The sequence below is a fragment of the Phyllobates terribilis genome, unplaced genomic scaffold, assembly GCF_046119375.1.
Source record: "Phyllobates terribilis strain yellow unplaced genomic scaffold, ASM4611937v1 Scaffold_1__5_contigs__length_1240528914, whole genome shotgun sequence".
NCBI lineage: Eukaryota > Metazoa > Chordata > Amphibia > Anura > Dendrobatidae > Phyllobates > Phyllobates terribilis.
This window is the reverse complement of record NW_027362761.1, coordinates 1,011,692,408-1,011,980,765: the sequence shown is the minus strand read 5'-3', so window position 1 is coordinate 1,011,980,765 and position 288,358 is coordinate 1,011,692,408. Positions and strand designations below refer to the sequence as shown.

The window sequence follows — 288,358 nt, the reverse complement described above, 5'->3', positions numbered from 1 at the left end:
CCGCTATAATTATTCAAGCAAATTTTACATTCAAAAAGTCAAATGGTGCTCCTTCCCTTCCGAAAACTGCTGTGCGCCCAAACAGTGTTTTTTCCCCACATATGGGGCATCAGCTTACTCAGCAGGAATTGCACAACAAATGGTATGGGGCAATTTCACCTGTTACCCTTATGAAAATGCAAAATTGGGGGGTGAAAAACATTTTTGTGGGAAAAATGTGAAAATTGTATTTTTACCGCTCAATGTTATAAACTTCTGTGAAGCACCTGGGGATTCAAGGTACTCACTACACATCTAGATAAGTTCCCTAAGGGGTCTATTTTCCAAAATGGTGTCACTTGTGGGGGGTTTCCACTGTTTAGACATATCAGGGGCTCCCCAAATGCGACATGGCGTCCGCTAATTATTCAAGAAAATTTTACATTCAAAAAGTCAAATGGTGCTCCTTCCCTTCCGAAAACTGCTGTGCGCCCAAACAGTGTTTTTTTCCCCACATATGGGGCATCAGCTTACTCAGCAGGAATTGCACAACAAATGGTATGGGGCAATTTCACCTGTTACCCTTATGAAAATGCAAAATTGGGGGGTGAAAATCATTTTTGTGGGAAAAATGTGAAAATTGTATTTTTACCGCTCAATGTTATAAACTTCTGTGAAGCACCTGGGGATTCAAGGTATTCAACACACATCTAGATAAGTCCCTAAGGGGTCTATTTTCCAAAATGGTGTCACTTGTGGGGGGTTTCCACTGTTTAGGCACATCAGGGGCTCCCCAAATGCAACATGGCATCCGCTAATTATTCAAGAGAATTTTACATTCAAAAAGTCAAATGGCGCTCCTTCCCTTCCGAACCCTGCCGTGCGCCCAAACAGTGTTTTTCCCCACCATATGGGGCATCGGCTTACTCAGGAGGAATTGACAACAAATGGTATGGAGTAATTTCTCCTGTTACCCTTATGAAAATGCAAAACTGGGGGCTAAAATACATTTTTGTGGGATAAATGTGAAAATTTTATTTTTACCGCTCAATGTTATAAACTTCTGTGAAGCACCTGGGGGTTCAAGGTGTTCACCACACATCTAGATAAGTTCCCTAAGGGGTCTAGTTTCCAAAATGGTGTCACTTGTGGGGGGTTTCCACTGTTTAAGCACATCAGGGGCTCCCCAAACACAAAATGGCGCCCCCTAATTATTCAAGCAAATTTTACATTCAAAAAGTCAAATGGCGCTCCTTCCCTTCCGAACCCTGCCGTGCACCCAAACAGTGGTTTCCCCCCACATATGGGGTATCAGCGTACTCAGGAGGAATTACACACAAATTTTGTGGTCCATTTTCTCTTGTTACCCTTATGAAAATAAAAAAATTGGGTCTGAAGTAAACATTTTGTGAAAAAAAGTTAAATGTTCATTTTTTCCTTCAGCTATGGGCTGATATTAGTAGCCTGTGAAGCTCCATGGATATTACCCCCTTCCCAGGCTTCAAACATCTGCCCCAGCTGTCTGCTTAACCTCTGCTAGACTATAAAATTACGGGGGACCCCACGCCAATTTTTTTTCCATAAAATTTAACAATAAATTACATGCACAGAATATATATATATCACTCACATATTTATATATATGTGTATATAAATCTGATTTTGTATCTATCAATCTGTATATATATATATATATATATATATATATATACACTGCTCAAAAAAATAAAGGGAACACTCAAATAACACATCCTAGATCTGAATGAATGAAATATTCTCATTGAATACTTTGTTCTGTACAAAGTTGAATGTGCTGACAACAAAATCACACATTAATCATTAATGGAAACCAAATTTATTAACCAATGGAAGCCTGGATTTGGAGTCACCCCCAAAATTAAAGTGGAAAAACACACTACAGGCTGATCTAACTTTGATGTAATGTCCTTAAAACAAGTCAAAATGAGGCTCAGTATTGTGTGTGGCCTCCACGTGCCTGTATGACCTCCCTACAACGCCTGGGCATGCTCGTGATGAGGTGGTGGATGGTCTCCTGTCGGATCTCCTCCCAGACCTGGACTAAAGCATCCCCAACTCCTGGACAGTCTGTGGTGCAATGTGACTTTGGTGGATGGAGCGAGACATGATGTCCCAGATGTGCTCAATCGGATTCAAGTCTGGGGGGCGGGCGGGCCAGTCCATAGCTTCAATGTCTTCATCGTGCAGGAACAGCTGACACACGCCAGCCACATGAGGTCTGGCATTGTCCTGCATTAGGAGAAACCCAGGGCCAACCGCACCAGCATATGGTCTCACAAGGGGTCTGAGGATCTCATCTCGGTATCTAATGGCAGTCAGGCTACCTCTGGCGAGCACATGGAGGGCTGTGCGGCCCTCCAAAGAAATGCCACCCCACACCATTACTGACCCACTGCCAAACCGGTCATGCTGAAGGATGTTGCAGGCAGCAGATCGCTCTCCACGGCGTCTCCAGACTCTGTCATGTCTGTCACATGTGCTCAGTGTGAACCAGCTTTCATCTGTGAAGAGCACAGGGCGCCAGTGGCGACTTTGCCAATCCTGGTGTTCTGCGGCAAATGCCAAGCGTCCTGCACGGTGTTGGGCTGTGAGCACAGCTCCCATATGTGGATGTCGGGCCCTCATACCACCCTCATGGAATCGGTTTCTAACCGGTTGTGCAGACACATGCACATTTGTGGCCTGCTGGAGGTCATTTTGCAGGGCTCTGGCAGTGTTCCTCCTGTTCCTCCTTGCACAAAGGCGGAGGTAGCGGTCCTGCTGCTGGGTTGTTGCCCACCTACGGCCCCTTCCACGTCTCCTGGTGTACTGGCCTGTCTCCTGGTAGCGCCTCCAGCCTCTGGACACTATGCTGACAGACACCGCAAACCTTGCCACAGCTAGCATTGATGTACCATCCTGGATGAGCTGCACTACATGAGCAACTTCTGTGGGTTGTAGAGTCCGTCTCATGCTCCCACGAGTGTGAAAGCACAACCAACAATCAAAAGTGACCAAAACATCAGCCGGAAAGCATTGGTACTGAGATGTGGTCTGTGGTCCCCACCTGCAGAACCACTCCTTTATTGAGGGTGTCTTGATAATTGCCAATAATTTCCATCTATTGTCTATTCCATTTGCACAACAGCATGTGAAATTGATTGTCAATCAGTGTTGCTTCCTAAGTGGACAGTTTGATTTCACAGAAGTTTGATTTACTTGGAGTTATATTCTGTTGTTTAAGTGTTCCCTTTAATAAAAATATCTATCTATCTATATATATATATATATATATATATATATATATATATATATATATATATATATACAGTACAGACCAAAAGTTTGGACACACCTTCTCATTTAAAGATTTTTCTGTATTTTCATGACTATGAAAATTGTACATTCACACTGAAGGCATCAAAACTATGAATTAACACATGTGGAATTATATACTTAACAAAAAAGTGTGAAACAACTGAAAATATGTCTTATATTCTAGGTTCTTCAAAGTACCCACCTTTTGCTTTGATGACTGCTTTGCACACTAATGGCATTCTCTTGATGAGTTTCAAGTGGTAGTCACCGGAAATGGTCTTCCAACAATCTTGAAGGAGTTCCCAGAGATGCTTAGCACTTGTTGGCCCTTTTGCCTTCACTCTGCGGTCCAGCTCACCCCAAACCATCTCGATTGGGTTCAGGTCTGGTGACTGTGGAGGCCAGGTCATCTGGCGTAGCACCCCATCACTCTCTTTCTTGGTCAAATAGCCCTTACACAGCCTGGAGGTGTGTTTGGGGTCATTGTCCTGTTAAAAAATAAATGATGGTCCAACTAAACGCAAACCGGATGGAATAGCATGCCGCTGCAAGATGCTGTGGTAGCCATGCTGGTTCAGTATGCCTTCAATTTTGAATAAATCACCAACAGTGTCACCAGCAAAGCACCCCCACACCATCACACCTCCTCCTCTATGCTTCATGGTGGGAACCAGGCATGTAGAGTCCATCCGTTCACCTTTTCTGCGTCGCACAAAGACACGGTGGTTGGAACCAAAGATCTCAAATTTGGACTCATCAGACCAAAGCACAGATTTCCACTGGTCTAATGTCCATTCCTTGTGTTCTTTAGCCCAAACAAGTCTCTTCTGCTTGTTGCCTGTCCTTAGCAGTGGTTTCCTAGCAGCTATTTTACCATGAAGGCCTGCTGCACAAAGTCTCCTCCTAACAGTTGTTGAAGAGATGTGTCTGCTGCTAGAACTCTGTGTGGTATTGACCTGGTCTCTAATCTGAGCTGCTGTTAACCTGCGATTTCTGAGGCTGGTGACTCGGATAAACTTATCCTCAGAAGCAGAGGTGACTCTTGGTCTTCCTTTCCTGGGGCGGTCCTCATGTGAGCCAGTTTCTTTGTAGCGCTTGATGTTTTTTGCAATTGCACTTGGGGATACTTTCAAAGTTTGTCCAATTATTTGGACTGACTGACCTTCATTTCTTAAAGTAATGATGGCCACTCATTTTACTTTACTTAGCTGCTCTTTTCTTGCCATAATACAAATTCTAACAGTCTATTCAGTAGGACTATCTGCTGTGTATTCACCAGACTTCTGCACAACACAACTGATGGTCCCAACCCCATTTATAAGGCAAGAAATCCCACTTATTAAACCTGACAGGGCACACCTGTGAAGTAAAAAACATTTCCAGTGACTACCATTTGAAGCTCATCAAGAGAATGCCAAGAGTGTGCAAAGCAGTCATCAAAGCAAAAGGTGGCTACTTTGAAGAACCTAGAATATAAGACATATTTTCAGTTGTTTCACACTTTTTTGTTAAGTATATAATTCCACATGTGTTAATTCATAGTTTTGATGCCTTCAGTGTGAATGTACAATTTTCATAGTCATGAAAATACAGAAAAATCTTTAAATGAGAAGGTGTGTCCAAACTTTTGGTCTGTACTGTATATATACATGTATATACACATATTTATATGTGTAGTGAAGAATATTACCATAGAAAACTGTGTAAAAGCCCTAGACAATTCCCCTGTGTAAAAGCCCATATTAAAATCGCATTGCATACGAATTGCATATGGATGTCATACGGATGCTAGGTGTGAAAATCGCATAGCAATCGCATGGCACTCGTCCGTTTTTTCGGTACAGATATCAGAACGTTTTTTTTCCACACATATGGGTATGAGTCCTTACTGAAAAGACGGGAAGCATGAGTCTAAGAAAGCCCCAGCAGCCAGTGTGAAAATAGCAAGATTTCCTGCTATAAACTGGGTTTTCTCTTATTATGAAACGTCTCATACCAGGCAAGTAACTACATTTTTAGACACAGATCAGTATTTCCTAAGCTTGGGTGTGAAAATTACTTGTGACAGGCAGTGTTACCATAGTACCATAGTACACCGACCAGTAATTACTGAGCTTGAGTGTGAGAATGACTTGTGCCAGGCAGTGTTACCATAGTACACCGATCAGAAATTACTGGCATTGGGTGTGAGAATGACTTGCACCAGGCAGTGTTCTACTTTATATACATATAGTAATTAGTGATTGGTGTACTATGGTAACACTGCCTGGCACAAGTCATTTTCAAACCCAAGCCCAATAATTACAATCTCAGTGTTATTTGCTGTTTTATGACCTTTATATAATAATCCTTAATTTTCGAGGACAAAATACTCTTTTTCCGCTCATGGTATGAATGACGTGGCACTTCTGTGACTTTTGGTCGGAGTTCAGTGAATGTCTGGTCTGCACTTAGTATTATATTACTTACCACTGGGGTCAATTAACCAAAGAACATTGGAGGCGCCGGAGCAGTGATTATTTGTTATCGCGTCACAAGGCCTGTGAGTCTCCACATATGAGGAATATCTGGGAGTGACGATACCTTGTGCCGGACGGTGGGTGTGCGTGGTGCCAGCTGGTATGTCCATGGTACTGACCGGTGTGTACGGTGCTGGACTGAATGGCATTGTACACAGCAGAAGTGGCAGAGATGGCGGCAGCATTGCAATAGATAGGGATGAGTGATTTTGACAAAAAATAAAATCTTTTTTTTTTTCTCGATTTTCTTTGCTTGTAGCTAAACACAGTCCAGAAAAGTTTAAAATTGAAATGAAGCCCCTGCACACCGCTCCCTCGGTGCTTCTGTGCCAACTCCTCCCTGGTACCTGACGGTCTCTGTATCACGGCCTTCAGCAATAACCTGTTGTCTCATGACAGTAGAAGCCGTCACGTGGTTGTGGAAGCAGTCATGTGCTAGTATAACACGCTGACAATAGAAATGGGAAGCGGCAGAGAAGTCGCAAAATAAATGTAGTGATAGTAGTAGCACAAGAATCCAACAAGCCAAGCAATCTACACGTCGTCCAACAGCTCAACATGGATGATGAAAAGCCGCGGGACGTCACATAATCCGCGATATTCAGCCAGAGAACGCAAAACCGCGTTGTACTCCCACTAACGTCTTCATCAGGTCAGGAGGAGGCGTCTGTGTAACATCACAGTTTTGTTCTCCTCCCTGAATATCGTGGATGATTCGTTGACTGATGTTCTGCTACTTTTTATTATTGGAAGTTGTCTACACACGTATTGGCTGAATGCAGAATACAGAGACCGGCGGGGGCAGGGAAGAGCTGCCCCGGAACAGCAGGGGAGAAGAGAAAATATGCAAAAAAATCCACGCGAAAACCTGCTGGACTTGCACAAGTGGTCACCCTGCAGCTTTCTCTGGATTTGCTGTGGAGACTTTTCACAACACATCTAATACTTGTGAACCTTCCTCCTCACGTTTATTATCTTGTCCACTGGTCAGACTAGGGGGGATGAAAACCAGATAAGGGGTGAAGAATGATCTTTATTACATATAATGGCGGCACTGAGCAATGGGGAAGAGCCGCAGAGGACTGAGAGCAGAAGGGCAGAAGGGTTTCCTCTTCCTCATAGGAGAAAGTCTCCCCTGTACCCTGCGCCTCCTCCAACCTTCACTGCTGGCGTGCTCCATTGATTAAAGGGGATGTCTGGTAAAAACAAGTTATCACTTATCCACAGGCTCGGTGATCACTTACTGATCGGTGGGGTCCGACCGCTGCAAACCATCGTCTGATCGGGAACTTTTATCCTGTTAGAAATGTGCGGAAAGTCAGGTACCAACTGCAGCTCCATTCAATTCATTCTCTATGGGAAAAATCCACACTCAGCGCTTGGATGCCACATAGGGGATGAATGGAGCGGATCCTGGAGTAATAACATGTCCTCCGCTCCTCAGATTTCTGTCTGTGTATGTGGCTCAGCCCTTGTCTCCCCTTCTGCTCCCGGCTTCTGTGCTGGTCCCTGTGTACTTTACCTCTGAGGCCGCATATAGGGCATGTGAGTAGCAGACACTTCCCGTATTCATCATTACTGAGCCCCCGCTCTGTACGGCTCTTATCTGAGCTGCAGGAGACGCAGCAGTTACTCATCAGCCGCTCTCCCTGCACTTGCAGCCGTCCGAGCTCTGCAGTGCTTGTTAGGGGTGAAGTTCGGGTTCTAGGAGGCAGCGACTATGCAGCCTGCACAACAAATCACAGCCCGGGCACCGTGTCTCCGGATAAATCTCCACCTTGTGAGCTGCTTATTGTCCAGCAGCCCCATGAAAGTTGCTCCTCTCTGCTCAGCCAGCTCCTTCTGAAAACTGACCTCCTCTGCCCCATCTAGGAGGCCAATAGCCTCCCCAGCACACGCACTGTGCACTGCGGGGATTCACCAGTTACTGAGCCGAGACCAGAATGTATGTATGTGTTATACATGCTCCCGGGCAGTGGGTGCGGCCGCGCTCCCATGCACTTGTCCACGCCCACTGGACGGTTGCATCACTAATCAGGGCGTGGCCTCGCTCCATACAATTGTGTATATATATATGTAATGTAATACTGCCCAGGAGCCCTCAGCCTCAGAGACTGGCGTAACACTATCACTAGATATGAGCACCCTATACCTGTATACCTGTCATATGGTGCTGCACAAAAGGAAATGACAAAATGTTTGTGTACACAGACATCTATCTCCCAAATGGTATTACTGCTAGATCTCCTGTACATAGAAATATGAGGTTCTTAGCGCACATTTTGAGAAAATTGTGCGAGCCCATCTGCCAACGACAAGGTGACCTCTTCAGATGGGTCCCTACACTAACACTACACTAACTTACTAACTAACTGGAACTAGGCCTCACAAATGTGTTGCTATTATTATTATTATTATTATTGCTGCACTATTACAATTAAAAATGTACCTGTTATAATTACATTTTTTAAATTAGTTTTATATTTTGTATTACTCTTGTGATTCTAGTAATGGTATTACTAAAATCCCTACGCCTAAAGCTGTTGATCCAGAAGAAGGTAAAAACCCCAGGACACATTCAGCCAATTTGTGTCACAGGGGAAAAATTCCTTCTTGACCCCGAGAAAAGGCGATCAGTCCTAGGACCCTGGATCAAACCTAATTATATTATTAGTATTTATGTAATTAATATTACTGTACTAAATGTAATACTATAGTTAATGTTGTTTTAATATGTTTTTTGCTCTTTTTATAGATTCTATATTTATTATTTATGTCCTGCTTTCCTATTACAGTACTATTCTAACTTTTCTATAACTATTTAATATTACAGTACTGATTGAACTACTTCTATAAGTATTTTTATTTATTTATTTTTCTTTTTATAGATATAACTATTTTATATTATTATTATTAGTATTAATAACCGGCTATTTTATTACAGTATTATTCCTTTTTCCTATCACTACTAATACTACCCTATGCCTAGTGTTGATCCAGAAGAAGGCAAAAACCCCAGGACACATTCAGCCAATTTGTGTCACAGGGAAAAATTCATTCTTGACCCAGAGAAAAGGCGATCAGTCCTAGAACCCTGGATCACACTGCTATTCTACCTACTACTACTGTTATATTATTACTATTTTTATTACTTTCTTACTATTATCACTAATATTATTACTCTTATTACACAAATACTGATATACTATCACTATATTACTACTATCCTGTTATTATTACTTTGGTGGTCTTATACTTACCAGCCGCTATTGTCGTATGTGATGTTATCGGTAGCGAGGTCCCAGCAGGACGGTTCACATGATGTTCCTCTCGTATACCGGTTGATGTAATGGCGGATGTTGGCCCGGTCCTGCTTCTTCATCTGCTTCTTGCAGGGATCCTAACGTGCAGCTTGATCTTTGCTTTCTCCTCTTTCTTCTTTGCCGTCTTCTCGTCTTCCTCTTCATCCAGGTACACACAGTTTGTTTAGTGTCTTCTGTCTTTCTTCCTTTTCCATGATGTCCAGTTTCATCTTCTTTGCTGCTTTCTCCTCTTCTTCCTCGTCTTCCTCTTCTTCCAGGTATTTGCACCGTTCTTTTAGTTCCTTGTGCTTTTCTTCCCTTTTCCTTTTCTCCCTAGCTTTATACTCTACGATGAATCTTCTTTGGGCAATGGGGTTGGCCGGCATCAGGCGCTGGAAGAGAAGAGATGAAGTTAGAAGGATACTAGGAAGATCCGAATACACAACTACCTTGTAGAAGAGGCCGTAGCGTTGACTGAGTCGTCTCACTGACCTCCTTCTTGTAGAGGGGAGAAGGGAGAAACTTCACGCAATATGCCAGTCTCCTCAGCTGTTCCTCAGGACTGACGTAATCTGCAGAAAACACAACCAGATATTAGGAGCAATCCTCACCGTACAGAGAGGACGTGACAGAGCACCACTATTGGCCGAGACGCTGTCCCCCATCCCTCTAAGTAAAAAGTTTTTTTTCCTTCAATTTACATGTAGTGCAGAATGCAGACTACTGTGCAGCAGTCTGTACTCCGGAGGGGCCGCAGGAAACTGGAGTGAATGATGTCCTTCTTTCCCTATAGATTACGCTCACTGATAGATTCTCAGTTAGCTAATTCTGCAGCCAGCAATAGACAGTGCAGCACAGAGGTATATATATATACATTTTTAATGAAACTCAATTAAAAAAATCAGTTTTAGCCCCAAATACTTGCATTGAAGTAAAAAAAATGTCCTCAAAGCTGGACAACCCCTTTAACTCCCTACTAACATCCACCGTACATGTATGGTGTCAGTCAGTAGCCGGTTTATTGAGCAGGCTCACAGGGTCAGCTCGCCCCGTACATGGCAGATAATGGCTGTGAGCGAAGCTCTGCCCACAACTATTAACCTGTTAAATGCTGCTGTCAATCTCTGACAGCAGCATTAACAGCAAGCCGGCATTGGGTCTCGTCATTCCATGCACCTATCGGTGCCCCAGTGACGCGATCACAGGGCACTGATGGGTTGCTATGACAGCCGGGGGTCTCTTGAAGACCACCGTGCCTGTCATCATGGTGCTTCATTTGGGCTGAAAATGAGACCGTGATTTTGCTCTATGGAGCATTACTGTGGTATAGCTGTATATAGCACAAGCGATCACATGATATATACAAATATAGTGAAAAGTTTAAAAAAAAGCTTAAAAAAATATGAAAAAAAAACACAAGTTCAACCCCCCCCCACTAAAAATAAAGATAGTTAAAAAAAATACAAGGTAAATAAACAAAAAGGCAGCCTCACCGTGTCCTATTTATATGACCCAGTCCGTCTTACAATGTTCTGGGTCTCCAACCAGTAGCCGTGACTTACGGCTTCACATAAGAAAATAATTTTGGTGAGTTCCAAAAATAATTAAAATCCTCAATTTATTACAAAAATAATTAAAAGATCATACAAGTTGGGACTACATCTCAACGCGTTTCTGGCAAAAAGCCCTTATTCACTTCAGGATTTTAATTATTTTTGGGACTCACCAAAATTATTTTCTTTAAAAAAAATACACTTATGTGGTATTGTCGCTTCCAGAAAATTCCAATCTCTCAAAATATAGAGATAATTAACCCGATCAGTACACACCGTAAACAGAAAAAAATCAAAAAGCCAAAATTGCATTTTTTTGTTCCCCACAACACTGCAGAAAATCCTGTAAGAAGCGACGGCAATGTCATATCTGTCCCGAAATGGTATCAATAAAAACCTCGTCATGCCCCTTAAAAATAATAAACCCCCACACAGCTCCATAAATCCCAGAAATGAAAACGTTACGTCTTGGAGAAAATGGTGACACAATCAAAAAAATGTTTGCTTTTCCCCCCAAAATACTGGACTAGTTTGGTGTTGCTGTAATCACCCTGAGGAGTAGGATCCTATAACCAGGTTGTTTTTATCACACAATGTGCGGCGTTAAAACCGTTCTCAGAAAAACAATGTCAGACTTGCGGGTTTTTTGCAATTTTACTGCACTAGAATTATTTTTTCCCGCTTTCTAGTACGATGTGGTAAAATGAACGGTGTCATTTATAAGTACAGCTGTTCCCGCAAAATAACAAGACCTCACACTTCTATGTGCACAGACATTAAAAAGTTATAGCCCCTTGGAAAAAGCGGAGGAAAAAAACAAAAATGCCATAAATGGGTTATGTTGGGAAGGGGTAAAGCTGAATGAACCCATGTAACAGCAAAATATGGAGGAAGGTCAGATATCACTGGTGGATACTACCTGGTCCATCACTGGCAGAATACCCGATCCCCATGGTGTCCGCTGATATCTTCTCTTGTAGAAATGTGTCCAAAATCTATAAAACATCAGGAGCCGTCAGCAGAGGGTTTTTAGCTACTATTGGCGACATATTCAGGGGCATTACTGGAGCCAGGGGAAGATTGGGGAATGAATAGTGTATTGGCTGTTAGATATGTGATCTCTTCCATTAAAGGGGATGTCTAGTTGTCACAAGTTATCACTGATTTCTGGGTAGGTGATGACTTGTCCCAATGGCCGCACCCCTTTGCTATGTGGTATATATGGAGGACGGGATATCGTGCAGAGTTCTAGCAGTACTCCACTTCGGGCCGTTCTGCGCGCTCCAGGGCCATGGAGGAGTGGAGCGGGGGGTAAATATCGGGATCTCGTCACTGGATCCATCCAGATGGGAGATGTAACGAGTGCGGCGCCCCCCACTGGTGTCTCAGCGTATCATGAGTTGGGGAATGATGACTTATTCTCTGATAAATGTGCTGATTCCTGTCAGTTGTGGTTGCTGAGTGCGTGTGATGGGCTGTGGCTCCGTCCATTATATTATATCACGTCTTATACCTATAATCTCTCACTGATCGCTGGTGTCTGTCTTCACACTCAAATGAGATGTAACAAACTGAAGACATAGGACATAGGAGTTTTTTTTTTTTTTTTCAAACCGAGCAATCTTATTGGCTGTTTACGAATGCAGTTACCATGGTGACAGAAGTAGCTGCAGATTTAAAGGGATAAGACACTAATATTGTGCTATGGTGTATTTTATTATATATTTCACATAATAGTGGCTGATATATGGACCTGTACAGATAATATGTGGGCACACACTTATATATCTATTCATATTTTTTATACAGATATATGGGGGAACTGCAGACATATTTTGAGGGTAAAATAACTTGTGCTGTTCTTGAACATGTATAAAGAAGGCTGGTAATGTATGTAATGGTCCTAAGATTGTGGTTTTATGTTTCATACAAATCTAAATATTAATCAGACGTCACTGGGAGAGATTTATCAGCTAAATGGGACAGAATGCAGTAGTTATGTGCGGCAGAAACTGTATTTCATGACTTGTTCCTCGTGTTTTAAACACTTTCTGTGCCTTGTCTGACAAGAGATGTGGTTTAGCTGACAATGGGTGTGGCTTACATGAGAGGGGAGGGGTCTAACATTCTGCACCGAGGACCAGAAATTGCACCAAAATTGTAGCGCACGTTTCTGGCACATGGTAACCCAACTAATAGGTGGTGTCAATTTACACAAGACAGTCTAAAAACGTGCCAGACTTATCTAATGGCAGCTGCAAGAGGAGTGTGACCAGCCCCACACTGATTATTACCTGTTCTTGCAGTTATGACACGTTAATCAGAGGCGCTGGAGGGGACAGGTGGACATAGAATAATACACCATAGCACTAACAGGCTTGGACTGGTCCACAGGCACAGGCGGATTATAATGAGGGCAATCTGGGCTACCGTCCGGGGCCCGGGGCTCCGGGGGGGGTCCAAGCCCAGATTGCCCTCATTATAATGTTTTGTGCACCGCCCACATGACAATGTAGCAGACATGAACACGCAGCACACTCCACGTGACCACGACTGCTTTACTCACGTCATGCAGAGCCCCTGGTGTTCCCAGCTGTCTTCTCCTGCAGCACAGAACCTGTGCAGTGCCCGGTACTGGCTCAGCCTCTGCTGTTCTTGTGTTGCCTTTCAATGCTTCCGGTTCCCGCCTGCTGGCAGTTCCTGTTGATAGTAAGATGCAAACAGCATCCTGTGCTGTGAGACGGGGAATTGGACATGTTACATTGGGGGCTGCAGGATATTTTACCTTGGGGACTGTAGGGCATTTTACCTTGGGGACTGCAGGGCATTTTACCTTGGGGGCTGCCGCACATTTTACCCTGGGGGCTGCAGTGCATTTTACCTTGGCTGCAGGATATGTTACCCTGGGGGCTGCAGGATATTTTATCTTGGGGACTGTAGGGCATGTTACCATGGGGGCTGTAGGGTATGTTATCCTGGGTGCTACACATAAATGTTATCCTGTGGGGTTGGTGTCTACAGTGAGCTATGTGCGGGCTCATACTGTATATAAGAGGCTATATGGGATTCATACTGTATATAGGGAGCTATGTGCGGGCTCATACTGTATATAGGAGGCTATATGGGATTCATACTGTATATAGAGAGCTACGTGTGGGCTCATACTGTATATAGGAGGCTATATGGGTATTCATACTGTATATAGGGAGCTATGTGTGGGCTCATACTGTATATGTCAACTCAACACTCCTCAAGCTTCCATCTCTAAGTGCGGGCTCATACTGTATATAGGGGGGCTCATATTGTATATTGGGGGCTGTGTGTGGACTCATAATGTATCTAGGGGCTGTGTGTAGACACATACTGTATGTATAGGGATTTGGGGGCTCGTATTGTATGCACGGGGCTATGTGCGGACTCATACTGTATATAGGGGGATTGTGTGGTGTCATATTGTATGTAGGGGGCTATGTGTGGATTCATACTGTATAAAGGGAGTTATGTGGGCGCTCATACTGTATCTATGGGGCTATGTGAGGGCTCTTACTGTGTCTAGGTAGTTATGTAGGGGCTCATACTGTATATTGGGGGCTATGCGGGGGCTCATAATATATGTAAGGGGCTGTGTGTGGGCTCATACTGTATGTACAGGCCTATGTGGGGGCTCATAATGTATATAGGGGGCTGTGTTGGGGCTCATATTCTATGTGCGGGCATATTCCCTGGGTCTGTGAGCTGTTATCCTCATTGCAGTACGGCTTATGGTCTCCTTTTCTTCTCCTGATTGAAGGAATTCCCTGATGGATCCCTGAATGACCAAAAGAGGGGGAAATGCGTGGGAAGAAGATGCCATTAAGCTGCGTGCACAACTGTTCAGGCCATATATGGTCCATTCGTATATAGGATAGTCCATGTCCATAGAAACATAACTGTGAGGTATATAGATGTTTTGTGGTGTTATTTGCGCTGCCACTTGACCGGCCATTTCTTTGTTTCACAAGGACATCATGTGTTTCTTCTTGGATTTTGTTAGGATTTTTTTCTGGTCAGATTGTTGAAAAATAATGAATATATATATATATATATATATATATATATATATATATACGGTACAGACCAAAAGTTTGGACACACCTTCTCATTTAAAGATTTTTCTGTATTTTCATGACTTTGAAAATTGTACATTCACACTGAAGGCATCAAAACTACAGTACAGACCAAAAGTCTGGACACACCTTCTCATTTAAAGATTTTTCTGTATTTTCTTGACTATGAAAATTGTACATTCACACTGAAGGCATCAAAACTATGAATTAACACATGTGGAATTATATACTTAACAAAAAAGTGTGAAACAACTGAAAATATGTCTTATATTCTAGGTTCTTCAAAGTAGCCACCTTTTGCTTTGATGACTGCTTTGCACACTCTTGGCATTCTCTTGATGAGCTTCAAGAGGTAGTCACCGGAAATGGTTTTCACTTCACAGGTGTGCCCTGTCAGGTTTAATAAGTGGGATTTCTTGCCTTATAAATGGGGTTGGGACCATCAGTTGTGTTGTGCAGAAGTCAGGTGGATACACAGCTGATAGTCCTACTGAATAGACTGTTAGAATTTGTATTATGGCAAGAAAAAAGCAGCTAAGTAAAGAAAAACGAGTGGCCATCATTACTTTAAGAAATGAAGGTCAGTCAGTCCGAAAAATTGGGCAAACTTTGAAAGTGTCCCCAAGTGCAGTTGTAAAAACCATCAAGCACTACAAAGAAACTGGCTCACATGACGACCGCCCCAGGAAAGGAAGACCAAAAGTCACCTCTGCTTCTGAGGATAAGTTTATCTGAGTCACCAGCCTCAGAAATCGCAGGTTAACAGCAGCTCAGATTAGAGATCAGGTCAATGCCACACAGAGTTCTAGCAGCAGACACATCTCTACAACATCTGTTAAGAGGAGACTTTGTGCAGCAGACCTTCATGGTAAAATAGCTGCTAGGAAACCACTGCTAAGGACAGGCAACAAGCAGATGAGACTTGTTTGGGCTAAAGGACACAAGGAATGGACACTAGACCAGTGGAAATCTGTGCTTTGGTCTGATGAGTCCAAATTTGAGATCTTTGGTTCCAACCACCGTGTCTTTGTGCGACGCAGAAAAGGTGAACGGATGGACTCTACATGCCTGGTTCCCACCGAGAAGCATGGAGGAGGAGGTGTGATGGTGTGGGGGTGCTTTGCTGGTGACACGGTTGGGGATTTATTCAAATTGAAGGCATACTGAACCAGCATGGCTACCACAGCATCTTGCAGCAGCATGCTATTCCATCTGGTTTGCGTTTAGTTGGACCATCATTTATTTTTCTACAGGACAATGACCCCAAACACACCTCCAGGCTGTGTAAGGGCTATTTGACCAAGAAGGAGAGTGACGGGGTGCTACGCCAGATGACCTGGCCTCCACAGTCACCAGACCTGAACCCAATCAAGATGGTTTGGGGTGAGCTGGACTGCAGAGTGAAGGCAAAAGGGCCAACAAGTGCTAAGCTTCTCTGGGAACTCCTTCAAGATTGTTGGAAGACCATTTCCGGTGACTACCTCTTGTAGCTCATCAAGAGAATGCCAAGAGTGTGCAAAGCAGTCTGTGTCCCTCACCTTAAGTGTCTATTGCTTAAGTGTGAGAAATTTGAATTAATCCTGAATAATATGATGCATGCAGACTGTACCTTACCTGCCACCACCGCACTCAATCAGCATCTCTGTTTATCCATTCCTCTTACATGTATGTGACTCAGCTTTCCCTTCCTGACTCCCATGCAGACTTCTCTATACCTCTCTGCTCCTATTTACTAATGGTATGTGACTCAGCTTTCCTGTCCTGACTCCCATGCAGACTTCTCTATACCTCTCTGCTCCTATTTACTAATGGTATGTTCTTCAAGTTACACCAGCTACCCCCCACTTTCATTTATGACCTTATTTACTTAGCCTTTGACTATCCAGCATCTGCTTCAGCCTTAATCAGCAGATCAAGATGAGCACAGACCACACCCCTCTGGTTCACAGCTGAATGCATTCTGTTACAAATATATTGTGGGCCAGGAGTCTGTTAGACTTTAGTCTGTGTCCATCGCCTTAAGCGTGAGAAATTTGAATTAATCCTGAATTGAACCTGAAGTGAACTGAAGGTAACTGGATGCTAAATCACAGTAAACAATGTTTGTGTTTGATTTCACTTTCACCCCCTTAATCCTTCACATTTCACAACAACCCCTAATCCCTACACCTAGTAAGGAACTCTTCATCTCTCCCTCCATTCTCCCCACCCATCTCACCTCCTCCTCAGAGCTATTCCTCAACATCCAATCCTTTGTCTCCAAACACAGACAGCCACCTCATGCCCTCTGCTGCTCTCACCTACTAACGCTTTCTCTGCTCCTCCTCGCTGCCGGCGACATCTCTCCACTTCCCGGCCCTCCTCACAACATCCCTACAATCACTTCCACCTCCTACCCACGATCTATCCCTAACTCTCGTAACCCTTCTAACCTTATACCCATCCACCCAGCCCCCGCTTCCCCAGTCCCTTTAATAGGAGCTTTATGGAATGCTCGCTCCGTCTGCAACAAACTTTCCTACATTCATGACCTCTTCATCACTAACAAGCTTTCCTTCCTCGGTATAACTGAAACCTGGCTCACCCCTTCTGACACGGCCTCTCCTGCTGCACTTTCGTATGGCGGATTCCACTTCTCCCATACCCCCCGCCCCTCCGGCAAGCATGGTGGAGGAATAGGTTTCCTCCTCTCAGATAACTGCTCCTTCACCCATATCCCACTGCCGCCCTCAATTACTCTCCCCTCTTTTGAAGTGCACTGCATGCGCATCTACTCCCCCTCCAACCTTCAACTGGCTGTCATTTACCGCCCCCCAGGATCAACCACCACTTTCTTTGACCACTTCACCACTTGGCTACTTCATTTCCTTTCTGTTGAAATCCCCACTATCCTCATGGGCGACTTTAACATCTCCATTGACACTTCCCTCTCAGCTGCCTCTAAGCTTCTATCCCTCACTTCCTCCTTCAGTCTTACTCAGTGGTCTTCCACACCCACCCACAAAGACGGCCACACACTGGACCTCATCTTCACCCGCCTCTGTTCCCTATCTAACCTCTCAAACTCACCTCTCCCTCTCTCTGACCACAACCTACTTACATTCTCTTCCCTCTCCTCTCCACGGCAACAATCTCCACTCCACAAACTTGCATACCCTCGCAGAAATCTCAAACACCTTGACCTACACTCACTCTCTGAATCCCTCCTTCCTCTTGCAGACATTAGTTTCTTACATGATGCAGATGTTGCTGACACTTTATACAACACCTTAACAGCTGCAGCTCTCGATTTGATCGCTCCTTTCACACATACTAAAGCTCGCACAATCAATAGGCAACCCTGGCACACCAGCCTAACTAAAGAACTGCGACGGCCCTCCTGGGTTGCTGAGCCTAGATGGAAAAGGCCCCACTCCAATGAGCACTTCATCGCATTCAAACAGTCCCTCACTACCTTCAAGTCCACACTCACTGCAGCAAAACAAACATACTTCGCATCTCTCATATCCTCCCTGTCTCACAACCCCAAACAACTATTCAACACCTTCAATTCTCTCCTCCTTCCCCCAGTGCCTCCTCCCTCTCCTCTTATTTCAGCCGAAGACTTTGCCTCATTCTTCAAGCAGAAGATTGACACCATCAGACAAAGCTTTTGCCTAAAGCCCCCACAGCCCCTCACCACACCTACTCAACTCTCCTCCTCCAAAACCACCTTCTCCACCATTACGGAAGATCAACTTTCCTCTTTACTCTCCAAATCACAGCTCACCACCTGTAAACTTGACCCAATCCCGTCCCACCTCATCCCAGACCTTACCACTATCTTCATCCCAGCCCTAGCCCACCTCTTCAACCTGTCACTAACAACTGGTGTCTTCCCCTCATGCTTCAAACATGCCTCAATCACACCCATCCTCAAAAAGCCCTCCCTTGACCCATCCTCTCTGACTAGCTATCGCCCCATATCACTTCTCCCCTATGCCTCAAAACTACTGGAACAACACGTCCATTCTGAGCTGTTCTCCCACCTCTCCTCCTGCTCCCTCTTCGACCGCCTACAATCTGGTTTCCAACCGCACCATTCTACTGAAACTGCACTAATCAAAGTCACCAACGACCTACTAACCGCCAAATCTAAGCCACACTACTCCATCCTCCTCCTCCTAGACCTGTCATCTGCCTTCAACACAGTGGACCATTCCCTCTTACTACAGACTCTCGCATCTCTCAGCATCACAGACTTGGCCCTATCCTGGATCTCCTCATACCTAAATGACAGGATTATTCAGTGTCTCCCACTCACACACCACCTCCTCATCTCGCCCCCTATCTGTCGGTGTCCCCCAAGGTTCTGTTCTAGGACCCCTGCTCTTCTCCATCTACACCTTCGGCCTGGGACAGCTCATAGAGTCTCATGGCTTTCATTATCACCTTTATGCTGATGACACACAGATCTACCTCTCTGGACCCGATATCACCTCCTTACTAACCAAAATCCCACAATGTCTGTCTGCTATTTCATCCTTCTTCTCTGCTAGATTTCTAAAACTTAACATGGACAAAACAGAATTCATCATCTTTCCGCCATCTCATTCACCCCCCCCAACTGACCTATCTATCAACGTCAATGGCTGTCCACTCTCCCCAGTCCCTCAATCTCGTTGCCTTGGGGTAACCATGGACTCTGAACTCTCCTTCAAACCACATATCCAAGCCCTTTCCACTTCCTGTCGACTCCAACTCAAAAATATCTCCCGGATCCGCACATTCCTCAACCATGAATCCGCTAAAAAAAAAACTAGTGCACGCCCTCATCATCTCCCGCCTTGACTACTGCAACCTCCTGCTCTGTGGCCTACCTTCCAACACTCTCGCACCCCTCCAATCCATCCTAAACTCTGCTGCCCGACTAATCCACCTGTCCCCCCGCTATTCTCCGGCCTCTCCTCTCTGCCAATCTCTTCACTGGCTCCCCATTGCTCAGAGACTCCAGTTCAAAACCCTAACCATGACATACAAAGCCATTCACAACCTATCTCCTCCATATATCTCTGACCTAGTCTCCCGTTACATACCCGCACGCAACCTCCGATCCTCACAAGATCTCCTTCTCTACTCCCCTCTTATCTCCTTCTCCCACAATCGCATACAAGATTTCTCCCGTGCTTCCCCCCTACTCTGGAACTCTCTACCCCAGCACATCAGACTCTCGTCAACCGTGCAAACCTTCAAAAGGAGCCTGAAGACCCACCTCTTCCGACAATCCTACAACCTGCAGTAACCACCGCTGCACGACCAGCTCTACCCTCACCTACTGTAAAAAACAAAAACATATAACGAAAGAGGGACTACCAAAGGGTTTTCTTTAGAAAAATGTATAAAGTTTATTATTTAGAAGAGCTTTTTATATATAAAAGGCACAAAAATGGGGGAACGTGAACAAGAGAATAGTGGTAATAAAACAGCCTCTCACCAAAACACTGTCCCCACCCCAAAGGACCCCACTTATTAAATTATTATATTCATATCCCTCAGGCAAAAAAAACCGCACAAAACTGCTGTAGTCATAGTAACAGTAAATGGCAGTCAAGATCAGTAAATATTATATTTATAGTAAGCAATTAGTATTCCTATAAGAACCACCAGGAGTAATACAGGGGGTAGTAAGTCAAGAGCCCCCTTCAATGTCCAATCCCTGTACTGATTTTCGATACATACCAGGGACACAAGCGTGGTTCTATTCAGGAAGCCTGAGACCGGGGGACCCGTGAGGGGGGGGCGCACAGGTAAGGTGAAGTGCCCCGACGCGCGTTTCGGACTCCCTTCTTCAGGGGGCATGAAGATGAAGTAAAGTGGTAAGTTTATATAGGCGCCATCCGGCGCTCGATTCCGGAAGTGGCGCTTACTATTGCCATAGCGACCAGGCAACGCCATCCCGCACCTTCCCGGAGCCGGAAGTGACGCATGCATCGCCACGGAGACCAAGACGCCCGCCCGCCTCCGCGTCACATGACCCCCGGCAGACTAATGCCGAACGTCATTAAAGATACAGAGGGCCGGCGGGCGTCCAGGGCACCGCGACGCGCATGCGTACATGGCTCCGACAAGTCCCAATAAACTATATATATATAGATTCCATAGACAGAATGGAAAGTAAATGTGAAACACCAATAAGAAAGAAAAACAAAAAAAAGGAAAAAATTTTTTAAAAAACAAATAAGAGGCGGACATCTGAAGCTATATCACTAGGGGGAAGAAATATCTCAGGTATCCTGGCATAAAATCCCTAGTGATATTGTAGAAGTGATCAAAGATTAACATCAAAAAGAGAGATCCCTCAATTATTAACAGATTGCTAAACAGCCATTTATCAAATATCCTAATTCTCCCAGAATGACATACCAAAAGACAATAACCCATAACGACGGACATAACAATGAATGACGCCGATGTCCATATCCAATTCTTCTTTTCCACAGTTCATTCTGATGGGTGATCTTTAATCATCTCAGGAGATGTCAACACATATCCTGAAACAGGTGTCCACAGTAGCAATAAAGAGTAAGCTCGCAGAGGTGACACAAAAATCTATAAAAATAAAAATCAAAGTAAATGCCATCATAAAAACATATATAAAGAATATTTAAAACTCAGAATAAATCCACTAAATCCCATGTAAACGCACCCGGGCATCTATGGGCGAATGCGTACTAAACGCACACGCGCAAAGGTATCCAGGCACGCCATGGACGGTCAGAGAAAGGGGGAATAGCTGATGCTTTCATTGAGCCCATTTGGGTGTAGAGTATTCAGAGTCCAGATCCATCTGGACTCCATCTGGGCCAATCTACGTCCCAATTTGCCACCTCGTATACCTGGTACTATGCAGTCAATACCCCTTACCTTAAATAGAGAGGCATCACCATTATGGTAGGTCTTAAAATGGCGTGGAATAGTTTTCAGAGAGGACGTGTCCGTGTGGTCGACCGCGGCCAATATGCCCAACACGTGTTCCCGGACCCGTACCTTCAATTGGCGAGTGGTCATGCCCACATAGATCATATTGCATGGGCATGTCGCGAAATAGATTACATATTTAGTGGTGCATGTTATAGATTCATTGATCTTATATCTCTTTGATCCATCTGCTTTGAAGAACGTATCACTCCGTACTACGTTCGGGCATGCCACACATCGGCCACACGGCACACATCCACTCCTTCTAGGATGTCCATCCAAAAAAGTAGTACTTGTCACATTCTCATAGTGTGAATGTACCAAGTAGTCCCGAATATTCCTAGACCGTCTAATGGAAATAGACGGTCTATCTGAAATGAAGTGTGATAGTATTGAATCGGCTTTGAGGATATGCCAGGAGCGGGCCAAAATGCTCCTTAAACGGGCAAATTGACAATTAAAATTGGTGACAAATCGTACTTTTTCCCCGTTGTCTCTATTAGTTTGACTCCCATAGATTAAGTCATGTCTTGAAGAGAATTTAGCCCTTCTGTATGCCCGCTTGATCATCCGCCGGCTATATCCTCTAGCATAAAATCTCTCTTTAAGTTCCGCAGCCTGCCTCTCAAATTCCGTATCCGTGGAGCAGATCCTCCGAATACGGAGGAACTGCCCCACAGGCACGGCCCGAATCATGTGTCGGGGATGGGAAGAATGGGCATGCAAAAGCATGTTTGTGGACGTAGGCTTGCGGAACATAGAGGTCTGTAAACAATTAGATGTATCCCTCCTCAAGGAGACATCTAAAAACTCCACTTGATGTAAATCAAATTGATATGTAAGGTGAATGTTAAAGTCATTGGAGTTTAGTCTCTTAACAAAATTTTGGAGGGATATAGGGGAGCCCTGCCAGATCATGAGGACGTCATCGATGTAACGCGTCCAAAAGAGGACACGGCACATCTCGTCCTCACGATCTGACAGGCAGAGGTCCCTTTCCCACAGCCCCAGGAACAGATTTGCATAGGCCGGCGCAAAGGCCGCGCCCATGGCTGTCCCTTGGAGCTGCAGAAAAAAGGACCCCTTAAAGGTAAAAAAATTATGATTTAAAGTGAACTCCAGTAGTTCAAGGATAAGGCCCCTCAAGGCTATAGGTAATGATGAAGTACCCAGAAAGAACTCGACTGCGGAGAGACCATCAGAGTGCCTTATATTTGTATATAGTGACTCGACATCTGCAGTCACTAAGATCGCATCCTCCTCAACATAGAGACCCTCTACCCTCCTCAACAGGTCCCCAGTATCCTTAAGGAAGGAGGGCAAACATTCCACCAGAGGCTGCAGATGTGAGTCAATCCACTTGTTAACATGTTCAAGGAAGTTTCCCACTCCTGAGACAATAGGACGTCCCGGAGGATTCCTAACGTCTTTGTGGATCTTGGGTAAAATATAAAACGTCGGGATGGTTGGTTCAGCTACCAAGAGTGCAGAGGCCAATTCCTGAGTAATCGTGTGATTGGCTACTGCCCGATTAATGATGGTTTTAAGTTCCACCAGAAAGGAATTAAGGGGGTTGTAGGTTAGCTTCCTATAGCAAGTCTTGTTGTTTAATTGCCGAAAAACCTCTTTTTCGTACATAGACCTAGGCCAAATAACTACATTCCCCCCTTTATCCGCAGGTTTTATTACAATATCTGGGAGCCCCTGCAGTACTGTTAGCCTATCTCGTTCCTCCCTTGACAAATTGTCACGTGAGATAAAACGGGGAACCTTCAATAACTCATCCTCGACAATCTTAACAAAAAGATCCACATTGGCAGATGATGTCAGAGGGGGAAACTTCCTTGAACGTGGACGTATAGAATCTGGGATCTTACCTCCAGCCGGAGTGTTGTGTTCAATAGACAACTCCTCTAAAGCCCTCACCGCAGTCTGTTCCTCCTCTGTGGGAAATAAAGAATGAAGACCACCATCAAAAAAGTGTCTCTTAAAAATTAGGGCCCTTGCAAAAATATGTAAGTCTTTAATCGCCGTAAAGGCATCAAATTGGGCCACTGGCGCAAATGATAGTCCCTTACTGAGAAGGGACATATCAGCTTCTGTCAGACTATAGTCACTCAAATTGATTACCTTATAATCATTCTTTTTACGGTCCGGTGATGAGTGGTCTTGCCTTTTATACGGATGAAAATTGGTCTCACGTATCCGTTTATTGGATGTCCCAGACCTAGTCACTATCGATGAAGTGGAGGCCTCTGAATAATCGCTTAATGATGTAGCTGAGGTGTTAGATAATTTACGTTTAGAATCAAGGGTTAATATAGCTGGTTTGCGCCAAAAGTAGACTCTCTTTAGATGGTAGTCTCTCGTATCACGATTAAATTTGGATAGTTGCGTATCCTGAATTTTCTTGACTGTGGAGTCCAATATTTTATCAATTTGTGTTTCAAAATCAGGAAGTTTTTCGGATGGACACTTCGTTTTAAATTCCACTTGCGCCATATCAATTTGGACATCTAGTTCCTGGATAGTCTGGGAATTGAGATCCACTAGGAGTTGCATTAATGCTAATGAACAGCCAGTACATGTCTCCTCCCACTTTTTAATGAATGTCTCATCCTCTACCAAAAAGGTGGGTATGACCCGTACACGTAATCCTCGTGGTACCATTTGGCGGGTCATATATTTTCCCAAAAAGGCTCTATTCCACCATATCTTGGTACGTTTCACCAGTAATTTTTGAATGATTGATGCTTTCTCTTCCCAACCCCGATCCGCAACTGCAGAAACGTCCGTCACATTGCCCCCAAATGCCTGATCGATCTGTGATAGCCAGGATTTTTCCCTGGCTTTATAGTCCATGATGCCTAGGAATACAAAAACTGTGCAGAACACAGTATAAATACTATAGCTATAACAGTTCATAGAACACAATAGTGCATATGTCCCAACTGGGATCTAATGTACTCAATATTAATCAAGTGTATACATATACAAAAGCACTATCATAAAAGGACTAATTAAATCCCATCGTTTGATTAACACCAAAAAACAAAAACATATAACGAAAGAGGGACTACCAAAGGGTTTTCTTTAGAAAAATGTATAAAGTTTATTATTTAGAAGAGCTTTTTATATATAAAAGGCACAAAAATGGGGGAACGTGAACAAGAGAATAGTGGTAATAAAACAGCCTCTCACCAAAACACTGTCCCCACCCCAAAGGACCCCACTTATTAAATTATTATATTCATATCCCTCAGGCAAAAAAAACCGCACAAAACTGCTGTAGTCATAGTAACAGTAAATGGCAGTCAAGATCAGTAAATATTATATTTATAGTAAGCAATTAGTATTCCTATAAGAACCACCAGGAGTAATACAGGGGGTAGTAAGTCAAGAGCCCCCTTCAATGTCCAATCCCTGTACTGATTTTCGATACATACCAGGGACACAAGCGTGGTTCTATTCAGGAAGCCTGAGACCGGGGGACCCGTGAGGGGGGGGCGCACAGGTAAGGTGAAGTGCCCCGACGCGCGTTTCGGACTCCCTTCTTCAGGGGGCATGAAGATGAAGTAAAGTGGTAAGTTTATATAGGCGCCATCCGGCGCTCGATTCCGGAAGTGGCGCTTACTATCGCCATAGCGACCAGGCAACGCCATCCCGCACCTTCCCGGAGCCGGAAGTGACGCATGCATCGCCACGGAGACCAAGACGCCCGCCCGCCTCCGCGTCACATGACCCCCGGCAGACTAATGCCGAACGTCATTAAAGATACAGAGGGCCGGCGGGCGTCCAGGGCACCGCGACACGCATGCGTACATGGCTCCGACAAGTCCCAATAAACTATATATATATAGATTCCATAGACAGAATGGAAAGTAAATGTGAAACACCAATAAGAAAGAAAAACAAAAAAAAGGAAAAAAATTTTTAAAAAACAAATAAGAGGCGGACATCTGAAGCTATATCACTAGGGGGAAGAAATATCTCAGGTATCCTGGCATAAAATCCCTAGTGATATTGTAGAAGTGATCAAAGATTAACATCAAAAAGAGAGATCCCTCGATTATTAACAGATTGCTAAACAGCCATTTATCAAATATCCTAATTCTCCCAGAATGACATACCAAAAGACAATAACCCATAATGACGGACATAACAATGAATGACGCCGATGTCCATATCCAATTCTTCTTTTCCACAGTTCATTCTGATGGGTGATCTTTAATCATCTCAGGAGATGTCAACACATATCCTCACCCATCCCTTGTAGATTGTGAGCCCTTGCGGGCAGGGTCCTCGCTCCTCCAGTTCCAGTCGCTGTCACACTGTGTTCAAGATTATTGTAATTGTTCTTGTATGTATACCCCTTTTTCACATGTAAAGTGCCATGGAATAAATGGCGCTATAATAATAAATAATAATAATAATAAAAGCAGTCATCAAAGCAAAAGGTGGCTACTTTGAAGAACCTAGAATATAAGACATACTTTCAGTTGTTTCACACTTTTTTGTTAAGTATATAATTCCACATGTGTTAATTCATAGTTTTGATGCCTTCAGTGTGAATGTACAATTTTCATAGTCAAGAAAATACAGAAAAATCTTTAAATGAGAAGGTGTGTCCAAACTTTTGGTCTGTACTGTAGTTTTGATGCCTTCAGTGTGAATGTACAATTTTCAAAGTCATGAAAATACAGAAAAATCTTTAAATGAGGTGTGTCCAAACTTTTGGTCTGTACTGTATATATATATACAGTACAGACCAAAAGTTTGGACACACCTTCTCATTTAAAGATTTTTCTGTATTTTCATGACTATGAAAATTGTACATTCACACTGAAGACATCAAAACTATGAATTAACACATGTGGAATTATATACTTAACAAAAAAGTGTGAAACAACTGAAAATATGTCTTATATTCTAGGTTCTTCAAAGTAGCCACCTTTTCCTTTGATGACTGCTTTGCACACTCTTGGCATTCTCTTGATGAGCTTCAAGAGTTAGTCACTGGAAATGGTCATCCAACAATCTTGAAGGAGTTCCCAGAGATGCTTAGCACTTGTTGGCCCCTTTGCCTTCACTCTGCGGTCCAGCTTACCCCAAATCATCTCGATTGGGTTCAGGTCTGGTGACTGTGGAGGCCAAGTCACCTGGCGTAGCACCCCATCACTCTCCTTCTTGGTCAAATAGCCCTTAAACAGCCTGGAGGTGTGTTTGGGATCTTTGTCCTGTTGAAAAATAAATGATGGTCCAACTAAACGCAAACCGGATGGAATAGCATGCCGCTGCAAGATGCTGTGGTAGCCATGTTGGTTCAGTATGCCTTCAATTTTGAGTAAATCCCCAACAGTGTCACCAGCAAAGCACCCCCACATCATCACACCTCCTCCTCCATGCTTCACGGTGGGAACCAGGCATGTAGAGTCTATCCGTTCACCTTTTCTGCGTCGCACAAAGACACGGTGGTTGGAACCAAAGATCTCAAATTTGGACTCATCAGACCAAAGCACAGATTTCCACTGGTCTAATGTCCATTCATTGTGTTCTTTAGCCCAAACAAGTCTCTTCTGCTTGTTGCCTGTCCTTAGCAGTGGTTTCCTAGCAGCTATTTTACCATGAAGGCCTGCTGCACAAAGTCTCCTCTTAACAGTTGTTGAAGAGATGTGTCTGCTGCTAGAACTCTGTGTGGCATTGACCTGGTCTCTAATCTGAGCTGCTGTTAACCTGCGATTTCTGAGGCTGGTGACTCAGATAAACTTATCCTCAGAAGCAGAGGTGACTCTTGGTCTTCCTTTTATGGGGCGGTCCTCATGTGAGCCAGTTTCTTTGTAGCGCTTGATGGTTTTTGCAACTGAACTTGGGGACACTTTGAAAGTTTTCCCAATTTTTCGCACTGACTGACCTTCAATTCTTAAAGTAATGATGGCCACTCGTTTTTCTTTGCTTAGCTGCTTTTTTCTTGCCATAATACAAATTCTAACAGTCTATTCAGTAGGACTATCAGCTGTGTATCCACCAGACTTCTGCACAACACAACTGATGGTCCCAACCCCATTTATAAGGCAAGAAATCCCACTTATTAAACCTGACAGGGCACACCTGTGAAGTGAAAACCATTTCCGGTGACTACCTCTTGAAGCTCATCAAGAGAATGCCAAGAGTGTGCAAAGCAGTCATCAAAGCAAAAGGTGGCTACTTTGAAGAACCTAGAATATAAGATATATTTTCAGTTGTTTCACACTTTTTTGTTAAGTATATAATTCCACATGTGTTAATTCATAGTTTTGATGCCTTCAGTGTGAATGTACAATTTTCATAGTCATGAAAATACAGAAAAATCTTTAAATGAGAAGGTGTGTCCAAACTTTTGGTCTGTACTGTATATATATATATATATATATATATATATATATATATATATATATTCATTATTTTTCAACAATCTGACCAGAAAAAAATCATAACAAAATCCAAGAAGAAACACATGATGTCCTTGTGAAACAAAGAAATGGCCGGTCAAGTGGCAGCGCAAATAACACCACAAAACATCTATATACCTCACAGTTATGTTTCTATGGACATGGACTATCCTATATACGTATGGACCATATATGGCCTGAACAGTTGTGCACGCAGCTTAATGGCATCTTCTTCGCACGCATTTCCCTCTCTTTTGGTCATTCAGGGATCCATCAGGGAATTCCTTCAATCAGGACAAGAAAAGGAGACCATAAGCCGTACTGCAATGAGGATAACAGCTCACAGACTTTTGGACTGTACTGTACATATATATATATATACACTCACGCCTGAGCCCACTAGTACCTATATTGTGTGTGTATATATATATATATATATATATATATATATATATATATATATGCGCAGTACTGACCAAAAGTTTGGACACACCTTCTCATTTAAACATTTTTCTGTAGAAATGTAGAAATTTTTGCAAATTTATTAAAAAAGAAAAACTGAAATATCACATGGTCATAAGTATTCAGACCTTTTGCTCAGTATTGAGTAGAAGCATCCTTTTGAGCTAGTACAGCCATGAGTCTTCTTGGGAATGATGCAACAAGTTTCTCACACCTGGATTTGGGGATCCTCTGCCATTCTTCCTTGCAGATCCTCTCCAGTTCCGTCAGGTTGGATGGTGAACGTTGGTGGACAGCCCTTTTCAGGTCTCTTCAGAGATGCTCAATTGGGTTTAGGTCAGGGCTCTGGCTGGGCCAGTCAAGAATGGTCACAGAGTTGTTCTGAAGCCACTCCTTTGTTATTTTATCTGTGTGCTTAGGGTCATTGTCTTGTTGGAAAGTGAACCTTCGGCCAAGTCTGAGGTCCAGAGCACTCTGGAAGAGGTTTTCATCCAGGATATCTCTGTACTTGGACGCATTCATGTTTCCTTCAATTGCAACCAGTCATTCTGTCCCTGCAGCTGGAAAACACCCCCATGCTGCCACCACCATGTTTCACTGTTTGGATTGTATTGGGCAGGTGATGAGCAGTGCCTGGTTTTCTCCACACATACCGCTTAGAATTATCACCAAAAAACTTCTATCTTCGTCTCATCAGACCAGAGAATCTTATTTCTCATAGTCTGGGAGTCTTTCATGTGTTTTTGAGCAAACTCTTGAGCGGGCTTTCATATGTCTTGCACTGAGGAGAGGCTTCGGTCAGACCACTCTGCCATAAAGGCCCGACTGGTGGAGGGCTGCAGTGATAGTTGACTATGTGGGACTTTCTCCCATCTCCCTACTGCATCTCTGGAGCTCAGCAACAGTGATCTTGGGGTTTTTCTTTAACTCTTTCACCAAGGCTCTTCTCCCACGATTGCTCAGTTTGGCTGGACGGCCAGTTCTAAGAAGACTTCTGGTGGTCCCAAACTTCTTCCATTTAAGGATTATGGAGGCCACTGTGCTCTTAGGAACCTTGAGTAATGCAGAAATTATTTTATAACCTTGGCCAGATCTGTGCCTTGCCACAATTCTGTCTCTGAGCTCCTTGGGCAGTTCGTTTTGAGCTTATGATTCTCATTTGCTCTGACATGCACTGTAAGCTGTGAGGTCTTATATAGACAGGCGTGTGCCTATCCAAATCAAGTCCTATCAGTTTAATTAAACACAGCTGGACTCCAATGAAGGAGTAGAACCATTTCAAGGAGGATCACAAGGAAATGGACAGCATGTAACTTAAATATGAGTGTCTGAGCAAAGGGTCTGAATACTTATGACCATGTGATATTTCAGTTTTTCTTTTTTAATAAATTTGCAAAAATGTCTACATTTCTATTTTTCTCAGTCAAGATGGGGTGCAGAGTGTACTTTAATAAAAAAAAAAAATGAACCTTTTAGAATTTACCAAATGGCTGCAATGAAACAATGAGTGAAAAATTTAAAGGGGTCTGAATACTTTCCGTACCCACTGTATATGGGGATGTCAGCATACTTAATTCTGCTCAATATTAAGTTATACAATTAATATAAAAAATAATTATAATTAATATGTTAATATTGAGCAGAATTAATTTCAGCCAATTGGTTCGGCCTCCACAATAGTCACAGTCTTTCATGCGGCCCCTTGTGAAAATTAATCTCCCACCCCTGCTCTATTATGTATGGCGCTATGTTATATATAGTTCTGTACATAAAGGAAAAATGTGCGTGCCGCGCTACACGCACCGCTATTTCTGTCAGGTGGGGGAGGGCACGCCTTCTAAACTACCCGGGGCCCTGGCTACTCTTAATCCACCCCAGCCCACAGGAGAACAGGAGATTCCTCCGGAGGGCCACCACCCTCTTATATGAGCAGTACTTGCCACAATATACTTGAATCACTATGTACAGACAAAGGCGGCATCTTATTCATGTAACAATCTACCCAGTTCATTGTTATATACATTTGTGATTGAGGATAATGTCACATTTGCATGAAGCTGAAAGTGGGGTCCTGGAGTTGGTTATTGGTGGGCCCTTAGCACCCCAGTCAGTTTGACACTACATGGGACCTATATCACAATATCATCAGAATGTACATGATAGATGCAGCATGTAACAATTTGTAATCTTCACGATTAACTACAGTAATCCCTGTGTGAAATAATTGTGAAGATTCCTTCTGGTATAACCTGATCAAGAATTTGATCAGACACAATGAACATTTCTCATGCACTTTGCCACAAACATTGAGAACAAGATTAATAAAATCAGAAAGTTCTACTTGCAGTCCTGGGTGCTCTCTCAATTGGACGTTATCCTCAGAAAATGACCCATTGTATAAATCAGATTATTGTGTTAACTGTATATTTTAATTGTTTTTTTGCTACTTATTTTCTTAGATATCACAATCTGTATTAAAAATATCAAATAGATATTTTCCAATTTTCACACTGACCCCTGGGTCTTAGTTTAGACTATATGGCCCTATATCACCATTTGTGGGGGGAAAGGGGTTTAAACTTACTTTTTTGGGGTGGCTTTTGGTATTTGCTGACGTTTATTCCACAAAAGTTATCAAAATTGTGCACGCGGCTCATAAATTTGGTGCAAAGTCAAAAATTGACTTTTTTTTCCTGGTCATCAACCATTTTTGAGACTTTTTAAGCAAAAAGTTGCAAAATAAACAACTTTAAAAAAAGATGTGCATGAAACTGCATCAGGGGAAAACTGGAATAAAATTGAGCCAAATTTTTCAACTGTTTAATAAGTCGCAATTGATGAATCAGCTGAAAACATCTGTTATTGCTAAACTTTCTCCACAAAACGGAAAAATAGGCAAGTACATACAAAATAGACTTCAAAAAGGCCCAAATAGAATAATGAATTGGGTGCAAACAAAAAAGGCTCAAAACACACAAAACTAGACACAAAATAGGCAAAGGCAATGATGAATTGGGGTCTAACTTCTATTGTTTTAAGAAGCAACACATATATAAAGCCACACTGGTCAGACCCTGACCCTATCTTTTAAATTGAAATATCTAATGAGCATGTGCAAAAATGATTTTGAAGGGAGGTGGAGCAGGGTGAGCTGTGCCATCGCCTTTTATGATTGGTGGATCCTGTGTTATCAGCTGTGAATAGAGGTGTCACCTGTCATTGTAGTCCTATGATGATAATGAGCCTGCTGAAAACTCTTCTTGAAAGGACGGGAACTATGAGCCTAAAAAAGCCCCCAGTGGCTAATGTGAATATTGCAAAATTACTAATTTTGTTTCATTTAATAAAGAACATAATAGAAAAAAAAATTAACAATTAAAAAAAAAAAAAAATACATGTAGCACGAAAACTTGATTTAAATGATAGTTCCTTTTCTTCCATTTTAAGCCTCTCTTTACCCCTTTAAATGTGCATTTAGCCCTTTCCAGCCAAAGTGAAAAAAGTTATCTAGAAATCAGAAGTTAGTATGATGGAACCAAATAATTTGCGCATGTCCTCATGATATCCAGATTTGCTTCTTCACCGGTTTAGAAAAGGTTCTGCCTCTTAGGGAACATTTACACGGGGCAGGTTTCCCGGAGGAATTTCAGTTCTGTAAATGTTGGTGGGGCTGTATTGGTGACAAGCACATGGATTACTGCAAGTCCCAATTAGATTTTGATGATTTATCTTAATTTCTAAATCAGCAAAATATGTAAAGGTGAATTGATTCCCTCGTCTCTGTTCCCATCCCTCACATTTACCGGAATGACGATTTCATTATTAATACACAGACACGTTCCATAGATCACCAGTTTCCACAGCAGCACTTACATATTACTGCTCAGTATGATTAATATCTCCTCACAATTTCAAGGGAATAAACTATTTTTGGTTTCCAGAGCAGTTTCCAAGTGGCACCGACATGTGTAGCTCTTTGATATACGGAAGTAGAATTACCAGCAGTATAACTACTTCTCCAGCACGGGGTTGGCCCGAAGACCTATGACTAAACACCGAACCTCCCAGACTGTTAGTACAATAATGTAATAATACGTCCTAATGTTTGGTGAGAATTGTGCCTTAATCCTACAGAATCCATCTGCATACAGGAAAAAGTGCGCTAAAGAAAATCAATGAGAAATGTAATTTTGGTAATGAGCCATAAAGAATCCTAAATACAAACAGCCGCGCTGATCCTCTCTCCCAGATATGAAGCAACCTATTCCTACACTATTTGCTTTGCTGTGACCTGTTTTTCATCCGTGACTGAACGCTGAATTTATGCTTGGGCTGCCACTGTAACAAGCACATCTTGTTCAAATCAAATCAGGATCACAAGAGCAAAATGAGGAGCAGAGCGGAGGAAAGGCAGAGAGCAGGGGACGTGGAGAACATTAAACTCCACTCAGTAAGCCAAGATGATGGGAAGTTTACTGTACTGGCAAAAAAAAAAGAAGAAAGGTTCACCCATCACCTTCACCGAGTCACATGACAAAGCAGGGGTGTGCACGATTCTACATTCTCTGCTTGGGTTATTGAGGAAATGGGCCCCAGATAATATCGTCATCTGCAGCGTATCAAGCAGCCAACGTTGCCACATCTGACTTACATCAGTGATGGTTCTCCTCAGACTTTTATAAACTATATAAACTCAAGTTGCATTCAAGAAAAAGTTTCCTGCTCACCGCCGTTTTGCTAGTTTGGGTACTGTATAGGGTGACTATGGATTGTTTGTATGCATACATTGAAAACAATATTCTCACATCACATATATTATGCAAATATGCGGCTTACTACTAATGTGCTGTTACTTTAAAGTTATGGTATCCTAACCCAAAGCCTATGTCCACTTACATAACTATTTTTTTACTTTTAAATGGTCACTTTTCAACAAACTTTGCATAAATCATACAAGTGAATATAAGAAACTTTGCAATATATTTTAGAAAAATATGCTTCTTTCTCCACTTATGAGCCACTTCCTAACCCCCTTCTCCTAAACTCAGTATTCAAACTGCTAAAACCCACGCTGCCTAGGACAATGCTGGTTGTCAGCTCAGTAAGGTGTCAATTTGAGGTGTCAGGTGTCCTAATGAAGTGTATAGAGAATAGAGAGAAGAGAGAGAACAGGAAGCAAATGCTGCTGCTTTCTAGTTTGTGTTTATCTCTCTCAGTGCTGGATTCCCAGCTATATTGCTCAGTACTATTGTATAATGTCTTGCGTTGCTGCTCCCCATTATTGGCACCCCTTCATTTTTTCATAGACTGTACAATATCTTCAGAAATAAATAGAAATGTACCAGAGTTATATCCTCAGGATTTTTTAATTAGTGGTCCAAAGTAATACAACAATAAAACATTGAAATTGCAACATGGAAGTTGAAAAACAAAGAATAAAACAGAATATACAGCATGTGCAGCAATAAAGGCACCCCTAATTAATACTTGGTTGCACACACTTTGGCATTGCTGACAGCCTCCAAACATTTCTTGTAGCCATAAGGAGAAAAGGGGAGTGGTGGCGCTAATAGGTAGAACTTTGATCTGATGCAAGGGAGACAACTATCACATTTAGTGGGTATATAACAGACGAAAAATATATATATACAACCCCTGGCAACAATTATGGAATCACCGGGCTCGGAGGATGTTCATTCAGTTGTTTAATGTTGTTGAAAAAAAGCAGATCACAGACATGGCACAAAACTAAAGTCATTTCAAATGGCAACTTTAGTGCTTTAAGAAACACTAAAAGAAATCAAGATTAAAAATGTGGTACTCAGTAAGGGTAATTTTTTCAGACCAAGCAGAGGGAAAAAATTATGGAATCACTCAATTCTGAGGAAAAAATTATAGAATCATGAAAAACAAACACACAAAAGAACACTCCAATACATCACTAGTATTTTGTTGTACCACCTCTGGCTTTAATAACAGCTTGCAGTCTCTAAGGCATGGACTTAATGAGTGACAAACAGTACTCTTCATCAATCTGGCTCCAACTTTCTCTGATTGCTGTTGCCAGATCAGCTTTGCAGGTTGGAGCCTTGTCATGGACCATTGTCTTCAACTTCCACCAAAGATTTTCAATTGGATTGAGATCCGGACTATTTGCAGGCCATGACATTGATCTTATGTGTCTTCTTTCAAGGAATGTTTTCACAGTTTTTGCTCTGTGGCAGGATGCATTATCATCTTGAAAAATGATGTCATCATCCCCAAACATCCTTTCAATTGATGGGATAAGAAAACTGTCCAAAATATCAATGTAAACTTGGGCATTTATTGAAGATGGAATGACAGCCATCTCCCCAGTGCCTTTACCTGACATGCAGCCCCATATCATCAATGACTGTGGAAATATGCATGTTCTCTTCATGCAGTCATCTTTATAAATCTCATTAGAACAGCACCAAACAAAAGTTCCAGCATCATCACCTTGCCCAATGCAGATTCGCGATTCATCACTGAATATGACTTTCATCCAGTCATCCACAGTCCACGATTGCTTTTCCTTAGCCCATTGTAACCTTGTTTTTTTCTGTTTAGGTGTTAATGATGGCTTATGTTTAGCTTTTCTGTTTGTAAATCCCATTTTCTTTAGGCGGTTTCTTACAGTTCAGTCACAGACATTGACTACAGTTTCCTCCCATTTGTTCCTCATTTGTTTTGTTGTGCATTTCCTCTTTTGGAGACATATTGCTTTAAGTTTCCGGTCTTGACGCTTTGATGTATTCCTTGGTCTACCAGTATGTTTGCCTTTAACAACCTTCCCATGTTGTTTGTATTTGGTCCAGATTTTAGACACAGCTGACTGAACAACCAACTTCTTTTGCAACATTGCGTGATGATTTACCTTCTTTTAAGAGTTTGATAATCCTCTCCTTTGTTTCAATTGACATCTCTCCTGTTGGAGCCATGATTCATGTCAGTCCACTTGGTGCAACAGCTCTCCAAGGTGTGATCACTCCTTTTAGATGCAGACTAATGAGCAGATCTAATTTGATGCAGGTGTTAGTTTTGGAAATGAAAATTTACAGGGTGATTCCATAATTTTTTCCTCAGAATTGAGTGATTCCATAATTTTTTCCCTCTGCTTGGTCTGAAAAAAATTACCCTTACTGAGTACCACATTTTTAATCGTGATTTCTTTTAGTGTTTCTTAAAGCCCTAAAGTTGCCATTTGAAATGACTTTAGTTTTGTGCCATGTCTGTGATCTGCTTTTTTTCAACAACATTAAACAACTGAATGAACATCCTCTGAGTCCGGTGATTCCATAATTTTTGCCAGGGGTTGTAGAATTATATATAAACCTGCTCTAGTCTCAAGATTTGTAACGAATAAGTGCTTAATTCTAAAGTATAAAAGAGGAGATGTTGGCTGTATAAAATACGAATTTATTTAGAACAATAATAATCGGATAAAAAATATTTTGATAAGAGCAAAGGATAAATAGAGTTAAAGGCAAATCCTGATGACCCTAAGTAAAGTGTGTTGTGCTTCTTAGTTTTGTGGTGGTTGGTTCCACATGGAGATAATATCCTATGGGAGGAAAGAAAGATAATAATTAAAAGTATTCTAGTGGGTGGCCTAATTGGGGGTGAAATTATAAGAAGATATTTACCTGAAAATTGGGGTTGGAGGGATATGATAGGTCAGTAGAGGATCAGTTTGAGGGACAATTCTGTTCTAAAAATTAAAGTAGATGTTTAGGATTTAGGTTCTTAATTCTCGAATTTATGGCTAGTATATTTACCTGAATTGGTGGTAGAAGGATAATTTTTGGTCCAGTTTAGTGTTGGAGTTCCCCTGGAGCTGTGGATAGTTGGATTAGCTTTTTTAGGGTCTCTGGTTAAATGATGAATTAGGAATATACCAGACTTGGAGGATAGGTGATGTACCTCTGTGGTTATAGTCCTATTCAGGGTGTAGGGAGATACAGAGAGGAGGGCGTGCCTGGTAAAGGGCACGTACCAGTTGGATAGAGATAATTGACTGAAGACAATCTGTAGAGAGTTTTATTCAGTAATTATTGCGGGAAAATAGAAAAAATATATATATATAAAAAATAATGAAATAAAAAAAAAATGAGGAGGAGGGGGAGTTTAGATTTTGGTGTAACGGTACCTGAGGTATACCAATGTAGTTACCTGGGGAGATGTCCCTTCAGGCTAGGATTTTGTGAGCTGAATATCGGTAATACCTGTTGTATGGATGGTACCTTTTTTATTTTTTAAAAAGATGGTACTTGTTGTGGTTAGCGGTAATCAGCCGTTGTAAAATACAGCTCCTTGGAAAGAATAGATGATAAAAGGTAAATGTTAGTATCCTACAAGGGTTAATCATACAGATAATAGTATATGAGTTCGCCCAAAAAAAAAAAAATAGAAAAAAAAATACATATATACATATATATATATATATATATATATATATATATATATATATATATATATAAATGAGAGAAACAATGTTAGTATGTGCCTAGAAGGCACTGCGGGGTTAATACTATAAAAATGGTATAGGGGTTCACCCAAGGTTAAAAACCGTTTATCTCCGGGCAAGGTATAAGGTATGCCGAGTAGAAAAGCTCATTGGTGCATACAAAAGCGCAGCTGTGCTTAGTCCAGGATATGCACTTCACCAATATGGTGGTCAGGCAACTCACTGTTTGGCGGTCGAGGTCTGCAGATCGTAGTGGTCTGGAGAGAGGAGAAATTACTCCTGTGGCAGAGGTAAGTTCTTGGTGGGGAGAGGGGAGTATCAGGGTCCCAGCCAGAAACCGCTGCTCCATGCCGCTTCTCCGGGCCCCTGTGTTCTGTGGTACGCAAGGACCTGCGCTGTACACACGGTGGATGTTCAGGTCCTTGCGCACCACAGAACACAGGCGCCCGGAGAAGCGGCACGGAGCAGCGGTTTCCGGACGGGCCATTTTAACAGTCCATTTTTTCTTTTTAAACCAATTCTGTATACTTTTGGATGTGTGCTTTGGGCAGTGTCTTGCTGGAGAATCCATGATCTTCGACTCAAACCAAGTTTTCTTACATTGGGTAGGACATTTCGCTTTAAAATCTCTTGATAATTCTCTTATTTCTTAATTCCTGTGATACGGTCAAGGCCTCCAGGACCAGACGCTGCAAAGCCACCCCACAGCATTATGGATCCTCCACCATGCTTAACTGTTGGTAAGGTGTTCTCTTCCTTATAAGCTTCATTGCGCCGTCTGTAAACAAACTGTTTTGCATTGCCAAAATGCTCTATTTTTGTTTCATCTGTCCACAGAACATTTTACCAGAAAGATTGTGGTTTGTCAAAGTACTCTTTAGCAATGATCAGTCGTTCCTTTTTATGTCTTTTCTTCAGCAATGGCTTCTTCCTTGGCCTTCGCTCATAAAGCACGGCTTGGTTTAGTGTGCGGCATATGATACTTGTTGAAACCATGACTCCAGACTGTTCAGTTTGGCCTTCAGGTCTTTGGATGTTTGACGTGGTGTTTTTACCACCATTCGCACCAACCTTCGAAGACATATCTTGTCAATTTTCCTCTTTCCCCCACATCCAGGGAGGTTCTCGACAGTTCCATGCTTGGCAAACTTCTTAATAACATTGCGCACTGTTGAAACTGGGATTCCAAGGTCCTTGGAGATGGTCTTATACCCTTTGGAAGTCTTGTGTTTGCTAATAATATTAATTCTGATGTCTTCAGACAGCATCTTTGTCTTCACCATTGTAACAAAGGAACAGGGCCTACCATGTGGCTTTTTAAAACAGTGAATTCATCATTCATTGGCTAATTCATGTCACATGGGCACCGACAATTAATCACAGGAGAATCTCTTTTGTGATTTACCACAGGCGAGTCAAAATGTGTTTCCATACTAAATTAATGTAAAGGCTGCCAAAACCAGATCAGTAAACGGCGTAATGAGCAAACAAATCGAAACTCCAGAATTAAGTATTTTGGCCTTCGCAACATTGCAATAAAATGCAAAAACAGGCCATCAAAACATCGCATCAACCTCAACATGATATCAATAAAAAGTCAGCTCAGGGCGCAAAAAAATAAACCCTCATACAGCCCCATATCCCGAAAATTGAAAACATTTTGGGACTCAAAAAGTGTCAATACAAGCAAATTTATTAATTTTATTCCAAATTTCTGAAATTTTATTTCACCACCTAAATGAAAAAAAATATATACATGTTTGATATTTGCGTAATCGTCCTGACCTGGAGAATCATATTGTCCGGTCAGTTGTACCGTATAATCAACTCGGTAATTAAAAAAGCAAAAAAACTATTTATGTGTCTTAAAAACTCTCCTGCATCTATTTTTAATTTTTGTGAAATAAGGATCTTTCAAGGGATGGTCAGTGCCACCTTTCTTTTCTGTCTTTTGAAAATTTTGGAAAAATAAAAAAGTTATGGCTCTTGGAAGAAGGGGAGGAAAAAACTAAGTAGAGCCCATCCCACTTCCACCACCCACCGGAAAATAGCCAGGTCATGAAGGGTTTAATAAAGGTGGTGCAAAGCATTTAAAACAGCTTTTTGCTCCAAGCTAAACCAAAATTCTGTTGTATGTAGCGTAGTAAATCAGCCCTAATGTGTGTAATAACCATTTTCTGTGACTGCACAGTGATTACCATGTACTGTGTCATCACTATGTTTAGTGCTGGCCTCACTGAGTGCATTATCATTCTATTATGATGATGTGTTTATTAACCCTGTGCTGTGATGCAATGTCTAATGTTATATGCCAACCATGTAATGATAAATCGTATATAGAGTAATACCTCCCAACTGTCCTTAGGAAACAGATACAGTTTAATACAACAGTGAAGCAAGGAACTGTCAGATCCCTGCTTCACCATTCTTTCTATGTAAAGCACAAATGTGAAACTCTGGCCTGCGGGCCAAATCTGGCTAGCAGGGTGAGTATATTTGGCCCACTCCCTCCACGATCATTCTACCTCCCATTTTTTAAATTTTTTTTTATCATTCTCCCTCTGCGTCTGATGTCTCAGCCCAGCAGGCACGATGATGTCATTACAATGCGCCTGCTGTGCCGAGCAGTGCAGAGGATCAGAAGATGCTCTGCAGAGACTGGAGCAGTGGAGGAATGAGGATAGGTGAATATTTTTTTTATGTGGGGCCCATTATACTGTATGGAGCACTATGTAGGGACTATTATACTGTTTTGAGCACTATGTGGGGGACATTTTACTGTCTGGAGTACTATGTAGGGGCCATTATACTGTATGGGGCACTATGTGGGGGCCATTATACTGTATGGGGCACTATGTGGAGGCCATTATTCTGCATGGGGCACTATTTGAAGGTTATTATACTGTATGGTGCACTATGTGGGGGACATTATACTGTTTAGAGGGCTGTGTGGGGATTACAGTTGAGGAATCATACTGTGTTGGGGTCACCATACTTTGCCAATGGGTGTTGAGGGGGGTACAGTAGGGTCATCGTACTGTGCATGTGGAGGATTGTTTGTGGGACAACTCCTTTAAGTTTGTCTCCATATGAAAAGGTTCATCGTTATATTTGATAAGGAAAAACTTCCTCAATTGTAGACTTTTTTTTAAATAAATATCAAGTTTGTTCCGCGACTTTGTCCAAGCTCTTAATTTTGACCTTCTGTGTATTTGAGTTTGACATTCCTGATGTACAGACTGAAGACCTACAAGGACTGTGACTAGGCAGCAGACAACATAACAGTCAGAGGAGCAGAAAGAAGAACACTAAAGCAAGTGGAATACTTGTGTGAGAGCCACTGTTTATGGGGGAACAAATGGGAGCAGCCTACTATTTGAGGGAGCTGTGAAGGCATTATATTCTGTGTGGAGGACTAAGGGGGGCATCATACCGTGTAGGTGTACCGTGGGGGCACCATAACATAAAGGGGAATGTGAGGGCAATCTAATGTGTGTGAGGACTGTTGGGGCTTTAATCTGTGGGGTTGCTTTAGGGTAGTATACTGTGTGGAAGTGTAGGAACATCATATGTGTGTATGGGTTAGCACTGGGTGTATTATAATATGTTGGCAGGAATAAGGGGGACATCATACTGTGTATGGATCATAATGTACTGTTGGGGGAGCTATAATACTGGGGGAAATGTAATGTGGGGGCATCATACTGTATGGGGGCATCAAACTGTGTGTACTGGAAGGTGAAGTGGCCACTGTAGACACCATACTTTGTTTTGAGGGGAAGTACTGTGGGGGAGAATCATACTGCTTGGGGGAAAGCCATCATACCATACAGGGAAGGTTGTGTGGGCATTATACTGTGTGTTGGGCCCTATTGGGACCATCAAAGCTGTATCATACTGCATGGGGACACTAATGGACTTCACTCAGAGCAATATTTATGTGTGGGTATATATATGTATATATATATACTGTATATATACTATGGACTGGACTCAGTTAAGGCATACCTTCCAACTTTTGAAGAACAGAAAGAGGGAGAAATCATGTGGTACGCTTAACGTGCTGCGGTAAATTTTGGCCATGCCCCTGCTTACACCCCAATCCATGCATATTTACCATTTCTTTCTACCCGGGCAGGAGAAGATGTGAATGGGGCAGTGGTGGTGAGAGAAATTCAGACATCTGAGACTGCGTAGAACCAAATCCGGGACTGTCCGCTGTATCTGGGACAGTTGGGACTAGAGATGAGTGGATCAATTCACAGGTCTCTGGTCCAGCGTCCAGGTTAGTGGTACTGGGCGACTGGACGGGAGGCCCACAAATCTCTTACCATCTGGCGTTCCCGGCGCAGCTTTTGATTAACCCGGGCTGGCACTACGTCATCTGTGCGTCCTGCTCATCTATAGTTGGGACCTATGGATTTATTTTTTGTTCATTCATTTACAGTCGTAGCAGCCAGAACTTTCTCATCTTTATGTAACTTCACTATATCACATCTGGCTATTTTATGTCTGTAAGACCATGTTCACACATATCATAAATGCTGAGTTTTTGTTTTCTGCAGGTGTTCGCACCAAATGACACAATAACAATGTTCTCTGATTATTGCATCTTTGCTGCTTTTTTATGCCTTTTCCCTCTTATTCGATGTGTTTTTAGTGCAGATTTGAAGTCGCCTTTTTAAGTGCCTTTGATAGTACAGAAAAGCTTTGATTCTGCACTTAAAATAGTATTTGCAGTTTTTTACATGCATTTTTTTAGGCTCTACTTTGAAGGCTCCAGAAAAAAGATAACGCCAAAACTGCACCGTTCAGCAGCGTCTTTAGACGCACAGGGGGTGCAGTTTTCATGAAATCACATCCACTTTGCTTAGACAGAATTTCTGTGTAAAAAAGCACCAGAATAAAAAGCATCATTTTTACTCTACAAGTCAACATGGTATAAATGTCCAAGCAAAGTGGATGTGAATTCATGAAATCTCCGCTGTACTCTGCGGTTTTGATGCTTTTTTTCTCTATAGGCTTCTATGTGGAGCCTGAAAAAAAGGTAAGGAAAAAAAACGCTGTTGCATTCTTACGTTTTTAAGTGCAGAATTAAAGCTTTTCAGTAGTATTAAAATAGCAATAAAAACACAGCTTCATATCTGCACCAAACAATGCATCAAATATGGGGGAACACACATAAAAGAAATGCAGCAAACACAATAATCAGAGAAGATTGTTATTGTGTAGTGTGTTGCAGACACCTGTGGAAACATGCAGAAAAAAGCAGCTGAAAAAACGCAGCATGTGTGAACATGGCCACAGAGTTACTTTTTTCATGGGTTTAATAGAGGGAAGCCATTTTTTAAGTCATTTATCGATTCCCGTAAATAATCTGATCGCTGTGTTGTGGAGGTCGTTACGATTACAGGGACACCAAATATGTCCATGTTTTTTGCTGATTTGTGATGTTTATTATTTTTTCAAAAAACTAATTAAAACTGACATTATTGCAATTGTTTTTGATTATTTTTTAGTAATTTTATAGGAAGAAAAAAAATCTCTTTTATTCTCCCTCTAGAATAAAGAGACATAAAAATACACTGCTATGTACAGATGTATCTCTATGGAATCAGAATATAGAGTCAGAGCCTGCAATACAGATCAAGTATACAAAATCCTCCAAGTGATGACATCAGAGCCTGTGGCTCAGCAGCTATAGCTCCTGCTTGTAATGTTAAAGGTTATGGGTTCGAAACCTGGGGAGACTCACAAAAAAAGATAAAAATTTGTTTTTATCATTGCTTTTAATTATTTTTAGTAGTTTTCTAAGAACAAAAAAAATCAGACTTTTTCTTTATCTCAATATACAAGTATAAAGAAATACAATGTACATGTATAATCTGCTTCTGGGTTCACTGCCTGCAATAACACCTCAAGATTACCAAATTCTCCTATGTTTATCATTATGGGCTATGGCTCCTAGCTAGAGCTGCTGCCTGCGAACATGGAGATGTGAGTTTGAGTGCTGGGGAGACCTAATCACAGGGGAAGAAGTACAAATGTTATAATTTAATTTATGCAGAGATTTGCGGCCCAACCCCCAAGCAGATGATGCTACAGAGCGATGAAGACGTCAGAGTGAGGTGAGTACAACGCCTGGCAAAAAATATAGAATCACCGGGCTCGGAGGATGTTTAATGTTGTTGAAAAAAAGCAGATCACAGACATGGCACAAAACTAAAGTCATTTCAAATGGCAACTTTAGGGCTTTAAGAAACACTGAAAGAAATCAAGATTAAAAATGTGGTACTCAGTAAGGGTAATTTTTTTCAGACCAAGCAGAGGGAAAAAATTATGGAATCACTCAATTCTGAGGAAAAAATTATGGAATCATCCTGTAAATTTTCATTTCCAAAACTAACACCTGCATCAAATTAGATCTGCTCGTTAGTCTGCATCTAAAAAAGAGTGATCACACCTTGGAGAGCTGTTGCACCAAGTGGACTGACATGAATCATGGCTCCAACACGAGAGATGTCAATTGAAGTAAAGGAGAGGATTATCAAACTCTTAAAAGAAGGCAAATCATCACGCAATGTGCAACAACATTAAACAACTATGAACATCCTCCGAGCCTGGTGATTCCATAATTTTTGCCAGGGGTTGTATTAGAAGCCGGGACAAAGCCCTGACATGGCAGGAATAAGCCCTCAAATCGGGACAGTCTTGCTGAATCCGAGACAGTTGGGAGCTATGGTTAAGGAAGTGGCTTAATGTAAAATAGAAACTGCCACAGTGCGCTATGCAGTATGTGTCCCTTATTGCTAACTTTGAAGGTTGAACGGTAAGGATATAGGACAATGTTATTTATGAACTTCCTTTGTACAAAAGTTTTCATATCATGTGACAAAGATGCACATGCCTCACCATGCAGGCTATATGTATTAATTCCATTAAATACTCAACATGCTTTAAGTTCAAGCAGCACTTAAGGGCCTATGAAAGCTTATATAACTGTATTCTGATTAAACATTCAGCAGCTCAATCTCCAGTATATGTCAGTGGAGCTGAACTAATATTGACCCTACTATTCAAATGCACTTAATTTTAATAGCAGTGAATCATGAGGAATTCCTGAGTAACTGGGAAGCAAAATGGTCAGTGCCAGGGCTGATAACAGTTGAAAAGATTGAACAAGGCTTTTTGTCATTCTATTATATGTATGTACTGTATATATCAGTAATGTAGTCTAAATGTCATATAGTTAATGTTTGCATACATCCCAGTGCTTACAGAGTGCTGCTGTATTCTTTTGTTTGTACATAATGCAGTCACAGCAGTTTGCACCTGTTCATACTTGCTTTATTCTGTTCGGAGGTGCTGGTCAGTTTTTTTGTAGTATACTATTAGAGGTTTTTACTGCCTTCATACTTGACTGAGATCCTCCTATCAGCCTATGGCAGTTTTTAATTATTGGAGAATCCTACTGTGGCGCCCCTGCTGTGCATGAGTGCCACAGATCCTAGAGGGGTGCATAAATGGATTTCTCCACAAGAGGCCCTCACTACATGCAAACACCTCCACCTTCCACCTCATACCAGCAGAGGGAGCCCTGATAGGGATATATAAAGGGAAGGTGGAGCCAGGCAGCTCGGTCAGTGTTCAGTCTGCAGAGAGACAGGATGTAGCTGCACGCAGGCTGCTGTGTGAGGCAAGCTAGGCCTCCAGCAACCCTGAAGCCTAGTGAAGGCCCCGAGAGGCCGAAGGCGAGTGGAAAGTGAGTAATATAGGGGGCAGAGGAGCTTAACCAGCTCACCCCGAAAGTATATACCGGACACCGGGTTCGAGCTTACAGGGATCGCTATGACCCAGTAAGAAACAACCGGAATCCCTGGTAAACTACAGGTCCCAGGTTCACCAGAAGCTGATACGTAACAGAGCCAGGAGTCACGGAGGCCCCGCAAGCAGGGAGAGTGATCTCCAACAGAAGGCCCTACCACAAGGTCAGCCGGTGCAGGACATAAACCAAGTTAGGCCTAGCTCCAGGCAGGTCAGAAACTTACTACAGAGAGGCAAGAAACAGGAGGCCGTACACCCGCTCACTGGGGAGAATCCAGACATGCACCCCTCACCCTACAGTGCTCCAGGGTGTCCCTGAACTAATTCCAGTTAAGGTACAGAAGTGACTTTCTTGTGTGCTCCCATTCTTGCTCTGACCCGGCTGGGTCCCCTCTGTCCTGCATCCCCCCTCCTACACTGCCCTGAGGCCCTGCTCCACCTGTGGGGAGCGATACCATCTAAGCTGCCACAACACCGGCCTCAGCGGACTGCTGCAGCGCTGGAGGTCCTCACCAGAAACCGCAGGTGGCGTCACGAACATTCACAAACCTATTATCCCAATATACATTGCCCTGTCTTCAGTTGTCTGCCCTGGGCCACGGACCGGGCCAGCCACCGTGATATCCCCCAAGCATCTGAGGGCCCGGCTGCCGAGAAACCCACGGCCCCGGGGGCGCGACAACTTCTGGCGTCACGAACAGGATTGCGTGCCTGCTGCAACGACGGAGTGTTATGCCCGTTGCCACCGGGTACCGTGCGCCTTTAATCAAAAATCTGTTTATTAAACTGTGGCGAAGATTGCCGCCATTGTTGGGCCGCCGAGTGGGAAGAAGGGCGTAACCGCGGGAAACTGAGGGGCGTACCTGCAAAAGCGCGCAAAGCCCCGGACACGCCCCACGCCTCGACGTCAAACCAGGAAGCGCCAGGTCCTGGAAGGAGCGTCGCTGAACGCTCTGACGTAGGACGCAAGCGACGCAAGGTCCTGAAGAAGACCGTCACCTGCGGAGCTGTGGCCTACCGGACGAAAAGAAAAGAAAGTAGGCCACGGTTCGCTAGGGGGGCGCCAGAATGTCCGAGGAACAGCACAACGCCGGAATACCGGTTAACGGCCCTGATGCTCAACCCGCGCCTGACGCCGAGCTGGCCGAAGCAACCGCCCCACCAGCAGGGCCTGTAACCCCTGTCATACCCATGGCCCTACCGTACATCCCTGGAGCGAAGTGGCTCCCCCAGTACAGTGGCAAACCAGATACCCTGTCTGGATTTAAGCGGAAGATCTGCGGTATGATGGACATGTACTCTATGACCGGCAGACACAGAGCCGCCATTGTACTGGGACAAATGACTGGTGCTGCGGAGCGAGAATAGAGAGACTCTGCCTGTGTAAATAGTTGCCCCTGGGGCATATATTGTGCATTTTCATGAATATTTATTTCTTAATTTGTGTTTTTGCCTTCCAAATGGACTCTTTCTTATTTCCAGTTACCCGTAAGGGTCTATATACATGAACTCTGTGGCTGAGGACTTTGAGCAGCCCAAAGACTTTTCCCTGTAAATATTTGCGCTCCCTGGAGTGCCCCTTTAAGTGACCTCACAGGAAGAGACTAGGACTTTTGAGGTTGCTTATTGCCATGTATTATATGATGTATACATTGTAACATTTAAGAAGGTGCCTCCCATAAAGGGAAGATTGTTACTGTTTATTATTTTTATAAAATGTACTTCAGCCTGGGAGTGCTGAGCTTTGCTAGGGGGGAATGTGGCGCCCCTGCTGTGCATGAGTGCCACAGATCCTAGAGGAGTGCATAAATGGATTTCTCCACAAGAGGCCCTCACTACATGCAAACACCTCCACCTTCCACCTCATACCAGCAGAGGGAGCCCTGATAGGGATATATAAAGGGAAGGTGGAGCCAGGCAGCTCGGTCAGTGTTCAGTCTGCAGAGAGACAGGATGTAGCTGCACGCAGGCTGCTGTGTGAGGCAAGCTAGGCCTCCAGCAGCCCTGAAGCCTAGTGAGGGCCCCGAGCGGCCGAAGGCGAGTGGAAAGTGAGTAACATAGGGGGCAGAGGAGCTTAACCAGCTCACCCCGAAAGTATATACCGGACACCGGGTCCGAGCTTACAGGGATCTCTATGACCCAGTAAGAAACAACCGGAATCCCTGGTGAACTACAGGTCCCAGGTTCACCAGAAGCTGATACGTAACAGAGCCAGGAGTCACGGAGACCCCGCAAGCAGGGAGAGTGATCTCCAACAGAAGGCCCTACCACAAGGTCAGCCGGTGCAGGACAGAAACCAAGTTAGGCCTAGCTCCAGGCAGGTCAGAAACTTACTACAGAGAGGCAAGAAACAGGAGGCCGTACACCCGCTCACTGGGGAGAATCCGGATGTGCACCCCTCACCCTACAATGCTCCGGGGTGTCCCTGAACTAATTCCAGTAAAGGTGCAGAAGTGACTTTCTTGTGTGCTCCCATTCTTGCTCTGACCCGGCTGGGTCCCCTCTGTCCTGCATCCCCCCTCCTACACTGCCCTGAGGCCCTGCTCCACCTGTGGGGAGCGATACCATCTAAGCTGCCACAACACCTCAGCGGACTGCTGCAGCACTGGTGGTCCTCACCAGAAACCGCAGGTGGCGTCACGAACATTCACAAACCTATTATCCCAATATACATTGCCCTCTTTTCAGTTGTCCGCCCTGGGCCACGGACCGGGCCAGCCACCGTGATATCCCCCAAGCATCTGAGGGCCCGGCTGCTGAGTAACCCACTGCCCCGGGGGAGCGACACTACCAGCCCTTTAAATTTGTAGACCATCAGTCTATGAGAGGCATATTTGATAAATATTAAGCTTAGAGTCCCATCAAAGTAAAGTATGACTTGTTATGGCTGGTGGGCTCTCATTAGCTGGTAGATAGATATTATATATGGAACAGATTAAGGCATCATTCACACATCAGTATTTTTTACGTGCACAAAAAATGTTTCATCCGTGCGTGCGTTTTTACCACCAGAGTGTCATCAGTGTTTTTCATGTTTGGATAAATAAATAACATAGCTTCTCCTATACTTTGCAGTGTTAAATATGGACAGCACACGGACAGCACAGATAAGCCATCTGTGTCCTGTACGTGTTTTTCACCGACTCATAGACTTTGGAAATAAACAGACACATAGGTGCATCATGAAAGTCTGAATGAGGCCTAGGGAATGCATGATTTATTTATCAGATCAATGATGTACCCCATACCTATCAGTGAATTAGTGGGGCCTCTATGCTTCTGATTGCATGATCGATACAACAGATAACTTTTGCACATTAAAAGAAGTCTGTCAGCAGGTGTTTGCTATGTAATCTGAGGACATCCTGAAATAGGGACTGAGACGCTGATTTCAGAGAAATGTCACTTGTTAGGCTGTGTGCTGTTGTTTCCATACAATGAATGTTTTATCACCAGCTGATTATCACTGCCCAGACTAGCGCCCTTATGCCAAGTGGTCCAACCACGACCCCCTCCTGTGATAAGCAGCTCACTGTCAATACACAATGTACATACAGAACCTGGTGTAGACAGGGGACGCTTTATGAGCTCTGTTTCATGCTACATCTAAAAACTCTGTGTCAGAACGGCTGCACTCTTAAGTGATACATCACTGGAATCAGGGTCTCTTTCTCTACATTATGCTTCTCTCATATGAGGTAGCAAAACCTTATGACAGATTCTCTTTAAATCATCCAATTCTAATAGACAAATAAATGTGCATAATAGGCTACCAAATGTTGAATATGTGAGAAATAGCCCACAGGTCCTTACACCCCCTATTCTGCAGAAATACTGTGGGGTGTATAAATTAACCCTAATTAGCAGTGTCTGAGAGAAGAGGGTAGTTGCCGAGTCCCTTATTATTATAAATTCATCGTGTTTTTCTCAATAGCCAGGAAGGAAATGAGCAAGAATTTTTCTTTCAGGTAAATTCCAGTGTCATACTCAAACCTATAAATAAGATATATTAAATATAAGTATGCAACCTTCTCAGAACCCCATACACATTTTATGTACAATGATGGATAAGAGACATGCACATTGCTATAAGAAATAAAAATAAGGAATTGATTGAAACGAAATAGTACTGACTAGCAAAGATTATTTTTTTATAATGTTGCTCTCAAATATGTGGGAATATAATAACAAGTAGTTAACCATAGGAACAATATCCAATATAGCTCATCAAATAAAGGATTGTTTCACTGCACTTATATTCAGTAACTTTTGTTATATATAGTCAATAGATAAAAACCGAAGAAAAATAAATCTATTAGCCATGAATGCTTATGCGCATGGGCCAATTTCTGGCCATAAAGGAAAGCCGATTGACTCTTGGTTGATGGCCCAATATAAACTGTGTGTGGACTGATAGTGGTTGTCTGATATTGAACTCCAGCCTATTGAATTCAGGACACCATAAAAAATAAAAACAATATATTCTCTGTAGTGTCTGTGTCTCTGCCGGACAGGAGGCTGAGATGCCGATCTCCTCACCGCTGCGGCTCCGGTCTGGCGCGCGTGCTACCTATCTCTTAAAGGGGCCGCGCTCGCCTTCCTAAAGTCCCCGGCCAATGGCCAGAGGACTGCTCCTTTAAAAGGCACCTCCTCCAAAGTGGAGGTGCCTGCGCAATGTTGAAGTTTGTTTTTCATTAAACAACTTCTTCAGTCCTCAGGTCCCTGTGCTGTCCGCCCGCCTGTCTACCAGCCGTGCCCGCCAGCCTGTCTACCGGCCATGAACACCAGCCTATCTACTGGTCGTGCCCGCCTGGCTGACTACTGGCCGTGCCCGCCTGCCTGCCTACCTGCCGTGCCCGCCTACCTGACTACCAGCCGTGCGCGCTAGCCTGACTACCAGCCGTGCGCGCTAGCCTGACTGCCAGCCATGCCCGCCAGCCTGACTACCAGCCGTGATCATCTGTCAGTCTTCCAGCACTGCAAGCCCACTCGCCGTGCTTGTTAGCTTCGGCTGTCAGTTCCGTGGCAGTTGCCTGCTCTCGCACAAGGTCGGTCCCAGAGTGGCACCTGGTCCACCTTCCCAGTCCCACCTTGGTTTACGGAGTCGACTAAGCCGCCGTGTAGCCAGGGTCGGTCCAGGTTGGCACTTAGTTACGCCCTTCTGGTCCCTCCTTGTACCACGGCACAGTGGTTCCACCCTTCGGACCCGTAACAGTTTGCGCAGGCTATGGAATCCGGTGGCTCGCAGGCTCCCTCGCTCTCTGACTTGTACCAAGAGGTCTCCCACCAGAGATCTCAACAGGATACTATTCTGTCCTATCTGCAGACTGTTAACTCCCAGTTGGACATGTTGTACACCCCGGCTGTGTCAGCCTCTAACCAAGCGGCATCCACTTCGGGTGCACCTCAACCCAGTGGCGTTGTGACACCCAGCTTAGGACCCCAACTATCTGCTCCACCACGCTTAGGTGGAGAACCCGCTGTTGTGTTCTGCAACTTAGAACTAAGGAATAGGAGGGAAAAGCTGTCCCTGCACTGAGACTCAGCTTTACCCTACGCTGGGGTGGGTGCCCTATTCCTTGTGAATAGCCCCACCGAAACTCCTGCACTGAACTCAAACGAAGACCTGTAGGAAAGGGAAAGGGGTCCCTAAAAGACCTAAGGACTGGGAGCAAAAGCAGGAGACCTCCTAACAGAAAAGTTAGTTGCAGAAACGAAAATTAAAGGAAACAAAACTGATGGAACAAGAAGTCCCAGGATAACAATAGTCAAAAGTAAGAAGAACTAAACGAGGCTACTTAGCCAGAGCATGAGCGAAACAACACTGATGTCCAGCAGGGAATGGGGGCCAGGTGCTGGGTAATAAAGAGTGCAGAGATCACGTGACGAAGAAACCCAGCACCAGAGGAAAACACTAGAAGCCAGCAAACCACAACAAGATGGCCAATAGTAAAACAACATAGATTCTAATAGTACCTCCCCTTTTATGAGGATCCTCCGGATCCTCTAGGCCGAGCCTTACCAGGAAATCTCCTGTGAAAAGCCTTAATTACCCTTGAGGCCGAGACGTCCTCGGCCTTCTCCCAGGAATTATCCTCGAGGCCGAAACCTCTCCAGGATACAAGATACTGTAATCTTCTTCTATGCCACCTGGAATCCAAAATGCGAGAAATCTCAAATTCATCGTCCTCATCAACAGGAGGAACAGTAGGCTTCGCCAGCTTATCAGGCGTGTGCGTCTTCTTAAGTAACGACTAGTGTTGAGCGAGCATGCTCGACACTGCTCGGTACTCGCCCGAGCATCTCACTACTCGGGATGTTCGGCGAGCACCGAGCATTTCCGGGTTACTCGGGCGGGAGCTCGGGTCTCCGCCCTGCAAGTTTGGTGCTCTTTACAGAGCCAATGAACATGCAGGGATTGCCAGCCAGTCACTGTAATGCCGCAGCCATGTTGGTTGTGGGCATTACAGTGATTGGCTGGCCGCACAGCGTCACCTCGAGTATTTAAAACCAGGCGCCGCCATCTTGGACACAGTCGCTCCGGATCAGACGGTGTAGGGAGAGTGCTGCTGAGCTAGGGAGAGATTTATACTGCGAAATAGGTAGTGTAGGGTCTCTAAAGCCTGCAAAATCAAACAAACAGTCCTTCTCAGGACTAATATCCATCCCAGATATCAGGCAGGCAGGCAGGCTGTATAGGAGACGCAGTGGTTATACCAACAAACACTGCATTACAGTCCTGTGTGCTGCTTTTCAAATTGCTAGACTTAGCCCCAGGTCTCAGTGGCCAGGAAAAATCCTTTTTTTTTTTCTAAATCCTCTTTTTTTTTTCCTCAGTCAGACTGTACAAATACCCGTCTTATTAACCTTTTGGTATTTTTTCACCCCCCAAAAAAATTGAGTGTGTCTGTGAATGTTCAGACACAAATATATCTGTTTAAAGGAGTCTGGTGTAGGCCAGATAACTAGAACTGTGGTTTTGCAGTTCCACGGTTCAAATCTGGGTGTAATCCACCTTTTTGCATAAAAAAAAAAAAGTTTCAGTGTCTCGCTGACTGTTCAGACACAAATATATCTGTTTAAAAGAGTCTGGTGTAGGCCAGATAACTAGAACTGTGGTTTTGTAGTTCCACGGTTCAAATCTCTGTACTATCCACTTTTTTGCCTTTATTCCATCAAAAAAAATATTTTGAGTGTCTCGCTGACTGTTCAGACACAAATATATCTGTTTAAAAGATTCTGGTGTAGGCCAGATAACTAGAACTGTGGTTTTCCTCTTCCACGGTTCAAATGTGGGTGTAATCCACCTTTTTGCATAAATAAAAACAGTTTCAGTGTCTCGCTGACAGTTCAGACACAAATATATCTGTTTAAAAGAGTCTGGTGTAGGCCAGATAACTAGAACTGTGGTTTTGCAGTTCCACGGTTCAAATCTCTGTATTATCCACTTTTTTGCCTTTTTTCCATAAAAAAAAACAGTTTGAGTGTCTCGCTGACTGTTCAGACACAAATATATCTGTTTAAAAGATTCTGGTGTAGGCCAGAGAACTAGAACTGTGGTTTTCCTCTTCCACGGTTCAAATCTGGGTGTAATCCACCTTTTTGCATAAAAAAAAAAGATTCAGTGTCTCGCTGACTGTTCAGACACAAATATATCTGTTTAAAAGATTCTAGCGTAGGCCAGAGAACTAGAACTGTGGTTTTCCTCTTCCACGGTTCAAATCTCCTTTTTATTACCCTTTTGCCATTGATAGTGACAGTGTAAGCTATTTTACTTCATTTACAATGGGCAAGGCGCATGGCAAGGGATGTGGAACTGGACGTTCTGGTGATGGTGCGTGCAGAGGACGGGGCCGTGGCCAAGGTGAAAATGTGCCACAACCAACAGCCACATCTTCTCGCTCCCAGTTCTTGACCAAATTACTAGGGAAGCACACAAGCACCACTATTGCGAACTGATCAGTGTGAACAGGTTATTAATAGGATAGCAGATAATACTTCCAGTCACCTGGGCACCACCACCTCCGGTCTGTCTTCCACTTGGTCAAGTGTTAGTAGCCATGAGTATCGACCGCATACTCCTCCTCACCCTGATGCTCCTTCCTCCCACCATGCCGAGTGTCGTCAGACAGCAACTGATCCCACAGTTGGACACTCTGAAGAGCTGTTCACTGGTCCATTTCCATATTTGGGCCCTTCGCCTGCTCTGCTTGAAGTGGTGGAAGAGGAGATCCCATGTAGCGATGGCCAAATATTTGAACAGCCACGACCACAGGAAGGCGACGCTGGTAATTTGTCACAAGAGGTGGACGATGACGAGACACAATTTCCACGAAGTGCAGAGGAGGACAGTGGTGCGGAAATGGAAGAGGAGGAGGTGGTGGATGATCTAGTAACTGACCCAACGTGGCAGGAGGACACGCAGAGCGAGGCCAGCAGCACACAGGGGGAGGGAGGCAGAGTACCCCAACAGGCAGGAAGAAGCAGTGTGGTGGCCACAGACAGAAGGCGGGCAACCGTTCCCCGTAACACCAACACGAGGAACGTTGCCAGTACAAGCGGTAGGTCTTCCAGAGTCTGGAATTTTTTTTAAGACTCTGCTCATAACCCCAAAAAGGCCATTTGTACCACCTGCCAGGCCAGCATCAGCAGGGGTGACAAAACTACCAGCCTGACCACCACCAGCATGATCAGGCACATGTCAGCAAAGCACCCGACTTTGTGGGGCGAACCCCAGGGTCCACGACCAGTGTCAGCGGGTGTCACCACTGCTTCTTCTGTTGTTGTGCGTGTAAGAGAACCCCCTGTTGTGCGTGCAAGGCAATCCCCTGTCCATACTGCATGCAAAGATGCCCCCTCCTCTCAGTCTTCACTTGTTATGGCAGTTTCTCAAGAAACAGCATCAACGTCCACGTCCCACCGCAGCGTTCAATTGTCCATATCCCAGACCTTTGAACGAAAGCGCAAATTCGCAGCCAACGCCCCACAGGCCACAGTCCTAAATTCGCACATTTCACGACTGCTTGTGTTGGAAATGCTGCCTTTTAGGCTGGTGGAGACGGAATCCTTCCGCAACCTTATGGCGGTGGCTGTCCCTCGGTACTCGGTCCCCAGCCGACACTATTTTGCCCCGTGTGCCATCCCCGCACTACACAAGCACATGTCCCAAAACATCTGCCTTTCCCTCAACAACGCAGTTACTGGGAGAGTCCACCTGACAACGGACACGTGGACAATTGCTTGTGGCCAGGGACGGTACATCTCCCTGATGGCACACTGGGTAAACATAATGGAAGCCGGGACCCAGTCGGACCTTGGGACGGAACACCTCCTCCCCACACCGAGGATTGCGGGCCCTATGTCAGTCAGAGTTGCCCCCACAGTGTACAGCTCCTGCGCATCATCCTCCTCCTCCTCCTCATGTTCAGCCTCCATCTCAGATATCACCACATCAGTTACAAGCTGGAAGCACTGCAGTACTGCCTCAGCCAAGCGGCAACAGGCTGTGCTGAAACTCATAAGCTTAGGTAATAAACCTCACGCTGCTTGTGAGTTGTGGACAGCTATGAAAGAGCAGGCAGATCTGTGGCTGAGACCGCTGAACCTACATCCAGGCATGGTCATGTGTGACAATGGCCGTAACCTGGTGGCGCCTCTGAGGCGAGGCGAGATCACACACGTACCATGCCTGGCTCATGTGCTTAACCTCGTGGTTCAGCGGTTTCTTAAATCATACCCCGAGTTGCCATATCTGCTCGTCAAAGTACGCCGCCTGTCAGCCCATTTTCGGAAGTCGGCTACAGCTTCCGCCGCCCCGGCTGTGTTGCAGCAGCATTTGCAGCTTCCGGGACACCGACTGGTGTGTGAGGTCCCCACACATTGGAACTCTACCCTCCACATGTTGCAAAGGATTTGTAAGCAGAAGAGAGCAGTTGTGGAGTACCAGCTGGAACAAGGCCGTCGATATTCAGGTCAGACTCCACACATAAGACCTCAGGAGTGGACCTGGATGTCTGACATATGTACCATCCCGACAAATTTTGAGGAGTCCACCAAGATGGTGAGTGGCGATGACGCCATCATTAGCGTCAGCATCCCACTTGTCTGTCTTTTGTAACGCTATCTGCAGATAATTAAAGAGGAGGCATTGCAGCCAGAGTATGATGAGATGGATCAAGAAGCCGTAGCGGGCGATTACACACAGCCCAGCCTCATCTCATCCCAACGTGCATAGGGGGACAATGAGGGAGAGGAGGAGGAGGAGGAGGAGGAAGAACAGGAGCTGGTATCATGCGCTGTAGATTGTAGTACCTGTACAACTCTCATACCGTCGGTTCAGCGTGGGTGGCCTGAGGACAGGGGGGAGGAGGAGGAGGAGGAGAGCATGGTCAGTCATCATCTTGGTGAGGACACGGAAGTCTTGCCCTTTACCAGTCTGGCACGCATGGCTGACTTTATGTTACACTGTCTTAACCGTGACCCTTGCGTTGTCAAAATGTTGGGTGACAGTCATTACTGGTTGGTGCCACTTTTAGAACCCCGCTACAAGGAGAACTTTCACTCTCTTATTCCTGAGGTGGAGAAGTCTACAAAAATGGGGCAGTACCAGAAGGCCCTTGCTGCAGAACTGTTAAAAAATTCCCATCTGAACACGCTAGCGGCAGAGGTCACAGTTCGTTGCCCAACGAAGGCGTACAGGCGAGAGAGACGCAACTCCAATCCAGCAGAGGCAGGGGAGCACTGTCAACGTTCTGGGACAGTTTTCTGAGACCCGCCCAGCTTAAAGGCCCTGAGGCGCGGGGTACTCTCACAAGGAGTGGAAAGTTTCAAAAGATGGTGAGGGAGTACCTTGCCGACCGTACCAGCATCCTCCGTGATTCCTCTGTGCCTTTTAATTATTGGGTATCCAAGCTGGACACTTGGAATGAACTCGCTCTGTACGCCTTGGAGGTCCTGGCCTGCTCTGCCGCTAGCGTGTTATCAGAGCGTGTTTTTAGTGCCGCTGGGGGAATTATAACTGATAAGCACACTCACCTGTCAACTGACAATGATGACAAGCTGACCCTTATCAAAATGAACAAGGGCTGGATTGGGCCAGACTTCTCATCAACACCAAATGACAGCAGAGTAACATAAAGTCAAATCCACTGTGTTATTTCGGCAGGTGTATTCCCATGCACCGCTTCACACCCACACATGGATATACGCTTCCTCATTTCGGCTGTTTTTTGCTCTTCTCCTTATCCTCAGCCTCCACCACCACTATACCACCAGGGTGACCGTGGTCCGTGTTGCCAGCATTGCAACTTCCTCCGTCTTAATTTTTGGCAGCTTTTGCTTCGAAGGCATAGGCAAAGACTATAAGAGACCCACTCCCCAATAATGGGAATAATGTTTTTAATATGCTGTACTGCATGGCTCTTGTAAGGGGCATTAAAACCGTCTTGTTAAGCTACTGTGACCTCCACATCTCTTCCAAGGGGGATTAAAACCATCTTGTTAAACCACTCTGAACTCCATGTCTCTTCCAAGGGGCATTAAAACAGTCTTGTTAAGCTACTGTGACCTCCATGTCTCTTCCAAGGGGAATTGATATTGTCTTTTTATTCCACTGCGACCTCCACCACTCTTCCAAGGGGCATTGATATTGTCTTTTCATTCCACTGGGACCTCCACCACTCTTCCAAGGGGCATTGATATTGTCTTTTTATTCCACTGGGACCTCCATGTCTCTTCCAAGGGGTATTAAAACCGTCTTGTTAAACCACTCTGAACTCCACGTCTCTTCCAAGGGGCATTAAAACCATCTTGTTAAGCTACTGTGACCTCCACGTCTCTTCCAAGGGGCATTGATATTGTCTTTTTATTCCACTGCGACCTCCACCACTCTTCCAAGGGGCATTGATATTGTCTTTTTATTCCACTGGGACCTCCACCACTCTTCCAAGGGGCATTGATATTGTCTTTTTATTCCACTGGGACCTCCACGTCTCTTCCAAGGGGCATTAAAACCGTCTTGTTAAACCACTCTGAACTCTACGTCTCTTCCAAGGGGCATTAAAACCGTCTTGTTAAGCTACTGTGACCTCCACGTCTCTTCCAAGGGGCATTAAAACCGTCTTGTTAAGCTACTGTGACCTCCACGTCTCTTCCAAGGGGCATTGATATTGTTCTTTTATTCCACTGTGACCTCCACAACTCTTCCAAGGGGCATTGACATTGTCTTTTTATTCCACTGTAACCTCCACCACTCTTCCAAGGGGCATTGATATTGTCTTTTTATTCCACTGGAACCTCCACCACTCTTCCAAGGGGCATTGATATTGTCTTTTTATTTCACTGGGACCTCCACGTCTCTTCCAAGGGGCATTAAAACCATCTTGTTAAACCACTCTGAACTCCACGTCTCTTCCAAGGGGCATTAAAACTGTCTTGTTAAGCTACTGTGACCTCCACGTCTCTTCCAAGGGGCATTTATATTGTCTTTTTATTCCACTGCGACCTCCACCACTCTTCCAAGGGGCATTGATATTGTCTTTTTATTCCACTGTAACCTCCACCACTCTTCCAAGGGGCATTGATATTGTTTTTTTATTCCACTGGGACCTCCACCACTCTTCCAAGGGGCATTGATATTGTCTTTTTATTCCACTGTGACCTCCACCTCTCTTCCAAGGGGCATTAAAACCGTCTTGTTAAACCACTCTGAACTCCACGGCTCTTCCAAGGGGCATTGAAATGTTGTTTTTAATTACCACTAACCTCCACGACTCTTCCAACGGGCATTGCATTTCCTCCTAATTTTAGTCAGCTTTTGCTTTTCAATGCATAGGCGAACACTAAGGGAGACCCACTCCCCAATAATGGGTAGAAGGTTTTTAGTACGCTGTAATCCACGTCTGATTCAAGGGGCATTGCAGTTCCTCATAATTTTTGGAAAGCCTTCCATTCACTGCTTAGGCCAACAGTGTACAGGAGACCCAGTTGCTATAAATGGAAAAAACTGTTTAGTTAAGGCCCTCTGACCTCCATGTCACTTCCAAGGGGCATTGGAGTGCCTCGAAATTTTTGGTAGGCATTGCACTCACTGTATGCCCTATAACTGTGTAACCGAACCGCTCCTTTTGGTACAGAAACATATCCTACAAGACATGTGTGGTTGACTAGCCTGATATTGATGTGAATGGTCTCTGTTCCTCCTGCTCTTTCTCCTTTGCCACCACCTCATCCATCATTCATCACCTGAAGCTTTGTTTTAAACGGAGTCATAGAACTGGGATAGTAACAGGAAAACATCCAGCAATCCTCGGAGGAGGTAGGATATGCGCCAAAACACTGACCACTTCAGGCCTAGCCGCTACTACATACAGTACAGACCAAAAGTTTGGGCACACCTTCTCATTTAAAGATTTTTCTGTATTTTCATGACTTTGAAAATTGTACATTCACACTGAAGGCATCAAAACTATGAATTGACACATGTGGAATTATATACTTAACAAAAAAGTCTGAAACAGCTGAAAATATGTCTTATATTCTAGGTTCTTCAAAGTAGCCACCTTTTGCTTTGATGACTGCTTTGCACACTCTTGGCATTCTCTTGTTGAGCTTCAAGAGGTAGTCACCGGAAATGGTTTTCACTTCACAGGTGTGCCCTGTCAGGTTTAATAATTGGGATTTCTTTCCTTATAAATGGGGTTGGAACCATCAGTTGTGTTGTGCAGAAGTCAGGTGGATACACAGCTGATAGTCCTACTGAATAGACTGTTAGAATTTGTATTATGGTAAGAAAAAAGCAGCTAAGTAAAGAAAAACGAGTGGCTATCATTACTTTAAGAAATGAAGGCTAGTCAGTGCGAAAAATTGGGCAAACTTTGAATGTGTCCCTAAGTTCAGTTGCAAAAACCATCAAGCGCTACAAAGAAACTGGCTCACATGAGGACCCCCCCAGGAAAGGAAGACCAAGAGTCACCTCTGCTTCTGAGGATAAGTTTATCCGAGTCACCAGCCTCAGAAATCACAGGTTAACAGCAGCTCAGATTAGAGAACAGGTCAATTCCACACAGAGTTCTAGCAGCAGACACATCTCTACTACAACTGTTAAGAGGAGACTTTGTGCAGCAGGCCTTCATGGTAAAATGGCTGCTAGGAAACCACTGCTAAGGACAGGCAACAAGCAGAAGAGACTTGTTTGGGCTAAAGAATACAAGGAATGGACATTAGACCAGTGGAAATCTGTGCTTTGGTCTGATGAGTCCAAATTTGAGATCTTTGGTTCCAAACACCATGTCTTTGTGCGACGCAGAAAAGGTGAACGGATGGACTCTACATGCCTGGCTCCCACCGTGAAGCATGGAGGAGGAGGTGTGATGGTGTGGTGGTGCTTTGCTGGTGACACTGTTGGGGATTTATTCAAAATTGAAGGCATACTGAACCAGCATGGCTACCACAGCATCTTGCAGCGGCATGCTATTCCATCCGGTTTGCGTTTAGTTGGACCATCATTTATTTTTCAACAGGACAATGACCCCAAACACACCTCCAGGCTGTGTAAGGGCTATTTGACCAAGAAGGCGAGTGATGGGGTGCTACGCCAGATGACCTGGCCTCTACAGTCACCAGACCTGAACCCAATCGAGATGGCTTGGGGTGAGCTGGACCGCAGAGTGAAGGCAAAAGGGCTAAGCATATCTGGGAACTCCTTCAAGATTGTTGGAAGACCATTTCCGGTGACTACCTCTTGAAGCTCATCAAGAGAATGCCAAGAGTGTGCAAAGCAGTCATCAAAGCAAAAGGTGGCTACTTTGAAGAACCTAGAATATAAGACATATTTTCAGTTGTTTCACACTTTTTTGTTTAGTATATAATTCCACATGTGTTAATTCATAGTTTTGATGCCTAAAGTGGAAATGTACAATTTTCAAAGTCATGAAAATACAGAAAAATCTTTAAATGAGAAGGTGTGCCCAAACTTTTGGTCTGTACTGTACATGCGCTTGCATTCCAAGGAACAGAAAGCTAAGGCCTCATGATCATGAATAATGTACTCGTTGTGTAGGAGGCCGACCACTGCTGCTGTCTACCTTCTGAACTTTGTGTTGAAGCCTGATTGACCCAGGACCCGCAATCCTCTATGTCTGGAGGACGTGTTGCATCCCAGTGTCCAACTGTGTCCCAGCTTCCACAATATTAACCCAGTGTGAAGGCGTCAGTGAGATGGACCATCCCTGGCCACATTCACTTGTCCACGTGTTTGTGGTTAGGCTGTCCTTCCCACTAAATGCACTGGGGAGGGCACAGGTAATGTTTTGGTATGCGCGCTTGTGTATAAGGCACACCGGGACAAATGGGGGTGGCTGGGGACCGTTTATGGACACCTGGCCGCCCCCAGGCGGCTGGGGACCGTGTGTGGGCACCCGGGCGCGGGGCGGCTGGGGACCGAGTGTGGGCACCAGGCCGTGGGGCGGCTGGGGACCGAGTATGGACACCCAGCCGCCCCCTGGCGGCTGGGGACCAAGCGTGGACACCCGGCCGCTGGGCGGCTGGGGACTGAGTATGGATACCAGGCCGCCGACGCAGCCATGACGTGGTGGCCAGATTCCGCCTCCACATGCCTAAGAGGCCCAATATCAAGTGCAAGCAAGCAAGCCGTATGGTATTGCAGCCTTGGGGTGGGTGGGTGGCAGGCTGCATACTTGCGCTTGCATTGCAAGGAATGGGGGAGGTACAATTGAACACTGACCTGGGACAAGGACTTGCACGGGGATAGTTGCAAGTCTGCATCTTCTGATGCGGCAAGGATCACTTCTGATGGGCGCAATTTTAGGCAGTTACCTGGGTGTCATAGATGCTTCCAGGGGTCTTCCCCATGCTGTTCCCATGTCTTTCCAGCACTGTATGCATGTGTCACACAGCACATGGCCAGATAAGGTTGTAAAATGTTAAAATGACATTTCCCGGTGAATGCATTTGTCACGGTTGAAAGCAATACAAAAGTGCAAAAACGCATAAAAAATGCTACTTGTGAACATAGCCCAAGGTGTGGAAGAGTATTTTTGTTTTTGGTTATTTATTTTACCTTATACACAAGTCTTTACCCTGGAAAGGATGTTCCTTAACATATTTCACAGGAAAGCAGTTTCAGTTTCGTTTTTGAACGTTTTATTGTGAGCCTGTAAAAGTGGCTTAATACCTCTGACCACGTTGTTGACAGCAGTGACCTGGGGGGGCAGAAATGCTTCCTGGGGCGATCCCCATGCTGTCCCCATGTCATTTGAGCACTGTCACTATCGTTTTGGGCACTTTTTAGGATTTCTACAGACTGCCAGGGGTGCCGCCGCAAAAATGCTCGGGTCTCCCATAGACTAACATTGGGCTCGTTGCTTGGGTCGAGCACCCGAGTATCACAGTGAGCTCGACCCGAGCTTCGAGCACCCGAGCATTTTAGTGCTCTCGCAACACTAGTAACGACACATGAAACACAGAATTAATCCTCCAGGACGAGGGAATGCACAACCTCACAGCTGCCGAGTTGACAATCTGAACCACTTTGAAAGGACCCACAAATTTAGGCCCCAGTTTTTTAGAAGGAATTTTCAAACGAAGATTCCTAGAGGATAACCAAACCATATCCCCAACAGCAAACAAGGACTCCTTTCTTTTTTTGTCAAAATACCTTTTTGATCTCCTGTTAGCCTCTTTAAGGTTCAAGCGTACACTGGTCCAAACCCTCTCCAAATCACCAGAAAAATTGTCCTCCTCCGGTACAGCAGCCCCAACTTTGAAAAATGGACCAAAAGATGGATACCTGCTAGTACAACAACAAAAAAAGGAGAACAACCAGCCGAGGAAGAAGTATGATTATTAAGGGCAAACTCTGCAAATTCTGACCACATTTCCTGATTGTCTGTCACAAAACAACTCAAAAACTGCTCGACATCCTGGTTCTTCCTTTCAGTCTGTCCATTGGACTCTGGATGATACTCCGACGAGAATGACAAATGAATCTTCAATCTGTCACAAAAAGCACGCCAAAAGCAAGCTACAAACTGTGGTCCTCTATCGGAAACAATGTCCGTGGGAACACCATGGAGCCTGACAATCTCATTCACAAAGCCTTAGCAAGAGTCTTGGCGCAAGGTAACTTGTTGAACGGAACCAGAGGACACATTTTACTAAACCGGTCCACAACAACCCAGATGACAGAAAAACCCTCCGATAAAGGCAGATCGGAGATAAAATCCATGGCAAGGTGCGTCCATGGCGAACTAGGAACTTCCAAGGGGCATACCAACCACGCAGCCGGAGCGTGAGAGGCCTTCGACCTAGCGGACACAGAACACTGACGCACCCACTTGATGACTTCCCTTTGCCACCCTGGCCACCAGAAACTCCGACCAATAGACTTCCTAGTTTCTGAAATCCCTGGGTAACCCGCCAACCGAGACTCATGACATTCAACAAACAACGCTCTCCTCAAGGCTCTAGGCACGAACAATTTACCACACGGAGTGTTAGTTGGTGCCGCACTCTAAGCTCCTAGGATACTATTCTCCAACTCAGAATCCAATGCAGCCACCACCATCCCTCTCTGCAAAATACACTCCTCCCTCTCAGCATTCACCGCTGGAGAGAAACTACTAGACTAAGCGTCAGCCTTAACATTCTTTGTCCCCGGGACAAAGGTTACGGAAAAATTGAACCGGGCAAAAAACAGTGCCCACCAAGCCTGACGGGCATTCAAACGTTTAGCTGCGTCCAGATAAATCAAATACTTATGATCAGTGAAAACCTGTATAGGATGTCGAGCCCCCTCCAAAAAATGTCGCCAATGCTCGAACGCGAGTTTAATAGCCAACAACTCACGATTCCCAACATCATAGTTGAGCTCTGTCTCAGAAACATTTTTTGAAAAGAAAGCACAGGGATGCACCTATAGATGAGGCATCCGCCTCAACTAAAAATGGCTTGGTCTCATCCGTCTGGATAAGAACAGGAGCAGAGCTGAACCTCTCCTTGAGATACTCAAAAGCTTCAATAGCCTCAGTGGATCATTGGACTGTATTAGCACTTCTTGGTGAGATCGGTAATGGGTTTAGCGATGACAGAGAAATTCTTTTTGAATTTTTGAATTTCTTGTAATAATTGGCAAACCCCCAAAACCTCTGTATGGACTTCAAACCCTCAGGCCTCAGCCACTCCAGCACAGCCTGAACTTTCACCGGGTCCATCTCAAAACCATCACAAGAGACAAAGTAACCCAAAAAACTAATTTTCTGGACAGCAAACTGACACTTCTCCAATTTAGCAAAGAGCGTGTTATCTCTCAGTATCTGAAGTACTCCTTCAAAGCCTCACTCTCGGGAATTGTCAGATTAAACAACCGGCTCTTAGGGAGTTTAGCATCAGGGACGAAGTCAATAGCGCAATTGTAATCTCTATGAGGTGGTAAAGCTTTCGACTCCACCTCCAAAAAAAATCCTCCAAAAATCCTGAATGGGTTCAGGTAACTCCCCCTTCACAACAGCCGAAATGTGAACATTACAACACCATAACACCCCTGACCCCAGGATCTTATGGAACCAGACGACCAGTCCAGCAAAGGATTATGCACTTTTAACGAGGGCAACCCCAGGACGACCGAGGAAGGCAACTTAGCAAGTACAAATAAGTCAATCTGCTCCTGATGTTCCATATTCATAGTAAGCGGAAACCCAGTGACCTTTCGAAGAATGCTCCCATGCTCCAGGCGAGTATTATCAATTGCCACCACAGGAAAAGGAGACGACAAAGGTTCAAAATCAAACTTAAACTTTTCAAGAAATTGTTGATCAATCAAATTAAGTGCAGAACCACAATCCACCATAACCTGAAACTCAATCAAACGACCCCGACAGGTGGTATTACCAGGAAAAAACACCCCATCAGTACGTAAAAATGCAATGCAAACGGGAGTGTTATTTCTACTGACCCTTTTTTTTTTTCTTTCCTTAAGCAAACCTCACATTGCTTTAAAAAATGATCAGCCTTACCGCAATACAAGCAAAGTCCCTCAGAGAACCTCCTGTCCCTCTCTCTGGAACGGGATGACATTTCCCCGACCTGCATAGGTTCCCCAGTGTCGGTAGGAATATCGTGAGAAACAGAATCCAACAATACAGGAAACTTCTCCTCATTTTGTCTAGTCCTCAATCTTCTATCCACATGGATAGCTAACTGCTTGGCAACTTGCAGAGTATCAGGTGCAGGGAATGCAATGAGCAAATCTTAAACCCTTTCACTCAAGCCTGCCAGAAAATGAAACTTGAGTGCAGGGTTATTCCACCTGACCTCTGCAGACCATCATCTGAACCCTGTTTGAGACGTCTGAGCTCTGTGTCAGCTGATGTAACCCGATCAGGATCGTCATATAGCAAACCCATGGCATCAAAAAATGCCTCCACAGACCTCAGACAATGATCATCAGGAGACAAGGAAAACGCCCACATTTGAGGTTCCTTATGCAATAGAGACATAATAATTCCTACACGCTGTAGTTTACTACCAGAAGATCTACGCCTGAGCCGAAAATACAACAAACAAGCATTTTTAAATGAAAAAAAAAAAAAAATCCTGTCGTTTCCCCGAGAAACACTCAGGTAATCCTACCTTAGGTTCTTCATAGCGTTCTGCAGGGTATTTACTCACTTACTGCTGAAGATTGGCAACCTCTAGAGTCAGCCCTTTCAATCGTTGAGCAAGCTCCTGGATGGTACACATACTGAAGAAAATCCAAGAGAAAAAAGGAAAAAAACAACAAAAAACACCCCCCTTTTTTTTTAAAGTGGCTGGACATACTGTTGTGTTCTGCAACTTAGAACTAAGGAATAGGAGGGAAAAGCTGTCCCTGCATTGAGACTCAGCTTTACCCTACGCTGGGGTGGGGTGGGTGCCCTATTCCTTGTGAATAGCCCCACCGAAACTCCTGCACTGAACTCAAACGAAGACCTGTAGGAAAGGGAAAGGAGTCCCTAAAAGACCTAAGGACTGGGAGCAAAAGCAGGAGACCTCTTAACAGAAAAGAAAGTTGCAGAAACGAAAATTAAAAGAAACAAAACTGGTGGAACAAGAAGTCCCAGGATAACAATAGTCAAAAGTAAGAAGAACTAAACCAGGCTACTTAGCCAGAGCATGAGCGAAACAGCACTGATGTCCAGCAGGGAATGGGGGCCAGGTGCTGGGTAATAAAGAGTGCAGACATCACGTGACCAAGAAACCCAGCACCAGAGGAAAAGACTAGAAGCCAGCAAACCACAACAAGATGGCCGATAGTAAAACAACATAGATTCTAACACCCGCTCCATGTCGGGGATCATCAACCAGTGAACACTGCATTTTGAGCTCCTGGCTCATCAGTTTGCTTCAGACTGGGCTAAAGTGGAATTTATCATGTCTCATCTCACAGGAGAGGCATTGGCGTGGCTCAACCCCCTCTTGGAGAGAGGGGATCCTCTGGTATCGAATATCCGGGCTTTTCTCGCGGCCTTCCGGAGGGTTTTCGATGAACCCGGCTGCACATCCCTGACTGCCTCCTCTCTTTTTTGTCTACGCCAAGTGAGTCTCACAGTAGGCCAGTATGCTGTGCGCTTCCGTACCCTCGCGTCTGAACTGGCTTGGAACAATGAGGCCCTGGTGTCTTCCTTTTGAGAGGGCCTTTCTGGACGGATCAAGGATGAACTAGCCGGATGAGACATACCCACCTCTCAGGACAAGCTGTTGTCTTTGGTCACTCGGATCGACATCCGGTTCCAGGAGCGTTCTGAGGAGGTGATCCGTGAGAGGAAATCTCTGCGCCTTGCACCAACCTTTCAAAGGCCAGTCTCTCTACAGGCCTCTACCTCGGCTTCCACCCCTGAAGCTATGCAGGTAGACCAGGTTAAGATGGGTAACTCTCACCAGGAGCTCCGCCGCGCTGAAGGAAGATGTTTTTACTGTGGCAGCTTGGAACATCTAATCCGCTCTTGTCCCAAGAGACCGGGAAACTCCAGTGCCTAGGTTCGCTTGGAGAGGTCATCCTGGGCAAAAATTCTTCCTCTCCATCCCTGACCTTGTCTGTATCGATAACCTGGGGTAAGATACACTTCTTCTAGACTGCCTATCTGGATTCCGGTGCCGCTGGGAATCTCAACCAACAGCGGTCTCCTCCGTGGATGGGAAGCTCTTTTCAGAGTCCATGTTGTTCATCACCGAGCCTGTAATTCTTCAGGTAGGAATGTTACACTTGGAGAAAATCTCCTTCTACGTGCTGTCTGACATCTCCTACTCTTTACTGCTAGGACTGCCCTGGCTTCAAACACATGAGCCGGTTTTGAATTGGAATTCAGGAGAGGTGCTCCGATGGGGTCAGGAGTGACAGAAGACCTGCTTGGTTCCTATCCGTCCTGCTCAACTGCCGTCCACTCCAGCTAATTTGCCCGGCTTGCCAGCGCCCTACTGGTCTTACGCTGACATCTTTGACAAGAAGGAGGCTGAGACACTACCACCACATAAGCCGTATGACTGTCCTATCGACCTCATTCCTGGTGCTTCACCTCCCCTAGGTCAAATTTACCCCCTGTCGCTGGCCGAGACCCGAGCCATGTCCGAGAACATCAAAGAGAATCTTGCTAGGGGATTTATCCAGAAGACCACCTCTCCGGCTGGAGCAGGATTCTTCTTTGTCAAGAAGAAGGATGGCTCTCTTCGCCCGTGTATCGACTATAGGGGCCTAAGTCAGATCACTATCAAAAATAAGTATCCTCTGCCTCTCATCTCTGAGTTGTTTGAAGAAGCATGTTGATAAGAGACGTCTGGACCCGACTCTATTCCGCCCAGGAGACAAGATCTGGCTCTCCTCCAAGTATGTCAGTCTCAAGATACTATCATACAAGTTGGGTCCACAGTTCATTGGTCTGTTCAAGATTCTGAGCCAAATAAATCCATTGGCATACAAGTTGAAACTCACTGCCTCTTTACGGATCCCCAATTCCTTTCATGTGTAAGGGGGAAGACCGGGGTGTAATTACTTTCAGAGCAAGGGATCCGGAACTGCCGGGGCCGTGCCTCTGGTTGCAGGGGGAAGACAGACTGCGAGCACAGGAGTCAGGTGACTGGGAAGCTGGGGGCGTGTCCAGAGAGAGAGCTGGGAGGTCAGGTGACTGGGGAACTGGTGGCGTGGCTAGACAGAGGAAGAGACGAGGACGTTTGCACGGAAAAGCGGAGCTGGGTCCTGCTCAGCAGAGCAGTGTGAGAGGGTCCAGGCTCCTGGTTACAGTACTTGGAGCGAGATCCGAGTGCAGTGGACTGGAAGAGTCAAGCCGACTAGAGGGAGGAGAGACGCAGGGTCCGTGGAGCCGAGCACATGAGGTGCCGTGTTATGGACTAGGGGCGCAGCGGGTAAAACCGGAGAACGCCCGCTGCCGCCAGAAGACAGAGCATTGTTTGGGCGGGGACGCCTGAAAAAAATCAACACCGGCATCAGCTGGCAACTGCCTTGTGAGGAGCAAGAGTCAGCTAAGTGAAAAACCTGTCCGTTATAACTGGTTCGACTCTGCTACATCTAGTTAAACTGTGAACTGTCAGCAATAGACTTTTACCTGCTACTTCCCTTGTTTTTCCCCCATATTTTCCCGTTACTCCCTGCTCGGAGGTTGACCCTGTTATCATAAACCTCCCCTGTTTATTAACCCCATATTGGCTGCTCTGTGTTTTTGTGTCACTGCATCTAAAGTACCCGTGTTACATTTGGCGTAGTCGGCAGGATGCAGTCGTTAGACACAGACACTGCAGAGCAGCCCATCCTGGGAGCTCCTAAATCTAGCTTGCCGCTGGGGGCCATGCTCAGCAATCTCCCAAATTTCACCGGGAACAATATGATGCTGTGGGACTGGATTGAGAGAGTTAGGAGTATGTTACGTATGCACCCGATGACCCCAGCTATGCAAGCCGAAATAGCCTTACTGGCCCTGGACGGTGAGGCCCGACAATCCGTGATGTACCGCCCTCCCCATGACTGAGATACTGTAGAAAAAGTGGTGTGGATACTGGAGGAGATGCATGGGGATCCCACCAATGTAGGAGAGCTGAGGATACGGCTGTTTCACCAAGTGCAGCAGGAGGGGGAGACTGTGACGCAGTATGTTAATGCCTTACAGAGGGTGCATGCCTATATCACTAGAAAAGACGACATGGGGAATTTGGGAATGGGCCCACCTGACGTGATCTTAAGGGACCAGTTTGTGGCAGGCCTCAGGGATGTGCAGCTGAAGCAGGCCTTACGGGAGCGCCTGCGTGCCAACCCACGTATGACTTTTCTAGAGGTGGGGGCAGAGGCACGTGTGAGAGAGCAGGAGATGGGGGTGACGGCCCTGGCAGGGATGGTCCGGAGTAACGAGGTACCCACCCCGCCTGCAGCTGAACCGGAATGGGCTCGAGAGATGCGAAAGGAGATACAGGAGATGCGGGATGAATGGTCCAGTCTCAAGAAGATCCCTGCCCCGACACCAGAGATACCCAGATCGATTGCCCCAGTTATAAAAAGAATTGTATTCAGGCCCCGCCCTGCCGAAGAGTTCCGTAGAGATGTGAGGCCGCCCTACACAGACAGAGACATGACCTGCTGGAAGTGTGGAGGCGCAGGATATTACGCCAGGGGCTGTGCTAGCTGAGGGTGGCCCCTGTCGCGGCAGCCGTTAAACTAGCGGGCTTCGTGTTTGGGGGATACAGCCCGGAGCCTGAGGAAGGGGAAAGAAAAAGTCCCAAAGACCGGGTTTCCACCAGCCCGACTGTCTGGGCCGAAATAAGCGGTCGGGCTGTTCACTGCCTGATTGACACGGGATCCCAGGTGACTACGATGACAGAAGCCTACTTCCAACAGCAATTTCCAGAGATAGCGCGGCCTGAATGGAGACCAGTAATTAGACGCACGGCAGCTAATCAATTACCCATCCCGGTCGCAGGGGTGGTGTGGATGAATGGATGAAGATCCGAGTGTGTGGAAAAGATGTGGAAAAAAAAAGGAGTCGTCCTGGTCGCAGGGGGAACCGGAAGTGGACCCCCGGTGACCCTCGGAATGAATGTGCTGAAAGAGATCGGGAAAATCCTGCTTAGTGAGCCGAAGGAGACTCCTCTAGACCAATGGGACCCGCGAACTCCCCAAAGGAGGGTCTTTCAACAACTAATCTGAGCTTCCCAGGCTCAGGAGACGTCGAGTGAAGGGAAGATCCTGGGGAAAATAATAGTGCCAGCAGCTATGGCGCTCACCTTACCGCCAGGACAAAATGTACTCACGTTACCCACACGGGCCTGCACACCTCTTGAGGGGGTCGAAGTTCAGATAGAACCAACATCGATGGACAAAGTACCCCCCGGACTCTTGGTGGCTCGGACACTGGCCACCGTCCAGGGTGGCAATGTTATAGTGCGGTGTGTTAATCTGGGAAAAGATGATCTCACACTCCCTCCCAGGGCGGAAACAGCCCAGATTCTGGGAATGCCAGAGAAGTTGGTGCGACCTGATGTGGTACAGCTGTCCGCTGTACGAGGGGACTCCTGGACTCTGGCGGTCACCGTGCCGCCGGAATCCCACCGGGCTAGTGCAAAGGGGGAACGAAGAATCCTAGAATGAATGCGGGCTGTATTGACGGGACTTACACCTCGACAGGTGCAGCAGGTTGAGGAGGTGCTGGAGCGGTACCAGGAAGTCTTTGCTCGCCATGAAGATGATTTTGGTTGCCCCAAAGCCATTACCCACGAGATTCCCACGGGGAGCGCTGCCCCAGTGTGGGAGAGATACTGGCAGATACCTCCCCAGATGTATAAAGAGGTTAAGGAGATGCTAGCCCATATGTTACAGAATTGTGTGATACGGGAGAGTCAGAGTCCGTGGGCAGCCCCGATTGTCCTGGTCCGGAATAAAGATGGGACCCTGCGGTTCTGTGTGGACTATAGACGACTGAATGCCTGTACAGTCCGGGACTCTTACCCATTACCCCGAATCGAAGAGTCCCTGTCGGCCTTAGGGAAGGCAATATACTTCTCCTCCTTGGATCTGGCCAGTGGGTACTGGCAGGTGCCCGTGGCCGAACATGACTGTGCGACGACGGCATTCATATTACCCATGGGACTGTTCAAGTTCAATCGGATGCCCTTCAGCCTGACTAACGCCCCCGGGACGTTCCAGCATCTGATGGAGAGGTGCCTGGGCGATTTAAACTTCGAGGTGACACTGATTTACCTTGACGACATAATTGTCTATGCCGTCACCTTCGAGGAGCACCTCCAGCGACTGGAGCAAGTACTGAGTCGCCTACAGAGTCATGGCCTAAAGGTGAAGCCCCAGAAGTGCCACCTGTTCCGCAAACAGATCGAATATCTCGGTCATACTGTGTCCGGTGAAGCAGTCAGCCATATAGGAGTGGCCTACCCCGAAGACAGTGAAGGACGTTCGGGCCTTCCTGGGACTTGCTGGGTACTACCGAAGATTCGTGAAGAACTTCACCCGCATAGCCAACCCATTGCTGGAGCTACTTAAGGGAGTGCCGGCGGGCTCCAAGAATCAGGCGATTCGGTGGGGAAGCAGCCAGGAAGAGGCCTTCCGTGCCCTAAAATTGGCCCTGACCGAGGCCCCAATACTTGCCTATGCGAATTTCTCCCAACCCTTCATACTCCACACTGATGGGAGCCTACATGGTCTGGGAGCCATGTTATCCCAAGTACAGGAGGGGAAAGAGTGTGTGATTGCATACGCCAGCCGCTCCCTTCACGACTTCGAGAGGAACCCAGATAATTATAGTTCTTTCAAATTAGAGTTGCTGGCTCTGGTTTGGGCAATGACAGAGAAGTTTGCAGAGTATTTGTCTGGGTCCAAAGTACTGGAGAGAACAGATAACAACCCGCTGGCCCACATGGAGAATGCGAAATTGGGGGCACTGGAGCAGTGGTGGGTGGCCCGCATGGCCAGGTACCGGTATAAGATCGCCTACCGGCCTAAGGTAGAGAATACTCACGCCGACGCCCTCTCCAGAGTGACATATGAACGGCCTGATCGTGACCACGATGAAGATTTCGAGGCGGATGAGACACCTAGCTTCCGAAGTTTCGTGGGACCGATGGCCGCGGCGCAGGGATAGATGGGAGAGACGTCGGAAGAACAAGTGCTAGGGCGGCCAAGAGATGACTGGATCCGACTTCAACAGACTGACAGAGTTGTTGCTCAATTACGTCAATGGGTGGCTTTGCGGCAAGTCCCCAGTCAAGAAGAGAGGAGTACACTGTCCCTGGGAGCACTGAAGAGGCTGGGACAATGGGAGAGACTGTGTTTGCGAGACGGGCTGCTGTACCGACGGGTGCAGCTACTGCGAGAGTTCGGGACCACCTGGCAATTGGTGATCCCAGAGAAGTTGGTCGGAGTAGTGGCTAAGGAGGCTCATGAACGAGGGGCTCACTTCGGACCAGAGAAGACGTTTCAGTGGTTGCAGAGGCTGGTGTATCATCCCCGACTGCGAGAAACAATAGAAGACACTTGTACAAACTATTGTGACTTCTGCCCCCTTGGAGGTGCTGATGATCGACTATTTGACTGTTGGACTGGCGCATCTCGGGTATGAACATTGCCTGGTAATGACAGACCACTTCACAAAGTTTGCGGTAGTGACCCCGACCAGAGACAGACTGCCGAGTTAGCTGCGCAGGCCATCTGCCGAGATTTCATTCGGGTGTACGGCTGCCCAAAGAGGATTCATTCCGATCAAGGCGCTGGCTTCCAAGGCCGGGTGATGGAAGAGCTGCACTGGTTGTACAAGATTGAGTAGTCACGGACTACTCCTTACCACCCTCAAGGAAATGGGGCCTGTGAACGCTTTAATCGGACACTGATCCAAATGCTCCGCACGTTGGAGGAAGATCGTAAGGTACGGTGGCCTGAGTTTGTGGCCGAGCTGGTGGTAGGGCTACAACAACCAAGTGAATAGTACGACAGGGTTCACTCCTTATACCTTGCTGTTCGGGCGAAAGGGACGAGAGATTACCGAGTTAGAGCTGGACCCCGAGGAGGACTACCCACAGACGGGGGTGTCTTCCTGGGTCCGGGAACATCGGCATCGACTCCAGACCCTCCGACTGTTGGTACAACAAAAGTTTCAGGAGCTCAGACATCATGAGACATTGCCTCTTCGAGGGACAGCTCTGAGGCCCGGGGAGCGGGTGTTGGTTCGGGACAGGCGGCCCCGGGGCAAATTGAGTAGGCGGTGGGAACAGACCCCGCACCGAGTGAAGCGCAGGATTGGCGCTGAAGGACCTGTGTATGAAGTTCAACCAGAGGGGGCTGAAGGAGCCCCTACCAGAGTGGTTCATCATAGTATGCTGCGACCCTGTCTGTCTAAAGATGACGAGGATGGAGAAGAATCACCTGCTTCTAGAGAGGGTCCTGTCACAGTTGCCCCAAGCCACGATGTGGACGAAGAAGAGTTGTTGATTCTACCTCCGAGCCCCAGCACTCGGTTACCCCAGTGCAGGCGGCGAGGGAACAACATCGGTTGAAGCCACCGGGCAGGCGGAGATTGGAAATCTGAGTGACCCTGAGTCAAACTGAGTTACGCCGGTCAGAACGGACAACAGCAGGAGTGCCTCCTCACAGTTACGAACAAGATCAATTCATATGGTACCGTATCGTCCAGGAAGTCCAAGAATGTGAACGTTTGATGAAGGAACTTTCGCCCGTGGAATGGCGAGTTAAAGGAGAGTTGGAGTGTAAGGGGGAAGATCGGGGTGTAACTACTTTCAGAGCAAGGGATCCGGAACTGCCGGGGCCGTGCCTCTGGTTGCAGGGGGAAGACAGACTGCGAGCACAGGAGTCAGGTGACTGGGAAGCTGGGGGCGTGTCCAGAGAGAGAGCTGGGAGGTCAGGTGACCGGGGAACTGGTGGCGTGGCTAGACAGAGGAAGAGACGAGGACGTTTGCACGGAAAAGCGGAGCTGGGTCCTGCTCAGCAGAGCAGTGTGAGAGGGTCCAGGCTCCTGGCTACAGTACTTGGAGCAAGATCCGAGTGCAGTGGACTGGAGGAGAGACTAGACTAGAGGGAGGAGAGACGCAGGGTCCGTGGAGCCGAGCACATGAGGTGCCGTGTTATGGACTAGGGGCGCAGCGGGTAAAACCGGAGACCACCCGCTGCCGCCAGAAGACGGAGCATTGTTTGGGCGGGGACGCCTGAAAAAATCAACACCGGCATCAGCTGGCAACTGCCTTGTGAGGAGCAAGAGTCAGCTAAGTGAAAAAACTGTCGATTATAACCGGTTCGACTCTGCTACATCTAGTTAAACTGTGAACTGTCAGTAATACTTCCCTTTTTTTCCCCCCATATTTTCCCCTGTTACTCCCTGCGTGGAGGTTGACCCTGTTATCATAAATCTCCCCTGTTTATTAACCCCGTATTGGCTGCTCTGTGTTTCTGTGTCACTGCATCTAAAGTACCCGTGTTACACATGTGTCTCTCCTCAAGCCTGTAATGCTCAATTCCTTCTCGGACGATCCGGGTACCACTCCAGCTCCAGTCTCCGCTGAGGACGTTTTTGAGGTAGAGAGCATTCTGGACACCAAAAAGGTAAAAGGAAAAACTTTCTTTCTTGTGGATTGGAAGGGATTTGGTCCTGAGGAGAGGTCATGGTAGCCCAGGGAGAATATTCATGCTCCTCTTCTCCTGGAGAAATTTCCTGCAGGCTTGAAGAAGAGGGGACGTAAAGGGAGGGGTACTGTAGCATCGGCGTCTCTGCCTCCTGCCCGGCAGAGACGCCGCTCTCCTCACTGCCGCGGCTCCGGTCCGGCGTCCTCTGCTTGTCCTCCCAGCTCCCTCGCTGTGTCTGCCCAGGGTGCACGCTCTGCGCGCAGATCCCCGGGCACTGTACTTAGGGCGCGCGCTCCCTATATCTTAAAGGGGCCGTGCGCACCGTCCTAAAGCCGCCGACCAATGGCCGGAGGACTGCTCCTTTATAAGACCCCTCCTCTAAAATGGAGGTGCCTGTGCATTGTTGAAGTTTGTTTTGCATTAAACAGCCTCTCCAGTCCTCAGGTTCCCGTGCTGTCCGCCTGCCTGTCTACCAGCCGTGCCCGCCAGCCTGTCTACCGGCCGTGCCCGCCAGCCTGTCTACCAGCCGTGCCCGCCAGCCTGTCTACCGGCTGTACCCGCCTGACCACCAGCCGTGCCCGCCAGCCTGACTACTGGCCATGATGGCCTGTCAGTCTTCCAGCACTGCCAGCCCACCCGTCGTGCCTGTCAGCTTTGGCGGTCAGTTCCATGGGAGTTGCCTGCTCTCGCACGAGGTGGGTCCCAGCACCTGGTCTACCTTCCCGGTCCCTCCTTGGTTCACGGAGTCGACTAGGCCGCCGTGTAGCTAGGCTCGGTCCGGGTTGGCACTTAGTTACGCCCCTCTGGTCCCTCCTTGTACTCGGCACAGTGGTTCCACCATCCGGACCCGTAACATACTCCCCTCCTGCAGTGGCGCTTTTTCAGCAGTGTTGGCGCTGCTGTCCCCGGACAGTGACGTGACTTGTTTCATGTGCTGAAAGCAGCCAAAGAGCGGCCTCTATTTGCCTACAGCTCATCAATATTCCGTCAGGGAGGAATTCGGCTCTGATGAAATTGTAAAGGCTGCAGCTGACACTTCTTGGCTGCAGACTGCACGGGACTCTCCGGGAACAGCAGCGCCAATATTGCTAAAAAAGCGCCACTGCGAAAGGTGAGTATAAATTATTTTTATTTTAATCTAGGTTCTGAATTGATGAAGCTGGGATGGTCCCGTAGTGGACAACCCCTTTAATACAATGTTCTGTCTACATACATATTGTTGGCAGCACTTCCTTGGTTTACCCAGCTTGATATGCTGTTGACAACAATAATTTAATGACCCTCGTGAGGCATCCAATCAGCTAATAAATGAGTTCTTTGCTCATCTGATGGCTAATTGGCTGCATATATACATGATATGATGATCATGAGCATTTATTTATTTCACTTATTTATATAGCACCATCATATTCCACAGCTCTTTACAGACCTTGTCATCACTGTCCCCATAGGGGCTCACAATCAGTATGTGTTTGAAGTAGGGGAGGAAACCCACACAAACTCAGGGAGAACATACAAACTCCTTGTAGATTTTGTCTTTAGTGGGATTTGAACTCAAGATCCCAGTGCTGTGTACAGCAACATTGTTAACCACCAAATCACCACATTCTTATAAATCAGGGATGTGAAACTCAAATACACAGAGGGCCAAAATTTAAAGCTTGGACAAAGTCATGGGCTAACCTTGATATTTTTTTAAAAAAAAGTCTACAATTGAGGAGGTATTTCCTTATCAAATATAATGATGAACCTTTTCATATGGAAACAAACTTAAAGTACATTTTAATTAATAGATCTTTGAAAAAATATTGGAATAATATAATATGTTATGTAAGAGCGGTAAAAAGCATATGGCCCAATAGCCTAATTTAAATATGTAATAACAAAGGATAAACAACCTTGAATAATATAGATAATAAAGTATGATGCCAACAAAAGTGCCCCCAAACACAGTGATCCACACACAGTATAGTGGACCTCACATAGTGCTCCATACAGTATAATGGGCCCCACATAGTCCTCCATACAGTATATTGGCCCCACATAGTCATCCATACAGTATAATGGGCCTCACATAGTCTTCCGTACAGTATAATCTCCCCACAAAGTCCTCCATACTGAATAATGGGCCCAACATAGTGCTCCATACAGTATAATGGGCACCACATTGTCCTCCATACAGTATAATGGGCCCCACATAGTCCTCCATACTGAATAATGGGCCCAACATAGTGCTCCATACAGTATAATGGGCACCACATTGTCCTCCATACAGTATAATGGGCCCCACATAGTCCTCCATACTGAATAATGGGCCCCACATAGTCCTCCATACAGTATAACGGGTCCCACATAGTCCTCCATACAGTATAATGGGCCCCACATAGTGCTCCATATAGTATAATGCCCCCACATACTCCTCTACACAGAATAATGGGCCCCACATAGTCCTCCATACAGTATAATGGGTCCCACATAGTCCTCCATACAGTATAATGGACCCTGCATTGTCCTCCATATAGTATAATGGGCCCCACATACTCCTCTATACAGAATAATGGGCCCCACATAGTGCTCCATATAGTATAATGCCCCTACATAGTCCTCTATATAGAATAATGGGCCCCACATAGTCCTCCATACAGTATAATGGGTCCCACATAGTACTCTATACAGAATAATGGGCCCCACATAGTGCTCCATATAGTATAATGGGTCCCACATAGTCCTCCATACAGTATAATGGGCCCCACATAGTCCTCCATACAGTATAATGGGCCTCACATAGTCCTCCGTACAGTATAATCTCCCCACATAGTCCTCCATACTGAATAATGGGCCCCACATAGTCGTCCATACAGTATAATGGGCACCACATTGTCCTCCATACAGTATAATGGGCCCCACATAGTCCTCCATACTAAATAATGGGCCCCACATAGTGCTCCATACAGTATACTGGCCCCACATAGTCCTCCATGCAGTATAATGGGTCCTGCATTGCCTTCCATACAGCATAATGGCCCCACATAGTCCTCCATACAGTATAATGGGTCCCACAGAGTCCTCCATACAGTATAATGGCCCCACATAGTGCTCCATACAGTATAATGGGCCCCATATAGTGCTCCATATAGTATAATGGGCCTCACATAGTCCTCTATACAGAATAATGGGCCCCACATAGTGCTCCATATAGTATAATGCCCCCACATAGTCCTCTATACAGAATAATGGGCCCCACATAGTGCTCCATACAGTATAATGGGCCCACATAGTCCTCCATACAGAATAATGGGCCTCACATTGTCCTCCATACAGTATAATGGGCCCACATAGTCCTCCATACAGTATAATGGGCCTCACATTGTCCTCCATATAGTATAATGGGCCCCACATGACGCTCCCTCCTCCATGATGCCGATACAGTTGAAAGTGCGATGCCGGGCCAAATATACTCACCTTGCAGGCCACATTTTTTGTCAGAGTTTGACATATGTGTTATAAATGCTCTTTTGCTGAACTGCATATTTATGATAATGGGTTATTTTCAGAAGGCGATGGCATCTACCAGTAAATAATTAGAACAAAGATATAGAGGGCACTACCCTGTACAAGGGATCAACCTACAGCATACCAGAAAGACTACGAACAATAAAGGAGAGAAGTAGTATGCAGAGAAAAGGATCACTTATAAATAGTTTAATTATACCTACATGGCACCATCATATTCTGTAGCACTTTACAGACCTTATTAGCACTGTCCCCATTTGGGCTCACAGTCTCAGTATGTCTTTGGAATGTGGGAAGAAACCGGAGAACCCAGAAGAAACCCAATGTAAACTCCTTGGAGATATTGTCCTTGTCGGGAATCTGAACCCAGGACCCCAGCGCTGCAAAGCAACAATGCTAACCACTGAGCCACCATGCAACACTTAAGCCAAATGGCTATCAAAAATCATCACCATTTACTATCCTCATATAGAGATACTGAACCACTTATACAAGATCAGACCTAATCATTTCATAGGAAAATAAATATTAATGTTGCAGCAGAACTTCACTAGTTAAACCCTAGAATTTCAGCTCATGCCCAAAAAGTTATACTTTTTCGCAATTATCCTGAGACTAAGAAAGTATGTGCTCAGGTAATTAGAAGGTATTAATTTCAGATACATGTCACACAGGGTATAATACCTTGACCAGGTGAAAACCTAAGACAATAACAGCACCTACACACCCTGCCCAAAAATGCAATATGCTTTGTCTTTATGGACAAGTTACTCTGCACCCCAGAGGTAACCTTTGTCTACCTCGGGGATTGTGTATCCTTTAAAAATGACAGCTCCAACAATCAGTACATATTTCTGTGACAATTTGATAAATCTTAATCACAGTTGAGTGACTTGCACATCTAACCTGTGTTTGTCCTGGGCTGCTCTGAAATCACCAATCAATGGAACGTAACAGACATCAGCATTTGTTACCTGTAATAATAAAAACATGTCAGAGCCTAATCTGCCTGTCTTCTTAATGCATGCCCTCGCTGCAAGTGCTAACATGATTGCCTGCAGTGTTATTGGATTATATAATCTCCTAATGACAGACCAGGGTTTTATTTTATAGCTATAGAAATTTCCGACGTAGAACTTTCTTAGTGCTTCAGGGAATAGATTTGCACAATAACAGGGTACAGTTAGATCATAATGTCTCCGACTTTAATTTTTTTATTCTTTTAGTACAGCAATGGTGAAGGCAATGTGAAAAACAGAGGTGTTATGGCCGAGCTCTCTGCAGTGTGATCATTTCATAATTCCCTGTAGATACTGTCAATTTGCTATAAAATGTGTCGACCAGAAGAAAATAGACCACCTACACTCCACATAGATGTGTTGAGATAAAGCACATCATCTTAAAATGATGTTTCCCCAAGGGCTTTACACTAAGAGCTACAATAAATATGTTGGTATTTGCATTGTGAATTATTTGCAACTCTCTCCCTCTAGAATTACATTAACATATTGTACATTACCACCCAAGAAAAAGGGTTTGTAGAATAGTTGTACATAAACTGTAGCTCAATTAAATATACACAACTTTGGTTAATAATGGTAGTTAATGAATCCCTAAGTCCCCCCCTCCCAGTAAAATAACAACGTTTATACTCACCTCTGGTACCATTCCAGCGTTGTCGGCACCGACTCTCCCTGGGCTCACGTGACATTGTTATGTCATGCGATCCCTGCGGCCAATCATTGCCGGCTTCATTCTCTCCTCCTTTGGTGCTGACACTGCTGGAACAGTACCAGAGGTGAGTATAAATGCTATTTTACCGGGGGAAACTTAGGGATTCAGAAGGGGTTGCCGACTAGTGGACAACCCCTTTAATAGCATTTACAATTAAAGTAATGATTTCAAAGGGTTATTAAAAATATAGTAAATTATCCCCTACCCTTAGTAATATACTAATCACTGGGGTTTGACCCATTGGAACCCCAAGCGATTCTGAGAATGTGACTCTCGAACCCAGGAAACAAGCACTGCAAAACCCTGTCTTGAATGGAGCGGAGGTATGCATGCCTTACCACTATTCTAGTCACTGTCTATGGATGGCTGGAAGCTGAATATAGAGCTTCACTATTTCCGGAAGTGTCATAGACAATGAATGGAGTGGAGGTCAAGCATGTGCATCTCTGCTCCATGCGAGATGGGGCTGTGACGAGGTTGGTTTCCAGGAGTGAGATATTCCCTATTTTATGGATAAGGGATAAAATACTATATTGGGAAAACCCCTTGAATGTAATTACATACATTTGATCCACTAAAAAGAACAAAAACAAAATAAAACACTTGTGATCTGCACTGGCCCCTTTTGGAAACAATTGAGGCTGTATGAATATAATACATAGCTGGATTACTTAAAATATGCCCTAAGGAAAACAAGTGCTGGTATGTTTTTTCCCACACTTATATGATTACTAGCTAACTATTTGAAAACATTCAACTAGAATGTAACTTTATTTATGACCTAACTTGAAAACCTGACAGTTTGTGCAGCCTACCTAACTACTACTATAACTGCAGTAGATACTATTAAACTCTGCTCTATTAGTACAGAGGACACTGTATAGAAAGGGTAAATGTAATGAATGGTGTCCTCTGTATTCAATTATGATGCACATAGTATGCCAGTTATAACCACATCTTAAAGCCCCCCTTAAAGATGTTTCGCTGTGCTACTAGCATTCTCAGGGGTTCAGGGGCAATGCTGGAAACAAAGCTTGGGGGCTTTGAGATGTGGCTGTGATAACAAATAACAAGGAATCCTGACAATCATGTGTTCTCTGATCAGAACAGTTGGTAAATTAATATGATTTTCAGCGTTTTTTAATGCAAACTGGATTCCAACAATAACAATAAAGGATCTCATGTGCATGCTAAATTTCTCAAATTTTGCTTAACCAGAATACTCAATAGGACCTATTTTAATCTATGTTATGAATATTGTCAGGACAATAAACATCCAAGAACTCAGCACTAAATAAATCTAATACCCCAAAAGCCCACAATACCCATTTACATGCAAATATGTTATCAACAAGCTTGGCGGATTATTTTTGTATCCAATTGCAATAGAAAAAATATTATTGTTCTCCTCTCACATATGCACAGCTATATAGTTACACAGCTTTTTTCCTCACCTCATGGTCACTTATTGCTGCAGTCCCTGCTGCTTGCTTCCTGCAGTCCCTGCTGCTTGCTTCCTGCTGTCCCTGCTGCTTGCTTCCTGCAGTCCCTGCTGCTTGCTTCCTGCTGTCCCTGCTGCTTGCTTCCTGCAGTCCCTGCTGCTTGCTTCCTGCTGTCCCTGCTGCTTGCTTCCTGCAGTCCCTGCTGCTTGCTTCCTAGCAAATGATAATCTGCTCCCCACAGTTCTCCTGATCTGCGGGCAATGCCTCCTGATCTGCACTGCTTCCCGACTGTGGAGAGCTCTGGCACAGCTTTTAGAGACTTTAGAAACTCAGTACTTCTGAATCTTTTTCCGCAGTCAATGTTCATTTAACCCATAATTCAGAAGGGACAAAAATCACGCAAAGAGGATCTTCCACCAGTTTGAGCAAGTTAAACTGACCACATCCTGGAATCGTGGCTGCAGAGCTGAATCAAATGCATTTTTAATTTTTTAAATCTTCCTTTCCATTGTGGAGATATTAGCTTGTAAAATTTAGGTTACAATTTATGATCATTACCAGAGATTTTTCTCTGGGGGTGTGCATTTGGTCTACAGAATGACCTTGACCAATCATAACCAGTAGGCATCATGTATGAGAAATAAACACGCCCCCAGAAGATCAGAACAGGCTTTCTCATGTGAGATATGATAGGCCGCCTTTATCTCTGCAGCTACTGTGTAGAATACAGCAGAGCTGTGTGTGATTACAAACATGTCTGCAACTGTAACTCTCCTCTCACAGCTTTGTCAGCTCTGTTATATTCTCCCTCCCTTCACACTGATACTGTGGTGAGAGGAGATCTGGAAGTGTTTGTAATAACACTCTGCTCTGCTGTATCCCCTCCTCCCACACTAACTGCCATGAGAGGAGAGCTGTTTGTAATCACAGTCAGTTCTGATTTATACTACATGATACTACACAGTAACTGCAGAGATCAGGACTGTTTGTCATTGCATATCTTATAGGAGAAGGCATGGCTTTAAGAGGGCGTGTTCTTTTGTGTGATATCTTTAGAAAAAGATATAATAGATCCAGGTAAAGTGCTCACCTGAGTGAGTTGTGTAGGCACAACTCCTGCGAAAGCTCAATAGCAGTGGCTGCTGCTGCGCCGTGGCTCAGGGCTGCTTGCAGGAAAAGACAGTTCTGGGCTGCGCTAACCGAAATAAAGATGCTTGATCCAATAATATAAAGCAACAGTTTTTATTCCACAACACGTTGCCACGCCGGACTGGCATCATTCTCAAGTGTAAAAACTAATGGTACAGGTTAGTAGTGTTAATCCACGCCCCAGTACTGACTGACAGCTGGCTGAGCACTGATGCCCTGTAGAGCTGGCTGTCAGTCAGTGCCGGGGCGTGGTTACAGCTGCAACTCACTATGTACTGAGCAGTGATTGAAGCTGCACTGACTGGACTTCTATGACTGAAAGCCAGAGGCTGCTGGGAGAAATAAAATTAATTTCCTCCAGGCAGCCGGGCTCTCAATGTGGCTGCCACGTGGCTTCAGAGCGCTATTAACCCCATATCTGCAGGTTGATAGCATTTTTTCACGTGACGAGTTTCCTTTAATGACTGTGTTTCAACCTACATTTGAAAATGCTGATCATTTCTATAATCCTGCAAAATCCCTGACTTTGTGCAAGTATACCTGGAATAATTGATACGGTTTTGAAGACAAAGGATGGTCACCCGACCTATTGACTTTAGATTTCCCTTTTATTTATTGACTTTGCATTTTGTTAATTAATAAAAAATAAACTATTGACACTTCTATTTTGAAAGCATTCCTTGCAATATTTTTCTACACCTGCCTTAAACTTTTGCACAGTACTGTATATAAACTTTTATATTTACTTAATAGGTTTTGATGATGGCCACATGTCAGTCCCATGAGCTTTTGCTGTGTAAACGTGCTTTGGACGAGTGTTGAGACAGAAGTAAGTCTCTTATAGGCAGGTCAGACAGCTGCTGTATATCAGCTCAGTGTCTCTCTGCACATGTAGTTTCTTCTTCCCCAGTACTTGTAGAAACTTGCATTGTCTCACAAGTCAGAATTAATTGATTTTCTTGTAAACAGTTGGAGCCAGTGATTAAAATCTCCAGTATCCAAGGCCAATTAGTAATTTTCACTCCACATTTCTCCCAAATTCTTGTGCTGTTATCGTGCACATTTATGCTTTTTATTTTGCAATAATTGCTCACTGGTTTGCAATTATAGCTATTCTGCTATAATGAATCAGTTTGTATCAATATACTTGTGTTTCTTGTGGCTTTTAGGAGTGATCTGAAGTGCACTTTGGCTTACATTAGCCTAAAGGTGTGTCCTTATCTCACCTAGCATTTAAATGAAGGGTGTGTAAATTTGTCCTAAAGGCAAACCATGTGTAATTAGAAATTTGTGTTAGTAGTTACAATGATAGCCTGCTCTACTTTATTTGCTGATATAATTTATATATAGTTTTGTAGTGCTTGGAAGTTATTTCACAAGACCTGCATACAGTTTATGAAGAATACTATGTATAATACTAATAACAATCTAGGAGTGAAACCTTTGTTGGCTAACTAGAGAAATTATATCTGCAAGCTTTCCGAGCACAGAGGACCCTTCATCAAGTCAAGTTTAGAAATGAACAACTCAGTCAAGAACACAATATTTAAAGATGCTACAATAAGACATTTGCATAAAGAGTGGATGCATCCTAAAGATAAGCCAAATTTATAAAACTAAGGTTTTTGTTACAGATATAGAAGTGATGACTAAGAGTGTAAGGCTCTGGGGTCAGATTGATGGAGATGTGAAGTGTCTCCATGTAATAAGTCATAAATCCAGGTGTTAGATTGAGTCCTTTTGTCAAAGACTTGAAAGATATCAGCTTGAATTGCCACATTTTTATCGATCATATTGTGTTCTTGTCCAGCTCTTTCCTTATTGTGGTGCCTCTAGCTTAATGGTGTTGCAGCCTCTGTGTCCTTTCAGGAAAGGTGTGTATATACTGACAGACCATGTGACATTTAGATTGCACACAGGTGGACTTCCTTTCACTAAGAATGTGAATTATGAAGGTAATTTCTTGCACCAGAAATTTTTAGGGGCTTCATCGCTTCATACTTCTGCACATGTCAATTTTTAGTTATTTGATCCCATAAATGTAATTTATACCTATATTTTTCTCACTCCACCTTCTTTGACTATTTAGTGCTGATGCAACACACACAAATCAGATTACAAAAATATTTAAACACAGGTTGTAATGTAACAAAATAGGTAAAAAGCCAAGGGGGGGGGGGGGGGGTGAATACTTTCACAAGCCACTGTATTTGGTAAATTGATCATTGTCCCATATTGAGAGCAGTACCACTGTCCCAGCAGGTCAGGGCTATGTCCTGATTTCCACTCACTCTCTCCATGCGATGTCTTCTCTAAGGCATCTTCATCGCTCCATAGCTCCTCCTTCTCGGGGGCAGGGCCGACATCTCTGCTCTGCACACGCAATCAATTAAATAAACAATTTTTTTAATTTTGTGATATGGTCGCACCCAGGAATCGAACCCATAGCAGCTAAAGCTATAAGCGACAGCCTGCACTGACAAGTGTAGGAGAATTTTCTATACTTGAATGTGCATTGCAGACTCTGGAATCACAGACACATTACACTAATACATAGAGAAACATTGTGTTGTGCCGGCGTCCCTGCCCTCTGCTAGGCAGGGACGCTGTTCCCCTCACCGCTCTGCTCCGTGCCCGGCGTCCCTCTCCCGCTCTGCTGGCAGCGCGCGCTCCCTCCCGGCCACTGTGCTTAGGGCGCGCGCGCGCGCCCTCCCTCCCTCTTAAAGGGGCCGCGCGCGCCGTCCTAAGGAGTCCCCGGCCAATGGCCGGAGGACTTTACCATATATAAGGCACCTCCTCCAAAATGGAGGTGCCCGAGCAATGTTGTTGCACTGTTCACTACTCTGCTTCAGCCCTCAGGTCCCGTTGCCAGTTACCTGCCAGATTCCTGCCTGATTATCTGCTACCTGCCTGCTAGTCTGAGGTCCGACGGTCTGCCTTGCTACTCCTGTCAGTCTGTCTAAGGACCAGCCTGCCCGCTCACCTGGGAGCGCACACCAGCCACCTGCCTGCTTGCCTGAGGTCCGACGGTCTGCCTTCCTACTCCCGTCAGTCTGTCTATGGACCAGCTTGCCCGCTCACCTGGGAGCGCTCACCTGCTACCTGCCTGCTAGTCTACCTGGAGGCTCCGCCGTCACATGCTGTGACCACCTGCCTGTCCAGTGACTCCTGCTCACTCACCTGGGAGCGCTCATCTGCTGCCTGTCTGCTAGCCTACCTGGAGGCTCTGCCGTCACGTGCTGTGACCACCCGCCTGTCCAGAGACTTCTGCCCGCTCTCCTGGGAGCGCTCATCTGCCGCCTGTCTGTTGGTCTTCCTGGAGGCTCCGCCGTCACATGCTGTGACCACCCGTTTATCCAGAGACTCTCGCCTGCTCACCTGGGAGCTCAAGTCTACCATCAGCCGCCACAGGTCGTACCAACCCTTTACCCAGAGACTGCCCCGGTCACTTGCCGTGACCACCTGCCCGTTCACCCAGAGACTGCCCCAGTCACTTGCCGTGATCTCCTGCCCGTTCTTCCAGAGACTGTCCCGGTCACTTGCCGTGACCATCTGCCCGTTCACCCAGAGACTGCCCCAGTCACTTGTCGTGATCTCCTGCCCGTTCTTCCAGAGACTGTCCCGGTCACCTGCTGTGACAGCCTGCCTGGTCGCCACCCGCTCCCTTACAAGGACTGCCCCCTTGTATAGTAGCTCAGAGGTTCCGCCTCCCAGACCCATTACAGTTTGCTCGGGCCATGGAACCCGGTGGCACCCAAGCTCCCTCGCTCTCGGACCTCTGTCATGAACTGTCCCGTCAGAGGTCCCAACAGGAGTCCATCCTGGGTCACCTGCGGAATGTCAATTCTCGCCTGGACACTCTGACTGCTCCACCAGCAACCACCGCCAGTGCCATGACTCGCAACCCGGCAGCTCCGCTGCCCACCAATACCATGGTATCCTACCCCGGACCCCGGCTTTCTGCACCTCCTCGCTTCGGAGGCGACCCCGCCCAGGCTCGGGGCTTCATTAATCAGTGCACCCTGCACTTTGAACTATTGTCCCACCAGTTTAACTCCGACCGGGCCAAAATTGCCTTCATCATGTCCCATCTCACCGGGGAGGCCCTGGCCTGGCTAAATCCTCTATGGGAGAGAGGAGACCCCCTGGTGTCCGACCTGCCTGCCTTCCTCACGGCTTTCCGGAAAGTCTTCGATGAACCCGGACGGAAGACCTCATCCGCATCGTCTCTGCTACGCCTCCGTCAGGGAAGTCTCACCGTGGGCCAATATGCCATACGGTTCCGTACCCTTGCCTCGGAGCTGGCCTGGGATAACGACGCTCTGGTATCCGTCTTCTGGGAGGGTCTGTCCGGCCGTATTAAAGATGAACTTGCCGGTCGGGACGTTCCTACCACTCTCGATGACCTAATAACTCTTGCCACCCGGATTGACCTACGGTTCCAGGAGCGTGCCAAAGAGGTCACCCGTGAGAGGAGGTTTCCACGTCTAGCTCCTACTTTTCAGAAACCCGTCACTCCCTCCGTCTCTCCCCAGGTACACTCTCCTGAGCCTATGCAGGTCGACCAGACCAAGATGGTCAAAACCCGTCAGGACTTACGCCGTGCCGAGGGGAGCTGCTTCTACTGTGGCAGTAAGGAGCACCGGATCCGTGCCTGCCCAGAGAGGTCGGGAAACGCCTGTGTCTAGGTTCGCTCAGAGAGGTCGACCTAGACAAGAATAAATCCTCTCCATCTCTGCTGCTGTCAGTTTCAATCGTCTGCGGGGAGAACCGTTATTTCGAACTAGCCCAACTGGACTCTGGAGCAGCCGGGAATCTTATTTCACAGTCCCTGGTAGAGAAGTACCGCATCCCCACCAAACCTCTGGCTGTACCCTTGTCTGTTGCTGCCGTGGATGGGGGTCTCTTACCACGCCCCATCCAACTCATCACCGAATCCATTACTCTGCAAGTGGGAATGCTGCATTCTGAGAGTATCTCCTTTCATGTTCTGCCTGGACTCTCTCACGCCCTCCTGCTAGGTCTACCTTGGCTCCAGAGACATGCACCCGTGCTTGACTGGCAGACCGGAGAAGTCCTTCGCTGGGGACAGGACTGCCATAAGACCTGTCTGGTTCCCGTCCATCCCGTCCGTCCTTCTCCTACCCCAGCTAATCTACCTGGACTTCCGATTCCTTATTGGTCTTATGCTGATGTCTTTAATAAAAAGGAAGCAGAGACACTACCCCCTCATAGACCATACGACTGCCCTATCGACTTGTTACCCGGTACTACTCCTCCCCGTGGGCGTATTTATCCATTATCCGCTGCTGAGACCCGGTCGATGTCCGAATATATTGAGGAGAATCTGGCCAGGGGATTCATCCGGAAGTCTACCTCCCCGGCGGGAGCAGGCTTCTTCTTCGTAAAAAAGAAGGACGGCTCTCTCCGTCCCTGTATAGACTATAGAGGCCTTAACCAGATCACGGTGAAAAATAAGTACCCCCTTCCGCTCATTCCGGAGTTATTTGATCGTCTGAGAGGGGCTAGAATCTTCACCAAACTGGACCTCCGTGGGGCTTACAACCTGGTTCGTATCCGTCAGGGGGATGAATGGAAGACGGCATTCAACACCCGGGACGGCCACTATGAATATCTGGTAATGCCCTTTGGCCTCTGTAACGCTCCTGCCGTCTTTCAAGAGTTGGTCAATGACATCTTCCGGGACCTTCTCTACTCCTGCGTAGTGGTGTACCTGGACGACATCTTGGTCTTCTCTCCGGATCTCCAGACTCACCGGAGGGATGTTCGTCAGGTCCTGCTCAGGCTCAGGCAGAACCATCTCTACGCTAAATATGAGAAGTGCCTCTTTGAGCAGACCTCGCTTCCGTTTCTGGGCTACATTATCTCTCAGACCGGCCTACAAATGGATCCTGAGAAACTGTCTGCCATCGAGAAATGGCCCCGACCAGAGGGGTTGAAGGCTATTCAACGGTTCCTGGGCTTCGCCAACTATTACCGCCTCTTCATCCCGCACTTCTCTTCCCGGACTGCCCCAATTTCCGCGCTCACCCGTAAGGGTACTAATCCCAAAGAGTGGCCGCCCGAAGCAGAGGAGGCCTTTCTTTCCCTAAAACAGGCCTTCTCTTCCGCCCCGGTGCTGCATCGCCCGGACGGCAACAAGCAGTTCTTCCTGGAAGTTGACGCCTCCTCCTCTGGAGCCGGAGCGGTACTTACTCAAAAATCATCTTCCGGGAGAATGGTAACTTGTGGCTTCTTCTCCAAACTCTTCTCCTCTTCTGAGCGCAACTATTCCATAGGAGACCGAGAGTTATTGGCCATCAAGCTGGCGTTGGAGGAGTGGCGTTACCTACTCGAGGGGGCTCTTCATCCGGTAATAATTTACACTGACCACAAGAACTTGGCTTACCTCCAGCATGCCCAGAGACTTAACCCGCGCCAAGCCCGGTGGTCCTTGTTTTTTGCTCGCTTTGATTTTGTTCTTCATTTTCGCCCGGCTGACAAAAACGTCAAAGCAGACGCCTTGTCCCGATCCTTTCTGGTGTCCGATCTCGAGGAAGAACCTAAACATATCATCGATCCCGCCAGAGTAATGCAGGTGGCTCCCGTGAGTCTAAATCGTCTCCCTCCCGGTAAGACGTTTGTTTCAGTACCTGATCGGGAGAAGATCCTACACTGGGGCCATTCGTCTAAACTAGCTGGCCACGCCGGTCAGAAAAAGACCCTCCAGCTTATTGCCCGGCACTATTGGTGGCCTACCCTGCACAAGGACATAATAGACTTTGTTTCTGCCTGTGTGTCCTGCGCCCGCAACAAAGTCCCGAGACATCTGCCAGCCGGACGCCTCCTTCCGCTTCCTGTACCTGCTGCCCCCTGGCAGCATATAGCAATGGACTTTATAACAGATCTTCCCGTCTCTGCCGGTTGTACGGTCATTTGGGTGGTCGCTGACCGCTTTTCCAAGATGGCTCACTTTATTCCCCTGCCAGGCCTTCCGTCTGCACCCGAGCTGGCTAAAGACTTTATCCGCCACATCTTCCGTCTTCATGGCCTGCCCCTCCACATCGTGTCGGATCGTGGGGTACAGTTCACCTCACGTTTCTGGAGAGCCACTTGTAAACTACTAGACGTCACCCTGGACTTCTCTTCCGCTTACCACCCACAGTCCAATGGTCAAGTGGAGCGGATCAATCAGAACCTGACCAGTTACCTCCGGCACTTCGTTAATGCCCACCATTCTGACTGGGTGGATCTCCTACCATGGGCCGAGTTCTCTTATAATAATCACGAGAGCGAATCCTCCTCCAAATCCCCGTTTTTTGTAGTCTTTGGTCAGCATCCTCGGATTCCTTTTCCTGTCTCCACCTCTGTGGACAACCCGGCTGCGGAATCTCTCGTTAGCAAATTTTCCTCCATATGGGAGAGTACCCGGTCCGCACTCCTTCTGTCATCCGAGCGTATGAAAAGACACGCTGACAAAAAACGCCTGGATCCTCCACAATTTCGTCCAGGAGATAAAGTCTGGCTCTCATCTAAATATGTTCGACTCAAGATACCTTCTTACAAGTTAGGGCCTCGGTTCATCGGTCCTCTGGAGGTCATCAGTCAGATCAACCCGGTGGCCTATAAATTGAAACTCCCGGCCAACTTACGGATCCCTAACTCCTTCCATTTATCTCTCCTCAAACCCGTGGTGCTTAACTCTTTTTCCAAGTCTACAGGTATGCCTCCTGCTCCGGTTTCTGCTGAGGACGAGTTTGAGGTAGAGAACATTCTTGCCACCAAAAGGGTAAGAGGAAAGACCTTTTTTCTGGTAGATTGGAAGGGGTTTGGTCCTGAGGAGAGAACGTGGGAGCCCCGGGAGAACATCCATGCCCCTCTCATCCTAGTTAAATTTCTATCTGGCCTAAAAAAGGGGGGGCCTAAAGGGGGGGGGTACTGTAGTGCCGGCGTCCCTGCCCTCTGCTAGGCAGGGACGCTGTTCCACTCACCGCTCTGCTCCGTGCCCGGCGTCCCTCTCCCGCTCTGCTGGCAGCGCGCGCTCCTTCCCGGCCACTGTGCTTAGGGCGCGCGCGCGCGCCCTCCCTCCCTCTTAAAGGGGCCGCGCGCGCCGTCCTAAGGAGTCCCCGGCCAATGGCCGGAGGACTTTACCATATATAAGGCACCTCCTCCAAAATGGAGGTGCCCGAGCAATGTTGTTGCACTGTTCACTACTCTGCTTCAGCCCTCAGGTCCCATTGCCAGTTACCTGCCAGTTACCTGCCAGATTCCTGCCTGATTATCTGCTACCTGCCTGCTAGTCTGAGGTCCGACGGTCTGCCTTGCTACTCCTGTCAGTCTATCTAAGGACCAGCCTGCCCGCTCACCTGGGAGCGCACACCAGCCACCTGCCTGATTGCCTGAGGTCCGACGGTCTGCCTTCCTACTCCCGTCAGTCTGTCTATGGACCAGCTTGCCCGCTCACCTGGGAGCGCTCACCTGCTACCTGCCTGCTAGTCTACCTGGAGGCTCCGCCGTCACATGCTGTGACCACCTGCCTGTCCAGTGACTCCTGCTCGCTCACCTGGGAGCGCTCATCTGCTGCCTGTCTGCTAGCCTACCTGGAGGCTCTGCCGTCACGTGCTGTGACCACCCGCCTGTCCAGAGACTTCTGCCCGCTCTCCTGGGAGCGCTCATCTGCCGCCTGTCTGTTGGTCTTCCTGGAGGCTCCGCCGTCACATGCTGTGACCACCCGTTTATCCAGAGACTCTCGCCTGCTCACCTGGGAGCTCAAGTCTACCATCAGCCGCCACAGGTCATACCAACCCTTTACCCAGAGACTGCCCCGGTCACTTGCCGTGACCACCTGCCCGTTCACCCAGAGACTGCCCCAGTCACTTGCCGTGATCTCCTACCCGTTCTTCCAGAGACTGTCCCGGTCACTTGCCGTGACCATCTGCCCGTTCACCCAGAGACTGCCCCAGTCACTTGTCGTGATCTCCTGCCCGTTCTTCCAGAGACTGTCCCGGTCACCTGCTGTGACAGCCTGCCTGGTCGCCACCCGCTCCCTTACAAGGACTGCCCCCTTGTATAGTAGCTCAGAGGTTCCGCCTCCCAGACCCGTTACACATTGTATATAGCAGTGCATTTCTATGTACTTGTATTTTAGAGCTAAAGTAAAAGTAAGATATTTTCTTCTTTTAAAAAAATACTAAAAAAAACTATTACAATAATTATACTTTTAATGTGCGTGTTTCAAAAATAACAAACATCACAAATCAGCAAATAACAGACATATTTGTTGTTCCTGTAATCGTAACGACCCACACAACACAGTGATCAGATTATTTATGGCTATGGGTAAATGGCATAAAAAATATTGCGTGATTGATTTTTTTTTCTTCCTTTAAACCAATAAAAAATGTAACAAAAATGTAACCCTGAGGTCGTGTTCACACAACGCATAGATGCTACGTTTTTCTCTACTGCTTTTTTCTGCAGGTGTCTGCACCACACAGTGCAATGACAATCTTCTCTGAAAATTGCATGTTTGCTGTGTTTTTGATACGTTTTAGAATAATAGAATCATATAGAATATTAGAGTTAGAAGGGACCTCCATGGTCATCGTGTCCAACCACTTGCTCAATGCAGGATTCACTAAACCATCTCAGACAGATGTCTGTCCAGCCTCTGTTTGAAGACGTCCATTGAAGGAGAACTCACCACCTCTCATGGCAGCCTTTTCCACTCATTGATCACCCTCACTGTCAAAAGTTTTTTTCTAATATCCAATCTGTATCTTCAAATATTAAAAGACTGACCGTCACTTACAAATAGAAAACAGGTGTGTACAGGTGCTTACTGGGAGTAGCCATCTCCATATATAACTAACAAATAAATGAGCACTTAAAGCATGCAAACATGAAATTTGAATTGTATTACTGCTCTAGAAAGTAGGAAAAATTGAGAACACTTAGCGCATAAATTGGCCAATTCATATGTACCCGGCAGCCAAGATAAGGCGATTCTCTCTGCTGTAACCTATCTTAATGTGAACCCTCTCCTAGGATGAAGCCTGCATTTATATGGGAAGGTAGGATCCTGCTGTGATTAAAACCACCAGACTCAGTCAGAAAGGCTATGTATACAAATATCATCACTTCCAAACATAAAATAGGTGTGTACAGGTGCTTACTAAGAGTAGCCATCTCCACATATAACCAACAAATAAAGTAGCAATCCGTAATGCTATAGCATGCAAACATGAAATATAAAATTTGAATTGCATTACTGCTCTAGAAAATAGGAAAAATTGAGAATACTTAGCGCCGGGTACACATGAATTGCCCAACGTTCTTGCTGTTATGACTATGAATGAGTGAACAAAAAATAAATCCAAAAGTCCCAACTAGGGAAGAGCATGATGCCAAATGTCTCGCCAGCCCTGGCTAAAAGCCGGGCTATCAGTGTAATTATTGTGATGTTGCTTCCTCAGTTGCAGTTTACGTGAGTGGCCTAAAGTAGCTTTTAATATAAAGTATTGGATTGCATTGCACAGAACAGATTATGTGACCTCCATATATTGCTGAGACACCAGGAGCTGTAGGAGTTATGAGGTTTTAATGGCTATCATAACAGACTTTACACATCCGAAGCCAAGTGTAACATCTGACACTTCTCGCCAGCGGTCAAACACTTCAGATGCTGACTCACTCTACTAATAAGTGGAAGATGAGGATCATATTTATATCCGTTTGCTGTTAGGATGGTAATAAAACAAACAAATGGCCATCATTAGAACTGTTCTTCCGCATTCATTTTGCATTTTCATATGGTGCGTTGATTAAAGACGGCGGCTGACCCTTCGGTTATGCTGCTTTTCATTTGTTTTTTGTCTCTTCTGTCCCCACCGAGGATCTCCTAAGAGCTGCCTGGTAATGGGATGGAGATGGGTGTTAGGTCTTTACTGTTGTCTTTGGTTGTTGAGAGCAGAGCAGATGGACAAAGAAAAAGAACTGTGAATATGACTTAATTGAGGAGTGTCAGGAAATAACAGCAGAGACAATACAGATATCATTTCAGAGACAACATAACCAGGGCCGTATTAGCCCTTAGGCACTTGTAGGCACATGCCTAGGGCGCCGGAATTTGGGGAGGGCGGCGCCTGAGCATGTTCTTTTTTTTTTGGTTCGTGCCCCGAGCCGGCCGGGTGGCTCCGCCCCCCCCAGCGTCCGCATCGGAGCCACACACCCGTATCGGGCCCCCACTGTCTACAGCAGGAGCTTCACTGATAATAGCATTGTCAGTGAAGCTTCTGATGTAGAGACTGGTTCAGGACCTGTAGTGACATCACGATCATGCGACTTGTCATGTGACCGTGATGTCACCTCAGGTCTTGCAGTCTGGAGAGCTTCAGGACCTTTGATGAGGGCCTTGAATTGAAAGAGGAGCGTGCTCCTGTCCTCCTGCACAGAGGGGGAGGGGGAGCCAGAGACTGGCATCTACCAACCTGAGCTGCCAGATAAGTATGTGTCCACCTGTGCGCTGTGCTGCTCCTGCAGTGTAAAGCAGTGTGTGTAAGTGAGGTGTGTGCTGTCTGTGAGATATCTGTATGTGTTTATATGAACATGTGTTGTCCTGCATACATGTGCTATGTCTAATGTGTGTATCTACTGAGCATTAGTTGTTCAGCGTGTGTGTGTATGCCGTGTGTGTGCATTGTACGTGTATGCTGTGTGTGTGCATTGAACGTGTATGTGCCTTGTACGTGTGTGTGCATTGTGTACTTGTGTGTGTGCATTGTACGTGTGTGTGCCATGTGTGCCTTGTACTTGTGTGTGTGTGTGTGCCTTGTACTTGTGTGTTTGCCGTGTACGTACGTGTTTATATATGTATGTTTATATATTTTAATGCATTATTCTAACTTGTATATGTAGATGGCCAGATATAGACACAGTGGCATTATGTGACACACAGTGTGTGTGTAGCTTCCACACTTCTAAATCCTGACTACACAGATGAGAGCTCATAGGTGTAAACATATCGGCAATCATCCAACGAACGAGCAAAATTCTGTTCATTCATCGGGTGATTGGATTGTTTATGGAAGAACAAACATCATTGTTCTCAGCAGCACATCGCCCGCTGTAACCTGCAGATCTGCTGCTGATAATATGATACTGTATGGGGACAGATTGATCATTCTGTCTCCATCATTCTTCCTCAGCCGGTGTAAAGAGGCCGGGGAAAAACTGTAGAACGACTTCAGTGTTGTCAATCACGCTCGTTTAATGGCCTGTGCTCAGAGCATGTAAATACAACCAAAATCTTTGAGTGTGATGGTGCAATATGTGAGCATTTGTGGCCCCACTTTAAACTTTTGCCTAGGGCCCGACTTTATCTAAAACCGGCCCTGCCTCTCCCATCATTTCCCCTCTGCGTTTGACGCAGCGGCGCGATGACGTCACTTCACCGCGGGTCAGACAGTGGAGCTGAGAGACTGAAGCAGCGGGGGAATGAGGAGCGGTATGTATTTATTTAAATATGGTGCCCATATTACTGGAGGACTGTGGCCGCATTATGCCCTATGGGGCCGCATTATACTGTATGGAGGACCATGGGGGCTGCAAAATATTGTGTGGAGGACTATGAGGAGTGTAATATACTATATGGGGGACCATGGGGTGCATTTCATTGCATGGAGGACCATGGGGAGTGTATTTTATTGCATGGAGGATTATGGTGGGCGCATTATACTATATGGAGGATTATGGGGGCGCATTATACTACATGGAACGCTATGTGGGGCCATTATAATATTTGGAGGGTTATGTGGGACCATTATACTGTGTGAAAGTAATTATACAGTATGAAGGTTTGTGTGGGGGCCATCTTACTGTTTGGAGGGCTAGTACGGGCCATTACAATGTACGTAGGCCCTTTAATGTGCATGGGGGGCTGTGTGGGAGTCACAGTCGGGGGGATCATACTGTGTTGGGGACACCATACTTTGCCTTGGGAGTTGAGATGGGGTACAGTAGGGTCATTATACTGTGCATGTGGAGGAATTCACTATGGGGGCACTTTTGTTGGCATCATACTTTTTATGGGGGCAATGAAAGAGGAATCAAGGACTTCAGCAGGAGGAAAATTACTATGTAAAGCCTGGAAAGTTGTGAGATTTTCTCTTCTGTGACCCCGACAATTATTTAATTTTAGTTTTTTTCTTTTTTCGGAGGGGGGGTTCAATTGGAACTTCTGCTATGAGGCCCCATGATTTCTATGTACGCCCCTGCCGGGCACTTGAAGTTCCCGCGGAGGCCCGGGCAGCACATCGCTGGTGGCGACTCATCTCAGCAGGCAGCGCTGGTAATTGTGTCCTGTTGTGATGTGCCATTGCGCCGACACTGCCACCCGGGCCGTGGTTCCGGTGCATGATGCTGGCTGAGGAGCTGCCGCTTCTGCAGACAGTCTGCTCTAGACTGCAGCATAATTGATGATGGCGGGCGGCAGGCGGCGAGGCGGGATCATAGTTTAGGCGCAGACGCACAGTCAGCAGCTGCCGCCGGTACTGTGTTCTGTGCTGTGCACAGACAGTACAGCCAGCGGGCAGCAGTGCCAGCCTGACAGAGCCCAGACTGCCTGAGTCTCTGACTAGTCTCAGACTCTGAGGAGTCTGACTAGTCTGTGACTATTGTCACTGGTCAGACATGATGGCAGGCAGCAGCAGGGAGGGACACAGTGGGGTCTGAATCCCAGACATGGGCTGCATCAGGCACTGCAGCATTGCATATGGGCCATATGCAATGCCGCAGTGCCTGCTGCAGCCCAGTTCTGTGTGGGCCGCTCCCATCCCCCCCACCCCCATATGCAATGCTGCAGCCCTGTGGTCTGTGTGGGCTGCTCCCATTCCCCCACCCCCATATGCAATGCTGCAGCCCTGTGGACTTATTTCAAGGCAGTTTGTCGGCAGGAATTTACCCCTACAAACCTTTTATATGTGCTACATGGAATGGGGGGGGGGGAGCTACATGAAACTTGGGGAAACGGCCGCGACGGGGGGTAAGATATTGGATGCGAGGGGGACATGACGTGGGGGGGACGTGACGGGGGGTGAGGGTGGGCGTGACTGGGGGGGGGGGGGCCACCACTGACAGTCCCTAGGGCAGCAGAAACCCCAAATACAGCCCTGAACATAACCAGCTGTAAGAATCTACTTGTCTTCGCTTCGCAAGCTGGCAGCTATTAAAGGTTTTTTTTCTAGCATTTTTTTTTAGGTCCATCAGGTTGTGCTCCTTGAAAATGACAAACTAAACAGTTACTTACTCAGTAGGCTGCAGCGGTGACATCACGAGCACAGTGCAGGTGACTGCTGCAGCCAATCACTGAGCTCAGTGACTCTGCCGCTGTTAGAAACTGAGCCCAGTGATTTGCTGCAGCGGTCACTTGCTCTGTAGTTGTGATGTTACCAATTCAGTCCGTCAACAAAGACAGAAGAAGCAGAGGAGAGGTGTCACTGGCGAAGGCAAGAGTGAGTAACTGCTGAGTTTATTTTTAAGGAGCACAAACCGATCTAAAAAAATCTATATTACCTAAAAACTCCAGTCTGTCTGGGGTATATGTTTCATTAATTAGTTCTCTTATTCAATAACAAGTTAGAGCTTTACATTCCCTCTATGCGGCATCCATCTGAAGCATCCTACCAGTCTTTATGTCTGAATATGTTAAAAAGGCGGTGTAAGTATAGTCTAAGACTATGTTCATACGTTGCTCTTTTGCTGCTTTTTTTTTCTCCATCCAAAATCTGATTTATTGGCAGTAAAAAAGCTGCAGACAAAAAGCAGGTTTTGCGGACTTTTTTTTTTTTGCTGCTTTTCTTGCTGCATTTTTCAGGATCCCTAGGTTTAGCTTTGCTTCCTACCATACAAGCATGAACAATGCTAGGTGAAAGGCCACTAAGGCAAGATGTCTGTGACACCATAAAACATTTTTGGAAAAAAGGGAAATTTGATCAAATTATTTAGTGACAAAATAGTTTTATGTCTGCAAAAATAGTGACTAATCTCAACAACAAAGTTCATGAAAAATGCATAATTGCAAATGTAAGAACAGGGGGAATTGAATTGGTTGGGAATAGTTTACCTAAGACATTGTCAGTGCATCTTACTTTTACAAATATCACAAATTTAATTAAACTGTACTAATCCTAACTGCCATTCTCAGGTGAGGAGACCAAGACATTATGGTTTAAACTTGGGAAAATAACAAAAATAAATGGGTTTCACATCCTGCTTTTTTTCACTAAAAACGCAGCAAAAACTGATAGCAACGTTTTTTTGCACTTACCCATTGCTTTCTGCTGCAGTTTTCAAAAAAGCAGCAGTTTTCCAATTTTGTCAGGAAAAAAATGTGTGTGCATGATATTTCTGAAATCTCACAGCTTTTGCTGGTACTGTGAAAAGCAGCTTTTAATTTGCTGGTCAAGAAGGACAGACCAGTATTTGTATAACCCTGATTGTTTTCTTCTCTTGGTTGTGAAACAATGATGTTTGTTACTATGCTAATTGCATATTATACTAAGCCAGCTGAATGTTGATGTAAAGAGCCACCTGCTATACTAATTATGTAAATTGATTAGCTCAAACAATGAGACCTGAATGAGCCCTGCACCTTTACTTCTGACCTGTGACTGATGACCTTAGCCACATATGTAAATATAAAAAAAGAGTTTTTATATTCTGCTGAAAAGAGATTTGAAACAGAGAATCAGAGAGACACTCATCAGACCATCAGCTTGGTAGTATTGCTTTATCCAGAGACACAGATTTGGATTCTACATGATTCCAGCCTATGGGTATATGTCCCTGACTGGAAAGAAACGGATCTGCTCCATTGACCATCAGAGAACCCATGGATACATTTGGGGAGACCAGGTTGGGACGATGAAGTCACTTGGCCCCATGGATATGTTGTTTGGGGGTCGCCTGGAACCCATGGAGACATTCGGAGAATGGAGACACTCCCTGACGAAGGTGTGCCGAAACGTGCGTCAGAGTCGACGTGCAGCACACAGAGTTACGGACCACCAGGTATTGAGATTTCTTCCCGTTCTGTGCCTAATTGATTTACAGGGCAAATGTATATATTAGCTTGTACTTATACCCTCTAGACATCCATTTGGCCAAGATATATACCTCTATTTCCATTCTGAGCATTTTTACTTGCACCTGCAATTTTTTAGGTGTATGAGATCTGCAGCTTTATTTGGTCATTGACCTTATATGTAATTGAATATTGATAGGGCTGCAATGCACTTTTCACACTTTTTGTACCAGGGTATAATACTGTACATATTTTACATCTTGCACGCAGCATTGATATACTATGGTTTATTTTAGTCCTTTGTTGTTTTTTTGCATTTGTACCTTATATGGATGTATTACGCATTTTTAATTATGTTATTACATATTATGTTATAACCATATTATATATAACCGTGTCTGCACTTTTTGTCTCAGTGCCACCAAGAACCAATGATGTGTCTAATAAAGGTTTTTTAGTCTGACATACTGTTTGGCTAATTCTTTATCTTTTGTTCATATGACCTATGTGTTTGTTTTTTTTCTTTTGGGTTTATAGACATTCGGAGAAGCCAGATTGGGACCAGCCGATCATCTGGCCCCATGGAAACTCTCTGAGAGGCCAGGGTGGGACTCTCGGGTCTCCTGGCCTTGTACCTCGATGGACTGCTAGCTTCCTAAGCTTGCCACTACCTCCTCTCTGTGGGGGGCCACCAGAAGCGGTTGAGGTAGTTGGCCATAGAAGTCCCAAAGTTGCAGCTGTTCTATCCCATGCGGGCCAGTGGAAGGGTGAGGACTGTGTAATGTTTGTACCATCTTGGGTATTAGCTGGGACTGCTCTGTTTATTGTCCGTTTTGTGGTTCAATAAAGTATTGCTACACTGTTTTACCCTCACCCTGTGTTGTCTGAGTAGTATTACTGACTCGCCCCCTGGGCCGTGGGGCACTCGGATCCGGGCAATAGGGGGAACGATGGGAGTAGTAGTGGCAACCCGGTTCCGTGGCTCAGGGTGGTCAGGCCAGTGGTAGTCTGCTAAGTGCTGTTGATTATGTCCGACTACGCCACCCGTGGATTTGCGGTCATTAGGAACCGCCGCTGCAAGGCAGACCGCTGGGGCTGATGATGTATGCAGCTGGGATGGTGTGACTCCCCACGGGAAGAGTGCGGCCCCAGGGCAGTGTAGTGGATGTTGGGAGTGATGGTAGTGAGAGTCCCAGTGCTGATAGTGCTGGAGGAGCAAGGAGCACGCAGACAACAGGTTGCAGTCCAGGGTCTTTACTAGAACAGGTAAATTGACCCACAAACAGTCCCAGCTAGGAGGGGACCTGGATGTCTGAGAGCAATGGGGAAATTGGCCCTGGTCAGGGTGAGGGTGTAGGCCTACCGTGCTTTCTGCGCTCCTTCTGGCTATCTCCTCCTTATAGGGTAACAGCCCACGTTTCCGAGCTCTCCGTGTATTCTCGCCTGTATGACCTGCGACGTGGGTTCCTTTCTGCTCCCAGCCTTGTACGGCTTTGCTGGTCCCTTCTGTTGTGGCAGGGCCTCCAGGCTTCTTAGGCCAAGGAATATACAGTCCCTTGCGGACTGGTTCTCTGCTGGAGGATGTAGAATCCTCCCAGCCCCAGACACCAAAGTCTAGTAAAGTAAGTCTTTTATCTGCCAAGACAGGCTCTCTTCGCCTCTTGTCTCTGGCTTGTGGCTCTCCTCCTGCCACACTTCCTCTTAGGTGCAATACAAAACTGTCTGTCCCTGCTCTGCTCTGGGACAAGTCTCAGTGCTGAGACAGGCCATCAAGTTCTCCCTAACCCTGCCCCCAGTACCAGCTTTTATAGGGGCAGCCAGCTCCCCCTACTGGCCTGAGACAGGAGGCATTGCATGCTAATGTTCCCCTGACCAGAGAACCTCCCTCTTGCTCTCAGACACAGCTTTAATTACACTTGTGGCATCCAGGCCAGGGTGACACATTACGCCTACCGAAGATTCCAGGTCTTCACATTACCTATTCCTGATGAGTCACACTTAGGACCCCCTGTATACATTACATAAACACATAAAATGTATTATTCAGAATAAAACACAACCATCAGAAAGTGACTGAAGCCATCAGGCAGATAATTAACAGGTAGAGTTAGAACCCAAGACATTACTTTGATCCTCAACAATATTTTGGTCTTTACCGATGAGCATGAAGAAGGTTGAGTTGCAAATATGACAAAAACAAATAGGCTCTGACGTGAGGAAGCCCCGGGCTTACATTGGCGGTAGTTTTTATACTTTATAAGACAGGATTCATTTAAACAAAGACAAATTATTTTCTTTGAAGCCTTTCCTATAACCATGACATGTAGCTCATCACTCAACTTCACATGGAAAGGATGCACAGGCATGATCACATCAGGCTATATTTCATGTGTAATGGGATGAATTAATCATTGTGGCACTCAGTCAAGTTGCTGCAGCTGGTGATGATCTAGATGCTCAGTGATATTTTGCAATGCTGTCTCTTTTGAGAGGTGCTCTAAATGAAAGGGTTAAAACGGGCATACAGCACTCAGCAGTACAGATTTGCAAAAAGAGCTGTTTACAGACATGATAATACTATGCCATATCCTTATTTTCACAAACTTGGGAACAAGTAAATTTGCATGACATGTTAAAGGGGTTGGCCACTATTCATTTATTATGATTCTAGAACTGGAAGTACATGAAACAAGCATTTAGTCAATATACATTATTTAAATATAATAAACCATTTATCTGCCCCGTTTCCCAGCAATTTATGCACCAAGGAGCAATATGGACACTGATTTGTGCATAAAATGGCATCTATAGTAGATCATGTCACCGCATTGTCCATAAAGAAATGCGAGTTCATGAGTGTTAATGGTCTTTTATATTGGCGCTACTACATGTCCTGCGCATGCTCTTTTCTCAAAACAGGCTCAGTCTGACTTTGCCTATATCCATAGTCATGTTGCCTAGGTGTCATTAGCGAGATTGAAGATTAATAACAAAATAATTCTAAAAAGTTTATCATTGATTACTTGTGGCACTCGCTATCTTTTGTATATATTCCCTATCAAGTTCCTGTTCAGTAAAAAGTTTAATTTTTGAATTGTGAAATATCTGGTCCTGGCAAACCACGACATCAGTTACATGCAGCCTGCACAGGCGCAGCGACCTTACGGCACAAGTCCACACACCCGGTGACATTTTTTGACCATGTTAATACATCCTTTTTCGGTACTTCTCTATGTTCTTCACTGCATCCTTTGGCATTGTTCATTGTCACATTTAATCCTATTATCTTAATATTGTGCACAGTTCTGGGCTCCGGTGCTCAGGAAAGACATATTGGAGCTAGAGAGGGTACAAAGGAGGGCGACTAAGGTAATAAAGGGAATGGAGGGACTAGAATACCCAGAGAGGTTGTCAAAATTAGGCCTATTTACATTGGAAAAGAGAAGGCTTAGGGGAGACCTCATAAACATGTATAAATACATCAGGGGGCAGTACAGAGATCTCTCCCATGACCTGTTTATACCAAGGATGGTGACAAAGACGAGGGGGCACACTATGCTTCTGGAGGAAAGGAGGTTCCTGCACCAGCATAGAAGGGGATTCTTTACGGTCAGAGCCGTGAGACTCTGGAACTCTCTGGGAGAGGAAGTGGTGATGTCCAACTCACTTAATGAGTTCAAGAGAGGCCTGGACGCCTTTCTTGAGAACAATAAAATTACATCTTATGCTTAGTGATAGTTAATTAATCCAGGGATTTAATCTGACTGCCAGATTGGTGTCGGGAAGTGAATTTTTCCTCAATGATGTAAATTGGCCTATACCGCATGTTTTTTTTTTGCCTTCCCCTGGATCAACGCTGCGGAATAGCTGCAGTGCACAAGAAATAGGCTGAACTGGATGGACGCTTGTCTTTTTTCGGCCTTATAAACTAAACTAAACTAAACTAAACTATCTTTACTACTAGGCTGATTTCTATTTTTTTTTTCCCCCTTTTTTCAGTTTTTTTTGTCCGCTTTTCTTATCCCTCCTTTCATATTCCATTCTATTACGCCATGTGTGTGAATATAGATTATTATTTTAGCGTATATACTCATTTGATGATATCTGTATATTTTATTTTACTTGGTTTTTGTGTAATGATGATATGCAAAAAAAAATGCATTTTTTCTGTATGTGATTTTGCACTATATTATTTATTTATATGAATTCATGTATATATTGTAGGCCGTGAAAAAGGTCTGTCGACCAAAACGTTGGCACTTTTTTGTACAGACATTTGCCGCATCAATAAACACACATCATATCATTTGGATCTAAACGATTGCCGAGGTATTTCATGATCATCTGTACTTCTAACACTGAACACCACACATCTACCATTGAGAGTCTGCCACATTTTCTTCGAGTTAGTGTATCCCAGCATGCACGGTGGATTCTCAAACAAAACGTCATCAATCCAGAAGTAGGTAAAAAAATAAAAAATAAATAAAGCAGTTAGATGGTATTGAGGGAACAATAGCAACTTTAATTAAAGTATATTAAAAAAGCTATTTGATTATTATATTAAATAGACATTTAAAATTAAAATGAATGTTAGCTTCAGGCCACCCCCTTTAAGTTCAAAAGACAGGGTGGACAGCAGTGTGAGCAGCCTCTTCTCACCTCAGCACCCCTGGTATCTCCGGTATTAGATCAGAAAGACAGGGTGGACAGCAGTGTGAGCAGCCTCTTCTCACCTCAGCACCCCTGGTATCTCCAGTATTAGGTCAGATAGACAGGGTGGACAGCAGTGTGATCAGCCGCTTCTCACCTCAGCACCCCTGGTATCTACAGTATTAGGTCAGAAAGACAGGGTGGACAGCAGCATGAGCAGCCTCTTCTTCCCTTAGCACCCCTGGTATCCTTAGTATTTGATCAGATAAATGGGGTGGGCAGCAGTGTGGGCAGACTCTTCTCACCTCAGCACCCCTTGTATCAGGGCCGGCGCCCCGGGCAAGTGCCGGGGCCCTGAGCAGGCGGGGGGCCCACTCGCGGTCGGGCACCCCACCGGGCTATGGGCGGAGGAGAGCGGTGCCAGCGCCCGCCTTTCTCCCCCGTTTGTTCAGGGCCCCTTGCTTACCTCTCCCCGTGCCTCCACAGATCCGTTGTCTTCCTGCTGTGCGCTCCCTGTGACATCTCAGGTCAAGAGGGTGCGGTGACGTCTTTCCACTGCGCCCTCCCCTGAGCCATCACAGGCAGTGCAGAGCGGGACAACGCCGGCGACGCTGGAGTCCGGACCTGAGCAGCGGCAGCAGGTGAGAAGTGAGGTGAGTATTTGATTTTTTTTTTTAAATGTATGGAGGCATGGGGCATTATATGAGGAGGTGACATCCTGCATGGGGCATTATAAAGAGAGGGGGGTGATATCCTGCATGGGGCATTTTAAAGAGAGGGGGGTGATATCCTGCATGTGGCATTTTAAAGAGAGGGGGATGATATCCTACATGGGGCATTATAAAGAGAAGGGTGACATCCTGCATGGGGCATTATATGGTGGGGGAAAGGGACATCCTGCATGGGGCATTATATGGGGGGGAACAAGTGACATCCTGCATGGAGCATTATATGGGGGGGGAGGGACATCCTGGATGGGGCATTATATGGGGGGGGGAAGGGACATCCTGCATGGGACATTATATGGGGGGGAACAAGTGACATCCTGCATGGAGCATTATATGGGGGGAGAAGTGATATCCTGCATGGGGCATTATATGGAGGGTAAGTGGCATCCTGCATGGGGCATTATATGGGGGGGTGAGTGGCATCCTGCATGGGGCATTATATGGGGGGGGTGAGTGGCATCCTGCATGGGGCATTATATGGGGGGGGTGAGTGGCATCCTGCATGGGGCATTATATGGGGGGGGGTGAGTGGCATCCTGCATGGGGCATTAAATGGGGGGTGACATCCTGCCTGGGGGATTATAAAGAGAGGGGGGTGATATCCTGCATGGGGCATTTTAAAGAGAGGGGGGTGATATCCTGCATGGGGCATTTTAAAGAGAGGGGGATGATATCCTACATGGGGCATTATAAAGAGAAGGGTGACATCCTGCATGGGGCATTATATGGTGGGGGAAAGGGACATCCTGCATGGGGCATTATATGGGGGGGAACAAGTGACATCCTGCATGGAGCATTATATGGCGGGGAGGGACATTCTGGATGGGGCATTATATGGGGGGGAAGGGACATCCTGCATGGGACATTATATGGGGGGGAACAAGTGACATACTGCATGGAGCATTATATGGGGGGAGAAGTGATATCCTGCATGGGACATTATATGGGGGGTAAGTGGCATCCTGCATGGGGCATTATATGGGGGGGTGAGTGGCATCCCGCATGGGGCATTATATGGCGGGGAGGGACATCCTGGATGGGGCATTATATGGGGGGGAAGGGACATCCTGCATGGGACATTATATGGGGGGGAACAAGTGACATCCTGCATGGAGCATTATATGGGGGGAGAAGTGATATCCTGCATGGGGCATTATATGGGGGGGTGAGTGTCATCCTGCATGGGGCATTATATGGGGGGGTGAGTGGCATCCTGCATGGGGCATTATATGGGGGGGGGGTGAGTGGCATCCTGCATGGGGCATTATATGGGGGTGACATCCTGCCTGGGGGATTATAAAGAGAGGGGGGTGATATCCTGCATGGGGCATTTTAAAGAGAGGGGGGTGATATCCTGCATGGGGCATTTTAAAGAGAGGGGGATGATATCCTACATGGGGCATTATAAAGAGAAGGGTGACATCCTGCATGGGGCATTATATGGTGGGGGAAAGGGACATCCTGCATGGGGCATTATATGGGGGGGAACAAGTGACATCCTGCATGGAGCATTATATGGCGGGGAGGGACATCCTGGATGGGGCATTATATGGGGGGGAAGGGACATCCTGCATGGGACATTATATGGGGGGGAACAAGTGACATCCTGCATGGAGCATTATATGGGGGGAGAAGTGATATCCTGCATGGGGCATTATATGGGGGGGTGAGTGTCATCCTGCATGGGGCATTATATGGGGGGGTGAGTGGCATCCTGCATGGGGCATTATATGGGGGGGGTGAGTGGCATCCTGCATGGGGCATTATATGGGGGGTGACATCCTGCCTGGGGGATTATAAAGAGAGGGGGGTGATATCCTGCATGGGGCATTTTAAAGAGAGGGGGGTGATATCCTGCATGGGGCATTTTAAAGAGAGGGGGATGATATCCTACATGGGGCATTATAAAGAGAAGGGTGACATCCTGCATGGGGCATTATATGGTGGGGGAAAGGGACATCCTGCATGGGGCATTATATGGGGGGGAACAAGTGACATTCTGCATGGGGCATTATATGGGGGGGAACAAGTGACATTCTGCATGGAGCATTATATGGGGGGGAGGGACATCCTGGATGGGGCATTATATGGGGGGGGAGGGACATCCTGCATGGGACATTATATGGGGGGGAACAAGTGACATCCTGCATGGAGCATTATATCGGGGGAGAAGTGATATCCTGCATGGGACATTATATGGGGGGGTGACATCCTGTATGGGGCATTATAAGGGGGGGGGCAGCCTGCATGGGGCATTATAAGGGGGGGGCGGCCTGCATGGAGCATTATATGGGGGCCACTATCCTGTATGGAGCATTATAAAGGGACCAGTATCCTGTACGGAGCGTTATATGGGGGCCAGTGTCCTGTACGGAGCGTTATATGGGGGCCAGTATTCTGTACGGAGCATTTTATGGGGGACAGTATTCTGTATGGAGCGTTATATGGGGTCCAGTATTCTATATGGAGCGTTATATGGGGGCCAGTATTCTGTATGGAGCGTTATATGGGGGCCAGTATTCCATATGAAGCATTTTATGGGGGTCAGTCTCCTGTATGGAGCATTTTATGGGGGCCAGTATACTGTGTGGAGCGATTCGCCGGTTTCTGAGCTATTGTGGAATTTACAATAGATATCACTTATGTAATGTAAGACGTGAAATCTTTGCATTGTACTATGCCTATATTTCTCTGCAGTATCTGTGCATCATGAATCGTGTTATGTGTTAAAAGGGTCTGCTGAGACTCTTTTGCCCGGGGCCCAGAAAAACCTGGAGCCGGCCCTGCCTGGTATCTCCAGTATTAGGTCAGAAAAGACAGGGTGGACAACAGCGTGAGCAGCCTCTCCTTCCCTTAGCACCCCTGGTATCCTCAGTATTTGATCAGATAGACAGGGTGGGCAGCCTCTCCTCACCACAGCACCCCTGGTATCTCCAGTATTAGGTAAGAAAGACAGGGTGAACAGCTGTGTGAGCACTCTCAGAAGACCCATGGTAAGCACATCTTCCTACCCATGACTGGATAAAGTGGAGCTTCCGACTGCACATGCTCACAGGCATCGGTTCTAACATTCTAGGACAGGTTTCCGTCAGTGTAACAAAACGGGGCCATTTTAACTCTATAGTGATTACCTACCTAAACAAAATGAATGTGATTTGTTAATTAAACTTATTTAGGACATTATTTTTAATTACATTTTATTTATTTATTTTTGCTCCTGCAGAACCCCTTTAATCGACTGTTTATGTCCAGCTTTACTCACAACTAGTGTAAGAAAAATAATGGCAGGTATATTCAAAGTTATTCAACATTTTAAAGTAGTTAAGTACTGTAAAACGGTGCTCAAAGGTAGACATACTTCACAAATAATGACATGCACAGTATTTTGGTATTAATGACTGGGGAGACTCTAAATGCAAACATTGTAAGAATATTAAAGGTGAGAAGAATGAAAAGTAAATGAATAAAAAAAGAAATAAATCACCTGTAGTGGGAAATTACAATAATACAACATGTAAAATTAGATTTTATCTTATGTAGAGGGAAAATGTGACAGGAAAATGAAAGAGGCTGAATATAAAGGTGTTAATTAAAAATATATTGTCGTGTAGTGCCAATGCGGCTCTCAGCGCTGATGAGTAAGGATTACTTAGGGGGTAATTGAAACAATGACATAATTAAATCATGTAAAAATAGGAAAGAAACAATCTAAATATAGTCTAAACTACCGCCATTCATTAGGTAGAGGAAGTTATAATTATAAAAGCCACAACCTTTCATTTATATCTTACTGGTAATGTTTTGTTAAATTATTATTATTTCTGAATTATCAGAGAAGGATAATTCCATAGAACTTCTGTATAAAACCCTGGTATTACTGCATTACTGCATGTGACATGGATGGAAAGCACTGCTCCCATCATGGGGAAAAGCAAGAGGTCCCATGGTCAACAGTAGGACACAACTGATAAACTAATTACTTGGGTTCTTATATAAATTGTTGAATTTACCCCCAGATGAGGTAAAATATGGGGCCCAAGTCTTGAAATTTCCTTTCTATTTTTGTCCCACTATTAAATATTAATTTATTCTGTTAGATTACACAAAACAAGCTTTCAACTGGAGTCATTTAAAGGGAACCTGTCAGGTGACCCATGCTGCCCAAATAGTGGTCCGCATGTATCAGCGCCGGGCTATGCGATCATAGCTTTGTATGTTTTACTCTGATACGCTGCGGTGCTAATCACCGCCAGGGACCGAGCCACATGGGTGACTGGTCGTACAGGCGGGTCCCCTCCCTCTCACAGTGACTGACAATCCTCAGCCTACACGCACACACAGGCAGCTGCTTGTCAGTCACTGTAAGCAGGGAGGGGGAAGTCGCTGGAGACCCGCCTGTACGACTACTCACCCGTATGATTCGGTCCCTGGCAGTGATTGAAAGAACGATCTTCTCTGAAACGTCGCAGTGGTTTGGAGTAAAACATTCATGGCTGTGATCGCACAGCCAGGAGCTGATACATGATGCCCACGGTTTGGGCAGCATGTATCAGCTGACAGGTTCCCTTTAAAGAATATTCCCAAGTTTTATTTGAGTCTGCGCCCCCTTGTGTTCTTGTTGGCTCCCTCTCAGAAGATCCACTTGCTGCATTCAATGTTGGTGAAAAAAACAAAACCACTTCTAGTGCTCCGAGATCTTATCATCAGCAGAATAGCAGGAATTACTCCACTGCCGCAGCCACTGGCATTGGACACAGCCCTGGGTATAAGACACCCTGCGCCTCTGGAAGAGCACAAATTAAGAAATGTATTTTCAACTACTCCAATTTTGATGTAGACAAAATCTATGTATAATGTTTACCATGATTTTGAAGAATGACAGACTTAAAGAACGTACATTGTTAAGTGGTTTGTCCAGTCAATAAAAAGGTTTTGAATGGAAGTGGTAGATGCTCATGAGATCATGAGATGTGTATTCCTATCCATAGTTGATGAATGTACAAGCAATGGGGGTCCAATCATTGTGGAACCACTAAAAACTAGAATTGGCATGAAGCGATGATCGCACATGCCGACTTTTACTCTGTTCAAAATCTATGGCACTGACGGAGATAGCCATAGACTACCTTTGCCTGTCCAATAGACTGTAAAAAGATCAGTAGTAGGCATGTGTGACCATCACTCCATTCAAACAGAGGACACCCATTTTCCATGAACAGGATGTTCAGTGGTCAAATCCCATCCACCAGTTATCATAACTCTGTATACGTGATAAATGCTGTTTATAGACCAACCCCTTTAAAGAGGACTTTCACCAGTTTTAGCACATCATAGAATAGTGACTGCAGAGCTGAATAAAACAGTTTATTTTTCATTCCTCCTTTCTATTGCAGAGATATTAGCTTGTAAAGTTTGGGTTACAATTTATGATAAGCCCAACTGGGAATTGCCATTTTTCTCTGGATGTGTGTACTTCTTCCCCAGTATGATGTCGACCAATCAAAAGCAGAAGGCATCATTCAGAGGAAAGAAAGAACATGCCCCAAAATAGCTTAGAGCAGGGTTCTCAGTGTGTGACAAGTAATGACAGACAGCCCTGCTCTCACTGAAGAGCTATTCGTGATTATTAGTTTCCAGGAGTAGAGTAGGGATCGGTGTGATTACAATCACCTTTCATCTCACCGCAGTCCATGTGTGGAGAGGGGCAGTACAGCAGAGCTGAGCTTTATCTCATTACAATCACCTGTGTAGTTGCAGCTCTTATCTCACAGACCTATCAGTTCCACTGCATTGCCTCTTCCCACACTGACTGCTATGAGACGAAAGCTAAAAGGTCAATATACATAAGGGGGCCTTCATTTTAAATGATCGTGGCAAAAACGCCAATTAAAGAATGCATGGCTAGTAATTACCACAAGCCTACTCAGCATTAAATATAATAATAGGAGAAACAGAGTACATATGGGCATAAAAACAGTATAGCTTTATTAGATATCAAATATAAAAAGGGCCACGACAGGTGGCGACATGAAGTAGTAATAGATTACAAAATGCAGCACATAGTCATATGAATACAGCATATATATACTTTGAGAAAAATTTCCTCAGGAAAAAAGAGGAAAAGAGGGCAAGCACAAAAGGATATAAGACACACCATGCAAGTGCACCGCTCCATACAAGTGTACGGGTAAATATGCAGTGTCAGTGTAAATATCAGATGTCGCTTACCAAACGCAATAATAGATAAAAGTAAGAGACAGGCCAAGGACCAGGAGAGACAGAGATACCAGGTGGCCCTAATTGGAGCCTCGACGCGCGTTTCGCCCCTGGATAGAGGGCTTTCTCAAGAGGCATAGATGGATAAAAGATCAGGACCTTTTTAAAGGTTGGTAACAGGTCACGTGACCGCATCGTAGGCCACGTGACCGGAAGTCCGGAAGTGATCAGCGCCAAGCGGCGCATGCGCCGGACGCCAGGCATCGTCGGCGCGGGCAGCGTCCGTCACCTGGCAACGCACATAGCGGAAGCACCTAGTATGTGCCCCGGAAGTACGTGGCGAGGAACAAGACGGCCGTGCCCGGGCCGAGAACGGCGTGCCTCCGGCGCATGCGCACCGCAAACTGAGCACAAAAATGGAGATTGCCACTAGCAAAGAGAAAGCGAACCATGGAAAATAAACAGGGACCAGAGCAGAAGGGGAGAGGCATCATACATCACGAGTATAGTGCAACAAAATACAACATGAAATGATTCAATCCAATGTAGAAGTTGTATTAGAACAAACAGTGCTGTCACATATATAGCAGGCATCCAAATTCCGATGCATGACATCAGTCCCATAAGATCCAGCTTGGTCAACACATGGGTCACAAATTGTTTTCTTTTATGGATTGTGTCTTGGCAAAAATAAAAATAAGAAGAAAATAAAGTAAATAGGGTGAAAAGCACACACCAAGTGATGTTAAAAGCAAAAAACAACAATTATTAGAAACAAAGAAAAGGAGGGCCACAAAAATAATAATAAAATAAAGTATAATAGCATAACATCTGAGGCGGAGAACGATCCATAGGAAAATTCATATCACAAAAAGGGAGCGAAACTGAGTGTCTCGTTAAGACCTAAAGGAGACATGGTTTTCAGACGTATAATCCATTTAGTTTCTTTTTGGCCAAGGATTTTAGTCCAATCACCGCCATGAGAGCCGAGGTGTAGAACATCAATTCCACGCACCTTCAAAAATTTAGGGTCACAATTATGTTTTTGATGAAAGTGACGTGGGATAGTTTTTAATTCCCGTAGATCGGCCACCGTCTTAGCGGCACCAATGTCGCGCACATGTTCCCGTGGTTTTTTTCCCTGCGGCCGCTGTCTGGCCTGCGCCAATGCCGTGCGCTCTGTTTCCTTCTCCTCATCCGATGGCTCCCGTGACTACCAAATCCGTCACTTTATATCTTGTGCTTCAACTAATGTAATCTATTACGCAACTTGTGCTTGCAATTTAATTTATATTGGACTCACTACGAGGGAGCTATGGGTGAGGATACGGGAACATGTGCGCGACATTGGTGCCGCTAAGACGGTGGCCGATCTACGGGAATTAAAAACTATCCCACGTCACTTTCATCAAAAACATAATTGTGACCCTAAATTTTTGAAGGTGCGTGGAATTGATGTTCTACACCTCGGCTCTTGTGGCGGTGATTGGACTAAAATCCTTGGCCAAAAAGAAACTAAATGGATTATACGTCTGAAAACCATGTCTCCTTTAGGTCTTAACGAGACACTCAGTTTCGCTCCCTTTTTGTGATATGAATTTTCCTATGGATCGTTCTCCGCCTCAGATGTTATGCTATTATACTTTATTTTATTATTATTTTTGTGGCCCTCCTTTTCTTTGTTTCTAATAATTGTTGTTTTTTGCTTTTAACATCACTTGGTGTGTGCTTTTCACCCTATTTACTTTATTTTCTTCTTATTTTTATTTTTGCCAAGACACAATCCATAAAAGAAAACAATTTGTGACCCATGTGTTGACCAAGCTGGATCTTATGGGACTGATGTCATGCATCGGAATTTGGATGCCTGCTATATATGTGACAGCACTGTTTGTTCTAATACAACTTCTACATTGGATTGAATCATTTCATGTTGTATTTTGTTGCACTATACTCGTGATGTATGATGCCTCTCCCCTTCTGCTCTGGTCCCTGTTTATTTTCCGTGGTTCGCTTTCTCTTTGCTAGTGGCAATCTCCATTTTTGTGCTCAGTTTGCGGTGCGCATGCGCCGGAGGCACGCCGTTCTCGGCCCGGGCACGGCCGTCTTGTTCCTCGCCACGTACTTCCGGGGCACATACCAGGTGCTTCCGCTATGTGCGTTGCCAGGTGACGGACGCTGCCCGCGCCAACGATGCCTGGCGTCCGGCGCATGCGCCGCTTGGCGCTGATCACTTCCGGACTTCCGGTCACGTGGCCTACGATGCGGTCACGTGACTTGTTACCAACCTTTAAAAAGGTCCTGATCTTTTATCCATCTATGCCTCTTGAGAAAGCCCTCTATCCAGGGGCGAAACGCGCGTCGAGGCTCCAATTAGGGCCACCTGGTATCTCTGTCTCTCCTGGTCCTTGGCCTGTCTCTTACTTTTATCTATTATTGCGTTTGGTAAGCGACATCTGATATTTACACTGACACTGCATATTTACCCGTACACTTGTATGGAGCGGTGCATTTGCATGGTGTGTCTTATATCCTTTTGTGCTTGCCCTCTTTTCCTCTTTTTTCCTGAGGAAATTTTTCTCAAAGTATATATATGCTGTATTCATATGACTATGTGCTGCATTTTGTAATCTATTACTACTTCATGTCGCCACCTGTCGTGGCCCTTTTTATATTTGATATCTAATAAAGCTATACTGTTTTTATGCCCATATGTACTCTGTTTCTCCTATTATTATATGAAAGCTGAAAGGTGTTTGTGATTGGTAGGAGTGCAGATATTACACACAGCTCTGCATTGAAAATCAGGAAATCTGTGTCTGTCATTATGTCTCACACAAGAGAAAACCTGCTCTAAGTTATTGTAGGGCGTTTTCTTTTTTCCACTGTATGTTGCTATATAATGGAAAAGCAGCGGCAATATATTGTGTTAGAGGTCAAAATACATGAATACATAGGAAATATTGCATCTAGACTGATCACTTAATGAAATATACTTACAAAATAAAGTTTTTTTGCACATAATTTGGCTAATTCATTTGTGCCCATCAACCACGACAAGGTAACCTCCGTCTGATGGGTAACTACGCTACCACTGGATACGCCACTCTTGGGCTGTAAGCCTGTATGGACAATGTCTCTGCTTGGGCTTTAAACCTACAATGTATGGGCTGGTAGAGCTAGTTAAAACCACCTGTGAATGAGTGGAAGGAATTAGTGGGAGGGATGCATGGTCAGAAAAAAGGCTGTCAAACCTCAATGTTAAGTAAAGCAAAAAACTGACCAGCAATTCTAATGGTGTGGACACATACCTTCTGCAAAAGACTGCAAATACTACAGTCATGGCCAAAAGTATTGAGAATGAGACAAATAGTAATTTTTCCAAAGTTTACTGCTTCATTTTTTGTAATGGCAATTTGCATATACTCCTGAATGTCAAAGAGTGATCAGCTTAACAGCAATTACTGTACTTGCAAAGTCAGTATTTGCCCAGAAAATGAACTTTAACCCCCAAAACACATTCAACATCATTGCAGTCCTGCCTTAAAAGGAGCAGCTAACATCGTTTTAGTGATTGATCCATTAACACAGGTGTGGGTGTTGATGAGGACAGGGCTGGCGATCAATCAGTCATGATTAAGTAAGAATGACATCACTGGACACTTTAAAAGGAGGCTGGTTCTTGGTATCATTGTTTCTCTTCAGTTAACCATGGTTATCTCTAAAGAAACACGTGCAGCCATCAGTGCACTGCACAAAAATGGCCTAACAGGGAAGAGTATCGCAGCTACAAAGATTGCACCTCAGTCAACAATCTATCGCATCATCAAGAACTTCAAGGAGAGAGCTTCCATTGTTGTCAAAAAGGCTCCAGGGCGCCCAAGAAAGACCAGCAAGCGCCAGGACCGTATCTTGAAACTGTTTCAGCTGCGGGATCGGACTACCAGCAGTGCCGAGCTTGCTCAGGAATGGCAGCAGGCTGGTGTGAGTGCTTCTGCACGCACTGTGAGGCGGAGACTCTTTGAGCAAGGGCTGGTTTCAAGGAGGGCAGCAAAGAAGCCACTTCTCTCCAGAAAAAACATCAGGGACCGACTGATATTCTGCAAAAGGTACAGGGAGTGGACTGCTGAGGACTGGGGCAAAGTCATTTTCTCTGATGAATCCCCTTTTCGATTGTTTGGGACATCTGGAAAACAGCTTATTCAGAGTAGAAGAGGTGAGCGCTACCACCAGTCTTGTCTCATGCCAACTGTAAAGCATCCTGAAAGCATTCATGTGTGGGGTTGCTTCTCAGCCAAGGGAATCGGCTCACTCACAGTCTTACCTAAAAACACAGCCATGAATAAAGAATGGTACCAGAATGTCCTCCAAGAGCAACTTCTCCCAACAGTCCAAGACCAGTTTGGTGCCCAACAATGCCTTTTCCTGCATGATGGAGCACCTTGCCATAAAGCAAAGGTGATAACTAAATAGCTCATGGATCAAAACATAGAGATTTTGGGTCCATGGCCTGGAAACTCCCCAGATCTTAATCCCATTGAGAACTTGTGGTCAATCATCAAGAGACGGGTGGACAAACAAAAACCAACAAATTCTGGCAAAATGCAAGCATTGATTATGCAAGAATGGACTGCTGTCAGTCAGGATTTGGTCCAAAAGTTGATTGAGAGCATGCCAGGGAGAATTACAGAGGTCTTGAAGAAGAAGGGGCAACACTGCAAATATTGACTTGCATTAACTCATTCTAACTGTCAATATAACCTATTGGTACTCATAATATGATTGCAATTATATTTCTGTATGTGATATAAACATCAGACAAACACTAATAAAAACCAGAGGCCAGCAGATCATGTGAAAATATAATTTTGGTGTCATTCTCAAAACTTTTGGCCATGACTGTATATAATGGAAAAGCTGCCCGCTTATGATTAGTCTATGTCATACAGGGGAAGAAGTACATGTCCTCAGAGAAAAATCTCTATTAACACTCCTTTGGATTTATATATTATCAAGTAAACTTTACAAGCTAATATATTTGCAAAGTAGAGGAAAAATGTAAAAATATAAACTACATTTTACTCAGCTTTACAGCCACTATTTCATGGTCCTCTTTATTATCACATCAGAACCAAAAGTTTGTTTTACCTGATGGAGGTTTAGAACATTAGCTGTAACTTGTTTAGGTCTTGTCTCAAGTGGTTGACTACATAAACCGTTATTTTTGTCATATACCCTGCATTAGAGAATGACCAGAACAGAGCGTGGCTTTCTCTCAATATGCAGGACCCAGCATGTCAGGGGCAGGAACATTTTAAAGCAAATCCGTCTGTCCCTCAAATGCCTGCCTGTTTTATCTCCCTTAGCTTCACCCTTTTGCCAACCTTTACCAGGTGTAGTTACTCTTTTTCTGCCGAAACACCCCCTTCTATTTTCTCTCAAACATAGCTCACTAGCTAATATACACCCCCTACTCACTTCCCCAGTGTCCCATAGAACACAAAAAAAGCCTAATTTAACATCACGCCTACCCTCTGACATTGATATCGGTCTCACTAATCACCATCCCTAGCTATCCAGGTCCATATGACTCCACTAATGGGTAGCCCTTGCAAAGTTTGCTGCTCTCCCTAAACTCATCCCTTTTAACAGATACAAACTTTTTTTTCCTTTTTTAAAATAAGAGTTGCGCACTGCTTTATTTCCACCATAATAGAGATGTAGGGAAATTGAATACTTGCTGACATGTGTCCTCATGAATTACAGCTGATTGCTGGGGAAGACCCAGCAAAAGGGCATCCTAGAATCACCTTATGGCCAAGGGAATATTCCAAAGAGATTCTTTATTTTAGACCGCTGTGAAGAAAGAGGTGAGCAGGTTATGGGGCTATGTAACCAATCCCCAGGGTAAAAGGGCAAAATGTGTAAGACAATGAGCTCACTGAGATACATTTTAGCATTGGTTCAGAATATGACGAGCTCACCCAGATAAAAGCTGAAGAATTATGAGCATCAGCGCACGAGTAGTCAGGAGATCGATGGTGGTCCCAACTCAAGGATATAAAGGACTGATGGTGTAAAAGCAAACTTACATTTCTCTTTTCCATGTGTGTGCTGACTAACTATTTATGCCTTATACATCGGAGACATAGAGTGTACATCTATTGATGTCCTTTATCTCATAAGGCAGGGTAGAGATACCCAAACTCTATTACACTGAATGCATTTTTAATAGGACAAGATAAATGCAGCAGGCGGCATTAGTAATGGGCATCCCGGGAGACATCAGCAAATACTCCATGTAGAAACGCCTTTCATTTTATCACAAGAACGCAGATTGTTTTCAACCTAAATCTTCACTTGTGGTTTAGATATTGTTATCCGTCTAGCAGAATACATCCATGAACAAGTAAGCAGTTAATAATTTAAGACCCATATCTGCTAAATTACCTACTTTGGCTTCAAACCAGTTTTGATGTGTTCACACAGAAGGAAACCTTGTATGAAACAAGTATTCTTAGCTCACAAGTCATTATTGTTCCTGTACTTCAGAAATGATTACAATTAGATGATGTAGAATACATTTTTTATTCTTTATTTAAAATGCTGCATTCAGGTCTTTCTTACAAAAGAATAAGGAATGTTAAACTTTATAGGAAAACTGCGGTGGGAGCAATCATCTACTCATCCACAAAAAGTGGCCAGCGTTTGCTTTTATTTTATTCCTGTTGTTCTACTGAGTATTCTTACTTTTTTTTTCTTAATTCCACCATATGGTTTCAAAGATAGGTCCTTTTTCTTTAGGGCACATTTTTGTAGTCTTTACCATGGGGCTTTGCTTACAGCATTCTCTATGGGCATTCTGTATTATTACGCTCCTCCTGTACCAGTCGCCGACTGTTCAAAATTTATTGTAATTGTGAAAGGGATATACATAGCACAATCATGTAAAGCGCCATGGAATAAATGGCACTATAATAATAAAAAATAATAATTACACGGCGAGCAACACCCCATTGAAAAAAAACATAATAATTAGCAATAAATAAAACCCCCCTTATCTCTGGACCCGTACGGCAGATTAAAAAACTGTAAAGCTCACCTGATGAAGTGGATAATCTAAGTCTCAGGTCCGGGTGGGCACATGGACCCCAGGCGTTGATGCAGCAAGAACATCTCTGGAGTATGAGAGGCAAAAAATTCTTAAAACAGACCAATCTCCTAATTAACAACTTCACGCCATGGCCATTTTCATTTTTTCCTCCCCTTCTTCCAATAGCTATAACTTTTCTATTTTTCTGTCAATATAGCCATATGATGGCTTGTTTTTTTTTGTGACGAGTTGTACTTTTGAATGGCACCATCGATTTTACTATAGTGTACTCGAAAAAATTGCAAAAATCACCACCTTCACTATATGGTAAAAATGACCTGGTAGTATGATTCTCCAGGTCAGTACGAATATGCAGATACATGTATAGTTCTTTTTTTTATTCAAGTGGTGAAAAAAAATGCAAAATTTGTATGAAAATCTTTTCTTCAATTGTTGCAATTTTCCGAGACCCGTAGCGTTCTCATTTTTCGGGATCTGGGCCTGGGTGATGGCTTATTTTTTGTGCCCTGAGATTACTTTTTTATTGATCCCATTTTGGGGTAGATAGTCATAAGTTACTTACCGGTAATGGGATTTTTCAGAGACCATGACAGCATCATGAGAGAGGGGATCCACCCACCAAGGACAGGAAACCTACAGGCTTAAAAGAGGTGGCCCTCTCTTCTCGCCTCAGTTTGGATTACAGAGTATTGAGAGTACCACCAGGTTAGTAGACATAGCAAAACATGATAAACCAACATTTCTATAAATCACCAACTTAAGAGTGAAAATTAATAAACAAGGAGTGCTCCCACCAATGTGAAGGGAGGGAATATAAGGGTGCAGTCATGGTCTCCGAAAAATCCCGTTACCGTTAAGTAACTTATGACTTTATCGGTCGACCATGACCGCACCACGAGAGAATTACAGAGATGAAGAAGTTTAGGGATGGACTGCAGCTTGGAGCACCCTTCTCCCGAAAGTGAGATCAGACGAAACACCCAAACCAGGCTATAGTGCCTATAGAATTTAGACGGAGAAGACCAAGTAGCAGCCTTACATAAGTCTTCTATCGAGACACCCTTCTTCTCTGCCCAGGAGGTTGTCACTGCTCGGGTGGAGTGAGCCTTCAATTCTTGTGGTATTTCCTCACCACTGGATGCATAATCTAGGGAAATAGCCTCCCTGATCCATCTAGCTATGGTGGACTGTGACCTTAGAGCCTTTCCCAACACCTTGGTAGGATATAAATAACGAACTGTCTTTTAAACTCTTTGGTGACCAAGGGGTACCTAATTACACATCTCCTTACGTCTAGTGTATGAAACTCTTCTTCTTTCCGGTTACCTAGATTAGGGAAGAAGGAGGGTAGGACTACTTCTTGGAGTCTGTGAAAATGGGTAGCTACTTTAGGGAGATAGGCGGGATCAGGTTTAAGAATTATTTTATCATCCAGGATCTGAGTGAAGGGCAAGGCTGAAGACAGTGCATGAATATCTCTAACTCTCCTAGCAGATGTTAAAGCTATCAGAAGCTCTGTTTTAAGGGAGAAGGACATAAGAGTGGCTAACTCTATTGGCTCAAAGGGTGGACCAGTTAAGGCTTTAAAGAACCAAATTTGGATCCCAGGGTACCAATTTGCTTTTGACAATGGGCATGGACCTAAAGTCGGCTTTAATGAAATGAGAAATCCAATAATTACTCACCAGATCACAGCTATATAAGGCACCTAAGGCGGACACCTGAACTTTCAGGGTGCTAGTGGCTAGCCCTAACTCAAGACCTTTTTGCAGAAATTCTAGAATTTCACCTATTGGAGCCTCTTCACCGACTCTGGATCCGGAAAAAGATAAAAACTTCTTCCAGGTTCTCGCATAAATTCTGGTTGTAATAGGCTTACGGCTACGTATTAAGTTTGTCACTAAGCCTTGGGAGAATCCCTTTTTTCTTAATAGCTCCCCTTCAAGTTCCATACCGTAAAGTGGAGGCCAGACACTTGAGGATGGACTATTGGACCCTGGAAGAGGAGATCCGGAACTTCTGGTAGAACCCAAGGATCTGACACAGACATGCTCCTGAGGCATGAGAACCAGGGCCTCCTGGGCCAAAAGGGTGCGACCAGAACTTGTCCTTGGCCTTGTCCTCCCTGATAACCATAGGAAGAAGGGTTAACGGGGGAAAGGCATAGGCTAGGCTGAACCCCCAAGGTATCTGGACAGCGTCTACTGCCAGGGGTTTTTCTTTGGGATCCAGGGAACAGAAGAGCTGAGTTTCCGATTTAACTTTGTAGCAAACATGTCCACTACTGGAGGTCCCCATCTTTGGACAATTTGGGAGAAAATGTCCTGATTTAGTTCCCATTCCCCCTCTCTCAGGGTATAGCGGCTTAAGTAGCCTGCCCTTGAATTTTCTTTTCCCTTTATATGAAGGGCTGTTAGGGAACGAATACGGCATTCCGAGACCTGAAAGAGATGATCCGCTACTCTCATCAGAGATCTTGATCGTGTACTCCCTTGATGGTTCACATAAGCTACTGCGATTTTATAAGAGAAAACCTTTACGTCACGATTTTGAAGAAAAACTAGAAAATAATTGACAGCCCTGTCTATCGCTAGCAACTCTTTTGCGTTGGAGGAGAGACTCTTTTCCGAATTAGACCATGACCCCTGGGTTACCATATCTCCAAGATGGGACCCCAACCCACTGGAACTGGCATCGGTAGTAATTGTTCGGGTTGTTCTAAAAACCCAGGGGACCCCTCTGGATAAGTTCACTTCATTATCCCACCACGGTAAGGATTCAATTGACCGAGGAGACAAGAAAACCTCCCCTCCAAGCGCCCCTTCAACATAACTTCATTATGCAGTACATCCCATTGTAAAACCCTGGAGTGATATTGAGCCCACAAAACCCCGGGAAGGCAAGATGTCAGGGTACCTAATACGGACATTGCAGCTCTCAGGGACATGACTGGGTTTGACACTGCCCTTCTTACTTGATCCCTGATCCTTAGTTTTTGGCTTCAGGGAGGTAACATGTCTGAGAATCTGAATCCAGCATAACTCCTAAGAATTGCTGAACTTTTGTGGCCGTTAACCTAGATTTATTTAAATTGAGGACCGAGCCCAGATTTTCTAAGATGGAGATCACTATTTTTAGATGCTTACTACATTGAAGGGCCGAGTTACCAACTATCAGGAAATCATCCAGATAAGGGATAATTAATATGTCATGCTCTCTAACATGAGCCATTACCTCTAACACGATTTTGGTAAATACCTGGGGGGCTATGGCTAAACCGAACGGCAGGGCCCTATATTGAAAGTGCTTGATGACCCCATCTATAACCACGGCCACTCTAAGATATTTCTGGTAATCTGAATGGATTGGTACATGGTAATAGGCGTCTTTCAAATCCAAAACTACCAAGTAACAATCTGAAAACAGCAATTTTATTGTTGACCTTATCGATTCCATTTTGAAGGTGGGGATTATCAGGAATTTATTCAGGGTTTTTAAATTTATAATACACCTGAAAGAACCATCCGGCTTAGAGACCAGAAAAAGAGGGGAGTAAAATCCAAATCCCCTTTCAGACGCTGGGACCTCCACCAGGACTGCTTTTTGAACAAGATCTAGTACTTATTCCTGAAGAGCGAGTTGTTCTGATATAGAGGAACGGACCGGAGTCAAGATAAACCTTCCACGAGGAACTGCAATCTCAGACCCGAACCTATCAGATTAAGGATCCAGTTACTGGCTGAAATCTTTGTCCAGGCAGGTAAGAAGCCTGTCAGCCTCCCTCCTACCTGGGCTACGAGTCATTGACTCGATTTCCGGGGCTCCCTAGTGGAAGACGACGTACTGAACAGAAGACCTCTACCTTTTGGTTTACTGTCTTCCCATTTATTCTGGTCTCTCTGTGGCCTTTAACGCACAAATCTTCTCCTGCGAAAAGACAGCTTATAGGCAGGCATGGACAGGCTAGGGAAACCTTTCTCCCTGTCGCTTGCTTTGTCTAGGATTTCATCCAGGACTGGACCGAAGAGATGTCCCCCTTCGCAAGGTATAGCACAGAGTCTAGTTCTAGCCTGGATGTCACCCGGCCAACACTTGAGCCACAGAGCCCTGCGGGCTGCATTAGACATGGCGGCCGATCTAGCAGCTAACTTAACAGAGTCCGCGGATTAATCCGCTAGGAAGACTGCTGCCCCCTGCATGAATGGGATACTAGACAAGATCTCTTTCCTGGATGTGTTGTTTTCTAAATGCGATTCCAGCTCATCTAGCCATACCATCAAAGACCTAGCTGTGCAAGTCGCAGCAATTGCCGGTTTTAAAGCCCCAGCGGTTGTCTCCCAGGTGCCTTTGAGAAACACATCTGCTTTTCTGTCCAGAGGATCTTTAAGGGCCCCCATATCATCAAAGGGGAGAGATGACTTTTTACAAGCTTTAGTTATGGCTGCGTCTAGTTTGGGAGCGTTCTCCCAGAAGGAGGAGGCCGAGTCCTCAAAGGGGTACTTTCTTTTAAAGAATGGGGGGAGAGAACCCTTGCTTTCCGGCTTTTGCCACTCTCTATGGATTAGACCCTGAAGTTTATCATTAAACGGGAAACATTTTCTCTTCCTCTGCCCCAGTCCTCTGAACAGGACGTCTTGGACTGACTTCTCTGGTTTGAGGTCCGTAATGCCCATGGTTGAGAGGACCGCTTTAACCAACCCGTCAACTTAATTTAATGGAAAACAGTGATGGCCTGAACCACTATCCGAGGATGAGGAAGATGAAGATGAATCGTCAGAGTCCATCTCCTCGGCTGATGATCGGGAATAATCAGGAGTTAGGGAGACCTCATGGTTAGCTTCCTTCCTCTTAAGACTTTTTAGAGAGGAGTTTGCTCACCTCTGATTTAACTAGGGTTTTTAAGCCTGAGGCGAAACTAGGGGTCTCATCCGCCAAAGTTTGGTTTATGCAGGACTGGCACAGTCTTTTGGAACAGGAGTCCGCCAATAGGTCCTCGCATAACGCACATTGCTTGTGTTTGGTTTTGGAGGTACACTTCTTCCCCTAAACGGATAAGAAGAAGGGACACCTTATTACCTAAGTGAACTTTCTCGAAGATCCCTTACCAGAGCTCAAATAGCCGATACCGGTTTAGCTGGAGGACCTTTCTCAGCCGGGGGATAGACCCTAGGGGCTTCAGATTCGTCCGTCTTGTTAGAGTCACGATGGCCAGACCGGGTTCGTCTACCTGCAGTCCGAGAATTGCTGGTGAATCGAGGGGGTCGTGTCTCCTGGGGCTCCCCAGGCGACTGCTGAGATGGAGAAAGCTGCAGCCGCTGGATTTGCTACTGCTCGTCTTCAGAATCCATTAACAATAGAGTTCTGAAGTAGCTGGGAAGCCTAGAGCAGCGAAATCTGGACGCTTAAATAGGAGCGTCTACTTCCCTTTAATTTCCCCTTTTTTTTATTACATCGCCATCTGCTGGTTGGAGGGGAGAATGGAGCGCTCACGCGGCGTCTGCATGCATGTGGACCGGACTTCCTGTCTGGTCACATAACCGCCCGGCATCAGGCCCCGCCCCCAGCCTAGTAAAAGACAGAAAGAATGTGGCGCCGCTCCTGTAATCGGAGCTTTCTCCCTCCAGCTGCCTGCTCCAGCTAGCGTTCACCTGCTGCTAGGGGCGGCCCTACCCCTGCCGGGGTGCCGCTCCCCCAGCGTCTTGCATGCAGCCCCTCAATGCTGTGCCCACCTCAAGTTGGGGCTGCCGTCCCCAGATAGTGGCACAGCCTCCGTCATCACGATCCATCTGGCTGGAACTGCCATCCCAGACAGGGGAGCAGCTCCCACAGCCCAGGGCACAGGACGGTACTGGAGCTGCTGATTCCAGACAGGGGCGTGGCTCGACAGCACGCTTCTTCTGGACATCTTCACAGGTAAGCCTGTCAGAGGTTCCGTCCATCAAGGACAGGAAACCAAACTGAGGCAAGAAGAGAGGGTCGCTCCTTTTAAGCCTGTAGGTTTTCTGTCCTTGGTGGGCACCTCTCTTGTGGTGCTGTCATGGTCGACCGATAAAAGATGTTTTGATCACCTCTTATTGAAATGTTGTGGTGGACAAAAGAATATAATTCTGTCGTTTTCATTTCTTTTCTCGTTACACCACTTACCGATTGGATTAATTTACTTTATATTTTGATAGATCATTTCTGAAAGCAGTGATGCCAAATGTGTGTATTTTTTTATTTTCAATGGGGCAAAAGGGGGGTGATTTGAACTTGTGGTTTTTAATTTTTTTCAGATTTTCTTTTTTCTTTAACTTTTTACAGTTTTTTTACTTGAAGCTGCGATCGCCTGGGTTATACAGAGCAGTGCTTCAGTACTGCTATGTATAGCAGAAATCACGATCTCCTATGAACACAGACCCCTCTGGCTGTCATGACAACGCTTCGGCACCCACGATCATGTGACAGGGACACTGATGGGTGGGATTTGTGACAAACTTTCGGCTGGTGCGTGGGAAATCCCGCTGTCAAATCGGATATAACTGGTTAACAGCCGTGGGTGGAGGTCGGATCAACCCCCGGCTGTTAAAAGGTACATGACAGCTCTTTTAATCAGCTGTCATGTGCAGGGAAAGATGCTGGCTTAGCGTCTGAGGCCGCATCAAAGTCGGGACACGACGAATGACGTAAATATACATCATATGTCATGAAGGGGTTAAGGTGTAAGGCGGAGAACCATGCTAAGTTGAAAAGAGGTAACCGAATGCAAGACCACTCTGTCCCGATGGTTACCCAACCTTATAATTGATGTGCTTTAGTAAACATTACAAATGCACTGCATAAACCTTCCAGTTAGCAGGACAAGTAGGCAGTGACTAAAAAAAAAGAAAAGAGAATAGGCCAATAGCACTTATCAGGCTACACCTGCACGATCTAAGGCCCCTGGAAAATACCACAACACTTGGGTCAGCCAGGGAAAGTGTCTCCATTCCCCCAAAGGCCATAAGACCTGAACTAGCGAAGGGGGCAGAGTAGTGAGTGGAGGGACGGGGCTGCAGTGAAATGCCGGCAGGACCAGGCTTGGGAGGGGGACCCTGAGCGCCACGATAGGACTCCAATGCTGGGACGCGACTGAAGAATGACCACAGGGAAGCCAGCGCAACGCCACAATATTAGAGAAAATGTATACAGACCAAACATTTTTGTGATGGCCCACAGTACAGGAAAGCAGGACACTCTTGGCTTGTCGGCTTATAACAATATGTGGTGAATGTGTTGGAGCTCTCCCAGGTCATACCTTGAACAAGTCCCTACACTAAGATGTGAACATTGCCAGACAGATCTTTCAGTAGTTGAATCAAAAACTTGTAGGATTCTTATATCCATTGTTGAAAAAAATGTACATTTCACACAGTAAGGTAGTAATTGAGTAATCTGGACAATTGTACAAAATTACAGAACATCTTTATTTTGAAAGGTTAGAAATAATATACATTTCAACTTAGTTACATTCAGCCTTGAAGATTTACATTACTTGTAATGCTTTTATCCAAAAGAGAAAAAAAAAAAAAAAAAAAACAGATTATGATAACTATTCAATAATGTTATAAATATACTTTATATCTTTATATTATTTATTCTGTTTTAACACAATTAAGGCATTGTTATGGAAAACATGGTGTAACACAGACTTCTGAGAGCAAAATGGACTAGGAGGGCGCAGTCAGACGGCCGTATAACACAGACGACGATCACATCGCAATGCTCGGACTGGTCGTCGGCTGTTCTGACCAGAGTGTGACAGCTGCATAGAAATACAGGCTGTCACGCTCAGGTCAGGAGAGCAGACGGCCAGTCCGAGCACTGCGATCTGATAGTCGGCCATGTTATACGGCGATCTGACTGCGCTCTAAGGGGAAGTTCATTTACACCAATTACTGACCTGTTGAATTGGGCAACTAACGTTTTCCTCATTAACACAACGGACCTCATGTATAAAAAGTGTCAGTACTGAATATAACAAGTCAGGTTCCACTTCTCAGGAGCAGATTTCCATCAGCTTGCTATAGGTGACACTGGCACTTTACTTACAATAGTTTGTATGCACTGCCGGCCCGTGCTACTGCTCTTATACTCCAGAGCTAAATTCACAATTCTGCTGGTTGTGAATGTAAACAGCCAATTCACTTGTCATCACACAGATCCCTAAGAGCTTAGCTGAGCTCCTAAGGTGCGTTACGCTGTTCTACATCAGCTGCATGTGTGACACCTGGAGTAAAAACTACACAACAATGTAAGTCACCAGAAAATAAGCAGAATTGCAGATTGTAATAAAGATTGAAATGCAGGGTAAATACAATGTAAGGAAAGCAACGTATTTACAAAGTTATTCAAGCTTTCATGTACATTCATTGTATATGTAAACTGTAAAATGCTGTTACCTGAAGTTGGCCATACCCTTTAAAGGAAACCCGTCAGCACTTTCTTACCAAAGTAAGTAGTGGTGTGGCTGTATAGGCACTTGTCCCCCAATAAAGAAGATTACTTTTTTTTGTAGAGATCTGATGTGCAAGTCAGGAGACATCCATCATAGAAACCATATGTAAATCAGGCTGGAAGTGCACTGGGGAGGGCCTGTGTCAATGAAATTAGACTGCTTTTTCTAAGTGGACTGACACACCCCCAGTGCACTTCAAGGCCAATTTGCATATGGCTTCTAACCTAGATTTCTCATGGCGGACACATCAGATCTCTAAGGAAAATGCATAACTGTTATTGGGAGACTAGCGCCCATGCAGTCATATCGCAAAAAATGTTCTGATAAGGCTCCCTTTAAAAGGGGATGTCCAGGCATACGGCACAGATGACCTAGCTAGGTAATTTATAGCAGATCGGTGGGGGTCTGCCATCTAGCACAGGCGGCGACCTGTAGATAGATCATCAATACCCGATCTGCCCAATCATCAATACTGTTTGATTAGATCAACCCTTTAAGTGTTAAACGTGAACTTCCTCTTTAAGAATGATTTGAGTTAAAGCAAAAACATTTTTCACACATATAACAGCAAACCTTTGATAATTTATGGATTATGAAAAGAGTAATAGCTGGACCCACTCAGACTATTATACATCCACAATAAACAAGAGATCGGCTAATAGTTTTATTAGTCCCCGTTAAAAAGAAATTAATTCAGCAATGAGGAAATTCCGAATCTATCCCTGTGGTCTTAACACAGACAAATAAATTAGACATGAAGAAGTTATTGAAAACATTTCTTTCATTAAGAAATGCCAAAAAACGGAAGAAAACAAGAGCAGTGAAAGCAGATGGCGATGCATTGTGTTTGATTGCAGGCTGAAGACAAAACACGTTCCTGGCCTCGGTAATAAAACGCTAGTACGTGTATCAATGACACCAGAGAACCCGTGTCCCAGCTTTAATAGGACAGCATGAACACATCAACAAAAAGGAAAATATGTCATAGATTATGGCTGTGCTGCGAACATCTAGAACCGCTCAGTCTTCCAAGAAGTAATATGTACCTCATGTTTAGACGGCATGGGTGAATATATATGGACTTTCACATTGCATACCGATAGAAAATCATCATCTGGGTTAAAAAAAAATGCATTTTTTTTTGCAGCGGAACGGCTAAATTTGATGCAGACAGTCGAGCAGCAACATTTTGTGTATGAGGATCCTGAGATATTTATTCATCATTGTCTAGGAAAGCAAAATAAAGAAAAGTCAAAACCAAAACAAAGGGAGGTGATCATATGGGCACATATACATGAATAATATATATATATATATACATGAATAATATATATATATATATATATATATATATATATATATATATATTATATATATACACACACACACAGTACAGACCAAAAGTTTGGACACACCCTCTCATTTAAAGATTTTTCTGTATTTTCATGACTATGAAAATTGTACATTCACACTGAAGGCATCAAAACTATGAATTAACACATGTGGGATTATATACTTAACAAAAAAGTGTGAAACAACTGAAAATATGTCTTATATTCTAGGTTCTTCAAAGTAGCCACCTTTTGCTTTGATGACTGCTTTGCACACTCTTGGCATTCTCTTGATGAGCTTCAAGAGGTAGTCACCGGAAATGGTTTTCCAACAATCTTGAAGGAGTTCCCAGAGATGCTTAGCACTTCTTGGCCCTTTTTCCTTCACTCTGCGGTCCAGCTCACCCCAAACCATCTCGATTGGGTTCAGGTCTGGTGACTATGGAGGCCAGGTCATCTGGCGTAGCACCCCATCACTCTCCCTCTTGGTCAAATAGCCCTTACACAGCCTGGAGGTGTGTTTGGGGTCATTGTCCTGTTGAAAAATAAATGATGGTCCAACTAAACGCCAACCGGATGGAATAGCATGCTGCTGCAAGATGCTGTAGTAGCCATGCTGGTTCAGTATGCCTTCAATTTTGAATAAATCCCCAACAGTGTCACCAGCAAAGCACCCCCACACCATCACACCTCCTCCTCCATGCTTCACGGTGGGAACTAGGCATGTAGAGTCCATCCGTTCACCTTTTCTGCGTCGCACAAAGACACGGTGGTTGGAACCAAAGATCTCAAATTTGGACTCATCAGACCAAATCACAGATTTCCACTGGTCTAATGTCCATTCCTTGTGTTCTTTAGCCCAAACAAGTCTCTTCTGCTTGTTGCCTGTCCTTAGCAGTGGTTTCCTAGCAGCTATTTTACCATGAAGGCCTGCTGCACAAAGTCTCCTCTTAACAGTTGTAGAGATGTGTCTGCTGCTAGAACTCTGTGTGGCATTGACCTGGTCTCTAATATGAGCTGCTGCTAACCTGCGATTTCTGAGGCTGGTGACTCGGATAAACTTATCCTCAGAAGCAGAGGTGACTCTTGGTCTTCCTTTCCTGGGGCGGTCCTCATGTGAGCCAGTTTCTTTGTAGCGCTTGATGGTTTTTGCAACTGCACTTGGGGACACTTTCAAAGTTTTCCCAATTTTTTGGACTGACTGACCTTCATTTCTTAAAGTAATGATGGCCACTCGTTTTTCTTTACTTAGTATTTGTATTATGGCAAGGAAAAAGCAGTTAGTCTATTTAGTAGACTATCAGCTGTGTATACACCAGACTTCTGCACAACACAACTGATGGTCCCAATCCCATTTATAAGGCAAGAAATGACACTTATTAAACCTGACAGGGCACACCTGTGAAGTGAAAACCATTTCCGGTGGCTACCTCTTGAAGCTCATCAACAGAATGCCAAGAGTGTGCAAAGCAGTCATCAAAGCAAAAGGTGGCTACTTTGAAGAACCTAGAATATAAGACATATTTTCAGTTGTTATATATATATATATATATATATAATATATATATATATATATATATATATATATATATATATATATATATATATATATATATATATATATATATATATATATATATATATATATATATATATATATATATATATATATATATATATATATATATATATATATATATATATATATATATATATATATATATATATATATATATATATATATATATATATATATATATATATATATATATATATATATATATATATATACACACACACACACACACAGGGTGGTCCAAAAGTAGGTGGACAGAAAACTCCAAGCTCTTCTGGTGGACTTTTTTGGACTCTGAACAAATGTTTCAGCAACAAGTTGTTTATTATCTTCTGTACAGATTGTTTTGGGTCGAGCAGTTTTTGGAGCATTAGGGTTTGAGCCAGTGGCATTGAATTTGTCACGAATGCGGTAAATGGTTTGTCTCTTTGGGGCTTGCTCTAACGGTTTCAGCATTTTGAGATTTCCAATACTCTGTTAAAATCCATTTTCTTTGATCTGTATTTAAATTATTTGCCATTATGTGTTATCTGAATTATCTGAAAAGAAAACATATTTGGGGGAGATCTATCTGTGAAAACTAGATCTGTGAAACTGGCTCAGTTGCCCTTAGCAACCAATCAGATTCCGCCATTCATTTTCCAAAGAGTCTGTGAGGAATGAAAAGTGGAATCTGATTGGTTGCTAAGTGCAACTGAGCCAGTTTCACTTTACACCATGTTTGATAAATCTCCCCCTTCATAACCTTATTACACTTTCTGTCCACCTACTTTTGGACCACCCTGTATATATTATCTATATCTATACATATTATATACGCACACACGCCAATATAAAGAACACGTAGGAAGCACTCTAGGCTTTGGAAAACATACCACACGTATACTATGGACCTCGTTGTTCTATATTCTTCAGTAATTATTTAAGAGTCACTTTTTTCTCTATTTTTTGGGTCTGGAAGACCCTTTTAATTGAACATTTTGCGTAGGACTTAGCATCTATTTAAGGTTTCTTTAAATGTCCATGCATAGAGAATTCTACAGGCTTATATTGGTTGTACATTCGCCATCAGGCTTTAGAGATGGAGATGGAAGCGTCACAAAAGGTAACATTATACATTATATTACAATAGCCACTGGTAAATAGGAAATGGAGTAGGCGAGAAAATCGGAGCCAACCTTCTTGGTATGCACCATCAGCCATGACAAGGCGGAGTATCCTGGGATATAAGTACAGGTGATCTCTGCCTAGAATATTTTGCATAACTGTTGAACATGTGTCAATGTTCTCATCTTCATCTTCATGTATGGCCTGAAAACATAAAAAAAAAATTAACTCCTAAAAGCACAAAAACATAAAATAATTACACATAAAAATGCACATTTTAATATAAAAATACCCTTTTTTTAATTCATGTTGTATTATTTTATCTATGAATTAAGTAAATAATCAATTTGTACGAGTTGTAGCACTCCATGTTCATGATTTGGTTTTATATAAATGCCCACATAAATATAAATGGTTACAATGAATAAATACATTTTATACCTTTAAAGATTAAATTTTTTAAACACAGTCACAATTAAATTAAAAGTCAGATGCAATTAACTATTAAAACTTTTTTTTTGATGAGGCAGTTACTTTCTGATCAAAAATTCAAGGTAGCATATACAGTACTTGACATGGTTATGGAAATGAAGTATAATATAAACTTAAGATTACAGTGCAACAGTATCTAATGTGAAAAACTTATTTAACCTCTTCCGGACCACCTATAGACTTTAAATGTCTGACACAGAAAAGGTAGACAGTTTATTAGTATCTCTGCCTTCCTGATCGCTGTATACACAGTGCTGAACAAGCAGAGTATATTTAGTATAAGACAGAACTTCCTCCTAAGGATCCAGTGGTCTTATGATTGTTGGATCTAGGGAGGGAGTCGGAGCTGCTGGGTCCTAGGAGAACCAGTCAGCTCTGTTATGGAGGCAGAAGCCTGAATGTAACTGGCACTAGTTTACTGGTCCCAGTTACATGGGAAATCAGATATAATAAATTACTTAATAAAGATTTAAGTGTTGAAATGTCCATAAAACGTCTCTTATGACCCAATGGGGCCACAATGCGTGAAATACATAACAAAAGCAGGGAAAGGGGGGAAATCCAAACGACAAAGGGTTTTTTGGTTTTCTTTTAATAACTCTTTTTAAACAGCATCTAAGGAAAAAAAAAAAAAAAAAACCCTGAAAATTGGCCTGGACATGAACAAGGAAAAATGTCCCAGTCTTGAACAAGTTAATGACATGGCAAGATCACATATAGCTAGAATTCATCAATAAATATATCTCCCCTACACTATAATACAGAAATATTACTTAATAGGATTTTTGAAAGCACCAAGCACCTCACCTCACCTAACCTAAGGAACATTTGATGGTAGTAGATTTCATTTCTTAGAGCAGAAATGTTACCTTTATTTTGTTGTAAACCTCAATGAACTTTTCAAACCCAATCTCTTGCTCTAATTTCAGCCTCAGTTCCTCCAGGTGGCCGAAAACGCTGTCACCTTCATCATATTCATTCTCGAAATCCTCGCTGCTGTCATCTGCACAGACGCAATAAATGTTTTAATGTTGTAAAAACTGACACAGGGAGAACAGCATGCTGCATTATGAGAGATGGACCTGAATGCCACTCTTCATTAATTGCACTTTCACTGCTTGGCTGATTCTCCTCATCCTCGACGTCAGCCTCCTCGGGCTCCACATCATTATTTTCCTCTTCATTCATTTTATTTTTATCTTCATTTATGGCATCTTCAGCTCCACAGTAATCTTCATTTGATTCCTCCCGTAGTAACTGCTCCATTGACGCTTGTAGTTCCTGCAGATCTCTGTCGGTCTCGCCAAACATACTGCAAGGCATAAAAAAAAGTATTAGATGTAAGAATTTGCTATTCAAAAGAAAAAAAAACAACCAGAAACTACAATAAAGAGCTTCTCTCACCGTAATCCTGCACTGCGGGGGCCACACACAATCCTATTTAAGGCTACTGTTATGGCGGCAATTTCCTTCCTGCCAGTGAGACTCCTGACCTGAACTAGCAGCCTCATACAGTATATGCCTAGTAGGCAGTTAGTTCAGGTCAGGAGACTCACGGTCAGGTCTGAACTTCACAGCAGTCATTACGTATCTGTAAGGAGCTGGACATATTGCCCACGTTTCCAGTTGAACAACAAGTGTAATGTTTTATTGTGTAATGTGAATTATGACCTTGGTTATTTGTGACAATGTTGTGTGTTGCCCGACGGTAGGGAGTGCTAGAGTTAATGTTTGGGACTATCCCAGAGTGGGAGGGGCTAAGGTGAAGGGACAGAGACTGTTTCCTGTCAGGACGTGAGCTAGGGACCAGTGTGCGTAGAAAGCAGACCTAAGTTCTGATCTGAGCAGCGCCGCATGATGTGGGTGTCCCCAACGTGAAAGGAGACTGTGATGGAAGATAGGGAGATCCCGGTAGAAGGAAGGGGAGACGTAACCGAAAGACAGTGACTGATCGGAGACAGATCCCAGGAAAGGACATCTAGCAGTATGGCCCAGAGTTTATGTCTCAGTGAGGTAAAGGGCCAAGACGGGACAGAACACGTGAGATGGAGAGTGCCCCAGTGGGAGTTCCAACTCGTCAGCAACAAAGAAGTTAAAAGGTGTATTTCCATCTCCAAGATCCTATCCCAAAATGTAGAAGGTGTAATAATAATAATAATAATAATAATAATAATAATATTAGAAAATACTTTCAATTAGAAATGTAGTATAGTTTTTAAGAATCGCTATGTCGCTTATCCCATCTGCAGGGCATTGCAGGACCTTAGGTGTCCATTTTTACTAACTACACACGTGGTCAAAATTGTTGGTACCCCTCGTTTAATGAAAGAAAAACCCACAATGGTCACAGAAATAACTTGAATCTGACGAAAGTAATAATAAATTAAAAATCTATGAAAATGAACAAATGAAAGTCAGACATTGCTTTTCAACCCTGCTTCCACAGAATTTAAAAAAAAATTAAACTCATGAAATAGGCCTGGACAGAAATGATGGTACCCCTGAAAATAATGTGACAAAAGGGACGTTAAATCAAGTTGCGTCCACTAATTAGCATCACAGGTGTCTACAATCTTGTAATCAGTCAGTGGGCCTGTATATAGGGCTACAGATACTCACTGTGCTGATTGGTGACGTGGTGTGTACCACACTCAACATGGACCAGAGGGAGCAAAGGAAAGAGTTGTCTCAGGAGATTAGAAAGAAAATTATAGACAAGCATGTTAAAGGTTATAAGACCATCTCCAAACAGCTTAATGTTCCTGTGACTACAGTTGCACATATTATTCAGAAATTTAAGCTCCATGGGACTGTAGCCAACCTCCCTGGACGTGGCCGCAGGAGGAAAATTAATGACAAATCAAAGAGACGCATAATACGAATGGTTATAAAAGAGCCCAGGATAACTTCTAAAAAGATTAAAGGTGAACTTCAAGCTCAAGGAACATCAGTGTCAGATCGCACCATCCGTCATGGTTTGATCCAAAGTGGACTTCATGGGAGACGATCAAGGAGAACACCATTGTTGAAAAAACATCATAAAAAAAGCCAGACTGGAATTTGCCAAACTACATGTTGACAAGCCACAAAGCTTCTGGGAGAATGTCCTATGGACAGATGAGACAAAAATGGAAGTTTTTGGCAAGGCACATCAGCTCTATGTTCACAGACGGAAAAATGAAGCATATCAAGAAAAGAACACTGTCCCTACTGTGAAACATGGAGGAGGCTCTTATGTTCTGGGGCTGCTCTGCTGCATCTGGCACAGGGTGTCTTGAATCTGTGCAGGGTACAATGAAATCTCAAGACTATCAAGGGATTCTAGAGAGAAATGTGCTGCCCAGTGTCAGAAAGCTTGGTCTCAGTCACAGGTCATGGGTCTTGCAACAGGATAATGACCCAAAACACACAGCTAAAAACACCCAAGAATGGCTAAGAGGAAAACACTGGACTATTCTGAAGTGGCCTTCTATGAGCCCTGACCTAAATCCTATTGAGCATCTTTGGAAAGAGCTGAAACATGTTGTCTGGAAAAGGCAACCTTCAAACACGAGACAACTGGAGCAGTTTGCTCATGAGGAGTGGGCCAAAATACCTGTCGAGAGGTGCAGAAGTCTCATTGACAGTTACAGGAATCGTTTGATTGCAGTGATTGTCTCAAAAGGTTGTTCAACAAAATATTAAGGTAAGAGTACCATCATATCTGTCCAGGCCTATTTCATGAGTTCAATTTTTAAAAAATTCTGTGGAAGCAGGGCTGAAAAGCAATGACTGACTTTCATTTGTTCATTTTCATAGATTTTTAATTTATTATTATTATTACTTTAGTCAGATTCAAGTTATTCTGTGACCATTGTGGGTTTTTCTTTCATTAAAAAGAGGGGTACCAACAATTTTGACCACGTGTGTAACTGTCACTATATAAGTGGTCGTAACCATGGATACATAAGCTACTGCAATGCTCTACATGGGATAAAGAGACATAGCGAATCAGAAGAACTATTCTACATTTCTAATTGGAAGTATTTGCTATTATTATGGCTACACGTACTACATATTGGGATAGGATCTAGGAGATGGGAATATCCCTTTAAGTACCAGCTATACTTGCAACCTAGTTCCCTTGAGGGGAAAGAAGACGCGTGAAGATAGAGAACAAATCATGAGAAAAGAGAAAGGGATTGAAGCTGTGTGTGGAGAATGCTACTTATCGTGAAGGAAACGTTCATCAAGTTGTGTACCCGCTATCTTCTGTAGATATTCCCCGCCAACTTATCATTCAGCAAAAAGTTTATTTTCGACTGATGGTCTGTCTCATTGAACTGTAAAACACCTGGTCCTGGCCAACAAAAGTCATTGGCTACATGAGGACTGCAAGGGTGTAGCACCCCCATACCACAAGTCCGTACACCCAGCCAGGACCCTCACTTTCAAGTAACGTGCCAGAGCACAAGAGGCTAGTACCTCACCCACGGCTACTGCCTCACGTCACGTTACTAGAGTTTGGTTCGTACCGGACACCTAGTGTCCAGTTCGAGTCACCATTGATTTCTATGGGGTTCATGTTCAAGTTCGTGAAGAGTTCTGGAACCCGAACCAAACTTTAGTCCAAAGTTTGTTCGAACCCGAACTTCCACAAGTCCGCTCATCCCTACACGTTACATATCATACAGGGGATGTCGAAATTACAAAAAAATGAAGCAAACACAGCAAAATAAAAAAAAAATTTAATGGCAAGCCGGTGACCACTACAGCCAATCACTGGTCCAAGTGGTCATGTGCAGAACAACCTGCTTATGGCTCCTCACTGACTTGACTACAGAGGTCACATGTTAGCTGCTTGTATTTTCTCCCCTGACAGATGGATGAAGTTGGTGAAGATAAAGAACTGGCGATCCTTCTGTTTGGAGCAGACATAAGCCGCTGCCAGGAGTCTGCAGTGGCTCTCTCATATAGAACACAGGAGCACGTGGAGGAGCATTCGAGTGTATGAAGGAGTCGGGAGAGATAGCTGTTGGCTGAACGATTGTTCGGCCACCAACAATCCAATGTGTATGGGGACTATAATACTGATCACACCCTGAATAACAGTGACATACTATATACCCCTTAAGGAAGTAATTGCAATCTATCACTTTGTCCTGGTCCATTTACACTGGCTTTTTTGCTCGAATACATAGACTTTTCACACTATATTACATGGAAGCCTTTCCAATGGTAATTACATCAAGAGTCCTCCAGACAGCACATTAATACTGCAGAGGGAAAGCAGTGGGAGAGAAGTCCACATCCACAGCTGTACCGGTGTCAGCCCATGATATTGACCACCCTTCCATACAAATAGGTAATAGCACCAGTTATCGGTGGAGACCCCAGAAATTTCCATGTTCTTAATGGGTTAAACACTGCTGCAATATATGAATTAAGATATTTTTTTTTTGGCAGGTTGGGAGAGATACCTGAAAAAAATTATCTATTATTTCACTAACTCAAAAACTGTTTCCCATCTTCTATTTACACTTTGGGAAATTGTTCACAACTTTACATGTGCGATTTCCAGCCATTAGGTCAGGAGCCCAATGGAGCTGGAAGACCACATAGTTGTAATGGAAAGCCTATTGTGTTCAGAGAGGCCCGCTCAGCTAATAAATGGCAAGGTACTCACGTGTCTTCAGAATCTGAATGCTCAACATCTCGTACAGGCTCGTCTTCAATATCCTCTATTTCCAGGTTCTCTTCTCCCTGCAAGTCAGCCACACTAGGCACGTCCACCAACGTCTTAAACAACTTTGATAGATCAGGCAGAGAGCAGGTCCTCAGCATCTAAAGACATAGTTTAAAAAAATAAAATATATGTTTCTTGACTCATAACTGACTTTTAAAGCATTAAAGATAACTGATCTGATCGGTGGGTCATTTTTTACTACTTTCCATATTTATGTGAATATCAATGACTGTGGACAGCTCAGTGGTTAGCACGGTTACTGTGCAGAGATGGGGTCCTGGGTTCAAATCCCACCAAGGACATTTGCAAGGAGTTTGTATGTTCCCTCCATGTTTGTGTAGGTTTCCTCCCACAATCCAAAAACATACCAATAGGGAATTTAGATAGCAGGGACAGTGATGATGATATCATGGCAGCGCTGTGGAATATGATGGCGCTATACAAGTAACAGAAATCAATAAATATATTTTATATAGGTTGATACTTTGTAGCTTGCTGCACATATAGGTTTATGGAAAAGGCTTTTTACACGCCGCCCTTTACATAAAGTCATGATGGAAGTGAGCAGAGTTTTCCCGTAATGTTGAATGCAGACATTAAGAAAATATGGAAGTAATTAGAGGACAGTTGTATAAGGAAGATTTTCATCTTATACTTAAAAAGAAAGTATAGTATATGTTTAGGCATCTAGAAAGCTGTGAAATATCACACCCGTTTTCTCACACTTAATCCTGCTCCATTGTAAAAACACTTCCAGACACTGACTTAGGCAAAAAAAAAAAGAGTTCTCAACTCAGTTTCCATCTGAAAAAAAAAAGGAAAAAAAAAAATCCCACCAAAAATAATAGGCATGTAAAATCCTGAAATAACATTTGGTTTGAAGACATAACAACATCTATTCTATCTACTGACCCATGACCATCCCTCAGCTCTCCAATTAGGTCTAAGCAAGCGCATACGAATTTGGATGATTTATTTTGGAATTTTTTTTTTATTCATTCCTATTTGAGTATATATTGCAGCCAATACGGCTCACATTCATCACTTAACTCCTTCACGGCTGTAATTTGCATCCTTGGGATAGGAGTAATGTTTATGATGATTTAGGATTATATTTATGATATTTAGGATGGGAGTCATATTTATGATTATTTAAGATTTATGATGGTATTCTCTATTTGCACAGTGACGGAAGTTTGAGAATTTCGCCTCTATACACCTAATGGTGCACACCTGTATTTTAGTGATAACAGTTGCAATTTCTCTTCTTGCTGTCTAAATCTGGTAAGTGGCAAGACATTTCAGAGACTAAATTGGTGCCAGTTATCTGGATCGGGTTGTTTCAGATGAATCGGACAGTTGTAGAACTTTTAAAAAAAATAAAATCCACAGCAAATTACTGCCGGTCAAAATGCACCAAGTGTATTAATCAACTACCTCCTTTACTCAGATGTAAGTCACGACAGTCTTAAAGGGAACCTGTCAAGTAGAAAATGGTATCTGATCAGCAGGCAAAATGTTATAGAGCAGAAGGAGCTGATTAGATTGATATACATTTTTGTAGGAAAAGTTTCAGTAAAACTTGCACTTTTTTAACTGAAATCCCTGGTGTTTGTAAGCATGCGAGCCCAGTGGGCGGTCCTATTCAGTGATTGACAGTCTTCCCCGTATGAATGTGCATGCAGAGATACAGTGGTGTGAAAAAGTGTTTGCCCCCTTCCTGATTTCTTATTCTTTTGTCACACTTAAACGTTTCAGATCGCAAAACAAATTTAAATATTAGACAAAGATAACTCGTAAAAAAAGATGCAGTTTTTTTAAAAAAAGGTCTTTATTATTAAGGGAAAAAGAAATCCAAACCTGTGGAGCCCTGTGTGAAAAAGTGATTGCCCCCTAAACCTAAAAACTGGTTGGGCCACCCTTAGCAGCAACAACTGAAATCAAGCGTTTGCGATATCTGGAAATGAGTCTTTTACAACGCTCTGGAGGAATTTTGGCCTAGTCATCTTTGCAAAATTGTTGTAATTCAGCCACACTGGAGGGTTTCCGAGCATAAACCGCCTTTTTAAAGGTCAAGCCACTGCATCTCAATCGGATTAAGGTCAGCCACTCCAAAGTCTTAATTTTGTTTTTCTTAAGCCATTCAGAGGTGACTTGTTGGTGTGTTTTGGATCATTGCCCTGCTGCATAACCCAAGGGCACTTCAGCTTGAGGTCAAGAATAGATTCTCCTTTGGGATTTTTTGGTAGACATATTTCATGGTTCCATTTACCACAGAAAGTCTTCCAGGTCCTGAAGCAGCAAAACAGCCCCAGACCATCACACTACTACCACATTTTACTGTTGGTATGATGCTCCTTTTCTGAAATGCTGTGTTACTTCTACGCCAGATGTAATGGGACATACACCTTCCAAAAAGTTCAACTTTTGTCTCGTCAGTCCACAGAGTATTCTTCCCAAGGGTCTTGGCGATCGGATGCATGTGCAACATGATAAATTACTATTAAGCCCCTATACACACAATAGACAGCTGTCGAACAATGATTTAGCCAAACGATGGCCACCAGCTATCTCTCCCGACTCCCCCACACACAGGAACACTCAGGCTATGTGCCCACGATGCAGAAATGCTGAGAATTTTTCCTGAGCGTTTCTGCATGTCCCTGGCAGAAAAAACGCATGCGGATTTTACATGCATTTTTCCTGCCAGGGACAAGCGGAAGTGAAGCGTTTTTGCATGCATTTCCGCATGCGGGTTGTCAAGCGCTTTCCAAGCGATTTTAGCATCACTTGGAAAGTGCTTGACAACTTGATCACACTATATAAATCCATGCAACCGGCATGGATTTATACAGTGTGACCGTAAAAGAATGGTACCCGGGTTTGGAGAAGAGGAGACTCTCCTCCGGACCCGGGTACCATAGTACCTGTAAAAAAAAGAATAAAATAAAAAATATAAATTATACTTACCTTCTGATGGCCCCCGGTGTCCTTAGCGATCCGTCTTGGCTTGCCAGCAGCTCACAGTGGACTAAAAGGACCTGCCATGACGTCATTTAGTCATGTGAAGGGTCACGCGACCGCGGACGTCAGCGGTCGCGTGACCCGTCACATGACTAAATGACATCATGGCAGGTCCTTTTTAGACCATCGCGAGTTGCCGGCAAGCCAGGATGCATAACTAAGGACACTGGGGGCTATCAGAAGGTAATATAATAATGTGGACAAATATCAATTTAGGTCCATATACAGTTGAATATTGCTCCATGTAAATGGAGCTAAATGAGCACTGAACACCTTTCTGTATTGTCAATCAGAGCCCAATTTGGGCAGAAAATATGCATATATAAAGTTAGAAGTCTAACCTCATCTTTACAATGCAGTTGTGTGTGTCAACCAACAATTTCCCTTTAAGAAAGAACACAAAATTAAGAGACTAAAGAGCTAGAAATAAGAATAGCATCAGAAAAATAGAATTAGACTTACTGGTAATTCGGTTTCTAATAACCCTCCACGACAGCACCAAAGGTGAAGGATGTTACCCCACTCCAATAGGGACAGGAAACACAAAGAGGTCAAATAGCCCCTCCCTCATCCTCCCTCCAGTGTTTTTATAAAGGACCACACAAGTATGGATGCTTCAAATTATATTTATTCTTATTCAAATTAAATGATTGGCTAACCAAGCCTGGGAGGGAATTACCAGTGCTGTCATGGAGGGTTATTAGAAACCGAATTACCGGTAAGTCTAATTCTATTTTCTCCAATAACCCCCCACGACAGCACCAAAGGAAGAGTACCAAAGACTCGTGCTCAGGGAGGGACAATGTCCTGAAGCACTTTCCGCCCAAAGGCCAAGTCCTTAATGGACATTAAATTAAGTTTGTAATGTTTGGTGAAGGTATGGACCGAGGACTATGTAGCCGCTCTACATATCTGCTCGAGGGAAGCGTTAGCCTTCTCTGCCCAGGAGACGGACATGGCTCTAGTAGAGTGTGCTTTCAGCTTTTCTGGTGGTGAGATATCCTGGATCTGATATGACTCCACAATTGCCTTCTTGATCCAAGTAGCGATGGTAACTTTTGAGACTTTCTTTCCTCTGTTTTGACTAGATGGCTGACTGAAGAGGTTCTGATCCTTCCTCCAGGCCTCTGTCTTTTGGAGGAAGTGAAAAACGACCCGTCTTACGTCCAAAGAATGGAATTCTTCTTCTCTTTTATTTTTTGGGTTCTGACAGAAGGAGGGCAGAATTATCTCCTGTGATCTATGAAAGTCTGAGACCACTTTTGGTAAGAAAGATTGGTCCAGTTGTAGAATAATCCTATCATCCAGGATTCTCAAATATGGGTCATTCACCGAGAAGGCCTGGATTTCTCCCACTCTCCTGGCAGTGGTAATTGCTACTAGAAAAGTTGTTTTCCAGGCTAACTTATCCAGCTCTATTGAGGCCAAAGGTTCAAAAGGTGGTAGTGTCAGACCTTTAAGGACGATATTAAGATCCCAGGAGGGAACGTGGTTGATTATTCTGGGACGCAGACGAGTAGCTGCTGTCATGAACCTTTTTACCCATTGATGTTCGGCTAGGCTTTGGTCGAAATAGGCACTCAGCGCTGCGATCTGTACCTTGAGGGTGCTGGGCCTAAGGCCTTTTTCCAGCCCCTCCTGTAGAAAATCCAAGATCTGGGTCATGTCAGGATGCCGAAGATCTGGCATATTTGGTTTATACCATATTAGGAAGGTCTTCCATATCTTGCTGTATATGAAGTTTGTTATTTGTTTCCTACTTCTTTGCTGGTATGAATTACTCGGTCTGAGAGTCCCTTGGCTTTCAGGATTGTGAACTCAGAAGCCAGGCCGCTAGATGAAGGTTCTCTGGATCTGGATGGAGTATTGGACCCTGATGGAGAAGGTTTTTGATTGCTGGTAGAATGAGGGGGCCTTCTGTGCTTAGACTGTTTAGTGCACAGAACCAGCTCCTTTTGGGCCAAAGTGGGGCTATCAAGATTACCTTGACCTCCTCGGTCCTTACTTTCTGTAAGGTCCTGGGTAGCAATGGAATTGGGGGAAAAGGATAAGCTAGATGGAAACGCCACGGGTGAGCGAATGCATCTATCTCCAGGCATACGTCGTCTAGATCTAGGGAGAAGTATTCTTCTGCTTTGGTGTTTTGGCGTCTTACAAAGAGGTCCACCTCCGGATGACCCCATTGTCTGGTCAGCATGTGGAAAATGTCTGAGTCCAGTTCCCATTCCCCGGGATGGATATTCCTTCTGCTCAGAAAATCAGCCTGGATGTTGTCTGAGCCTTTTATGTGCAGACCTGATAAGGAACGAAGATGTCTTTCTGCCCAGAAGAATATTCTTGCTGAGATACTTTTTAGATTCTCGTACCTTGTACTCCCTTGATGGGACAGGTGAGCTACGGTAGTCATGTTGTCTGAATAGACTTTTACGTGTTTGCCCGCAATGATTGGAGCCGATGTTTTGAGTGCCTCCTCCACCGCCTTTAATTCGCGGAAGTTGGAGGATCTCCTGTTGATCTCTTCTGTCCAGACCCCCTGGAAGGGGGTTTGGGCGACGACGGCTCCCCATCCCGTCTTGCTGGCGTCTACCGTGACTGTTATCAGAGGGGACGGAGACCATGGAACCCCTGTTCTTAGGTTTCTTGGGCTGAGCCACCATGATAGGGATGCTTTCACATAATGAGGGATGGGGATCTTCTTGTTGAGGGAGTCTGGGGATCCGTCCCACTGTGCGAGAATATGGGTTTGCAATACCCTGGTGTGAGCTTGAGCCCAGGCTACTGATTGGATGCAGGGTGTCATGGAGCCAAGGGCTGACATGGCAAATCTTAGGGACACCTTGTTCAGGGTCTTCAGCTTCGATATCTTGGATCTCAAAAGTATCTGCTTGTCCTTTGGTAAGAAGGAGGTTTGTCTGGCGGAGTCTAATAGAACACCCAGGAACGTTTTTTCTGTGGCAGGGACCAGGTCTGATTTTTGATGATTTATCAACCACCCTAGGGTGGTCAGGATTTGGATTGTTCTTTGCAGATCTTCCTAGAGTGATGCCACCGAGGGATTTACTAGCAAGAAGTCATCGAGGTAGGGAATGATGCAGATTTTCTCCTTTCTTATAGAAGCCACTACCTCGGACAAAATTTTGGTAAATATTCTTGGTGCTGAGGATATTCCGAACGGCAATACGTTGAATTGAAAATGTAACGTTTGATCCTCTTGAACCACCGCAAACCTTAGGAATTTCCGGTATGTTGGATGTATAGGGATGTGGCAGTATGCGTCCTGTAAGTCGATGGTTGCCATTACATATCCTTGTCCTATCAAGGGAACTGCTGATCTGATGGACTCCATTTTGAATCTTCGGTAGAGGATTTATTGGTTTAAGGGTTTCAGATTTATTATTATTCTGTAAGTGCCGTTTGTTTTTCTTATCATAAACAGGAATGAATAGTGGCCTGTTTGTCTTTCTGTTTTTGGGACCGGTGAAATAGCCCCCAATGATAACAGGTTTCTTAGGTCGGACATCAGAGCGGTTTTTAATCTCGGGGAGGCTAGATGGGTTATTATCACTTTCTTTGGTGGATATGAGGAGAATTCGATCTTCACCCCCTCTTGAATTGTTTTCAAGACTCATTGACTGGAGCAAATCTTTTGCCATTGGGGAAGGTATCTCATGACTCGTCCCCCTACTGCTCTGGCGTCACTGCTTCGGTTGTCGCTGTCCTTTTGGGAAAAAAATATTCCTATCTTTCCCCCCTTTATGGTAGCTCCATCGACCGGACTTCCCTTTCCCCTTGTACTGGGGATTCTGCTCCCGAGGGGGGCGAAAGGGGGTCTTCCTGTAGTGTCTGGGTTCAGGCAGGGATTTCTTTTCATCAGCCGCCTTCACGAGTAGGTCGTCGAGGGCCAGGCCAAACATATATTCTCCCCTGAAGGGAATGGAACAAAGTTTTATTTTAGAGGCCACACCACCGTTCCACGATTTCAGCCATAATGCTCGCCTTGTGGAGTTCGATAGGACTACTGCCCTGGCAGTTACCCTCATAGATTCTTCTGAAGCATCCGCCAGAAAGTCAGTAGCCTTCTGCAGTAAAGGAAGGGAAGCTTGTATCTCCTCTCTGGATGTGCCCATAGCCAGATGCTCTTCAAGCTGGTTGAGTCACGTTGACATGGATCGTGCAACACACGTGGAGACTACGTTTGTGGTCAAAAGGACTGCTGATGTTTCCCAGGATTTTCTGAGAAGGCTGTCCATCTTGTGGTCCAGAGGATCCTTTAGTTGCGACGAATCCTCGAATGGCAATACTGTCTTTTTAGCGACTCTTGCCACTTGAATATCGACCTTAGGTATCTCCGTCCAACATTTTGAGGTTTCTTCATCTATCGGAAACCTGTCCTTCAATTCTGCTGGTGTATTCAGTCGCCTTTCAGGATTTTCCCATTCGTCCAGGACTAGATCCTGAATGTTTTATGTATTATTATTATTAGAGCGCCATTTATTCCATGGCGCTTTACATGTGAAAAAGGGGTATAATACAAGAACAATTACAATAATCCTGAATACAATGTGACAGCGACTGGTACAGGAGGAGCGAGGACCCTGCCCGCGAGGGCTCACAATCTACAAGTATCAGGAACACCATCTTTTTCTTTGAGCGGAGACCACCGAACATCTCTTCCTGGGCTGATCTAGTGGGCTTCTCTTCTTCCACTTCCATCGTTCTTCTTACTGCTGTGAGGAGATCTTCCATAAATTCCATTGAGAAATAATATTTCTTATTTCCCAGACCTTCCTCTGCTGGGCTAAGTTCACCTTCCTCTATAAGGTCTTCTGGAAGGGATATTTCGTCCTGCGAATCCAAGTCTCTTTTTTTCTTCCAGGGAAATCTTCCTCTTTTTAGCCTTTGGAGGCGAATCAGAAGTGGATCGGGAAAAGGAGGCCAATGAAGACTGAACCTCCTGACGGACTATCCCCTTGATCTCGTCTATGAGGGACTGCTGCTCTTCCCTAATAATTTTCTCCGTGCATTTCTGGCATAAATATTTTTTGTTTGAAGAAGATAGTTTTTTTGAACATATAGCACACTTCCGGCTAGATTTATTTCCTGGTGCAGGATCCTTGTCCCCCTAAAAAAGAGGGAGAAGGGTAATAAATGTATCAATTCTAACCTGCACCTAGGAAAGGACCCCCAGTGCCAGACTTACTGGGACTGGAACTGCGCTGGGCTCCGCAGACATGGAGAAGATAGATTCCTGACCATCCAGTGTATAAAAATACAAAAACGGATTAGGTCCTACCTTAGATGTCTTCTGTCCAGGGCTCTTATATAGGCGACTAGACTCAGCGCTCTCCCTCTTTCCCTGGGGAGGGGGGTGGGAAGGCTCCTCCCCCTTGGTCCAATTGGTGAAGCAGGAACACCTGCGATCACCTGCGGGATTATTTGATTATTTATTTATATATATATTTTTTTGTGTGTGTGTGCAGAGGATGTCCCTAAACGGACCGGAAGTGACCTAAGGGACCCTGTTTCGGTGTCCCACGTCACTTTCCAGCCGTTTTCAGGTTACTGCGTTCCAGGGTGGAACGCACACCAGAAGTGACGTCATCAGCGGTCCGCGTCACTTCCGGGATCCAGCGCGCATCTCTCCACTATGGAGACCGCCGGAGACCGCCTTGAGAGGGGGAGGAGCTGGGCTGGAGAGCTCGAGGAGGCCTCCAGCCCGACACCCACCGGACCTTACCCGCAAGCGCGGACTCGGTGGGGATGGGGGTCCCGAGTCCCGGAGGAGACGGGAGCAGCATAAGGGGAGGAGGAGGAAAACTGCCCGGTCCCAGCTGCCCGGCTTAAATGTATGCTGGGTGTCTGCCGCCGGCACAGAGCACCCTGGATGACCTCTTCATCCCAATAGGGACAGGAAAAAACACTAGAGGGAGGATGAGGGAGGGGCTATTTGACCTCTTTGTGTTTCCTGTCCCTATTAGGGTGGGGTGACATCCTCCTCCTTTGGTGCTGTCGTGGGGGGTTATTGGAGAAAATAAACCTGCTACACATATAGTAAGCCTCAGTGAAGGACTCGGTGGGGAAGGTGCTTCTGATGTCTTACCATCAAGCTACTGTGCTGTTGACTTTCTGTACAAGACTACAAATACAAGTTTTTCTTTCCACCGATATCTATGTGCTCAGTATTACAATATACAGATGCTCTAGGCATACAAATACAGAAAACGTTGAACATCGCCACAGTTCATTAAAAATACACGTAAGAACTAGAATAAAACATCAAGCGCTCCATAGCAAGCAGCTTCACTGCAGACTATAAAGCCCTCCGCATACACAGGATCATAGACTTGAAACATTAATGAACCTACAAAAGATTCTTGAGAACGTCAGTGATATAAATCCCAAGAGTTTTAATTCCACAAGTGCACAGAAAAGAAGCAGTCCAAGGTCACTAGGAATGAAGAGTCTGTAGAAAAGAAGGCAGACTGTGATCCTGAGCATCTACTCAGCGGTTAAAGATGCAGTTCAGCAAATAGTTGATGTTTTCTTGGACTCATCTTCATGGTGAGCACACTTGGGGAATATGCAGGGAGTTTCTGTATTTCTGAATCAGACAGCACAAGGGTCTTTGTGTGTACTTCGGAATAATCTTCTGATAGAATCTGTCTCATTTGCATCACACAGATTTCTGATTTCTATTACCCATGCTGTGCAGCTTGTTAGGACTCCCTTTGTAGAGCGATCATTGACTTTGATTACTCCATGCTTCGTCCTAATCACTTATTATGAACTTCAAGCAGTAACTTATATCCATAATAGAATAGTGCTAATCACTTCATATAAGGAGATTTTTCTCATCTTTCTTAGACATTCATCGAGAGCGATTTGGTAGCGGTCTATGTGCCAAACATCACTGTTTAACGTAAGTAGTTATCGCTCTCGGTTCTTGTGCAGTCTGAGCGTCCAATACTACGGCTGACCATGTCATTAATATTGCAGTGTTCAAAGTGAGAAGGTCAGCGGGCAACACATATCCTATATCATACATGATTAGTGAATATATGGAAGCAACACAAAAAAGACTAAAAACTCATAATATTCTAGTGATGGTCTCCAATAAAAAGATTGGTCTGACCATCCATTTATAGAGAGATTAAAGGGGTATTCCAGACTTATATTGGTGTCCTACCCTTAGAAGGGGTTAATCAGTATCAGACTGGTAGTGGTCTGACACCCAACATCCACATGATCAACTGGTGCTGGTGGCGTTCGGATGAAAACAGTGAACAGGGCTAAACTACACAGTCCTATACATCAATTAGTGGCCATTTCACAATATCAAGGTGAACAGCATTACCTGCTCCGATATTAATGACCTAGTCTAAACCCCCCCATACATGTTAGCAGACCGTTACCTCCTCTTCATACACAGAAGTTCTCAGCTAGCTGAGTGCTCCAGTGTTCTCCATAAGAAGGCTGCTGCCAAACATCTCTGTTGGCAGCCATTCTCTTATATAGCAAAAGGATCAGGAGGCCAAGATCGGACATGCCAAATTCTTATGTCCCCCAACATAATCTGTCGGGGACAGTGGGGAGGCCCTCATTTATATTAGACTGTTGGCCAAACCCGTCGATACCGGTGGCTTCGTCCAATATTAGAACTACCTTAAGGATAGGTAATTAATTTACCTAAGCCTCGACAACCTCTTTATAGGATTTTCAGAATTACACAAAAGTTGTCCTAGAGTAGGGAATGTTATAAAATAAAGAAATAACCATGAATCCACAGCCACTATAGTGCCGTTACTCCAGTGGTACCTGCCGACTACACTTATTATTTGTGCGCATAGAATATCACCGCTCCAGGTCCAGGCAGTACAAGTCCTGTCTACACAGGACAATGAATTACCAAGAACAATGATTTATAAGCAACATTAAAAATCATTTCAACCAATGAATGAAAGTTTTGCTCATTCATCAGGTGATTGGCAGACTGTTTAGATGGGCTAATAATCGGGAAATGGGGGCTACTAGAATTGTTTGATTCCGATAGTCGACCACTATAAATGCAGGTTAAGTAGAAACGAGGCAAAAAAAAGGTTTAGAAATCAGTGATTGCTCACCACACAAATGTTTGCATGTTATTGGTCTTCATTTTGTACTGACACTTAAGATCTAATGAATCCAAAATAATAAAAAAAATTGATATGCGAGACATCCAACACGCCATCAGTGACGATTAGGCCTGTAATATTATATGTGGTTGACAGTTCATGTTTCTGGGAGGATAATGACTGGAGGAATAACTCTGCCTGTAACCTTATTGTGGCTTTATGAAGCTGTATGAGTCAGCGGGGCTAGACCCTACCGTCAGATCTTCATATCATACATAGCGGATTTCTACAAAGGCTAAACATGAAGTATTTAAAGGTTGGTTTTGTTAATAAAAAGCCTTGTTGGAAGTGAACAGCTCATTCCAATCTCAGGTTCTTGAGCCCATTTTCTGGATCCCTAGGAGCCAGGCATAGAAACACTACCCGACAATTTAGCGCTGTAACCATAATAACTCTGAAAATGCTCAATTCACGGTTAGCAAGGAATTAGTCTTTAGAATGTATAGCTGTAATAATACAGAATTATGTTAAAACTTATATTTCATTAGTAATAAATAAAAAAGAAATAAAGATGACGCCCTCTTGTTAAAGCCTCAAGCCGCTGATTTGTTTTTATTTGCCCGTTTGTTAGGGATCATTTGTGCAAATGTAATGATGGAAGTAATATACTTCTCCCGATTTCAGCGGCACTTTGGTCCCTTCCGGAATCGAATCACCACATCGGTAACCTGCTGGATCAGTATGTGGAGAAGTGGTGACTTTCTCTATGTGGATCAATGAGACTCAGAATGAAGCTGGAGACTTGCGTTGAGAAAATTCAAAAAGTGACCTCCAGCTCCGCATAGCAAACACTGTGTGATTCGGCAGGTGACGAATGCTGTCACGTGACCCTGGAAATGGCAGAAGACGGCAACATTACTACCGTCAATACACTTACACACGATCTCTAACAAAGGGGCAAATAAAAAAGTCAGTGGACTGGGGCTGTAAATAAGTCACCAACCCCTAATAAAGGCAGAAGGATGCGAATCATCACAGTGGTGAACCAGAGCCGGCGGGGACACAGCATGGGCATAGTGGGCTTTAGAAATGTGAACTTCGCATTCTGGGTAATTTTATACTTTTTATTAAAAAGTCGTAAACGTATTGAAACCCAAGACGACCACAATAGAAACATTTACATTACAGTTGCGGATGACTGTGCCACTAGAAGTAAATGTCCATAGTCCTCCATAAAAGGCAGAGAGTGCAGTATATTTTTCCAAGAGATGGTTTTCAGTCCTGGCAAAGACCACTGATAAAAAAAAACCCAAACATCTAAAATAGCACCCTAACCCTATCACACCAGGCCGGCAGTGTAGTGTGCTTACTGTCTTATAAATTAGACAAATCCACAAGTCAAATTCATCAGAGAGGCAAGAGGAGGCGCCGTCACGTGGCTGGTATACATGGCGGTTTTCTTTTTTTTGGCTGTATTGAATAGCGCGGCAGACTAACTACATGTAGAGGTAGTAAACTATGTTTTTTTCTTGCTATAATGAAATCGTATGTCATACAGATACAATCTGGTAAAGTTCTCCCGATGACAACCTTGTATGCAGACTGCAGGTGCTGGGCAAGAGGAGCCAGACCTGACTGCAGAAAGCTCCTTTACTACATTTGGGTCACTGACATGGAAACCTATGACACATGCTCAGTGATAAACGACTGCCGACTCGCAACATGCCTGCCGATCGGCAGTTGTTTGATAGTCTGTCTATTCAGCACAATGTGCTGTTGAGAACAAAGATGTTATATGTTGCCCAAAAGATCATTCTGCTTGGAGACAGGCAGTCTGTTTAGACAGTATGACTATTGTGAGCGAGAGTATATATATCTTCACAGCGAGGAGAGGTCCAGGCTGGGAGGACACAAACTTTTGACCTCCCAGCATTCGTGTGTATGGATGTAATGGCCAGATGACATTACATCATTATTATCAGCTATATACATAGGTATTCCGACCCCCTCTCCCACCTCACCCCAAAAAATAAAGTAAAAAGAAAAAAACAAAACAAAAAAAGCCTGTAAAATAAAAGAAAAAATCTCCCCAACACATCATCAGGGACCATCCTCAGTGACATGGATACATTTTACATGGGTTCATAAGCTGTAAGTATATATAGTGGCTCTGTTTTGATACATTAAAGCCCTTACCTGTGACCTGATCCCTCCCATGCACAAAGTATTCATCCTTTGACAATGGCATTCTGATCTTTTAAAAAGACATTCATGCATTCAAAGGTCTTGGTCTAAAAAGGGTCTAATCTCATAAAATGATGTCATGTCATTAGGATAAGACCTGACTTTATGATCCATGGGGGATCGACTTCTGAGACACCACTGATTACAAGAATTAAAGGGAGATAGTCTTTCTCTGCACAGTGGCGCTCTACCGGCCATCCGGCTGGGCAGGATACTGTAACTGACCCGATCCACTTGCATAGAGCCAGATCATTTTATGAGATAAGAAAACCTCTTTAAAGAAATTTATGGTAGGACAGGAAGAAGAGCGGGCAGAAAGGAAGGACAGAAGGTAGGAGGGAATAAAGAAAGGGAAAAAATAAGAGGAAGCCGACATATGGATGCCAGGGAAAGAATATCAGCAGAAGATGTTGGCATGTACAGTTGGTAATCACAGTTTACACTTTACAGTTATATGAAAAAATTTGGGCACCCCTATTAATCTTAAGCTTAATGTTTTATAAAAATTGGTGTTTTTGCAACAGCTATTTCAGTTTGATATATGTAATAACTGTTGGACACAGTAATGTTTCTGCCTTGAAATGAGGTTTATTGTACTAACAGAAAATGTGCAGTCCGCATTCAAACAAAATTTGACAGGTGCATAAGTATGGGCACCCTTATCATTTTCTTGTTTTAAATACTCCTACCTACTTTTTACTGACTTACTAAAGCACTTTTTTTGGTTTTGTAACCTCATTGAGCTTTGAACTTCATAGCCAGGTGTATGCAATCATGAGAAAAGCTACTTAAAGTGGCCACTTGTAAGTTGTTCTCCTGTTTGAATCTCCTCTGAAGAGTGGCATCATGGGCTCCTCAAAACAACTGTCAAATGATCTGAAAACAAAGATTATTCAACATAGTTGTTCAGGGGAAGGATACAAAAAGCTGTCTCAGAGATTTAACCTGTCAGTTTCCACTGTGAGGAACATAGTAAGGAAATGGAAGAACACAGGGACAGTTCTTGTTAAGGCCAGAAGTGGCAGGCCAAGAAAAACATCAGAAAGGCAGAGAAGAAGAATGGTGAGATCAGTCAAGGACAATCCTCAGACCACCTCCAGAGAGCTGCAGCATCAACTTGCTGCAGATGGTATCACTGTGCATCGGTCAACTATACAACGCACTTTGCGCAAGGAGAAGCTGTATGGGAGAGTGATGCAAAAGAAGCCGTTTCTGCAAGCACGCCACAAACAAGAGTCGGCTGAGGTATGCAAAAGCACATTTGGAGAAGCCAATTTATTTTTGGAAGAAGGTCCTGTGGACTGATGAAACCAAGATTGAGTTGTTTGGTCATACAAAAAGGCGTTATGCATGGCGGAAAAAAAACACAGCATTCCAAGAAAAACACTTGCTTCCCACAGTAAAATTTGGTGGAGGTTCCATCATGCTTTGGGGCTGTGTGGCCAATGCCAGCACCGGGAATCTTGTTAAAGATGAGGGACGCATGGATTCCACTCAGTATCAGCAGATTCTTGACAATAATGTTCAAGAATCAGTGACAAAGTTGAAGTTACGAAGGGGATGGATCTTTCAGCAAGACAATGATCCAAAACACCGCTCCAAATCTACTCAGGCATTCATGCAGAGGAACAATTACAATGTTCTGGAATGGCCATCCCAGTCCCCAGACATGAATATCATTGAACATCTGTGGGATCATTTGAAGAGGGCTGTCCATGCTCGGCGACCATCAAACTTAACTGAACTGGAATTGTTTTGTAAAGAGGAATGGTCAAAAATACCTTCATCCAGGATCCAGGAAATCATTAAAAGCTACAGGAAGTGACTAGAGGCTGTTATTTTTGCAAAAGGAGGATCTACTAAATATTTATGTCACTTTTCTGGTGAGGTGCCCATACTTATGCACCTGTCAAATTTTGTTTGAATGCAGATTGCACATTTTCTGTTAGTACAATAAACCTCATTTCAAGGCAGAAACATTACTGTGTCCAACAGTTATTACATATATCAAACTGAAATAGCTGTTGCAAAAACACCAATTTTTATAAAACATTAAGCTTAAGATTAATAGAGGTGCTCAAACTTTTTCATATAACTGTATTTTCCCTGTTCTCTCTGCACACTAGTGAGCACACTCCATAATACGGAGGCAGGCAACAATGTCCATACTGCGCTCAACAATCCTTCCTAGAACTGTGTTCTGCAGCTCCTGGGCTGTGAACAGACAATCAAGCCACTTTCTACAGAAAAAACACTGAAAAACATGGATGTGGGCGAGAAGAATAACAGACTAAACATACCTTTGGATTATTTGCATCAAACAGACCAGTTGAGAGTCCAATCAACAATGCGGTCTTGCCTTTGGTCTTAGCTGGAGAAGCAGAGCGAGAACGAGGAGGCAAGGAGTCATCAAAAGATGACTGGGCAGACACATTCGGTGTGACAACGTTGTAGGGTAGAGGAACCTTCTGAAACAATACTCTGGGTGCATCGCCTGCACAAAGCTCTGCAGAGACAGGTAGGAGAAGACAATACTGACAAGCAAGAAAATTCTTCCCTAGGAGCACTGCTTAAAGGGGTTATCTGCTTCTTTATAGCTGACGCCTATCCTTAGGATATACCGGCCATATTATATTGTGGGAGCTGACTCTTGACATCCCAGCTGTTTAAATATTCTGCACTTTTAGTACCAATTGTGGCTAGTGTTCCTATGCACTACAGCTTCACCCTATGCAAGTGAATGGGTCTGAGCAGCCATACCAGGCACAACCAGGTGACTGGTGGGGATCAGATGGCACCATTCTGATGTCGGCCCAACCTGTCAATATCAATGGGATCGGCCAACAGTCTAATGTGTATGGGGGTTTCCCGACAGATGAGGTTGTCGGGGGTAAGAAGGATTAGGCCAGCAGATTAAAGTTGCCAATCCTTTTGTTCTCCCAGAAAATAATCTGCTGCCAGAGGAGTCGGTCAGCGGCTCTCACACAGAAGTGCTTGGTTGAGCCGAGCGTCCAGGCATATGGGGAAATAGGAAGAGATATTAGAGTTAGGACACTAAAAAATGGATAAGCCTTATACCCGCCATGTGCAAATTCCAAACTGACCGGTATCGTCTTCAGTTCCTGAGAATTCTGTCTCCATATCATTGCCCTCCTTACAGGAGTCATGTTCTTGTACGGGACGTTCTTCTTCCTCACTGTAATTTAGATATGAACATGTAAATGTAATGAACACAAATACAAAAAGAGGAGAAAACCACAAGAAGCCGCACAGTGTTGCACAAAAAAAATGGTATGTGCCATTCATAAACATTTTTATATACAGTATGTCTGAAAACAGAATGGGCCTTTATAAATCCCTCCCGGAGCTTTATCTAAGGGGTAACATTTCTCCTTGCGGGGAGTGACATGCTAAGCACGTTAGGTGAGGAGACTTTTAAAGCTGCAATGCTCATCTGGGAAATATGCAAATTGTCTCTTCAGAGAGGAAGAGGACCAGAACTCTAGTGTCACCTTCAGGAAGTAGCATTCCTAAAAGTCAATAGTGACCCAGAGCATTGCGGCTTTAAAAAGTCTCCTCACCCTGACATGCTTAATATGTCGCTCTCTGCAAGGAGAAATGTTACCCCTTAGATACCGGTTTGACGCCTCTCACCCAGCCAAACCAGAACGCACACTTTGCACTGACAAGGTGCAGTACCCTGAAACACAGTGTCTGCAAATTGAATTTCTGGTTCTGGCTTACAGTACAGACCAAAAGTTTGGACACACCTTCTCATTTAAAGATTTTTCTGTATTTTCATGACTACGAAAATTGTACATTCACACTGAAGGCATAAAAACTATGAATTAACACATGTGGAATTATATACTTAACAAAAAAGTGTGAAACAACTGAAAATATGTCTTATATTCTAGGTTCTTCAAAGTAGCCACCTTTTGCTTTGATGACTGCTTTGCACACTCTTCGCATTCTCTTGATGAGCTTCAAGAGGTAGTCACCAGAAATGGTCTTCCAACAATCTTGAAGGAGTTCCCAGAGATGCTTAGCACTTGTTGGCCCTTTTGCCTTCACTCTGCGGTCCATCTCACCCCAAACCATCTCGATTGGGTTCAGGTCTGGTGACTGTGGAGGCTAGGTCATCTGGCGTAGCACCCCATCACTCTCCTTCTTGGTCAAATAGCCCTTACACAGCCTGGAGGTGTGTTTGGGGCCATTGTCCTGTTGAAAAATAAATGATGGTCCAACTAAACGCAAACCGGATGGAATAGCATGCCGCTGCAAGATGCTGTGGTAGCCATGCTGGTTCAGTATGCCTTCAATTTTGAATAAATCCCCAACAGTGTCACCAGCAAAGCACCCCCACACCATCTCTTCCATGCTTCACGGTGGGAACCAGGCATGTAGAGTCCATCCGTTCACCTTTTCTGCGTCGCACAAAGACATGGTGGTTGGAACCAAAGATCTCAAATTTGGACTCATCAGACCAAAGCACAGATTTCCACTGGTCTAATGTCCATTCCTTGTGTTCTTTATCCCAAACAAGTCTCTTCTGCTTGTTGCCTGTCCTTAGCAGTGGTTTCCTAGCAGCTATTTTACCATGAAGGCCTGCTGCACAAAGTCTCCTCTTAACAGTTGTTGTAGAGATGTGTCTGCTGCTAGAACTATGTGTGGCATTGACCTGGTCTCTAATCTGAGCTGCTGCTAACCTCCGATTTCTGAGGCTGGTGACTCGGATAAACTTATCCTCAGAAGCAGAGGCGACTCTTGGTCTTCCTTTCCTGGGGCGGTCCTCATGTGAGCCAGTTTCTTTGTAGCACTTGATGGTTTTTGCAACTGCGCTTGGGGACACTTTCAAAGTTTTCCCAATTTTTCGGACTGACTGACCTTCATTTCTTAAAGTAATGATGGCCACTCGTTTTTCTTTACTTAGCTGCTTTTTTCTTGCCATAATACAAATTCTAACAGTCTATTCAATAGGACTATCAGCTGTGTATCCACCAGACTTCTGCACAACACAACTGATGGTCCCAACCTCATTTATAAGGCAAGAAATCCCACTTATTAAACCTGACAGGGCACACCTGTGAAGTGAAAACCATTTCCGGTGACTACCTCTTGAAGCTCATCAAGAGAATGCCAAGAGTGTGCAAAGCAGTCATCAAAGCAAAAGGTGGCTACTTTGAAGAACCTAGAATATAAGACATATTTTCAGTTGTTTCACACTTTTTTGTTAAGTATATAATTCCACATGTGTTAATTCATAGTTTTGATGCCTTCAGTGTGAACGTACAATTTTCAAAGTCATGAAAATACAGAAAAATCTTTAAATGAGAAGGTGTGTCCAAACTTTTGGTCTGTACTGTATATCCTAAGTCATGTGATAAGGCTTGTTAAAGGGTCACTATAGACTTTTAGGATTCCTACTTCCTGTAGGTGGCACTAGAGTTCTGGTCCTCTTCCTCTCTGAAGAGACAATTTGCATATTTCCCAGAGCTTTTACATTTACAGACGGTAACTCATTGGTTGCTACTTTTGACGTAATTTCTCAGTACCTGAAGGTCACTTCTATGTCTATAGACGATGCTTATATTACCGTTTCTAATGTGCCAACCTATATGGCTGCTCTCCCTGTGATCATCTGTCTCCTGCTGTATTAGGGTATGTGCACACGATGCAGAAATGAAGCAGAAAATTTCTGCAGCATTTCTGCATCTCCCTGGCAGAAAAAAACGCATGCAGATTGTGCATGCGTTTTTCCTGCAGAATACATGCGGATCCACATGCGGGTTCACATGCGTTTCCGCATGCAGATTGACAAGCACTTTCCAGGCGATAGCATCACTTGGAAAGTGCTTGACAACTAGGTCACACTGTATAAATCCATGCAAACAGCATGGATTTATACAGTGTGAACCGTAAAAATTAAAACAAATAAAGCTATACTCACCCCCGAGGCCCCGGCGTGGCTGCAGCGCTGCTTCCTGTCTGGTTCCCGGCTGCCGGCATATCGCGAGACAGAGCGGTGAAGGGCCTGCGGTCACATGACTGTGACGTCACCGCAGGTCCTCAAGCGATGCCGGCATTCAGAGAGAAGCCGCCGGACAGGTGAGTATAAACTTTATTTGTTATTTTATACTTTTTTTACAGGTACAATGGTACCCAGGTCTGGATGAGAGTCTCCTCTCCTCCAGAACTGGGTACCATCCGCACATAGAGACGCATAGAAGCCGCTTGTACAAATGTACAGTCGCGGTTTCTGTGCGTCTCAATGCAAGTCAATGGCGGGAGTTCCGCTGCACTTCCGCAAAATTAAATGACATGCTGCGGATTTTTGTACGTAGCATAAACGCTGCGGAAAAATCCGCAGCATGTGTATAGAACATGCGGAATCCCCTTGGGGACCATGGGGGGCGGATTACCTAGCGTTTTTCAAGCGTTTCCGCTGCGGAAATTCCGCAGCATAAACGCTTGAAAAACGCTACGTGGGCACACAGCCTTACCAGCGGCCGTCCATCTCCACTTCCTACAAGTGACTTACACACTGAGATGTACAATACAAAGGGATGTAATGAACGACATTGAGGAAACAAACGCAGGATTATCTGTGACCCCCGCCCAGTATGTGCCAACAGTCAGCACCACGTAAATACTGTGTGTATAAGAATCCACGTATTCTCTATGGATTAGATTACCAATCGCTGCAGAATCGTTATGGCTGACCGTGCAATTAGGATACCTGTTTTCCTGGCTTTGCTCACTCCAAACACTTGCAATTTTGACAGGACACTCATCACATTTATTTGCTTTGGTATCTTCCAATATTTCAGTTTCTAGGTCCTCAGGTTCTTCTGCAAAAAAAAAAGCCAAAACCAGAGTGTGATAATGGAGTAGAATTCATATATGTATAAGGGTAAGAGTATGTTCACACAGACTTTTTATGTAGATTTCGGAGAGAATTCTGCTACAAAATTCACATAAAACACTGCTTCAACGACATATACATTTCCTATTCATTTCAATGCAGAACCTAGATAAAAATAAAATGAGCAAATACCCTGCAGTAAGCAAATAAATAGTAATAGTACATGTAAAGAACATAGGGTACTTAGTTGAGACTATTTTGCCTCTGACGATTTTGATACCAGCTGGGACATAGTGAGGTGAACTACAAGAGTTAGGGACCGTCCTTATTGGGTCACCTTGTCGCAGTGGGATGACTTACGCCATTTTGATCAAAACAGTGTCAAGTTAGTCCCCCATGTTATTTACATGTCCTATACTTCTTTACTGCAGGGTATTTGCTCTTTTTGTTTTTATTCCAGGTTGTCTGTTAAATGGCCACCGGGTGAATGCACCTACACATTGCACTTATACTAACATGTGTTCTGGCTCAATTCTTTGGTTTTGCTTTATTCATTTCAATGGCTAAATATGCCTATAATGAGTATTTTCCATTTGGAAAAAAGCAACATGTCAATTCTGGAGGCATTTCTGCATGAAAAAGGTTTCAAATTTGACTTTTGAATCAATTGAAGCATAAAAAAACCAATCAATACACAAAAAAAGTATAAAAAACACCAACTTTTTACTTTTAACCATTTTTTGTTTAAGCTGAAAAATCCACATAGAAAACTCAGTGTGTATATGCCGTATGTTTTCACAGTTTAAAATACAGTTTTGGAAGCCAAAATCAGAAATAGATCCTGATAGGCGGTCACCGGTACAAAGACTACAGCTCTGAAATCCTCATTTGCTTTTTTTTTTTCTCATCTTTCTTTTCGTGCCAACAAATTGTACTGGTACATAGAAACACATCTCCATATACCAGTGCATTTTTATATACCTGCAATGTAGTCAGCTTTCGAACAAAAGTAATAAAAAAATAATAAAAAACAGTTACAATAACCACTTTTTTTTGTGAAAAATCCCTCAGAATGTCTGAACAATTTTTGACAAATTGGAAAAATTCAAAGAAGCTTATTTCTTTAGCTCTTTTTGGTCTCTTAGATAATACAGCCCTTTCAATAAGCTTTGAAATGTTGCACGTTATTTTTGCGCAAAAAATAATTCTACATGTTTTGCATTTGATCATGTTACCGGAGTAAAAAACTGAGCAAAAATATTGTGAGATTTTGAAACTTTGCAAGTGATAAATCAGGTTTAAATATTTTATAACAAAAACCACTCCGATAATGCCGAACATGAATTAAAATGTAAATTAACTTTTTTTTTTTTTCATTAGTGTCTTATTCATTATTTAATTTGTAACTACTAGAACAATTTTTATTCAAAAAAAAAAGTTGCAAAGGAGATAATGAATAGACTATAGAGACTCTTTTTTTTTCATTCCACTCTTTCCTTCTAATTAAATATATAAAAAAAAACGCTATATCCAAAAAGGTGTGAATAATCCTATACCATACCCATAAGAGGCCACCATTCCAGCATCGTCCTGCCTTATTGAACATACAGACATTACCTTTTTTCTAAGCAGAATATTTCTTGCAATGCATTTTCTACGTCATTTGCCAAACACATTTTGTTTTGCACAAAAGCAATGCGTCCGATATGGTCTTTCTGCTGGAAAGACCTTATGTCCGTTTCTATACAAGCCCCCTCTCTGGCAGATTTAGGACAGCCTATATTTGGAGGCGAGGGCAGGAAAGTGCATTCTGAATTTTTGCAGCAGAAAGGTGGAATCAATCATACGGCTCTGGCATCTAAATATCATTTTCACAAATATCAGAGCAGTGGAGTATTGGGGTATAAATTTCCTTGGCGTAATGTCCGATCTGAAAACACTTTGGGGCAGATTTATCACTCCAATCTTCATCAATAGTGTGCCGGAGTAAGAGGACACAATGTCATTAGTAGGTTTGTGCCTCTTAATGAATTTTTGTATCTTCCAGCTGCCGTCCTAAGTCATGGAGTGCAGTATTTCTATGGCAATTTACACCACTTATGGTGAATTGTTGGGCAGTGATTGACTACGCTCCTCACACAAAGCTCCATCTACTTTTAAAGGGCCAAAACTCATACATTTTTTGAGTAACTATTCATTGTACAAAAATGTTCAACATTTTATGCAGTTTTATGCCCAATTTCTGTAGAAAATTGATGAATTGGTTCTCCATGAGAAGGAATCCCATGGCCTTTGATCAGGGATGGAAGGCTGCAAGTCCTAAATTACAGGGCGAGTGCTAATTCCTAAGTTCAGGTCCTTGCGCCAAGAGGTAGCTGTAACTTTAGTGTAAACATCAACCTGATAGTTTGAGAAAAAACATTCTTTATGCACATATGCAAATGAGATGCTCAGAGCCCCTTGGATGAGCCTGCGATGTCCAGAGCACTTCCACATTTAGACTTACCAGCTCTGTCAATTAATGCAATGGGGCAAAGCTAGCCAGAAAAACCTGTCGGAGCAAGGATGCACAGCACCGTGCAGCACCTCCAACGGTGCTTGGAACATATCCTTCTCTCCCCAACACAGTTTCTCAATTTTGTCCTTAATGAAGCACTACCATCAAAGTTTTTATCCTCTTAATATATTGCAGTCAGAATATGTTATATAGCACTGTGTACAATTGCTCATTTTACCTTTCTACCCAGCTTCTTCTTCTCTTTTCACTGTTCTATGTAGAAATAGGAAGTGTCTGGTCCCTGCAGTAATCATTCCCCTCTTCAACTCCTGACCCTGCTGCTCCCTCCTCCCCCCTTCCCTGGACTTTTGCAGTGACTGATGACTCATACAGGGAAAACTGACCTCCTGTTTCTACATAGAGCTTAGAAGGATTCAGCTAGTCGGCTTTTAATCACGTGATGTCATAGACCTAATGGAAAACAGAAGAATTAGCTGGGTAGAAAGGCAAAATGAGCAATTTTAAGAACACAGTGCTATATAATAGGAGGATTGCAATATATTAAGAGGATAAAAATGTTGAAGGAAGTGCTTCTTTAAGATTTTTTGATTTTCTTTTACAGCCTGATACAAATGTCATTACACGTAATCCCCTGAAGATTACTGTAATGTGCACGGTTAGTTTAAGAACTCCGTTTATACTGGAAGGATATTTTAGATCTGCCTTATTGTAAAAAGAGAATGGGAACAGAGCAGTGACTTGGAAGTGCCAGCCCGCCTGCTGGTACATAATGGCACTCTGTATTCAGAGGAATGAATGAACAGTCTTATGGTAGGCTTAATGCGCAAAAACTACTGTGCAATTTATCAGAAGTGAAATATCTTAAAAATCTTTTACCTATAAGAAAGAAGTAGTTCTCATTGGTCACTTGTGACAAACTCCCTAACACCTATGTCTTTATTTTTAACCTGTGGCATAAGAATCTCCTTAAGTGCCCTGATGAGGAGTTTTTAAGATGCAGCACAGTGGTTATGGCACAGGGTACTTAGATATAATACTGGCCTTAGAGTAACTAAACTTTTCTTATTTTATTATAGATCAATCTTTGTGATCCACTCCATTACCTTATCTTGCTTCCTTTTCTTCCAAACTCCATGCTGAGGGCTGTTTCATCTGCCGTATTCATGCACTTAGAGTAACTGTTTTGACCAGCAGAAAATATCTGTACTCTTGTGTGAGCATCTCCATTGCCCTCTCCCATACTGAGAAAGGGAGAATACTTGCATCTGACCATGGGGGTGGAAAGCTGAGAAGCTCACAGTGGTCCAACAGACATTTGATAGCCCTTCTGGACTGTCCCGCTGTGTCCGGGACTCAACTCTGCTACATCTGTGCCCTCTGACTCTACAGTATTGTCTATTATTTTACATGGAATTGAAACCTATAAAACCACAGACAGTACTGTGAAATGTTAGCATGCACAGATGTAAAGTGAATATAAAAAAAGTCTGCACACCCATGTTAAAATGCCAGGTTTTTAGAATTAAAAAAAAAAAAAAAAAAAAAAAAAATCATACCAAGAAGAATAATTTCAGAAATGTTTCCACCTTTAATGTCACCTATAATCTGTACAAATCCACTGAGAAAAACTGAAATCAGTTTGAGGGGGATAATTAAAAAACAAAACTAAGATAATGTGCTTGCATAAATGTGAGCACCCTCTTATAATTGGGGGTGTTGTTGTGTTCAGAATTATTCAATCACATTTAAACTCATGTTAAATAGTAGATAGTAAATGGCTGACATTATTTAGAAGGGATTCTGACTGACCTCACATCAAGTTTTTTTGTTCTACTTGAATTTTCCTGACATTTTCTTACTTGCATTTTACAGCAAAAGGCATGGTGCGTAAACAGCTTTCAACACAGCAAAGGGATCTCACTGTTGAATGTGATCAGTAAGAAGAAAAGTAGAAAAACATTTCCAAGGCATAAGATATAGCATGGAACACTATTAAGACGGTTATCAAGAAGTGGCTGAAATTTGGCACAACAGTGACATTATCTAAAACTTGACATCGCTCAAAAATTTATGAAAAGACAACAAGAAAATTGTGTGGGAAGCGGTCAAGAGTCTTAAAGCAACATTAAAAGAGCTGTAGAAATGTATCTACATGTTGTACACAGCATATGACAACAATCCTGCATTTTTCAAAGAAAAACATCCAAACCTGGCTATGTTTTGCCAAAACCTGCATCAAGTCTGCAAAAAGCATGTGGGAAAAAAGTGTTCTGGGTTGATGAGACCAGGGTTAAACTTTTTGGCCATAATTCCAAAAGATATGTTTGGTGCAAAGTCATCACCAAAAGAACACTATACCCACAGTGAAGCATGGTGGAGGCATTTTGCTTTGGGGCGCTTTTTTTGGGGGAACTGGGAATTTAGTCAAGGTAGAGGGAATTATGAACAGCTCCAAATATCAGTCAGTCAATGTTACAACAAAACCTTTAGGCCTTTGCTAAAAAGCTGAAGATGAAGAAGAATTTCAACTTTCAGCCTGACAATGATCCTAAGCATGCCTTAAAAAAAAAAAAAAATTGGCTATGCCAGAAGAAAATCAAAGTTTAGGAATGGTGAAGCAAAAAGCCAGACATGAATCCAATTAAAAATCTGTGGGTTGACCTGAAGAGGGAGCTGCACAGGAGATGCCCTCACCATTATGAATGAGGGAACCCCAACGGTAAAGTTAGTGCTGAACCCCAAACACGGACTTCTTACTGTACTGTACATCCGTGTTAGTGTTAATAAAGCTTGTTGAAAGGCTGATGCATTATTCGTCTGCCTGTGCAAATAGGACAACAACCAGCAAGGAAAAGCTTTTATGCTGAAATCGCCACCTCTAAATGCATCATTAATTACTAGAAAAACCAATATATAGGTAATGACAGGGAAACGCTGTCCTAGAGAACTCCCTAACATGTTATCACATTATAACAAAACTTGAGATCACATAAAACCAGGAAGAGATCCAGAGAGCTTTTAATTTCTTGACAAACTAAATAGTTTTGAAACTAAAAAAAGAGAAAAACTATCGATTTTAAGTATTTGTAAGAGGATGCTTTCTAGTTATGACAATGATATTGATTTACAGAAATATTATTGACAGAAAATAAAGGCTATGCCTATATAATATATGTCAAGTAAAAAAAGACATCTTTAAGGCTCTGTTCAGTCCTGTCCCATTTCGCTCTTCTGTTCTAGAAACGGAGAAACAGAACTAACATAAAATAGAAATCCTCTACAGAATGGATGAAACTGAAGCAGGAGGGCCCCACTAACTATAATGGAGTTCATCTTCATTCTCATTTGTGAAAATGTTTGACTGAAACACACAATCCTTAGGCTGTACTTTTTTTTTTTATTTAACAGAACAAAAATAGAAATCAAATCGACCCTTATTATAGTCAATGGGGCCCCTTAAACTCACAGATGTGAACAGAGCCTTAAATAGGTTTTCCCCATGAATGAAGTACCTTTTAATTAATAGATCTTGGAATAATAATAACTTACACAATTGGCTGTGTGAATTTTTTTTCCTGTGCTGAGATAATCTTATAAATGTGCCCCTGCTGTGTACTGTGTAATGGCTGTGTCTGACTGTACAGGAACATGGTCTGATAATACCACATCTCCTGGGCAGGGGGGGAAGCAAAAGAGTATACAGACAGGACAGCAGGGGATACAGTTGACAGCATCGTAGCCAATCAGCAGCTTAGCACGAATTCATGCAGAGATAGGCCATGGGCCGCTGAGCTCAGTGATTGGCAGAAGCTGTCGGCATGATGTCAGCACTGCAGAAAATAACAGAAATCGGCAGCAACTTCATTCTGGACCTGGGTAAAGTGAGTGAAGCGCAGTTCATTTGAAAAAAAATGCAACTGGAGGATAGGGGTTTTCCAAAACCAAAACCGAAACCTTTAAAGTAATCAATCTTATTATGTATTTATTAAGCTAGATTTTTATCCACTAATTAAAAAAGATACTGAACTGGTAAAGAAGAGAGAACTGATCACGTCTAATAATATTTCTGTCCTCCGCCTTCATTACCGTTAGTACAAAGACATCTCTCCCCAGAGCAGCCCTGGCGCTATGAATGGCATCGTGCCTGGTCCCGGGGGCACATCACTATCAGCTCCTTTAGAAGTCAGTCTATGGATAAAGTGGCTGATCACTCCCACCACCCAGCGCCCATCAATAAAAGCAGCTTGATGTATTCTAAGCCCTAGATTAACCCTTCAGGCGAGGAGCACTAATAGTTGCTTTTGTTTCCTGACAGCTTGACATAGTAATGGCCCAAGCTATACAAAAAGCAACTACAAATACATTTGCACCATAGAACGTCACCCCAACGTGTCTGAGCTGAATCAGATGGAAACCTGGGTAATGTTCTGAAAGGTCATTTTCTGTGCGGCTCGGAGCCGGGGCGATTACGTCACATCTCATGAGGATGCTTCGCAGGCCAACTTGAAAGGCATCTGGATAAAATTGGACATTATCACTTAAAACATATTGATTCCCTTCTCCTTTGTACACATGGATAAACAAAATGAAGAACGGACATTAACCAGACCGGGCTCATTACCAGCTTAAAAGGACATTGCCTGATACGGAGTGATAAAGATGAAAAGGGACGAGAGCAGAAAATCCCAAGTGAGAATTAAAGGGGTGAAAAAACACACGGCGGCCTGACACACCAATCCCCCGGTGGTCCCTTATCTGCACTGCACTTCAGCATGTCCACAAAGTGCCCAGATAAGTGGCACTCATAGAACTAGAAAGAAACCTATCATAGCATGCCATACATAGTCAATACAGCAGCGGGAAAGTCCTAGCTCCGAGATGATGATCCGCTGATCGTACGAGAAGTCAATGGAAATATTCAGACTGAGGGATGGCCATGTGCAAAGACGAAATCCCATCATCTCCACGAATGCGGGAATTATTAACTGATAGAAGGCTGGCATCCTGAAGTATTAGAACGTATGGGGGTCTGTGTATGTTACAGATAATAGCCAGTGCTGGAAATTATCTACAAAATTATTACATTAAAAGACGTAATTACTTACCGGTAACAGGATTTCTCAGAGCCCATGACGGCACCACGGAGAGAGGGGATCCGCCCTTCAAGGACAGGGAACCTACAGATAAAAAGGGCGGCACCTCTCTCCCGCATCAGTTGTTTACAGAGCATGAGAGGACCGCCAGGTTAGTAACACAAATTTTAACATTTTAAGGAGTTTACCAGACACACCTCGTGACTAAATATAGGTATCAAATAAATGTGCACACCCATGCGTGAAGGGAGGGAATGTACGGGTGCCGTCATGCGCTCTGAGAAATCCCGTTACCGGTGAGTAACTACGTCTTTCTCCTTCCCCCATGACGGCACCACGGAGAGAATTGCAGAGAAGTGTCGTTTAGGGAGGGACCACCGCTTCCAGAACCCTTCTACCAAAGGGAAGGTCCGAAGAAGAGGTTAGATCCAGCCGGCAGTGCTTAAAGAATGTAGAAGGGGAAGACCAGGTTGCAGCTCTACATATCTGTTCAATTGAAGCGCTGGCTTTCTCCGCCCAGGAGGCTGCCACTGCCTTAGTCGAGTGAGCCTTTAAATCCTCCGGGGCGGGCTCCCCGCTTGACGAGTATGGCAAGGAGATGGCGTCTCTTATCCACCTTGCCAGTGTCACCTTGGAAGCTTTCTGTCCCTTCAGAGGACCCTGGAAGCACACAGAGAGAGACCTGTCCTTTATATACTCCCGTGTGGCCTCTAAGTACTGGATAATGCACCTTCTGACGTCTAAGGTATGTAGGTCTTGTTCCCCCCTGTTTTTAGGATTTGGGCAAAAAACTCTTACATGGTGTCCCCATAGGGTGTTTAGGAATTTTGAGAGCGCGAATTTTACTGCCAGAAGTTCCTTCATGTTGGAAGATACCTGTTCCAAATCCTCTGACCAGACCCCCTGAGCTATTTGGTCATTTAGGTGAGCCTCCCACCCCCTGGGGCTTGCATCTGTAGTTAGGACCTGAAACACTGAGATTGCCCATGGAACACCTCTGGTTAAACTGTCCACCTCCGTCTACCATGTTAGGGAAAGCAAGGTTTTTGATGACAAAATTAGCCGACCTTCTAAGCGCCCTTTTAGTGACTTTTCTGCCCCCAAGATTTCCCATTGCAAGTCCCTGGTATGCAACTGAGCCCAGCGGACCCCTGGGATACAAGCAGTCAGGGAACCTAGAAGGGACATTGCTCCCCGCAGAGTCATAGAGGGATGGTCTTTCACACGAGATATCCGGGCTATCATATTCTGGATTTTCCCTGCCGGAAGATGGCATTCCTGATTCCTCTAATCTAATAAGATGCCTAGATACTCTTGTACTTGATCAGTCTCCAACCAGGACTTTTTTAGGTTTAGGAGCCAGCCTAAATTCGTCAAGGAATCCATGACCCCTGCTAGATGGTCCTTGCAATGGTTGAAAGAGTGGCCTATTATTAGCAGATCATCCAGGTACGGGGTGATCAGGATGTTTTGCTCCCTCAGATGGGTCATTACCTCTGCCACTATTTTTGTGAAAACCCTTGGGGCTATTGCTAGACCGAAGGGGAGGGCCGTATATTGGTAGTGTTTGACTGTTCCTTTTAGCGATATTGCTACTCTCAGGAATTTCTGGTGGTCTCTGTGTATAGGGACGTGATAATAGGCATCCTTGAGATCCAGGACAGCCATAAAACAATCTGGGAACAACAATTTCACTGATGATTTTATTGACTCCATCTTGAAGGTTTGCACCTTTAGAAATTTGTTCAATTTTTTTAGGTTTACAATTGTCCTGAATGTCCCGTCTGTTTTTTTCCTGAGGAACAGAGGGGAGTAGAATCCTTCGCCTTCCTCCTGTGCAGGGACTTCCTGAAGGACTGCTTTCCCTATTAGGCCTAGAACTTCTTGTTCTAGTGCTAGTTGTTCTACCCCTGATGATCTCATTGGGGTTATAACGAAGTTCGGAAGGGGGATAGAGTGAAACTGGAATTTTAGCCCTGTTTTTATCAGGTCTAAAATCCAAGAGCTGTTTGATATTTTTTCCCAGGCTGGGAGGAAATGAAGAAGTCCATCCCCCCCGCCCCCACCTGGGGCTGACTGTCATTGGGCGGGTTTCCTGTTGTCGCTGGGGGGGGGCTGTTAAACATAAACCCTTTGGCCTTTTTCTTCCTATCCTCCCACCTATCCTGGTCTTTGGGGGGTTTTCTACGCATAAATTTTCGGCTCCGAAAGGACTTCCTGTATGAAGTACCGGACAGGACCGGGAAGCGTTTCTTGTTATCCCCAGCCTTGTCAAGGATATCATCCAGAGTAGATCCGAATAGGAACTCACCCTCGCAAAGAATGGAACACAGCCTAGATTTTGCTTGGTGGTTACCCAGCCAGCATTTAAGCCAGAGGGCCCGCCTGGCCGCGTTAGAGAAGCTCGCAGCCCTGGCTGCCAGCTTCACGGAATCAGCTGATGCGTCAGCCAAAAAAGCTGCTGCGTCCTTCATTACTGGGATGGAGCTTAGTATGTTATCCCTTGATGTTTTTTTCTTAAGTTGCGCCTCTAGCTGATCAAGCCAGACCATTAAAGATCTGGCTGTACATGTGGCAGCCACTGCGGGTTTTAACCCTCCCCCTGCGGCCTCCCAGCCTCCTTTTAGGAAGGTGTCCGCCTTTTTGTCCATTGGGTCCTTTAGCACCCCCATGTCTTCAAATGGCATGGAAATTTTTTTTAGAGGCTTTAGCTATTGCTACGTCTAACTTTGGTGCCTTTCCCCAGAAGGAGCATACCGGGTCCTCAAAGGGGTATTTTCTCTTACGTGACAACAAGCCCTTCCTTTCCAGCTTTTTCCATTCCCTCTTAATCAGGGAGTGGACTTTATCATTGAGAGGGAAAGATCTTCTTTTCTTTTGCTCCAGGCCACTGAACATCATATCCTGTACTGATTTCTTGGGGCGAGGATCTACCAACCCCATAGTAGACCTAACTGCCTTAATTAAATTATCCGTACCCTCTATAGGGAAACAGCTATGACCCCCACCCTCAGAAGATGACTAGGAAAAAGATAAGCAGAACGAATCTGAGACTATCACCTCCCCGTCCGAACTGCTAGATCCTGATACAGGGGATAGGTTCCTGTTTTTTTCTCGTTTCTTCCTCCCCTTCTGCAGGGACTTGAAGGTATCCTCAACCTGGGATTTAATCAGGAATCTGAGCTCGGAGGCGAACTTAGGGGTCTCCTCGCAAATTGTTTGTTCAATACACACGAGTTGCATAGTCTTTTTTGCCACGTGGTGGGCAGATCCTCTGCGCAAAGAGCGCAGGTCCTGTGTTTGGACTTGCCCGTACTCTTCCTTCCCTGATGAGAGAAGAAAAGAGAGGGAGGGGTACCAAGTTACAAGTGAGCTTTCACGAAGATCACTTACCGTCCCGTTGTAAGAGGGAATACCGGATTTGAAGAGGAACCTGTTCCAGTAGATGGGCCTTTCCTGGAGGTTGACGCCACACTGGAGTCCTTGCCGGGTTGCGAAGACCCAAAGGACCGCCTGCTTCCACCGTCACCTTGGCTGTGCTGGCGTGAAGGGTCACTGGGGGGTCCTTTTCCACGTTTCCCGTGTTGCGGAGGTGGTGGTGAGTGGGGGTGCAGGGACTGCACCTCCTGCTCGCTCATAGCCGGTGCCAGAGCGTGCCAGGTAGCACTTCCCTGGTGTATTCCCGGCATTTTAACCCCTACAGGGCTCCACCCCCCTCACCTGGCTTGTCTACTCGGCTGTGCACCTTCAGCATTGGGCCCCCCCCACACAGGGGAGTCCATCCCTCTCCCCAACGCTTCCTCTTGCTGGGCATAAGATACTCCGGATTCCCGCGTGCGCATTCAAACGCGCCGCTCCCAGAGGGCACGCGGCACTTCCGGTGCACCCAGTCACGCCGACTCCCCAGACACAGGGAGGCATTCGGTGGGCGCGCTTCCGCAATGGCCCCAGAAGCCCAGGCATATTCACCGACCTGGACCCAGACACCACTGGAGAACGCAGCGGCTTCGGTCTTCTCCTGCGCTGCGTCTCCTTGCCACCCTGGAGGCCCAATGACCTCAGCGTTGGCGCTACAGGGCATCGCACTAGCCGAGGCAGGGAACCCCCGCTGCCTGAACCGGTCTGGCAAGGCCTGGTAAGTCCATATTCTTCTTTCTGATTTTTTTCTTTTTTCTTCCTTTCTTTCCTCCTTCTTTCATTCTTTTTGTAGGTCCCAGTCAAGGACAGGAAACCAAATGATGCGGGAGAGAGGTGCCGCCCTTTTTATCTGTAGGTTTCCTGTCCTTGAAGGGCGGATCCCCTCTCTCCATGGTGCCGTCATGGGGGAAAGAGAAAATGCTTGCTACAAGTCTATATTTTAACGCATGCATCTGTGTAATAGAAAGATTGCAGGACAAAGAATGTAGAGGCCCCCATATGTGTGCTATGTGCTTTGTGGCATGGAGCAGGACGGGGCACTACTGTACACAGGGCATCCTGCTCAATGGCTGCTTTTCTACAGGTTTATTCCTGCATCACTTTAGAATGCAGCACGTACCTCTAGGAAGATCTCTAACCTGGCCATACATCCTTAGAGAAGGGTCATCAATTTTGAGTGAGGATCTAATGTGTATGTCGGCCTACTAACCATTATCTGCCACCAGGAAAAAGAACAGGGTCAGCAAGCCTAACCCTTGACCTCTGCATCAGACGAGAGCATGCTCCCACACATAGCTGTTGTCCAGGGGGAAATCGATCTGTTCACTGCTATATAAAGTGTATGGCTGTCTTATAGTCACTGTCCGATGAATAAAATTTCCTATACAAATATTTTTAAACCCCAACTAGTTTTGTAACTTAGTAATAGTGAGTGTAGGAGGCGCTATCAGCTCGTCACTAGGTACCAACTCTATTTAAACCCGGGCAGAATCTTGTACCATTGTACTAATATTCCTAACATACTATTTTTTTCTCCAGAACCATCTAGAAAAAATCATTCCTATCCTACTGGTACCACCACCCAAAAAGGTTTAACCCCACCTGCAACAATACAACGAAGTCTACCTCCTACTTAACCTCCGCAGGTACACCTACTAAACCTATCAGATAACCGTGTATTATCCATTATTCTTTAATTTGGACACCTCATTCATTGTCCCTCCTAGACCCATCTCTGGAAACAGCCCCACAGGATACCCTCCGTACCCTCTACTACCTGCTGATTGTCACACCAATAGCAGGTAATCATACAACCCATTGACTGAGCGGGACATTACGGGACAACATCAATCACTAAGCCAATACCCTCTCTCCCCTTCTTCTACCGTAGGCACCACGAGAGTCCCTATCCATATCCTACAAGCGCTCAACAACAGGCCCAGCTGATCTCTCTCAAAACCAACCCTTCGCATCTGAGAGGGAAGACGAAATCCAATCATCAATTTAATTAATTATTTATGTTTTTATCTAATTAGCTTGGTGTATTCATATATTCTATATATCTATTTTAAAGAAAATTATGCACTAATCCTGGTGATATGTATCACCGTTTTAAACCTCTTCCCCACCCCTATGTATTTTATATCGTCTTAATAAAAGCCTAAAGCATTTTAATTATCCACCTCTGTTTTTCTTTCTCCAAACCCACTACCATCAGCACGAATTTACAAATTCACTCTAGTTTTGTAACTTATTTGAAAGGTCCCTACTGTTCTCCCTATACAGCTAATCCACATATCTGTTTTCTTACTTCCTGTGATATAGGAAGATGGCCTTGTGGTCAATTTCCTGCAGCTTCAATCAACCCTCTGAAATAGGATGTCACCAGGGATCGGTGGTGATAAAAGCAGGAGGAGTGACCGCAGCGCCGCACCCTTATGATGATCCATTTCAGGATGGTAACAGAAGCTTTGGGGCTGTGCTGCGATCACTTTTCATTGCTTTTTTGACTACAAGTGATTCGGGATGTCATCAAAGGGCAGCGTTGAAAAAGCAGTGGTACGTGAACGCCGTTCCATGACGGCGTCCTCTTTCAGAGAGGAAATCGAAGCTGCGAGGAAGTGACTGCAGGATCATACTCCTGATGATGTCACGTTTAAACAGAAAGAACTGGTCAGCACTTCCAAAACAAGAAATAGGTGTGAACAGGTGCTTACTTAGGAGCAGCTACCTCCATAAACAACTAAAAAACAAAGCAGCACACTGCAACGCTAAGTATACGAACATGAAATATATGAAATTTGAATAGCATTACTGCTGTAGAAAAAATAAATAAATGAGAAATCTTAGCGCATAAATTGGCCAATTCATGTGTACCTGGTAGCCGCGGTAAGGCGTCTCTCAAAATACCAGGACCCTATCAATGTGAACTCCTCTCTAAGAGACTATGAGGCGCCTCTATGATACAGGCGGTTTTAATTGCAGCAGGAGCTTATTATCCCACACAAGAGCAGACATTTGTCTCTTAGAGAGGTATTCACATTGATAGCGTCCTGGTATTTTGAGAGACGTCTTAACGTGGCTACCATGGATTACGGAAGGGTTAGGGTGTAAAAATACACATTTTATGTATCGGACAACCCCTTTAAAGATACACTAACAAGTGTTTCTGTTTGGATGTTATTTTCAAAGGATAAGATAAAATAGGAATGAGTAAACAGAAAACAAGACAAAAATGGCCGCTTACCACAGGATCGGTCCTCAACGTGGTCAGGATCAGAGACTGGATCTACCCGTTCCTGAATGGGAGAAAGACACTCTTTTGGTTCGGGTGCAGTTGATCTTTCCAATGGGTCCATAACGATAGAAAGAAATCCTTTATCTGTCTCTTCATCCTGAGTTGGGGTCTGTGCTGGATGATCTCCATCATTGGGGACATAGAGCTCACCTGTAAAACATTAGTCAATATGTTGCCACATTTTTGCACTGAAAAAAAAATGGTTTCAAATGTCATAGTGTAAGACAGCAAATGAGCAAAGACAGAATAGGTGCGAGAACAACATACGCCCATGATAAAAGGATAAAAAGAAATGACCGTATAGCTGTACCAAAGGAGTCTGGTAGTAAAATGATACGTACTAGGCTAGATGTAAGCACCACTGGGTAACTCTACCCACCCGTATGAAAAGGGAAGGTATAATGTATTTATTTTTGATCAACCATTTTCCTTACATTGTAAGACTATGTTCACATTGCTTCTCCGATACATAGCTCAGACGGAAGCCTCCAGCATATGTCACTGTATAAGCTTACAGGGGCAAACGTCGGCCATGGACGCCCATCGCTATATATTGGTAAGTCTTTAGTGTTCATCTGCAGACAAAAACCTACAAGATTACGCTTTCCTACAAAGTATATAAAAAGTTACGTCCATGGCTGTCAGCAACAGTCCCACTTTTACAGAAAAGACACTTAAGCATATGCTGGCGGCAGTGTACATGCAGTATAAAAGAAATGTGAGTTTAGGATAGAAGGTGATGAGCACCTACGTATTACACTTCTCCTACAGAGAGCTACACATATATTAGGCTGCGTTACTACGGGAGAGCAGACCCTCAGCCATGTTTATACCGGTTGCAACTAATGACCAAATACAGGTATGTTTGCTCTGAAGGGGTTATAAAGGTTTTCCACTTTATGGAAAGTGGGTCCCAAACACGCTTTCATACCTAAAACAACAGAGCTGGTGCCCATTATTCCCATTCCAGCACCGGCTGTTTGGGCCCCAGTGATTTGGTTACGTCAATGATCTGACATTGGCAAAGCCACTGAACTCCGTGATTGACTGCAGCGGTGATGTATGCTATCAATGTGACATTACCGCTGCAACCAAAACACGAGACCAGAACTGCAGTGGAAGGCTTGAGCTGGACCAGGGGGGAGGCCGATCTATAAGAGCATTTGTGGAGTGCACTTATCTTAAAGAAAATCCTTTTAATTATAATATATTCATTTGTAGAAGTGACAATAATCCATGAGCAGCAATCTTTCAATAAAATTTTTTGCCATTGCTAGTTCTAGGTTGTTTTTTTCCGTCGTTTTTAAATCAGCGAGCCCCACAAAAGTAATTCCTAGGTCTAGGCTGACGGACGTGAGTTTATTTTTTTTGCAAACTCATTTCTACCATTAGAACTCCATTTGTACAATATGTGTAATATGCTGTAACCTCCCACACTACAAAACCAAGGAAAAGAGAATCAATAAAGAAAATCAAAACATAAAGCTGATCATAAAGTGTCCGCTTACCAACTGGGGCAGCCGGAGGCATTTCTGATTCAGATATTGTGGCAACATTCACAGAGGACATGGCCTCTTCCACCATAGGCACATTCTGCATGTCGGGGGAGATTAGCGAATCCATATCTGCAGCGAGATCTTTGCATATTTCTTCCTCATGTAGCTGGGTCGGCTCAGTGGTCATTATATCACCTGGATCTGTGTGTCATAGTGCAAAAGATTCATGACTTTATTGTGGCACAGGAGCCATAGTAATGTGCCTGTGGGCCAGAAGTGTGGCCCATTGTGACGCCACCACGGCCTCTTGAGCTCTCGCTGTCCTTTCTTGCTGTAGATTTCATATTTTTCCATAATAATTAATGCGCTGGAAGGACTGACCACATAGTTGAGGACAGAGGATTCACAAGACTCTGGTCCAGCGGTCATGTCAGCAGTCCGCGGCAGTCAGACCAGAGAGCTGTAAACTTTCCATTACCCGACGGCATCCTGGGCGCCACCTCTGGATAGTAGGCCCCACATCATCATCAGCAGTCATCACATGGCAGGGCCTGCTGATGAGAAGAGGCCCCCGGGAGGCTGTAAAGTATTCAGAAGCTTGTTGTGCTCTGATCCGGCTGTCACGGAGTACCGACATTGTGCTGCAAATCATTTCGCCCAACTCCACTTGTCCAGGAGTTTGAAAAATAAAAGTCTACTTTCTTGTATCGAACAACATCACTCCTGTAAATGGCAACTGAGTTTCATTGAAGTGAATTGGGCTGAGCTTACAAACCCTTGGACAGGTCTGGTGCTTCACAACACTGTGAAAGGGGTTTGCCAAGATAACAAAAACTGTAGCCAAAGGCAAGGAAGGTTCAAACATAAGCGAGAACCTAAAAACACATGTTAAATGTGCCACGAGGTAATGTCGCTGTTCTCATGTTCCCTGCCAGTCTTTGGTGACTGGCTGGAAGAGGACATCCCAGCCTACCCATGCGATCACTGCAGCCAATTATTGATCTCAAGAAGCTGTGATGCAAAACTGCTGCAGTCAGTGATTAGATGCAGCGGTCATGTGGCTAGACGGGGACAACATCGCCCATTAAACAAGGTCTGGTAGGGAATTTATCAGGTGAGTTTACGCACTTTAATAAAGAGGATGATCTACACAATTCTCACCGCTGTTGTTTTGCAGCAGTTCCGTCTGGAGTTGGAGCTGTGCTTCCCCCAAGATCTTCATAACCGACTCAGCCGGACTCTTCCCCCATTCACGTCTTTGTCTTTCCTCCAAATCCAGCTTTATAACTCCACCAACAGTCTTATCTGGAATGAATAGTAAACCAAAAAAGTCAAGGGTTAAAGAGCTACTTGTGCCACACAAGAACATCACTGACCTGCAGTTGGGCGACTCTCCTCCTTCCCCCCCCTTTCCCCCCTGCAATGGTATCTTATACAGTGGTGATCTTTCAATATGTCAATGGGACAGCTGTACACAACATATTTTGTGACCCCATGGGTCTACAGAGAGTATTATCCATCTCTAGTAGAAATACAATTAGAGCTGGTGCTTGGTTAATTAGATTGTGTTTATAAACACAGAGGAACGATCCCCCACACTGCTGGAATGAGCCTGCAACTACCACATGGTGCTAAGAAAAGGGTATATTATATATATGTCACAAGTGTGTCAGGTGTGACAAACAGTCGGTTCTGGATAAAACTGTAGAAAGTCATTGTGCTAGGCTCTGCAGGCACCTTCTTGATCTTTTCATCTCTGGAGTGTAGTGATATCCTTCTCCCTCTATGACCTAGCAGTGACCTCCACATTCTGCTGCTAATTGACGCACCCTTGCTGGATGTTTAAATACCTTCAGTCGCTCCAGAAAGAATTCCGTAGGTGTCAATAACTGACCTTATCAGTGGTGATGGAGGTAATCTTCCTTTTGGAAATACTTCGGTGGATGGACTTGGTGCTGTATCAGGACGTGCTCCACGCTGTTGCCTTGTGGCTGTAAGATCAAATCCAACACGTTTCGAAAGCTATTACTGGCTTTCTTCATCAGGGATGATCCATTACAGCACCGAGCACCTATTTATAGACTACCTGATGAAGAAAGCTGGTAATCGCTTTCGAAACGCGTTGGATTTTGATCTTACATCCTCACATTGTGACGTTACTTACCAGGCTCAGCAGGTCACGGAGCATCTGGGTATCATCCGGACATACTACCCTGTCTGACCTAATCTCGGATGAGCGCTGCCGGCAGGAGTGCCGCCTGAGGTATAGAGCCACGAAGCAACAGCGTGGAGCACGTCCTGATAAAGCACCAAGTCCATCCACCGATGTATTTCCAAAAGGACTGATAAGGTCAATTATTGACACCTACAGAATTCTTTTTTTTTGCTGCCGCAAGCACCGCAATTGCCATCATTCGATTTAAAGGGCACAGAATCCAGCGCTACTTCTATTTTCAGTACAGCCACAGAAGAGCCTGCTCCCCCTCATATGATAATTGAACTGCCCACTATATCTTATATCTATATGGATAATTTGCATTTATAGAGCAAGGCTACACTGCTCTTCTGAAATAACATATATATATTATCAAGGACTCTTTTTACATTTACTTTTATTTTATTCCTTCTAAACCGGGACAATCCAGATGACAATACCTTCAGTACTATTTTGAGCTAAGCTTTTATCCTATATTATCCATCTCTGTGGCCTTCACCTATCTTCTTATAGGGCCACTATTTGGGATGAAGCGTGGCAGAGTAGTAACAACTACACAGTGCACATTTTGGTCTGAGATCTTCAGCACGGGCCCCATTCATACTGTATGAGCTGAACCACCACGCAGGTCTGACCGCTTGGTAGGAGATTAAGCCTCCCTTCAGCCAAAAGCCAAACAGCAGAAATATGCTGCTAATGTGAAACTAGATCTTACAGAAAACCTGTATAATCGCTCTATAGCTCCATACATCTGTACAGAGGTGTTTTCGATTTCAGATTTCTTTCTTTTTTTTTTTTTTTTTTTTTTAATATGAGCCCATGTGGTTCTGTTAATACATTTTCAGCAATGCGGAAACCCCACATGGAGCAGTCACAGAGCATTTTACTATTGGGCAGGATTACGCTCCTTCCCATACCGTAAATAAAATCAGGTAGTGACAATAGGTAGCATAATGCACTTTAATGGAACACATTACTTTCTTTACGAGCCCCATCTCACCATGCTTTCCTGCACAGGTGCACTTCTGTCATTCGGAGAAATATAACTACAGAATCTGAACTAGTGGCTGCTCCAATAAAATGTTTAAAGGAGATTAACAAATAGATCCAGAGTATAGTGAAAAATAAATCCCATCTGTATATATACTTACACATCAGAGCGTTCCAGTAAGTGATCAGCAGAAACTTAAAGTATTCTGCCTAATGTACAGGCAGGCTATGGGAACCTGGGCAACCAACTTAAAGGGTTATTGCCAGAATTGCAAGTTATTCCCTATTTTATGGATAGGGGTTCTTACTGCTCAATGGGGGTCTTATGAACGTCTGGAGCCAAGAGAATAGGGCTTGCAGAGCACAGCTTTGAATAGCAGTGCTCACTTGTCGTCTGCTCCTATCATTAAAGGGTTACCATCAAAACAAAAAAAGTTATCCACTATCCATAAGATAGGGGAAAGCTGGCTGACCACGGGGTGTTCCAACTGCTGGGACCCCCAGCGAACCCAAGATCGGGGTTCTGGAACCATCTGATTCAAAGTTCGCCGCGCTGGAACTCTGGGACTGGGACTCCGCAGCCCCGTCTTGAAAAAATGTGGCGGTGCACGTGTTCAACCTCTGCTACAGTCAGGGGACTGCCAGAAATAGTGGAGTGCTATACTCTGACTGCTCCGGCTGTAACCCATGTCACACAGAGCTACAGAATCCCATTTGTGGAGTGTCAGAGCACTGAACTCGGGATCACATGGTTCCAGTGCCTCGATCTTAGAATCGCTGGGGGTCCCAGCCGTTGGATCTCGAGCACTCAGCAAGCTATGTCTTATTCTACAGATGAAGAATTACTTGATTTTTTGGGTGTGATCCTTTAAATATGGGAGTGCAAGAAGCTGCTGAGTACTGTACTCTGCCAGTCTCAAAAAGAATGAATGGAGCGGAAAGCAAACATGCACCTGCCGGGGATTGTTGGGGATCCCGGAGGTCAGACCCCCAGCATTCAGTAAGATAACCTATATCCCAAATATATGGGATACATTTTGATTCTGGGAATATCCCTTTAATGTAGTATTGCTATCTCATTATAAGTAACAAAGCATGGCTTTATCCATCTCGACACCAATAGAATATTGTGGATGTAAAGCAAAATATTCTAACATAAATCATTAGTCCTCACCATAAGGGAGCTCACATCATAGGAGATTTCATTCATATGGCCAGTAATGACCCATAATAATCAAACATAAAAATTATGTTGGTAAAACAAAAAACTATACCTATACACGGAAAGTAAACTTAATTCAGTTAACAATCAGCAAGTTCTAGAGATGAGCGAATAAATTAGCAAGAACCAGGGGTCAAGCCCTGTTACCCGCCTCCTACCAGCCACATCGCCGATGCTTCTTCCCATTACTAGCCCGTTGTCACCTCATTGTTGTGGTGTGATGCACACATGGCGTCTCGCAGGGCATTATAATCAGTAGAGGCGGTTAACAGGGCTCCATGCTGAACCTGGACCTCCTGCGGATTGCTTCACCCATCTCTACCAAGTTCCTGTTATTATTCAGTATTTGTGAGCATTTTCTGTAGTAGCCATGTGAGCAGCACTGTGGCCATACGGTCAAAGATCCAGCAGCATGTCACAGTACACATCTCATACCAATCAGTAGCTGTATAGCGTGTAGCTAGTCTTGTCATGACAGCCAAGGAAGCCATCATAAAGGGATTCTCTGGACTTCTAGGTCATCAATACCTGATCAATAGGGGGTCTGACTACCGGCATCCCCACTAATCAGCTGACTGTAAGGGGGGATACCTGGAGTCAGATTCTCACCAATTTGATATTGACGGTATATCACAAGGGTAGGCCATGGATTTTAAAGACTTGGACAACTGATTTAATATTTTAATATTTACTGTGGTCTAGTAACAGTGCAGCCTAAGTGCTTGTTCACACGCTGCATTTTTTTTCATGGTTTTCCCATTTGTTTTTCAAGGGCAGAAAACGTTGCACTTTCCAGTTCCTGCAAAGAGAATGGTATTTCTGAAATGTCAGGCACATCCCATGTACTTACTGTTAGCAGCACATAAAGTGTCCTCGATAAGGGCGAGCTCAGAAAGGGGAATGACTGGCCCTTCTGCTTGCCACTTCTTGCGATCAGCTACATTGTTTTCTTGCTGGCGCTCGTCATCACCATTATCAGTCTTTGCTGCGATGTCTTCGTTTGTCGATGCCACCTCTTCCTGAGCTTTAAGGTTCTGATTCAATCTTTTGAGTATTTGACGTTTTTCATTCTAAAAATAATAAAAACAGTCAGTAAATCCAAGTCCACCAAATACCACTGCCGAATACAGGGGCGTAAATCCTGAGCTGAAAGCCATAAATATAACGGAGATCATGAGCTCTCTCTAGTTACTCTGGGCAAACAGAAATGGACGCAAAGCGCTAACCACCATCAATATCACTAGAAATCACAAGGAAAAAAAAGAAACTAGTGTGAACTTCTAGAAAACTTATGTGCAGCTCAAGAGTGGCCAGTTTAGCTTTTATTTCCATTACTCCTTTTAGTATGCAATTTTTTTTCTTTTACATCTGCCAAACTGTTCCAGAGATATGTAATTTTTATGGTCTTTATCAAGGGGCTGTGGCTTGCAGAGTCTCTGGGGGCGTGACTTCAGGCTGCTCTACGTTATTACCCTTAAGCCACCCCCCCTTAGTAAAGACCATAAAAATTAGCACGAAGTAATAAGCCTCATGTCTTTGGAGCTGTATCGTGGATTTAAAAAAAAAAAAAAAAAAACACAGGGGAGCTGCAGGAATAAAATGCAAGTAAAAATTGGTCACTTTTGCCATGGCGATAGGTCCCCTTTAAATACAGAAATGTGATGTAGCTTTGTTATTTTCACTATTTAATTACAATGATAAGATGATACATATAGTGTAGTAATCTATTCATACAGGCATTTTTATAGAATATATGGATATGTATGCACATCTGCTTATACACTTCTAAGACTTCAGTACAGCGGGTGATCACCAGCAGTGGGGCGATAGATCTGCATATAATAAAGCTGCACATGAGCGGCATTATAGAGAGCATTCAGGTTAATGGAAGGTGATCGTATATTATTCCCAGCAACAACTCCTGAACAAGTATTCCCCAAGACAGCTATGACGCATGATAACACGCAAAGAAAAATAATGGATACTAACTTGGACTGAAGTGTCTATTTTTTTGGAGTCTTCTGTGTTGTCCCTGATTTCTGTTACTTCAACCTGTAACCAGAAGAAACAAAAATAAACCAATCTGAGCCCTGTTAACAATAATTTTGATAGGCTGGAAAACCTTTTAAATGGTATTCAGTAATTTAACATATGGGTGGATTTTTAATATTGGCTTAAAAGAGTTATCTGGAACTTTGTTTTTTTTTTTGGGGCTATTGGGCTAAGAACCTACTGGCAGGTAGTTGCTAGCTACCTGTCCATTCAGCCAGGTGACGATCTGCCAGCTCAGGTGGCGATTCTCCGGCTTCATTCAACCCCACATCAACAGAACAGATCTTTCTCTTCCAAAGCCATGTTGATTGACAGAAGACTCCCCGCAGTTAGGCAGTGGGGAGCCGGCTGTCAATCAGTATGATGTTGGAAGGGACACCCCATCGACAAAGCAGAGAGATAGGTAACAATTTGTAGATACATAGGGTCTGACTTGTAGGAACCCCACTGATCCCAATAACAAAGCTTTCAAATGCCCTTTAATATGAAGCAAAGGGCACACATGCCACCGTTCCATTAAGTCTCCATGGGACGGTAGTCTACCATGCTATTGTGACCATCTGAAATATCAACACTGCAATTTGTAAGATGTACAGTACAGACCAAAGTTTGGACACACCTTCTCATTTAAAGATTTTTCTGTATTTTCATGACTATGAAAATTGTACGTTCACACTGAAGGAATCAAAACTATAAATTAACACATGTGGAATTATATACTTAACAAAAAAGTGTGAAACAACTGAAAATATGTCTTATATTCTAGGTTCTTCAAAGTAGCCACCTTTTGCTTTGATGACTGCTTTGCACACTCTTGGCATTCTCTTGATGAGCTTCAAGAGGTAGTCACCGGAAATGGCTTTCACTTCACAGGTGTGCCCTGTCAGGTTTAATAAGTGGGATTTCTTGCCTTATAAATGGGGTTGGGACCATCAGTCCTGTTGTGCAGAAGTCTGGTGGATACACAGCTGATAGTCCTACTGAATAGACTGTTAGAATTTGTATTATGGCAAGAAAAAAGCGGCCAAGTAAAGAAAAACGAGTGGCCATCATTACTTTAAGAAATGAAGGTCAGTCAGTCCGAAAAATTGGGAAAACTTTGAAAGTGTCCACAAGTGCAGTTGCAAAAACCATCAAGTGCTACAAAGAAATTGGCTCACATGAGGACCGCCCCAGGAAAGGAAGACCAAGAGTCACCTCTGCTTCTGAGGATAAGTTTATCCGAGTCACCAGCCTCAGAAATCGCAGGTTAACAGCAGCTCAGATTAGAGACCAGGTCAATGCCACACAGAGTTCTAGCAGCAGACACATCTCTGCAACAACTGTTAAGATGAGACTTTGTGAAGCAGGCCTTCATGGTAAAATAGCTGCTAGGAAACCACTGCTAAGGACAGGCAACAAGCAGAAGAGACTTGTTTGGGCTAAAGAACACAAGGAATGGACATTAGACCAGTGGAAATCTGTGCTTTGGTCTGATGAGTCCAAATTTGAGATCTTTGGTTCCAACCACCGTGTCTTTGTGCGACGCAGAAAAGGTGAACGGATGGACTCTACATGCCTGCTTCCCACCGTGAAGCATGGAGGAGGAGGTGTGATGGTGTGGGGGTGCTTTGCTGGTGACACTGTTGGAGATTTATTCAAAATTGAAGGCATACTGAACCAGCATGGCTACCACAGCATCTTGCCGCAGCATGCTATTCCATCTGGTTTGCGTTTAGTTGGACCATTATTTATTTTTCAACAGGACCATGACCCCAAACACACCTCCAGGCTGTGTAAGGGCTATTTGACAAAGACGGAGAGTGATGGGGTGCTACGCCAGATGATCTGGCCTCCACAGTCACCAGACCTGAACCCAATCGAGATGGTTTGGGGTGAGCTGGACCGCAGAGTGAAGGCAAAAGGGCCAACAAGTGCTAAGCATCTCTGGGAACTGGAAGACCATTTCCGGTGACTACCTCTTGAAGCTCATCAAGGGAATGCCAAGAGTGTGCAAAGCAGTCATCAAAGCAAAAGGTGACATATTTTCAGTTGTTTCACACTTTTTTGTCAAGTATATAATTCCACATGTGTTAATTCATAGTTTTGATGCCTTCAGTGTGAATGTACAATTTTCAGAGTCATGAAAATACAGAAAAATCTTTAAATGAGAAGGTGTGTCCAAACTTTTGGTCTGTACTGTATGTAGTCCTGACAATGAAAAGGATTTTATTTTTTTGGTATCCCATCCTACTGGCTCTGAAAGTGAACCTACCGCTCCAACATTCTTCAGTGCAGAGGTCATAGAGATGGCTGGGGTAGAAGGCTTCATGTGAGACTGTCCTCTGACAGGGGAGCCCCCAACATCTGCATGAGCTGCATGGCTAGGGGAGCCTGACGATGATCCTGCAGCATTATAAGGCACATTAGGATTCTTGAACCCCCGGGCAGCCAACTGAAAAAATAAACACAAAAGAACAATATAAAAGAAACAATTCCATTAAAGATTAAAAAAGGACATTTAATAAAGCAAAAAATTATATCTAAATGTAAATAACACATATGTTTATATTTGTACAATTTGTACAAATGCAGGACGCAGATACAATCATGACACTTTAAAGGCTAAAACACCTGGCACAAATATAGCAATACTGGAAATTCACAGAAGTAAAGAGTAAGGAGCACAGCAAAATAACATACGTACAACCTAAATACATACTTTATACAAAAACTGTTCCAGACATAATTAAAATGGTGTATTCAGAGTGGCGATATATTACATATTAAAGAATATTCAAGCAATTCAAGAGAGATTGACAATAAATGCTGAAGAAAGAACTGACAACCAGCCACGGACAGGAACAAAGAAGCAGAAAATGTCTAATCCAAAACCACCAAGTGGCCGTAATGACGTATTCTGCAACGTCCAGATCTAAAGCTGCGGGCTGTAGTGGCAGACGAGTAATATCATCAAACCCAGGAGGCAAATACTTATGCTAAGATCCAGAATTTAAGGAGTTGGCTGACACTTTTCAGAAATTTAAAGGGAATCGGTCAGTAGGATCAACCCTCCTAAGCCGTCTATATGGAAACACAAAAGTCATAATAAGTTGAGGAAACAAAGCGCGCTCCCTGTGAGCCACGCTCTGCGCATGCGCCGGAAGGTGAGGGAAAAAAGTGCACCTCACAGGGACCTGTGACGCGCAGGGAGAGGGGGAAATGGTAAACGTGGACATAGGCAGGGAATTGGTGGAATAATAAGCAGATGGGCAGGGGATAGCTTGTGAAAAACCAAAGGAGATGAAACTACATTTCTCTGCATTCAGACCTCTGCTATGGGCCATACAGGTATGTATAGATTTACTTTTCTATACCCTGTATGGCCATAGTAGAGGTCTGATAACTCCAAAGTGGTGACAGATTTCCTTTAAGGAGGGGGGTTGATCCTACTGACAGGTTCGCTTTAAAAACAAAAACAGGCAGTATAAAAGATGCAACAAAACTCCCAAAATAACCTTTTACATAATTATATCCTTATTCTGAGGACACATACTCGGTCATGCGTCCAACCAGTCGGGTATCAGGTGATGCCTGAAAATGTTATGAGGGCCTGACCACATGAGCCTTGAGAAAATAGAAATATTTGAGCATGTAAGTGCATTACTAAGTGGATGGCTTTCGCTCATGTTTGAGGGCAGAAAACACCTATAAGCTGCAGCGGTCATAGTTCTGCAGAGGTATCAATGTTTGCTATTTTGGCACTTTATATAGCTTTGGGATTATTACATATCACAGTCAAAGCGATATGTTAGAAAACAAAGAGGTTTTCCACTACACTTCTACTGAAGACCCATCCATAGAATAAGTCATCAATATCAGATCAGTGGTGGTCCAACACCTGGCACTCCCACCGATTAGCTGCTAGCAGCTCCAGTAACAAATATAGTGTAAAAAGGGGGCGCCGCCACTTCCTCACACCATTTAGTGGCTGCTCCTAGATACTGTACATTAGTTCCTATTCATCTGAATGGAGCTGATGTGCAGTACCGGGGTTTATGACGGAGAGGTGGTGTTCTGCTTCATATAACCTATACAGCCACTGTCTAATATAAGCAGGTGTAATGCAGCGACTTGCTGGCATTACGGTAATGGTCTAGGATGTGTTTTACCTGACCATATACCTTCCCCCTCAGGTGACTGTTCACATGACTGTGACATCACACAGGTCCTGTATGCACAGTAAAGGTCTGTACACATGACTGGGACAGCACACAGGACCTATACACACAGCTGACTGATCACATGACTGTGACATCAGCAAGGTCCTGTCAGTATGTGTGTGTGTGTGCACAGGATATAAAAACCCTGGTAATTTGAGACAGGTGTGTTCGGTGTTCAGTGTGAGACCTGTGCTCCGTGTGTGTGGGACACCGTTGGTGAGAGGCCTAGGGAGGCCGAGAGTGAAGCCTGGCAGCCTGGAAGGCCGAGCCTGGATCCGGTGCGTGGATGTCAGTGGCCTTTGAGGGAGAGCCGGCTTGGTGCAGAACGCTGAAAGGCGCAGGCTGGATGTCAAGTGTGGAAGACATACCAGTAGCCTACGAGGAGACGACGGCTAGAGACCCCCACCTGGGAAAGCCGCAAAGCCACAGTGGTGACGGAATAAATGGACTGCAGCAATTAAACCCGGCAAAGGTAATACACTTTGTTATATGGACACTTATATAGACATTGCTATAGTGTTACCTTGCTGAAGGCTGTAACTTGGGCCAATTGGGCCTGTCTGCCACTTGAGAGACTCCCGGATGTGAAGTGTGTAAACATGCCGGTGATATACTAAGAAGGACTGTGTGATATGCGGTTTATGATAAGATAATAAACTGCTGTATTGAGAAAATACTGGAAGGACATTGCACGTGTGCCTAATTTACCCGGTGCAGCGAGTATCCCCCATTATGATGACTAGTGCTGCCTTACATATGGTTAGAGAATGCGGGCAACGGCAGCTCGGTTGCTAGCGGCAACGACAACCCGGTTGCTAGGGGCAACGACACAGGACAACGAGTGTAGATAAAGCATCTTGCTGCAACTCGGCGGGGTTGCGAAGATTGGCGTCGCACTCAAACCTGGTTTGCTGTGGCTTGGCGGGGCCACAAATATTTTTTCCGGGAGAGCGGTGAAGTTCTAGTCTGAACAGCGTACCGCGATGGCTGTGAGCAAAGCAGCAGATCTGTCTGGAGCTATTGAGCGGTTGAAGGGCCGGTTGGGACCGGAGCAGGTATTTGGGAAACTTTTACTGGACATGGTGCAGGAACCGCAGGAGCTGTGGGCACCATATGGAATGGCGGCAGTGGACCATTCTATGGACTCTCCGGGGGCGCCAGTGTTGTCCCAGAGTGCCCGGGGAGGTGGTAAGAGATGTTGTGAACTGAGTACTAAGACTACTGCTGATTTTTTGTGTAAAAATTACCCTGCCGGTGTGGTTGTTAAAAAGGGGGCGGAGTCTAAAAAGGGGCGGATCTTCACAAGAGTGTGGACTGCAGAAAACTGGAAATTGCTACCGGTTGTGGGTTGGTACCTCCTAAAAATGACAATGTGACCATTGATAATGGGGTAACTCCAGTAGAAGGGGGTGACGTCAAAGTGGGAGGTGACCTGTTAGTCCACAACACCATGGGGAGTGACACAGACCCCGTAGCTGACTGTGACACTATGAAAGTAAAAAGTGAGTTCGGTCAGGAGGGGCTAGACGAGGGGAGAGAGTCCCCCTCTCGTCGTCGACGGCGCAAGGGCCACAAAAAGGTTGCTCCGGTAGTACTCCCTGAAAATGAAAATAAAGCGAATATAGTACTGTGTGCCTATGTTTCAAGTGTGGATCCTCCTTTAGAGGTAGAAGAGGAGATGACGTTGCCAGTAGCAACCTCCGGTACGGTACTGAGACTGACGGATCAGGATCAGACAGCCCTGAAAGGGGAGGCGGCCAGTCATGACCAAGAGCTGGAGCCTATCAGGCCGCAGTGTCAGATTGACGTGCAGCAGTTATGTGAAAACCTGGGGAACGTGTCTTCAGACCAGCTGAACCTGGAGTCTGAGCAGCAGAAAATCTACCAGGTTATGAGGAACTGGCAGCGAGACATGGAGGGAAGCAACGCGGAAATTAACCATTGGAAGGAAATGTTCTACGGAATTAATGAGGACCGTCGCAAAATCAAGGAGGTTTTTCAATTACAGATTGACAAAGCGGTGTGTGAAGATGAGTTATGCGAGGTGAAAGATCGCTTCTCCCTGGTACAGTTAGAGCTGTCTGCCCTCAAAGAGGCGCTGCAGCATGAAGTTGCTGGGCGTGAACAAAACCTAGAACGTTTGCGCGAACAGTTCAACCAGGAGCTGTGTGACTCCAAGAAGGAGTGTGATGAAAAGTTCGGTATGGAACGGCAACAACTTAAAAGAGATTATGAGGATCTCCTCAAGGTAAAAGAAAAACTAGAGGAGGATAAGGCGGGTGCAGAGCAAGTGCGCCAAGTGGGTGAGACCACTCTGCAAGAGACCCGTGAGGAGAATGATGATCTCCGTGGAAAGACCCTAGGTCTGGAAGCTCAGGTGAAGAAGCTACAGATGTCCTGTGAAACTCTCCAGAGGGCGGAGACATGCCTTAAAGAAACAGTCAGCAAGATGGAAGCTGAGCGGAAAAAGATGGAGGAGTCCATCGGAGAAGCCACAGACCAGGGCCAGGAGTTGGCCACTGGTGATGGGAGGTATGAAGCAGATACCTCCTCGAGTGATGCGAGCTTGGATGATTCGGTGGAAGTAAGAGTCGAGATCAGGGAGCTCAAGGAATTGCTTCAGGCCCATTTGAAGCAAGAGAGGTCTGAGAGAACTCTACTGTTAAAAGAGCAGTTGAAGCAGGAAGAGCTTCAGAGACGGGCCGCTGAGAGGTGAGTGACGGAACTAGAGGAAGAGGTTTCCGGGCTCAAAAGTCGCCTGACAAAGTATCACTCGGTGAACGAGGCCTCCTTGGAGAAGGAAAAGGGAAAACACGTTGCACTCACTCCCTTATACCATGAGAAGGTGGACCTGAGGAGAGCTAAGAGCATGGTAACAGAAGATAAATATGAAGTGGAAGTGGTCAAGACGAAAATTTGTGAATTTGTAGCTGTGAGTCAGCTCAGGGTAAGCATACAGGGGGAAGAAGCTGAAAGTCAGTTGTCCCTGAACCCTGAGCTGGTTGATCGTCTGGAAACTACTGGTGAGACCGAAACGTCTTGGTACAAATGCCTCGTAGATGTACCCGAGGATTTGAGGGAAGAATGCACCCGTGAGTCCGTGCATGAAGAGTTTAAGAAGGCTGTGGGAGCCTGTAAGGTGTACTTGACCTCCGAAGCTAAACAGCTGGTGGTTCTGTCCATGACCGAAGTCACAGTGAAGAGGGTGGCGATCCTAAGTGATATGCATTGGCGATGTATTCGCACGAAGCGGTTTCTCCGGTTGAAGACGGAACAAGCCGCTAGACAACTGGAGCTGATGAGGAAAGCTCACAGTATGCGTGAAGAGGTCATCCGGGTGCCTCATGTTCTGGTGAGAAAGCTCATTGGGAGAAGCGGTCGAGCCATGCAGATGACGGTCAAGAAGTCTGGTGTGGTGAAAGTAAGCAGTCCACGTGATCATCAGGACTGGATACCAGACGAAGACAGCATGGTGTCCTTCTCCGCTGTAGGAACAGAAGAAAGCCTAGAATATATACGCATGCTGATTGAGTACTGAGTGACCTACCTGCAAGAGGTAGAACAATTGAATCTCGCTAGACTGCGAGTAGATAGACAGCATCATCTGAGCAGCAGAAGATGGAAGCCGTCTAGAAATCGTGAGACCCGACAGAGAAAGGGCCCCCTAAATAACAGAACAGCTACAGCTGGAGTTAGGGACCTTTCAAGATGTCCTGAGAGTAGTGGGCGTGGGTTTAGAGGTAGGGAGACCTCCAGTAACTCAGGTTTGAGCAGCCCATACAAACGACCCCATAGAGGATGGGACAGTACGGAGTCGAACCGGACCTTAGATACCAGGGCATGTGAGTCACACCGCTGTATGACTGACCACTGGGAGCGGGGGAGCTCTGACAAGGTTACGACCCGGAAAGGTGACCCGACGAAGTCAGTGACAGTGACAAATGGTAGGTCCCTAAGGAATGGGCTAATGTCATTGACTAATATTCCAGGGGCTGAACAGCGCAATTGACAAGTACATGGTCTCGGTATGAGCTGTGGGATATGAGGTGATTGTGTATATTATGTGTTCAACCCCACAAGTTTGAACAGAGGGGGGGATATGTAATGCAGCGACTTGCTGGCATTACGGTAATGGTCTAGGATGTGTTTTACCTGACCATATACCTCCCCCCTCAGGTGACTGGTCACATGACTGTGACATCACACAGGTCCTGTATGCACAGTAAAGGTCTGTACACATGACTGGGACAGCACACAGGACCTATACACACAGCTGACTGATCACATGACTGTGACATCAGCAAGGTCCTGTCAGTATGTGTGTGTGTGTGCACAGGATATAAAAACCCTGGTAATTTGAGACAGGTGTGTTCGGTGTTCAGTGTGAGGCCTGTGCTCCGTGTGTGTGGGACACCCTTGGTGAGAGGCCTAGGGAGGCCGAGAGTGAAGCCTGGCAGCCTGGAAGGCCGAGCCTGGATCCGGTGCGTGGATGTCAGTGGCCTTTGAGGGAGAGCCGGCTTGGTGCAGAACGCTGAAAGGCGCAGGCTGGATGTCAAGTGTGGAAGACATACCAGTAGCCTACGAGGGGACGACGGCTAGAGACCCCCACCTGGGAAAGCCGCAAAGCCACAGTGGTGACGGAATAAATGGACTGCAGCAATTAAACCCGGCAAAGGTAATACACTTTGTTATATGGACACTTATATAGACATTGCTATAGTGTTACCTTGCTGAAGGCTGTAACTTGGGCCAATTGGGCCTGTCTGCCACTTGAGAGACTCCCGGATGTGAAGTGTGTAAACATGCCGGTGATATACTAAGAAGGACTGTGTGATATGCGGTTTATGATAAGATAATAAACTGCTGTATTGAGAAAATACTGGAAGGACATTGCACGTGTGCCTAATTTACCCGGTGCAGCGAGTATCCCCCATTATGATGACTAGTGCTGTCTTACATAGGTCATAGAAATCAATGTAGATGAAAATCCCTTTAATATGAATTACAGCACAGAAACGAGTGGTCACCTACCCTCCACAGAGAGTAGATCCCATCCGCATAGAATTGTACAATGATGCATCCTTATCCTTCATGATGGCACAGTAAGGCAGATGTGTCCTTCAGGAGTTTAGAAAAACTTGGCGACAACCCCTTCAATATGGTTTATTTTGTAATTGGGCATTCACTTTAAAGGTAGGTATTTTGTAAGCTGTATCAAATTAATATTTGAGAAAGATAAATTATCTAATACACTACCGTTCAAAAGTTTGCGGTCACCCAGACAATTTTGTGTTTTCCATGAAAACTCATACTTTTATTTATCAAATGAGTTGCAAAATGATTAGAAAATATAGTCCAGACATTGACAAGGTTAGAAATAATGATTTCTCCTTCAAACTTTGCTTTCGTCACAGAATGCTCCCTTTGCAGAAATTCCAGCATTGCAGACCTTTGGTATTCTAGCTGTTAATTTACTGAGGTAATCTTGAGAAATTTCCCCCCATGCTTCCTGAAGCCCCTCCCACAAGTTGGATTGGCTTGATGGGCACTTTTTGCGTACCATACGGTCAAGCTGCTCCCACAACACCTCAATGGGGTTGAGATCTGGTAACTGCGCTGGCCACTCCATTACAGATAGAATACCAGCTGCCTGCTTCTTCCCTAAATAGTTCATGCATAATTTGGAGGTGTGCTTTGGGTCATTGTCCTGTTGTAGGATGAAATTGGCTCCAATCAAGCGCTGTCCACAGGGTATGGCATGGCGTTGCCAAATTGAGTGATAGCCTTCCTTATTCAAAATCCCATTTACCTTGTACAAATCTCCCACTTTACCGGCACCAAAGCAACCCCAGATCATCACATTACCTCCACCATGCTTGACAGATGGTGTCAGGCACTCTTCCAGCATCTTTTCAGTTGTTCTGCGTCTCACAAATGTTCTTCTGTGTAATCCAAACACCTCAAACTTTGATTCGTCTGTCCATAAAACTTTTTTCCAATCTTCCTCTGTCCAATGTCTGTGTTCTTTTGCCCATATTAATCTTTTCCTTTTATTAGCCAGTCTCAGATATGGCTTTTTCTTTGCACTTTTCCCTGAAGGCCAGCATCCCGGAGTCGCCTCTTCACTGTAGACATTGACACTGGCGTTTTGCGTGTACTATTTAATGAAGCGGCCAGTTGAGGAGCTGTGAGGCGTTGATTTCTCAAACTAGAGACTAATGTACTTGTCTTGCTGCTCAGTTGTGCAGCGGGGCCTCCCACTTTTCTTTCTACTCTGGTTAGAGCCTGTTTGTGCTCTCCTCTGAAAGGAGTAGTACACACCGTTGTAGGAAATCTTCAGTTTCTTGGCAATTTCTCGCATGGAATAGCCTTCATTTCTAAGACCAAGAATAGACTGTCGAGTTTCACATGAAAGTTCTCGTTTTCTGGCCATTTTGAGAGTTTATAGAACAAACAAATGTAATGCTCCAGATTCTCAACTAGCTCAAAGGAAGGTCAATTTTATAGCTTCTCAAATCAGCCAAACCGTTTTCAGCTGGGCTAACATACTTGTGCAAGTGTTTTCTAAACATCCATTAGCCTTCTTACACAGTTAGCAAACACAATGTACCATTAAAACACTGGAGTGGTGGTTTTTGGAAATGGGCCTCTATACACATATGTAGGTATTGCAATAAAAACAAGATGTTTGCAGCTAGAATAGTCATTTACCACATTAACAATGTATAGAGTGTATTTCTGATTCATTTAATGTTAGCTTCATTGAAAAAAAAAAAGTGCTTTTCTATCAAAAATAATGAAATTTCTAAATGACCCCAAACGTTTGAACAGTAGTGTAGGTCTAATGCATTTATCATGTTATTATTATATTAACGTAGGTCTTCTCCCAGTTGTTCAGGAAATAAAGCAGGCTTTTATATATAACATGAACAGCTGGCGGTACCCAAGCATGGATGATATATACTCCTGGCCAGATTATGATCTAGATACAGTCCAGGAAACCACATAGTACATGGGAGCTCCTAATGGTCATTTAAGCACTAGAGATGAAATTAGGGATCTCCTCGGGGAAAGGCTTATAGAAGAAAAAGTAATTCTTTCCTTCAGACACTTTGGGGAGCAATTCCAACTCTTCATTTGGTGCGTAAAAATGCTGGTATTTCAAATAAAATTGGGCTCAACCTGGATAAGGCTTTATGAGCAGGTATAATAATAATAATTTTTATTTATATAGCGGCAACATATTCCGCAGCACTTTACAATTAAGCGGGGTCATATGCAGACAATCAATTCAATACAATTTTAAGACAGTTTAAACAGTTACATTAGGAGTGAGGTCCCTGCTCACAATCTTACATTCTACAAGGAAATGGGGGGACACAATAGGTGAAAAGTGCTTGCTATTCCAGGTCTGGCAATTATAATAAATAGGGATTTTCATATAAAGCTGTATGATCCGGTCATCAGCCAGTATGTTTAATTGCAATACTCAAGTACCGAGTGCAGTTATCTTGTGCATGGAGGGTGTGGAGACAGATGAAGAGAAGGGAACAGATTCTCAATAATATTTAAGAGGGAACAGGGGAAAGTTAATTTACTGAGTAGCTAAGGTGGTAGGCTTGTTTAAAGAGATGGGTTTTAAAAGTGCGCTTGAAGACATGGGGGCTAGGCATCAGTCGGATGGCCTGGGGTAGTGCATTCCAGAGAACTGGCGCAGCACGAGAGAAGTCTTAGAGACGGAGGTGCGAGGCTCGGAATATGGGGGATGCTAGTCTTAGGTCATTTGTAGAACGGAGGGCACGTGTAGGGCGATATGCAGAGATGAGAGAGGAGATATAAGGTGGTGCAGAACTGTGGAGAGCTTTGTGGGTGAGAGCGATGAGTTTATATTGGACCCTGTAGCGGATGGGCAACCAGTGTAAAGACTAGCACAAGATGGAGGCATCGGTGAAGCGGCTGGACAGAAATACGACCCTGGCTGCCCCATTCAGGACAGATTGGAGAGGCGAAAGTTTGGTAAGAGGGAGACCGATCAGAATAGAGTTGCAGTAGTCCAGATGAGAGTGAATAAGAGCGACAGTCAGAATTTTAGCAGTTTCAAAAGGTGAGAAAAGGTCGGATTCTGGAGACGTTTTTAAGATGCAGGTGACATGAGTGAGTGAGTGATCGGATATGGGGAGTAAAGGAAAGGTTAGTGTCGAATATGACCCCAAGGCAGCGGGTGTGCTGCTTGGGAGTTATGGTTGAACCCTCCAAGGTAATTTCGATGTTAGGTAGAGTTGGGTTAGTAGAGGTGAGAAACACAAGAAGTTCAGTTTTAGAGAGATTCAGTTTAAGATAGAGGGAGGACATGACGTTAGAGACAGCGGACAGACAATCCTTGGTATTTTGTATTAGGGTAGGGGTGATATCAGGTGAAGAGGTGTATAGTTGGGTGTCGTCAGCATAGAGATGATACTGGAACCCAAATCTGCTGATTGTTTGTCCAATAGGGACAGTGTATAGAGAGAAGAGGAGGGGGCCTAGGACTGAGCCCTGTGGGACCCCGATAGTAAGGGAACGAGGAGAGGAAGAAGATCCGGCAAAGGATACCGTGAAGGAGCGGTCAGAGAAGTAGGAGGAGAACCAGGAGAGAACGGTGTCCTTGAGGCCTATAGAGCGGAGCATAGTGAGGAGGAGCTGGTGATCCACAGTGTCAAATGCGGCAGAGAGATCCAGGAGTATCAGCAGGGAGCAGTGACCTTTGGATTTAGCTGTTAGTAGATCATTAGAGACTTTAGTGAGGGCAGTTTCAGTGGAGTGTAAGGAGCGGAAACCAGATTGTAGAGGGTCGAGGAGAGAGTTATCTGAGAGATAGCGAATTAGACGGGAGTGGACCAAGCTTTCCAGGAGTTTAGTTATGAAAGAAAGGTTAGAGACAGGTCTGTAGTTAGCAGTGCAGTTCGGGTCCAGGGATGGCTTTTTAAGTAAAAGGGGTTATGATAGCATGTTTAAATGAGGAGGGAAAGATACCTGAAGAAAGAGAGAGGTTAAATATTTTAGTCAGGTGAGTGGTGACCACCGGTGAGAGAGACTGCAGGAGATGTGAAGGAATGGGATCACTGTTGCAGGTTGTACGCCGAGTAGAAGCGAGCTTGAAGTGCGGCAGGGAAGGGGATCCAGGCACTGAGGAGATTGGGCTGAGATGTCCTGATGGATGTGGTTGATTTTTTCTAGGAAATAAGTGGCCAGGTCCTCCCCGCTGAGGTTGGTGGTGGGGGCCTGTGCTTTCGGTTTCAGCAGGGAGTTTAAGGTTTCAAAAAGTCATTTTGGATTGTTGGACAGTGAAGTGATGAGAGTGGTGAAGTAGGATTGTTTGGCCAGATGAAGGGCAGAGTTATAGGTTTTGAGCATGAATTTATAGTGGATGAAGTCCTCTGCTAAAAGAGATTTTCTCCACTGATGCTCAGCACACCTTGAGCAACGCTGAAGAAAGCGTGTTTGCATTGTGTGCCAGGGCTGCCATTGTCTGTGTCGGGTCTTTCTTCGTGTAGAATGTGCTGCTTCATCTAGGGCGCTCTTCAGTGTATTATTGTAGTGTGACAATGCTAAGTCCGGACAGGAGAGGGAGGAGATGGGGGCTAAAGATGTGTGCAGATTGTCCATAAGCTGCTGGGTATTAATGGTACGTGTATTCCTAGAAGTGTGGTAAGTGGGGGTGTCCCGGGTGAGGAGACTGTTCTTGACAGAGAAGGAAAGAAGGTTGAGGTCCGAGAGCGGGAGAGGGGAGTTAGTAAAGTCATGCAGCGAGCAGAGACGGGAGAAGACAAGGTCCAGAGTATTCCTGTCTTCGTGCGTAGGAGAATTAGTAAATTGTGAGAGGCCGAATGAGGAGGTTAGAGAAAGTAGATGAGAGGCAAATTGGGAGAGGGGATCATTGATGGGGATGTTAAAGTCTCCCATGATGATGGTGGGGATGTCACAGGATAGAAAGTGAGGAAGCCAGGTGGCAAAGTGATCCGGGAACTGGCGGGAGGAGCCTGGAGGGCGATACACAACCGCCACTCGCAGGGAGAAGGGTTTGAAGAGTCTGATGGTGTGCACTTCATAAGAAGGAAACATAAGTGAGGGAACTGGGGGGATTACCTGGAAAGCACATTGTGGTGAAAGGAGCAAACCAACACCTCCACCCTGTCTATTCTCAGATCTGGCGGTATGTGAAAATTTCAGCCCACCAAGTGAGAAAGCAGCAGCTGCGGTGGTGTCTGAATGCTGGATCCAGGTTTCAGTAATAGCCAGAAGGTTAAGGGAATTAGAGGGGCAAAAATCGTGAGTGTAAGTTAATTTGTTACACACAGACCGTGCGTTCCAGAGAGCACAGTGCAAAGCAATAGGAGAGGGCATGCACTGAATGTTAATAAGATCAGCAGGGTTTCTATAGGCAGCTGGAGAAGAGTGGTGTATGCTAGTGGAGGGAGGCCCAGGATTGGGGGAGATGTCGCCAGTGACTAGGAGAAGGAGAAAAAAAAGAGAGAGAGCAGGTGGTGCAATGATTTGTATGAACGTTTTGAGTGCTGTATGGAGGTAGTGGATGGTTGGAGTGGGTGAGAAAGGTCAGTAGAGCCTCAGAGTTATACATGGGAGAGGGGAGAGAGGAGGGGTTGATATGGAGAAAGTGCACAGAATGTGTTAAAGGGCGGGCGAGATGTGAGAAAGCAGAGGTTAAAACAAGTTAGAAGCAGATTGCTACGACCAATGAATAATGCAATACAACTGATCAAGAAGCAGCATGTTTGTATGAATATCTTATGCACCTTACCTGTCTCCTGCCCTGTCTAACTGCCGTTGTATAACTGCTTATTAAAAGCACTTTAAGCTATTGCACTCAAAGTCTGTTGCACGTGTGACACAGCACGCGTGCTATCCTGAGCCAGAGCTGAATATATATGAATTGAACTGTCTGCTAACATGCAGCACCAGTTGGCCAAACTGAGTAATTAGCCAATTAACACAAGGCCAGAGCAGGCAATGCTATGCAGTATAAACAAATCAATAGACAACACAGGGCCATAAAACAGTGAAATAGATAGCCTTAAAGTGTTCAAAGCTATGTGCCCACGATGCAGAAATGCTCCGGATTTTTTCCTGAGCGTTTCTGCATCTCCCTGCCAGAAAAAACGCATGCGGATTGTACATGCGTTTTTCCTGCCAGGGACAAGCGAATGAAGCGTTCTTCACATGCATTTCCGCATGTGGGTTGACAAGCGCTTTCACTTGGAAAGTGCTAGACAACTTGATCACACTATATAAATCCATGCAAACGGCATGGATTTATATAGTGTGACCGAAAGAATGTTAAAAAATAAATCTATACTTACCTTCTGAAGGCCCCCGGAGTCTTTATTCGATGAGTCTCGGCTTGCCGGCAGCTCGCAGTACACTGAAAGGACCTGCCGACGTCAGCGGACGCGTGACCAGTCACATGACTAAATGAATTCATGGCAGGTCTTTGAGTCCACCGCGATCTGCCGACAAGCCAGGACAAAGACACCGGGGGCCATCAGAAGGTAAGTATAATATTTATTTTTTATTTTATTCTTTTTTTTACAGGTTCCTCTTCTCCAGACCCGGGTACCATCCACACATTTAAACGCATGTAATCCGCATGTACAGATCCAGTGATGCGGATTACATGCGTTCCAATGCAAGTCAATGGCGGCGAAAACGCAGCGCTTCCGCAAAATAATTGGTAGTGCTGCGGTTTTTTTCCGCAATGATAATCCACAGCGGAAATTTCGGCAGCATGTGCACAGCACATGCGGATTATCATTGGGGAACATGGCAGACCTTCTACCAAGTGTTTTTTAAGCGTTTCTGCAGCAGAATTGCCACTGCGGAAACGCTTAAACGCATCGTGGGCACACAGCCTAAAACAGAACAAAAGAAAAAAAAAGAAAAAAAGAAAAACCACAGCAGCAATGGATGAAATACCATGTAGAAATCTTGCTAGAATATGACTTTGTTCACACCCAGACAGCACACAAACGGAGGGATGGATGAAATACCATGTAGAAATCTTATGGTATGGAAAATGTTGGCATTATCTGCTCTCACGTCTGCATTTCTATTATACAGAACAATGTAAAAAGGACTTTATGAGCGTAAAAGTCCTGAAAGGAAAAATAAGAGAATGTGTATTTTTTACAAGGCTGAGGTTATTGAATATTTCTTGTTAGATCATTTGTATTTTTGGACATTAGACTTTTTGTTATTAACTTCCCTTGAACCCGTTTTCCAATAGACACGGTCTAGAAGCTAGGTAAAAAGTGCACATAATGTAAAGTTGTAAGCAGAGATGATGGGTGTATGTGCGGAGAGGAGAAGTTATGTGCTCCTCATCTCCACGTGTCAAACAAACAAGGCCTGCACCTGGAGACCACACAGGAGATGCTCCTGACACTCCGCTTTGGCTGCAATTAACCTTTCACCGGGGATGAGCATTGCGACTGCAGGTGATAGGGTGTATTCCCTCCTGACGACTAATGCCGTCTCATCACACACTGCATACTTGTAATTGGTGACATTCCAACCAGAAAGGTTCAGATCCTTTCACCTGGCTTGTAGACAGAAGACATGGGTTGTCCAGCAGATATTCAGGTTAGATCAGTTTATGAGAATCGTATTGAACGCCAGGCACCTCTACAATCCAGATCTATTAATATAGTAGGGCTGTGCGGAGACGGCCTCGCATCACATGATATTACACCAACTACATTATTTGGCATGTTAATGGTTAAAACACTTGGAAAGTGTAAAATGGAGAGGCCTGAAAACGAAATACTGGGTATCTCTCAGAACAAAGCTCCCCTGGGGGTCCAAACAGAAGACGCGATATAGCTAAGTGTTACTGCAGGGGTAAGTGATCGCAATGGGAGACTCCAGGTCTATGAACTGTGCACTGATGTAACCTCTAGGGAGTTATCACAGTAACGGGAGGAGCTGTCAGCTTCACATCTATTTAGGCAATACTTGTATCTCCATAAAAAAAATCCAGAAGCGTTCCTCTTTAGAACTCTGCATTGTGCTGTTCCTCCTTGGGGGGGGGGGGGGGTGTACACAGTCACACTGTCCAATCAGTGCTTGCAATGGACACATCCCTTTGACCAGGTGTCTGGTAACACCCAGCTGGCACTTGAGGCTAGTTTCTATGTGTGAGACTCTCTCGTAAAAAGGAGGTCAGATGGAACCACCCCAACGGAGCCACTGAGAATAATGAGGCAAGTGGACTAAGAAGTCTGAAACATTTGGACTCAGTTTCATTTTGGCCATCTTTTTGCTGAACTCATTACAAATTTAAAGGCTCAGTTGTGGCTCCTTGTGAACCCCTTTTTTCAGGGCTTCAGAGATTCTGATGGAAACAGCAAAGGAGCCCGCGCATGCACAGTAGCATCTCTTGTTTGCTGAGATATGCTACTGCGCAAGCGCGGCCGGCGGTGCTATATTGCTGCAGGCAAATTTATTTTACCTCCATCAAAATGGCGTCACTAGCGGTGCTTGTGCAGTAGCATCTATCATCAAGCATTAGATGCTACTGCACACGTGCTGGTGGCGGGGGCCATTTTGCTGCATGTAAATTTCAGGTTTGGAACACAATTACACATGCAGCATTTAAAATAGTAGGCAGGTTACTGAAAGCACAGTGACCTGTCAGAAGGCAGACATAGGAATACATAAGCAGAGCGCCAGTTACAGCCCCTCCCCACAGGCCGCCCCGAAGCACGAGCATCTCATTAATTGAAAACAAAATAAAGATTATAACGAGAACCACAGGACGGATATCATCAAGCAAGGTATCATATTAATCAGTGTAACGGCGCCCACCTGACAGTGTATACGGTTTACTGTGCACAATCCTGTTGACAGGTGCGCTTTAAGCCCTTTCCTGGGTCCCTGGAAGGACACAAATAATAAACTATCCCTCCTCCAAGCTTCCGTAACTGATAGGTATCTAACCAGACATTTTTTAACATCTAGGAGTATGAAGTTTTTTTTTCCTTTCTGAATTTTTGGGCTAGATCAAAAAGAAGGAAGGACTACCTCCTGTGATCCATGAAATCGGGAAGCTACCTTAGGTAGGTAGGAAAACAGTATTTATCCAGCTCACCAGAAAAATCTTCTGTTCCACCAGTAGTGCAAGGATGTGAAGCTTGAGTTGGCAACAAGGTAAGATATGGTTTAAAGGAGTGTATCCAGCAACAATTCCGGGGTTAATTTCAATTAATTAAAAACATTTTATTTGAAAAAATTATTCTAAAAAATTCATGATTGTTAAAAAAAAAAAAAAAAATTCAGTTAATCAGGACATCCACAAACTTACACGTTTAGAACATAATGTTCTTAATCATAGTATAGCAACGTTATAGCTATGATATACTATGATTAAGAACATTAAGTTCAAAACACCTAAGTCTGTGCATGCCCTGATGAACTGAAATTTGTTTTAACCATCATGATTTTTTTTTTTTTTAAATAATTTTTTCAAATAAAAGGTCGTTTTTAATTAATTGAAATTCACCCCGGAATTGTTGCTAATTACACTCCTTGAAACCTTAGGTAAGTAGGCTGGATCAGGCTTTTAAATGACTCTGTCTTCTAAGATTTGTATAAATGGTGGACCTACAGAAAGGACCTGAATATCACTGACCTTACGAGCATATGTTAAAGCTACTAGGAGGTCAGTCTTAAGTCTAAGAATCTTAAGTGATACTGACGCTATAGGCTCAAATGGCACATCCGTCCATCCGTCATGGCTGTTAGGACCAGATCTAAATCCCATGGTGCCAACTTCTCTCTTAAAATGGGTCTAGATCTAGATGAAGCTCTAACAAATCTCGAGACCCAATGGTTCCTTGCAAAGTTAAAATTGTACAGAGCCCCCAATGCTGACACTTGGACTTTAAAGGGAATCTGTCACCCCTTTGGAGTTATCAGATCTCTAATATGGGCATACAGGTTATAGAAATGTAAATCTATACTTACCTGTATGGCCCATAGTTGAGGTTTGATTGCAGAGAAATCTCTATTTATTCAAACCGTATTTCTAGGCTTGGCGTCCGGGGGACGCCAAGAAATGCCTGCCTACATGCTTAATTTAAATATTTTCCCTCCCTCCCCTGCACGTCACAGGGCCCTGTGACGTACAGTCTAGAGCTGAACACCCTGCACATGCGCAATGCGTCTATAGCTGAAGGCGCTTTTTTTTTCTCCCTGTGCTATTTTACTTGTCCGCTCCAGTGTGCAGGCACCGGGAGTCACTGTGACTCACATACCCCCTCTCACCACACAATAGCTGACAGGCTTAAGTCTCTTAGATGTGAACCATCTTAGTTAAAACGCCAACACCCAACACCCCCCCCCCACCATTGAAGACTTAACAGCTCAAATGAAACATTTTATGGGAATAGAGCAACAAGACGCCCTTAGCAATAAGGAAACGCAAGCTGGCAAATTTCTTCCGAAATTGAAACAGTTTATTGTAAATTGCTGGTCATTAAATGAAAAAAAGAAAATGGTGGAACCCTTCACTTCCACAGCGTGGTACATTCTGGAAGATCTTGGGGATAGCCTAGGTCCATTACGCCTGGATTGAGGGGGAGAAGGGGGAAAGAGTGGAATGGAGGGATCATTTGGTGAAGGTCTATAATACTAGCATAGGTGGTCTAATCTAACAAGATGGCTTCAATAAATCAGAGTATCAACTGGATTGCATGTTAATTACACTGATGTAAGTTACATTGTTATTAAGTTCTTATTCTTTTCTATTCTTTTGCTTTACCAATCAAATATGTAAGAACTCTCTCTTCATACCGTGTCTGCGAACAGGTATCTGATTATCACCTTAATCTGGTATGTTCTGCTTCTTTTTGAAAAAGTTAATAAAAATTATATATTAAAAAAAAACAAAAAAAAATCATGAAGTCCTTTTGATGCCCAAATGACTGAAAGAAGATGCCTTTTGTGAGAAAGATTACCTGTCCATTCTGAATCTCAAGTAGGCAAAAGGTCTTTTCAGACAACAATAGAGACATGTGTGGACGCATAGATAGAGAAGTGGAAGAAACCTTTTGTCCGCAGGAAATACATTGCCCTTTCAAGGGAAATATTTTGCATTTACACTAGACACCTTTGTCCCTGTAAGAGAAGTGTTGCACCTGCAACAGACTTAATGTCTCCGAAAGGAAATATTGAATATCCAAATTTGTGATCTATCAATCTGATTGTGATAAGACATATTTTTAGTGGCAGGGCTAACAGGGGAAGAAGACGCATCATTTTTCATAACTGTGACCCCTGCCTATGAGCCACAAATCCACAGTGGCCAGATACCTTGCAACAGCTATGCCATGTTTAACATCTATGGAATGGTAAAATCCCGATGGAAAATGTGGCAGCAATCTCAAACTTCTGTGACCATCTGGAGTGAAGTTAGGATTTCATAAAATCCTGAAGGTCATCACGGGGAGAGTGTGTGGGTGGAACTAAAGGGCTGATAAAAGATAAAGCCAAATTATGATCTGGGTTCTTGTAGAAAGATATATTTCGGTGCATGCATGATTCCCATCCGCTGGACATTCTTCAAACGAAGCACTCTCCTTCACTTCATATCTGTGATCGGTGTAGTAAGTTTCTTTTGTTTTATCCCTTTTATATAACTATCTATGCTTTGTTTTGTCCCCTTTGTAAAATCTCTTGTATATTTTTTATAAATACTGCCTCCCTTTGGATTCCTTTTGTTCTGTAAACTGCGCCCTGAAGCCATACTCTAACAGAACCAGGCCTCCAATCAGCCTGTAAAAACGACTGGTGGTGGTGTCGGCGAGTAGTCTGGAGTTATTGTGGAGTTAGCGGTGATTGTACGGGGTGTGGTAGAGTGGTTCACTCAACTGCACAGGGAGGTAGACATGGGTACCCTGTCTCTTTAGATAAATTGTTGATTTTTTAGAATGAGTCATAAACCAACATAGAGTTCATCAAAGTAAACACGGCCCTTTGGGCAAAATAGGAAAACATAGTGGTAACACAAAGCACAATCCTTGTGGTAGCGGTGATCCCCCCACTCTGGGTTTAGCAAACAAACGGTTCAGGTTAGCAATAACCAGGACCACCTCTCTGGAGTTAACCTCTCCAGACACACTGAGCAGGCAGTCTATTTAAATCCCAGACCACAACATGGGGTGGAGATATGGATAACAACCTCCCACTAGCTCTATGGTTGTTCTCAAAAACCCAGCCCTTAAAATGGTTGTTTAACCCCTCTCAACACTTAGTGTGTTGGCGCAAAACTTCTGGGTTTCAAATCACTGAACCTAATAGTCTCAGTGAAACATGCCTCCCCTCCAGCACTATGCCAGTGACTTTGTCACAGGGGGTACATACACATATTCCATGTGCTGGAACCCGGAGGTATATATATCACAGACTCACTGTTAGTTTTCCGATAACCGGCCTGCTAGTGCAAACAGCCAGCGGCCTCCTCCGTTAATCGTCGGCCAATCGTGTAACTGTCCGGACGATAGGGGGCAACAGAGAGCTGTTCGCTCAAGAGATCACGGCGTGGGTGGTTCAGCGACGACTCCCCTGGCTGTGATCTTTGACACCGCTTTTAACAGTCTCCTCTAATAGGAAACAGTGATGTTCCATATTGATGTCTGATCAGGAAGCTGACGAGGAGGAATCTAGGGAGTCGTCATCATTATCTGACCTACTAGAAGCATCTGACATGGGATAACTGCCTAGCTCTTCTAGCTCTCTTTTCATTCTGATGTTCTTTCTGAGTGAGGGATCTCAGGGACTCTTTTATTTCTAATCTGATGATGGGCCCTAGATCAATGGCAAAGTTAGGGGACTCTTCTGTTACCATCTGCTTTATACAGGACTGGCAAAGTCTTTTCTGGTAGGAATTTGGCAACAACATTTTACAAAGCGCACACTCCATGTGCTTAGATTAGATTTCTTTCCCTGGCACTGAATGACAAGAACGAAAAAACCTCATTACCGAGTGAACTTTCACGAAGATCACTTACCACTCTCAGGCAATCAAATGGTACCGAATTAAGAGGAGGACACATATCAGCCAATACTGGAGCTCCACTGACTGGACTACTCTTTGCAGTACTCCGTCTCTCACCGACGAGGCTGCCAAAGGGATGACTATGCTCCACCTGCTCATGGGGCTTCCCTTCAGACTGCTGCTCAGTGTCTGTCTCCATTTTCCTGGAGGGGACAGCTGGAGCACAGAAAGAGCTCATCTGGCGGTCATTCTGCAACTTAAATACGGGACTTGCACTACAGCCTGCCTCTCCAGGCCTCTTTCGGTCCCCCCGGAAGTTCAGGGTAGGGTCAAATGACTCCTGCGTGTCATTCTGGCGCTCCTGCCGGTGTGTGCGTCATCCAGGCATGCCCCTGACGCGCCTCATTTCAAGCGCACCTGCGCAGATCGAGCGCCACCTAAGGCCATCACCGCCAACGTGATGCTGCTTGCGTGAGCCCGAACACAAGTGAAAATCCCCATGGACCCACAGTGGAGCTTCCAGGGATCCTGCGCCAGCTGAGGCACGTAAGGGATCACTGCCTGAGTCGACCGGTCAAGAATCCAATCTTCAGTTCTTCTATCTTCAGGTATGCCGACCATGCTAACAGGTTCCCCCATCAAGGACAGGAAACCAACTGATGCGAGGGAGAAGTACCGCCCTTTTTACCCTGTAGGTTTCCAGTCCTTGAAGGGTGGATCCCCTCTCTCGTGGTGCCATCATGGGTGATCGAGAAAGTGGATGTATCAAAGCCTGTTATTCTCCAGTATAGGTGGGCCATTAGGGTGGATTGATGGAAAACCCATTTGGATTAATAACAATAATAGTAGTGACTAACACTAAAATTTGCTTATTAATGAGAGTAGACGTTTATACCATTGTGTGGAAATGGTTTAAATGGAGTAAGATTAATCACTTACTAATTTAGTAATTGTAGCTGAGATTACTTTGTAAGCTATAGAATAACATAAGCTCTTGGGGTTATTCTCCTGCTCATGTAAAGTCCCACCATCTATACATGTGGTCATCGCCCCAACCATGGAGTACAAGATGTTACACCTCAAAAGCCTTGAATCTCCACTGCTTACTTCTTTTCACCCTTCAACCCTATCTCTATGGGGATCATGTTTCACATACTTGGTAGCAGATTTTGCAATGTCAGTAGCAAATCTGTGTTGTGTGTACAGACAGCAAGTATTCATAGAATTACCTCAGGCCTAGTAATGAAGGGGCAAGTAGACCCTTAGAGGCAATGTTTGTGAGAAGGGAGAGGGAAATGTTATTTATATGGTAATACAATTAACAGGAAGCCCTGGCGGCATCAAAACAAAGGTGCAGCACAGAGCTGGGCAAGATGATGAAAATAAAAAATAATTCAGAGCATTCAGAAATATACATGTACTTCTCTGTATTCATCTCCAGAAGCGTGGAAAATCCATTTAAAGTACAAATTTAAACTGACAAACCAATTTTGATGACTCATAAATCAACTGAAAAGAATTAGGTGAGAACAGACCACTTTCCAGATCCCCTTCTACGGTATTATTATTATTTATTATTATAGCGCCATTTATTCCATGGCTATATGAATGTTCCAAAAAAAAAAAAAAGAGTAACATTAGCTTCTTGTAGCTGGCTAATAAATCATTAATAGCTCATCTTTCCTTCTGTACTTAAAATGTTCGATTTGCAGATTTTGTACCTAAAAATACTACAAGGTGTTATTTTCTTTATGCCATTCAACTTTTTGTTGCCATTAACTTGTACATTTTCTTTTGTAGCAATGGAAGGGAGGGACACTATGAGCTGTGCAAAAGGTCAGGACAAATACACAGCTTATAAGGTGTTTTTTATGAAGTGCTTCTTTTGGCCTTTAATTAATGGCTATCTGGAGAGTAATAAAAGCACCAAGACTACTCTTATGTCAATGAGTCTATTGTAGTGTACAGAACAGGAATGTAAGCCGCTGGAGCTGACAGCTTTATTTCGGTCTGCTTTGGGTACATAATATGAAGTCGGAGTGTCAGTGCCCCATACTTTACTGCGGACTATAACACAAACACTACCAGAAGAATCTCTGGGGAAATCAAAAGGTGGCGATACTGCTGTGCTGGAAAAAACACCATCAGACACATTTACGTTGTGTCAGTGTAGCAAACAGAAACGCATTATAGCGGTATAAATGTCATCTGTAAAAAAAAACACACACACACACACACACACACACACTACAAGGAAACGAGGCACTTTAACCTTTCTATCTGCAACTTGGTGAACAAAAATCTTCAAGTTTTTGTAGAAAACGAAATTGGAATTGAATAAAATAAAAAATGACTCCTCAGCTGGTTTGTTACTGTGTTTTACTTGCTTTGTATCAAATCAGCTCAAGTCTTTATAAGACACTGGAATTAAAAATTCGGCCGTCTATAAGAAAAATTAGGAGCCCTACGGTATAATCAATGTAGCAGAGGTTCAGGTTGTAAATCACCTCTCCCTTTCACAGCGCGCCCTTGTCACATCGCCATGAAGGCCATGTTCATATGTCTTTGTTCCGTTCCCAAGTCCTAATTAGCTCAAATATTCTACATCATATGTATGCGAGTGGGATTTTTCTATATCCCTAGAGGTTAAAGGGAATTTGTCAGCAGTTTTTTGATATTTAATCTGAGAACGCAATAATATAGGGTATGAGACCCTGATTCCAGGGATGTGTCACTTATTAGACTGTGTGTTGTAGTTCTAATTCAATCAGCACTTTATCAGCAGGAGATAAACACTGCCTGGACTACAGCTCACATGCTCAGCAGTCAGGCTAATCTGTGTAACCCCTCCCCCACCACTGATTAGCAGCTGTTCACAATGCAGTGTACATAGAAAGCTGTCAGTCAGGGGTGTGGGCGGGGTTATACAGCTTAACTCTTTGCTCTGCTACATCTTAATCAGACCAAGCAGCCCAAAAAGTGATACATCTCTTGCATCAGGCTTTCTAGCCCTATGATATGCTATCAGAATGTATAGCAAAACCTGCAGACAGATTCCCCTTAACCACTAACCTGTCTGAAGGGGTCTCCACATCTATTGCCATGTCTATCAGCTTTGGAGGAAATATCATTTCTTTTCATGCTTGATTGTGGCATTCTCTTTACCCCCCAGCAAGCGGCAACTAGTAAAGCATTTTTCTTTTGATTACTGTCAAAAAGTCAGATTGTTTTTTACATAAGAACATGAATGATGCAAAGAAAAAAGGAAAAGTGAGGGTGGATTGGTGAACATAGTACTGAAGAATTTGGGACTTTTATACCGCATATTTCACAGTGCTCATTGCTTACATGTTCCTCCCAGGCTCTTTTTTCCCTCTCATCCGCTTCCCTCCTCTTTCGATCAAGTTCCTCTTTTATTACAGCCGCTCGAGCGTTTGCTTGGGCCTCCAAAGAAAAAAAAAACAGAGGTCATACAAAGCCGATCATGAACTTAGTCTAGAGTCAGCTCTTGATGAATAACATATGTACAAAGACAACATGGGTATAGAAAATGCAATGTTAAGTGTTTATGAGAGGGGATGGATTGCAAAGCTAGACAGGATATGATGCTTCAAATCCAGCCATAACCTGGCGGTGAGCGCGCACTACCTCAATTCATATGTCATACATACTGAGCGGCTATGTCAGGAACAGGCACCTAGACTTCAGCTGGAGCAGATGTAATGGATAACAAGAGGATTACCTGCTTAGAGGCAAATCTTATGTACACACAACTCAATTTCAGAGACAGTGAATCATAGTCTAGAAGAATTGCAATTTTAATGAATGAGGCAACAGAGATGGAGATCCCAGTAAATCAGACCCTGGAGTTCGTGCTCGGTCCTCGCGTGGTTCAGGCCACTAATCCTATAAACTGCAGGCCTAGAACACGGGAAATTCTTCAGGAAACAGTGACTGGCTTGTGGCCTCCATCATACCTTTAAAGCTTCGATTTTCTTTCTTCTTAGCTCGGCTTCATCATCATTATCCCTTTCACGCTGCCCGCCTTCTTCCTATTTAAGATCAGTAAAATACAGTGGTGCACATAAAGTACATATGTACATGTGGTGATAAATGAAGGCACTCTCATTAAAGGGATGGTCGGGGAATAAAAAGTAGGACTCCCAATAATCAGCCCCACTCTTGTCCGTGTTCTGTATCTGGCGTAGATGCTTATCCAAATTTAAAACGGTTATCACATAAGCATAAAAATATATCTTTGTACCATGTTAGCCAGTAGATAGAAAAATATTACAATTTGAGAGTCCTCAGTGGTTGATACCTTTTAATGGCTAACTGAAAAGATGGTAACAAATTGCAAGCTTTCAAGACTACTCGGGTCTCTTAAACAGGCATAGAATAACACTAAATCTGAAGAGTCACATATTTACATAAAGATCCCCAGCTCACATCAGGACTATCCAAGGTAGTTTCAGTTGCACCACAACTAATGTAGTGTACTTATTTATATGCAACAAAACGTCCAACTGGGGGTCTGTAAGTGGGGGGAGACAGGACAAAAACTTACATCTATTCTTTTTTCTTTTATTGTGTGGCAATGAGAATTCATCCTTGTTTTGCCTGTGGCCAAACATTTTTGCAGCCCTGATCACAGCATCATGGACATGACATTGCTGCTATTGAAAGGTAACTTCACATCCCAGAGAGACAGAATAGTCTGGGAGTACAAACTTATGATGACCTTTCACAGATTCAGTGCAGGAATGAATGTGTTGCATGGATTTAGGATTTTTTACTTCAATTAAGGAAAGTGCTCCTAAGACCTCATAGAGGCATCACAACCATGGACCAGGCCTCAGTCAGAGAACAATAAAACTTTCACACTCCTTATCTATGAACTCCTCCAATATTTACTGACACAACTGTTTTCTCCCCATCCCACAATGATTGTTCTGCTTCAATTCACTTATCTTATTTCTGCATTATTCCTATGTCCTGTTGTGTATAAATATGTGACTTCTCAGATTTTGTGTTTTTCTATGCTTGATGTAGAGACCTCAGTAGTCTCGAAAGCTTGCCATTTGTTACCATCTTTTCAGTTAGCCATTAAATAGTATAAACCACTGAGGACTCTCAAATCTTAATATTTTTCTATCCCGCAAGCAATTAGACTGCTGGCACCAATCAATCATGAGAACAGGTATTGAGCATGTGCACACACTCTTCCATCCGTGGTTTATACAAGTGGTGCTCGCACACGCTCAGTGCCATTCCATACTAGAGGACTTTAGGAGCCTATATTCTGGATCATTGGGGTACCAGTAGTCGGACCCTCACCAATCAGATAGTTATCAGCTTTCCTTTACATAGGTGATAAATGTTAACTATGAGACAATCCCATAAAGTAAATGATGCTGAGCTGAAGCATCTAACACAAGCCATGAATGCCATTTGTGGGAAAATCATAGACCCCCTCCACCTTCCAATACCAGACAACCATTGAAATAGGAAAACTCTAACCATAATAAGACCATAATAAATGTTATCCCTATACCTATTGGCAAAAAGGATTTGGCTGACCTAAGCAATAATAACCAATAAATGATCAGTTAATTCTTATGATGGCCATACACAATAGGCCCCCTTCACACATCCTGGAGATTCCAGTACAAGAAAAAAAAAAGCACAGTACTGGTGAGATCCGTGGTCCATATCTGTGTGCCACCTGCATGTACGTATGTCATCCATGAATCCGTGTGACACATCCATGTGCCGTCTGTGTGATATGTACCGGCGCCTGGGAAGAGCAGTACAGTTCGTGCTGATCACAGGCGCCAGCTGCTGAAGGCAGCTCTCATCATTGTCTCCTGGTTGCGCTGAGATCAGCGAGAGCAGGAGACAGAGATGGGAGTTGTTTTCAGCATCCACTGTTTACATGCTGTGTAAAATGAAGAATTAAATAAAATAAATGGCATGGGCTCCCGTTGATAATTCATTACCAGCAAAGGGAAAGCAGCTGGTGAAACATAAGTGTGTAAAACAGGGTGTGAACTTTTATTTCAAATAAAGGATTGTATTCAGGCTGTGTTTTTTTTCCAAACATTTACTATGGGGCTAGAAATGGGGGAGTATTATAGACTCCTCTCCATTACTAACCCCTGGGCTTCATGTCAGCTGCCAATGCAAGGCTGACATGAATCCCAACCAGGGCAGTGGCAAGTGGGGAGAGCCAAGGCTAAGCGCCAAATTTGGTGCATCTTATTGATGCGCAATTTCTGGGACCGCTGAGGGCTGATGTTATTAGCCTCGGAGGGGGCTAGTATCCATGATCCCTTCCCTGGCTTTCATCAGCCCACAGCTGTCTGTTTAACCTTTGCTAGGTAGAATTTATAGGGGGATTCCAAGTCAAACTTTTTCTGGGGTCCCCTGTAATCTAGCCAGTAAATGCTAATCAAACAGCTGTGAGAAGTTATTAACAGCCAGGGAACATTTTTGGCAATGGACCCTTGCCTGGACAGTAACATCAGCCCTCAGCGGACGGCTTTCCCTCTGCTGGTAATGAATTATCGGGCGGGAGCCCATGCCATCTATTTTATTTAAATCTTCATTTTACACAGCGGGTGCTGGATACATCTCCCATCATTGTCTCCTGCTCGCGCTCATCTCAGCAGGGGACCATGATGAGAGCTGCCTTCAGCAGCCGGCGTCGGGAAACAGCACGAACTGTACCGCTGATTCCCAGGCGCCGGTATGGGGTAATAGGGTTCACAGATGTCATCCCTGTGTCATCAGCGAGCACAAACAGACATGTCTGCAGGTTTTTCACACGGACGTGTGAAGGGGGTCTTAGCCAAATGTCGACACCACGGGCTGCCTCCTTCAATACTTTTAAACTTGTCCTGTTTGTCCAATGACGGCAGATATTGGGGAAATAAAAGATCACATACTGGGATGTTTGATTTAAAAGAGTAGCCGTCATTTTAACTTGTATTAAAATGACCGTTATTAACAAATTATTGAATGAAGATAGGAAACGTGGTAACACACATTATTAGAGTAATTGGCTTCTTTCTCCTCCTGGATTAATATTTCACTCTCAATTCATAAGTAAAATCTGTTTTCAGTGAAGACAGATTTTCCCTTGACACAGACAGAAGATAACAATTGGTGCTCTTAAAATTCTATGGAAAGGGACAATCTAGAGGCAGTTACAGACATTCTGCTGCAAGTCCTCCAGAAAAGACTGTTACAATTCTTCCTAGAACTTTATGAGCACCAACTGTCATCTCTTATCTCAACAATGGGAAAATTTATGTTCACAAAAGACAGATTTTAACCTTGAGTTGAGAATTTTAAGAATGAATGATCAGTCCAGAATAAGAAAGAAGCAGATTTCTCTGATAAGATACATTACAAAGTTTCTTATTTTCATGTGAGCGATTGATTTTTCAAAAAGGGTAAACTTTTTTTTTTTTTTCTTTCATAAGAGTCAAACATATTCACACGCATCTTTTTTAGTATATATCGCATGTGCGGATAGTTTTACACATTTTGACATTTGACATTTCACCGTTATGTCAATATATCCGGCAAAAAGCTCCTATCTCGCACAACTCAATACATCTCAAAAAGGTGTCTAGTCGGAGCACTCGCATTGTCATCAATCCATATTTTGCACTGATGAGAGCTAATCACCCAGAAAGCGCCGTCTGCAGCTTAGATTAATAGCTCTCCATCTCTGGCTACGGCTGTGCTGAAAAGCATCAGTTCTGAACACATGCCAGCCGGTGGAAGAAATTAATGCACTATTCACATTTTCTACCCACGTTTCCTACTCCGACCCTTAATTATCTGTCTTTAGGATCTGTGGAATACTGATCGTTCTTTTCAGCTAGCCATTATATGGAAATTCTCACTCTAACACCCTCATTACTATTTCCCTATTCTTTCATGTGACTAATCCTACAAATGCATTTTTTTTTTTACTTACTGCATTTCTATTGCTAAAAATACATTAATTCCAATGGTATCAAAAGAAAAGTTAGAATAAACGTCTAGAAGACTTTATTCAGACAGGAGTGTTACATCTCCATATGTAAGAGTCATATTTAGTGCCATCCTCCCCCATAAATAAAAATACATACATATTTTTTTTTGAATAAAAGGGAACCTGTCACCAGGTTTTTCCCATATAAAGTAGGGCCAGCACCTATAAGCCATAAGTGACAGCGTTCTAAAATGTCTATATGTCCCCAATACGCTCTCCATCAAACTAAAAATAGCTTTTATTATACTCACCTACGGGGTGGTCCGCTCCGATGGGTGTCGCTCTACTTGATCCAGTGCCTCCTCTCTTCTTGCTTTCGGTGGATGACTCCTTCTACATCCTCCACCCGGTGTCCTCAGCATCGTGCTCCTGCCAAAAGCAGAGAAATGCGCCTGGGCAGGAGCGCAATGCTGAGGACACCGGGTGGAGGATGTAGAATGAGTCATCCACCGAAAGCAAGAAGAGAGGAGGCACTGGATCAAGAACACCGATGCACATCGGACCAGGTCGCCCCCCTGGGGGGAGTATAATAAAAGCTATTTTTAGTTTGACGGAGAGTACATTGGGACATATATACAGCATTCTACAATGCTGTCACATAGGGGTTACAGGTGTTGGCCCTACTTTATATGGGAAAAAACAGGTGACAGGTTCCCTTTAATGGCCATGGAAAAAAAATGTAATAGACCAAAATCTCACTATAAACTGTCATTAAAGAAGCACTCCCATTCTAATTTTTTATTGGCTATACCTGTGTAAAATCCTCACCAATCTTAGTCTTCCCCAGTTTGCAGCGCTGCTCCGGTCCTCTTCTGGGTCAAGTGATGACTATACCGTCTTACCGGATCATATTGGGGTTTATATAGGAGACCAAAGTGGCTTTTACAATGTATGCCTATGGAGTGTCAGAAGGAGGCTCCATAGACTTATATTGTAAAAGAGACTTCCGGCTCACACAGAGTGCAGTGTGACCTGGCAAAGCAGAATTAGCCGTCAAGTGACACAGAAGAGGACCGGAGCGGCGCTGAGAACTGTGGAAGACGGCGATCGGGGAGAATATTAAGACACTTACATTACACTAACATTTACACAGGTATAGGGAATAAAACCTTTAATAGAAGCCTTCTTTAATATAATTTCCTTCATGATGATATGTAAAAGAAAATCATGCCAACAGAATACTGTATGGACTTGCCTGACCTACCTTGCATCACATATTTAGTATCCTTAGGATCACACCACATTGTGTTGACCTAAAGGGGTATTCCATCTTAGCTAATTTTGCTTTTCCATTGCTTGGTGCCTGGACAGAGTTATTTCAGGGCTGAGAGTGGCTGAGCCATGCTTTTTCTGTAGCTTCCATAGAAATTAATGGGAATTGCATAAATAAAGTAGCATCCCATTGAAAATCTGTCAGAATGTCGGTATAATCATGATAACATTTTATTATCAAACCAGCTAGAGTGTTTCATCTCCAAGTCTAAGTCTCTGCTCACCCACCCAGCCTGACTGACAGCTGCGGCTCACCCACCCAGCCTGACTGACAGCTGCGGCTCACCCACCCAGCCTGACTGACAGCTGCGGCTTGCACTGAATAGTGTGAGATCTCAGCATCAGGAAGAAGAGACATTGAGGAGTCGTGAACCAGACTAGGTGGGGGAAGACTGTGTTTAAACTTTCATAAAGGAATTAAAGGGGTTCACGCTTTCTGGTAGCTGCTTGGACACACGTGGCACAGGGTTTAATATCAAAACAGCATGTAGTTTATGGTCTATAATAAACTTTAAAGCTTCAAAATGAAAAAAAAAAACCTTCCTTCAGTATCAATGGAGAACACAAACATTCCTTTTCTTCAGGCAGAATGAAACATAAATGCAGCAGCCTCACCAACATCGGTATTCCCAGCAGCAGCTCACACTTGTATTAAACGTGTTCACCAAACAAACACCTCTCTGCTGGGCTCCATCACAGCTCTCTTTGCAGACTAAAATAGCAGCTCTGCCTTTCTCCAATCTCAACACACTCCACACTGCTGAGCTAAACGATCTGATGTTAATAGGCCTGTAAACCCCAGATTGGATTATAGGATCGACTTTTCCCAATTAAGTTCTTTCGGTTACGCTAAAAACCCAGACCCAAAACACAGCCACATTAAACCCGCTCAGTAACCCAGTGTTACTGGTACAGCTGACACTACCGACATCTACCATTCAGGACCTTACCTCCAGCTTTCCTACAGATTATACAGCCTTTCTGAAATTGATTAACAAAGTCAGAACAGCAGCCTCATCAGGTCTATGAGATCTATATGATAATGTATGCAGTTTTTATTGTGAAATCTGAAAACATATCCTATTTAAAAGTTACCTCACTTGAGTTCAGTGTCTCCTATGGAAAAAAAAACAACTTTTTTTTGTAGATACAAAACTTACAATAGTTTTAGGAAGACTAGCTTTATCTCGTGTGTAATTCACCAAAATGTGTTAAAAAGAACACCAATCCGTTTCTGAAAGCACAGTCTGTGGAAAGTAACTTACCTTCTCCCCGCGCAATTTAGCTTTGATTTGCTGACGTTCATTGAAATTCTGAAGCCGGATTTGTCGGAGCCGTGCCAAATATTCCTACACAGGAAACAAATAGATATTCTATGTACCGTGATCTTCCAGCAAGATAATCCAGATAGACAAAATATGCTCAATTGGGATTCCTTGTGCCTCTCATCCCCTAATATTGCATCCAGACAGTCTCACCACAACATCATATAGGAATAATCCAAAGCAACTTCCGAGACCCCTGGAAATCAGCTGCCATCAGCAGGAAAGATGCCACTGACGGCTCACATTCCCTGTAGTGGTTCTCACAGGAAAATGCAGTATTACATGGAAGAATGGAAGAATTGGATCCATATTAGGACTAGCCATACTAATCTCCCTACTCAGTCTAAGGCCTCCTTCACACCTCCATGTTTAAAAACGTCCATGAAAATAAATGGTACCGGTGTCAACAGTATTTTGGATCAGTCTGTCACCCGTGTGTCCGTTTTTACCATCAGTGGGTCACCCGTGTGTCCGTTTTTACCATCGGTGGGTCACCCGTGTGTCCGTTTTTACCATCAGTGGGTCACCCGTGTGTCCGTTTTTACCATCAGTGGGTCACCCGTGTGTCCGTTTTTACCATCAGTGGGTCACCCGTGTGTCTGTTTTTACCATCAGTGGGTCATTCGTGTGTCCGTTTTTACCATCAGTGGGCCATTCGTGTGTCCGTTTTTACCATCAGTGGGTCACCCGTGTGTCCGTTTTTACCATCAGTGGGTCATTCGTGTGTCCGTTTTAACCATCGGTGGGTCACCCGTGTGTCCGTTTTTACCATCAGTGGGTCACCCGTGTGTCCGTTTTTACCATCAGTGGGTCATCCGTGTGTCTGTTTTTACCATCAGTGGGTCACCCGTGTGTCTGTTTTTACCATCAGTGGGTCATTCGTGTGTCCGTTTTTACCATCAGTGGGCCATTCGTGTGTCCGTTTTTACCATCAGTGGGTCACCCGTGTGTCCGTTTTTACCATCAGTGGGTCATTCGTGTGTCCGTTTTTACCATCAGTGGGTCATTCGTGTGTCCGTTTTTACCATCAGTGGGTCATCCATGTGTCTGTTTTTACCATCAGTGTTTTTCCGGTATAGATAAAGAAGGAAATAAATGACAAAGCTTCTCCTATACTTTGCAATGTCATACGCAGACAGCACACACATACACTGCCGCCATCCGTGTGCTGTACATGTTTTCCATAGACTTGTACTGGCTCTTGTCATCCGTGCAGCCGGAAAAACACGGACATGTGCATAGCAGCACAGGCTATAATGGGTATGTGTGGGATCTGTGAAAAAACAGATACCACAAGTACTGGAAACACGATGTGTGAAGGAGCCTTATAGAGGGAGTCATCATCCACCATTATTACCATCATAACCAAGGTTATAGCCCCTGGATGAGTATTAAGGTTTATCTACTTTCACAGGTTACCCAGCACCTGTACAATGGCGTACATCTCAGACTTACATATAATAATCCAAGCAGAGAAAACCATGCAGAAGTATAATCCTGGCAAAGCAAAAATGAAGTGGTAACTTCCAAAACCACCGTTCCACAAACTGCAGGTGGGTGGCAAACCCTATACTACCAAACTATGAAATAATGGCCAGCGCCCTATAACAGAGGCATGACGTAAAGAATGAAGAACAGTAGAAACCATTTTGACCATTTTTAGTAGCACAGTATAAACCATGATCTTTCTGCGCTTCACCACCCATTGTTGAATTATTAGTACAGCAATTTAGCAGTATCTCGAGACCAGATGCAAGAGTCATTCACAGGCAAAGACTTAAAGGGTTATTCCAAAAATAGTAAGTCATCCATCATCTACATGATATGGGATAACTTATTTATGGCAAAAAGTCTGAACGCTGGACACCACAAGGCTCAGAAACCCAGTAAGCGCTCTATAAAAGAGCCTGCTCGACCTCCACTCCATTCATGGTGTATGGGACTGCCGGAAACAGAGTGCTGCACTCTAGTCTCTCTAGCAGTCCTATAGACCATGAATAGAGCGGAGGTCGAGCATGACAACCTCTACTCCATTCAAGACGGGCTGCAGGGTTCTTGGGTTCCCGAGCCCGTTCTCAAAATCACAGGGGGTCCTGCTGGGCAGACTTTCATTGATCAGTAATTTACTATCTACCCCATGAAATAGGGGTTAACTTACTATTTTGGGAATAACTCTTGAATTACATTAGAAATGTGCATGATATAATGGTCCAACATGGAGAGGATTTACAAAGGACAAACACAAGACATACATGAAGTTTTGGTTAGTGATGGGATATTAACCACAGCCAGCATGGTCTGCAGGCCTCAAGCAGCGTCAGGTTGGGGGTCCCCCTATGTGTAATGTATATGACCCAGGAAACATGCACGGACGACACATGATCATGGCGGGTGACACAAGGGTACTGCAAAGAGGCTCAGGCATGCGGGAGGCCTACCTGTTCTTCTTTGTGCCGGGCCTTCCCTCCTCCAGCAGAGCTTGGTCTGCCTCCATATATAGCTGCCAGGCTGTACAGAGCGTCCTGTGCACCATCCAACGTATGAAGTGTAAGAATGGCTGGGCCACATCACAGGGCGGAAAAACATGTTCCTCGCTAGAATGGGGTCCTCTCTACTACTCATTCACTCCATCTCCACATTACAGCTACAACTCGTAAAGAGGACCCGTCTCCAGGTCAAAAGTGGCCAGATTTTTCTCATATTATTTTTCTGATTGCTCCCCTGAGGATCACATTTCCTTTTAATTGCCATATAATTCCAATTTACCGCTAATTTTATGGTCCTTACCAAAAGGGCGAAGCGCACAGGTTAATAATACAGAAGGGCTTAAAGACATTCCCCCCCAGACTCCTGTAAGCCACACCCCCTTGTAAAAGAACATGAAAATTAGCACTAAATAAGGAGGGCCCATATGGTGGATTAAAAAAAAAAATGGAGAAAAAAAGAAAGAATATCTAGCAGTAATAAAGAGGAAAAACTGAACACTTTAAAGAGGATCTGTCATCAGGTTGAACGTGTAACTCCGCTGTTAATGCGACTCCACGGTCTATGGAGACATGAAATGTGGAGGAACTTTGCGGTTTCTGTACTATTTTAAAAGCAGGTGTCACCAGACTTCATAATACAATCTGCATTCATTATTACGTAGATCTCTTTGGAAGGATGAGGCCGGGGTACTGACATTAAAAATCTATGTCAGAATTGCTGCATAACCTGGATATTAAGATGAGCATTTTAAGAGTACAACTAGAGTGTAATTCTCATTTTAATACTAGGCAAGAAAAGGTTTATACAGGCAAGTCAAGTGTTTTCACAGTAATTACACCAGCTTCATCAGATCTAACATCTATGATGTAATAATGTATCTAATTTGTATTATGAAATATGTCAGATCCCCCAAGTGTCTCATGATTCAGTAAATTAAATGGGACAAAGTGGTTTTCTGCTGGTTCTCTTTGGGATCAGACAGCAGCTCAGCTTTCCTCCGCTGTCAGACATGCAACAGCTCTATGTATACAACTCCCCTGAGCTCATACAATACCCAGGTCAATAAAAAGCAGCAAAACTTTCCTTTAGACGTGAATAGTAAATCAAAATCAGTACAAAAGATTATGTACAAAGAAACTCAACCATTTATGCAGTTTATAATCTTCAGAGTCCTGGAAGCTGTTCTTTAAAAGCAGGGTTGTTCTTTATAAAAGGATAGCCTGAATAGATCTGTCAGATTCTGGCATACACACGGGTGATGGCAGATGAGCAATGACACAAGGGATCGGAGGATGAATACAATGTCCAGTGCTACATCTATGAGAGGAATAGCACACATCAAGTAATCCTTACATTATGTAGCACCGTGAATGTATGCGTTTAACGGGAACCCGTCATATTGAAAATATCATCTGATCTGCAGGCGGGATGTTATAGAGCCAGAGGAGCTGATCAACCTGATATTCATATTTGTGGAAAAAGTTCAGTAAAACTTGCATTTTATTCACTGAAATCCCTTCTGCTAGTATATAGGTACAGTACAGACCAAAAGTTTGGACACATCTTCTCATTTAAAGATTTTTCTGTATTTTCATGACTATGAAAATTGTACATTCACACTGAAGGCATCAAAACTATGAATTAACACATGTGGAATTATATACTTAACAAAAAAGTGTGAAACAACAAGAGAATGCCAAGAGTGTGCAAAGCAGTCATCAAAGCAAAAGGTGGCTACTTTGAAGAACCTAGAATATAAGACATATTTTCAGTTGTTTCACACTTTTTTGTTAAGTATATAATTCCACATGTGTTAATTCATAGTTTTGATGCCCTCAGTGTGAATGTACAATTTTCATAGTCATGAAAATACAGAAAAATCTTTAAATAAGAAGGTGTGTCCAAACTTTTGGTCTGTACTGTATATTATACACACACTTCTAAGTCCAGTGGGCGATCCTACAAAGTCATTGACAGTCTTCCCTGTATTACTGTACATGCAGAGATTGCTCAAAGGAATACAATACAAGCTATAATGTATCTTTTCCAACAAACCTACATATATTTCTGCTCGGCTTCTCCTTCTCTATGCCATCCTATCCACAGATCAGACTGTATATACAATGTGACAGGATCCCTTTAATTATACATCCTGGGGGTAATATGGGGGTTAATTCTGAACGTGAGCAGCAAAGCTAACACGGAGTGAGAATGGCTGTGATCTGTTAGTGGGGCAGGAGTGGGTGGGCGAGGCACATTAGTGACGCAGCTTCCATACAGCAGTACACCGCACAGACGGGTATTCAGATTCATTGTAGATGCAGTGTGGAGCGACATTGGACGCGCGGCGCTCCGTTTTATAACCATATGGACATGCACGTCTCTGCGGTGCTCTACGGCATCGCAGCCACTATGAGGACCCTGCCCTGAGTGATAGAAGCTTCAAGAGGTGCAATATTATTACTTATTAGAAACATGAACAATAAAAAATACACAAGAAGCATTAAAATCATTAATCATATAGTCAGTCCTGCTGTCTTTACAAACATTATTATCAATTTATACAGACGTCTGCATCTGCCTCCAGCTCCTCTCTCTCCATAGAACCTTATAAGCACCAGCTGTCATCTACAATTTCTGAATACACATATTACCCAGAAATAGAGTAAATAGAAGACGTGCTGCAGAGAATATACATACTGCATGGGGACAGAACGATCGAATCAACCATCACTCTGTCCCCATAAAAAAAACGATCAGCCCATGTTAGGGTTTGTTTATATGAGCGCCAATCGACTTGTATATAGTTCCGTAGCACTCGTTTAGAGCTAGGGATCAGTCCGCATAAATGGCCAATAAACAGACGGGTATCTCAGAGGCACATCGGCCTATTTATGGAGCATAGCTTACATCCAATATAGTGGTTTTTGCTTTTTTAAATTTTACACATTTATTTAAGAAGGGGTTATCCAAGTAGTGGAAACCTCTATAAACCCAAACAAAAGAATTAAAATTAAATCTTATTTTGCGAAGGACTAATATGAAATTGCAGTAAATTCTCTTCATGAACTTCTACGCCTGACAGATATTAACAGGACGTGCTAAGTAACCGGCGGTCCATACCATGTGTCCCTCCGCACGCGCTTTGTTTTGCATGGCTTCCTGCTTCCTCTGCCAGAATTCCTCTACTTGTCTTGCTCGTTCAGCAGCTTCATGTCCTCGATGGCTGAAAAAGTAAGAAACAATGTATACCGATTTACCTAAATATTGTAACTCATTTCTTGCTTTTTTATTTTTTTTATCTAAAATAGGTCCAAATGTTGACACCAAACTATATGTCCAGGCATATAGTATCGATACCTGTCCCTAGGATAGGTCATCAATATCACATGGGAAGGGGCGAGACATCTAAAGGGGTTTTCCCATGAACAAAAGTACATTTTAATCAATAGATCTTGTAATAATAATGATTTCCACAATTGGATGTGTTTAAATAAAATGTTCCTGTGCTGAGATAATCTTATAAATGTGCCCCTGCTGTGTACTGTGTAATGGCTGTGTCCGACCGTGCAGGAACATGGTCTGATCATACCACAGCTCCTGGGCAGGGGGGGAGCAAAAGAGTATACAGACAGGACAGCATATAATCTACTAGAAAAAGGGGAAAAAAATTCCAAGTGAGGTTAAATGGTACAAAACAAAAAAAATTAAGGAATTCCACCATTGTTTTTATGGCATTTATTGTGTGGTAAAAATGCAGGCTGAGCTGATGTTTTCATAGAAACCATTTTAAGGTGGCCATGACATTTCAATTGCTTTTTTTTATTTTTTATTTATTTATTTTATTTTTTTATGGGGGGGGGGGATTGTGGTGTACAAAAAAAACACCAATTCTCGCATTTTGATCTTGTTCCCCATTTCGGCTATGTGGGATAAATATTTTTATATATTTTATTATTTGAGACAAATATGCACACAAAAATACCAAATATGCTAAACTTTTTTTTTCTTTTTTTACATGTCACTATTTACATTTATGAAAAAATGGGAGTGATTTAAGCTTTTATATGTTTTTTTTTCCCATTTGTAAATAGGCTTGAACCTGTGATCAATAATGTAGCATTGCAGTGTATAATGAAATTGTGATAAGTCAAACATATTGTATAATCTATTATAGAAAATTGCTCACTTATTACGTACATATGCTTATTAGTAATCAAGAAGTAACATAGAAATAATAATTTTCTGCCTGTAACCTTATATCTTTTCATACCCGACCATTTATTGTCTATTCACAACAAGCTGGCATATTCTTTCCTGGGGACCATAGATACAAGTAGTCCATCTCCCGTGTAGGGACAGGAGCGCTGACAGGGTTAACTGCGAGGATCAGAGTATTTCAAGACTGTGTATAACGGCCACTCTGAGCCCCTGATCTAGGAGGTACAGAGACCATACCCATGAGATCTAAGTTACAGGTATGTCTGCTGGCTGGGATGCCAGGGCCAGAAGCATACATTCCCTGGTGGGCCAGATTATTATCGTTATTATAATTGCAGAGTTTATGCCAAGTTTATGAACTTTTATTTCAATTATCTAATTTTCCATATCTCTCAGTTTGTCTTCAGATGAATAGTGACAGACCAGGAAAATGAGTTGTCTTAGATTAAAGATTTTGGAGGTTGCAAACGGGATAGGATCCTATAGGGGCAGATGCTGTGTTACCGACGAGGGTCTACAGGGCGAGAGTAATGCCTCCTTTAGAGGAGTAAATTATTTAACAACTCGGTATCATCAATAACTAATGTATATGGGTTTAGACCAAATCATATGCTCAATGAACAAGCATTTTTTTGGGGACACGAAATCATTATATGAAAGTAAAGCTGATCACTGCTCGCTAACACGTTGTGCTATGTAAACGAAAACAGTTTGATGTTAAAGACGTGGATAATGTTAGAGTTTTGGCGAATCGTTTTGCAGGACCCAGACTAGTGGCCATGCCAGTAATCTGTGGTGGCTGAGCAAGAGACCTGAGAGCTACCTTGTGCCTCCGGCAAAATCTTTGGATTAGCAAACGTTACATGTGTGTCAAATCGCAATGATGATGTCACATCAGGCTGGCTAATCACACACAGCCGAGGATGCCGGGAGGCAAGAGGCTGATCTCAGGGATCTAGTCCAGGGGCCACAGATTACTGATCTGGCTACCAGATCGATTCAGACCAACTCTAATAATGTTAGAAGGCTACTACACTGCTTTCTCTGTCTGGAGAGAAAAAAAAAGAGAAAGAGAAAAAGAGAGAAGGAAAGAGAAAGAGAGAAGGAAAGAAAAACATAAGAAAAAGAATGAAAAAAGAGAGAAAGAGGGAAAAAGAGAATGAAAGCGAGAGAGAATGATAGTGAGAGAAAGAAAGATTGAAAAAGCTTGAGAAAAAAGTTGCCCCCTGTTCACATGGGCCAATAAGAGCCTTCACTTTGCCTTTTTGAGATGTATTTTGGAGTACCGTCTGTCCCCTTTTTGGACTCTACATGCACAGGATGGATGGTGAGAAGCAATCACTATACCCATTGCACATAACAGGGTAATTATACAGGTTTACATGACGCACCGGTCCACAAAGGCTTGCTTGGACACCTCTTCCAGCCGCTTTAATTCCTTCCTTACTGCATCTCCATCGGGGAGTGGGGTCTGAGAAATGGGGCCATTGGATGGCTGTGCCTGGACTGCAGCTCTGTAGGCGTCAGGAAGAAAGTAGAGTTAGTACCAGGCAGCGTTGCCTTCTTTATACAGTTGTGGGCAACATTATTAACACCCGCCATGGTTTATTATAAGGAGCCAATATCTTCAGCTAGAAGTGGACTTGCAGGAACTGTGGATCATTCTACAATTTTACTAACATGTCCAAATACATTCAACAAAAAAAGTTAACCTGTCAACCATACAGGGAGCAATCAGAGAAAAGAAAGAAGGAATATAGTATATGACATGGACAGAATTACAGGCAATTCCCTATTATTTGGTTGCACAGCCACCATCCATTACTGTAGCCATCTGAGCTTCTTGCTCCTGTGTGCGGGTAGTATCACTGCTATTTTCTCAAGCTCTTGAATGCTTGTAGGGATAACCTGGTTTTCTTACATGAAGGGACACATTTCACTGTAAAATGCTCTAATAATCCTCTGCTTTCATTGTTCCTATAACATGACTAAGACCCCCACCCCCAGAGATTGTAAAGCAGCCCCACAACATCATGGCTCCTCCACGAGGCATCATTGTCGGTAGGGTGCATTTTTCTTTATTGGTTTCATTTCCTTGTCTACAAACATAACGCTAGTACGCACTGCCAACAATTTCTAGTATGGTTTCATCTGTCCATAGACCATTTTCCCAGGATTGTGGTTTCCTTTCTTCGACCATTTAGCATTTGTCCATAGAGCCCTGTTTTCTCCAGTGTGTGGTATATGGTAAGGGTTGAAAGCATCAGTCCAGAGGTCTCCAGCTCAGCCTGAAGTACTTTGGGTGTCATACATAGCTTCTTTGCGAAATTTCTAAACAACTTTCATAGAGTTCTCGTTTACATTATCCACTTTCCCCCACGTCCTGGAAAGATTCCATGAGTAGCAAACGTCTTGATAACATTTGGAATTGTTTAAGTCAGGAAGCAAAGTCTTTGGAGGTAGTATTGTACTCTTTAGACTGCTTGTGCTTGGTGATAATAGCATTTTTGTTCTGTTCAGACATTTTTCTTGCCTTTGCCATTGAGAACAAGGGACAGGGAATAGAACCTTTTTACCCCCTTAAAGCCATCATACGTAGGGTAACTAAAGTCATGTGAGCACTGACAAGGTGGGAACAGGAGTTTTTTAGTCTGCTTTTGAACAAAGGATGCCACTGTTTTCAATTTTGCATCATGCCAAGTTTTTAGATCTTGAGTTTTTCTGTGCGAAACATAAGGGGGTATATGTGTGTATATAACATCTATATCAATTTCACAAAACTCTTTATTTATCATGGTTTACTTAAAGGGAACCAGTCATGTTGAAAATAGTATCTGATCTGCAGGTGGGGTGTTATAGAGCCGGAGGAGCTGATCAGGTTGATACACATTTTTGTGGGACAACTTTCAGTAAACTTTGCAATTTATTCATTGAAATCTGTGGTGTTTGTAAGCATGCGAATCCAGTGGGCGGTTCTAATCAGTGATTGACAGTCTTCTCTGTATGACTGTACATGGAGTGGTAGGTGTTAGTCACTTAATAAAACAGCCCAATGGACTCATATGCACAGAAATACCAGGGATTTTAATGAATATAATACAAATTATGGCCAACAGCTGTATGCCCTGTATATATATGGGGGCTGGGGTATGTCTCCAATTGCATTTTCACTATCATGATCTCCCTGGGTTATTTAATCATTGCTGTAGCCGCCTGCTTTGGGGTATGGCCATGATTTCCATGCTGGCAGCTTGAAATACTCTGAAGGATTCTTGCTCCATCTAACAGTATACATTATCATATTGCTTGTTTTTTTTCTTCATTTTTTGGGTATCTATACACCTGATAATTAATTCATACATATATATATAGTTTTATTGCACAGGCACTTTATAAAGATAAGATAAGATATACTTTATTTTATCCCAGAGGAAATTGCAGATTATGTGAATTTATATATACTGATTTTGTCAAATTTTGGCGTTTTTTATAAAAAAATACCCATTTTTCATCTGTTGCTGTCATTAGAGGTAATCATGTATATTTAATTACTGTTAATAATTATTGGGAATCAAATTGGGTTGGTGTACGATTATACACAGCTCTATAGAGGAGATTAATGTTATATTTATTGGGAGCATCCCCTTCCCCCCCCTCCTGAGCTGTATTTTAATTATGTTTTAATTATTTTTTAATCCTGCTTTTTGATTTTTTGGTGTTTAAATTGAATAAAATAAAATATATGAATTATAATTGTTATTGTGTTGTTCCTTTATACCTTTCTTTTGAGGTTGGTATTCAGAGTTTGAGGTATCTTGGATTTATCTTTTGAAATTTGTGGTATTTCCTTCTCTTTATAGGATTTCTTATAATACAAAATTATACTGAATCCTTTACCAAAACCCTATATATCATCCTGCTCGGCTTCTCCTGCTCTATACCCTTCTGTCCACAGATCTGACTGTACAACGTTACAGATTCCCCCTGTAATTTACAGTGGTGCCAAGAACTGTAAAAGAAAAAACAAAAAACATTGTTCATCTAGTGACCAACAAGTGACATAGCACCAGAATGATCTGCGGTCAGTCACCATTCAGATATTGTTGTGTTGCACTGTTCTAGGGGCTAATATGCTCAGTATCCCATCACTGGATCACATACTTAGGTGCTGCTTCAAGGTTCTGCAGTTCTGCTCTGTGCTTCACTTCTCGGTCATCTGATGGCTTCTGTTTCTGCAGCTGGTCCAGTATAGAATGGTAATGCTCATAGGATGCTCGGACAGCGGCCAGTGGAGGCGCTGCTCCTCCTCCACCCCCAAAGCATGGAGCCTGGGAAGGAAGAGAGAAGTAAGCCATCAATTTATATGAATCATTTAAAAAGTCAGACAACCCGCATCTCTTTAGAGAGGACAACTTCTATTATTGACCTATTGGACTATATAGATAACATAGTGCTGAATATCTAGGAAGCTCCAGGATAACCCCTTAAAATTGACTGCCAAAAGGGGTTGTCTGAGAGTATAAAGCTCCCATATAACTTAGACTAATTACTAATGTTGTCTGAACCAGTTAGTCTAATGTGTATGGAAGCTTCGGACAATTGATTGTCACGAGAGTTAGGCTGCGTGCCCACTATGCGTTTTTCAAGCGTTTTTGCCGCGGAATTTCCGCAGCGAAAACGCTTAAAAAACGCTTGGTAATACGTGCCCCATGGTCCCCAATGATAATCCGCATGTGCTGTGCACATGCTGCGGAAATTTCCGCTGTGGATTATCATTGCGGAAAAATACGCAGCATGTCCATTAATTTTGCGGACACGCAGCGTAATCGCCGCCATTGACTTGCATTGAACCGCATAATATCCGTGTCAGTACATTTGTACACACGGATATTATGCGTTTCTAATTGCGGATGGTACCCGGGTTTGGAGAAGAGGAGACTCTCATCCAGACCTGGGTACCATAGAACCTGTTAAAAAAAAAAAGTAAAATAAAAAATAAAGATTATACTTACCTTCCGATGTCCTCCTGGTGTTTTCTCCCCTTCGTCTGGTCTGCTCTATGGGTCGCGGTGTTGTGAAGGACCTGCCATGACGTCATGGAGTCATGTGACCTGACACATGACTGAATGACGTCACCACAGGTCCTTCACACCACCGCGAGCAGTGCAAGAGACCGGACGCGGCGGAGAAAACACCGGGAGGACATCGGAAGGTGAGTATACGCTTCTTTTTTTTTTTTTTTTTTTAACTATTACTTGGTCACACTATATAAATCCATGCCGGTTGCATGGATTTATATAGTGTGAACGAGTTGTCAAGCACTTTTCCAAGTGATGCTAAAATCGCTTGGAAAAGCGCTTGATAACCCGCATGCAGAAATGCATGCAAAGACGCTTGACAAACGCTTCTACCTGGCGGGAAAAAAGCATGTAAAATCCGCATGCGTTTTTCCTGCCAGGGAGAAGCAGAAAAAATATGCAGCATTTCGGCATCGTGGGCACTTAGCCTTAAAGGATCCGACATGTCTGATCTCAGAACGTTCGACCGAGAACACAGGAGCACGCGGCTCCAGTCTTTGGGAAAGGCGGCCAAGATAGCCGACAGCCATCTATTGTGTTTTAAATTCCTATTTTGCTTCTGTGTTCTCTAAGAAAGTAAAAGGTAACAGCAACTGATCTTCACTGTACTATTGAATGAATAGAAGAATCCATACTATCTATAAAGAAAGAGATAGGGAGGGAATACTTAGCTAACATAAATTAATTCAAGTCTCCAGGTCCAGATGAATTACAGCCTATGATACTGAAGGAGATAGCAGAGGAAATGATTGAACCACTCTCCATAATCTTTGAAAATTTTTGGAGAACAGGAGAGGTCTCAGAAGCCTGGAGAAGAGCCAATGTTGTCCATACCTTCAAAAAGGGGAAGAAGATGGACCCAGGGAATTATAGGCCTGTGAGCCTTACTTCTATACCAGGAAAGAGCTTTGAGCAAATTATTAAACACCATGTATGCAAGTACCTTTATAAAAATGAAGTGATCAACCAGAGCTAGCATGGGTATGCAACTAATAAGTCATGTCAGACTAACTTAATTTCTTTCTATGACAGAATCACTGACTGGGTGGATCAAGAAAACGCAGCAGATAATAGTATATCTTGACTTCAGCAAAGCATTTGACAAAGTATCTCACATCATTCTTATTGAAACCATGACCAACTATAGAATGAACAAGGCAACTGTTAGGTGGATTCCTAACTTGCTTAGTGATCAGACCCAAAGAGTGGTCATAAGTGGTTGCACATCCAGTTAGAAGAATGTCTCAAGTAGGGTACCACAAGGCTGTGTCCTGGGCCCTGTGTTGCTCAACATCTTTATCAATGATTTAGATGAAGGAATTGAGGGTAAACTGATTAAAATTGCTGATTACACAAATCTAGGAGAGATAGCAAAAACTAGAGGAGATAGAGAGAGGATTCAAAAAGATCTAAACAAACTGGAACTGTGGGCAGCAACTAACAGAATGGTTTTTAACAAGGAGGAATACAAAGTCCTACATCTGGGCAAGAAAAATGAAAAAAAAACCTATACAGAATGGGAGGAATAGGGCTAAGCAACAGCACAGGTGAAAAAGACTTGGGTATACTAATAGATCATAGACTGAACATGAGTCAACAGTGTGATGCAGCAGCAAAAATGGCAAACAATTCTCTGTTGCATTAACAGAAGCATAGACAATGTGAACTGAGGTCTAAGATGGCAGACATACAAGAAACAGAGGCATGTTCACACTAGCAAAAAAGAAGCAAGACAAAAATATATCTCATACCCTACCATAATTATATCTAAATGTAAAGCAAAATTGCATAATAAATATAGGGTACTTAGTGAACTATTTTTGATCAAAAAAAGTATACAAGCCGTCCCACCAGCGGCAAGGTGACCCTAAATTGGGACGGTACCTATACTGCCTATATTAAAAACCTTACTGTATATCAAAGTTGAAGTAATGCATATAAAAGGGTAGACAAATAGGACCGGGTCCCAACTCCAGACCACCTAGGCCCGTGGTAAGCTACATATATACCAATCAGCTCAACAAAGGGCATGCCACACCCTTAAATTGCACAGAATGCAAACAAGTCAAAAAAACAGACAATGTGAACTGAGGTCTAAGATGGCAGACATACAAGAAACAGAGGCATGTTCACACTAGCAAAAAAGAAGCAAGACAAAAATATATCTCATACCCTACCATAATTATATATAAATGTAAAGCAAAATTGCATAATAAATATAGGGTACTTAGTGAACTATTTTTGATCAAAAAAAGTATACAAGCCGTCCCACCAGCGGCAAGGTGACCCTAAATTGGGACGGTACCTATACTGCCTATATTAAAAACCTTACTGTATATCAAAGTTGAAGTAATGCATATAAAAGGGTAGACAAATAGTACCGGGTCCCAACTCCAGACCACCTAGGCCCGTGGTAAGCTACATATATACCAATCAGCTCAACAAAGGGTATGAGATATATTTTTGTCTTGCTTCTTTTTTGCTAGTGTGAACACGGGCCTAGGTGGTCTGGAGTTCTGTGCAATTTAAGGGTGTGGCATGCCCTTTGTTGAGCTGATTGGTATATATGTCACCTTGCCGCTGGTGGGACGGCTTGTATACTTTTTTTGATCAAAAATAGTTCACTAAGTACCCTATATTTATTATGCAATTTTGCTTTACATTTATATATAATTATGGTAGGGTATGAGATATATTTTTGTCTTGCTTCTTTTTTGCTAGTGTGAACATGCCTCTGTTTCTTGTATGTCTGCCATCTTAGACCTCAGTTCACATTGTCTGGTTTTTTGACTTGTTTGCATTCTGTGCAATTTAAGGGTGTGGCATGCCCTTTGTTGAGCTGATTGGTATATATGTAGCTTACCACGGGCCTAGGTGGTCTGGAGTTGGGACCCGGTCCTATTTGTCTACCCTTTTATATGCATTACTTCAACTTTGATATACAGTAAGGTTTTTAATATAGGCAGTATAGGTACCGTCCCAATTTAGGGTCACCTTGCCGCTGGTGGGACGGCTTGTATACTTTTTTTGATCAAAAATAGTTCACTAAGTACCCTATATTTATTATGCAATTTTGCTTTACATTTATATATAATTATGGTAGGGTATGAGATATATTTTTGTCTTGCTTCTTTTTTATTAACAGAAGCATGTAGTCTAGATCACGTGATGTAATTATCCCCCTCTACTCCTGTTTGGTCAGACCTCATCTGAAATACTGTATCCACATCTTAAAAAAGACATGAAGGAACTGGAGCAAGTTCAGAGAAGAGAAACCAAAATGGTGACCGGTCTGCAAACAATGTCCTATGAGGAACGGTTACAGGATTTGGGAACGTTTAGCTTGCAAAAGAGAAGACCGAGAGGAGACTTAATAACTGTCTACAAATATCTCAAGGGCTGTCACACTGTAGAGGGATCAGCTTTATTCTCATTTGCACAAAGAAAGACTAGAAGCAATGGGAAACAACTGAATAGGAGAAGATACAGATTAGATATTAGAAAAAACTTTTTGACAGTGAAGGCGATCAATGAGTGGAACAGGCTGCCACGAGAGGTGGTGAGTTCCCCTTCAATGGAAGTATTCAAACAGAGGCTGGACAGACATGCGATGGTTTAGTGAATCCTGCATTGAGCAGGGGGTTGGACCAGATGACCCTGGAGGTTCCCTCCAACTCTAACGTTCTATGATTCTACAACCCCTGGCAAAAATTATGGAATCACCGGGCTCGGAGGATGTTCATTCAGTTGTTTAATGTTGTTGAAAAAAAAGCAGATCACAGACATGGTACAAAACTAAAGTCATTTTCATTCAGGGTGGATAAAAATCAATGTTTTTTTTTAAAAAAATCAAAAAAAAAAAAAAAAAAAAAAAAAAAAAAAAAAAAAAAAAAAAAAAAAAAAATCGGATTTTTTTCAATAAACTGCTTTTTGAGGAAAATATTTTACCATCCAAAGGTTCTTCCATCATGAGATAAAGCTGAGTTGTTTAACTCAGTAGAATAAAGGCTGTATATGTGTAACACTCACAATGCCATGCTCTTCCAGAGGTTTCTGTAGGATTAGTGGGCAGTTTCTCTCCTATATTATCACAGACGCTCGCTTTACTTACGCAGTTCTCAAAACTGAATTTGACTCCGCAGAGGTCCCAGCCTCTTCTTCACGGCAAAAATGTTACAACATGAACAGAGTTGAGAAAAAGACCTTAATCCTATTGTTCTACAAACCTATGAATACAGAATCAACCCTTTCAGTGCCAAGTCCAAGAAGTTAGACAATATGTTTCTTGTTGTTTGGAGTGGAATAGATCTGCACAACACAAGAAGAATGTGAATCTAAGTGTGAGGAGGAGGAAGGGCAAGCAGACAAGAAAATGAAAGTGAAACTTTGAGCACAATACTGCAGCATAGCCACAGACAGACAAGTCTGGATCTGTTTGTGTGTACGATCTGAGGTTTATTACATTCTTTCCTTATAATGGTAGCAGGCCGTAAAAGAGACCCAGTTTGGGAATATTTTAATGAAGCTCCTTCGCGTATCGGTAAGGCAGGCATGCGTGCAAAATGCAAACGATGCAACAAAGAGATGCAAGGCCTGGTGGCGCGAATGAGGCAACATCATGAGAAGTGCGGTGATGAAGATGACCAAAGAAACACTTCTGAACAGGCAGGATCTGTTGGTAAACATTTTTATTGAATCCTATTTCTAAAGACTGAACTGTCATGTGTGAGAAAAATTATATTTCTTATTATTACTGCATGTTACTGTCATTTGGTACAGTTATGAAGAAAAACAAATATTCCTTTTGGGGCAGGGGCAGTGATGTGTTGTGTACAATAAGCAGAAATTGTATAAACAATAAAATAACAGCATTGACTTTTTTTGTTTAGGGGAATTCATGGATTCTGGAAACTATCCACCTCCAAGATCACCATCATCCTGTTCTACAGTTTCAGAGTTATCCATCCAGGATAGTGCTTCATTAGCAGCAGCATCATCATCATCAGACACCCACAGCCACATATCACCATCACCCAAAAGGAAGAAAAAAACTTTACCTCCTGGAACCACCATAGATAGGTTTGTGATAAGAACTAGCAGATTAGAAAAAGAGTTGATTGATGAAAAAATTGCCCAGTTTATTTATGCAACGAACTCTTCTTTCCGTCTGACTGACAACCCACATTTCATTAATATGGTTCAGTCACTGAGACCAGGATACAGTCCACCCAGCAGAGCTGATGTTGCAGGGAAACTGCTGGATCAAGTGTATGACAGAGAAATGGAGCAATGTGCAACAGCTCTGGAGGGTAAAATTGTTAACCTAAGTATTGATGGGTGGAGTAATGTCCACAATGATCCTATTGTATGTGCTTGTATAACAACAGAAGAAGGTAAAGTCTTCCTTGCACAAACAACTGATACGTCAGGAAATGCACACACAGCAGAATACTTACAAGAAGTGGCAGTAAAAGCTATAACAACATGTGAACAAAAATTCAAATGTCTAGTACGCAGTTTGGTCACTGACAATGCTGCAAACGTATCCAAGATGAGAAGAAATTTAGAAGAGCAGGGAGGGAATACAAAGCTGCTAATAACATATGGTTGCAGTGCTCATTTGCTGCACATCTTAGCCAAAGACTTAAGTGTTCCAGAAATAAAGGCTAATGTTGTTGAAATTGCTAAATACTTCCGTAATAATCATTTTGCTGCAGCAGCTCTGAAAAGGATGGGTGGAACCAAGCTAACGCTCCCACAAGATGTTAGATGGAACTCTGTGGTGGACTGTTTTGAGCAGTATATCAAAAACTGGCCTATTCTGATGACACTTTGTGAAGAAAATCGAGATAAAATAGATGGCACTGTCACGGCCAAAGTCCTCAACATTGGGCTTAAGAGAAATGTTGAACATATGCTGAGCTTCCTGAAACCCATCTCTCAAGCGTTAACCGCTTCCCGACCGCCCACTGTAGATAAACGTCCACGCTGCCTGGGCTCTGTGCAGCGCGGACGTTTAAAAACGGTGGGTGGTCTCGCAGTGCTCAGGACCCCCTGGGTCCTGCAAGCGCTGTGAGAGAGGTGCAGAGCGTTAGCTCTGACAGGGAACATCATCGGGACCTGATTAGATCAGGTCCCAGTGATGTTAACCCTTTGCTGTCTTCTATATGCTGTGATCTATAGTGATCGCGGCATATAGGAGACAGCAGGAGGAGAGGGGGTCGTCCACTTACCTCTCTGACGACCCCTTGATTGCTTTCAGGACCTGGCGTTGCTATGGCAGCTGGAGGTCACATGACCGCCTCCAGCTCTGCCATATATGTTGTCCTTCCTGTCTGACTTCAGCCTGTATGTAGCTGATGCCAGACAGGAAACTGACTGAAAGAGTCAGTGAAGATCTCATGTAATGTAATATATGTCTATTACATTACATGAGATCAGGGATCAGAAAAATAAAAATTAATGTCCCATACAGGGACTAAGTAAAAATGTAAAAAAAGTAAAAAAAAAAATACAAAATAAATAAAAATAAATAAATAAATAAAATATTAAACCGATAAATCCATATAGTTATGCAAAAATAAAAAAAGTACACATATTTGGTATTGCCGCGTTCGAAACAACCCGAGCTATAAAACTGTCACACTAATTAACTCCTTATGTGTACACCGTAATAAAAATAAATAAAAAACAGAGCAAAAAACTATGCTTTTTCCTCATATCGCCAAACAAAAAGTGGAAAAGAATGCGATCAAAAAGCAAAATGGAAATAGAAATGGTACCGCTGAAAACGTCATCTTGTTCTGCAAAAATCAAGCCACTATACAGCTCCATCAGCCAAAAAATAAAAAAGTTATACCTCTCAGAATAAAGCAATGCAAAAAAAATATTTTTTCTTTAAATTTGTTTTATTGTGTAAAAGCGCCAAAACATAAAAAAAATATACAGTAAGTGTAGTATCGCTGTAAATGTACTGACCCGAAGAATAACGCTGCCTGATCACTTTTACCACACGCAGAACGGCATAAAAAAAAACCTCAAAAAACAATTCCTGAATTGTTGGTTTTTGTTAATTTTACCTCCCAAAAAAACGGAATAGAAAGCGATCAAAAAATGTCACGTACCCACAAATGGTACCAATAAAAATGTCAACTCGTCCCGCAAAAAACAAGCCATCACATGACTCTGTCGGCCGAAATATGGAAAAATTATAGCTCTCAAAATATGGCGATGCAAAAACTAGATTTTGCAAAAAAAAAGCGTCTCTTAGTGTGTGACAGCTGTCAGTCATAAAAACCCGATATAAATCTGGTATCTCTGTAATCGCACCGACCCGAAGAATAAAGTAATCTAATCCGTTATATCACACTAGGAACGGCATAAAAAATAAATAAAACCAATTCTTCACCTGTTACTGATTTGTTTATTATGTCTCCCAAAGATCGCAGTAAGGCTCGGCACACATTTATCCTGCGCTCTGCGCTGAGCACTTACGCCAGAGTTTCCATGTAAATCTCTGAAATATGTGATTCAGCCGGAATCCATGACGGAAGATTCCCTGTAATGAGGCAGATATAGGCCACTGTGGATGCCGTCTGGCCTGTGATCCCACGGTGTCATTTGTTTTAGGCGTGCATAAAAGTGCGGTTGGCCACAGTTTTGTGCACTTCTGAAAAAAAGGACACCGCTAAACAGAGGCCAGACGGAGTCCAGAGTAACTCTGCTGCCTCATTACAGTGAATGGATCCCGCAGGGGTTTCATCTGAATTACATCACTTGGAAATTTAGATGGAAACCCCGATGTAAGTGCTCAGCCTAGAGCGCCGGATAAATGTTACGTAAAATGTTCCCAATAAAAGCTTCAACTCAGTCCTCAAAAAAAGCTAGTCCCCACTCAGGTCCGTCATCTGTTAAAAATATAAGGGACTTCCAAGTTACTGGTAGCAGAAAGGCTCTGGAAAAGCAAAATGGCCCTTGCCCCCCAAAAGAAATTCAGAAAATTTTGTGCTCCCAAATCCAAATGCCTATTCTACAATAATTTGTTCTCCAATTGTCAAATAGCACTCCGTCCCCCCCAGATCTCGCCGTATGGCTGAGCGGTACGATACAGCCACATATGGGGTATTGGCACTTTTAGAAGAAATTGTGTGACACATTTCGGCACCATTTTTACCCATTGCCCTGTGTGAAAATGTAAAATCTGAGGGTAAAACATTTTTTTGTGGTAAAAATACAATTATGTTTTCTTCACTGCCCAATGGTATAAATTTAAAAATTAAAAAATACTCACTACTTCCCTAGATGAATTCCTTGAGAGGTGTAGTTTACAAAATGGGGTCACTTGTGGGGGTTTCTGCTGTTTCTGCATGTCAGCGACTCTTCAAATGTGACATGGTGTCTGCTGCCTATCCCAGCCAACATAGCGCTCCTTTCTCTTCCGAACCCTGCCGTACACCAAAGCAGTGGTTTTCCCCCACATATGGGGTATCGGCGTGTTCAGGAGAAATTGCACAACAAATTTCATGGTGCAATTTATCCTATTACCCTTATGATAATGCAAAATTAAGGGATGAAAAACGTTTTTGCGGGAAAAATGTGAAAATTTTATTTTTACAGCTGATTATTATAAACTTCTGTGAAGCACCTTGGGGTTCAAGGTGCTCACCACACATCTAGATAAGTTCCCTAAGGGGTCTAGTTTCCAAAATGGTGTCACTTGTGGGGGGTTTCCACTGTTTAGGAACATCAGGGGCTCTCCAAACGCAACATGGCGTCTGCTAATTATTCAGACAAATTTTACATTCAAAAAGTCTAATGGTGCTCCTTCCTTTCCGAGCCCTGCCGTGCGCCCAAACAGTGGTTTTCCCTCACATATGGGGTATCAGCACGCTCAAGAGAAATTGCACAAAAAATTTTGGGGTCCATTTTTTCCTGTTACCCCTGTGAAAATAAAAAAAATTGGGTCTAAAGTAACATTTTTGTGAAAAAAGTTAAATGTTAATTTTTTTCTTCCACATTCCAAAAATTTCTGTGAAGCACCTGAAGGGTTAATAAAGTTCTTGAATGTGGTTTTGAGCACCTTGAGGGGTGCAGTTTTTAGAACTGTGTCACTTTTGGGTATTTTCTGTCATAAAGACCCCTCAAAGTGACTTCAAATATGATGTGGTCCCTAAAAAAATGTTTTTGTAAATTTTGTTGGAAAAATGAGAAATCGCTGGTCAACTTTTAACCCTTATAGCTCCCTAACAAAAAAAAATGTTGGTTCCAAAATTGTGCTGATGTAAAGTAGACATGTGGGAAATGTTATTTATTAAGTATTTTGTGTGACATATTTCTCTGATTTAAGGGCTTAAAAATTCAAAGTTTGAAAATTGCAAAATTTTCTAAATTTTCGCCAAATTTCCAATTTTTTCACAAATAAACGCATGTGATATCAAAGAAATTTTACCACTATCATGAAGTACAATATGTCACGAAAAAACAATCTCAGAATCAGGGGGATCCGTTGAAGCGTTCCAGAGTAATTGCTTCATAAAGTGACAGTGGTCAGAATTGAAAAAATTGGCCCGGTCACGAAGGCAAAAACAGGCTCTGGTGCGAAGTGGTTAAACAAAATACAGAAAAATAGCTGTTTTATTGCGGATGCTGTTGAAATTTGGAAGGAACTGAGTGAACACTTAAAAACAGAACTACACATGGACAGAATTAAATTACAAGCAGTAAACAAACGAATGGGACAAGCACTGACTCCAGCTCATTTTTTGGCAAATATTGTCAATATCCAATATCAGGGTCAAAACCTAAGTGCTGAGGAAGAGGAGTTAGCTATGACATGGGTATCCAGCAATCATCCATCTTTAATGCCAACTATAATAAACTTCAGAGCTAAGGGGGAACCATTCAAGAAATATATGTTTGCTGAAGATATTTTAAGGAAGGTCACACCAGTAAACTGGTGGAAGTCACTTAAGCGCTTGGATTTAGAGACTGTTCAAGTAATGATTTCACTTTTAACAGCAGTAGCTTCTTCTGCAGGCGTTGAAAGAATATTCTCTTCCTTTGGACTCATTCATTCTAAATTGAGAAATCGGTTGGGACCCAATAAAGCAGGAAAGCTTGTTTTTCTTTTCCAGATTATGAATAGGAACAAAGAAGAAGATGATGATGATGAAGATGACGACGAGTGAGCTACAGAGGACAGCAGGGACAGTAGTATTTAAGTTTTTCATGTGTCGGCTGGGCTGACAGTCTAAGTTTCTTAAAATATATATATATATATATATTTTGTTTAGCCAAATTAGTTAACAAACATGGATGTTTGTTTAAGCAAATAACTTATGCTGTAATGTTGTTATTGTTTCAGTTGAATAAATCTATTTAAATTGTTATTAAGGTCAGGATTATTTTTCTCCTTCCTAAGTACAACAGAACAGTGGTGTCCAAATATGAATGATTAACCCATTAAACTGGGGAGAAAAAAGTAATATAAAAAGTGATTCTAAAAATCTTCATCTACTTGCATGTTAAAGTAGCAAGAACTAGTTTAGGTAGAAACTTTGATTTAAATCACTGATTTAAATCAAGACTTACTGACTAGTGATTTAAATCAAATCCACCCTGTTTTCATTTAGGGCTTTAAGAAACACTAAAAGAAATCAAGATGAAAAAGGTGGTACTCAGTAAGGGTAATTTTTTTCAGACCAAGCAGAGGGCAAAAATTATGGAATCACTCAATTCTGAGGAAAAAATTATGGAATCAACCTGTAAATTTTCATTTCCAAAACTAACACCTGCATCAAATTAGATCTGCTCGTTAGTCGGCATCTAAAAAGGAGTGATCACACCTTGGAGAGCTGTTGCACCAAGTGGACTGACATGAATCATTGCTCCAACACGAGAGATGTCAATTGAAACAAAGGAGAGGATTATTAAACTCTTCAAATAAGGTAAATCATCACGCCATGTTGCAAAAGATGTTGGTTGTTCACAGTCAGCTGTGTCTAAAATCTGGACCAAATACAAACAACATGGGAAGGTTGTTAAAGGTAAACATACTGGTAGACCAAGGAAGACATCAAAGCAATATGTCTCCAAAACAGAAAATGCACAACAAAACAAATGAGGAACAAAAGGAAGGAAACTGGAGTTAATGTCTGTGACCGAACTTTAAGAAACCGCCTAAAGGAAATGGGATTTACATACAGAAAAGCTGAATATAAGCCATCATTAACACCTAAACAGAAAAAAACAAGGTTACAATGGGCTAAGGAAAAGCAATCGCGGACTGTGGATGACTGGATGAAAGTCATATTCAGTGATGAATCGCGAATCTGCATTGGGCAAGGTGATGATGCTGGAACTTTTGTTTGGAGCCGTTCCAATGAGATTTATAAAGATGACTACATGAAGAGAACATGCAAATTTCCACAGTCATTGATGATATGGGGCTGCATGTCAGGTAAAGGCACTGGGGAGATGGCTGTCATTACATCTTCAATAAATGCTCAAGTTTACATTGATATTTTGGACAGTTTTCTTATCCCATCAATTGAAAGGATGTTTGGGGATGATGGCATCATTTTTCAAGATGATAATGCATCCTGCCATAGAGCAAAAACTGTGAAAACATTCCTTGAAAGAAGACACATAAGGTCAATGTCATGGCCTGCAAATAGTCCGGATCTCAATCCAATTGAAAATCTTTGGTGGAAGTTGAAGAAAATGGCCCATGACAAGGCTCTAACCTGCAAAGCTGATCTGGCAACAGCAATCAGAGAAAGTTGGAGCCAGATTGATGAAGAGTACTGTTTGTCACTCATTAAGTCCATGCCTCAGAGATTGCAAGCTGTTATTAAAGCCAGAGGTGGTGCAACAAAATACTAGTGATGTATTGGAGTGTTCTTTTGTGTGTTTGTTTTTCATGATTCCATAGTTTTTTCCTCAGAATTGAGTGATTCCATAATTTTTCCCTCTGCTTGGTCTGAAAAAATTACCCTTACTGAGTACCACATTTTTTATCTTGATTTCTTTTAGTGTTTCTTAAAGCACTAAAGTTGCCATTTGAAATGACTTTAGTTTTGTGCCATGTCTGTGATCTGCTTTTTTTCAACAACATTAAACAACTGAATGAACATCCTCCGAGCCCGGTGATTCCATAATTTTTGCCAGGGGTTGTATACTGGTGTTTGATTATTCCTGTCGATCAATGACACATTGACTCATGTACAGATGTGAAAGCTGAAGTCCGTGACCACATGAGGAGCAGCGCTGGTGCAGCAGCAATTTAGTGATGTTTGTTTTTATTATTTTATAACAATTTGCTTTAGTTTTGTTTCTTTAATTAATGATCAACCCTTATAGGGACTCGTAGACATATTCACCTTCATGTCTCCACTTCCTCCTGAGCCAATCACATTCTTCCAGCCTTGCTCCCTTGCGCGATTTATCCGCTCCAACTGCAAAAACAATCCTGTTTAGCAATCACTGTTTTTAGAAGCTTTATGGCTGGAGCTACACAGAGACTTTGGCTGCGATGAGGGCCACACATCTAAAGATTGCTGTGTGCAGCTGCTAAATCACCCCATGATATAGCGATAAGGGTCGCATTGTAATGCCAAGAATACCGTGACTGAGACAAGCTGCAAGAAGTCGGAACACGTTGGATATTTTGCTACTAGCTGGTCGTGGTTGCAGAACGCTAGGGTGATAATGAACTGCAATACGCAGTGATCTAACAGCGGCTTACAGTGATTTTGGGTCATATGTCCTGTGTCACAGATAAAATTGCCATGTAGTCCCAGCCTAAAGATTTAGGAGGATTCTTGGAAATTCTAGCATAGCATGCTAAGATCCTGCATGATTGTTTGGGAATTAGGACACCAGCGTAAGATTACTGTAAGGTTCTGTGTACACTAGCAGGTCCTTTGTCTTTACAGGATCCATGGATTATAACAGATCATTTTATTTTCCTTTTCACTACATAGACTATTCTGATTGTGAAAAAGGAAAGAAAACCTGACACACAGTACAAATGTGAACTGGTGATCTTATTCTTAGGCAAGTCCAGATGTGGAAATCCAAGGTCCACAACATCCTGATTCTAGTGCAGATTTCTTTTCATTAGGATGGCATTTTGAAAATACCATCAACTTGTATCTTACTATAAATGACTGTGAATATGTGGTGCGGATCTGAATTCACATTTAGCCTGCAAATAGTAACACCGCCACCTGCAGTCCACGCCCTCTGCCATAGTAAAACACCCATTGACTGTCAATTAGGGTGAGCCTTGGTAATAACAGTGTTGCCCTAGATCTTCAACTGATCTGTTAGTAAATGCTGGTATTTTGCTGCCCCCTAGTGGATCTTTATGTAATCAATTCTATAGAAATGCACGTGAGACCATGATGAAGTAGGATCATACAGTGTAAAGAACCGCTCCTATAGGGATTTACAAAACTTACCAATGCATCCTTTGATCGAATGATCAAACAAGAGAATATGCTATAATTTGCAAATGAAAACGCATGCTTACTGACGTGAATAAAAGAAGGGAAAAGTACATGGACAGAAGCAGACTTACTGCATGGGGGTCTAACTCACCCTTTCCTTCTCCAGTCTTCTCATCTGTTCAGCTTTCATTAAGTTCAACTGAAAAGAAGTAAAAACGCACAGTTAGCATTGATCATGCAAGAGAAAAAGCACTGCCAGCCATAGCTATAGTACGAAACATGTAGGAACATTTTCCCTTACAGCTGGGATGGACAGCAGCGACAGAATATTCTACAAAATGCTCATATGAATGATGCTCTGATCCTATGTAGAAGCTTAGGCTTTTATCATCAGGTTTACTGGACATATCCATTCGGTTAGACTATATTCTATATGGTTTTCCAAGTGGAATTTAAATCCCATCCCGACACATTAAAATCAGCTTATTCGCCGATGACGTCCTACTCTCCTTAACCGATCCTCTTAACTCCAAATTATTCTGGACAACTTTTCCAAGATTTCCTATTTCAAGGTGAATCCAGACAAATCTAAAGTCCTACATTTTAACATTGATGACACCTTGCAAAATGGCATGCAAAATATTTCTTCTTTTAGTTGGGAAGATGTAGCAATTACCTACCTGGGGATTGTATTAACAAAAAGCTGTAAAATCAACAAATTTCCTCTAATATGGGAACCATTATAAATACTACTTCCAAAGATCGCAATCATTTCGGTAAATCAGAACTGTCACGTTTGGGAAAGATTTTAGCAGTCAAAATGATTACTCTTCCAAAAATGTTATACATCTTTAGATCCCTACCTCTGCCAATTCCAATTTGAGTCACTAGATTTGGACTTTATGGAATTTTTACTTGTTAAAAATGCTATACAGAGACTACTGCTTAGTAAATCTCTTTTGTCTAACAAAGTTTGCCTTCTCTTAAGTAAGGTCAACCCAAAAATGTTTTGGAACACTAAAAATCTTTATAACTGTTTTAACAGTAACAATTTCTAAGATTCATTGAGATCAGATTCTCATTTAATCATGTGAAAATTTTTATCCTTTTCCTTATCTCTGGGAAAATAGTTTGAAATTTACTTACGCTTCAAATATTTCCATGGCCCTACATGAATCCTACTATAAATTATTTACTAGGTGGTACTATACCCCCATAAGACTTGCTTACATAGATTTGAGCCATTCTCCTTTGTGTTGGAGAAACTGTTGGCATACGGGCGACTTATTTCATATTTACTGGAAGTGTCTAATAATTAAAAAACTATGGAGCCAAACTTCAGAGTTCATTAACAAAATGCTTGAACGAGAATTAATAATTACCCCACAGATGGCTCTCCTATCACTTAATATGGAAAACTTAGATCCTCCAACTAGGTCCATTCTGATTCACATTTTTCTGGTGGTAAAAATTAAGATTGCATTTTTTTGGAAGAAAACAAACAATTTCCCCTAATTTTTCAGATATTCTTGATAGAATTGCTACACATAGGTCTTACGAATTTAGATTTGCTATAGCAAGTGACTCTTAAAAAACTCCAAAGAAAATGGAAACCTTGGGATCTTATTTCTCCCAAGATGGTATAATAATTGTAAACGGTATAAGTATTGTACTATTACTTTTGTTCATAATACCGTGAAATAGCTGATTATTTATGACTACTTTACATGTTTTTATTAAGAGTTTTATATTCTCCTCTATGTATCACATTTAATACTATATTATTTATGACTCTAATCTGAGTTCTGATTTCCTTTTCTCTTTTTACCTATTCATTCCTAGTTTTTCCCTCCCTCATCAATATTTACTCCCATACCTCTTTTTCCTTTATTTTCCCCCTCCTTTTTTCTCCTTTCCCCCCCTTTTTAAATGATTCTTAAAAATGCAATAAAAAATTATTGAAACACAAATACTGATGTAAAATACTGACCAAATACTGAACGTGTGAATGTGGCCAAATTCTGAAATTTGGAAGCAGGTTCAAGGGTTATTCCAATTTTCTAAGATGAGTAATTTTGCAAAAACAAGCAACCTTTCAAATCACTTATTATTAAAGTTTTCCCCCGTTCTCGCACTAGCTCTAATTTTATGCGGATGTGGTCAACCAACGAACGAGCAAAACACTCCTTCATAAAAGTGAAATGATCTTTTTTGCCACACAAAAGAGAAATGTTCTCGGCAGCACATAGTCCAGTGTAAATAAGGCTATGTGCTGCCGAGAACAATGGTGGCCTTTGTGAACCGAATTATCTAGTAGAGACTGTTCAGTGAGCATTGTTCACTGTGTTCTGTCTGGAAATAGACTAATAAATGACTGTCAATCAGCAAACAAGTAGCTGATGGTCACTTAGTGCCGCCGGTCGTTAGGTGTAAACAGAACACTTAACCTGATCCAACTGTGATCAAACGCAGACTCTGATCCAATGATCACAATCGGACACAATCAGATGGAGAATACACGGCCGAGCGACCCTAGACTAAAGGCCCCGTCACACTTAGCGACACTACAGTGATCACGACAACGATACGACCTGTCAGGGATCGTTGCTGCGTCGCTATGTGGTCGCTGGTGAGATGTCAAACAGTCAGATCTTCCCAACGACGCAGCAACGATGCGGCGACCCGTAACGACCTGTATAACGATGCACGTCTATGTGTTTGTGTCTGAGTCGTCAACAAGGTCGTTGGTAAGGTGTCAAACACACCGATGCATGCTACCCAGCGGGGCCTCAACGATCAAAGAAATGTCCAGACCATTCCAACACGACCAGCGATCTCACAGCAGGGGCCTGGTCGCTGCTACGTCTCAAACGTAGCGAGATCGCTGCTGAGGTCGCTGTTGCGTCACAAAATTTGTGACTCAGCAGCGATCTCACTAGCGATCTCTCTTAGTGTGATGGGGCCTTAAGAGAGAGGGGGACTGAAGCTTAATTTCCTTTTCCAACTGGGTGGGAAACTGAATTACAACAGCCATTCTCCCTAGAAGATTGGTGTAAAGTTTTCACCCTCTGTCACAAATTCTCCATATCTTGTGAACTGCAAGCGAATGATCAAATTCTCTCTAGGTGGTCCAGAACCCCGGCCCGGCTTCACTTCTCTTATCCTCAGTGTTGTGATCTCTGATGAAGATGTGAAAATATTGTTCCCTTCTGGCCAGCTATTAATGATCTTTATAATCTAGTGGCTACAGATTTCATCTATTATACCGGGCTCACTCTCTTCTGTGAAGAAAGGTCTAATGCATTTCTTCATACAAGCCTCTCATTTAGTTTTCCCACGCCATTAAAAGACCTTGCAGGTACTTTTTCTCGTGGAGTGGGTAGATAAAGGTATACTGCATTTTTTATTAATATGATGGACTGATTGGAGTGACGTGGTACCGCTTGTGCTCCTTCCATTTTAGTGGAGCAGAGGTCAATTGGCAGGGAAAAAAAAAAAAAAAAAAGTTGCGCAAAAATGTAGTGACTTTAGAAAACTCAAATAATGGTATTAAATAAAAATAATTAAACCATACTCAGATCAGTCGGCCCCTGGCAATCAGAAAGTGATGGCACATTGCTTTACAACCTGAGAATATCGTAATAACAACAAGGAAGAATAAAACATGGAGACAGCCTAAAACTAAACATTTTTTATCAGATTTTTTTTTTGTAATTTAGACCGATTCCATATTACTCTGCACGAGCAGTCCGTACCTCTTCTCTCTGTCTCTTCTCCAGTCTTTTTTTCTTCCCTTTATTTTCTTCCTGCAAAACGCAAAAGTACAATTACTTCTTCCGCACTCGGGCGCCTTGTGTTCCTTGTAAAAAAAAGTTAGGGTCATCAAAACTAGGAAGAAGAACAAGGAGAACATGGTTAGTGGGTGAGAGTGGGAAGAAACTAGGAGGAAAGGTTGTGAGCTTCTCAGTAGGTTGATTTACTAGAGCACGAGCAATGGCGCAGCCTGCACCGAGCCGCACTGCTGATCCCTCCAGCTCTGTGGGAGATGCTTTGTGGTGGATTTTTAAGAAAGCAGGAGGGGCAGCTCTATACCTCTAACATTTTCCTCCTGTCTTCTACTGGATTCATTTTCTTCATGGGCACTGCTGGGGCCTGGACAAAGAGTGAAACTGCAAATTAGAAGACTCAAACAGCAGAGCCGGCGGACACCCGTGGTGTGCGGCCAGGCGGGAAGTGGAGAGGTGTACAGTAGTTAATAGTACGATTATGTACAGATACTGAAACTTAAAGGGGATCGCTGCTACTTTTTATTAGTGTAAAAATGGCCCGTGATGATACTAAAAAGCATACTGACCTACTGGACCCTCAGCTGCTCCTTTCTACTGCTGCAGGTGTCCTCGCGGTCTTCTGGGTATGTGTGTGTGCAGGTGAAAACTGCTGTTAATCAGATTGGCTGCAGCAGTCACCTGTTCCCCTTCAACAGAAAGGGTAGCCAGGGAACCAGTAAGGATAACAGCAGAAATACTGAGCAACAGGGTTTTGTGTTTTTTTTTAATGTAATGAACAACATGGACCATTTTTACACTATGGCCATGGCCCCACTATCAGTATTTGGTCAGTATTTTTTCTCAGGAGTGGGAGCCAAAACCAGGTGACAAACAATCAGAGAAAAGGTATAATAGAAACAAGTCACCAATTTTGCATTTATCACCCACTCCTGGTTTTGGCTTCAACTCCTAAGAAAAAATACTGACCGAATACAGACCAAACACTGATAGTGGGGCCGTGGCCTTATAAAAAGATAAAAAGTAGTGGACAACCATCATATCTTAAAGGGGTTTTCCACCCAAAAGAACATATACATAAGTGATCTTTGTAAGTGATACAAGTTATAGGTCAACTGAAACAAGGTCCACTATTGTCCGGTAGTGTCATCTCCTCCTCCTCCTCCTCAGGTCCCAGGCCCTTTATTTCCAATCACGTGCTTGGGATTGAACAGTAAGTGACCTGAGCGTCTCTTTCCCTGGATATGCATTGGCTGTGGCATGGCAAAATGCACAAAGAGCAGCCGGATGTCCTTCACACGCCAACACATGAATATGTCAGGTGTCAGACGCTGGACCAGAAGCAAATCAGTCAGGACCCAGGACGGAACAGCTCCCGGAAGATGGGGGCACCTAGCCTAATTGAACTAGATTAATAAATAGATCATTTAGGCAGGATGGGAGGTTGGGGAGATGTAAAGAAGAGGCCTAGACAAATCACTCATGAGAGTAGAGGCACCCTGTGCAGCCCCGTCTTAGAAGCTTTAGGGACCTCAGGGAAGAAGTTTTCTATTATGATAGAGACCCAGTAACGTTTCATCACCACAGGAGACGTTAAATATCCATTGTTGTGTTCCCACCTGCTTGAGTTTGATCTGTGGCTTCCTCTCGTAATGCTTCTTGGTAGCGTCTACAGGCTTTTTGACAGATAAAGGCACTCCGTACTTAGCAGCTGGTTTTGTGATTTTCTGAGCAGGAGGGGAGGCTGACGGTGTGACTTGTGCTGGTCTTTTGGCTTATTTCAGAAAAATACATGGTCAATGATGAAAAAGTTAATCTATGTATGTAATAAGAAATTAAAATAAAAAGTCAACATGAATAGTGATTAAAATAAAGAATACAACATAACGAGGAAGACCTGTATCTGAAATGCCTTACTTACCAGCTGCAGGGGGGCCCGTAGGTTTAGGGGGATTCAAAACTGCTCCCATGCCAAACTCCTCAGCAATAAGCTGAAAAAGATGAATGATCGTGTGCATAAGAAAGCAAACAAGGTATACAAAGGAAAAAACAAATCACTCATCATTTGTGCCTGCTGTGATTATTAATAATCCCATTTATGGCACGATTTAGTGTTTTTTCCTAATGACTTTAAGGAAAACTCAATAGAAATAAGTTTTCATGTACTGAAATAACAAATCTAGAAGAAACACTTACGCCCTGATTCACACAAGTGTTTACACCAGAAAACTGACGTAAAACTGTTAGAAAAGTAAAAAATGCAGCAGAACCGCAAAGATGCATAACATTTCTACAATTTTTTAACTAGATTCGGGCACTTCTGCCAAATTGAAGTAACATTTGTTACTCCAGTCTCATGACTGGAGTAACATTTCTGGTGAGGAACTCGGAGGCGCATGCCACTGAAAAGATGTGCCGAGTTCATTAAGCGCTGTGTGCTTCTTAATGAACTCCGCACATCTTACTGCTGCAAGTCCATCATTAAGACTGGAGAACAAAAAGCCTGTGTCCAAGAATCAAGACCTCAGTCTTTTTACTGACTACAACATATGCATGAAAGCAGCTCTTCGGACAAGCCTTTTTTGGTAGACATCAGTATTTCGCATAAAATAAAAATTCTGTGCCACGTCTTCTGCATTTTGCCATTCCTCTTGGAAAGGTTCCAATTCCCACCGTCAGTGAAGCATGTCCTAACATACATTTTCAATTATAGTAATCCTGGATCAACATCCCATCTTCTGAGATCTGGTACATGTAAATTTTAGTATTATAACATTCAAAAAAGTAATCTAGGCTCTTCTTAAACGCTTCCCAACAAGTGACGTAGATATATGGTAGTTCACAGGTTGGAGCAGGTGTATTGAGTGGGCTCAGAACTAGGCACCCACCATACCCAGCAGATATGGGGTTATACAGCTAGCGTCTGAATGTAACAGAAGCCATTAAACCCTTAAATGCCGCTATCAATCTCTGACAACAGCATGCACACAGTCCTGGGGTACACCAGACACCCCATGACCCCAAAGCAACATGACTGCAGGGAGCAGATAAGTTGCCAGGGACAGTCAGAAACCTTCTAGCCTGCCTTTTCGATAAACCCGTGAAGACTAACCTCAGACATGACATTAGCTATATACTGTAATACATTATAACAGTACACACTCAAACCAGCTATTAGAATATGAAAAAACATAATAATAATAATAATAATAATAATAATAATTCAGCATTTGAATCACCCTCCTTTTTCCCCCATGAAAAATAAAGCCATCAAAAAAAAAAATAAACATATCCAGTATCGTCTAGTCTGTAAAAGTCCAATTAACCTATACGGTAAATGTTGTTAAGCAAGAAAAGAAAAAACAAAGACACAATATCTGACGGTTTTTGGTGACCGCACCTCAATCCAAAAGCGCACTAAGAAGTGATCAAAAGATTGTATGTTCCCCAAAATGTTATTAATAAAAACTGCAGCTCCTTTGATGGAAAAATAAAAAAAAATTACGAGTCTCAAAAAGTTTGAAGTTTCAGTATTTTATATGGTAGAATTATTGTAGTTTCGAGTGATACCAGTTTGTCATGCAAAATAACAAACCCTCATTTGGCTATGTCTATGGTAAAAAAAAGTGAATTCTTGGAAGAAACAATGAAAATTGGCTGTGGCAGGAAGAACTTGTCCAAAAAGTTGGGCTTCACCCGCTAATTTAGCCTCCGGCTTGCAGCCTGCTACATAGAGACTTAGTCCTGCTGCTTATATAAAGCACTGCGCATGTATTCTTTAAGGGCTTCTCTTTCCCACTGGGAATCGGGCAGTACTCAGACTCCTTTTTCCCCTAGGGCAAGTCAGATCCACCAAAGGCTTCTGAGCATTGGAATCCCGCAAGCATACCAGGTGGCACTCACACTCAGACCCACCAGCTCTTGGCATGGCATAGCCCGTAAAGAATCAGGTAACCTTGTTCCTGCTTTTATTTTAGGTTGCTATGTGTCCTAGACTCCCATAGTGCCTTCTTCATCCCAAAGACACTCCTGTAGTGGAGGATAACTCACATTCGCATTGGGATTCATAACCTAAAATGGAACATTTGTCTGTTATAGAGACGTTGGCTCTATTCCTTGCCTAGAGGGATCACCCACCCCAAGAGATTGAAGCTTACACTCTTAGACACTTCAGCAATCATACAGGTTTGCAATAGTTCCGGCCAGAGTATAAAAACCACACGGAAACACTCTTCCCAATGTTCAATTCACAGAGAAACTAATTCCTTTACAGACTTCACAGCCACCTTGGTCTGAGGCGTTTTTTTCTACCTACTTTGTAAATATAAATATTTACAACTATATATATATATATTTTTTTTTATTTATTTTATTTTTATTTTTTTTCATGACTATGGAAATTGTACATTCACACTGAAGGCATCAAAACTATGAATTAATACATGTGGAATTATATATTTAACAAAAAAGTGTGAAACAACTGAAAATATGTCTTATATTCTAGGTTCTTCAAAGTAGCCACCTTTTGCTTTGATGACTGCTTTGCACACTCTTGGCATTCTCTTGATGAGCTTCAAGAGGTAGTCACCGGAAATGGTCTTCCAACAATCTTGAAGGAGTTCACAGAGATGCTTAGCACTTGTTGGCCCTTTTGCCTTCACTCTGCGGTCCAGCTCACCCCAAACCATCTCGATTGGGTTCAGGTCTGGTGACTGTGGAGGCCAGGTCATCTGGCGTAGCACCCCATCACTCTCCTTCTTGGTCAAATAGCCCTTACACAGCCTGGAGGTGTGTTTGGGGTCATTGTCCTGTTGAAAAATAAATGATGGTCCAACTAAACTCAAACCGGATGGAATAGCATGCCGCTGCCAGATGCTGTGGTAGCCATGCTGGTTCAGTATGCCTTCAATTTTGAATAAATCCCCAACAGTGTCACCAGCAAAGCACCTCCACACCATCACACCACCTCCTCCATGCTTCACAGTGGGAACCAGGCATGTAGAGTCCATCCATTCACCTTTTCTGCGTCGCACAAAGACACGGTGGTTGGAACCAAAGATCTCAAATTTGGACTCCTCAGACCAAAGCACAGATTTCCACTGGTCTAATGTCCATTCCTTGTGTTCTTTAGCCCAAACAAGTCTCTTCTGCTTGTTGCTTGTCCTTAGCAGTGGATTCCTAGCAGCTATTTTACCATGAAGGCCTGTTGCACAAAGTCTCTTCTTAACAGTTGTAGAAGAGATGTGTCTGCTGCTAGAACTCTGTGTGGCATGGACCTGGTCTCTAATCTGAGCTGCTGTTAACCTGCTATTTCTGAGGCTGGTGACTCGGATAAACTTATCCTCAGAAGCAGAGGGGACTCTTGGTCTTCCTTTCCTGGGGCGGTCCTCATGTGAACCAGTTTCTTTGAAGAGCTTGATAGTTTTTGCAACTGCACTTGGGGACACTTTCAAAGTTTTCCCAAATTTTCGCACTAACTGGCCTTCATTTCTTAAAGTAATGATGGCCACTCGTTTTTCTTTACTTAGAATTTGTATTATGGCAAGAAAAAAGCAGCTAACAGTCTATTCAGTAGGACTATCAGCTGTGTATCCACCAGACTTCTGCACAACAGGACTGATGGTCCCAACCCCATTTATAAGGCAAGAAATCCCACTTATTAAACCTGACAGGGCACACCTGTGAAGTGAAAACCATTTCCGGTGACTACCTCTTGAAGCTCATCAAGAGAATGCCAAGAGTGTGCAAAGCAGTCATCAAAGCAAAAGGTGGCTACTTTGAAGAACCTAGAATATAAGATATATTTTCAGTTGTTTCACACTTTTTTGTTAAGTATATAATTCCACATGTGTTAATTCATAGTTTTGATGCCTTCAGTGTGAATATACAATTTTCATAGTCATGAAAATACAGAAAAATCTTTAAATGAGAAGGTGTGTCCAAACTTTTGGTCTGTACTGTATATTTAATATAAAAATATATAAGGTTGTAAATATATATATTTTTATTATGCATATATGTGTGTGTGTACACGTTGGTCATATTTACCTGTGGAGATAAAAGCTTTTCAATGCGCTTAAATATAAAAGGCTTCTCCAATATGGAGTTGACAGATGGACGATCCCTGGGATTCCTCTTAAATAGCATAGCTAACAGGTTGCGAAGATCATAGGAATAATGCACTGACACAGGAGGATAAGATCCTCGAATGATCTTCAAAACTAGGTTCTTCATGTTACCGGCTTCAAACTGAAAGTTAATGAGAAATATATCATAAAAGAGAACAAGAAATAAAATAAATAAATGATGGGCAGAATTGTCCAAATCATTTTCGGACATTTAATTAATTTACACCACATAATTGGATCAAGCCAGAAACAGTGACAGTGTGGCGCTAATGATGACAACGGATTACAAACTTATCCTTAGTACCAAAAACAATGGAGGAAAAAATTCTTGAGTATAGCTGGCATAAAAGCTTCCCATTGACCCTTTATTGTTACTTACCGCATGTTTGAGAGTGCACATCTCATACAGGACACATCCCAGTGCCCAAATGTCACTGAAAAAGAAAAAGAAAGTATACTGGATAGTGAGAACAAAAATATATTATTGGGCCGTGCAGCCCGTAGAGGTGGATACACAATCAGGGCAGAAGTAGGGAACAGTTTCACCCCATGAGCAGCTGTGTGTTGAAAGCTGTAACATTGAAGTCTATGTAGAAGCTCTGTACTCCATTTACATAGGGTGGGGCAAACAACAAAACCATCTTTTCTTCCCTGTTCACTGAGAAGAGACACTCAGCCAGTTTTCTCATACATGTATATCAGATAGTGAGCCATGCACACCACTTTAAAAAAGAATTAAAAAAAAAAAATTGAGCTAAATACCTGGTCAAAATCCCTAACTTTCCCTGATTCTGCCACTCTTAGGTTTTGCACTGCATCGCTCCATTGAGGAGATGTTCACATTTGTTGCTTTCAGAGTGAAGTATGTGAAATCTCTGCTTACAGTTCAACTGGATGTTTCTTCAGAGTCTTCTCTCGGGGTCGGCACTTTCTCCTTTCCTCACAGTCGCTGCCAAAAAATAGCTTGGCAGATTATTAATCTCTGATGTTGCTATGATTGGCAGCTTCTGGGAGGTGGGTTCAAGTGCATGCCCCCAGAAAAGACTCGAAGAAACAAAGTTGAATAACAAACAGAAATGTCACATAGTGCGTTCCAAAAGCAACAAGTGTGAATATCTCTGAAATGGAGCAACGCAGTGCAAAACAAAAAAGATTTGTTTGTGAGACTGAACAAAGCGGCAATGATTACACTGTCTCGCTCCTACAATTCCTAGAGCAAGCAGGATGCAAAGCCTGATAAAACAAGACAGGGTCACTGCTATACAGAATATTCACCTGCCCAAATCACTAAAGGACCTTTTGTGCCTTTCTAGGCCTTGAGGACTACTGTAGGGAATGGATACTCTGTACATCACTAATCACTCTATGATGCACTAAGAAAAGATCCACTCACACTCACTAAAGAAGAAAAATTCCATTTCAGTGCACTCAAACAAGCAGTATCCAGTGGACCAGCCAATGGCATATCAAATTATGGTCCGCCTTTCACTTTGGTCTGCTAGGAGACCAAAAGCCATGCCCAAGGAGTGCTGTCAGAATCCGATGGGGGAAAGCAAGTGTGCCTTGCTTACTACTCATTACACCTAGACCCTGTCATCCAAGAGGCACCGTCAAGTGTCCGAGCAGTAACAACTGCAGCTACTTTTAAAGGAAAGGGGCACTGACATTATATTAGACAACCCACCATAGTAGCCCCACACACAGTTAGTGAAATTCAAAAGAGAGTAGAGATCAAGCATCTCTCAGCTCCCAGACTCGCTAAGTACAAGGCTTCCCTTCTCTCATCTCCACATATTGCCAGCAAAATATGCACAGTTTTGAACCCAGACACTATTTCCTATGGGAGAGGGGACAGAATCAGAACTACACGAAGCACAAGATTGCCATGAATTGATGAAAAGTGAATGCCAAGATCTTGAAAATGTTATCAGCGTTACTCTTACTAATCCACATTTTCAGTTTTTCCTAGAAGGCAGCAGATTTTGTGAAAATGGTCAATTCAGAACTAATATGTGTTAGTCACAAACCATGAGGCAATTGTGCAAAAACAACTGAGCTGATGGCACTCACAGGTGTGTAGACTGGCGAAAGGTAGAACAGCTAATGTGTACACTGATTCAAGGTACGCTTTTGGAATCGCCCATCAAGGGTCTAATTGGTGTAGCAGGAACTTTATAGGATCCTCTGGCAAACTAATCACTAACGCAGAGGCAGTTGCCAACCTTTTGGATGCACTTGTCTAATCTAAAAAGGTGGCCATTGTAAAGGTGCAGGCTCATAGCAAAGAGACAACACCCAAGGCAAATGGCAACCAAAAGTCTAATCCTGCTGCCAAACAGTTGGCCCTCTTCCTATTAAAAGTAAGCTATAAAACAAAGACAGCTCACTTAATTTCCATATCCTGCAGGTCAGCCACATCCCATGGAACACTTTAAGCACGGAAAGACAAATGTAGGAAGAAATTAGATGAAATACAGTAGTAGGACTCATACCTTGTTAAAATGCATCCTCTTTATTGTAGATCAGTAAAATTTAATTTTTGTATGATTTATTCCGAGTTGTTTTACTGATCTACAATAAAGAAGATGTATTTTAACTAGGTATGAGTCCTACTGCAAGATCTTATGTCATCTCTTATTCCTGTTAATGGTTGCTCTAATGGCCCTAAATGCCCAAGTTCCTGAGGTGGAAAGGAGAAACCCAGGGAAGAGATGTGGTCTGGCAATGAAAGAGGAAAATGTATCTACCCAAAGTCTTGTACTCAATGATGGCTCATCTGTCCCACAAGAAACACGCAAACTTCTAACGAGGGTATGTTTGCTACCATCTCCATGTCATGGGATGCCCCAGGATTCAACAATGTTATGACCAGGTTTGTACAGAGCTGCAACATTTGTGCTGGTCATAACCCAGGTAAAATAGTAAAGGTATCTGCCATGTGCACCACGAGACCAGACAACTATATAGTCAATCTGCAGTCGATGATACAGGTTATCTAAGGTGGATGTATATGAGCACGTACTGGTGTGCAGTGACCTTTGCCTTATCTTGTGAAAAGTGCAACAGCAAAAAACATTGCTAAAAAGCTCAGGCAGGAAGTCATCCGCCAGTATGGTGACCCTGAAGTGATAGAAAGTGACAGGTGAACACATTTCACTGAGAAAATACTTCAAAGCATATTTGGTGACCTGGTCCTCATACAAGCTTTCCATACCCCATAGCACCCACAAAGCAGTGGCAATGTGGAGAGACTAAATGCCATACTGAATTTAAAGATTCAGGAGACCATGGAGGAGACAGGGAAGCCCTGGACAGAGTGGCTTCTCTTAGAATTGAACTCCGCGCACACAACCCCAACAAAGAAAAACAGCTTTCTTTCCTTATGAGGTCAGCCCCTAAATATATGGATATACTTTCCCCAGCCAGTACAAGCCCTGAATAGTAATTCTCACTAGGTATGTGACATTGTAGCAGCAACAATTAACTCACACTCATAAGTATGATTTTATCTCCATTCCAGATCCGGACTCAAAAACTAAACCTGATCCTTGCAGCCTAGTGATTGGATCATCCTTAAAAAGAAATGTCAGGAAAAGCCTGGAACCTTGATTTGAGCAGCACGAAGAGTCCGACTACCACGTTGGTCAAACTAGAAGGCAAATCAACAAGGGTGCATGCAAACCACTGCAAAAGCTCCGACCACTTGCCTGGCTTCTGGAGTCAGAATGCTCATCTGTCTCCTAAGTTTATTGCAACTGACTTACTCCCTTAATAAGGTCTTGAAGAAGGCCTGAGACAATAAGTTGGTCAAACATCATAAAGTCCTACTTAAAAATAACAGCAACCCATGAAAACCCCACCTGGAAAAGAAGGCATTCTCTCTAGATAACCACAAAGGTCATGCCCCAATAATCAGAAGGTTAAAATAAGAATTTAAAGAGGGGCCTTTGTGAGTATATTGGGTCAATGTTTTTTATGTTAACGGTTGTATACAAGGGCAATGCAAATTTATATTACACATAAGTATATATCCAAGTTTTGTTCCTCAGAATAATGTCATAAATCAATATATATATATAAGTGCTAAATAATGCTGAATAATCATGATTGGCTTAGTTCCCTGCAGTGACGCCGAACTACTAGTGTAATCACATAGTAATAAATAATTAGAGAGGGAGCTGCTGAATACAAAGATACTTCATGTCTGTGTCTTTCTCTCCGGCACGCTGTTTTATCTAATAGAAACCTGATGAAATCATGGGCCAGATGATTTCCGTCTAATCCTAAATTAAATTACTCTGAGAAGCGACACAATCAGCAGTGCTCAGAGATTTTAAAAAGGTATGTTACAAAATTGTTTTTGAGAAAGTGACAAAGTCATCTCTTAAATATTCAACTCTGTGCAACAGCGATTGTTAGAGCATCTCAGCCACTATGCTCTAGCGATCATTAGGGGTACCACTATCCAAACTTAACATGACTCTCAACATTTTGAGATTTTTTAAAGCCAGTAGTGGTAAAAATTGATGATCTAATCTGCTGTTGCGTCTATGGTGCTAAACAGGATAGAAGGAAATAGATGAACGTCAAAATTTGGGGCAATATAGAAAAGCACAATATTTCCTCCCTAACAAAACAAACAAAACAAATGATACTAAGTATGAAATATTCCGTTTTTATGCCACTTTATTAAATAGAATTCCAAATGTACAAGGAAAAGCATTAAAGAAAATCTATCGTCAGCTTAAAGGGATTCTCTGAGAACAGAAAATAATAATTAAAGGAAATTTCATTATAAATAAATACCTATGTACCTTTAAAAATTAGCAAATTATTTGAGTTTTGCCTACGGAGGTAATCACAATTAAATTAAAATGGCCGCTGTCTTGTTATACTGACGGAAACCTACAATTTTAAATAGGACAGGTGTTGGTAACATTTCCTTTACTTATTTTTTTTTCTATTCCTGGAATGTCCCTATAAGAGATGGCCAATAATGGAATTACTGCCTAGGAAATCAATACTAAGGCTGATCAGGAAGAGACGATGTGATGTATTATTTACCTTTTATTATTGTAGGGCCGGTTCTCACATATTTCAGGAGACAGGTAATATGGCGTTCCTATACATGTTCGAGCCAGTTCTATGGTGCTGTATAAGAACAAATCATGCGTCATTAGATAAAAAAGTGAAGCGTTCACTTCAAGCATTCAGGTACTGTACCACCAAGCCTACCTATTCAGTACTCTCGCTATTCCAAAGTCACCCAGCTGGATGGTCCCACTCTTGGTCAAAAAGATATTCTAGAATAGTGAGAAATCATTTATTAGTTCCTGGAAGAACCATCCGAAGACCACCAATAATAATTCCAGTGGAGATCTAGAATCCCGTCTTACCTGAGACTTGATATCTCTGTGGAGAATTTTTCGATGATGAACATGCTTCAGAGCCAAACAAAGCTGAACAAACCAATCTAGAATCTAGTGAAAAGAAATGAACAGACCGTTCTAGATCATTGTATTTAGTAAACGCAAATAACTTGGTCTCACATTCTTTATTGGGCAAAAACACAAACTGCTTAAAAAAAAAAATCAGGCAACTTTGCAATTTACTTACTTAGAATGGAGTGTTTTAATAATTTTATAGATGACTGTTTGTAGCCTAGGATACCAACCACCTCTGCAGTCTATCAGCAGTGGCCAGTCAATGCTTTCTAGCTCTTTCCAAAAGAAGCCAACGGAATCCAGCCAGCTTCGGTCAGCCAGTGTCCCTGCGATCCTCCGATATTGCAGAGGCAAACAGGTAACAGCTCAGGCCAGCGGTGTGACAACTCCACACCGCTGTCAATCTAGTAAGCAGGAGCTTGAGGTATCCTGAAAACCTAACTTAAGACAACCCCATTAAAGGGGTTTTCTACAGCTTCCAAAATCCTCAGTATAAGATGCATATTGCTAAAAGTAACAAATAGTCATACCACATCTTAAAATACCACCTTAAACTGCTCTTATGCCTAAAAATCTCTGGTCCTCAGTTGTTGTTTTTTGTTTGTTTTTTTTACTAGGCCATATTGTTCTCACATGCTATACTGATCATGTGACCATGACAATCAATGAATGCCCATAAAAATCATGAGGGGTTGGCTTGCAAATTTTAGCCCGGGGGGTGGAGTAAAAAGTGTAACGTGGCACGTGGCAGTAGTCGTTGTTGTGGCACTTGTCTATTGCGCCCCAACACGTTACATGAAAGTGGGGGTCCTGGCTGGGAGCTGTGAAGGGGCTATGCCCGTGCAGGCTGCATGTAATACATGTTGCTGGTTTGCCAGGATCACATGATTTATAGTTTAATGAGGGAGACCACCATTCAAAAATAAACTTTTTATTGAAAGGGAACTTCGTAGGGAATATATACAGAAGATAGTGGGTACACAGTCTTATCAACGTTTCATTTACAACTCAAAGTATTTTCCACACACTTTCCTTCCTTCTCTCCCCCTTTCCTCCTTCTACTTCTGCTCTGGTTCCTCGGTTTCTCACTACTTAAAAACAACCCAGCATTAACACTACAGTCCTGCTTAGCAAGAGTCCTTTACTTGCACCGCAGTTCCGCGTCCCCTTTTCCCTTAAGGTGCCAGCATGCACGAACCTAGCTTCAAGCTCTCTGACGCTCTGGAACTCCCACCCGGAACAATATGCTCGCCTCTCGTATCCTTCCAGTCTAGGCCCATTACCTTCTGGAGGTATAAACTCTGAGCCTTTCCGCTAAGCATCCTCTCCCAGGACCCTTCAATTTGTCTCTCAGTCACTTTCCTCTTTTCTGCTCCGGATCTCGCTATCTCTTTTCTCTCAGCCTCCTCTCACTTAGGGACACGCAAACAGCGCCACTGCTCACAATGAGCCTCAGGTCCATTCACTATGCACTCCAGGCCCTGTCTGACAAGAAATTGTCACTGCAACTCAGCTCCTCCCACTCTGGGCTAGTCCCAACCATTAACTCTTACTATCCCTAATGTCAAACTACACACACACTACACATTATCAGTATTGCTAACACCATTAACACACACTATACATCACAGTTCACACAGCATCACATAACATTTTACAACAATATACTTGTTTCTTCAAGAGGGAAACATGGGCAGCATGTCCATCTCCTTACACAAGCATAAAGCACTGGCCCATGAGTGGCATGGCCCATCCTTAGGCTTGGGTCTCATGTAGAACAGTGCGTGTCCGAGGTGCGGCTACTAACAGATCGCTTAATAAAACTCATGCTGTATCATTAAAAATTAATCACAAATGTTTTCCTTATCATTAGTGGCTGCAAAACCGTGGAACCATTAACAATAAGTAAGTAATCTGTACTTCGTTTCTAATTGTACAGTGTAAAGATGCTGCAAATTGAATCGCTCTAACCAACATAATCACTACCCCCTTGCAGAATAATAAATCATTCCCCCCACTCCCGATTAGATCATATACCCTTGAAATGATCACCATAGTAGAATAATAAATATCCCCCTCCCCCACGCAGATAATAACATGTCTCCTTGCAGTAATCAGCCCCTCACCCAGATAATAATCACACAACCTGTAGCATAATAATAAACCCACGTGGCTGTAACATAAACCCGGCAATTCTGCTCCCCTGGGATCATAAACAAATTCCCAGTTTCTAGAGTACTGGGCTGAATTTACATTGGGGTACAATCTGTATTCTGCAAATGAAAGGGGGTCCGCTGTGCTGGGGGAGAGCATTTAAACGGAGGAATAAAGGGGTAGCACAAGGCAGAAAATAAAGGGGTAGATAGATTAGAGAGGGTAGGACTATCTTGGAGGGTGGAGACGTGGACTGCGGGGGTGGTGGAGGATTAGGTCAGTGGATAGGGAGATATCCAGGTGTAAAAAAAAGAAAAAACAGTGAAGACAAATGTGCCCACAAGAAATTAAAAGTCTCTGTAATTGAATCTGGAAACTGGGCAAAAACGTAATCTTTATATTCACAAATGCCAGAAGTCTTACAACCAGATGGGAGGGCCGAGGCCTTGGAGGAGACATGGTCGGTCTCTTCAATATTGGGCTGTAAATCTTCCTGGTTTTACGCCCTTTCAGAAAGACCGGTCAAATAGGAAAAGAGAAGAAGTAGATCTGTATGTTAGGAGTGATGTGACAGAGGCAATGAGGTAGAAAGACGGTGGGGAGGATGAAACTTTGGGGGTAGAATTACAAAGAGAAGAAAATATTTTAAAAAACTGGTGTTACCTATAAACGCCCCCCAACTATGAGGAGTTGGAGAGTTGTCTGTATAATCTGAAGGCGAGGACTGCACAGGCGGCTACAATAGTGATGATGGGAGCTTTTACTAAATATTATTGACTGGGGTCATGGTTCTTCAACTGCAAATGGGAAAAAATCCTCAGCTTGTTACAGGATCATTTTATTGACCAGGGGCTTTTATCAGGAGTATGTGATAGAAAATAATATTATATGATAGCCGGCATGGTTCTACTAAAGAAACCAACCTGATCATTTTTTTTATGAAGAGACGATTTAAACCTGCACAGAGAAGCTGTGGATATAGCGTTTTAGGAATTAGCAAAGGCATTTGACACTGTCACACACAGACACCTAATGGGTAAATTAAGGTCTATAGGTTTGGAAAGTAAGATTTGTAATTGGATCAAAAGACCACACCTAAAGAGTTCTGGTGAATGACTGCTACCCTGATTATAGGTGGTGTACCCCAAGGTTCAGGGCAGGCTCCACCATTTTTCAAATACTTTATTAATGGTATAGAAGACGAGATTAACAGTGTTGTTTCTATTTTTGCAGATGACATCAAGTTGACTTGAACAAACGGAGTGGTTGGGCATCCACGTGGTAGATTAGATTAGATGTGGAGAACAAAGGCAATTACCTGGGCACGAATAATGTGAAAGCATCATATGATCTAGGGGGAGTAAAACTAGGAGAGTCACTTGTAAAGAAGGATCTGGGTGTACTTGTAAATCACAGACTAAACAACAGCATGCAATGTTACGCAACAGTTTATTGTCATATATTACAAAGCATTAATGCAACCTCATCTTGAATATGTGCCTCAGTTCTGGGCATCAGTCCATAGAAAGGATACTCTAGAGCTCACATGTCAGATTCCGGCCCGTGGGCCAAATCTGGCTCGCAGGGTGGTTGTATTTGGCCCCCAACACCAGAACCACCACCCCAATGCGGGGCCATTATTCTGTATGGAGGACTATGTGAGGCCCATTATACTGTATGGAGGACTAGGTGAGGCCCATTATACTGTATGGAGGACTAGGTGAGGCCCATTATACTGTATGGAGGACTAGGTGAGGCCCATTATACTGTATGGAGGACTAGGTGAGGCCCATTATACTGTATGGAGGACTATGTGGGGCCCATTATACTGTATTTAGGACTAGGTGAGGCCCATTATACTGTATGGAGGACTAGGTGAGGCCCATTATACTGTATGGAGGACTAGGTGAGGCCCAGTATACTGTATGGAGGACTAGGTGAGGCCCAGTATACTGTATGGAGGACTATGTGGGGCCCATTATTCTGTATGGAGGACTATGTGGGGCCCATTATACTGTATAGAGGACTATATGAGGCCTATTATAGTGTATACTGGTTGGCCTGTGACTTTGTCCAGGTTTTTAATGTTTGCCCTTTGTGTGTTTAAGTTTGACACCCCTGCTCTAGAGTTAGAAAAGATACAAAAAGAGCCATAAAACTGATAAGAGTCATAGAGGATCTTAGCTATAAGGAATGATTAAAACAATTAAAAGTATTGAGTCTGAAGAAGAGAAGTCTAAGAGAAGACACGATTAACTTGTACAATTACATAAATGGCCAATACAAAACTATGCTGAAAAGCAGTTTCATGTAAAAATCCCTCAAAAGACAAAGGGCCACTCCCTCCATCTCTGGAGAAAGACAGGTTCAATCTCCAGAGGACACAGGCCTTCTTTACCATAAGAACAATTAATCTGTGAAATAGTTTACCTCAAAAGTTAGTTAAAGCGGGATCCATTGATAGTTTGAAAAAAATATTTTTCTTGAAGAAAATAACAAAATAATCACGTAAATGTTTAAAATAATTATGTTCTGAATGCTTAATCCAGTGAAATGGCAACTGGGGTCAGGAGAAAAAGATTAGACTGTCTGGGGCAGTCTGGATCATGCATTGTGGTTATGTATGTGCCCCTTTCCTCTGTCCTTTCGCATTCCTTGGTTGAACTGAAAATGGACATTTATCTTTATTTTTTAAACCGTATTAAGGGAATCTGCCAGCAGGATTTTGCTATGTAATCAGAGAGCACCATGATGTTGGGGAAGAGAGCCTGACTACAGTGATGTGTCACTTACTGGCCTGTGTTTAGCTATTTCAATACAATCAGTATTTTATCAGCAGGAGATCATCACTAGAGGGCAAACTGCCTAGTGCCTGATCATCCAACCATGCCATGCCCCCACCACTGATGAGGAGCTTTCTGTCACTATACAATGTAGACAGAAAGCTGTGATCCTATCATAACTGCTGCACCCAGTAGTGATACATCGCTGGAATCAGGCTCTCTGCCCCTACTTCATGTTGCTGTCAGATTAGATTGCAAAAACTTGCTGACAGATGCCCACCTCTGGCAGTCATGTCAGTATGGGAAACACGTCATTGCTTCAGCCTAGAAAACAAAGATCATCAGGGATTTTTAGTAACATAGTGTGTTTGAAAAAGTATTGGAAAATCCTTTTAAATTCACTGAAGAATATAGTGTATTTTAGATTTACTAACAGTAACTCCAATATCATTATCAACTTTTCAAATCCCCATGATAATAAGACAGGATAGAGTAATAATATATTGCAAAACTAGTAATCCGCCACTCCGCACCCCTATTCAAAAATAAGAGTGTTGGGTAAAGGTGGTGGGCCCCTCCACAACTAATGAGGCACCATGGGAGAGCGCAGGTCAGGACTGTCGCCCTCCTCCTGTAGGGGGTAAGTCAGACATATATTTTAGGAAGGATATTTACCTGATCTTCCGAGAATAAAACTCCTTTCTGTGCATTTATTCGTTTGTACAAATCCCCTCCTTCACAATAATCCATCACAATGTAAAGGCAGCCGCTTTCTACAAGAGAAGCCAGATTGTTGTATTTACCATAAAAGTCTGCCGGCGACAACCCACAAAATAAGACATCAAAACCGCTGAAGGGTACGTGCACGCAACGTCTGGAAAATACCTGAAAAAGCGCTAAAAGAACGGGACCATAGACACAGAAATGGAAAAACGACATTGCAGCACACATGATCTGTCTTCTGTCACTTCTTTTAACCGCTTCAAGCTTAGAAAGCCATAAAGTGGCTACAAGAAGGATGTTGGAAGCCGCCGTTCTTCAGGGGGCTTCAAACATTACATTGTATGAAGATGCTTCACGTAAAAACACAGCCGATATGTTCCTGAACCATCTTCTTCTTCAAAAGACGCTGTGTGCACTTACCCTACCAGAACTGCCAATCAGGACCGCCAGAGCTTCACTCCCTACATGGCTTTGGGAAGAACACGTGGAGCACAGTGACAACATACAGCTTTCTAACCTTCAAATGATTCTCTGTACTGGACGATATTTGGATGCTTCATGTTTGCCAGAACAGCAACCTCTCTCCTCGATTCCGCTCTTTCTTTGCTTGACATCTTAAAGTAAAAAATATAACATATCGATCAATGCTGGAAGCTTCAACTAGCCCACAGATTGAAAAGCAAGTGGAAGGGCCTCCATACATACTAGATGAAAGTCAGCCGAACCTGCCAATCTCATCGGGGAGCTCAGAAGGCCATCTAATGAGTATGGGGCCTCCCGACTTTCCCCAACAGAGGATGTTGGCGGAAAGAAGGACCCGGTCGATAAAGTTCAGGAGCCAATCCCTTAGTTCAGCGTAGAGATAAGCCGCTACTAGAGGAGTCTGGTGACTATTATCCCATAGAGAACACAAGAACGGCCGGCTGAATGGAGCACTCCGGCGTTCGAGGTGTCGGAAGAGATGACCATCGGCCAAACAATTGTGCTCATCTGATTTAATGTGAATTGGGAGTATAAACTAAGCTCACACTGCGCCTGTCGCCGCTGTCCAAATCATATACAAAGGAGATGTACAGCCGACTGTAGCCACAGTATGGATAGATACTATGGCACCAGTCCACTATAGGGACCAATGCAAAAAAAAAAAAAAAAAAAAAAAAAAAAGTACTAAAAATGGTGTAAATCTTTTGTTGTGGCCCTTCACATAGAAAAGTCTGCTACTTTTTCCTATACTGCTAAACAACATCTAAAAGGAAGCCAGATAGAGGCCAAAAGGACACAATTATGGCCTCCATCTGTGAGGTTGGACCCTATGGTGGCTAAACCTACACCGGGATAGACTCTGGATGTGTACTTTTGGCTAAGTGCATTAATGCTGTGTGCACTTAGTCTATGTGGACTGTACTGGGTACAGAGTGTCAGGGCACGGGCAGAAGTGGGAGAAATTTTTGCGCCAGAAAAAAAACTGTCTTGCATGACCTGCACCATATTTATTATGCGTTTTATACACTTTCTTCTTGTCCAACAAGGTAGCAATAGCTTGCTTAAAGGGGTTTAAAAGGTTTGGCAGAAAGGGTGTGGCTTCACGTCAGACACCGTGCACCAACATAATGGCGCATGTTTCTGGCACAAATAAGACAACTAAGGCTGCGTGCCCACGATGCGTTTTTCATGCATTTCCGCAGCGGAAACGCATCAAAAAAGCTTGGTAATCCGCACCCCATGGTCCCCAATGGCATTCCGCAATGTCAATGCACATGCTGCGGATTTTTCCGCAGCGTTTCTGCAGCGCTCATAAATCCGCAGCATGTTCATTAATTTTGCGGAAGTGCAGCGGAAGGGCCGCCATTGACTTGCATTGAGACACATAATATCCGTGTCTGTACATTTGTACACGCAGATAATATGCGTTTCAATGTGCGGATGGTACCCAGTTCTGGAGGAGAGGAGGCTCTCATCCAGACCTGGGTACCATTGTACCTGTGAAAAAATAAATAAAATAATAAATAAAGTTTATATTCACCTGTCCGGCGGCCCCTGCATCGCTTCTCCTTCCAGGACCTGAGATGACGTCGCGGTCATGTGACCGCAGGCTGTATCGCGATGTGCCGGCAAGCCAGGAAGGAACCAGGAAGGAGCGCGACAGCACACGCGGCGGCATCGGAGGTAAGTATAGCTTTATTTTTTTATTTTTACGGTCACACTATATAAATCCATGCTGTTTGCATGGATTTTTATAGTGTGACCTAGTTGTCAAGCACTTTCCAAGTGATGCTATCGCCTGGAAAGTGCTTGTTAGTCCACATGCGGAAACGCATGCGTTGACGCATGTGGAAACGCATGTGAATCCGCGTGTATTCTGCAGGAAAAACGCATGCACAGTCTGCATGCGTTTTTTCTGCCAGGGAGATGCAGAAATGCTGCAGAAATTTTCTGCTTCATTTCTGCATCGTGGGCACATAGCCTAATAGGTGGTGTAATATTAACCTAAACAAGTTAAAGGAGCCCCAGGGAACTTGTCACATTGCGCTGTCTGATCTATGGATAGCAGGGTATAGAGAGAAGTGGCGCAGAATGACACAGGTTTGTGGGAAAAGATTCTGCATAACTTGCATTTTGTTTAGTGAAATTCCTGGTGTCTGTATAGATAGGAGTCCAGTGGGCGGTCCTACCAGTGACAGCTATCTGCATGCACAGTGTAACAGGGTCACTGGCGATATATGTGAAGGGAGATATGTGTCACAGAGGTTGCCATCGTCTGTGGTGTGAAACCCAGAAGCTTGTCTCCAGCATGTTGGTGGTGAAGAGGTTAAGCAGCCATGTTTGGGTTGGTTTTTTTGGGTTGTAAGAGATGGGTGGGACGGCCACTCACCATATCTCCACCTCAAGGGTGTGGCTGGAGAAGTTAAATCTCCAGCTACTGAGATCATACTCAGGTCGACCATCGGCTTTTCCCCAGTAGCTTGTCGAATGCCTTCCAACCTAGAGGTGCATCGTCCAGCACTATAGTAACATAGGTTGAATAAAGATCTAGGTCCATCCAGTTCAACCTTTCTCCCCCAATTGTACTCCCTACACTAAATTACTGGGACTTGGCCTCACAAGTGTATTACCATTTTTATTACTGATGCACTATTACAATTAAAAATGAACAAGGTTATTATTTTTTTAATCAGTTTTATATTTTGTATTACTCTTGTGATTCCAATAATGATATTACTAAAATCCCTATGCCTAACTCTGTTGATCCAGAAGAAGGTAAAAACCCCAGGACACATTCAGCCAATTATACTGAATTCCACTAATTGTACTTTCCATCAAGTTTTCTTGGCATAATACAGAAGTAGATTTCCAGGCCTTCCTTCTGCGCAGTAATGTGAAGGAGCCACTCGGAATCAGAGTTGTATGTTGTCAATACAAACCGCCTCATCGTGCAATGTCCTGCTGCCGAAGAAGCCACAAAGCAGTATGCTTAGAAACTATGCATATGTACAATCTAATCAATAAGAAAAGACCAAATACGGTTTCCTATCTTAATGATTGCTATGGATCTGTGAAAAATGCTTGACATACGGATGTTAAACCATATGTGATCCGTTTGTTAAGCACCCATTGACTTATAATGGCTGAGCCTGATCCAGAATTCTGATCACAGTAGCGCATGCGGCGATTTTTTACACGAGGACCAAACGCTTAAAAAACGATCATGAGAATGATCATACTGGCATGCACCAGTCTTTGTACTGACCGTATGCTACCCGTTTTGTATAAGAACAGCACACAGATGTTTAATATGCTTATTTATATGAGCCCTAAGGATAATCATACAAAAGACATGTAAAAAAAAAACATTAAAAAGAGGAAAAAAAATAAAGTTTTATGACTCTAATAGATTTAAATCGCTTAAAAAGTCACGTGGAGCCCCAAAATAGTACAAATAAAAATACAGCTTATCCTAAGACAAAAAACAAAAGACAATCCCTCATACAACTCTCATCCAAAAGTAAAAAAGGTTATGGCTCTCACAGCATGGTGACTGAAATCAATTAGTTTATTTTTGTTGTTTTTTTTTTTGTTTTTTTTTAGGTAGTAAAAGAAAAAAAAATCCATACAGATTTGCCATCACCATAATAGTACTGACCCCTAGAACACAGTTACCACCAAGCCATTTTTGAAGTCTTTAAAGTAAAAAAATTAAAAAAAAAATAATAAAATGAAAAACAAAGTAGAATTGCTGTTTTTTCCCCCATTTCTGCCCTACATCATTTTTTTCTGATTTTATAGTACATTATATGGTAAAATTAATAGTGTCAATCAAAACTACAACTTGTCCTACAAAAAAACAGACCGCGACGGAAAAAAAAAAAAAATAAAATAAATAAATGATATGGCTCGTGGAAGAAAGATAAGAAAAATTTAAAGTGCAAAAAAAAAGAAACGAAAATCGTTCAGTTTCATCCAGAAAAGTGGGAAGAATTTTTTCTCCCTTGTCATCCGTATGCAATCTGTTTATAATCCGTTTTGTTTCTTTACAGCAGCAGCTATTAATCATTTACAGCTTCCTATATTACAGAACTACAATGTATCCGTAAACATCAGGCACTATACTGTGGCTCCGTATAGCATCCAAATTTTATTTTGCACACATAGACTTGAATGGGCGAGTCTCATCCGAAGAAACGAGTGTATGCTTGGATTTTTTTCATACACAGATTTAGTCAGTGAAAAATAATAAAAAACACTCATCTGCCCCATTGAATAACACAGTGCTGTCCGTTTTTTTCATGGATAGCACTCGGACCTAAACAACGATCGTGTGAGTCATTAAAGAGTTAAAAGCATAGTGCTGATTGCTCCTTAAACTTCCACTTCTACATGTAGTTTTCTGATCAGCCTGTACTGATGAAGGATGAGAGCAATGTCCCTGTGCGCTACTTTCTGGCACAGCAGGGTTAAAGGCTTGAGTACAGACCCGACTCCACATAACCATCAGGGCAGCGATTACCAGGGCGACATTCTGAGCAGAGCAGTCCTGCACGTGAGATCCCGGAGACCAGGGGAGGGCGCAGGGGAGGGAGCAGGAGAGGGCGCAGGAGAGGGCGCAGGAGAGGGCGCAGGAGAGGGCGCAGGAGAGGGCGCAGGAGAGGGCGAAGGGGAGGGCGCACCCAAGTCTGATCAGATGCAGTGCTGGAGCCATCACATCCATGTATAACACAATACAGATGATTGTGCAGCGGATGTGAAGACTGATGATGGGGGCTGCCCGTACTATGGGAGCGCGATGATGGGAGTGCCCGTACTATGGGAGCGCGATGATGGGAGTGCCCGTACTATGGGAGCGCGAAGATGGGAGTGCCCGTACTATGGGAGCGCGAAGATGGGCGTGCCCGTACTATGGGAGCGCGATGATGGGCGTGCCCGTACTATGGGAGCGCGATGATGGGCGTGCCCGTACTATGGGAGCGCGATGATGGGCGTGCCCGTACTATGGGAGCGCGATGATGGGCGTGCCCGTACTATGGGAGCGCGATGATGGGCGTGCCCGTACTATGGGAGCGCGATGATGGGCGTGCCCGTACTATGGGAGCGCGATGATGGGCGTGCCCGTACTATGGGAGCGCGATGATGGGCGTGCCCGTACTATGGGAGCGCGATGATGGGCGTGCCCGTACTATGGGAGCGCGATGATGGGCGTGCCCGTACTATGGGAGCGCGATGATGGGCGTGCCCGTACTATGGGAGCGCGATGATGGGCGTGTCCGTACTATGGGAGCGCGATGATGGGCGTGCCCGTACTATGGGAGCGCGATGATGGGCGTGCCCGTACTATGGGAGCGCGATGATGGGCGTGCCCGTACTATGGGAGCGCGATGATGGGCGTGCCCGTACTATGGGAGCGCGATGATGGGAGTGCCCGTACTATGGGAGCGCGATGATGGGAGTGCCCGTACTATGGGAGCGCGATGATGGGAGTGCCCGTACTATGGGAGCGCGATGATGGGAGTGCCCGTACTATGGGAGCGCGATGATGGGAGTGCCCGTACTATGGGAGCGCGATGATGGGAGTGCCCGTACTATGGGAGCGCGATGATGGGAGTGCCCGTACTATGGGAGCGCGATGATGGGAGTGCCCGTACTATGGGAGCGCGATGATGGGAGTGCCCGTACTATGGGAGCGCGATGATGGGAGTGCCCGTACTATGGGAGCGCGATGATGGGAGTGCCCGTACTATGGGAGCGCGATGATGGGAGTGCCCGTACTATGGGAGCGCGATGATGGGAGTGCCCGTACTATGGGAGCGCGATGATGGGAGTGCCCGTACTATGGGAGCGCGATGATGGGAGTGCCCGTACTATGGGAGCGCGATGATGGGAGTGCCCGTACTATGGGAGCGCGATGATGGGAGTGCCCGTACTATGGGAGCGCGATGATGGGAGTGCCCGTACTATGGGAGCGCGATGATGGGAGTGCCCGTACTATGGGAGCGCGATGATGGGAGTGCCCGTACTATGGGAGCGCGATGATGGGAGTGCCCGTACTATGGGAGCGCGATGATGGGAGTGCCCGTACTATGGGAGCGCGATGATGGGAGTGCCCGTACTATGGGAGCGCGATGATGGGAGTGCCCGTACTATGGGAGCGCGATGATGGGAGTGCCCGTACTATGGGAGCGCGATGATGGGAGTGCCCGTACTATGGGAGCGCGATGATGGGAGTGCCCGTACTATGGGAGCGCGATGATGGGAGTGCCCGTACTATGGGAGCGCGATGATGGGAGTGCCCGTACTATGGGAGCGCGATGATGGGAGTGCCCGTACTATGGGAGCGCGATGATGGGAGTGCCCGTACTATGGGAGCGCGATGATGGGAGTGCCCGTACTATGGGAGCGCGATGATGGGAGTGCCCGTACTATGGGAGCGCGATGATGGGAGTGCCCGTACTATGGGAGCGCGATGATGGGAGTGCCCGTACTATGGGAGCGCGATGATGGGAGTGCCCGTACTATGGGAGCGCGATGATGGGAGTGCCCGTACTATGGGAGCGCGATGATGGGAGTGCCCGTACTATGGGAGCGCGATGATGGGAGTGCCCGTACTATGGGAGCGCGATGATGGGAGTGCCCGTACTATGGGAGCGCGATGATGGGAGTGCCCGTACTATGGGAGCGCGATGATGGGAGTGCCCGTACTATGGGAGCGCGATGATGGGAGTGCCCGTACTATGGGAGCGCGATGATGGGAGTGCCCGTACTATGGGAGCGCGATGATGGGAGTGCCCGTACTATGGGAGCGCGATGATGGGAGTGCCCGTACTATGGGAGCGCGATGATGGGAGTGCCCGTACTATGGGAGCGCGATGATGGGAGTGCCCGTACTATGGGAGCGCGATGATGGGAGTGCCCGTACTATGGGAGCGCGATGATGGGAGTGCCCGTACTATGGGAGCGCGATGATGGGAGTGCCCGTACTATGGGAGCGCGATGATGGGAGTGCCCGTACTATGGGAGCGCGATGATGGGAGTGCCCGTACTATGGGAGCGCGATGATGGGAGTGCCCGTACTATGGGAGCGCGATGATGGGAGTGCCCGTACTATGGGAGCGCGATGATGGGAGTGCCCGTACTATGGGAGCGCGATGATGGGAGTGCCCGTACTATGGGAGCGCGATGATGGGAGTGCCCGTACTATGGGAGCGCGATGATGGGAGTGCCCGTACTATGGGAGCGCGATGATGGGAGTGCCCGTACTATGGGAGCGCGATGATGGGAGTGCCCGTACTATGGGAGCGCGATGATGGGAGTGCCCGTACTATGGGAGCGCGATGATGGGAGTGCCCGTACTATGGGAGCGCGATGATGGGAGTGCCCGTACTATGGGAGCGCGATGATGGGAGTGCCCGTACTATGGGAGCGCGATGATGGGAGTGCCCGTACTATGGGAGCGCGATGATGGGAGTGCCCGTACTATGGGAGCGCGATGATGGGAGTGCCCGTACTATGGGAGCGCGATGATGGGAGTGCCCGTACTATGGGAGCGCGATGATGGGAGTGCCCGTACTATGGGAGCGCGATGATGGGAGTGCCCGTACTATGGGAGCGCGATGATGGGAGTGCCCGTACTATGGGAGCGCGATGATGGGAGTGCCCGTACTATGGGAGCGCGATGATGGGAGTGCCCGTACTATGGGAGCGCGATGATGGGAGTGCCCGTACTATGGGAGCGCGATGATGGGAGTGCCCGTACTATGGGAGCGCGATGATGGGAGTGCCCGTACTATGGGGGCGCGATGATGGGAGTGCCCGTACTATGGGGGCGCGATGATGGGAGTGCCCGTACTATGGGGGCGCGATGATGGGAGTGCCCGTACTATGGGGGCGCGATGATGGGAGTGCCCGTACTATGGGGGCCTGATGATGGGAGTGCCCGTACTATGGGAGCCTGATGATGGGAGTGCCCGTACTATGGGAGCCTGATGATGGGAGTGCCCGTACTATGGGAGCCTGATGATGGGAGTGCCCGTACTATGGGAGCCTGATGATGGGAGTGCCCGTACTATGGGAGCCTGATGATGGGAGTGCCCGTACTATGGGAGCCTGATGATGGGAGTGCCCGTACTATGGGAGCCTGATGATGGGAGTGCCCGTACTATGGGAGCCTGATGATGGGAGTGCCCGTACTATGGGAGCCTGATGATGGGAGTGCCCGTACTATGGGAGCCTGATGATGGGAGTGCCCGTACTATGGGAGCCTGATGATGGGAGTGCCCGTACTATGGGAGCCTGATGATGGGAGTGCCCGTACTATGGGAGCCTGATGATGGGAGTGCCCGTACTATGGGAGCCTGATGATGGGAGTGCCCGTACTATGGGAGCCTGATAATGGGAGTGCCCGTACTATGGGAGCCTGATGATGGGAGTGCCCGTACTATGGGAGCCTGATGATGGGAGTGCCCGTACTATGGGATCCTGATGATGGGAGTGCCCGTACTATGGGATCCTGATGATGGGAGTGCCCGTACTATGGAGTGTGATGATGGGAGTGCCTGTACTATGGAGTGTGATGATGGGAGTGCCCGTACTATGGGATCGCGATGATGGGAGTGCCCGTACTATGGAGTGTGATGATGGGAGTGCCTGTACTATGGAGTGTGATGATGGGAGTGCCCGTACTATGGGAGCCTGATGATGGGAGTGCCCGTACTATGGAGTGTGATGATGGGAGTGCCCGTACTATGGGAGCCTGATGATGGGAGTGCTCGTACTATGGAGTGTGATGATGGGAGTGCCCCTACTATGGGAGCCTGATGATGGGAGTGCCTGGACTGTGGAGTGTGATGATGGGAGTAGCAGGGCTATAAACACCATGGAGGCCATCACCCAGCACTCCCCGTTATTACACGCTGTCACTATACACTATGGCCGGCACCCACCTTAGAGATGCCGATCTCCTTGATGACATACTGCTTGCCATCTTCCTTGGCTTTCACCAGGATGGCCTTCCCGAAGGAGCCCTCGCCGATCTTGCTCACCCTCGCGTACTTGTCCATGCTGCCTGTCACTACGACATGACTGTCCGGCGCGGGGTGGGCACAGCTCTGCGTAGGTCAGAGGAATGCAGCGCACACTATGGCCGGCCCGATCTGTGATGTTAGCGGTTGCTGGGCAGCGGGCAGCCAGCGTGCGTCGCACAGATGACGTCACTCGCTGTGCGGCTCTGCCCGACCCTTCTTCTACTGGCAGAATGTTGGGGGAGGCGCGGGCCGCCATGTCTGTGACTGGAATCCCTGTGGTAGACAGTGACTGCCGGTATCAAAGCTCACCTGCAAAATAGTCACGGTTTAATTTTACTATGGTTGCTATGGGAACCACGTCACGTGTTTCTTAGGTCCAGTGTTAAGGGGCTGTCCCAGGTCTGTAAATTATCCTTATTTATGGGATGGGAATAACTTCCCGGCTTCTGGAATCCCACAGATCCTGAGAATCGGGAGTGGTGGTCGATTATTTACACTGCTGCTCCATTCATTGTCTATGGAACCACCAGAGTTCATCTGGACTTAAACGGACGCTGTCAGTCAGCGGCGGGCAAAGAAATCATGGGGCGCCTAGCAGACGTTCTAATAAGACCCCACAACAACAACAGATAATATTCGCGGGATGACAGAAGAGCATAGCTTACAACTTTTCAGCCTTTACAAATCCATGTAAATACTTTTATGGCCAAAAATGACTAAAGTATTCTAGGAGTATTTTCCACCTGCTGAAGTCCTAGATTCCCCTTTCATTGCACCCATAAAGTATAATGCCAACAAAAGTGCCCCCTAACACAGTATGATACACCCACAGTGAATTTCTCCACAGTACCCTCTACACACACAGTATGATGACCATACTGTACCCCACCTCAACTCCCCCAGCAGAGTATACTGACCCCCAACACAATATAATCCCCCCAACTGTGACCCCCACACAGCCCTCCATGCAGTATAATGGACCTACATACAGTATAGTGGCTCCACACCTCTCTACACTGTATAATAGCACGCACTAGCTTTCCCATCAGTATAATGCACTCCTCATAGTCCTCCATATAGTATACTGCAATCCCCATAGTCCTCCATATAGTCTACTGCCCTCCCCATTGTCCTCCATATAGTCTACTGCCCTCCCCATTGTCCTCCATATAGTATACTGCCCTCCCCATTGTCCTCCATATAGTATACTGCCCTCCCCATAGTCCTCCATATAGTATACTGCCCTCCCCATAGTCCTCCATATTATTATTATTTATTATAATTTATTATTATTATTATAAGCCTACCAGCATAACTACTCAGTAAATTATAATGCGCACCCCATAGTCCAATATAGTATAATGTACCCCCATAATCCTCCAAATAGTATAATGCACTCCCCATAGTCCTCCATATAGCATACTGCCCTCCCCATAGTCCTCCATATAGTCTACTGCCCTCCCCATTGTCCTCCATATAGTCTACTGCCCTCCCCATTGTCCTCCATATAGTCTACTGCCCTCCCCATTGTCTTCCATATAGTCTACTGCCCGCCCCATTGTCCTCCATATAGTCTACTGCCCTCCCCATTGTCCTCCATATAGTCTACTGCCCTCCCCATTGTCCTCCATTTAGTATACTGCCCTCCCCATTGTCCTCCATATAGTCTACTGCCCTCCCCATTGTCCTCCAATAGTCTACTGCCCTCCCCATTGTCCTCCATATAGTCTACTGCCCTCCCCATTGTCCTCCATATAGTCTACTGCCCTCCCCATTGTCCTCCATATAGTATACTGCCCTCTCCATTGTCCTCCATATAGTCTACTGCCCTCCCCATTGTCCTCCAATAGTCTACTGCCCTCCCCATTGTCCTCCATATAGTCTACTGCCCTCCCCATTGTCCTCCATATAGTATACTGCCCTCCCCATTGTCCTCCATATAGTATACTGCCCTCCCCATAGTCCTCCATATTATTTTTACTTATTATAATTTATTATTATTATAAGCCTACCACCTTAACTACTCAGTAAATTAACTTTCCCCTGTTCCCTCCTTCTAAATATCATTCAGAATCTGTTCCCTTCTCTTCATCTGTCTCCACACCCTCCATGCACAAGATAACTGCACTCGGTACTCGAGTATTGCACTTAAACATACTGGCTGATGACTGGATCATACAGCTTTATATGAAAATCCCTATTTATTATAATTGCCAGACCTGAAATAACAAGCACTTTTCACCTATTGTGTCCCCCTATTTCCTTGTAGAATGCAAGCTTGCGAGCAGGACCCTCACTCCTAATGTAACTGTTTAAATTGTCCTTAAATTGTATTGAATTTATTGTCTGTACATGTCCCTGCTTAACCGGTTCAGGACCGCCGACTGTACATAAACGTCGGCGCTGCCTGGGCTCTGTGCAGCGCCGACGTTTAAAAACGGTGGGTGGTCCCGCAGCGCTCAGGACCCCCAGGGTCCTGCTAGCGCTGCGGTACCGGTTCAGAGCGATAGCTCTGACATGTGGCATCATGGGGACCTGATTGGATCAGGTCCCCATGATGTTAACCTGTTCCTATCTTCTAGATGCCGCGATCCTTAGCGATCGCGGCATTTAAAAGATAGGGACAGCCGGTGGTCGGCGATCGGGACCCCCCACATACCTGTCAGCGGCGGGGATCCCGGTGCTGTGACCTCTGACATCATCGAGACCTGATTGGCTCAGGTCTCGATGATTTCAGCGTCACACCAGCCAATCAGAGAGATCACCAGGGAAGTTTGTTTTAGCAACAAACTTTCCCGGGCGATCTGCCTGATAAATGCAGTTTCTCTTCCGATCTCAGTGAGAGAGCAGAGGAGAAACAGTGTGACAAGAGCTGTCAGCCTTGCCACTGTGAAAGTAAAAAAAAATAAAAAAGAAAGTAAGAGTTAGGGTTAGTGAGTCTGTCAGATCAGTCAGTCCTGTCAGATCAGTCCAGTCAGATCTGTCAGTCAGTCAGTCCTGTCAGATCAGTCCAGTCAGATCTGTCAGTCCTGTCAGATGTGTCAGTCAGATCTGTCAGTCCTGTCAGTCAGTCAGTCCTGTCAGATCTGTCAGTCAGTCCTGTCAGATCTGTCAGTCAGTCCTGTCAGATCTGTCAGTCAGTCAGTCCTGTCAGATCTGTCAGTCAGTCAGTCCTGTCAGATCTGTCAGTCAGTCAGATCAGTCAGTCAGTCCTGTCAGATCTGTCAGTAAGTCAGTCCTGTCAGATCAGTCAGTCAGTCCTGTCACATCAGTCAGTCAGTCAGTCCTGTCAGATCAGTCCGGTCAGTCCAGTCCGGTCCCGTCCTTTCAGTCCGGTCCGTTCAGTCCAGTCAAAAAATATAAAAATAAAATGGCCCGTCAGACTTATACCGCAGAGGAGGTGTATGCCCTGCTGTGTTCTGACACTGATGACAGCGCAATCTCAGATGGAGATATGGATTTTGAGGGCTTTAGTAGCGGCGACACTGAGAGCCCAGAAATGAGCAGTGATTCTGTTCCATCCTCAAGCCCAAGGACCAGTACAGCAATAGGGGCAAATAGCGCTACTGGAGAAACGTCTCCAAATCAGGGAACACTGCCCAGTACAAGCGCTGTCCCTGCTACTAGTGAATTGGCGCACGCCAGTGTACAAGGGGCGTTGCCACATGATCTAGCATTTCCCAGATGGGAGGCTTCAGATTCGGCTGCTCCATTCAGCCCTGATTTCAACGCCATTCCTGGTATAAATGTGGAGGTGGAAGATTTTGGACCAATTCATTTTTTTAATTTGTTTTTTACAGACAGCTTGCTAGAGCATATTGTCGTGCAAACAAATTTATACGCGTCCCAATTCATAAGCCAGAATCCCCGATCTTACTATGCTAGGGCAAATTTATGGACACCAACTAATGTCCCGGAAATAAAAAAATTTTTAGGACTTACATTTGCCATGGGGCTTGTTAAAAAACCGAGCATTCGATCCTACTGGTCCAACCACCCTGTTCAAGCCACCCCTATGTTTTCAGTCATTCTGCCTAGGACCCGTTATGAAATGCTCATGCGGTTTTGGCATTTTAACGACAATAGTCAATGCCTGCCCAGAAATGCCCCAGAACATGACAGGTTATATAAAATTAGACCCATCATTGAAAATTTGTCAGAAAAATTCTTAAGCCTCTACACCCCAACAAAAAATATTTCTATAGACGAGTCCCTTGTAAAATTCAAAGGAAGACTGCACCTCAAGCAATTTATCCCATCTAAAAGGGCAAGGTTTGGAATAAAGCTCTATAAAATGTGCGAAAGTTCAACCGGATACATATCCGCTTTTCGCATATATGAGGGGAAAGATAGCCAACTAAACCCACCAGGATGCCCTACTTATCTGGGGACATCTGGAAAAATTGTTTAGGAGCTGATAAGTCCATTTTTTCAAAAAGGCTACAATCTATATGTGGACAATTATTACACCAGCATACCCCTATTTAAAAGTCTGGTTGAACACAACATCGGGGCTTGTGGGACCATCCGTAAAAACCGTCAGGGGTTTCCACAACCATTGGTCAACCAAAAGTTTCAAAAGGGGCAGTCAGGGGCTGTACGCAACGGAGAGCTGCTTGCCCTGAAATATCGGGATAAGAGGGATATTTTTGTCCTCAGCTCGATCCACACAGATGCCACAAGGGCCACTGTAGAACTAGGATCCACCACTCCGAAGCAAAAACCTGTGTCAGTCATTGACTACAACAAACACATGGGGGGTGTGGACCTTGCAGACCAGGTTCTACAGCCATACCAGGTATCAAGAAAGTCCTATACCTGGTATAAAAAGTTGGTTATTTATTTGTTTCAGGTGGCCACATACAATTCTTTTGTGTTGTACAAAAAAGCAGGAAATTCAGATCCTTTTCTTGATTATCAAGAAAAGGTAATTGAAAATCTTGTCTTTCAAAGTGTTAGCCCCGCTCATCCATTAGAATCTGAGGATGTGAAAAGACTCACTGAGCGACATTTTATTGCACTTATTCCAGCAACGGAAACAAGAAGGAACCCCCAGAAAAGATGTCGTGTATGTACTAAGAGAGGAATGAGGCGTGATACCCGCTACTATTGCCCACAATGCCCATCATTGCCAGCCTTATGCGTCACTGACTGCTTTAAAATCTTCCACACAGAACCACGTTTTTAAACTGTAAAAATGTATCCCAATTTGTCATTCAAACATTTGGTTCATTTAGTGAATGACATATTCGAGTAGAGCTCACTTAATTTCCAGGGGGGGTTCTCCAGAATCTAAACCTTCCATTGCGTGCTTGTTTCTGGAAATCATCCATTGAGTTAAAATGGTCACTAAACCCATAGATGAATTCCCAGAGGGGTTTCATTTCCAAAATGGGGTCACTTCAGGGGGGATTCTTTAGCTCTGGTACTCTGAAAAGTGCCAGAACAGCATAATCCCCCCTGAAGTGACCCCATTATAGAAATGACACCTCTGTGGGAATTCATTTATGGGTTTAGTGACCATTTACCTATCTACTTATTTTCCCACCACTAGATTAATTTAAACAGAGGAGTAGATTGTAAAATTCGGTCACTTGTTGTGGGTTTCCTCTGTTTAGGCACCTCAGGGGCTCTCCAAATGCAACATGGCGTCCGCTATCCATTCCAGTCAAATTTCCATTCCAAAAGTCAAATGGCGCTCCTTACCTTCCAAGCCATGCCGTGCGCCCAAACAGTGGCTTTGCACCACATATGGGGTATCAGCGTGCTCAGGAGAAATTGCACAACACATTTTGGGGTCCATTTTTTCTGGCTGCCCTTGTGAAAATTAAAAATTTGAGGCTAAAGTAGCAGTTTTGTGTTAAAAATGTGTTTTTTTATTTTCACACTTCAACATTATAAAATTCTGTGAAGCCCCTGGGGGTTCAAGGTGCTCACCACACATCTAGATAAGTTCCTTGAGGGGTCTAGTTTCCAAAATGGGGTCACTTGTTGGGGGTTTCCTCTGTTTAGGCACCTCAGGGGCTCTCCAAATGCAACATGGCGTCCGCTATCCATTCCAGTCAAATTTCCATTCCAAAAGTCAAATGGCGCTCCTTACCTTCCAAGCCATGCCGTGCGCCCAAACAGTGGCTTTGCACCACATATGGGGTATCAGCGTGCTCAGGAGAAATTGCACAACACATTTTGGGGTCCATTTTTTCTGGCTGCCCTTGTGAAAATTAAAAATTTGAGGCTAAAGTAGCAGTTTTGTGTTAAAAATGTGTTTTTTTATTTTCACACTTCAACATTATAAAATTCTGTGAAGCCCCTGGGGGTTCAAGGTGCTCACCACACATCTAGATAAGTTCCTTGAGGGGTCTAGTTTCCAAAATGGGGTCACTTGTTGGGGGTTTCCTCTGTTTAGACACCTCTGGGGCTCTCCAAATGCAACATGGCGTCCGCTATCCATTCCAGTCAAATTTCCATTCCAAAAGTCAAATGGCGCTCCTTACCTTCCAAGCCATGCCGTGCACCCAAACAGTGGCTTTGCACCACATATGGGGTATCAGCGTGCTCAGGAGAAATTACACAACACATTTTGGGGTCCATTTTTTCTGGCTGCCCTTGTGAAAATTAAAAATTTGAGGTTAAAGTAGCAGTTTTGTGAAAAAAAGTTAAATGTTCATTGTTTTCTTCCACATTCCAAAAATTCCTGTGAAGCACCCGAAGGGTTAATAAACTTCTTGAATGTGGTTTTGAGCACCTTGAGGGGTGCAGTTTTTAGAATGGTATCACTTTTGGGTATTTTCTGTCATAAAGGCTCCTCAAAGTCACTTCAAATAAGATGTGGTCCCTAAAAAAAATGTTTTTGTAAATTTTGTTGTAAAAATGAGAAATCGCTGGTCAACTTTTAACCCTTATAGGTTCCTAACAAAAAAAAATTTTGGTTCCAAAATTGTGCTGATGTGAAGTAGACATGTGGGCAATGTTATGTATTAACTATTTTGTGTGATATATCTCTCTGATTAAAGGGCATGAAAATTCAAAGTTTGAAAATTGCAAAATTTTCAAAATTTTCGCCAAATTTCCGATTTTTTCACAATCAAACGCAAGTGATATCAAAGAAATTTTACCACTATCATGAAGTACAATATGTCACAAAAAAACATTCTCAGAATCAGGGGGATCCGTTGAAGCGTTCCAGAGTAATTACCTCATAAAGTGACAGTGGTCAGAATTGAAAAAATTGGCCCGGTCACGAAGGCAAAAACAGGCTCTGGCGCGAAGTGGTTAATTGTAAAGTGCTGCAGAATTTGTTGGCGCTATATAAATAAAAAAAATATTATATTTAATTATTATTATTATAGTGACATTTATTCCATGGCGCTTTACATGTGAGAAAGGGGTATACATAGCGAAAACAATTATAATAATCTTGAACAAAACATGACGGCGACTGGTTCAGGAGGAGAGAGGACCCTACCCGCTAGGGCTCACAGTCTACAAGGGATGGGTGACGATACAGTAGGTGTCGGTAGGACTGGTCGTGGAGCTGTGGTTACTGCAGGTTGTACACTTGTAGGAAAAGATAGGTCTTCAGGTTCCTTTTGAAGGTTTCCACGGTAGGAGATAGTCTGATATGTTGGGGTAGAGAGTTCCAGAGTAGGGGGGATGCACGGGAGAAATCTTGTATGCGATTGTGGGAAGAAGAGATAAGAGGAGAGCAGAGAAGGAGATCTTGTGAGGATCAGAGGTTGCATGCCGGTAAGTACCGGGAGACTAGGTCAGAGATATATGAAGGAGGCAGGTTGTGAATGGCTTTGTATGCCATGGTTAGGGTTTTGAACTGGAGTCTCTGGGCAATGGGGAGCCAGTGAAGAGATTCACAGAGAGGAGAGGCCGGGGAATAGCGGGGGGACAGGTGCATTAGTCGGGCAGCGGAGTTTAGGATAGATTGGAGTGGTGCGAGAGTGTTGGAAGGGAGGCCACAGAGCAGGATGTTGCAGTAGTCGAGGCGGGAGATGATGAGGGCATGCACTAGTGTTTTTGCAGATTCATGGTTGAGGAATGTGCAGATCAGGGAGATATTTTTAAGTTGGAGTCGTCAGGAAGTAGAAAGGGCTTGGATATGTGGTTTGAAGGAGAGGTCAGAGTCCAGAGTTACCCCAAGGCAGCAAGCTTGCGGGACTGGGGAGAGTGGTCAGCCATTGACATTGATAGATAGGTCAGTTGGGGGGGTTGAGTGAGATGGCAGAAAGATGATGAATTCTGTTTTATCCATGTTATGTTTTAGAAATCTAGCAGAGAAGAAGGATGAAATAGCGGACAGACATAGTGGGATTTTGGTTAGTAGGGAGGAGATTTCGGGTCCAGAGAGGTAGATCTGTGTATATAGTATAATGCACTCCCAATAGTCCTCCATATAGTATAATGCACTCCCCATATTCCTCCATATAGTATAATGCACTCTGTATAGTCTTCCATATAGAATAATGCGTTCCCCATAGTCCTCCATATAGCATAATGCACTCCCCATTGTCCTCCATATAGTATACTGCACTCCCCATAGTCCTCCATATAGTATAATGCACTCCGTATAGTCCTCCATATAGTGTAATGCAGTCCCCATAGTCCTCCATATAGTATAATGCGCACCCCATAATCCTCCATATAGTATAATGCGCACACCATAATCCTCCATATAGTATAATGCGCACACCATAATCCTCTAAATAGTATAATGCACTCCCCATAGTCCTCCATATAGTATAATGCACTCGCCATAGTCCTCCATATAGTATAATGCACTCCCCATAGTCCTCCATATAGTATAATGCCCTCCCCATAGTCCTCCATATAGTATAATGCCCTCCCCATAGGCCCCCATATAGTATCATGCACTCCCCATAGTCCTCCATACACTATAATGCACTCAGCATAGTCCTCCATATACTATAATGCACTCCGCATAGTCCTCCATATAGTATAATGCACTCCCCATAGTCCTCCATATAGTATAATGCGCTCCGCATAGTCCTCCATATAGTATAATGCACTCCCCATAGTCCTCCATATAGTATAATGAACTCTGCATAGTCCTCCATACAGTATCATGCACTCTGCATAGACCTCCATATAGTATAATGCACTCCCCATAGTCCTCCGTATAGTATAATGCACTCCCCATATTCCTCCGTATAGTATAATGCACTCCTCATATTCCTCCATATAGTATAGTGCACTCTTCATAGTCCTCCATATAGTATAATGCACTCCCCATAGTCCTCCATATAGTATAATGCACTCTGCATAGTCCTCCATATAGTTTAATGCACTCCGCATAGTCCTCCATATAGCATAATGCACTCCGCATAGTCCTCCATATAGTATAATGCATATCCATATAGTATAATGCACTCCGCATAGTCCTCCATATAGTATAACGCACTCCCCATAGTCCTCCATATAGTATAATGCACTCCCCATTGTCCTCCTATAGTATAATACACTCCCCATAGTCCTCCATACAGTATAATCCACTCCCCATAGTCCTCCATATAGTATAATCCACTCCCCATAGTTTTCCATATAGTATAATGCACCTCATAGTCCTCCATATAGTATAATGCACTCCGCATAGTCCTCCATATAGTATAATGCGCTTCGCATAGTCCTCCATATAGTATAATACATTCCCCTTTGTCCTCCATATAGTATAATGCACTCCCCATAGTCCTCCATATAGTATAATGCACTCCCCATTGTCCTCCTATAGTATAATACACTCCCCATAGTCCTCCATACAGTATAATCCACTCCCCATAGTCCTCCATATAGTATAATCCATTCCCCATAGTCTTCCATATAGTATAATGCACTCCCCATAGTCCTCCATATAGCATAATGCACTCCCCATAGTCCTCCATATAGTATAATGCACTCCCCTTTGTCCTCCATATAGTATAATGCACTCCCCATAGTCCTCCATATAGCATAATGCACTCCTTGTAGTCCTCCATATAGTATAATGCACTCCCCATAGTTCTCCATATAGTATAATGCACTCCCCTTTGTCCTCCATATAGTATAATGCACTCCCCATAGTCCTACATATAGCATAATGCACTCCCCATAGTCCTCCATATAGTATAATGCACTCCCCATAGTCCTCCATATAGTATAATGCACTCCCTATAGTCCTCCATTCAATATTATGGCCACCACTATGTACTCACTGATTTAAAGGAAAAAAATTAACAATTGTCTCCTCCTCATTCCTCATGCAGTAAGCATTCTGTAGTGCCGCACATCTCAGCGCAGTAGCGCCCGCTGCGCTGAGACGTCAGATGCAAAGTGCAACATACCTGGCGGCGTCCTTGCATAGTGGTCCATCTCCCACTGTGCAAGAGCGCGCACTTGATCTCCAGTCCAGTCTGCTAGCCTGGCTTCCCTCCATGCTGTCTGTTTGCCTCTGTTTCTGCTGCTTAAGGGCGGCGCCCGATCACTTCCTGTTTCTTGTACCTGCTGCGGGCACACCCCTTGTGCGTCCTCAGCCTATTGCTGTCTGTCATCTGGTATTTAACCCAGCTCCTCCCAAGAAACCCAGCCTGAGCATTGTGTTTCATTCAGTGTGCTCTTGCACTCTGAATGTGCCAGGTCCCTTTCTGTGTTTGCTTGCCTGCCTTTCCTGGAGGCTGTATTTCCAGGCCTGTCTGAACACGCTCCTAGCCTGTTCCTTCCGCCTTCTAGGGGCTGCATACCTAGACCCGCTCCTGTATCTCGTCTGTCCTGTCTGAACACGCTCCTAGCCTGTTCCTTCCGCCTTCTAGGGGCTGCATACCTAGACCCGCTCCTGTATCTCATCTGTCCTGTCTGAACAAGCTCCTAGCCTGTTCCTTCCGCCTTCTAGGGGCTGCATACCTAGACCCGCTCCTGTATCTTGCTACTGTGTCTGTTCTTGTCTGAATACTCTTCTAGCCTGTTTCCTGTTTTTCTCTATGTCCGTACCTTTCCTTTTTCTGCAGAGTCTGAACTCGTACCTAACTCCTGCTCGTTGTCACTGTACTTCCGTTTGTGAGTTTGTGGTCCACTCGCTACTTCACTGCAAGTACCCTGTGGGTATCTGGTTCTGCCTTTCCCTTCCTGTCTGTTCCGTGTGAACAGAGCCCTGTCCCCTCTGCCCTGCCTCGCTCTCTGCTCCTGCGGTTTCCGCTCTGCTCTGACCCTTTGCCCGCTGCTCCGGCAGTCTCGCTCTGCTCTGACCCTTTGCTCGCTGCTCCGGCAGTCTCGCTCTGCTCTGACCCTTTGCTCGCTGCTCCGGCAGTCTCGCTCTGCTCTGACCCTTTGCTCACTGCTCCGGTAGTCTCGCTCTGCTCTGACCCTTTGCTCGCTGCTCCGGCAGTCTCTCTCTGCTCTGACCCTTTGCTCGCTGCTCCGGAAGTCTTTCTCTGCTCTGACCCTTTGCTCGCTGCTCCGGCAGTCTCGCTCTGCTCTGACCCTTTGCTCGCTGCTCCGGCAGTCTCGCTCTGCTCTGACCCTTTGCTCGCTGCTCCGGCAGTCTCGCTCTGCTCTGACCCTTTGCTCGCTGCTCCGGCAGTCTCGCTCTGCTCTGACCCTTTGCTCACTGCTCCGGCAGTCTCGCTCTGCTCTGACCCTTTGCTCGCTGCTCTGGCAGTCTCTCTCTGCTCTGACCCTTTGCTCGCTGCTCCGGAAGTCTTTCTCTGCTCTGACCCTTTGCTCGCTGCTCCGGCAGTCTCGCTCTGCTCTGACCCTTTGCTCGCTGCTCCGGCAGTCTCGCTCTGCTCTGACCCTTTGCTCGCTGCTCCGGCAGTCTCGCTGTACTCTGACCCTTTGCTCGCTGCTCCCGCAGTCTCGCTCTGCTCTGACCCTTTGCTCGCTGCTCCGGCAGTCTCGCTCTGCTCTGACCCTTTGCTCGCTGCTCTGGCAGTCTCGCTCTGCTCTGACCCTTTGCTCACTGCTCCGGCAGTCTCGCTCTGCTTTGACCCTTTGCTCGCTGCTCCGGCAGTCTCGCTCTGCTCTGACTCTTGCTCACCACTCCAGGCGGTCTCGTCCTGCTCTACTCTTGCTCACCGCTCCAGGCGGTCTTGTCCTGCTCTACTCTTGCTCACCGCTCCAGGCGGCCTCGTCCTGCTCTACTCTTGCTCACCGCTCCAGACGGCCTCGTCCTGCTCTACTCTTGCTCACCGCTCCAGGCGGTCTCGACCTGCTCTACTCTTGCTCACCACTCCAGGCGGTCTCGTCCTGCTCTACTCTTGCTCACCGCGCCAGGCGGTCTCGTCCTGCTCTACTCTCGCTCACCGCTCCAGGCGGCCTCGTCCTGCTCTACTCTCGCTCACCGCTCCAGGCGGCCTCGTCCTGCTCTTCTCTCGCTCACCGCTCTAGGCGGTCTCGTCTTGCCCTGCTCTCGCTCACCACTCTGGGCGGCCTCACTCTACTGTGTTTGTCCGCCACATCTGTGGTTCTGTTCCTGAGTCCCAGTGTGTACTGGGTCCTATCCCGCCTGTGTTCCAACCTGCTAGTGCCTCCCTGTTTGCACTCTAGCCGTGCTTGCCTGTATCCCCCTGCCTGCATACCCGCCTGCCTGCATACCAGTCGTGCCTGCCTATACCCACCAGTCTGTGTGCCAGCCTAACCTGTCTGTTCCTGTATTCCCCGGTGTGGGTCAACAGCCGTGTCCGGGGTCTGTCCTGGAGTAGCACCTGGTCCCTCTGCTGGGTTCCTCCCTGGTGCACTGGCGTCGTATGCCGTCGTGCGACCTTGGTCGGATCGGGCAGATACTTAGTTACGCCCCTCCAGGCACTCTCCGGTTCATGGCACAATGGAATCACTACATACACACGCACACGCCACTCAGCCCGGGCGTGTGCATTACAGCATGCTCAGGCCATGGTTCCCGTTGAGGCCCACGGCCTTCGCTCTCTGAGACTTTATCCTGCGAATACGTGCATCTAGAGGAAATTTATTTTTTTTTGCTATCAGCTGAGTTCCAGGCGAATTACGCAACCGTCCTGATGGATCTATCAGCACTCGTTCCTGCGGATCCGCCACGGTATTATGGGGATCCAAAACAAAGCCGTGCATTTGTGGAGCAATGCTTGCTACACTTCAAGTTCTACCCTCTTTGTTTTCCCACCGATCGGGTTAAGGTGGGATTCATTATGTCTAACCTAGCGTGTGATGCCTTGGAATGGATCAACCCCCTATGGGAAACACAGGATCCTATCCTCCTGGACCTTCAGGCCTTCCTGGTGGCCTTTCTAATGGTCTTCGATGACCCTAACCCGGAGACCCCTGCTGAAGCTTCACTTCCCAAAATCCCGGAGCAGCCCCCATGGGTAATGTGTGTGGATAGCGCACTAGTCCTCCTGCCCGAAGAGACTACTGCCCACCCAGAATCCACACAGGATGACTACGCTCTCCGGAATACTCCCAACCTCAAGAGGCAGTCCAGACGTGCTAGGCGTAGAGGCAAGCCGTCACGCCAGGGTCTGTCCTCCCAAAGACCTCCTGATCCCAACCTTGAGGTTTCTGCTGAAGCTTCATTTTCCGGTATCCCGGAGCAGCCCCGACGGGTAATGTGCATGGGTAGCGCACCAGTTCTCCTGCCCGAAGAGACTACTGCCCACCCAGAATCCACACAGGAGGACTGCCTGCACCCGGTATCTGATACTTCACCCACTTTAACCGGTGAGCCTGTCCAATGGTGCTCCGAAGCAGTGATTACCTCCGAGTCTGTGCACCTCTTCTACCTGGCGGAGGACCCCCTGTTACCTCCTGAATCCTCCGGGATACCACTTGATGACAAATGGAGAGAGACTTCCCTACACCCGGTACCCGATACTTTGTCCGCTCCGTCCTGTGAGCTTGACAATGGGTACCTTAAAGCGGTAGTTACCCCCGAGTCTCTACACTCCTCCGATCAGGCGGAGAACCTCCAGTTGTCTCCAGAACCCTTTGGGGTGCTACCTGGTAGTGAATGGACAGAGTCTTCCCTATACTCTGTACCTGATACCTCGGCCGCTTCGTCCAGTGAGTCCGACCTAGTGTACTCCGAAGCAGAGGTTATCCCCGAGTCTCTACACCCCACCGACCAGGCGGAGGACCTCCAGTTGTCTCCTGAACCCTTCGGGGTGCTACCTGATAGCGAATGGACAGAGACTCTCCTATACTCGCTACCTGATACCTCGGCCGCTTCTTCCAGTGAGTCCGACCTAGTGTACTCCGAAGCAGAGATTATCCCCGGGTCTCTACACCCCTCCGACCAGGCGGAGGACCTCCAGTCGTCTCCTGAACCCTTCGGGGTGCTACCTGATAGCGAATGGACAGACACTCTCCTATACTCGGTACCTGATACCTCGGCCGCTTCTTCCAGTGAGTCCGAGCTAGTGTACTCCGAAGCAGAGGTTATCCCCGGGTCTCTACACCCCTCCAACCCGGCGGAGGACTTCCAGTTGTCTCCTGAACCCTCTGGGGTGCTACCTGATAATAAGTGGAGAGAGACTTCCTTGTGTGCTGTTCCTGGTACTCCACCCGTTTCGTCTGTTGCTGAGGATGGCTGGATAGGAGGTAGCATCCTAGCTACCCAGATGAGACCAGTTTTTCCTGCGGACAGTGGAAGTGATCTCCTTTAAGTGAAGGATTGGCCCTCGAATTCCCTGCGGAACATTCTGGCAGGCCTGAAGAAGAGGGGGCGTAAGGGGGGGGGTTACTGTAACATACCTGGTGGCGTACTTGCATAGTGGTCCATCTCCCACTGTGCAAGAGCGCGCACTTGATCTCCAGTCCAGTCTGCTAGCCTGGCTTCCCTCCATGCTGTCTATTTTCCTCTGTATCTGCTGCTTAAGGGCGGCGCCCGATCACTTCCTGTTTCTTGTACCTGCTGCGGGTACACCCCTTGTGCGTCCTCAGCCTATTGCTGTCTGTCATCTGGTATTTAACCCAGCTCCTCCCAAGAAACCCGGCCTGAGCATTGTGTTTCATTCAGTGTGCTCTTGCACTCTGAATGTGCCAGGTCCCTTTCTGTGTTTGATTGCCTGCCTTTCCTGGAGGCTGTATTTCCAGGCCTGTCTGAACACGCTCCTAGCCTGTTCCTTCCTCCTTCTAGGGGCTGCATACCTAGACCCGCTCCTGTATCTCGTCTGTCCTGTCTGAACACGCTCCTAGCCTGTTCCTTCCGCCTTCTAGGGGCTGCATACCTAGACCCGCTCCTGTATCTCGTCTGTCCTGTCTGAACACGCTCCTAGCCTGTTCCTTCCGCCTTCTAGGGGCTGCATACCTAGACCCGCTCCTGTATCTTGCTACTGTGTATGTTCTTGTCTGAATACTCTTCTAGCCTGTTTCCTGTTTTTCTCTATGTCCGTACCTTTCCTTTTTCTGCAGAGTCTGAACTCGTACCTAACTCCTGCTCGTTGTCACTGTACTTCCGTTTGTGAGTTTGTGGTCCACTCGCTACTTCACTGCAAGTACCCTGTGGGTATCTGGTTCTGCCTTTCCCTTCCTGTCTGTTCCGTGTGAACAGAGCCCTGTCCCCTCTGCCCTGCCTCGCTCTCTGCTCCTGCGGTTTCCGCTCTGCTCTGACCCTTTGCTCGCTGCTCCGGCAGTCTCGCTCTGCTCTGACCCTTTGCTCTCTGCTCCTGCGGTTTCCGCTCTGCTCTGACCCTTTGCTCCCTGTTCCGGCAGTCTCGCTCTGCTCTGACCCTTTGCTCGCTGCTCCGGCAGTCTCGCTCTGCTCTGACCCTTTGCTCGCTGCTCCGGCAGTCTCGCTCTGCTCTGACCCTTTGCTCGCTGCTCCGGCAGTCTCGCTCTGCTCTGAGCCTTTGCTCGCTGCTCCGGCAGTCTCGCTCTGCTCTGACCCTTTGCTCGCTGCTCCGGCAGTCTCGCTCTGCTCTGACCCTTTGCTCGCTGCTCCGGCAGTCTCGCTCTGCTCTGACCCTTTGCTCGCTGCTCTGGCAGTCTCGCTCTGCTCTGAGCCTTTGCTCGCTGCTCCGACAGTCTCGCTCTGCTCTGACCCTTTGCTCGCTGCTCCGGCAGTCTCGCTCTGCTCTGACCCTTTGCTCGCTGCTCCGGCAGTCTCGCTCTGCTCTGACCCTTTGCTCGCTGCTCCGGCAGTCTCGCTCTGCTCTGACTCTTGCTCGCTGCTCCAGGCGGTCTCGTCCTGCTCTACTCTTGCTCACCGCTCCAGGCGGTCTCGTCCTGCTCTACTCTTTCTCACCGCTCCAGGCGGTCTCGTCCTGCTCTACTCTTCCTCACCGCTCCAGGCGGCCTCGTCCTGCTCTACTCTTGCTCACCGCTCCAGGCGGTCTCGTCCTGCTCTACTCTTGCTCACCGCTCCAGGCGGTCTCGTCCTGCTCTACTCTCGCTCACCGCTCCAGGCGGCCTTGTCCTGCTCTACTCTCGCTCACCGCTCCAGGCGGCCTCGTCCTGCTCTTCTCTCACTCACCGCTCTAGGCGGTCTCGTCTTGCCCTGCTCTCGCTCACCACTCTGGGCGGCCTCACTCTACTGTGTTTGTCCGCCACATCTGTGGTTCTGTTCCTGAGTCCCAGTGTGTACTGGGTCCTATCCCGCCTGTGTTCCAACCTGCTAGTGCCTCCCTGTCTGCACTCTAGCCGTGCTTGCCTGTACCCCCCTGCCTGCATACCCGCCTGCCTGCATACCAGTCGTGCCTGCCTATACCCACCAGTCTGTGTGCCAGCCTAACCTGTCCCTGTATTCCCCGGTGTGGGTCAACAGCCGTGTCCGGGGTCTGTCCTGGAGTAGCACCTGGTCCCTCTGCTCGGTTCCTCCTTGGTGCACTGGCGTCGTATGCCGTCGTGCGACCCTGGTCGGATCGGGTGAATACTTAGTTACGCCCCTCCAGGCATTCACTCTCCGACACGGTCCAGTGGAATCACTACATATACACGCACATGCCGCTCAGCCCGGGCGTGTGCATTACACAAAGGAAGAATGATGGAGGAGGAAGTGCCAGCTGATGCTCCCTTTTTCATCATTACTTTCAACTGTATCGATATCCAGGATGCCAAAACAGGTGAATACTCAATGACTGGCGGGGGGGCTGGCATCAGGCCTCCTCCGCCTCATGAGCCCCGTAGCAGCCGCGTGGCCTGCCACCATTGGCAGTACTCCACTGACTGTGTCTGCACAGAATGACTGTTTTAACCAAATACTCAGCACTCGGTGCACCTTTAGTGTGGCCAAACTTTTAAGTGCACCCTCCCACCTGCTTCACACAAGTATGTGTGAAGGGAAGGTATAGAAGGGAAGTGCCCCAATATGTACATATAGATATATAGATACAGTACGGACCAAAAGTTTGGACACACCTTCTCATTTAAAGATTTTTCTGTATTTTCTTGACTATGGAAATTGGACATTCACACTGAAGGCATCCAAACTATGAATTAACACATGTGGAATTATATACTTAACAAAAAAGTGTGAAACAACTGAAAATATGTCTTATATTCTAGGTTCTTCAAAGTAGCCACCTTTTGCTTTGATGACTGCTTTGCACACTCTTGGCATTCTCTTGATGAGCTTCAAGAGGTTGTCACCGGAAATGGTCTTCCAACAATCTTGAAGGAGTTCCCAGAGATGCTTAGCACTTGTTGGCCCTTTTGCCTTCACTCTGCGGTACAGCTCACCCCAAACCATCTCAATTGGGATCAGGTCTGGTGACTGTGGAGGCCAGGTCATCTGACGTAGCACCCCATCACTCTCCCTCTTGGTCAGATAGCCCTTACACAGCCTGGAGGTGTGTTTGGGGTCATTGTCCTGTTGAAAAATAAATGATGGTCCAACTAAACGCAAACCGGATGGAATAGCATGCCGCTGCAAGATGCTGTGGTAGCCATGCTGGTTAAGTATGCCTTCAATTTTGAATAAATCCCCAACAGTGTCACCAGCAAAGCACCCCCACACCATCACACCTCCTCCTCCATGCCTCATGGTGGGAACCAGGCAAGTAGAGTCCATCCGTTAACTTTTCTGCGTCGCACAAAGACACGGTGGTTGGAACCAAAGATCTCAAATTTGGACTCATCAGACCAAAGCACAGATTTCCACTGGTCTAATGTCCATTTCTTGTGTTCTTTAGCCCAAACAAGTCTCTTCTGCTTGTTGCCTGTCCTTAGCAGTGGTTTCCTAGCAGCTATTTTACCATGAAGGCCTGCTGCACAAAGTCTCCTTTTAATAGTTTTTGAAGAGATGTGTCTGCTGGTAAAACTCTGTGTGGCATTGAGCTGGTCTCTAATCTGAGCTGCTGTTAACCTGCGATTTCTGTGGCTGGTGACTCGGATAAACTTATCCTCAGAAGCAGAGGTGACTCTTGGTCTTGCTTTCCTGGGGCGGTCCTCATGTGAGCCAGTTTCTTTGTAGCGATTGATGGTTTTTGCAACTGCACTTGGGGACACTTTCAAAGTTTTCCCAATTTTTCGCACTGACTGACCTTCATTTCTTAAAGTAATGATGGCCACTCATTTTTCTTTACTTAGCTGCTTTTTTCTTGCCATAATACAAATTTTAACAGCCTATTCAGTAGGACTATCAGCTGTGTATCCACCAGAGTTCTGCACAACACAACTGATGGTCCCAACCCCATTTATAAGGCAAGAAATCCCACTTATTAAACCTGACAGGGCACACCTGTGAAGTGAAAACCATTTCCGGTGACTACCTCTTGAAACTCATCAAGAGAATGCCAAGAGTGTGCAAAGCAGTCATCAAAGCAAAAGGTGGCCACTTTGAAGAACCTAGAATATAAGACATATTTTCAGTTATTTCACAGTTTTTTGTTAAGTATATAATTCCACATGTGTTAATTCATAGTTTTGATGCCTTCAGTGTGAATGTCTAATTTTCATAGTCATGAAAATACAGAAAAATCTTTAAATGAGAAGGTGTGTCCAAACTTTTGGTCTGTACTGTATATATATGAAAAAAAAATATATTAAAGACAGCACCATTTAATCATTACTCACTAGTGGGTGCCAGGCCTCCAAACAGTCTGTCCAAACTGTTGCATATCAATAGAAGGTATATCAAAAGGCAGCACTCCAAGAATTCTTTAGAAAAAATGGACTTTAACCCCTTAAGCCCCGAGGGTGGTTTGCACGTTAATGACCAGGCCAATTTTTACAATTCTGACCACTGTCACTTTATGAGGTAATTACTCTGGAACGCTTCAACGGATCCCCCTGATTCTGAGATTGTTTTTTCGTGACATATTGTACTTCATGATTGTGGTAAAATTTCTTCGATATCACTTGTGTTTATTTGTGAAAAAAACGGAAATTTGGTGAAAATTTTGAAAATTTTGCAATTTTCAAAATTTGAATTTTTATGCCCTTAAATCAGAGAGATATGTCACACAAAAGAGTTAATAAATAACATTTCCCACATGTCTACTTTACATCAGCACAATTTTGGAATCAAAATTTTTTTTTGTTAGGGAGCTATAAGGGTTAAAAGTTGACCAGCGATTTCTAATTTTTCCAACAAAATTTACAAAACCATTTTTTTAGGGACCACATCACATTTGAAGTCACTTTGAGAGGTCTTTATGACAGAAAATACCCAAAAGTGACACCATTCTAAAAACTGCACCCCTCAAGGTGCTCAAAACCACATTCAAGAACTTTATTAACCCTTCAGGTGCTTCACAGGAATTTTTTGAATGTGGAAGAAAAAAATGAACATTTAACTTTTTTCACAAAAATGTTACTTTAGACGCAATTTTTTTTATTTTCACAGAGGTAACAAGAAAAAATGGACCCCAAAATTTGTTGTGCAATTTCCCCTGGGCACGCAGATACCCAATATGTGGGGAAAAAACACTGTTTGGGCGCATGGCAGGGCTCGGAAGGGAAGGAGCGCCATTTGACTTTTTGATTGTAAAATTTGCTTGAATAATTAGCGGACGCCATGTTGTGTTTGGAGAGCCCCTGTGTGCCCAAACATTAGAGCTCCCCACAAGTGACCCCATTTTGGAAACTAGATCCCCCAAGGCACCTATCTAGATGCATAGTGAGCACTTGGAACCCCCAGGTGCTTCACAAATTGATTCGTAAAAATTAAAAAGTGAAAAAAAAAACACTTTTTCATTTTTATTAATCAATTTGTGAAGCACCTGGGGGTTCCAAGTGCTCACTATGCATCTAGATAGGTGCCTTGGGGGGTCTAGTTTCCAAAATGGGGTCACTTGTGGGAGGGCTCCAATGTTTGGGCACACAGGGACTCTCCAAATGCAACATGGTATCCGCTAACAAATTGAATGGAAAATCGGCTCAAATTGTTAGCAGACACCAAGTTGCGTTTGGAGAGCCCCTGTGTGCCCAAACTTTGGAGCTCCCCCACAAGTGACCCCATTTTGGAAACTAGACCCCCAAAGGCACCTATCTAGATGCATAGTGAGCACTTGGAACCCCCAGGTGCTTCACAAATTGATTCGTAAAAATGAAAAAGTGAAAAAAAAACCACTTTTTCATATTTACGAATCAATTTGTGAAACACCTGGGGGTTCCAAGTGCTCACTATGCATCTAGATAGGTGCCTTGGGGGGTCTAGTTTCCAAAATGGGGACACTTGTGGGGGAGCTCCAATGTTTGGGCACACAGGGGCTCTCCAAACGCAACACGATGTCCGCTAACAATTTGAGCCGACAATTTGTTAGCGGATACCATGTTGCATTTGGAGAGTCCCTGTGTGCCCAAACATTGGCGCTCCACACAAGTGACCCCATTTTGGAAACTAGACCCCCCAAGGCACCTATCTAGATGCATAGTGAGCACTTGGAACCCCCAGGTGTTTCACAAATTGATTCATAAATATGAAAAAGTGGTTTTTTTTTCACTTTTTCATTTTTACGAATCAATTTGTGAAGCACCTGGGGGTTCCAAGTGCTCACTATGCATCTAGATAGGTGCCTTGGGGGGTCTAGTTTCCAAAATGGGGTCACTTGTGGGGGAGCTCCAATGTTTGTGCACGCAGTAGCTCTCCAAACGCAACTTGGCGTCCGCTAACAATTTGAGCCGATTTTCCATTCAATTTGCTAGCGGACACCATGTCGCGTTTGGAGAGCCCCTGTATGCCCAAACATTGGAGCTCCCCCACAAGTGACCCCATTTTGGAAACTAGACACCCCAAGGCACCTATCTAGATGCATAGTGAGCACTTGGAACCCCCAGGTGCTTCACAAATTGATTCGTAAAAATGAAAAAGTGTTTTTTTTTTCACTTTTTCATTTTTACGAATCAATTTGTGAAGCACCTGGGGGTTCCAAGTGCTCACTATGCATCTAGATAGGTGCCTTGGGGGGTCTAGTTTCCAAAATGGGGTCACTTGTGGGGGAGCTCCAATGTTTGTGCACGCAGTAGCTCTCCAAACGCAACATGGCGTCCGCTAACAATTTGAGCCGATTTTCCATTCAATTTGTTAGCGGACACCATGTCGCGTTTGGAGAGCCCGTGATGTGCCTAAACAGTGGAGCTCCCCCACAAGTGACCCCATTTTGGAAACTATACCCCTCAAGGATTTTATTAAGGTGTATAGTGAACATTTTGAACCCAGAGGTACGACACAGAATTTGTTTACATTAGGTCATCATATTGAATAAGTTATCATTAGTCTTGAGCGCAAGTGCTCGCTACTTGAGTTTGCATCGGGTACTCAGGTATGCACCATGTACAGCGTGTGCTCGAGTGACATGCTCGAGTCCCTGTTCCGCATGTTTCACGGTTATTAGACACCCAAAAAAAACCATGCGGGGATCGCTCGTGCATGGCAGGCAATCCCCATAAAGTTTTTTTGGCCGCGAAGCATATGGGGCAGAGACTCGAGCATGTCACTCAAATACCCACGATACTCAATGCATACCAGAGTACCCGATGCAAACTCAAGTAGCGAGCACTTGCGCTCAACACTAGTCGCCATATCGTCATCTTTTTTCTTACTTTTGAAAAAAATCCCAACCCCATCACAACCCTAACCCCAACCCTAACCCCAACCCCAGCCCTAACCGTAGCACAACCCTAACCGTAGCACAACCCTAACCATAGCACAACCCTAACCCTAGCACAACCCTAACCCCAAACCCAGCCCTAACCCTAGCCCAATCCTAACCCAAGAGTTTATTTTTGACGCCGTTCCTCGTGCGGTATAAGTGATTAGACGACTTTATTCTTCGGGTCGGTGTGATTACAGCAATACCAGAATCATATGGGGTTT

At 44.2% G+C, this 288,358-nt stretch overlaps 2 protein-coding genes across 4 annotated transcripts; one reads left to right on the top strand and one right to left on the bottom strand.

Moving 5' to 3' along the window:
* Positions 1 to 123,761: 123,761 nt before the first annotated feature.
* On the bottom strand, positions 123,762 to 266,345 carry NEK1 (NIMA related kinase 1). Of its 3 annotated transcripts, XM_073644083.1 has the most exons (35): positions 266,053 to 266,345; positions 257,139 to 257,235; positions 256,574 to 256,671; positions 250,914 to 250,997; positions 250,753 to 250,820; positions 250,582 to 250,668; positions 245,897 to 245,951; positions 245,438 to 245,638; positions 241,311 to 241,380; positions 241,009 to 241,163; positions 239,697 to 239,756; positions 239,360 to 239,410; positions 235,756 to 235,803; positions 234,534 to 234,608; positions 221,237 to 221,403; positions 218,467 to 218,589; positions 215,978 to 216,080; positions 212,806 to 212,889; positions 210,308 to 210,391; positions 203,701 to 203,775; positions 203,072 to 203,167; positions 179,727 to 179,906; positions 177,410 to 177,472; positions 176,271 to 176,490; positions 172,155 to 172,298; positions 171,006 to 171,194; positions 169,447 to 169,647; positions 155,046 to 155,157; positions 151,411 to 151,502; positions 150,607 to 150,812; positions 134,868 to 135,025; positions 130,285 to 130,514; positions 130,072 to 130,205; positions 128,782 to 128,914; positions 123,765 to 125,923 (listed from the first exon to the last, which is right to left on the bottom strand). In XM_073644083.1, exons 1-35 carry the CDS (start codon positions 266,167 to 266,169, stop codon positions 125,910 to 125,912), a joined length of 4,074 nt encoding a protein of 1,357 aa, XP_073500184.1. In that variant the 5' UTR covers positions 266,170 to 266,345; the 3' UTR covers positions 123,765 to 125,909. The 3 variants fall into 3 exon arrangements, with proteins under 3 accessions (XP_073500192.1, XP_073500184.1, XP_073500200.1); XM_073644091.1 differs by lacking the exon at positions 239,697 to 239,756 and having other exon boundaries at positions 123,762 to 125,923; XM_073644099.1 differs by lacking the exon at positions 212,806 to 212,889 and having other exon boundaries at positions 123,770 to 125,923; positions 266,053 to 266,344.
* LOC141166206 (uncharacterized) lies at positions 226,450 to 234,387 on the top strand. Its single transcript, XM_073652675.1, has 3 exons — positions 226,450 to 226,831; positions 227,043 to 228,178; positions 234,382 to 234,387. Exons 1-3 carry the CDS (start codon positions 226,630 to 226,632, stop codon positions 234,385 to 234,387), a joined length of 1,344 nt encoding a protein of 447 aa, XP_073508776.1. The 5' UTR covers positions 226,450 to 226,629.
* Positions 266,346 to 288,358: the final 22,013 nt, after the last annotated feature.

Excerpts from the sequence above, each read along its gene's own strand:
- LOC141166206 (XM_073652675.1), top strand. The coding sequence starts at position 226,630 with ATGGTAGCAGGCCGTAAAAGAGACCCAGTTTGGGAATATTTTAATGAA. Across the intron at positions 226,832-227,042 it reads TGAACAGGCAGGATCTGTTG|GGGAATTCATGGATTCTGGA; the intron begins GTAAACATTTTT and ends TTTTTTGTTTAG.
- NEK1 (XM_073644083.1), bottom strand. The coding sequence starts at position 266,169 with ATGGACAAGTACGCGAGGGTGAGCAAGATCGGCGAGGGCTCCTTCGGG. Across the intron at positions 256,672-257,138 it reads GTACAGAGAATCATTTGAAG|AAAGCGGCTGCCTTTACATT; the intron begins GTTAGAAAGCTG and ends CTTCTCTTGTAG. Across the intron at positions 150,813-151,410 it reads AGGAACTGAAGACGATACCG|AGCTTTGTGCAGGCGATGCA; the intron begins GTCAGTTTGGAA and ends CTGTCTCTGCAG.